The 265,472-nt window shown below is 46.6% G+C and overlaps 1 protein-coding gene across 6 annotated transcripts; it reads left to right on the top strand.

Annotated features, from left to right (window-relative positions):
* The first annotated feature begins 55,630 nt into the window (after positions 1 to 55,630).
* Positions 55,631 to 227,401, top strand: LOC144668789 (CMP-N-acetylneuraminate-beta-galactosamide-alpha-2,3-sialyltransferase 4-like). 6 transcript variants are annotated; one of them, XM_078531143.1, is made up of 12 exons: positions 55,631 to 55,780; positions 122,479 to 122,568; positions 195,041 to 195,123; positions 197,280 to 197,373; positions 205,670 to 205,741; positions 205,846 to 205,946; positions 212,144 to 212,204; positions 213,229 to 213,324; positions 214,307 to 214,496; positions 216,865 to 217,008; positions 223,154 to 223,303; positions 225,888 to 227,401. In XM_078531143.1, exons 3-12 carry the CDS (start codon positions 195,114 to 195,116, stop codon positions 225,975 to 225,977), a joined length of 1,008 nt encoding a protein of 335 aa, XP_078387269.1. In that variant the 5' UTR covers positions 55,631 to 55,780; positions 122,479 to 122,568; positions 195,041 to 195,113; the 3' UTR covers positions 225,978 to 227,401. The 6 variants fall into 6 exon arrangements, with proteins under 6 accessions (XP_078387269.1, XP_078387305.1, XP_078387260.1 ...); XM_078531134.1 differs by lacking the exon at positions 55,631 to 55,780 and adding an exon at positions 100,011 to 100,277; XM_078531179.1 differs by lacking the exons at positions 55,631 to 55,780; positions 223,154 to 223,303 and adding an exon at positions 100,004 to 100,277.
* The last annotated feature ends 38,071 nt before the right edge of the window (positions 227,402 to 265,472 follow it).

Raw genomic sequence — 265,472 nt, 5'->3', positions numbered from 1 at the left:
GTAAACACCAGCTGGTCCATCAAGCTGACTGCATGCTCATGATGGCCGGAACATCATGACTGCACATTTACCCCCCTCCCCTCTCCCTACACTCTGCAGCCTGTGGCCTCCTAGTGTGTGTTTCTGAGGAACAGACCATGGGACCCAGTAAACCATTACAGGAGCCGATTGCTCCATTTGTAAAGCATCTTACGTCTTTTGATGTGTCAGCAGCTCGTGACAGTGACCTACTCCAACGCTGCTGTCTGGAGCTTGACACAGTCCCGCCGGGGGCCTTTTCTTTCGGACAGAGGAAATCCCTTTTCCAAATGCAGAAATCCCGGGGCTGGGATTTTCTGGCCCCGCAGTGGGGGATGCAGCGGCCCAGCTGAAAGCCCAGACCGGACGATCCCAGCGGCGGGCAGGGCTGGAAAATCCCGCTTTTGATTCCGCCAGCTCGTTACCTTGATGTTGCGATTGAGTTTACCTTACCTTTCTATGTGGGGAAATTACAGGTGTGTGCCCACCTGGGACATGGATTTTTAATTTTCAGAATAGTTGAGAACCACTTTCTACAAAGATTGAACAATGCCAGCTGAGCCTCTGTGATTCCTTTTTTGGCAGTATTCTTCCCCTCCCTTTGCTCATCCCCTGAAGACACGTCCTTTTGCTTGGAGCACTGTAACCTAATTGTCAATAGCACTCCAGTACCTCGACTGTGTGTAACTCTAGATGGTGAGTAAATAACAATCCAAATCCTCACATGATCCACAGACGTGCATTTTCTTGCTGGGTTATTCAATAGTCTTCAGGACCAGGGGCTTAAGTAAGGTTCTTTGCCTAACAACGTCGCTTGTAGATCCCAATTTGTCCTCTGCCTGAGATTAGTGAACACTTCAGATACCAGGAACCAAATACTATGCCTTCTGCTCTATGTGGCTAAGGAGTCATTTACTCTGCAGAGTACTGGGGGAACTGATCTGCTTTTTCTGCATCAATATCCAAACCCAGGTACTTTGCTAAAATCACAGGCGATGTATAAATTAATAAAAATTAGAATCAGAGCTTTTTGATACAGTGACGATGTTATAATTTTTTCAATGTAGATTCATAGTAGTTTAAAGATCAATAAACATTTTGAAGAAATAAACCAAACTGTCTAATTCCTTCATAACCACCATCCTGTATTGTGAAGATACCAAGGTGTCCGGACTACAGCCAGAGTCATGTGGAGCTCATGTCTCACGACTATCTGCCCGTCAAAGGCCTGGCTGCTGTGTTCTGATTCTTATTTATGAGTTTGTCCTGTTTAAATTCTGCAGGTTTTGGAAGGACTCTCCTCAGTATTGCACCTTCATTGTTAGGCCAATCATAATTCAGTACACCAAGATCTGTTAGTATCAGCAGCGTGAGTTCAATGAAAATGAATGAGCATATGGATTTACATGTTATACATGTACACTAAGAGATCTGCAAAGAGAAAGGACTGTTACAGTCCAAGCTCCCAGCGTCGGATTGGGGGGTACCGCAAAGATGCGCTGGGGAACCCCTCTCGGAAATTCACAGGTAAGGGTTTGCACGGTAATTGCCTGGAAGTGCAAACTTCCTCTGCACAATTGCCCTGTGCTGGGAACTATCTGAAAATGTGATTTAAAGTGCAAACTTTTGGATGGTTCCGGCTGTGTTACAAAAATAGTTACCCAGAAAAAGATAGAAGAATTAAAACTCTTCTAACTTCTGGATAACTATTGTAAAGACCAAGACCAACACCCTCAAGGTGACTCCTACCACACCCCCAACCCTCCAGGCTCCCCCCATACCCCTGACTAACCACTTTCCCCCACCCACAATATTCTCCAGCCCCCCCTGACTCCCCATGGGGTTCCCCAACCTGACCTGACCCCCACCATCCCACAGGCCTGACACCCCTCCACCTGACCCAACCACGCCCGGCCCAAACCTAACCCTAACCTGACCCTCCAACCTCTGACCCTTCCTACCCAAGGTCCAACCCCTTGCCCCAACCCCCTACCCCGGGTCCGTGCTGTAATAGAGGGGGCGTGACCTTCTTCAATCAACTCTGCTGGATCGCTACACTGGGCCTTAGGGACATTGCATGGCCTGGATCTTGCTCGGTCTGAGTCAGAAGGTCGGGCAAGACAGGTATGGGAGAAATTTTGAGTAAGTAATTTGGCACGGAGTGGCAATCCGACACTGATTGCCACTCAGAGGAAGTTACGGCCCAAACACCTGATTTGTTCTCCTAACTTTTCCATCAAAGTCCATCCCTCTAGTCCCCTAATGCTCAGTGAAACCCTGGACTGATGCTGGGAGGCCACTTCGATCGAGGTGCTGGCCTATGCACGTGGTTTGAGGGGGCGGGGTGGGGAGGGGAGGTGCTTCATCATTGGGACCCTCTGGTACTTTATTGTATCAAAGCCCATCCTAATTAGTCACTTAACTTCCACATTGTAGCATCCACGTTCCTAACACTTTTACCTCTGTTACTGTGTCTGGTAGATAGTTCCAAACGTTTATCATTCTTGATTGAGAAAAGTCCTAGTAACCACAGAACGTCAATAACCAAAACAAATGAGTTAAACAGTCATCTAAAGTCCTGGACTGACATGTTTATACTGTACAGTGCTTTGGTTTTCTTTTGTGCACTGAACCTGTTTTGGTCAAAGTGATACATGGGTGACATAGAATTTCATAAAAGTTACAAGCATCGGTGTGAATGGGTGTTTATCCTCTGCATAAGCAGTAATCTTCACCCCATGTGACTGCCCTGTGCCTATATTCCTTTATTCCCCTTGCCTTCAACCACCAATATCTCATCTGTTCTGAAATCTTGATATGGTTTCTACTTAAACCACCATCTCGAATAATAGTCTACTGCCCCAAAACCTTCTGTAAAAATGTTTTTTCTTACCATCTGTTCTAACTCTCCTGTGTTTCATCCTATATCTATATCCCATAGTCCACGACCCTTCAATCTCTTGAAATTGTCCTGCTTCTATGTCTCATGCCAATCCCATTATAATTGTAAATATCTCTATCTAAATCACCCCTTAATCTTCTTTCTAATAAGAAATTGAACCCCTGCAAACATTGCAGACAGGAGCCACAAGGCTAACCTGCAGCATCAGAGTACCAGGTTGTGAGAAAAGTATGGCAAACATGAGTTACTGGGATTTGAAAGGAGGCAATTACGAAGGAATCTTACCAGAAGAATGTATCCAAATAAATCAAGAGGTCACAGCTGCAAACTAACAAACAACAAATTTAGGATTGATTTCACAGTGTCCTATTCACATAAAGATTGGAGTGAGCTTCCAGCTAGGCTAGTGGAGACAAAATTCCTGGAATTATTTCAGGAACAGCTGGATGTGATATCGGTCTTAATTTCCCTGGCCAGGTGGAGACAGGGTTAGGGGCGGGAGGGCCAAAAAAATAGGAAAGGGCCATATCTGGATGGCTTACTGGCGCATTCCTGCCTCCAAGGAACGTTCCCAGGGGAACTGAATTGGCTGCCCGTTCCACAGAGATGCATTTAAGGCCCTATTAAGGGTCCATTTTGCACTGGGGGTTTTACCAACAGTGAAGCGTCCACCCCCACCATGTGTAGAAGCCAGCAGCTGAATCGAGGTGATCTCCCAGTGTCAGCCCAGGGGGCCATCAGAGCCAGAGACACCATGAACCAGTGATGGTGCTGTCGGAACGAAAGGCCGCAGCCCTGCCTATTAATAGTCCTGTGGAAGGGTCTCCTCTCCAACGAAATGACCCCACCAACCTCAGCTCATTTATTTAATTAATTCTCTGCAGGTGATCGAGGTGCCTTCATATTGAGGTGCCTCACACTCTCTTGCTGCCTTAGCAGCATCCACCTTTCCCAGTGGGCCTGCCGGCCTGACATTACTGCAGGTTAGATTAGGCACAGAGCCTTGGGAACCCATCTGCCATCTTTAATTGGTGACCAATTAGGGGAGGCCAGCTCCAAGAACATTGCATTGGCATGCGCTCTGAGAGCATGGTGGGCATGGGCCCCCATATGGACCAACATCGGGGCCCCAGAAAATCCAGCCCTTACTCCCAATTGGTTCTTTCTGGATGAATGTTCAGGAATGCGCCGAATGCCTTCTCATCCACCTCCGTTTCATCCTTCTACATCTCATCCATTTCTGTCTCTTTTAAAACTATTTTTTCATAAAATCGTAGGAAGTTTACGGCACAGGAAGAGGCCACTTGGCCCATCGTGCCTGCGCCCACCAAACAACGAGCCACCCAGCCTAATCCCACTTCCCAGCATTTGATCTGTAGCCTTACAGGTTACAACACTTGAGGTGCATATCCAGACACCTTTAAAATGACTCGATTCCCTTTTCAGGCAATGAGCTCCACACCCCTGCCACCCTCTGGGTGAAAAACAATTTCCTCATCTCCCTTCTAATCCTTCCACCAATCACTTGACATCTATCCCCCTCATCACTGACCTCTCTGCTAAATTAAACAGGCCCTTCCCGTCCACTCTATCCAGGCCCCTCACAATTTCATACATCTCAATCAAATCTCCCCTCATCCTCCCCTGTTCCAAGGAGAACAACCCCAGCCTTTCCTCATAGCTGCAATTTTCCAGTCCTAGCAACATCCTCATAAATCTCCTCTGTACCCTCTCCAGTGCAATTACATCCTTTCTGTAATGAGGTGACCTGAACCGCACACAGTACTCAAGTAGTGGCCTAACTAATGTTTTATACAGTTCCAGCATGACCTCCCTGTTCTTGTATTCTATGCCTTAGCTAATAAATAAAAGGATTCCATATGTCTTCTTAACCACCATATTGGCCTGCCCTGCTACATTCAGGGATCTGTGGACATTCACTCCAAGGCCCCTCACTTCTTCAACACCTCTCAGTTTTCTCCCATTGATTGTGTATTCCTTTGCCTTGTTTGACCTCCCCAAATGCATCACCTCACACTTCTCCAGGTTGAATTCCTTTTGCCACTTTTCTGCCCACCTGACCAGTCCATTGATATCTACCAGCAGTCTACAGCTATCCAATTTTTACTAAATTAAATAATGTCCTCAGGTCCTTAGACTCCTGGTTGAGTTCTTTATTTGGTTTACCCTGTCTCTGCCATTTAACAGTTTATATAACTTGATTGGGATTCCATCTCTTAAAAGCCCCGTTTTATACTGAGTTAGCCTGAGCTGCTTTTGCCTCGTCGTTCATCCCTTTTCATTCTTTTTTTTGTCTTCTCACTGTTCAAAGCAGTGTTGAGTGATTGATAAATGTGAGTATTTTATTTAAACAGTGGACTGTAGGATGGAGATCCCTGTAGGAACATCTTGTGACCCCTGCATTTAAAAGGAGTCTGAAGTTCTAATTCCTTCACTCCCACTTTTCTCCATTTTACTAGTTGCATTTCCCTGCGCGGTGCCTGCATAATGTTGTGTGTCCTTGAGCCCCGACTATCCATGGAATTAAAATTATTATCTAGGCAGGTGCTGGCATGGCTTGCCTAGTTTTTGAGCTATGTGCATTAACGACACCTGATCTTCCTTAATCTCTTTCCTATGTCAAACTGCCATCACAACAAGCACTTGAAGAGGATGTAAGGAGGTGGGATCATGTTCCCTGTAGTGGAGTTGCCTGCCTAAGCCCAGGTAAAAGGTGCAATGAGCGTTCTCCCAATCTCCTGCCACATCTCTGGCAGAAACTCCAGAAAAACAGCAGAAATGGCTGAACTAAAAGCCCCAGCCTTTCTCCTCTCTGCAGCCAGGGCTACACTCCACTGAGGTGGCGACAGATGCCCCATATCCTCAAGAATCAGTCACCATGTGTTCGGTCACCATGGAAAATAGCCCAGCTGGAAAATCTGCATTCTCAATAAGCCAGAAACGTCAAACAAAACACATGTTATGCTGGAGATAGCAAGCCCAGAGCAATGGCAGACAGAGGGCAACTTGATTGCAAAAAATGCCCAGGTTTAAATTAATATTGGTTCACAGGCACAGTAAGCCAGTGATCCAACATAATGGACAGTTGTCATCTTTAAAAAACTTAGTGGCAAAAAGGGTAATCATTACCTTTTTTTATTCATTTATGGGGTGTGGGTTTCGCTGGCTGGGCCAGCATTTATTGCCCATCCCTAATTGCCCTTGAGAAGGTGTTGGTGAACTGCCTCCTTGAACTGCTGTAGTCCATGTGGTGTAGGTACACCCACAGTACTGTTGGGAAGGGAGTTCCAGGATTTTGACCCAACGACAGTGAAGGAACGGTGATATATTTCCAAGTCAGGTTGTTGAGTGGCTTGGAGGGGAACTTCCAGGTGGTGGTGTTCCCATCTACCAGCTGCCCCCATCCTTCTAGATGGTAGCAGTCATGGGTTTGGAAGGTGCTGTCTAAGGAGCCTTGGCGAGTTTTGGCACACATCTTGCAGACGGTACACACTGCTGCTACTGTGCATCGGTGGTGGAGGGAGTGAATGTTTGTGGTTAGGGTGCCAATCAAGCAGGCTGCTTTGTCCTGGATGGTGTCAAGCTTCCTGAGCTTGGAGCTGCACTCATCCAGGCAAGTGGTGAGTATTCCATCACACTCCTGATTTGTGCCTTGTAGATGGTGGTCAGTCTTTGGGGAATCAGGAGGCGAGTTACTCGCTGCAGGATTCGTAGACTCTAACCTGCTCTTGTAGCTACAGTATTTATATGGTTAGTCTACTTCAGTTTCTGGGCAATGGTAACCCCCAGGATGTTGATAGTGGGGAATTCAGCAATGGTAATGCCATTGAATGTCAAGGGGAGATGGTTAGATTCTCTCTTGTTTGAGACGCCACTTGTCTGGCGTGAATGTTACTTGCCACTTGTCAGCTCAAGACTGGATATTGTCTAGGACTTGCTACATTTGGACAAGGACTGCTTCAGTATCTGAGGATTCGCAAATGGTGCTGAACATTGTGCAATCATCAGCGAACGTCCCCACTTCTGACCTTATGATGGAAGGAAGGTCATTGATGAAGCAGCTGAAGATGGCTGGGCCTAGAACACTACCCTGAGGAACTCCTGCAGTGATGTCCTGGAACTGAGATGATTGACCTCCAACAACCACAACCATCTTCCTTTGTGCTAGTCATGATTGCATCTCGCAGAGAGTTTTGCCCCCCGATTCTCATTGACTCCAGTTTTTCTAGGGCTCCTGGATGCCACACTTGGTCAAATGCAGCCTTGATGTCAAGGGCAGTCACTCTCACCTCACCTCTGGAGTTCAGCTCTTTGGACCATGTTTGAACCAAGGCTGTAATAAGATCAGGAGTTTAGTGACCCTGGCGGAACCCAAACTGAGCATCAGTGCAAGTGCTGCTCGATAGCACTGTTGATGATCCCTACCACCACTTTACTGATGATGCAGAGTAGACTGATGGGGCTGTAATTAGCCGGTTTGGAGTTGTCCTGCTTTTATTTGTGTAAAGGGCATCCTTGGGCAATTTTCCACATTGCCAGGTAGATGACAGTGTTGTAGCTGTACTGGAACAGTGCTATTGCCAGAAAATTGTCAGGGCCCATTGCCTTTGTAGTATTCAGTGCCTTCAGCCATTTCTTGATATCACATGGGATGAATCGAATTGGATGAAGACTGGCACCTGTGATGCTGGGGACCTCCGGAGGAGGCCGAGATGGGTCGCACATTTGGTGCTTCTGCCCTCCTATCTGTAATCATTGTGCGTTTATTTGAACAATTGCAGATTATTGATCAGATACTAATAAATTCTCCGCCCAATTTCCAACTATCAATAAAATGAGCTTTGAATTCTGGTCTGTTTCTTCGTGCAGCCCAAGTCTTCCACTCGATGTTGCTCTGGTTAAAATTTATTTTTCTCATATTAATAAACAGGCAGTTATTTGTTGCCCAATCCGGTTTTCACGATGACCCAAATTTAAAGTGATTTGAAAGCCTTTCACATGTGGGTCTTTACCAATTGAGCCACACGCCAGATAACAGACTTTGGAAAAACACTGTGCAACCTCAGTACTGGGTGGAAGTGACCTGGACAGCTGCACCTTGAAAATAAACTGAAGGCGCCATTTGTCCTTGCAGTTGGGTTGGGGGTTGAGATGACGTTGGATAACCGGAATGGCATGCTATCCTACACGCTGCTCTCTCCAAAAACAAGCACCTGTGTGAGTCGAGCAGAAATGGGGAAAAGCATAAAACCAGTCAATATCTGTAGTGCCTCACCATTCCCAGCATTGGATATGGTGGAGCTGTAGTTATTTCAATCTGGAGTATATTGATTCAAATCTCACCATGAAAGTTTGAGAATTTCCCAGAATCATACAGCACAGAAGGAGGCCACATTCAGCCCATTGTGTCTGAAAGAGCTATCGAATTAGTTCTAGTCCTCATATAACCTTGCAAAAACTTTTTTTTTAGCAGGGATCCAGTTTTCTTTAATTTGGTTCCACCATCCTTTTCAATTCAGTTTTTAAAAGAAACTGGAAACAAAATAATTGGTATCAGTTGAGCCAGTTCTGGGGCAGGAGACACCTATTCAAAATGGATGGGTCGCACCTCAATAGGACTGGGACCAATGTCCTCGTGGGCAGGTTTGCGAGGGTGGTTGGGGATGGTTTAAACTAAATTGGCAGAGGGATGGTAACAGCATATAGAAGTAGAAAAAAGGAATAGAGGGCTGTACTAGAGAAGGGAGTAGTTCCATGGTAGATAGGAGCGGACTAAGGAGGACTACGAGGCATACAAAGAAAGGATTATAATGCCTGTATGTAAACGCACTAAGTGTGGTGAGTAAGGGTGGTGAGCCCCAAGCACAAATAGCCAAGTGGCAATATGAGGCAATGCTAATAACAGAAAGGTGGCTTAAAAATGGTGAGGACTGGGCACTTAATATACAATTATATAAAGTATTCGGAAAAGATAGAGAAGGGAAAAGAGGAGGTGGCCATATTGATTAGGGAAGACAATGGGAAGAGCGGATGCCCTTCTGGGGGCAAGGACCAAATTCATTTGATCAGAGTTGAAAGGCAAAGAGGATATGATCACGCTAGTGGGGGTATTCTATAGGCCCCCAAATAGTGATAGAGGGAGAGAGATGGAAGAGCAAATCTGCAAGAAAATCACAGGGATATGCAAGAACTATCAAGTGGCGAGAGCGGGAGACTTTAATTTGCTATCATCAGGATAATGTTAAAGAAAAGGGTAAATGTCAGGATCAGAAGACATGAAGGAAAAAAAAAATATATATATGCATTTCTACATCACCCTGACTACTTTATTATTGTTCTTTTAAAATGGACAAATAGCTGGACTGATAAAATGGCCGCCGCTGACCACATGATGGTAGCTCTGGAAGTTTTTGAGCAATTTAAAAGTGGGCAAAGGCTACCATGAGTGCCTGGAATGTAACTCTCCTGGCATTGTATAAACATTCCATCCAAGCCAACACAAGGGGTAGTAGACAAGACATCTGCACTAGCCAGCTCTGGACAAAGGCAGAGCTATTTGTGACCCCTCATCTCCAATGTTGTGCTAATGGCTCTATGGTTACACAATGGGTTTTAACCAGGTGGAACTCGTTAGCTGAATAGCTCGATCTTAAACCACCTTGTCACATGACTAAGACCTGAGCTGCCTGAATTTCTTTCCAACTTTTGGATTCCATCTTCAGTCTGCTGTTTAACATCTGCCGGGCAGGCCATACAGAAGCCAGATCTGGCCAGGTTGCACAACTGGCCCCCGTCTAGTATGACTCTGCTGGGACAATTTTATACTATTGCCTACAGAACTGATTCAATCTCTGCAAGCCTACTCATATCTTGGGACATCAACACCAACAGAAAAGCGAATCTTACACCATTGGTCTTCAGCCAGCCGAACTCTGCAAAATAATTCCTCATTGGACTTTGACACTGGACTCATGTGAAACCATAATTCTTATTTTTATTGTGGTCTCTGCCCTGAACCCCTTCCTTTTCCTTATTCCTTTTTTATTGTATGGATGCAAAAAGGGCCAGACGTTGTGAAACCCTTTACCTGGGTCTTGTGTGTGTCTGTGTAAAATAAACCAACCCTCTTATTTTACCTTATCTTGAGTTTGCTGTGTTAATAGAGGATTGGATCACTCCAAACCAAAGGATTGGGGAACATGCACCTCTACTTATAAAGGGGGAAATCAACAATCAAAAACATCTTTCTGTTTACGGACGGATAGTAAGAGGAGAAATCAGGGCTGTTTAAATTAATCTCCCTCCGATCTGTTAGAATAAGGCGGGGGCAGAATTTCTGAAACCTGTTTTGTTATGATGTGGCAAATGACGTGTGCCAGGTGGACCAAATCCACAAGGGAAACTTGGGCACACTATCACAATGGTTTTGCAATTTGTATTTATTACAAGAAGATGTGTGCGCTGAATTCAGAAGTAATGAGTCCACTTAGACTTTTTGAGATTTTAAAATTAAATTAAAATATTATTAGCAAAATAAAAGATTCCAAAAATATACATAAGACTATAATTACTTAATGCTATAACAAATCTTAAAATTCCTAATTAACCTGACCCCCAGTTGCACACCATCTTTCAGGCAACAGTCCAAAATAGATTTTAGATTTAAAGAAAAAACAGGAAGTTAATACAGTACCCATTTGATAGTGGAATTCCAAATGGCTTTCTTCAACTTTTAGTTACTGGACACAAACAACTTATGCACAAATGACTGGAGGCTTCTTCAAGGCTGTTTTATACACTGCTGTTAGATCTTACATAGCCCCAACATAGCCTTTCATTCTACTTTATATATGTTTCTTTCTCTCTTTAATGTGTAAATTCCATTGTTCCATATAGCTTTGGAACTGTACCTTTCCACTAATATGAAAACTTTCATGTTGCCAATATTGTCAGTAACCTTTGGGAAAAATAAACACACTCCTTAGCCTTCCTTATCTGATAAACAAAGTAATGCTACTTTGAAATCCAAAATAATCCCTTCACATATCAAAAAATGCAAATTCCCTTCACACCTTACATGCTAAGACAGTATTCATGTTTACTCATTAGCATTTCAAGTATATTTCTACACCTGGCTTCTTTTGATCATTTCAAACTTGTAGTCTACCTGACTCCAAGGGGAGGATTTTCCTCTTGTCAGGCAGGCATGGTGAATGGGCCCGGGAGCAGCCGTGCAACGGTCCGCCACCTGTGATCAGGGCCCAACCGTGATTAATTAGCCAGCCAGCGTGAAGCGCACGCTGGTAACCTCAGCGCTGCCTGGGTGGGGGCGGGAGGAGTGCAAACGCTGAAGTGTGCGCATGTACATGGGTGCACTCAGTGAAAGGTCCCTGAAGGCACAGAGCTACCTCAGGGACCTGAAGATTTTAAACATTAAAACTAAAGATTTCAAAGATAAGGAAAACACATCCCCATCATTTGACTCCGTCACATGAGCAGTGACATGTTAAAAATGAGTTAAAAATTTTTTTTTTAGATCACTGTTCGAAACCTCATCTCACCCATGGATGAGATTTCGCAAAAAATGCAACGGCCGCTTGGCCTATTCGCTGACCCGCCAACCGGTTGGATGGGCAGGGAAAATGTCACTTTAATTAATAGATTAGGTAGGTGAATTGTATAGGGATTAGGTAGGTAGGTCAGGTGTTTCTCACGTGTCGGTGCAGACTTGATGGGCCAAAGGTCCTCTTCTGCACTGTGTGATTCTGTGATTCTGATTCTGTGATTAATGAGCTTAACAACCCTCTTAATTGTCAACAGGCGAGCTGCCAACTCCTGCGTGTGCCGACTGACCAAAATGAAACTCTTTCGAGTTATCAACAGTCACAGATTGCAACTCTTTCGAGTACAATCACAGTTCTTGGTTTCCAGGAGTGGGACATGAACCCACAACCCTCTGATTTAAAGGTGAGGGTGCTATGAACTGAGCCACAGCTGACCAAAATGAAGGTGTACAAGATTAAGACAGGTTTGGATAAGGTAGACATGGAGAAACTGTTCCCATTAACTAATTCTAAAAGGACTAGGAGACACAGGTTTAAGATTTTGGTTGAGAGAAGTAGAGGGAATACGAGAAAGAACTTTTTTATGCAATGAGTGGGAATGATATGGAACTCACTGCCCCTGAGGGTGGTGCAGAAGCAATCAATGATTTCAACAGGAAATTGGATAGGGACTTAAACCTGCGGGGCTACCGGGATCGAACAGGGAAGTGGAATTGACTTGATTGCTCTGCAGAGAGCGGGCATGGACTCACTGGGCCGAATAGCCTCCTTCTGTGCTGTAAATGACGCTATGATTCTGAGTGACCATGAAACTGTTGGATTGCCAGCTGGTCATTAATGTCCTTTAAGAAAGGAAATCTGCCATCCTGGCTGGCTCTTGACCATATATGACTCCAGCCCTACACCAATCTGGTTGACTCTTGATTTCCTTCTGAGGCATAACAAGCCACACATTTATCAGGGTAACTCAGGATGGGCAATACTTGTCAATCTTTCCAGTGATGTCGCATTCTGAGAAAGGAAAGACAGACTGTGGAACTTTTTATTTGTTCATTTATGTCATTGGCAATCCAGCATTTGTTGTCCAAATATTTTTTGTGTATTGAGGTAGAGATTGCAGGTTTGAAAAGTGCTGTCAAAGGGTCTTGGTGAGTTGCTACAGTGCATCATAAGAACATACAAACATAAGAACATAAGAAATAGGAACAGGAGTAGACCATTCAGCCCCTCGAGCCTGCTCCACCATTCAATAAGATCATGGCTGATCTACTTGTGTTTAGGATTTCACATTCCCATCTAACCCCGATAACCTTTGATTCCCTTGCCTAACAGGAATCTATCTACCGCTGCTTTAAAAATACTCAATGACCCCCACCTCCAGCACCTTCTGAGGCAGAGAATTCCAAAGTTGCACAACCCTCTGGAGGAAAAATTACTATCCTGTAGATAATGCAAATTGCTGCCATGGTGCATTGGGTGGAGGTGTTAATGTTTAAGATAGCGGATGGGGTGCCAATCAAGCGGGGCTGCTTTATCCTGGATAGTGTTGAGCTTCTTGAGTATTGTTGGATTGTGGGAGCTGGACTCATCCAGACAAGTGGAGGATATTCCATCACACTCCTGACTTGTGCCTTATGGACAGACTTTGGGGAGTCAAGAGGTAAGTTACTCTGTTTGTTTCATCAGTTATCAGAGGACCCAAAAAACATCTGATGATCCACTCATCCTCGATACAAAGAACAACAATGCACATTGAAAAATTGTTAGCTTGATAGCAACGATAGGTGGGAAATCAATGTAACCAGTCAGGACCTTATTTCACAAAGTGTCCCACAATGGAGAATTCTTTATTTGTTGCCTCGGAATAAATGTACATTATGTACAGGTGAGAAGCTGTGTAATTGTCAGAAGTCAGATATAAACACAGAATGTAAAAGCTGTAAATAAAAAGCAGGTTCATCTGTGCCCAAAGGAGTAAAAACAAATCAATGTTCCATCAGTTGTCATCAGAGATTCTTTTAAAAAATGATCTCTTGTGTACTGAGTATTAAGAATGCTTGAGAATGGTTTATGTTCCTGTTTCATCAACGCTATTTTCTGTCATCGAGAGATCAATGTATTTGTATTGTTGTAACATCTGATGTAAGAAACACAGCAGCCAATTTCCTCACAGCAATCGCCCACAAGCAGCAATTAAATAAACGACCAGATCATCAGTTCTCATAATGTTAGTTGAGGGATAAATATTGGCCAGGATACTGGTGCGAATTCTTCTATTCTTCAAATAGTATCATGGGACATTTTACATCCATCTGATAGGGTAGACAGACCCTCGGTTTAATGTCACATATGAAAGATGGTACCTCTGATGGTGCAGGACTACCTCCTTACTGCACTGAAGTGTCAGCCTAGATTTTGTGCTCAAGTCCCTGGAGTGCAGTTTGAATCCATGACCTTTTGACTCAGATGAGTGCTACCAACTGAGCTATGGCCAACTCCTTAAAGACAACTTAATCCCTGCATTTATAGGCTTGAATTACAATGGACTGCTAGACGAATGCCTGAATTATCTGCTGACTGAATATTTAGCACTGTGGTTTGGATGGGGATTGTTCTTGTCTAAAAGACATTTAAACCTTGTCAAAACACATTTCCGTCCTCCCACTTGGAAAATTGCCAATTCCATCATTGTAGAACTGGTTCAGAGAAGTTATAGAGACCAACATTAACAGAGAGTTAAATAAAATGCCAAATAAAGGGTCATCCTCAACGATTGTAACGACTGACTGTAACATCCAGCTCACCTGACACCGCTCCCCCAACCCTTGTAAAAGGAGGGTACCCGTAGCATGTAAGAGTTCACTCTACACAACTCACTATGTTCACTCAGACGCAGAGTTTGGAAGATTCCTCCATTCTTGGCTTGTATCCCAGTGAGCAAGTAGTGTTTCAGTCCAACAAAACAAAGGTGTTTTGGCTTTATTAACAACAGCTCCTTAGGCAGCCTTTTTGAGGAAAAAAAGACTTGCATTTATATGCACCTTTCATGACCACAAGGCACCCCAATGTGCATTAACATTGTTGTTTTGAAGTGTAGTCACTGTTGTAATGTAGGAAACTGAAAGCCAAATTGTGCCGAGCAAGATCCACAAAACAGCAATGTGAAAACAATCAGATAATCTGTTCTTTGCCTGAATTCCGCACTTGTTTCATGGTATAACACTTGGCTTCCTATTTTTGCAAGGTTTTCATTTTCTGGAACTGGCCCAACCTGCAAGATCACTGTTGAGAATTGCAAATAACTTCATTCGTCTAACTGAATCTCTGCTTACCTTGTGTGGTAAGTCCTGCAAAGATTGAGGAAGAGGTTAACAAAGATTGAGTAACTTTGACATTATAGTTAGACTGAAATGAAAAAACATACTAGGGCCCGTGCTCTGGGGTGGCACTCCAGGCTCTCTCTCTCTCAAACACGCCAGGAGAGGACGATGACACAAAGAGTCTACAGAGGGATATAGACAGGATAAATGAGTGGGCAAAAAACTTGGCAGGTGGAATATAATGTGGGAAAATGTGAGGTTATGCACTTTGGCAGGAAGAATAGAGGAGCAGAATATTATTTAAATGGAGAAAGACTGCAGAAAGCTGCAGCACAGAAGGATTTGGTAATACTTGTGCATGAATCCCAAAAAGCTAACATACAAGTTCAACAGGTAATAGGGAAGGCAAATGGAATATTGGCCTTTATTTCAAAGGGAACGGAGTATAAAAATAGGGAAGTCTTGTTAAACTATACATTTTCCCACATTATATTCCATCTGCCAAGTTTTTTGCCCACTCACTTAACCTGCCTATATCCCTCTGTAGGCTCCTTGTACCATCCTCCTCTCCTGGCCCCAGTATGTGGATAGGTTTTTAGGGAGGGAGAAGGAGGAGGAGGGTTAGTCAGTGTGTGTGTGTGCGTGTTTGAGAGAGAGAGAAAGTCTGGAGCATGGGCCCTGGTATGTTTTTTTATTTCAGTCTAACCATGATGTCAAACTTACTCAATCTTTATTAACCTCTTCCTCAGTCTACAATACTATACAAGGTACTAGTTAGACCACACCTAGAATACTGTGAACAATTTTAGTCCCCTTATCTAAGGAAAGATATACTGGCATTGGAGACAGTCCAGAGAAGGTTCACTAGATTGACCCTGAGTATGGAGGGGTTTTCTTACGAGGAGACGTTGAGTAGGCTGGGTCTGTACTCAATATTATATGCCCAGGGGCTAGACAGGGTAGATGCTGAGAGGTTGTTTCTCCTTGTGGGAGGGTCTAGGGCCAGAGGGCATAATCTCAGAGTAAGGGAGCACCCATTTCAGACAGAGATGAGGAGGAATTTCTTCTCTCAGAGGGTAATGAATCTGTGGAATTCTTTACCGCAGGGGGCTGTAGAGGTTGGGTTGTTAAGTATATTCAAGGCTGAGATAGGCAGATTTTTAATTGGTAAGGGAATCAAAGGTTATGGGGGAAAAGGCAGGAAAGTGGAGTTGAGGATTATCAGATCAGCCATGATCTCACTGAATGGTGGAGCAGACTCGATGGGCCGAATGGCCTACTTCTGCTCCTATGTTGTATGGTCTTATGTACAGGATGAAAGACGACCTACCCCCAGTTTCGTATCAATTCAGCTGAGGCCAGCTCGGACAATGCACCACCAGAGATGAATGCAAGCTCGGTGTTAGTTAAACCCAACCTGAACTTGGCCCTGGTCCCCTTCCCTGTCCATGGTAACCAGGACTTGGGGACTAGTCTGTCTCTCTCTAGCTCTGCTTCTTAAGTGAAAGGTCAAAAAAGGATTTTATTAGTTAGCTCTGCTGTTGATACTTTTTAATGGTCGTTTTTATTAATTACTTATTTTTAAAAATTGTCGATTTATTGCTTTGGCATTGTTTTTTTTTAGCTCAGCAAGTTGTTTGTATTTTCTTCAAACCTTAACCTTTTTTTTGAAATACATGTTTAATGTTGTGCTAAACCAGATCTCAGGCAACTGCTGCTGGGTTTCTTGTTGAAGGGGAATTAGAGGAAAACAGAGTCTGATTTTTTTGTGGGAGGCTGGAAAAAGGGCTTATTTTTGCTTAAATAGAAACAGGAACAGGAAATGCTCAGCACACCTTGCAGCATCTGTGTAGAGAGAAACAGAGGTCAGTGACCCTTTGTCAGAACGAGCGCAGATCATGGACCTGAAGCATTGACTTGGTTTCTCTCTCCATAGGCACTGCCTGACCTGCTGAGTATTTCCAACATTTTCTGTTTATATTTCAGGTTTCCAGCATCTGCATCTGTAATCGCCTATTAAACATGCTCCATGCTGGTCATTTGTAAGAGTGGTTAGTTTCGATTTAAAATGAGAAAATATTTATCACTCAATGTGAAGTGTATTTTATTCTGTTAACAATAACCCACTTGTGTGGATGGAAATAGCACATTATTGCAGGTGAATTGGTTGGTGCTAATTTAATGGAAGGTTTGCCATTTTTAAACTTGGAAGTGAAACCAGGAGTCATGCACCAATTGAATATGTCATTGTTAGTCCTCATTTGTACATGGGATTGTTGTTTGCGGTGCTTCAGAGGTTTAAGTCTTTTGGATGTTGCTGTCCAGATATTGCATAGGGCCAGGTTCAATGAAGTGGAGCTGATTACATAATACAAATGACGCAATGTATATAATTGTCTGACAAAGCCATGGTTGTAAAGTTTATCATACTGAAATCTGATCTTTCGTTAGGCTTTATAAATAGAGGCATAGAGTACAAAAACCCATATAAAACAATTCGACACCATTGTGACTATGGTTCCTAATTCTGGGACTTGAAGGATGTGAAGGGGAGGAATAAGAGGTTTGGAAATAGGAGAAGCAACAGGGCCCATGATTTTTCTCCTTGGCCCTGCTACTGTCTGAAAGTGAAAATAAGAGAAAAACCAAAATCAACAAAGAAAAGGGAACAAAATGGAACAGAAATTATGACCTGAAATTGTTGAATTCAATGTTGAGTTCAGAAGACTGTAAAGTGCCTAATCAAAAGGTGAGGTGCTGATCCTCAAGCTTACATTGGGCTTCACTAGAACAGTGCAGCAGGCCAAGGACAGAGATGACAGCATGAGGGCAAGGTGGAGAATTAAAACGCCAGGCCACTGAAAGCTCCCGAGTAAGCTTGCGGACTGAACGGAGGTGTGCTGCAAAGCGGTCACCCAATCTGTGTTTGATCTCCTCAATGTGCAGGAGACCACATTGTGAACAGGGAATACAGTAGACTAAATGAAAAGAAGTACAAGTAAATTTCTGCTTCATCTGGAATGAGTGTTTGGGGCCTTGGATAGTGAGGAGAGAGGAGGCAAAGGGACAGGTGTTACACCTCCTGTGCTTATGTGGGAAGGTACAGTGGGAAGGGGATTGGGGTGTTGGGGGTGATTAAGAAGTGGACCAGGGTATCATGAAGGTAATGGTCCCTTTGGAATGCTGAAAGGGGAGGGGAAGATGTATTTGTGGTGGCACCATCCTGGAGGTGCCAGAGTGGCAAGAATGATCCATTGAATACAGACACTGGTGGGGCGGAAGATGAGGACAAGGGGAACCCTTTTGTGGTTCTGGGAGGGAGGGAAAAGGGTGAGGGCTGAAGTGTTGGAAAATGTGGTAGGCATGATTGAGGCCCTTGTCAACCATGGTTGGGTTTCCTCAGTTGAGGAGAAAGGAAAACATCTCAGAAGCACTGGTGTCAGTTCAGAAGCTCAGGAGCCAGGTCCTCTGTCACATCTGTTCTGATGAAGGAACCTTGCACACCAGCATTTCTGAGAGATCTTCCTTTTGTCCTTGTGTCACCCAACCCTTGCTCAAAACCTATTACATCTCCAACTTTTCCCAATTCGACCTGAAACAGTAACTCTGTTTCTCTTTCCGCAGACGCTGCCAGACCTGCTGAATATTTCCAGCATTTTCTGTTTTTATTTCAGATTTCCAGTATCCACAGCATTCTGCTTTTCAATCATAGTTTGACTGGTAGCTGAGAGCTCTGTTCGTGGGTCAGCCTTTATGTAGCTAAAGTTACTGTTCATTTGGCACCGAATGTTATCACTAGAGTTAATCTGTGTAATATAAAACTGCTTGGGAAAAACTTCAGCAGAACAAGACTAGTTGACACAAATACCAGTTAAGACAGCAGTAAGCACTGATCTAATTTTTGTAAACATTACCGCACCTAGTGAAGTTGATCAAACATGCCTGTATTTGAATTGGAGGACTGAGTTTATGGAGGAAACATGATTAGCAAAATAGCAACAGTCTGCCACCTTGCCAAACTAGAATGTGCTGCTTCTTCTAGCCCAACTTGTTATGTGTTCTTTCAACAAACTACAACCTATTACTCTGTTCGTACATTGAGGGGTGGATCATCAGAGGTCTGGGAGGTCAATGAAAGAAACTCAGGTTCTCGTGCTTCAGTAGAATGGTCTGTTTTAGCACCATCATTCGTAACAGTGGTTGTCTGCTCTTGTGTCTTTATTCATGTTCTGTTTAAATCGCGTGGCTGTCCATTTCTGTAGCAATGGTTTGAAAATGTTCTATCTGACCGTTAGCTTGGTTTTGCTGTCTTAGTTTGCTGAATTTGTAATTTTTTTTAACTTGAGGAATCTAAGAAAAGGGTCCACGTCCGGTGTACAAGGCACCGGGTGGAATTATCCATGCCCGCTGGCATGGGGCGTGATCGGTGACGTGAGCGGACAATATGGTGCGATCGGCTTTACGATAGTGGGAAACCAGTTCACGCTCGTCCGCTCAGCCCGCCGACAGCGGGCCGAGTTTCCCACCATCGGACTTCAGGAACCCCATTGTGATACATCAGCATTATCATTATCAGGCCTGCCCACTGGAATCGTCCCCCCAACCCCCACACCCCCCCTGCTGGATCGTCCGTCCACGTTGGCAGGAAAGAACGCCGATGTGTTTCTCGACAGCACATGTGCGACGTGCACTTGTCTGCACTTTGAGGGAAACTCGGAGGTGAGTACACAGTAACATTGTGCAGCGCTTGCCAGGGTTGCCTGTTGGACTTCAAGCTTGAGGGGCACTGGGAGATTGGAGTTAAGGGCAGCCCTGCTGTTGAGGTGACTTGTGAGGTGGGGGAGGGGCAAGGGCCTGCCATTGAATATTGTGCACAAGCATTTGGGGTGGGGAGGTAGGGTGGGTGAGGGAAGTGGCCACGCATTTGGGAAACCTGTATAAAGTGACCATTCCTCAGCAACTGAGACAGTTCAGGCACATTGATTGGATTGGATTTGGGCTTCTAGCTTATCTGCCCACTCAAACAATATAGAAGCAGCAACGTGTCACCAAGCGCTCCAAAGCTTTTCAGATGCTGAAGAGATGGGGGCCAGCCCCTCCTTAATGGTGCTGAGAGCGCACAGAGAGAATGAGAGAACCCTGTGATGCCTGCCCACTACATTCTGGCAGCAATGACCAGCACTGCCGAAGTGCAGGTATCAGTAATGTTTCCAGTGAGGGTGAGGCTGGACCATCACTTTGGTCCGGAGGCTGCACAGGGAAGAGGCCCTGGACTGAGACACCTGCCTTTATCTTGTGCAGAAAAGTTTCACATCTGAGTGACAAGAACACTGCTCATCAGAACAAGGAGCCATAGGCAGGGAGACATTGTTGAGAGTTTATTGACAATAGCGAACAATATGTACAAGTGATAAACATCCATGGCCAGGCTGTGCAACTAATTCTCCTTAACTTTCCTAACCCTGTTTCTACATCTTGGTGCTCCCCGGACATCCATTGTGGAGGTGGAGGCAGCCTGCTGACTGTGATGCCCTGTCTGTGATGACTTTGGCTTGTGTCCTCTGGAGGGCTGAGACTTGGTGGGCCCCGGCCTGCTTTCGGGGTGCTGCTGTGTGGCAATGGCATCCTCCTTGGCCTGTGGAGCTGGAGCTGCTGAGGTCACAGGAAGAGGGGAGTTGGATTGGCCGGACACTCTCGGAGTCACCTGGATGGATGGTCCCAGAGCGTGCATCTGCTGATCTTCCTCCTTATGGGTGCCTGCGGGCCCCAGGCTGATTCCTTGAGGAGCAGGGGTAGCTGGAGTGAGATCGAGTTGCCCAGCACCCCTCCTGCATACACACTGTTGGAGGCCAACTATGACATCAGCGATGGAGTTGAGCCCGACGAGCAGTAGTGCAGGAGAAAAGTCCTGGACCATGGTCTCCATGGCGGCCGCCATCCTAGCAGTGTTGACCTCGGTGCATTGGCATGCCAGCGCTATCACCTCAGACTGAAGGCGGACGGACTCCTCCATCGTGCCTTGAAATCTGAGGAGTGCAGTGGACATCCCTTCCTGACGCTCCTGAGCTTGTCTTTGCAGCTTCAGGAACTGTGACATGACTGAGCCCTTGCTTGCGTGAGGCTCCAAAAGGCCCTGCCAAAGACATTTCACCCTCCAGAATCACTCATGGTCTGGCTGTGTGGGGGTGGGGATGGGTGGGGGAGGTCTCACAAAGCCTATATAATGACGCTGACATTATTTGGTTAGAGTGAATATATTTGCAGCTAATACAGTGATAGCATTCACCCGTGAAACCACTTGAGATCAAATCTTCTTGATTTTATGTTCCTGACCGCTTCTTCTAGGCGCTGCCCTGACATCTGCAGCAGGGGTGGACGCAGCCTGTGGATTTGTTTGCCCTGTTGCCTTTGATGACTTTGGCAGCCGTCCTCTGGAGAGCCAAGCCTGGAGGGTCCCGGGTTACTTTGGCTGTCCTCCTGTGGGCCAACTGCTCCCTCTGTGGTGACAGTGGACGAGGTTGAAGGTGTCACAGGAAAAGGGGATTTAGGGGGAGTGGACAATCTCAGAGTCCTGAATGGATGGCTCAGGGCTGTCCAGCTGCCTTTCGGTGCCGGAGGGCTCTGGCTTGACTCCTTGAGGGGAAGGGGCACATGAAGTGATGTCAAGGTGCCCCATTCCCCTCTCGAATAGCCACTGCATGAACTCACCCATGGCGGTGGTGATGGAATGCAGGTCTGCACGCAGAAACTGGACATTCTGTTGGATGAGGGTCTTTATGGCATCTGCCACCCTTCCCATGGAGATCCCCATGCGCGTACGTGGGCACTACTTCATCGGGGAGCAGCGGACGGACTCCTCCAACTCACCTGCCACTCTTGAGGGCTTGCAACAGCTCTGCGTGATGCCCCCTGCCTGCTTCTGACTCTCCACAATGAAGGTGGATTCCAGAGGCTCATCATCTGACTCGGACCTCACAGATGCCTCTTCCCCAGCAGTTGTCCAAGAGCTGGGGAGCTCAGCTAAAGCTGCCTCCTCCTTCTGCAGGCACATGTCCATGCAGTGACCACCAGGTTGTGAGACTCTTCCTAAACTAGCACTAATACCCACCAAGTGTGTGATCCTGAGCTGGTGGTGGGTGCAAATGACCACTGTGCTGCCTCTACAGGTGTGGAGCTCTCCTCTTCCGCTCCCTCCTGGAGTGTATCTGAGCTGGGGCTGGGGATGACGCCTGATATGGAGTCCTCCTCCTCCCCCTCTTCCTCCTCCTCTTCCTCCTCCTCCTCTTCCTCCTCCTCTTCCTCCTCCTCCTCTTCCTCCTCCTCCTCCTCCTCTTCCTCCTCCTCCTCGGGCCTTGGTCTCTTCCTGGAGGCACCTGTAAGTGAGATAGAAGAGTGCGAGTGACAGCGTCAGCTGCCTCCAGATTCGGCCCTCAGGTTTGCATTGAGTGGATAATCTATATTAGATGGACGGCCAAGGCTGGGCTCCCCATCGCCAGTGGCTCTGTCCTGCTCCAGTCCTGCGAGCTCAAATGTCCCCTTCTCGAATTGTGTCAGAGACCTGAAAAATAGTCGCCCCCCCCACCGCCCCCCACCAAGCACCCCCCCCATCCTTTAATGTTCTCTGCGATTGTGACAGAGCTTCCCCTGCTCAAAGAAGAGCACATGTTTGAGAGGAGTTGCATGTTGCAGGGATTGGAGCTCTCGGAAGTTAGCCCAATTCTGTGGCACATCGTCACTGGTGTGAATTGGGCAGAAGGGTTGTGGACCAGCTCCCCCCGGAGCGCTGAGCACACCCACATGCAGGCGGAAGGCTCGGACGGGCAAGTGACCCGCGGAGGTTGCTGGTTCTCTCTGCACCTAAGCTGGTTCCCCCTTCCACCCCCCCGCAACACACACCCCCACCCCCTTTCCATGCAGTGTTTCATATCTGCTGAAGGGTGAGGGTGGCGCAGTGGGCACTCCACCACAGTGTGGATGGGCTGAAGTGGGACTTTGAGGCAGGACGTGCCATTGCCAGTGGATCTTGGACACTGGCATATTGGAGTCTTTGTGGTTTATGCAACCATCTGATGAGACTTACCCACTCATCCTCTTCTGGCACTGTGTTGCCGACTTCTTGTGGACCCCCTGGGCACTGATGGCATCGGCCACCAGCACCCATGCAGCATTGGTATCCCTGCTTGGCCTCCTCCTCTAGGCGGGTACAGCACATTCCTGTGCACCTCGACACGGTCCAGGAGGATGCGCAGAGAGGCATCACTAAATTTCGGAGCTGGGCCAATGGATGACCTTGAAGACATCTCCCTGTTTTTGGTCAGACGTTATGGATGTCCTGGAGCCTTTTAAATAGGCACCTGGATATGACGGCGGGACGCGCACCTCCAAGCCCCCTACCCCACCCCACCCCCTCCCCTACCCCGCCCCCACCCACCCACCCTGCCCCTGCACCCATCCACTCCACCCCCACCCCCATCCCCGCCCCCACCCCCGCCCCGACCCCCACCCTGCCCCCACCCCACCCCCATTCTGCCCCCACCCCACCCAGCCCCCTCCCCTACCCCTTCCCCCGCCCCCACCCATCCACTCTACCCCCACCCCCGCCCCCACCCCCACCCCCCACCCCCGCCCCCGCCCCCACCCCCCACCCCCACCCCCACCCTCACCCCCACCCCACCCCCGCCCCGACTCCCACCCCACCCCCATCCTGCCCCCACCCCTACCCCTTCCCCCGCCCCCACCCACCCACCCCCACCCCGCCCCACCCCCACCCCCACCCCCACTAGGGTCCACCTTTTAGCCTCTTTCGATCCCTTCCCCCCACCCCACCCCCACTAGGGCCATCTGTCACTTGCTCATCCTGCTTTCCACCCTTAATGTCCCCATTAGCACATCCTTTAGCTAACATCATCACCGTCAACACCCCTTTGACCTTTAGTTTATGACATCTTTGGCAATCTCTCCTTTGCCTCCTCCTATCACTGGCCCCCTATCCAGCTTCACCTGTCCAACCCCCCCCCACCCCTTAAACAGCTTATATTTCACCACATTTCTATTTCTCTTTAGTTCTGATGAAGAGTCATACGGGCTCGAAACGTTAACTCTGTCTTCCTCTCCGCAGATGCTGTCAGACCTGCTGAGTTTTTCCAGCAATTTTTGTTTTTGTTTCAGATTTCCAGCATCCGCAGTATTTAGCTTTCATCCAGCATTTCTGAGTCTTGTTTCCGATTTTCAGAATCTGCTGCAGTTTGATTTGGTTACAGACATAAGGGAATCCCTGGACTTCCAGCAAGAGTCCTGTACCTCGGCAGCACGCAAACTATTTAACTCACTTTCAAAACTCCTGTAAGCATTAGTTGGGGCGACTAGGACTAGATCCAAGCATGGAACTCTCTACTACAAATGGCAATTAACGCTTGATTAACTGTTAATTTTAAATTTGAGATTAATAGATTTATTTTATTCATTCATGGGAAATAGGTGTTGCTGACAAGGCCAGCATTAATTGGCTCTCCCTAATTGCCCTTGGGCCAAAGGTGGGTAGATGGAGTTGGGTCACAGATCAGCCATGATATCAGTGAATGCTAGAACTAACTCGAGCGGCATAATGGCCACCTCCTGGTGCTATTTTCCTCTTTTTCAATATGGACTGAATTTGACAGCTGTCTCTTGTGCCAATGTAAAAAAAAACTTTGCAGGAATATCTATTGCTACCACTGAAATAGTCAACGGGTTGATGGTGGGTGGGGCTTGCGGCAGAAGTTACAGCAAACAGTCCATTTTGTAGCAAACAGCAAACAGAGTCTACTTAAAAAGAGTCTCTATGAACGCCAGCAAATAGAACACATGACCAAGACTGCAGCAATGTCGCTTCTTCCTGCAGTGAGTGGAGGATAATTATATGGTCCAAATCATGCACGTATGATCAGTTGGAGTCACTTACATGGTTATCAAACTTTTTTGATTGAAGGACGCCAGTAGTAATCACAGAAGACCCACCTAATGATAATACTTTATAATACTCTACATTGCTGCATGCAATGGATGTTTTAAGTAAAAAGGTATTTACCTAGAAACATCAGTGAAATAGGTGTGCCTACTCCTGGTTACAGAGTCTGTCTCTCCTTGGTGTGATATTTCACATTGCACTCATAAATCGTTTTCCATCCCCAGACAGGACCTGTACTTTGCCTTGCCCTGGCATAGTTAGCAGGACCCCTGAACAAGGTTGAACTCACCTGGTTGCCTGCCACCAGCCTTGGTAGCTGCAGGCAGACATGGCAATCTTCATGCCACTCTCTGCATCCTGAAGGAGACAGCCAGTCCACTCTCTGCTGCATGTCTGGCAGCTGCTTCCTGCTCCCAGCAAAGCCACCTTCAACCACTGTTCATTCACTTGTTCTTGACCAGGCGGTTGTCCATGTTGCTCACTCTTACAGCCAGCCCTGCTCAGTAAGCACTTCCATTGTATTCTGCGGACTGCCTGGGCAGTCTCTTAGCAGCCCCAGGGGTGAAAGCCCTCCAGTTTGAGAAGGCCTGACTACAGCTATGCAGTCTCCAGGCATGATGGATAGAGCAATTGCACATTCATCTCTAGGACTAGTGATCTCACTACATGCAGCCAAGTCCCTGGGAGTAGAACCCCCACCAGGCATTCCTCACTCTCCCTGCCATAACCTTGTTAGAAAACCTGGAGATCAGGAGGACCACCTGGGAAATTATCTGCGACAAACCTATTTACAAATTCACTCAGATGCCATCAGGGCTCGAGCAAGGGTATTTGCCACTCTTGGTGAACCTTAAGCCTGGTGCTACCCCCCTGGCCCCCCACAATTACCCTTCGAAAATGTATTACTCAAAGGTAGTTGTTACCTGTGGCCTGCCCTTGCTCTGGTCTCAGCCTCCCACTGTTCCGCAGCGCCATGTTCCTTCAGCGCCTCTCACCACATTCCTGCGCTTCCTCTCCCGCACCTCTCGCGAGACCCCAACCGTGAGATCAGCAAGGCGCTTTCTGATTGGTTGAAAACGCAGAACTGGCATCACCCATTTCCCACGCATGCCGAATAGACAAACGACTTTTAAACAACAAAAAAACTTTCAAGTTAACTGTTTTATATTTATGTTTTCTAATCAATTTCTATCCAATGTATGAAGAAGTTTCAATTGCAAAGTGAACTTTAAAACGCAATGTATATTTGAAGTTTTCGTCTTAATGTCATTATTTGAATTTATGAATGAAATATTAATTTGAGTTTATTTTACCTGTGTGACTAGGTGAATGGTTCGCTGACACTCAGGTGAGGGGAGACAGGAAGGTGCTCCAGACAAAGTAATCTCCCCCTGCCATTGTTTCATGGCTTTACTACATTTTCAGACACGATTCTAATGTTTTTAAACAATAGCTTTCTTTTCCTAAGAATCCATTAATGAAGGAATCCAGCTGTCTTTGAAGAAATCCTTGTTTTACACAGAGATTCCTTGTCGTGCCCTTGTGGAGTTCTATATCTTTCCTTCCCGCTATCTCTCTCTGCGTGTCTTTCTCCCTTTGTGTGACTTTTCCTTGACTCTAGCTGTCTTTCTGTGTTCTCTCTATTCCTTATTCCTTCCTACATCTCCTTCACTTCTGTGTGTAGTGTTACAAAGATGTGCTTCTCTTTAAAGATACATCATATAGGGCTGAATTTTCCCCCCGTCGGGGGGAAGTTGATGGGCGGGTGCATACGGGCGTGCTTCCAATCGGAGGAGTGGCGCCATTTTACATGGGAGGGCCCTGTGCGGGCAGCGGGGGGGATCCCAAAATTGAGAGCGCACTCATCTCCCTGAGGCTAAGTGCAGCCTCAGGGAGATCGGCTGCACATGTAAAAAAAGACAAAAATAGAAAAATAAAATTTCCCTTACATTTCCTCTCTTGTGACAATGTCACATGAGTTGGGAAAAGTCCATAACTTTTACAAAAACTTTATTAAAATTTTCTAAAGCCTACATGAAGCCTCATCCTGCCCGTGGATGAGGTTTCATGTTTTTTCTCGTTCCCGCCAGGGCTCCTGGCCTGCCCGCCAACCTTAAGGTTGGACGGGCAGGTCCTTTAATTACTTAATCGATCTTGTCAATGGCCTCAATTGGCCATTGAGAGGTCGGCGGACGCACAGCTGATTTTGCTGCGCCCCCGCCTTCCTGAAAATTTAAATCGGGCGCGGTGATTTCGGGAGTTCCGCCCAACGTCACCGCCGTCATTTTATGTGTCTGTGAGCGGGCCCCACCCCCGCTCGCCAACTCGTAAAATCCTGTCCATAATTTTTCTTTTTTCTCACTTGATTCACTGAAACCCTTGAAGGACAATGGAGACTGTCCAGGTGGCTACAATATACGGCTTGCATCCTGCCAAGTGGGATGGTAAAAAAAGACAAACCCCCTGGGAAGTGTGAAAGACCCCATCTCCTGTTGGTTTTACACTGTGCAGAAACTTGGCAAATGTTTCTGAGATGAGACATAAAATGTAATTGTCTGTTTTAAAACAATGACTGCAGCAGACATGAACTAATAGAATTTCTCTGGAATGTATAGACAGCAGGTTCCTACAAGGGACCGTTTACCAAGCAGGAGAGAAATCAAGACAATGCTGTGCTGAAACAGGTGGCTGAAGCTGTTTGTCCTCTGTCTCTCTCTCTCTCTCTCTTTCTCTTGGAAGTATTGTGCCCAGGTTTGCAAAGTAACCATCACAAGAAGAGAAATCCATTCCAAATTGAGATCTTATGAGAATAAAACATGGAATTCTGCTCCATACAACTACACCCAGGAAGACACCGGAATAAAACAGCCGCAACGTGGAATCACCGCAATGAGACCAGCCAAAGAACAGCTAACTGTACATTCCTTTATTTTATCATGTTCATAAACTGTAAAAATTCCTTAAGCCTATCCTCATGTTCTGCCACCTGTACTCGTATGTGTTAGTGTGCGTGCGTGTGTGTGTGTGTGTGCGCGCATGCGCGTGTGTATGTGCATGTGCTTGTGTATGTGCGTATGTGTGCATGTGTTCATGTGCGTGTGCCTGTGTGCGTGTGCGTGCGTGTGTGCCTGTGCGTGTGTGCGCCCCTGTGTGTGCGTGCGCCTGTGTGCGTGTGTGAGTGCGTGTGTGTGCCCTTGTGCGCATGGGTGTGTGTGTGTGCACCTGTGCGCGCGCGTGCACGCGTGTGTGTGTGTGCGCCTGTGCGCGCGTGTGTGTGTGCGCGCCTGTGTGTGTGTGTGCACCTGTGCGTTTGTGTGTGCGTCTCTGCGTGCGTGTGTGTGTGCGCCTGTGCGAGTGTGTGTGTGTATGTGGGCCCAGGTGAATGTGTGTGGTGTATAAATGGGGGTTGCAATTTTCCTAGTTTTTTTAAATTCAGAAAATAGTTTCAATAAACTTATCCTGTTCTTTGTTTAACCTCAGAAAACCTGTCTGACTAATTCTTTATAAACTGAAAGCCTTAATAGTGGGTCTCCTGCCACTTGGCAAAGCACATCCTCTCTAAATACACCAAAAAACCGTGCTCCGGTCAGTCCTAGAGATGGAGAATAGCAGATTCATTTTACCTCCTCACGTTGTTGTAACAGTGGTGGGAGATTGCAGTGTGAGCATCCTGCCTTTAATACAGTAACCTCCCCCTCGGTGCTGACAGCATCCAAATACAACCACAGCTTTGGGCTATTGTACCAACGTGTACCCAATTTCAGACATTGTAACAAAAAAAAAATCCAGCTTGGTAAAATGGGAATCCATTTCCTCCTGGGAATAATGATTGTCTACTTCAAAAAGTAAGTGTCTTTTCTAATGCCCCAAGTATAATAATCCCACATAATTTTATGAGAAATGAAATTAAAACAATGTTAAAATTAGTCAGAAACAAGGTGGTATCTTTATAGTTTCAGATAGTAAGGTTGTGTTTTGGGTGATGCACTGCAGTACAATCTGTTGAGCCATTGGCTGGTTAACCTTTAACTTTTGGCCTTATTTAAAGCAGCCATATTTGCAGAGTTAAATGTACAATGTGCGACTGGAGATTACTTGAACGATTCATTTCTCGAACATTTATAGAAATAGAAATACGTTTTGAAGCCCGAGTGAGATTGTGCAGGTACACCTGAGATCATGGGCGGAGTTTTATGGCCCCATCACAGTGGGGGTGGGGCCATAAAAGTCTTTGGCAGGAACCGTGAATCCCGCTGGTGTAACATTCCACCTTATGTCGAATTCGCCAAGTGCCTGGTTGAACTCAAAGGAGCCTGCCAGCTGGCACCCTGTTTAGCTGACTGAGTCAGTTGATAGGAGAAGGTTTGGAGGCGTTCGAGGTCATGTGGAGCTACACAGCTGTCAGATGTTAAAAATGGTGCTGTGTTGGCGGTGACACCCAGCATAGCTCTCTGGCATGTAGTGAAGCTTCTACCATGCGAATCAACCAAAAACTGATTTACTTTTCCCAGTGCTGTGCTCACATATTTGACCTGCCTTTTGCATGTACAAAATTAGCATTCCTGCTTTTGAGTCCACCTGCAAAATCAGGAACATTAAAAAAATAGGTGCAGTGAGTTTAATACAAAAATTAAAATGAGAGACAACAGATTTTAATTTATACCAATACGAAGATATAATGCGATAACAGTTATCATCAGGATTGTAGCCAGGAAACAGGCATTGCAGCTGAATTGACATTGTTGTCTGAGAAAATAAGCATTGGTTATTCATTGGCTCCAGGGTACAAAATTTTCCCCTCGGAAAGTTTTTCTCTCTACCTCTGGCCCGGTTCCAACCTCCTCCAAGCTACTAACCTGCCACCCCCCTGCATTCATTCAATTTTTCTGACATGTTCAAGCGCTGTGTGTTCATGAGAGGCCCTGATAGAGCAGGCAACTCCTTCAAAGCCAAACACAACACACTGAACCCAGAGAGGCAGAGTCTCCACTTCGGAAGAAGAGTCACGTTGGACTCGAAACGTTTACTCTGTTTATCTCTCTGCAGATGCTGCTGGACTGGCTGAATTTTCTGTTTTTATTCGAGATATGATCCGTGACTGGAGGATCAGCAGCATCAGTATCTCTTCCAATCATAGCTCTGCAGTCATTTCCTGCCCTCAGCAACTGTCAGAAACTGACAGAGCGGTATAACTGCTGCTTCTGATCTTCGGTGTGCCTTTGTGATTTCCAGTTGGCTTTCAGTTCAGATATTTTTAACGAGCCGGCAGTTTTTTGCCACCTCCCCCGCACCAAAATCTTTCCGCCCTAGGTGATCGACTAGTTTGCCTAGTGGTTGTGCGGCCCTGAATACCATGATATCTGGCATGACTGACACCAATTATTCTCAGAGGTGATGAAGTTGTGCTGTGGGAATCTTACATTTTAAATCCTGTTGTTTTGCTAGGGTTCACTGTGCAAGATTATTTTGCACATTCCAGATTAGTGGGTGTTACATTTAAAGTGATGAAAGGATTTGATGGAGTTGGCAGAGAGAAACTATCTCCTCTGCTGTGGGGTTGGGGGTGGGGGTGGTGGGGGGGAAGTCCAGAACAAGGAGGCATCAGCCTAAAATTTGAGCCAGGCCGTTCAGAGGGAAGGCCAGGAAGCACTTCTTCATACAAAGGGTGGTGTAAATCTGGAACTGTCTCCTCCAGGTACAAGTGTGGAACTCATTTCTGCAAATGCCAATTGATGCTTGGTCAATTGCAAATTTTCAAACTGAGGTTGATAGACTTTTGTGAGGAAATCATATAAAAGGCATGGAACTAATGTGAGTGGATGGAGTTAAGGTGCAGGCTAGCCATAATCTGACTGAATGACAGGAACAGGCTTGAGGGCTAGGATGGCCGCTTTTTCTCATGAGACAATGCTTGAGCGTGGGTTGTGGTTCTTTTATGTTTGACATTACAAAAATCTGTGTGGTGTGAGCTCGAAATCCAACAACCACCGAGGCTGAAAGGGCCGCTTTAATAAGGGACTGAATCAAAAGTTCAGCAGTAACTTTCTCCAACTCGGAGGAAGCGGGAACTCTTCAGTTCCTCCCCACAAGTGTTGACAGATGTGCTGAGCATGTCCAGCACTTTCTGCCCTTATTTGAGATTCCTAATTGTGGCCAGTTGGCGGGGATGGGGCAGAAAGGTGAGTTAAGGGTGAGGCATGTGATGATGCAAATTTAGAATCAAGTGAATTCTCTGTGGCACTAATCTGATAGTGCCCAATGCCCAGTGCCCAGTTCCCAGTGCTTAGTGCTCCAGGCTAATCCACCAGCCAGCTTGGCACACATACGGGACCCTGGAACGGACACGTCATTGGACGCTGGGGTTCTTCCCTCTGCTCCAGTTTGTCCAATAGGCCGGGGCCCCACTATCAGGGAGGACACACATGCCAGTGAGAACAATAACTGAAATAACTTACATTGGTACTAAGGCTGACCCTGTGGTTTTTCATTGTGACGACTTTTAAAGCAGAGGACGTGCTGTAACTTTTTCAGGCTAACGGAAGCCAAGCCCTTATCAGTACAGGACTAATAATTTGAATTATTGCAGCTGCGAGAACTGCTGTTTAACTGTTTAAACGTTTCACACCGCACAGGCGAGAATTCAAACTGGGCTATTTCAAAAGATGGCTAAGGCATAATCTTAGACTGTTTCTTCAAACCGACATATGCCTGGCAGAGTTCTTCTCTGATAAATGTAAAACTGTTCCTCTGAGCTTCCCAATGAAACCCCGGCCCCAGTAACCACTACTTGGCCCCCAAACCCTTTCCGATCTACGCTGTCACTGGGTCAAAATCCTGGAACTCCCTCCCTAACAGCACAGTGGGTGCACAAACACCACATGGACCGCAGTGGTTCAAGAAGGCAGCTCACCACCACCTTCTCAAGGGCAATTAGGGATGGGCAATAAACGCTGGCCTAGCCAGTAGCACTCATTCCCCGAGAATGAAGAATAAAAAAAAACTGTGCACACTGGTTTAACTGTGGTCTTGTGTAAATTTAACACCACTTGCTTATTTTTCATTTCATGCTTCTTAGTATAAAATCCAGAATTTGATTTACCCCTTTATGGCCATTTTACTTATGCTCTCACCTTTAAAACCCTTTGTACTAACTCGCCTAGATCCCTCTGCTCCCCCAATATATTAAGAGATATCTTTTAGGCTGCACTTTCACTGTTCATTTTTCCTCAAAATGTACCACTTCACATTTCTTCGCATTGAACTGCACCTGCCCCCTATCTGCTCAGTCTATTAACCTGTCTGCAAAAATCAAATTATTTTCAGGTTATCTCAAAGAATGTCACATCTACTTCACTGAGACCCTTCATGATTTGATAAACTTGGATCATGTCCTCTGTTAATCCTAATTATTCTTACCTCATAGAATCATCTACCAGGTCAGAAGGCTTATTGTCCTACTTCGTCTGTGCTGGCTGTCTGAAACAGCTATCTAATTAGTCCCACCACCCTGAACCCCAGCCTACTGTAATTCTTTCCTTTTTAAGCCAGGATCCAATTCCTTTTTGAAAGTTGCTGTTGAGCCTGCCTCCACCACTCTTTTAGACAGTGCACTGCGAGTCATGCGGACTTGCTGAGTAAAATAATTTCTCATCTACCCTGGTTCCTTTTTTTCAAATTATTTTAAATCCGTTTCCTCTTGTTACCAACCCTCCTGCCCTTGGGATACAGTTTCTCCTTATTTACTCTATCAAATCTCCCCATCATGTTGAACGCTTCAGTTAGATCTCCTCAATCTCTCCTGCTCTAAGGAGAACAATCGTCTCTCCTCTAGCCAAATTTCCAGATAATTGAAACCCCCTCATTCCTGGTACCATTCCAATAAACTTATGCAAGCAGCCTGACCCCCGTTGGCTGGCTTCGAAAACTGGTTGACTTGAATGATTCACAGAGCTGCTCTTTGGAACTTAACCATGTCTTTCCCTGACCAAGGCCAGGATGCAGTAATGCACATTTGTCTCCTGTGGCGCTTTGCTGATTGTCCCTGCCTTGAGACCGACCAAAATGGAGAGGGCTCATTTGGGAAGGCACTGAGCACATCGAGAGGCTTCATCAGGAACGTGCAGAGGTGAAGTCAAGCCATCGGGACAGAGCGCACAACCCTCAAAACAGCCCATCTACCCAACCCTTCAAGCACAAGCTGCCCAGCATGTGGCAAAGTCCACAGATCGCACATTGAACTTATCAGCCATCTCAGAACACATCGAATCGGAGTGGAATCAAGTCATCTTCGATGCCTAAGAAGAAGAAGAAGACTGATTGTCATTGATAGAAGTATAGAACAGAAAGTAGGTTGTAGTGAGCGTTCCTTTTATGGACGCTCTTCCATATTTGCAAATGGAAAGGTTTCGTCTGCTTAAAAAAAAGTGAGACCCAGCCAAAGTTGGCTGGTTCAAGATTGAAAATTGAGGCATGAGGATTCAGAAAGTCACAGTTAGGAGTTAAGATTAGGAGCCACAAGTTTAAGTTTGAAAAGCCTTTTAATTTTGCAAGAATTGAGGGCTGAGGGAGGGGAGAACTTCTAATTTTAGTGTCTTGAGAAAGGATGAATAATACAATGACTTTTCGCAGGCTCTTCCTGTTTGGTCTATTTTTATCTAATGTCTGAGATGTACAAAAAACAAAGAACAAAGAAAAGTACAGCACAGGAACAGGCCCTTCAGCCCTCCAAGCCTGCGCCGATCATATTGCCTGTGAACTAAAACATTTTGCACTTCCGGGGTCCGTATCCCTCTATTCCCATCCTATTCATGTATTTGTCAAGCTGCCCCTTAAACACCACTATCGTACCTGCTTCCACCATCTCCTCTGGCAGCGAATTCCAGACACTCACTACCCTCTGCATAAAAAACTTGCCCTGCACATCTCCTCTATAGTTTTCTCCTCTCACCTTAAATCTATGTCCCCTAGTAATTGACTCTTCCACCCTGGGAAAAACCTTCTGACTATCTACTCTGTCCATGCCACTCACAATTTTGTAAACTTCTATCAAGTCGCCCCTCAATCTCCGTTGCTCTATTGAGAACAATCCGAGTTTCTCCAACCTCTCCTCATAGCTAATAACCTCCAGACCAGGCAGCATCCTGGTAAACCTCCTCTGCACCCTCTCCAACGCCTCCATATCCTTCTGGTAATGTGGCGACCGGAATTGCACGCAATATTCCAAGTGTGGCCTAACCAAGGTTCTATACAGCTGCAGCATGTAGTTAGACTTAAACTTGCTGACACCATTCTCTGGGCAGATTCTTAACACTGAAGATCTTGTGAGCTTAGGCGAGTGTTGTGGGTTTGGGGAGGGCTGGGAGTGGGGCTTATAAAGTCATAGAAAGTGTCAGCGGGTCAGGAAGCCAGATCCAGCACAACAACTTCTGGGTATAACCCAGCCTCACTCAACCGTGTGCTTATAAGCCCCACTGGAGAGGCAGGTTAGTGAGTTGAAGATTTACAGCAGTAAAATACTCACTGGAGAAGAATGCGAGGTGATCTTATTGAAACGTATGAGATTCTGAGGGAGCTTGACAGGGTCGATGCCAAGTTTCCACTCGTGGGGGAAGGGAATTGAAAACTGGGGGACATAGAGTGGAATTTTCCCATCCTGCCCACAGTGGGTTTCGTGGTGGGAGGGAGTGGAGGATCCAATGGCAGGCAAAAAATCAGAAATCTACTGGCATAAAAACAGTTTGCAATTCTCCCAATGGCAGATTAATGGCGGGTCAGTTATCCCAACGACGAGTGATGTAAACGCCATTTGTATTCATTAACATCGCACGAATGCTCAGTAAGACAGCTGCTGACTGGAATCTTGTCACGCCTCCCAACCTTGCTTCACGCCAACGGGAAATTATGTCAGCCTCAAACCCATTTGAAAAGGGGTGGTGGGCGCAAGGTGGACCTCAGTTCGCTCATAACTCCGAGGTGAGTGCAACATACAGAGCCTACCTGCCATAGCGCTGCGCTGGTCTCGTTGCGATGAACTCCACATTGCTGGGGCTGTGGGGTTGGTCTGCTCCTGCTCTTTGCCCACATTGTCCTGAGGAACACCACTGTGCTGTGGTACTCATGCAGGCCTCTGCTTTCAGACAGTGACCAGTTCTGTGGCCATGGTTGGGGCGCGCAGGGGTCTTCTACTCCCAATGGCTGAGACCATTGCCCGCAAGGACATCACTGTGCAATGGTAGCCAGGCAGAACTCCAGGACTTTCAGAAACTAGCACTTTAACCAGGGGTGGGGTGTGAGGTAGGTTGGGGATGACGAACACAAGGTCGGCAATGGAGAAGGAAGGCTGTGGAAGGGCTGTGAGGGGGAAGGGCGAACACGATGGGGGGGAAGGGGAGGGAAAGCTATGCAATGGCTGTGAAGGGGAAGGGGTGAACATGAGGGGGGCAATGGGGAAGGAAGGCTGTGGAATGGCTGTGAGGGGGAAGGGGTGAACACAAGTGGGCCTTTCTGGGGTCACCCTGACTTGTTATTGCCACCGCAGTGAGCAGGGGTCTGCTTAGAAAGAAAGGAGGAAGACCTCCTTGTGGTGAAAGCCACTGAAAGCCAATGGCTTCACTAGCACAGGTAAAGGGCTGCTCAGAGCTCAGTGGCTGCACATTACAGTCACTGCATCTCGAGGGTAACACATAAGAATGTAGAATTTGGGAATGGAGGCAATAGTGAGGGAGACACAGCTGTATCATGTACGTCATTCCATCAATGAAGGTCTGTCACGTGTTCACCAGAATTGACATTCCCAACAGGCCAAAGGACATCCACTCATTGACCATGAGGAACTGCTGGTCATTAATAGGCCACATCAGAGATTGGAGCACAGAGCTCGGTTGGGTCACTCATCTCAATTAAACTTAGCATCCCACGCAGGCTTCAAGATGTTCCATATCTGCAATACCATTTTGGTCACCTTGATGTCACACAAAATTGACATCAAAATTTCATAACTTTCCTAACTCTAGTGCTACGCCTGGGTGCAGCCCCGACATCCAGAGGCAGCAGAGGTGGAGGCAGTGAACTGCTACATCCTGGTGTCTGTGATGACCTTGGCGGATGTCCTCTGGTGGCCTGTGGCTTGGAGGGCTCTGGCATGAGAAGGGTCTCCTGCTCAGGGGTAGAAGCACCCTTGGTGGCCTGAACAGCTGGAGTGGATGGGGGCAGAGGCAGAGGGGGCTGTGAGCGGCTGCACACCCTTGGAGTGTCCTGACAGGAGGCCTCCCGGGGTGTCCGGTTGATGCTCATCCTCCCTGTGGTGTGCCTGAGGGCCCTGCCTTGACTCCTGCAGGACATGGTGCACCTGGAGGGAGGTCGAAGTGCCTCGGTCTCCATGGTGGTTGTCAGATTTCCCATGGTGACCTCGAGGTGCTCACGTGTCGGAGCCACAATATCAGACAGAACACAGATGGACTCCTCCATCGTTCGCTCTAGTCTGCTGGGTGACTGTCGAATCTCTGCCTGATGTTTCTCCACCTGTTGTTACATCTCCAGCATTGATTTGGCGGCAGCTTCCAGAGGCTCATCATCTGACTCAGACCAAGCGGGTGGCTGGTCTCCAGCAGCCCTCTGAGTGCTGGAGACCTGGGCTGTCCCTGCCTCTGACTGCTGTGGGGACGTGTCAGTGAGGTGTTCCCCAGAAAGTGTGGTTGAGTCTAATCTACAGCTGTGTCCCTCCTCCCGACGTGTGTGTCTCTGAGCTGGTGGAGGGTGTGTGTGAGCGCCGGGACGGTTCTTCCGAAGCTTCCTCTTCAGATGTGGTCTGGGGGCTCAGGCTGGTGGTGCTGGACTGGCTTGGGGGCCTAGACCTGCTGGTGCCTAGAAAATAGAAAATAGAGTTTGAGTTAATGTGGATGAGCTGGATCAGACTGCTCGTGACTCACTGTGATTGTCAGGGTTTGATGAAGTGATGGAGCTGTGATCCATACTGGGTTACTGGGAGAGGCCGATCTCCCCTTCCCCACAGGAGCGATCCCTGTCCCTCCCCCCAGCCAGCTCAGCTGCAGCCTCCTCAAAGTCAGTGAGGGTGATGATGTCGGCCGTCTCTCCCCCGGTCTGTGATCTCTTGTTCCTGTTGTACACCAGCTTGGCCTGTATGAGGAAGAAGGAAAGGCATGTGATGAGAAGGGATGAAGCAGAGGTTGGGTGAGATGCGTGTTCGCTGTGTGTGGTCAGCCCTCCCCAGAAGGGCCAGAGGATGGATAGTGAGCAACATAATAGGTGGGATGGTGGTGGTGTGAAAGCTTCGGTGAGAGAATGAGTATTGATATGATTCCCCTGCTAATGGTTGTGTGAGATCCCAGAAGAGAGCAGCTGTTTGAGTGCATGATGCCATGATGAGAGTTTGATGTTGGAGGGAGTTGAAGGATGACTTACCCTGGCAGAGCGGATGAGATCATTCATCCTCTTCCTGCACTGGGTGGCATCTCAGGCGTGGTTACCGGCCGCGCTGATCTGCTTTGCCACGGCACCCATGCTGGAGAGATGAGGCTGCTGCGTTTCCTGTAGCCATCCCTGGGATAGAGCATTTGCCTGTGCGCCTGCACTCCTCTGATCAAGGCCTGGAGGGTGAAGCATGGTGCTGCCTTCTTCATGAGGTTGGAAGACACCTCTGTACGTATCCTAAAGACAAGTGGGCTGGAGAGAGTGGGCGTATGTGTTGGACTGGTGTTTAAATGTGCCTGACAGTGGGCAAATGAATCAGCTCCTGACCCGCCAGGTGATTCAGCCTGATATTAATGAATGAGCTTCCAAGTGCAGAATCGGGCGCAGGTTCCCGCCATTCCGGCCAGCGGCGAAACTGACCACCACCGCACTTGGTCTCATAAATGGAAAATTCCGCCCATAGTTTCTGATTTACGATATGGATGGGGAGGAATTTCTTCTCCCAGAGGGTTATTAATCTTTGGATTCTCTACCCCAGACAGCAGTGGAGGGTAGGTCATTGAATATATTCAAGTCTGAGTTGGACAGATTTTGGAACCATAGGGGAATCAAGATAATGGGGAAAGAGGCAGGAAACTGGAGCTGAGGCAAAGATCAGATCAGCTGTGGACTTATTGAAAGGCAGAGCAGACATGAAGGGCCAAATGGCCTACTCCAGCTCTTATTGCTTTTGTCCCTATGAATTGCAGCGATATTCTAGACAGCAATTAAATTAAACAGTGCATGCGCAGGTTTCTCAGGATTCCTGAAACGAAGGTAAGATGAGACCGGCAATTGATGGGCATTATTTAAATACAGCAATAAACAACCTACCTTTACAGCTGCTTTCTTACCCACCAGTCGACATAGCTTGTTGAGAGTATTTGTGGTGAGAGGTTAATTTCTGCACTTGGGAGGCATTGAGACACAGACCAGAATGGGTAATGCCATGGTTGCTTTAGGTTGGCCTGCAGCTTTGGGATGAATATGATGAAGTTGAAAGGCACAGGGTGGAATTGTCCAGTCCCATTGGCAGCGGGCATCATGGTGGGTGTGAGCAGATAATATGGCAAGAAGGTCAAAAACCGGTTATACGCTGGTGATCGTCTGCTCCACCCATCACTGGTGGGCTGCTTTTCACACCGCCACACGTCGGGAACCTAATTTCAATACTTTAGCATCTCATTATAAGCCCTGCTCGCCAGAATCATCCCCCCGTGCTGGATCATCCAGGCACCACACTGATGTGTTTCACAACAGCACATAAGCGATGTGCACCTGGTGTGCTGCACTTCCCTCGGGACTTCGAGGTTTGTTTGCCTACCTTGCTTCGGGCAGCACTCGTGGGCATCAGCGCCAGGCTTCGCAGGCAGCACCACATCACTTTTAGGGGGCCTCATGGGCAGCTCTCTACCTACCAGACCAGCTGTAAGGTGGGGGTGGCTTTTCAATGGCTGCAGGGCTAGGGCTTGCTTGGGGAAGGGGGAGAAGTGGCTTCAGGCAAGGGAAGAGGCTGCAGGGTGAGAGCTGTACTGGGGAAGGAGGGTATCCCAGGATGTGTGGGGGGGGCACATGTTGATCTGTGCAAGTGGCCTTGAGATGGTGAGGGCTGAGGAGGCAGTCTCCAGAGAAGATGAGGCCAGATGGAGATGTGAGGGTTTATATGAGAGAGTGAGTGGTGATGTCTCTTGAGCTGGCAGTGAGTGAGCTGCCAGTGAATGTGTGATGGGTTTGTGAGTGGGTGAGTTAAGATTGATGAAATAGCAACGCGGATGAGATCATTCATCCGTTTTCTGCACTGGATGGCCGACCTCTTGTGTGCACCATTGGCGCTGACCACCTCGGCCACCACCTCCTAAGCTGGAGTGGTGAGACTGATGGGCCTCCTGTGGCCAGAGCGGGGGTGGGGGCATCCAAAAGGTGTTCAGGGAATGCACCACTGAATTGGTGGGGGGGTGGCTGCACTCTTCTTCGCTTTTGGGGACATAGCTTCACTGGTGCCCTCCTTGGCTGCAAGCATTGAGAAGTGTGCGCACGGCTGCAATTTAAATGTGGCACCCTGCATGAGGAAGCGGCGAGGTAACAGTGTGGCAGGCAAATTGGAGGCTGCCCACTAGCAAAACAGCGTGTTTCCTGTGGCTGCATAACTAATAAGGCGGAGATGGGACGATATGGAATGAAAACCTGCCATTGCGGCCGGCAGGTAAGACAACTTCTTTCCCACCCACCACTGAACTTTGCACGAATCTGGGATGATTCTGCCCTTTGTATAACCTTTTTTCCCCCTTTATTCTTGCATGAGATGTGGGCATCACTGGCAAGGCCAGCATTTGTTGCTCAACCCTAATTGCCCTTGAACTGTAAGATAAAAGCAAAAAAACTGCGGATGCTGGAAATCTAAAACAAAAACAAAAATACCTGGAAAAACTCAGCAGGTCTGTCAGCATCTGCGGAGATGAACACAGTTAACGTTTCGAGTCCGTATGACTCTTCAACAGAACTAAGGAAAAATAGAAAGGAGGTGAAATATAAGTTAGTTTAAGTGGGGGGTGGGTTGGGACAAGAAGAGCTGGATAGAGGGCCAGTAATAGGTGGAGATAACCAAAAGATGTCACGGACAAAAGGACAAAGAGGTGTTGAAGGTGGTGATATTATCTGAGGAATGTGCTAATTAAGGGTAGAAAGCAGGATGAGCAAGGTACAGATAGCCCTAGTGGGGTGGGGTAGGGGGAAGGGATTGAAATAGGCTAAAAGGCAGAGATAAAACAATGGATGGAAATACATTTTAAAATAATGAAAATAGATGGGAAAAGAAAAATCTATATAAATTATTGGAAAAAACAAAAAGGAGGGGGAAAATCGGAAAGGGGGTGGGGAAGGAGGAGAGAGTTCATGATCTAAAATTGTTGAACTCAATATTCAGTCTGGAAGGCTGTAAAGTGCCTAGTCGGAAGATGAGGTGCTGTTCCGCCAGTTTGCGTTGAGCTTCACTGGAACAATGCAGCAAGCCAAGGACGGACATGTGGGCATGAGAGCATGGTGGAGTGTTGAAATGGCAAGTGACAGGGAGGTCTGGGTAATGCTTGCGGACAGACCGAAGGTGTTCTGCAAAGCTGTCACCCAGTCTGCGTTTGGTCTCTCCAATGTAGCGGAAACCGCATTGGGAGCAACGAATGCAGTAGACTAAGTTGAGGGAAGTGCAAGTGAAATGCTGCTTCACTTGAAATGAATGTTTGGGCCCTTGGACGGTGAGGAGAGGGGAAGTGAAGGGTCAGGTGTTGCACCTACTGCGGTTGCATGGGAAGGTGCCGTGGGAGGGGGTTGAGGTGTAGGGGGTGATGTAGGAGTGGACCAGGGTGTCCCAGAGGGAACGATCCCTGCAGAATGCCGCCGGGGGAGGGGGTGAAGGGAAGATGTGTTTGGTGGTGGCATCATGCTGGATTTGGCGGAAATGGTGGAGGATGATCCTTTGAATGCGGAGGCTGGTGGGGTGATAAGTGAGGACAAGGGGGACCCTATCATGTTTCTGGGAGGGAGAAGAAGGTGTGAGGGCGGATGCACGGGAGATGGGCCGGACACGGTTGAGGGCCCTGTCAACCACCGTGGGTGGAAAACCTCGGTTAAGTAAGAAGGAGGACATGTCAGAGGAACTGTTTTTGAAAGTGGCATCATCAGAACAGATGCGACGGAGGCGAAGGAACTGAGAGAATGGGATGGAATCCTTACAGGAAGCGGGGTGTGAGGAGCTGTAGTCGAGGTAGCTGTGGGAGTCGGTAGGCTTGTAATGGATATTGGTGGACAGTCTATCATCAGAAATTGAGACAGACAGGTCAAGGAAGGGAAGGGAAGTGTCAGAGATGGACCGTGTGAAAATGATGGAGGGGTGGAAATTGGAAGCAAAATTAATAAATTTTTCCAGGTCCAGACAAGAGCATGAAGCGGCACCGAAGTAATCATCGATGTACCGGGGAAAGAGTTGTGGGAGGGTGCCGGAGTAGGACTGGAACAAGGAATGTTCCACATACCCCATAAAGAGACAGGCATAGCTGGGGCCCATGTGGGTACCCATAGCCACACCTTTTATTTGGAGGAAGTGAGAGGAGTTAAAGGAGAAATTGTTCAGTGTGAGAACAAGTTCAGCCAGACGGAGGAGAGTGGTGGTGGATGGGGATTGTTCGGGCCTCTGTTCAAGGAAGAAGTGGAGAGCCACCAGACCGTCTCGGTGGGGGATGGTGGTGTAGAGGGATTGGACGTCCATGGTGAAGAGGAGGTGGTTGGGGCCACTCCTCCATCACCCCCTACACCTCAACCCCCTCCCATGGCACCTTCCCATGCAACCGCAGAAGGTGCAACACCTGCCCCTTTACTTCCCCTCTCCTCACTGTCCAAGGGCCCAAACACTCCTTTCAAGTGAAGCAGCATTTCACTTGCACTTCCCTCAACATTGGAGAGACCAAACGCAGACTGGGTGACCGCTTTGCAGAACACCTTCGGTCTGTCCGCAAGCATTACCCAGACCTGTCGCTTGCCATTTCAACACTCCACCCTGCTCTCATGCCCACATGTCCGTCCTTGGCTTGCTGCATTGTTCCAGTGAAGCTCAACGCAAACTGGAGGAACAGCACCTCATCTTCCGACTAGGCACTTTACAGCCTTCCAGACTGAATATTGAGTTCAACAATTTTAGATCATGAACTCTCTCCTCCTTCCCCACCTCCTTTCCGATTTTCCCTCTCCTTTTTGTTTTTTCCAATAATTTATATAGATTTTTCTTCTCCCACCTTTTTCCATTATTTTAAAATGTATTTTCATCCATTGTTTTATCTCTGCCTTTTAGTCTATTTCGATCCCTTCCCCCTACCCCACCCCACTAGAGCTATCTGTACCTTGCTTGTCCTGCTTTATACCCTTAATTAGCACATTCCTTTAGATAATATCACCACCTTCAACACCTCTTTGTCCTTTTGTCTGTGACATCTTTTGGTTATTTCCAACTATCACTGGTCCTCTATCCAGCTCTTCTTGTCCCAACCCCCTCCCCTCCCCCTAAACTAACTTATATTTCACCTCTTTTCTATTTTTCCTTAGTTCTGTTGAAGAGTCATACAGACTCGAAACGTTAACTGTGTCCCTCTCCGCAGATACTGACAGACCTGCTGAGTTTTTCCAGGTATTTTTGTTTTTGCCCTTGAACTGAATGGTATGCTTGGTCATTTCAGAGGGCAGTTAAGAGTCAACCACTTTGTTGTGGGTCTGGAGTCACATGTAGGCCAGACCAGGTAAGGATGGCAAACTTCCTTCCCTAAAGGACATTAGTGAACCAGATGGGTTTTTACAACAATTGATGATAATTTCATGGTCACCATTCCTGAGGCTAGCTTTATATTCCAGGTTTATTAATTGAATTTAAGCTCCACCAGCTTCCATGGTGGGATATGAACCAGCGCACGCTGAACATATCCTTGATTACTAATCCAGTGACATTGCCACTACAACACCATCACCCCCAATAAGCGTCTTCTTTTCTTTTCAAAAGTAAAATACGGGGTTACTCAGACTGTCTGTGTTATCAACTAGAGCCACAGAAACGGTTAACTCCTTTTCTCAGTTTCCATCTGCAACCCAGAAAGATAAGCCAGGAAGTTCTGAGTTGAGTAAGCAATGTGCCAGTTGACTAGTACAAATACTGCTGGTGATTTTTAGATGGAAAGTATCATCATCTTGCAGCAGGATGTCTAAAGCAGAGGCAAAGCCAGCAATAGTAGAGTACGGTGTCACTCTACAGCCATTTATGAGATTATAGGAATGAGATTAGGCACAGATAAAGAAAGAATAAACTTTGATTTCAGCGGTGCTTTTTATAACCTCAGAATCCCTTTACATACTTTGGAAGTGCAGTCATCATTGCAATGTAGGATATGTGGCAGCCAATATGCACAGGGCAAACTTTCACAAACAACAAGGTGAATGAGCAGATAATCTCTTTTAGTGGTGATGTTTGAGGGAGAACTCCCCTGCCCCCCTTCAAAAGTAGATGGAATGTTTTATGTCCATCTGACAGGGTAGATAGCTCTTTGTTTTAATGGTTTCATCTGAAAGATTGCACCTTAAACAGTGTAGCACTCGCTTAGTACAGCTTTTACGTGTAAATCTAAATGAGGTGGTAAGGTTTTTGGACTGGGCATCCACCCAGTGCCTCCTGACTCAGAGTGAGAATGCCACCAACTGAGTCATGGTGACACATCTCCCAAGCTCAGACTACCTGCATTTAATTGACTGGCCTGTGTTGACAATGGACACTAAAACACCCAGGAACACTAAGACCCTGAGGGGGGGATATCAAAGGGGAACCCAAAAGTCATTTTTAAACATATAAAAAGTAAAAGGGTAGTTATCAGAATGATGGGGCCGATTTGGGACAAAAAAGGGTAAGGCCCAGAACTTTCAGTTTCTGGGCGGAGGTGGGGGCGGGGGTGGGTGTGGTCATAAAAGATGTGCTGGGCAACCCTTCAGAAGTCCCCACACAAGGAATGCATAGGAATTGCCCAATAAGTTCAAACTTCCAATGGGCAATTTGAATCTGAGATTTCGGATGGTTCTGACTGCGTTAGCAGAATAGTAACCCAGGAAAAGTTAGAAGGATTAAAATCACTTTTAATTTCTGAGTGACTATACTACTGACCATCTCCCCCCACCCCCCCCAACCCTCCAATGGACCCCCTGACCCACCATTCCCCATTCCCCAACTACCCACTCCCATCCTCTCCTGAACATGCCCCAACTAACCGCTGAAGTCCCCACCCCCAAAGTACCCTCCAACCCACCACACCCCCTGCCGACTACCCACCTGACTCCCCAGACCCCCTTCACTTCAATACCCCCCACCCTGACTACCCTCCCAACCCCTGCCCACTCCTGACTCCCCCCCCACCATCTACACCCCTACACTCTTGACTGACTGACACCCTCAATCCATCCTACCCCTGATGCCGATCCATCCTACCTCACCCCACCCCCCGGCCCATCCTATCCCCCATGACCCATTCTGCCCCTGGGGCCGATCCATCTTACCTCACCTCCCTGACCCATCCTAGCCCCCTGACCCATCCTAGCCCCCTCCCCAACCCTCTTGAACCATCCAACCCACTTACCTCGCACACTTACAGTCTCCCTGGCTTCTCAAAGTGACTGGGAATGTTAAAGTTAGCTGGTTTACAGTAGCAAGTGCTGTAGAAATGGGGCATGGCTTCACTTCTCCAACACTGCTGCCTTGCACTGAACAGTCTCAGGAGTCAGCGCACTGCACATTTCTTAGCAGGCCGAGCCGTAAGGTTGGATGGGAAATGTGCAGTTCCTGACTAAAGTAGGCAAAAAGGAATGGAACGACAATGTATGTGATTGCCATTCCTCTCCTTGTGCAGGCAGAGGGCATGACTTGGGTACTGCATAAATATTTTGCCTCTGTCTCCACAACAGGAGAGAATGAAGTTAATGACAGAGTAGAGGAGGAGGGAGTAGAGATATTCGATAGCATAAAAATAGATAGACGGGAGGTATTCATACATCTGCTAATAAGTTAGCCACACGTGAAGGGATCAAGCCTGCATTGCTGAGAGAAGCAAGTATGGAGATACAAGAAGCTCTGACCATTGTTTTCAATCCTCCTTCATATAGAGGTGATGCCAAAAGGCAAGAGGATTGCCAATATTACACACCTGTTCAAAAGGCCTATGGGCCCAGTCAGCTTAACGTCAATGATGGGGAAACTTGAGACCCTTGTCAAAGACAAAATTAATTTTCACTTGGGTTAATAAGGGAATGCCAGCACAAAGTGAGTTATTTGATGAAGTAACAAGGAATGTTGTTGAAGGTAGTGTAGTGGATGTTGTATACATGGACTTTCAGGAGGTATTTGAAAAAGTAAAACATAACAGGTTTATTTGGAAAATAGAGGCATGTGATATTAAAGGAAGGGTAATAGAGACATGACCAAGGAATAGGAAGTTTCTCTGATTGGACAGCAGTGGTGGCCTCTAGGCATCAGTGTTGGGAATATTGCTTTTCTTGTTATATATAAATGGCCTGGATGCGTGGATGATACAAAACTTGCCAGCGTGGTAAACAGTGGACATGGTACCCTGTAGGAGAAAATGTCGGGAGGACATAGATGGACTGGTGTAACGGGTAGACACATGGCAGATACAATTTAATATGGATAGGTGTGTAGGTGTGAACTGATGCATTTTGGGTCAAACAATCAGAGATGCAGAATAATCTAAATGATAAGGAGAAAGATCAGAGGAAGCTGGGAATGCATATTTACAGATCTTTACAGTTGGCAGGGTGTAGTGATTGTAAGTAAAACCTCTCATCCTGTTTTAGGGAGCACATGATTATGCTGATGAATCAGCCTTAAGCATGGGTAATCTCAGGGGGCACAGCTTTCCAGCCATGGACCTGGTTCAAGCATGTAGCTTCTTCAGGAGCTCCGTAAATAAAGTTAACTGTTTCTAACAAGAGACCTGCCCAGTACACCAAGTTTATTACAAATGGCGATGAGGATAAATAGCTGCACTTTGCCTCACAAATCTGAGTATATCAATTTTTAAAGAAAGAATGGAAAGTATACTCACCAGTCATGCCACTCTCTGGCAGACTTGACCCGTATGACTCGTCTATGGAAGGCTGGATCCAGTACATAGAGTGCCCAGGTTTTTATTTTGTGGCAAATGAAATAACAGCGAAGGAGAAGCAGAAAGCAATTCTTCTTAGGTGTCTGCAGGAACAAGACATATAACCTCATCCACAGCCTGATGGCCTTGAACATGCCCAATTCCAAACCTTTTAACGAACTAGTAGACCTCGTGAAGATGCATTTTCAGCCGAAACAATCTGTGATTGTGCAAAGATTTAAGTTCAGCTCTAGAGTAAGTGCCCAAGGTGAGTCAATCACAATATATATCATGAAGTTAAAACAGTTGACTGAGAACTGCGACTCTGGGCATATTCTCAATGACATATTGCAAGATCGTTTAGTTTGCGGCATACACGATGACATCATTCAGCGCCGTTTACTTGCAGAAGTTAATATTGATCTGAAGCGTGACATGGAAATAACGCTAGCAATGGAGAGTGCTGAGAGGGATTCACAGACTTTGCAGAGTGTGCAACTATTAAAAAGCTGCACTAATGTTTTAATGTACAGGGCCTGCTGGAAGTCATTGTTTCAGATAATGGTACTGCCTTCTCTAGTATGGAATTCTAGAGATTCCTGAGTTTAAATGGGATTAAACATATTAAAACAGCACCGTATCATCCCTCATCCAGTGGGTTAGCAGAAAGAGCAGCACAAACTTATAAAACAGGAATGAAGAAGTTATCCGAAGGAACATTAGAAACTTGAATTTCACAATTTCTTCTCAATTATCGCATGACTCCTCATGCAACTACGGGTTCAACACTGTCTAAATTACTGATGAAATGCCACCTTTGTACAAGGCTGAGTCCGGTGTTTCCAAACTTAGAGGGGAAGGTAGACAAGAACCAGAGTAGTCAGAAACTGAAGCATGAAATTCAATAGAGCTCAAAAATTTACTGTGAGAGAGACAGTTTTCATGTGAAACTTTAGAAATGGACCTAGTTGGGTTTCTGGTCTGAAACTAGGCCTTTGTCATTCCAAATGGAAGTGAAAAGTTGGATTGTTCAGAAGCATCTAAGGATCATCTAAGAAGTAGAAAGACACTCCAACAACCAGTTATTCGACCTGAAATTGAAGTTGAACCTTTAATCCCTGAGGTGCCAGATTGACAAAGAATAGACATACCTGATGTCTCTGTTGGAGTAAATAATTCTGAACTGCCATTGTCTAAGGATGTCCCTGATGCTGCAGTTCCTGATCAAGTCGATTCTGTGGTAGAATCTAAGGTCGTAGAGCTATGTCGCCCTAGCCAAATTAGAAAACCACCTCAGAGACTTAATCTATAATTGCATGGGTTTATGTGTTGTGTGGCATTACCATCAGCAGCAGCAGAATTCTACTCGAACACAATCTGTAACCTCATGGCCCAGCATATCCCCCACTTTACCATTACCATCAAGCCAGGGGATCAACCCTGGTTCAAAGAAGAGTGCAGGAGGGCATACCAGGAGCAGCACCAGGCATACCTAAAAATGAGGCGTCAACCTGGTGAAGCTATAACATAGGACTACTTGCGTACCAAACAGCATAAGCAGCAAGTGATAAACACAGCTAAGCGATCCCACAGCCAATGGATTAGGTCTAAGCTCTGCAGTCCTGCCACATCCAGTCGTGAATGGCGGTGGATAATTAAACAACTCACTGGAGGAGGAGCCTTCACAAATATCCTCATACTCAATGACGGGGGATCCCAGCATGTCAGTGTAAAAGATAAGAATGGAACATTTGCTACAATCTTCAGCCAGAAGTGCTGAGTGGATTATCCATCTCGGCCTTCTCCGGAGGTCCCCAGTATCACAGATACCAATCTCCAGCCAATTTGATTCACTCCACGTGATATAAAGAAATGGCTGAAGGCACGAGATACTGCAAAGGCAATGGGCCGTAACAATATTCTGGCAATAGTACTGAAGACTTGTGCTGCAGAACTTGCTGCACCCATAGCAAAACTATTTTAGTACAGCTACAACACTGGCATCTACCCGGCTATGTGGGAAATTGCCCAGGCATGTCCTGTACACCAAAAGCAGAACAAATCCAACCCAACCAATTACCACCCTATCGGTCTACTCCCCATCATTAGTAAAGCAATGGAATGAGTCATCAACAGTGCTATCAAGCGGCACTTGCTCAGCAATAACTTGCCCAGTTTGGGTTCCACCAGGGCCACTCAGCTCCTGACCTCATTACAGCCTTGGTTCAAACATGAACAAAAGAGCTGAACTCCTGAGGTGAAGTGAGAGTGACTGCCCTTGACATCAAAGCCGCATTTGACCGAATGTGGCATCGAGGAGCCCTAGCAAATCGAATCAATGGCAATTACGGGGAAACTCTCCGCTGGTTGGAGTCATACCTAGCTCAAAGGAAGATGGTTGTTGTTGTTGGAGGTCAGTCATCTCAGCTCCAGGACATCACTGCAGGAGTCCCTCAGGGTAGTGACCTGGGCCCAACCATCTTCAGCTGCTTCATCAATGACCTTCTCTCCATCATAAGGTCAGAAGTGGGGATGTTCGCTGATGACTGCACGATGTTCAGCACCATTTGCGACTCCTCAGATGCTGAAGCAGTCCATGTCCAAATGTAGCAAGTCCTGGACAATATCCAGACTTGGGCTGACAAGTGGCAAGTAACATTCGTGCCAGACAAGTGCCAGGCAATTACCATCTCCAACAAGAGAGAATCTAATGATCTCCCCTTGATATTCAATGGCGTTAGCATCGCTGAATCCCCCACTAACAACATCCTGGGGGTTTCATTGACCAGAAACTGAACTGGACTAGCCATATAAATACTTTGGCTACAATAGCAGATCAGAGACTAGGAATCCTGAAACAAATAACTCACCTCCTGACTCCCCAAAGCCTGTCCACCATCTACAAGGCACAAGCCAGGGGTGTGATGGATCACTACCCACTTGCCTGGATGAGTGCAGCTCCCACAACACTCAAGAAGCTCAACACTATCCAGGACAAAGCAGCCAGCTTGATTGGCACCACATCCACAAACATTCACTCCCTCCACCACCGACACACAGTAGCAGCAGTGTGTACCATCTACAAGATGCACTGCAGGAATTCACCAAGGCTACTTAGACAGCACCTTCCAAACCCATGATCACCACCATCTAGAAGGACAAGGGCAAGAGATAGATGGGAACACCACCAGCTGGAAGTTCCCTCCTAAGTCACTCACCATCCTGACTTGGAAATATATCGCTGTTTCTTCACAGCCGCTGGGTCAGAATCCTGGAACTCCCTTCCTAACAGCACTGTGGGTGTACCTACACCACATGGAATGTAACGGTTCAAGAAGGCAGCTCACCACCTTCTCAAGGGCAACTAGGGATGGGCGATAAATGCTGGCTCAGCCAGCGAAGGCCACATCCTGTGAATGAATAAAAAAAAAGAATTGTTTATGTTTGTATATGTTATGAATTAAGATATTCTTGAAATAAGAGACATAAAAAAAATTAAAGGGGGAGGAATGTATTGATTGTAAGTAAAATTTTCATACTGTTTTAAGGATCACATGATTATACTGACGAATCAGCTCTAAGCATGGGTAAACTTAAGGGCGGAGATTTCTAGTTGTGGAGCTGAATCAAGCATGTAGCTTCTTTAGGAGTTCTAGTAAATAAAGTTAATTGTTTCTAACAAGAGACCTGTCCGTTACACCAACTTCATTACACAGGGTCAATAATGTGGTTAAGAAACTGCATGGATTTCTTGGCTTTGTAATTAGGGGCAAAGTGCCATCTGTGGTTCAGTTGGTAGCACCCTCACCTCTGAATCACAAGGTTCCAGGTTCAAATCCCACTTCAGGGTTTGAGCACAAAAGTCATGGTCAGGGCTCCAGTGCCCTGCTGAGGGAGTGCTGCACTGTTGGAAGTTCTGCCTTTTGTATGAGACATTAAATCAAGGCCCCATCCCTGATTGGACGGATGCAAACGATCCCATGGTGCCATTTTGAAGAAGAGCAGGGGAGTTATTCTTATGATCCTGGCCAATATTTACCCCTCAATCAACATCACAAAAAGCTGCTTACTGACCAGGAGAAACCGTTTCTAACTACTTGTTCTATCAAAACCATTCTCACTTTGAACACCTTTCTTGGGTCTCCTCCTAACCTTCTTCGGAGAACGACCCCAGCTCCATCCCTCACCCCTGCTATCTTTCTGCTAAACGTCCATTGTATCCTCTCCATGGCCTTGACATCCATCCTAAAGTGTTTAGAATTGTCCACAATATTCCAGCTCAGGCTTAAGCAGTGGCTTTTAAAGATTTAGCATGACTCTCTTGAAAGAAGGAAAGGGGAAAAAGAAGACAGACCTGCATTTCTATGGCACTTTTCATGACCACTGGACCTCTCAAAGTGCGTTACAGTCATTGAAGTGCTTTTGAAGTGTAGTCGCTGGTGTAATGTAGGAAATGCAGCAGCCAAACCCCACAAACAGTGATGTGATAATGACCAGAAAATCTGTTTTTTGTGATGTTGATTGAGGGGTAACCCACTTGTGTGGAAGGAAATAGTACATTATTGCGGGCGAATTGGTTGGTGCTAATTTACTGGAAGGTTTAGCCATTTTTAAACTTGCAGGTGAAACCACAAGTCATGCACCAACCACAGCTGTCAAGTGGGTTATCGTTAACAGAAAAAAAGCCCTGCTGAGCCTTCTTCGCCATTCAATAAGGTCATGGTTGATCTGTTTGTGTTTCAAATTCTATATCCTCATCTACCACCGATAACCGTTGACTCCCTTCCCTAATCTCTATTTCCGCCTTAAAAATATTCAGTGACCCCGCCTCCACTGCCTTCTGAGGCAGAGAGTTCCAAAGTTGCACAACCCTCTGAGAGAAAAAAATTCTTCTCATCTCTGTCCTAAAAGGATAACCTCCTAATCTTAAAACAATGCCCCCTAGTTCTGGACTCAGCCACAAGGGGAAACATCTCTTCAATGTCCACCTTGCCGAGGCCGTTCAGGATCTTGTATAACTTCAATCAAGTCACCCCTCACTCTTCTAAACTCCAGTGGAAACAAGCCCAGTCTGTCTAACCTTTCCTCATAAGACAACTCACTCATTCTAGGTATTGATCTAGTAAACCTCCTCTGAATTGCCTCCAACACATTCACATCCTTTTTTAAATAAGGAGATCAAAACTGCAGTGTTTGAAACAAAAATAAAAATAGCTGGAAAAACTCAGCAGGTCTGACAGCATCTGCGGAGAGGAACAGTTAACGTTTCGAGTCCGTATGACTCTCCATCAGAACTAAGGAAATATAGAAATGAGGTGAAATATAAGCTGGTTGGAGGGGGTGGGGGGGGTGGGACAGCTAGAGCTGGATAGAGGGCCAGTAATAGGTGGAGGCAAAGAAGAGATTGCCAAAGATGTCATAGACTAAAGGACAAAGGGGCGTTGATGGTGGTGATATTAGCTAAGGAATGTGCTTATGGTGACATCAAGGGTAGAAAGCAGGACGAGCAACTGACAGATAGCCCCTAGTGGGCGTGGGGTGGGGGGAAGGGATCAAAATAGGCTAAAAGGTGGAGATAAAACAATGGATGGAAATACATTTAAAAATAATGGGAATAGGTGGGAAAAGAAAAATACATTTAAAATATATAAATCATTGGAAAAAGGGGGATCGGAAAGGGTTGGGGAAGGAGAAGAGAGTTCATGATCTGAAGTTGTTGAACTCAATATTCAGTCCGGAAGGCTGTAAAGTGCCTAGTTGGAAGAAGAGGTGCTGTTCCTTCAGTTTGCGTTGAGCTTCACTGGAACATTGCAGCAGGCCAAGGACGGACATGTGTCATCTGCAAATTTAGCTACCATGCCTTTGTTCCCCTCATCTAAACCATTGATATAAATTATAAAAAGCTGAGGCCCCAGTACAAACCCCTACGGGGCTCCACTTGTCACATCCTGCCAAGCAGAAAAAGACCCATTTATGCATACTCCCTGTTTTCTGCCAGCCAGCCAGCCAATCTTCTATCCAGGCTAATGTGTTACCCCCTACAACATGAGCTTTTATTTTCCGCAATAAGCTTTGATGTGGCACCTTATAAATGCCTTTTGGAAATCCAATTACAGTACGGCTACAGACTGCCCTGGAGTGATTTAACACTCCAGCTGATTTACTCAGAGGGCAGAAATTTTCGTCCCATGGGCGGGTGCGTGCCTGACCCGAACGGGAGTAAAATAGTGCCCGATGACGTCGGCTGAGCGTCCCGATGTTTTGCTCAGTGTGCGCATGCAGGCGCCGGAATGGGCCCGCCATTAATTAAATGGCCACTTAAGGCCCTTGACAATCAAATTGACTGTACTTTTTCCTTGCCCGTGCGATTTTCTGCGGGCAAAACGGGCAGGCGGCCAGCCGACATTTTCACAAACCTCATCCAAGGGCAGGATAAAAAGGGTCAGCAGCATTGCCGGTGTGTGCAGTGAGCAGTTATGGAGGCAGTTTGCAGCTGGTTGCTTATTGGTACTTGGCAGCTTCATCTCTGTTTGGGGCTTCACTCTAAGCATTTATGGGCTTCCTTTCAGGACTCATTGATGTCTGCCCGGCCCTCGGAGGCTTCAGGCCGTGTGGACCCTTCCAGGTATCAGACAACCTTCTGAAACTGTAGGGGTTTGTACTGGGTCCTCAGCTTTTTATAATTTATATCAATGATTTAGATGAGGGGAGCAAAGGCATGGTAGCTAAATATGTATATGACACAAAGATAGGTAGAAAAGTATGTTGTGAAGAGGAAATAAAGGGTTTGAAAACCAATATAGATAGGTTGAATGAGTGGGAAAAAAATCTGGCAGATGGAGTATAATGTGGGAAAATGTGAAGTTGTTCACTTTGGCCTGGTAATGGTTTCTGCTAGAGGCGCCTCCCCTCAGGAAGAAGAGAGGGGAAGAAGGGAGAGGTGGCCAGGAGTCCCAAAGCAGCTTCCAGGGGAGGGACCTGTGGGGTGCAGGGTCAGCTGGAAGCCCAAGGCGGAAGGGGTGCACTAGACATCACTATTCTGCTGCCAGGGTTTACAGGCGGTGATGCAGCTACCTCAACATGTCCGAGGTGCAATGCTGAAAGAGGCTCCGCCTCTCAAAGATGACAGGCAGCTCGTGCGCCAATGTGATGTCACTGTGGACCTTCCTGCACACCATTGATGGACGGCCACCTAGCTGGGATACTGGGTGCCTCATCCATCTCCCACACTGACACTGACAACCTGAGGTCAATGACCTTGTGAGGGTTTACTGGTCCGAGCACAACCACAGGAACCCCTGATTCTGTCCCTGGAGCTGCCTCTCCCTCTCAATGGAGGAGGCAGCGAGCTCGGCCATGACGGTCACACTCTGCATGGACTCCTCCAACCAGGAGACCATGGCACGCAGACCCGCATGGATCTCCACCAGGTCCTCCCACACATCTCACTGGACGTCCAGCATCTGCCGCCTAATGGACGACTCCAGAGGCTCAACATCAGCCTTTGTCCTGGTCCTCAGCAGTCCTCTGATTGCCGTCGTCCTGGGCACTCTCTGCCTCTGCCTGCACCTCAAGTGATTGTGAAGTGCCCTCACTAATGTGCACTGATATACTAGCCACTGATCTAATGCCCACTGAGGTGCTGGTATCTGCGCTGGGGACTGTTTCAGAGAGCGGGTGTGACGCAGGTGCAAATGAGGCCCAATGGTCCTCTGGTGTCACCATTCCAAACCTCCCTCTCCCTTTGTGTGTAAAAGTGTTTCCTAATTTCACTCCTAAAAGGTCTGGCTCTAAGTTTTAGACTATGTCCTTCAGTTATAGACTCCCCAACCTGCAGAAACAGTTTCACTCCCTCTGTTCCCCTTAACATCTTGAAAACTTTGATCAAATTACTCCCTTAATCTTCTAAAATTCTCACTCTTACCTTCATCTGGCACCCCTGGCTCTTCACACCAGGTTGCATGTGGGACGTGCTGGCTCTCAAGCTCCAGGGCATCTTGCTCATACCTCGGAAGGATTAGGAGGCTAGCGGGGCCTCCGCCGGTCCACAACCTTTCTATATTATTGTGGGCCGCCTTCCCCTGGAACAACAGAGGAGCATTGAATACTCCATTCTGTACCTGCAGCGCCATTGCAGCCTGGCCAACCCCAGCTGAGGAGCACCTTGCAGGACACTTCCAAGCTGTGGCCCTTGAACCTCAAGGCACTCAGTCCAAGCAGCCAGGGCTCACGCCCTTGGCCAGCTCTGGCGTCATTGACAGTTAACACTCAAACTGAGGTCCACGGGGAGACTGACAGACCTTAACACATCTGCGCACTGACCCATGCCAACACAGTACTCAGTCCTGAGCGCAACAGGTCATTGAAGCGCTTCTGGCACTGCACCCAGGAGTGCCGCACCACGTCATGGCTGTTCACCAGTGCTGCCACCTCTTCCCATGCCCACTTTGTGAGGTGTGGTGGCCTCCTCCTCCCATCCCTGGGGACAAGGATGTCCCTCCTGGCAGCCAGCTCCTCCAGGGGGATGGCGAAGCACTAATCAGAGAAGCGGAGGGGGCCGAGTGCCCACCTGACATGTCCTTCTGCCTGCTGTGTGCAGCTGCACTCGGGTCCATCGTGCCAGCTCAGGGAACTTCCTCCGTGGCAGCCTTCCAGGGGCTGCCTGGGCTGCTTTTGAACCATTGGACCCGGTGGCTGACAGGCCCTCGCCCCCCTCCCCCACCGCCCCCCACCTTACTCGGCCCTTCCCGGCCAGTGCGAAGTCGCGTTTCATGCCGGGCAACCCTTGGTTGCTCCGCCAGCGTGAAATCGCGGTAGGGGCCCGATCATGGGTGGCGGTCAGTTTCACCACTGCTCCCGGGCCGGCCCACAACCGCCCACCGGACAAAGGGAAAACCCTGCCCACAGTCACACGCCTGAGCAAGTTTTTCACCTGCAAGGAAAAGCTCTAAGTAAATCCGTGTAAAAACCAACAGAAGTATAGGGCAAAAGCAAAAAAACTGCAGATGCTGGAAATCCAAAACAAAAACAAAAATACCTGGAAAAACTCAGCAGATCTGGCAGCATCTGCGGAGAGGAACACAGTTAACGTTTCGAGTCCGTATGACTCTTCAACAGAACTAAGTAAAAATAGAAGAGAGGTGAAATATAAGCTGGTTTAAGTGGGGTTGGGGCAAGTAGAGCTGGATAGAGGGCCAGTGATAGGTGGAGATAACCAAAAGATGTCACAGACAAAAGGACAAAGAAGTGTTGAAGGTGGTGATATTATCTAAGGAATGATTAAGGAATACAGAACTAACACTTTCAGATGTCCCATGGCCAATCTTCCAGGAATATCTCCATCCAGACCCCCAAAGATAATGTTTGGTATTTGTGTGAACTTAAAAAAAGCACACGATAAACTTTGAACAAGAATATTCTTCCGATTGTTTCCTTTCTTTTCTCGGTATCAGGCAGAAACAAAAGGAGGTTAGTGTAAACATCAGGGACCCTATTGCAATCTTAAGCAAAGCGCTGGTTGGCATTTCAAAACAGGATGTAGTGCTGCAATATCTATTTTTTTTGGCATTAGGCAAGGGGCGGAAGGAAGAAAATAGTTTTTCACAAAAATGTACGGAAAGGGTTGTGTAGTGGTTTGTCATTAGGTTAGCAATGAAAATTTTTTTTTTTTATTCATTCACGGGATGTGGGCTTCGCTGGCTGGGCCAGCATTTATTGCCTATAACTAATTACCCTTGAGAAGGTGGTGGTGAGCTGCCTTCTTGAACCGTAGGTACCCTCCACAGTGCTGTTAGGAAGGGAATTCCAGGATTTTGACCCAGCAACAGTGAAGGAACGGCGATATATTTCCAAGTCAGGGGAACTTCCAGGTGGCGGTGTTCCTATCTATCTGCTGTCTTGTCCTTCTAGATGGTAGTGGTCGTGGGTTTGGAAGGTGCTATCGAAGGAGTCTTGGTGAATTCCTGCAGTGTATCTTGTAGATGGTACACACTGCTGCATCGGTGGTGAAGGGAGTGAATGTTTGTAGATGTGGTGCCAATCAAGTGGGCTGCTTTGTCCTGGACAGTGTCAAACTTCTTGAGCGTTATAGAGCTGCACTCATCCAGGCAAGTGGGAAGTATTCCATTACACTCCTGACTTGTGCCTTGTAGATGGTGGACAGGCTTTGGGGAGTCAGCAGGTGAGTTACTTGTTGCATGATTTCTAGCCTCTGACCTGCTGTTGTAGCCACAGTGTTTATATGGCTAGTCCGGTTCAGTTTCTGGTTAATGATAAGCCCCAGGATGTTGATAGTGGGGCTTTCAGTGTTGGTAATGCCATTGTACATCAAGGGTACGATGGTTGGATTCTCTCTTGTTGGAGACAGTCATTGCCTAACACTTGTGTGGTGTGAATATTACTTGCCACTTGTCAGCCCAAGCCTGGGTATTGTCCAGGTTTTGCTGCATTTGGACATGGACTGCTTCAGTATCTGAGGAGTTGCAAATGATGCTGGATGTCATGCAATCATCAGCGAACATCCACTTATGCCCCAGTGATGGAAGGAAGGTCACTGATGAAGCAGCTGAAGATGGTTGTGCCGAGGACGCTACCTTGAGGAACTACTGCAGTGATGTCCTGGAGCTGAGATGATTGACCTCCGACAACCACAACCATCTTCCTTTGTGCTAGGTATGACTTCAACCAGCGGAGAGTTTTCCCCCTGATTCCCATTGACTCCAGTTTTGCTAGGGCCCCTTGATGCCACACTCGGTCAAATGCTGCCTTGATGTCAACGGCAGTCACTCTCACCTCACCTCAGGAGTTCAGCTCTTTTATTCATGTTTGAACCAAGGCTGTAATGAGGTCAGGAGCTGAGTGGCACTGGGGGAACCCAAACTGGGCATCAGTGAGCAGGTTATTGCTAAGCAAGTGCCACTTGATAGCACTGTTGATGACCCCTTCCATTACTTCAATTCGAAGGCCCAGGCTAATGCTCTGGGGATATGGGTTCAAATCCCACCGTAACAGTGAAATTAAATTCAATTAGTTAATTAATAAGGCTATTCTTAATAATGGTGACTATGACAACTATCATTGTTGTAAAAACCTTAGTATCCTTTAGGAAAGGAAATCAGCCGCCCTTACCTGGTCTGGCCTACATGTGACTCCAGATCTACAGCAATGTGGTTCACTCTTAACTGCCCTTGGAAATGGCCTAGTAGGGCACATAATTCAAAGGCAGTTAGGGATGGGCAACATATGCTGACCTTGCCAGCAATGCCCAGATCCCTTGAAAAAATAAGTATATTCCTACAGAGCATGATGACCCAATGTTTAAATTACATTTTTAAATAATTGAATAGTAGATAACACATAATCCATATGAACTCCTAGACTGGGTTTGATCATCCAAGGGGGTTGGAGAGGAATTTTTTAGTTTTTTCCCCCCTTATTGTACTGGGGAATTCTTCTGTTTATCTGCCTCCCTCATGGGATTACACCACTGTTGGAAGGTTAAGAAGTATTTAATCATGATGTTGCAAGAATAATCAATGTTGTGCAGGCTTGATGAATCGGCTATTTCTTCCTGTCTGTCACTTTTGGTTACTTTTTCATGTTGTAAACAATGAATAATAACTATGAGCAGAAGTTTTTGCCATCCTTAACAGTGTGTTTATCCTTTGAGAGATAGGAGATTTTAGTAGGCAATGTATTATGCCATAGATTATTGCTCCATTCTGACCTAGACTCTGCACTACTTATAGGAATAATATGCCAAACAGGACATACAGCCCCTCCAGCCTATTCTGCCATTCAACTAGATCATTATTGATCTATGACATAACTATACCTGTCTTTGCCCCGTATCCCTTGTTATCTCTGGTTAACAAAAATCTATTAATCTCAGATTTAAAATAACAATAAACATTACATCAATTGTCATTCATAAAAGAGAGCTCCAAACTTCTTGCTCCCTTTATGTGCAAAAGTGTTTCCTAATTTTACTCCTGAAAGGTCTGGGTCTAATTTTTAGACTGTGTCCTCTGGTTCTAGATTCTCCAGCCTGCCAAAATAGTTCCACTCCCTCTACCCAATCTGTTCCCCTTAAAATCATGAAAACTTTGATCAAATCATTCACTTAATCTTCTAAATTCTAGGGAATATAACCCTAGTTTGTTTAATCTCTCCTCATAATTTAATCCTTAAAATCCAGCTGGTAAATCTGCACTGCACTTCCTTCAAGACCAGTATGGCCTTCCTAAACTGTGGTGCCACCAGGGCCACTCAGCTCCTAACCTCGTTATAATCTTGGTTCAAACATGGACAAAAGAGCTGAACTCAAGAGGTGAGGTGACAGTCACTGCCCTCATCATCAAGGCAGCATTTGACTGAGTGTGTATCAAGGAACTCTAGCAAAACTGAATGGCCAAGCAAGCCTCTCAGTTGTACAAAACCGCTACAGACAGACCACCTGGCATCGACTTAGACACTGGAAATGACAACAGCACATCCAGCCCTGTTGAATCTGCAAAGTCCTCCTTACTAACATTTGGGGGCCTTGTGCCAAAATTGGGATAACTGCTCCACAGACTAGTTATGCAACAGCTTCACATAGTCACACTCACTGAATCATACCTTGCAGATATACCCTGACCCCACCATCACCATCCCTAACCCTAACCCTGTGCAACTAGCAGGACAGACCCAGCAGAGATAGTGGCACAGTGTGGTGTATGTCTAGACTGGTTCTGCTGCAGGTAGTGTGGGAACCAACAAGAGGGAATAACTTACTTGACTTTGTCCTCATCAATCTACTTGTCGCAAATGCAGCTGTCCATGACAATATTGGCAGGAGTGACCACCACACAGTCCTTGTGGGGATGAAGTCTTCACATTGAGGATGTCTTCCATCGCATTATGTGGCACTACTACCATGCTAGATGGGATAGATTTTGAACAGGTCTAGCAACTCAAAACTGAACATCTATGAGGCGTTGTGGGCCATCAGCAGCAGATTTGTATTCAACCACAATCTGTAACCTCATGGCCCAGCATACCCTTCAGTCTACCATTACCATCAAGCCATGGGATCAACAGAAAATACTGGAAAATCTCAGCAGGTCTGACAGTATCTGTGGAGAGAGAAACAGAATTAATGTTTCGAGTCCGCATGACTCTTTTTTCAGAGCAGCTCTGAAGAAGAGTTATACGGGCTCGAAACGTTAACTCTGTTTCTCTCTCCACAGATACTGTCAGACCTGCTGAGATTTTCCAGCACTTTCTGATTTTATTTCAGATTTCCAGCATTTGCAGTATTTTGCTTTTGTTTTAAGCCAATCCTGATTCAATGAAGAGCGCAGGACTTCAAGCACCAGACAAAGCTAAAAATGAGGATTCATCCTGGTGAAGCAGACTACTTGCATGCCGAATAGCAAAAGCAGCATGCGATAGACAGAGGTAAGTGATCTCACAACCAACGGATCTGATCTGAGCTCTGCAGTCCTGCCACATCCAGTCATGAATGGTAGATGATTAAACAATTAACAGGAGGAGAAGGACCCACAAATCTCCCCATCCTCAATGATGGGGGAGTCCAGCACATCAGTGCAATAGGTAAGGCTGAAGCATTTTCAACCATTTTCAGTGAGAGGGATCGAGTGGATGATCCATTGAGGGATGATGATTGGATTCTCTCTTGTTGGAGATGGTCATTGCCTGACACTTGTGTGGTGCAAATGTTACTTGCCACTTGTCAGCACAAGCCTAGATATTGTCCAGGTTTTGCTGCATTTGGACATGGACTGTTTCCGTATCTGAAGAGTCGCGAATGGTGCTGAACATTGTGCAATCATCAGTGAACATCCCCACTTCTGACTTTATGATGGAAGGAAGGTCATTGATGAAGCAGCTGAAGATGGTTGGGCTGAGGACACTACCCTGAGGAACTAATGCAGTGATGTCCTGGAGCTGAGATGACTGACTTCCAACAACCACAACCATCTTCCTTTGTGCTAGGTATGACTCTAACTAGCAGAGAGTTTTTCCCCCTGATTCCCATTGACTCCAGTTTTGCTAGGGCTCCTTGTTGCCATACTTGGTCAAATGTGGCCAGTTAGTTTAGCGTCTGTTGTTGGGTAATTGTTGGAATCCATTATTTATGAAGTAGTAATGGGGCATTTGGAAAGTCAAAATGCAATCCATCAGAGTCAGCATGGTTTTATGAAGAGTAAATTGTGTTTTACTAATTTGTTAGAGTTCTTTGAAGATGTGACAAGGAAAGTGGATAATGGGGGTCCTGTAGATATAGTATATTGGACTTCCAGAAGGCCTTTGATAAGGTGCCGCATAAAAGATTAATATACAAGATAAGATCACACGGAGTTAGGGGTAATATATTAGCTTAGATAGAGGATTGGCTAACCAACAGAAAGCAGAGAGCCGGGATAAATGGGTCTTTTTCTGGATGGCAAGCTGTAACTAGTGGGGTGCCACAGGGTTCAGTCCTTGGGCCCCAACTATTTACAATCTATATTAATGACTTGGATTCAGGGATAGAAGGTACTATAGCTAAATTTGCAGATGACACCAAAATAGGTGGGAAAGTAAATTGCAATGAAGAAATAAGAAATTTACAAATAGATATGGAGAGGTTAGGTGAATGGGCCAAAATTTGGCAGATGGAGTTTAACATGGATAAGTGTGAGGTTATCCATTTTGGTCAGAAGAATAAAAAGGCAACTTGTTATTTAAATGGAGAGAAGCTTCAGAATGCTTCAGTGCTGAGGGCTATGGGTGTCCTCGTGCATGAATCGCTGAAAGCTCATATGCAGGTACAGCAGGTAATAAGGAAGGCAAATGGAATTTTGGCATTTATCGCTGAAGGAATAGAGTATAAAAATAGGGAAGTGTTGTTGCAACTGTACAAGGCATTGGTGAGACTGCACCTGGAGTACTGTGCACAGTTTTGGTTCCTTTACTTGAGGAAGGATGTGGTTACATTGGAGGCGGTTCAGACGAGGTTCATGAGGTTGATTCCAGAGGTGCGAGACTTGTCTTATGAGGAGAGATTGAGCAGTTTAGGCCAATACTCGCTAGAGTTTAGAAGGATGATAGGAGATCTAATGGAGGTATATAAGATGCTAAAGGGGATAGACAAAGTAGACGTGGAGCGGATGTTTCTCCTTGTTGGGGCACTCTAGAACGAGAGGCCATAGTTTTAGGCTAAGGGGTGGTAGATTTCAATCAGAGATGAGGAGGAATTACTTTTCTCAAAGGGTCGTGAATCTGTGGAATTCACTACCTCAGAGTGTAGTGGATGCCAGGACGCTGAATAAATTTAAGAAGGAGATGGACAGATTTTTAATTAGTAACAGGTTGAAAGGTTATTGGGAGAGGGCAGGAAATTGTAATTGAGGCCGAAATGAGATCAGCCATGATCGTATTGAATGATGGGGCAGGGTCGAGGGGCTGAATTGCCTACTCCTGCTCCTAGTTCTTATGTTCTTATGTTTTTATGATGTCAAGGGCAGTCACTCTCTCCTCACCTTGGAAGTTCAACTCTTTTGTCCATGTTTGAACCAAGGCTGCAATGAGGTCAGGAGCTGAGTGGTCCTGGATGAACCCAAACTGGGCATCAGTGAGCAGGTTATTGCTAAGCAAGTGCCGCTTGATAGCACTGTTGATGACCCCGTCCATTACTTTACTGATGATCGAGAGTAGATTGAAGGAGCGCTAATTGGCCCGGTTGGATTTGTCCTGGTTTTTGTGTACAGGACATACCTGGGCAATTTTCCACATTGCCGGGTAGATGTCAGTGTTGTAGATGTACTGTAACAGCTTGGCTAGGGGTGCGGCAAGTTTCTGGAGCACAAGTCTTCAGTACTATATTAAGGCAGGAGAGAGAGGTGGAGAGATTAGGGAGGGAATTCCACAGCTTGGGGCCAAAGCAACTGAAGAAAAGCCGTCAGCTCTAATTTGAAGGTGCTACAAAAATGTAAGTTGTTATTGTATCCATACTGGGAATGGTGTTCATCGAAACATGGAAGGTACAGCAAAAAACTGAGCCCACTCTCGCTGGTTCTTGCTCTTAAGTTGGAGTTATCTATCATGCATCCTAATTCCCTGACAGTATCTAGTTTAAATTATTCCTGTCAAACACTTATCCAAATACCTTTTAAATGATTTTCCAGTTTCTGTAGCCAACTATATTAAAGTATTCAGTTGGTCTGGCAGCATCTGTGGAGAGTGATTCAGGTCAAAGACCTTCCATCAGAATTCTGATGGGGGTATGTTGTTGTGAGGCGTGGAGGGAGAGGTGTAGTCATTTTGAGGAGTAAGGACTCACTAGAAAGCCCCCAGTCTCACTTACCTTTACCAGCTGCCACTGAACTGCCCATTCAGTCCAAGACAAATCCCATCTCCAACAACCAGTGTTAATGCCACGGCTGCAATTTCCAGATATATATCCTTATACAGAGACTGATCAGCAAGTGGAATGATTTGACAGGAATGCTGTTTAATTCCAGGTCACTGTATTACTTCATCATGTATTTATACATTGCAACTCTCTTTCCTTCCCCACTGTCCCAATAAGAAAGATTGAGTTACCATTCATTCAGCACCTTGTATGATTTCAGGACTTCCTGAAGCATTTTATAGCCAATGAAATGCAGAATTATTGTAATGTAGGGCAGCCAATCTGTGCACAGCAAGATTCCACAAACAGCAATGAGATAAATGACCTGAATGTCTGTTTTAACAATGATGATTGTGGGATAAATATTGGCCAGGACACTCAGGAGAACTACCCTGCTCTTCTTCAAAGTAGTGCCATGGGATCAATATGTCAGTCTGAGAGGTCAAACATGGCCTCAATTTAACATCTCAACCAAAATACAGCAGCTTCAACAGTGCAGCACTCCCTCAGCACTGCACCAGTGTGTCAACCTAGATCATGGGCTCAAGTTTCTGGAGTGGAACTTCAACCTACAACCTCCTGATTCAGAAGCAAGAGTGCTACCCGTTGAGCCACACGGACACCCATCAGGGATTGGATGGCGACTAGCAAATCCAAAAGCTGCAAAAACGTTGTGTTGGGCCAAAACAGATTTCGCAAGCTGAATGCAGGCAGCTGTGTGAAGCTTGTGAATTGAGACGCACTGACACCAAGAGCCAAGAGGGATTCAACAACTGGGTATTGTGAGAGCAGTTGGAACATACGATCTTCTTTATCTGAACTCAATTAATGCTTGTCTAAATTACAGGATAGATTATTCATCACTTACAGACTGCATGTTTCCTCTAATGTTTCCAAGGCCCCTGCATCTTCAAAAACTGAAAAAAACACGATAGCATCTGATCATCTCTTCCTTAAGCTTGAACTTCCAGTCCTTAATCTCCATTTTTAACCAGCTACTCTTTCAGCTGTCTGTTTTTTAAGGCTATATTATTAACTGTATGGCAGGCGCGCTGACGATCGATGCTCTGTAATTTATACCATCTCCATGGCCACTGGCACCAGATTACTGAAGAGAATCAGCTTTCGGAGTCAGGTACAGTAGGTTTGGCAGCACCTGTACTGTGGCACAACCGTTGTTTTACTTTGTAAAATTTCAGGCACCAATTCTAACTGGCAGGCTGGTTTTCGGCTGGTGTGAGGTACTGAATCAGCCACTGATCCAAAAATGAGGTCCAGGATATTTTAAATTCATTTGAAGCCCACAGGTTGCTTCCCCATCTATTCCATCCTGGGAGTAGCTGGAGGTTGCTTGCTGAGACCATTTGTTAGCAGCACTGATCTGTGGGTCTCCCACGATTGTGATCAAGGAGGTCTGACTGCAACCAGACACGTCTTATTTGCAAGGTAGAAAATTCAATAAAATGTGGTGGTGAATATACAGCGCATCATAGAGTGGAATCGTCCCAAATTTGCACTAAGTGCGGTAGCGGGCGGGAAAAAAGAATAATGGTGGCTTTGCACGCCGTATCGTCCCAATCCCGCCTTATTAATCATGCGTTCCCAGGAAACATGCTGTTTTGCTAGCGGGTGGCCTCTGATTCGCCCGCTACACCGTCACCTCACCGCTTCCTCACACCAGGCGCCATTCCTCTCAGTGCTTCCAGCCCATGACGGCTGCACAGAAGACGTAGCCCTGAGTGCCAAGAAGACTGCAGCCCCTCCCGATTCAGTGACCCATCCCTGGAACGCCTTTTAGATGCCATGGAGGCCCCTTGTGATGTCCTCTACTCCTCCTCTGGCCGCAAAAGGGGCAGCAACATTACCAATCCAGCTTGGGAAGTGGCGGTCAGCGCCAACATCCTGCAAAAGAGGACAGCTACCCAGTGCCACAACAGGATGAATGATCTCCTCCGTTCTGCCAGGGTAAGTCACTTTTCTCATCACTCTCAACTCACACACTCACAAACCTACGACACATCCACATGGACCTCACTCACTGCCAATTCAAGGAACATCACCATTCACTCTGTCACACTCACCGTCATTGTCCTCATCCTGTCCATGGCACCACTCACCACTCACATATGCCAAGCATACTTATCATCTGGCCTGGCAGGCATCCTGCTTACACTCTCTCCTTCTGTACTCATGCAGGACAAGCTGGCACACAACAAAAAGGAGAGGTCACAGACTGGTGGAGGAATGCCTGAAACCAAGGTCCTCACAGACTTTGAAAATAGAGCCATCCAGCTGGCCGGTGAAGATCTGGACCATTCCTGTGCTGCTGGTAAGATCGTTGGTGCTCAACCAAGTGAGGATCCAGCAGTGCAACATCCATCAGACAACCATGCTGTGAGTGATGTATCCTGTTTCACAGGCCACTGCCATGCACTAATTATCTCCCCTTGATTTTACAGGCACATCTGAGAAACAGCCGAGGGAGTCCATGACCCAGGTCCTCCAATCAAGCCCCGAAGATAACTCAGAAGAGGAATCTGCTGGAACCCTCATTGAAGTCCCGTCACAGCACTCACCCACACCCTCCACTAGCGCAGAGACACACACCTCGGTGCGCCCAAGCTTTAGATTAGCCTCAGGGTCACAATCTAGTGAGCACATTGCACTGTCTGATCCACAGCAGGCAGCGACAGGGACTTCCGAGGTATCCGGCACTCAGAGGACTGCTGGAGGCCGGACATTTGCTGAGTCCGAGTCAGATGACGAGCCTCTGAACTCGGTCATGTCTCAGTCGCCGGCACTGCAAAGGTAAGCTCGGGAACATCAGGAAGGGATGTCCGCTGCACTCTTCAGATTGTAAGGCAAGATGGAGGAGTCCATCCGCCTTCAGGCTGAGATGAGAGTGTCGGCATGCCAACGCACCGAGGTCAACACCGGTAGGACGGCAGCCGCCATGGAGACCTTGGTCCATGACATCGGTTCTGCACTGCTGCATGGGATGAACTCCATCGTTCACCCCATAGTTGGCCTCCAACAGTGTCAATGTGAGAAGGGTGTGGGGCAGCTCGATCTCACTCCAACTTCCCCTTCTCCTCAAGAAGTCAGCCAGGGGCCCTCAGGAACCCATAGGGAGGAGGATCAGCAGGCACACACCCTGGGGCCATCCACTCCGGCAGTGTCCGGCCCATCTGAACCCCTTTTTCCTGTAACCCCAGCAGCTCCAGCTCCACAGGTCGAGGAGGGTGCCACTGTCACACAGCAGGACTCTGAAAGCAGGCCAGAGCCCTCCAGGTCTCGGCCCTCTAGAAGATGCCTGTCAAGGTCATCACAGGCAGGGCGTAACAGTCAGCAGGCTGCCTCCACCTCCGCTGTAAATGTCAGAGGAGCACCAAGATGTAGCAGCAGGGTTAAGAAGGTTAAGAAGATGTAACTCTTTTGAGTCAAAACAATAAACTAAATGAGCAAAAACAAGGGAGAAAACAAGCACAGCCCCTAAGTCAGGTCAGCTGTAAAATCAAGGAAAAACTTTAAAGGAACCTTATAAACATCAAACTAAGATGTGATTAAAGGGGTCAACAAAACACCCCAGACCCCGCGGTGCCCACCGAGCACGGAAGGCCTCGATGGTGCCGGCAGACACCGCGTGCTCCCTTTCCAGGGACATCCGGCCGCGAACGTAGCCGCGGAAGAGGGACAAACAATCGGGCGGGACTCCCCCGTCGATCGCCCGCTGCCTGGTCCTGTTGATGGCCAACTTGGCCAGACCCAGGAGCAGGTTCACGAGGAGGTCCTCCTCCTTCCCGACCCCCTTCCGCACCGGGTGTCCGTAGATCAGGAGCGTGGGACTGAAGTGCAACCAAAACAGTAACAAAAGATTTTTTAAATAACTAAAAAGGGAGTGCAGCCTAAGACATCCTATATACGCGTGGTCCACGGACTCCACAAGACCGCAAAAAGGGCATGTGTCCCGGGAGTCCGTGAACCTAAACATCCTCCTATTGTAGGGGACTGCTGCATGCAACACCCTCCAACCCAGGTCCCCGATAGAAAGAGGGAGAACACCTCCGTAGAGGGCCTCCCATCGGGGGCCTCGGCCGCCGGACGGCAACAAGGCACGCCAGGGCGTGTCCGGGCGGCGGACCAGGGCGAGAAAATGGAAGGTGTGCAGCAGCAGTCCGTACAGAAAACCCCTCCGCACCGTGCCAAATGGCACGGAGGGCATGTCCCCGAGGCGGCTCATATTATTGCGGGGCACCGGCACCCGAGGGAGGGTTCGGGGCTTGGGGCCAATGTGGAATTCCGTCCGAACAGGGGAACGTTCAGCCGGAAGATCACCGCGCACCTGGGCCACCTCCAGACCTAAAATGACTTCGGGTCCGAGCACGACCGTTTTTAGGTCTTGGATGGCATCGGCCGCGACCTGGACACTCACTGACGCGCGACGCGCCAACTCCTGCGGGAGCATCCAGCCCAGTCCTCCACCACCCAGCACGTCCCCGACCCTGGTCACCCCGGCAGCCACAGCCCTCCTCTCCGCCAGCCACTGAAAGGGACGGAGGGGCGGATTCCTGAGCAGCGGCTCTCTGACGATAGCCGCTACTCCTGACGGGGGAGAGCTGCGTCGCGTGGCGACCACGTTCCAGACTTTGATCAGGTCCTGGTAAAAGACGGGAAACACCTGGAAGGAGCCGAGGCCCCTCTGATCTACAAACAGGAGCTGCACGTCATAATTCAGGCCGTGCACCTGGCGGAAGAAATACGTCGCCAGGGCACACCATCTCGGAGGAGGCTCGACGTAAAGGTATCGCTGCAGGGTCTGAAGACGGAAAGTCGCCACCTGCGTGCGTAGGCACACCAGCGCCTGACCGCCCTCCCTAAGCGGGAGACTCAGAACCTCAGCGGCGACCCAGTGCAATCTTTTGTCCCAGAAGAAGTCGACTAGCATTCTCTGGATTTTCACGACAAAGTCCGGGGGAGGGGTCAAAGTGACCAGCCGATACCACAACATGGCGGCGATCAGCTGGTTTATGACCAGAACTCGACCCCGGTAAGACAGCACTCGGAGCAGTCCTGTCCAGCGCCGCAGGCGAGCGGTGACTTTCGTCTCCAGTTCCTGCCAGTTGGCCGGCCAGGATTCCTCGGCAGGGCAGAGATGGACCCCCAGGTAGAGGATGCTGGTCCTGCTCCAGGTGAAAGGCCTGAGCTCCTCGGGTAGGGGATCCGTCTGCCACGGGCCGACCAGGAGTCCAGAACATTTCTCCCAGTTGATCCTGGCAGAAGAAGCCGCAGAGTAGACCTCCTGGCACTCGCGCATCCTCCGCAGGTCAGCCGGGTCATTAAACATTAGGAGCACGTCATCGGCGTATGCCGAAAGGACCACCCCGATGCCCGGCCCGCGCAGAACCAATCCCGACAACCTCCTCCGCAAGAGGCGCAGGAAAGGCTCCACGCAAATAGAATACAACTGGCCGGACAGGGGGCAGCCCTGACGTACCCCTCTCCCAAAGCGAAGGGGCGCCGTCAGGGACCCGTTAACCTTCACTAGACACTCCGCGGCGGTGTACAGAAGTCGATCCGGGCGACAAAGTGCGTCCCGAAACCGAATGCTCGCAGAGTCCCGAGTAAATATTCGTGATCCACCCTGTCGAACGCCTTCTCCTGATCAAGGGACAGGAAGGCGCTCGACAGACCAGCCCTCTGGGAATGGTGGATTATGTCCCGGACCAGATGGACGTTGTCGTAAATCGAGCGGTCCGGGACGGTGTAGGACTGGTCAGGGTGGATCATGCGGTCCAGCACGGTGCCGAGCCGAGAAGACATGGCTCTGGCGAATATTTTATAGTCCGTGCTGAGGAGGGAGACCGGGCGCCAGTTTTTAAGTAGGCGGAGATCCCCCTTCTTCGGCAACAGGGCAATCATGGCTCTGCGCCACGAAAGGGGCATCTCCCCGGTAGCAATACTCTCCCCCAGGACCCCCGCGAAGTCGCCCCCCAGGACGTCCCAGAACGCCCTGAAGAACTCCACGGTCAGCCCGTCAAGTCCCGGGGACTTTCCCCTTGAGAGACCATCGAGGGCGCCGGTCAGCTCCCCCAGACTTATAGGGGAGTCAAGCTTTCCGGCGCCCTCCGGGCCAACCTGCGGCAGGTCCTCCCACAAAACTCTGCAAGCATCCTCGCTGGACGGATCCGAAGAGAACAGGGCAGTGTAAAAGTTCCTGGTAATGGCCCTGATGCCCTCCGGATCCGAGACGAGGGATCCGTCGTCGGCCAGCAGCGTAAAGAGCTGCTGACGGACCCCGTGCCTTTTTTCCAGCGAGTAGAAGAAGGGGGAGCCACGGTCCAGGTCCTTGAGGAACCGGATCCGTGACCTCACGAACGCGCCCCGGGACCCGGCGAGTTGCAGGTCCCGCAACGCGCCCTTCTTCTCATCGTACACCGACCGCAGGGCCGGGTCCGCGTCGGGCCGACGGAGACGTGCCTCCAGGTCGAGCACCTCCTTCTCCAACTCCTCCACCCTGGGTTTCCGCCTCTTTGTCGACCCCTTCGCGTACTCTTGACAGAAAACTCGGACGTGAGTCTTGCCCACGTCCCACCATAGCCTCAAGGAGGGGAAGCCTCCCCGCTTCCTTCTCCAGCCGGCCCAGAAACGACGAAACGAGTCCAGGAACCGCTCGTCCTCCAGCAACAGGTTGTTAAAGTGCCAGTGCGCGGACCCCGTCCGAGCGCAAAACGGAGCGAGCTCCGCCCACACCAGACGGTGGTCCGTGCACGGCACCTGCTGCACGGAAGCCGCCGGAACGCAGGACACGTACGCCTTCGAAACGTAAAGACGGTCGAGTCTGGACGCTCCGACTCCAGGTAACACAAAGGTGAAAACGCTGGAATCGGGATGGAGATTTCGCCAGACGTCCACCAAGTCGAAGGACCTGACCAAGTCCCGTAACTTACTCGCACCTCGCGTACGGTGCTGGGTACCGTGACGGTCCCGGGCCTCGAGGGTGCAATTAAAATCCCCCCCGAGGACGATGCACTCGCCCGCGTCGATGGAGCCGAGATGAGTGGACACTTCTTCGAAGAAGCTCGCTTGCTGCTGCAAGCCCAGGGGAGCGTACACATTCACAAAGTGAAGCACCGCGCCCCCCAGGCGCACAGTCAGGTGCAGCAACCGGCCTGGCACCGGCTCCTTGACCCCCAAGATCTCGGGCTGAAAATGCGGGGCCAACAAGATAGCCACCCCGCCTGAATTGGAGGCTAGGTGACTCATGCAGACCCCCCCTCGCCACTCCAGGAGCCACGTAGCTTCGTCTCCCGGAACGGTATGGGTTTCTTGCAGGAAGCACACCGCATACTTCCCGTCCCTGAGGACCGAGAAGTTCCGGAACCTGCGCTGTGCGTCCCTGCTGCCACGGATGTTGAGGCTGGCTATAGTTGTCTTCATTGTCAAAGAGTATATACACCGTCACCTTGTTTAAAAGAAGGAGAGGACTTTTTAATCCTTCCCCTCCCTCAGGAGCCCAGCGAGAAACGTTTGGACCCTCCGCCGGGCGTTCCTGTCCAACTCGGGAGCCTTGAGGGCCTCGCGAGTGGACCAGAACACCAGCGGAAAAGAATGCCACCGGGCCAAGGCCAACTGGACTCTATTTCGGCGACTGCGATGACTCGCTAAAAAGTCCTGGAGTTCCCGTGGGGGGATGAGGGGAGAGTCAGTGGAGGGCACCAGGGTATCCATCGACTCGCTTGAGAACGAGTCGAGGTCATCCCCGGTGCTCACCACCGAAACTCCGTCCTCCTCCGGGTCGTCGCCTCCAGCTTCCAACCCCTCCCCCGTATTGAGTACGGGGGCTGGTCCGGAGCTGCCAGTAGGCTCCACCTCTACCTCGATCCCACCCCCAGGATCAAGGCCAGAGTGGTCCTCTCTGGTCTCCTCTAATAAGTTGGGGCCAGAGGGTGGCGGCGCTACGGATGCCCGCTCTCCTCCCGGCACCGGGTCGTCCGGGGAGCTCAAGACGAGCTCCTGACCTAAAACAATGACGCCCGGTGCTAGGTTCTGGGAGGGAGCGGGAAGGCCTTCCTCGCCACCACCACCCAATGACCCAGTTAAATTTTTTAAATTTTTTGAATTGTTGATCTCGCAGTCCCCCGACGGGCCAGAGGATACCTCGGGGGTATTGAGTTGTTCTAAATTGGGCACCCCCACAAGGGAGGTGCCCTCAGAGACCTCCGAGGGGCCCTGTTCAGGGGACTGCAGCAGGTTGGTGGGGGGATCCGTGGGGGTAGGGGTATGTGATTCCCCCAGAGGGCAGGTTGAGGTCTTAATGGGTGGCGGAGACACCACCACCTCTTCGTCAGGGGAGGGGACACACCCAACCTCTTCAGATTGGGCGTCGCCCTCCCCCTCCTCTTCCTTCTCGGAGGGGTGGCGTCTCTTCCGAGGGAGGCTGGGGGCTAGGGAGACCTCCATCTCTGGGGCCTCCTCCGCCTTGTCCAGCCTACCCGGACGCCCCGCCCTCTGGGGTTTGGGGTATTCCTTTTCCCCCGGCTCGGGGACACGAGTCTCGCCCCCGCTAGCCCCGGGGACCCGCGCAGGGACGACGCCGGGCCCAGCACATGGCGCCTCGGTACCTACGGGCCCGGGATCACGCGCGGAGACGACGCAGGGGCCGGATGGTACTTCTTCCCCCGAGCCGGTGTCTACAGGGGTCTGGGGATCCTTGGGGGGTTGGGGAGTCTCGGGGACCACCCCCAGGTTACGGGTCTTCCTCCGCGCCTTCTTATGACGCGGGGGCTCTCCCCCCGCCTCACCGGCAACCGAGATGGCAGTGACTGCCGGCGACGCCTCCCCTTGCGGAGAGGTAGATGGAGTAATGGCGGGGGGAGGAGGGGCGGTGCCAGCCGCGGCCGCTTGAGTGGTGCTGGCGGCCTTGAGGACGGGGCAGTTCTTTCGGACGTGCCCCGCCTCCTTGCAAGCATGGCACCGCATGCCCTCCGTGGTCCAGAAGACCCGGTAGGCGGTCCCCTCATAATTTATTGAAAAGGCCCCCTCCAGGCACTCCTCCCGGGCCAAGCGGACAAATACTTGGCGCCGGAAAGAGTACACGTGGCGGAGGGCCGCGTCCTTGAGGCCGAGCGGGATCGGCGCCACCCCCGACCTGACCTCCCCCAGTTTACAAAGGTGGGGGAGGAGGAGCTCACTTGGGAGAAAGGGCGGGACGTTGGAAATCAAAAGCCTCTGGGCGGTGGCCTCAAGAGGGTCCACCGCCAGAAAGGTCCCGCCCACAGTGAGCCCCTTTTGTAGGGCGAGGTGCACCGCCCGCTCAGACCTCAAGAAAAATATGGCCTTCCCATACATTTTAGAGGCCGCAACTATGGCCGAGGGGCCGACGACCCCAGCCATAGCCTTAACGCAGGCCTCTATAGTCATTTCAGGGTGAGCATAGCTCTTTACCCCTAGGGCCCTCGTTAGGAGGCGGAATGGCGACAGGGCTGCGGGAGCAGCAGGAGCCGCAGAAGCAGCCACCCCCGCATAGGTCTTTTTCGAAGGCCCTGCCACCGGTGACAACACCACCTCCACGTTAGCCCTCGAGGGCCCGGCCACAGGTGATGGCAAAGTGGCCTTTGGGCCAGAGCCACACCCACCCTGGGAAGTATTGACCATTATACTGATGGTTTTTTTTTATTAAATATATCTATATATTTTTTTTTTCTCAATAAAGCTCCTTCCTGGGGGGGAAAAGGGGGAGAGAGGTTGGAATAACCTCCCCCCTTTTAATGCAGGAGAGGAGAGGAGGGAGAGAGGCAGAGGACAGGGAGGCACAGGAGGGAAAGGGGGGAAAAACTCTAGGTGGGTGTCTCCTGGTCTGAAAAAAAAAGATGGATGGTGGGTGGGGGCTTGTTGGCCTTCTGGTAGGGGGAGGTGATGGCTTTGGTCAATATAGGCCACCGGAAAAAGGCTGGGTTGTGTTGGGGGGGGGGGTGGGGTGTGGCAGCAAAGATGGTTTATAACCACACACACACACACACACCCTCCCTCTTCCCTCCCCAAGCCCTCCGGATGGTCTTCTATCCTCCCCCTACAGTACACAGTTCTTTATAGCCCCCACCTGAAGACAAAACACAAAGTCTAAACACCCACCTAGGATGTTGTGAGTCTCAAAGTCAGGCCTCCTGGCCTTCCTGTCCTGCAGCAACCAAACAAAAGAAAGTTGTTCTCTTCTTCTTCCTTCCTCTGTCTTCTCTCCTCCTCTCTCTCTCCTCCCTGGCCCCCCAGGAACAGCAGCAGCAGCAGGAACAGCAGCAGCAGCAGGAACAGCAGCAGCAGCAGGAACAGCAGCAGCAGCAGGAACAGCAGCAGCAGCAGGAACAGCAGCAGCAGCAGGAACAGGAACAGCAGCAGGAACAGCAGCAGCAGCAGGAACAGCAGGAACAGCAGCAGCAGCAGGAACACCTCCTCTCTCCTCTGGGTCCAGCTCCAAACTGAGCAACAACGAGCTCAACAAGATCGTTAAGATGTAACTCTTTTGAGTCAAAACAATAAACTAAATGAGCAAAAAGAACAAGGGAGAAATCAAGCACAGCCCCTAAGTCAGGTCAGCTGTAAAATCAAGGGAAAACTTTAAAGGAACCTTACAAACATCAAACTAAGATGTGATTAAAGGGGTCAACAAAACACCCCAGACCCCGCGGTGCCCACCGAGCACGGAAGGCCTCGATGGTGCCGGCAGACACCGCGTGCTCCCTTTCCAGGGACATCCGGCCGCGAACGTAGCCGCGGAAGAGGGACAAACAATCGGGCGGGACTCCCCCGTCGATCGCCCGCTGCCTGGACCTGTTGATGGCCAACTTGGCCAGACCCAGGAGCAGGTTCACGAGGAGGTCCTCCTCCTTCCCGACCCCCTTCCGCACCGGGTGTCCGTAGATCAGGAGCGTGGGACTGAAGTGCAACCAAAACAGTAACAAAAGATTTTTTAAATAACTAAAAAGGGAGTGCAGCCTAAGACATCCTATATACGCGTGGTCCACGGACTCCACAATACCGCAGAAAGGGCATGTGTCCCGGGAGTCCGTGAACCTAAACATCCTCCTATTGTAGGGGACTGCTGCATGCAACACCCTCCAACCCAGGTCCCCGATAGAAAGGGGGAGAACTCCTCCGTAGAGGGCCTCCCATCGGGGGCCTCCGCCGCCGGACGGCAACAAGGCACGCCAGGGCGTGTCCGGGCGGCGGACCAGGGCGAGAAAATGGAAGGTGTGCAGCAGCAGTCCGTACAGAAAACCCCTCCGCACCGTGCCAAATGGCACGGAGGGCATGTCCCCGAGGCGGCTCATATTATTGCGGGGCACCGGCACCCGAGGGAGGGTTCGGGGCTTGGGGCCAATGTGGAATTCCGTCCGAACAGGGGAACGTTCAGCCGGAAGATCACCGCGCACCTGGGCCACCTCCAGACCTAAAATGACTTCGGGTCCGAGCACGACCGTTTTTAGGTCTTGGATGGCATCGGCCGCGACCTGGACACTCACTGACGCGGGACGCGCCAACTCCTGCGGGAGCATCCAGCCCAGTCCTCCGCCACCCAGCACGTCCCCGACCCTGGTCACCCCGGCAGCCACAGCCCTCCTCTCCGCCAGCCACTGAAAGGGACGGAGGGGCGGATTCCTGAGCAGCGGCTCTCTGACGATAGCCGCTACTCCTGACGGGGGAGAGCTGCGTCGCGTGGCGACCACGTTCCAGACTTTGATCAGGTCCTGGTAAAAGACGGGCAACACCTGGAAGGAGCCACCGAGGCCCCTCTGATCTACAAACAGGAGCTGCACGTCATAATTCAGGCCGTGCACCTGGCGGAAGAAATACGTCGCCAGGGCACACCATCTCGGAGGAGGCTCGACGTAAAGGTATCGCTGCAGGGTCTGAAGACGGAAAGTCGCCACCTGCGTGCGTAGGCACACCAGCGCCTGACCGCCCTCCCTAAGCGGGAGACTCAGAACCTCAGCGGCGACCCAGTGCAATCTTTTGTCCCAGAAGAAGTCGACTAGCATTCTCTGGATTTTCACGACAAAGTCCGGGGGAGGGGTCAAAGTGACCAGCCGATACCACAACATGGCGGCGATCAGCTGGTTTATGACCAGAACTCGACCCCGGTAAGACAGCACTCGGAGCAGTCCTGTCCAGCGCCGCAGGCGAGCGGTGACTTTCGTCTCCAGTTCCTGCCAGTTGGCCGGCCAGGATTCCTCGGCAGGGCAGAGATGGACCCCCAGGTAGAGGATGCTGGTCCTGCTCCAGGTGAAAGGCCTGAGCTCCTCGGGTAGGGGATCCGTCTGCCACGGGCCGACCAGGAGTCCAGAACATTTCTCCCAGTTGATCCTGGCAGAAGAAGCCGCAGAGTAGACCTCCTGGCACTCGCGCATCCTCCGCAGGTCAGCCGGGTCATTAAACATTAGGAGCACGTCATCGGCGTATGCCGAAAGGACCACCCCGATGCCCGGCCCGCGCAGAACCAATCCCGACAACCTCCTCCGCAAGAGGCGCAGGAAAGGCTCCACGCAAATAGAATACAACTGGCCGGACAGGGGGCAGCCCTGACGTACCCCTCTCCCAAAGCGAAGGGGCGCCGTCAGGGACCCGTTAACCTTCACTAGACACTCCGCGGCGGTGTACAGAAGTCGATCCGGGCGACAAAGTGCGTCCCGAAACCGAATGCTCGCAGAGTCCCGAGTAAATATTCGTGATCCACCCTGTCGAACGCCTTCTCCTGATCAAGGGACAGGAAGGCGCTCGACAGACCAGCCCTCTGGGAATGGTGGATTATGTCCCGGACCAGATGGACGTTGTCGTAAATCGAGCGGTCCGGGACGGTGTAGGACTGGTCAGGGTGGATCATGCGGTCCAGCACGGTGCCGAGCCGAGAAGACATGGCTCTGGCGAATATTTTATAGTCCGTGCTGAGGAGGGAGACCGGGCGCCAGTTTTTAAGTAGGCGGAGATCCCCCTTCTTCGGCAACAGGGCAATCATGGCTCTGCGCCACGAAAGGGGCATCTCCCCGGTAGCAATACTCTCCCCCAGGACCCCCGCGAAGTCGCCCCCCAGGACGTCCCAGAACGCCCTGAAGAACTCCACGGTCAGCCCGTCAAGTCCCGGGGACTTTCCCCTTGAGAGACCATCGAGGGCGCCGGTCAGCTCCCCCAGACTTATAGGGGAGTCAAGCTTTCCGGCGCCCTCCGGGCCAACCTGCGGCAGGTCCTCCCACAAAACTCTGCAAGCATCCTCGCTGGACGGATCCGAAGAGAACAGGGCAGTGTAAAAGTTCCTGGTAATGGCCCTGATGCCCTCCGGATCCGAGACGAGGGATCCGTCGTCGGCCAGCAGCGTAAAGAGCTGCTGACGGACCCCGTGCCTTTTTTCCAGCGAGTAGAAGAAGGGGGAGCCACGGTCCAGGTCCTTGAGGAACCGGATCCGTGACCTCACGAACGCGCCCCGGGACCCGGCGAGTTGCAGGTCCCGCAACGCGCCCTTCTTCTCATCGTACACCGACCGCAGGGCCGGGTCCGCGTCGGGCCGACGGAGACGTGCCTCCAGGTCGAGCACCTCCTTCTCCAACTCCTCCACCCTGGATTTCCGCCTCTTTGTCGACCCCTTCGCGTACTCTTGACAGAAAACTCGGACGTGAGTCTTGCCCACGTCCCACCATAGCCTCAAGGAGGGGAAGCCTCCCCGCTTCCTTCTCCAGCCGGCCCAGAAACGACGAAACGAGTCCAGGAACCGCTCGTCCTCCAGCAACAGGTTGTTAAAGTGCCAGTGCGCGGACCCCGTCCGAGCGCAAAACGGAGCGAGCTCCGCCCACACCAGACGGTGGTCCGTGCACGGCACCTGCTGCACGGAAGCCGCCGGAACGCAGGACACGTACGCCTTCGAAACGTAAAGACGGTCGAGTCTGGACGCTCCGACTCCAGGTAACACAAAGGTGAAAACGCTGGAATCGGGATGGAGATTTCGCCAGACGTCCACCAAGTCGAAGGACCTGACCAAGTCCCGTAACTTACTCGCACCTCGCGTACGGTGCTGGGTACCGTGACGGTCCCGGGCCTCGAGGGTGCAATTAAAATCCCCCCCGAGGACGATGCACTCGCCCGCGTCGATGGAGCCGAGATGAGTGGACACTTCTTCGAAGAAGCTCGCTTGCTGCTGCAAGCCCAGGGGAGCGTACACATTCACAAAGTGAAGCACCGCGCCCCCCAGGCGCACAGTAAGGTGCAGCAACCGGCCTGGCACCGGCTCCTTGACCCCCAAGATCTCGGGCTGAAAATGCGGGGCCAACAAGATAGCCACCCCGCCTGAATTGGAGGCTAGGTGACTCATGCAGACCCCCCCTCGCCACTCCAGGAGCCACGTAGCTTCGTCTCCCGGAACGGTATGGGTTTCTTGCAGGAAGCACACCGCATACTTCCCGTCCCTGAGGACCGAGAAGTTCCGGAACCTGCGCTGTGCGTCCCTGCTGCCACGGATGTTGAGGCTGGCTATAGTTGTCTTCATTGTCAAAGAGTATATACACCGTCACCTTGTTTAAAAGAAGGAGAGGACTTTTTAATCCTTCCCCTCCCTCAGGAGCCCAGCGAGAAACGTTTGGACCCTCCGCCGGGCGTTCCTGTCCAACTCGGGAGCCTTGAGGGCCTCGCGAGTGGACCAGAACACCAGCGGAAAAGAATGCCACCGGGCCAAGGCCAACTGGACTCTATTTCGGCGACCGCGATGACTCGCTAAAAAGTCCTGGAGTTCCCGTGGGGGGATGAGGGGAGAGTCAGTGGAGGGCACCAGGGTATCCATCGACTCGCTTGAGAACGAGTCGAGGTCATCCCCGGTGCTCACCACCGAAACTCCGTCCTCCTCCGGGTCGTCGCCTCCAGCTTCCAACCCCTCCCCCGTATTGAGTACGGGGGCTGGTCCGGAGCTGCCAGTAGGCTCCACCTCTACCTCGATCCCACCCCCAGGATCAAGGCCAGAGTGGTCCTCTCTGGTCTCCTCTAATAAGTTGGGGCCAGAGGGTGGCGGCGCTACGGATGCCCGCTCTCCTCCCGGCACCGGGTCGTCCGGGGAGCTCAAGACGAGCTCCTGACCTAAAACAATGACGCCCGGTGCTAGGTTCTGGGAGGGAGCGGGAAGGCCTTCCTCGCCACCACCACCCAATGACCCAGTTAAATTTTTTAAATTTTTTGAATTGTTGATCTCGCAGTCCCCCGACGGGCCAGAGGATACCTCGGGGGTATTGAGTTGTTCTAAATTGGGCACCCCCACAAGGGAGGTGCCCTCAGAGACCTCCGAGGGGCCCTGTTCAGGGGACTGCAGCAGGTTGGTGGGGGGATCCGTGGGGGTAGGGGTATGTGATTCCCCCAGAGGGCAGGTTGAGGTCTTAATGGGTGGCGGAGACACCACCACCTCTTCGTCAGGGGAGGGGACACACCCAACCTCTTCAGATTGGGCGTCGCCCTCCCCCTCCTCTTCCTTCTCGGAGGGGTGGCGTCTCTTCCGAGGGAGGCTGGGGGCTAGGGAGACCTCCATCTCTGGGGCCTCCTCCGCCTTGTCCAGCCTACCCGGACGCCCCGCCCTCTGGGGTTTGGGGTATTCCTTTTCCCCCGGCTCTTCCCAGCACACTGATGGTGCGTCTTCACTGTCACTGGTCACATCAGTCCTGCCTGCACCTCGATGGGGCTTATCATTGCTGCCAACTGTCCTGGGCTAGCGGCACAGAGTTCCGTCATTCTCTCCGTGTGCTCTCAGCACCTTTAAGGTGCAGCTGGCCTCCCACCTCATCAGCATCTGTGTCCGGTGACAGTGTGGTCCGGAAGGGTTCAGCTCATAAAGGATGCCATAGGATCAGGAGAAGTCAAACTTTCCCCACCGCATCTCCACGAGATGACCCTGTTCACAGAGTGCAAGGGAGCTGCCATCAGTCAGACAGGAGTCAGACATCCACATAAGATATGTGAGGATCTATGGAGTGTCCCAACTGCATGTCATCATCATCCTTCTGAATGTAGGGACTACGGGCTTCCAGCTGCGTCTCCGTGACAGGAGCCTTATCACAGAGGGTATGTGCGTTGCCATTAACCAGACTGGAGACAAACGTTCACAGTTGCAATGTGAGGATCTATGGTCTCTCTTCACTGCATGTTGTCATTATCCTCCATGAATCTAGCAGCTATGAGGGGTTCCCTTGTTTGGCCCGTGTGAGGGCCTCATCGCCATCATCTCGCCTTCAAGGACCTCCTCACCCTCATCCCCGTCGATGTCCTCCTCTTTGGAGGAGATGTGCAGCTCCTCCATCTCCTCCTCAGCCAGCTCCTCTCCCCATTGGAGCGCCAGGTTGTAATGGGCGCAGCAGGAGATGATGATGCGTGACACCCTCTGTGGACTGTATTGCAGGGCTCCACCAGACCGGTCCAGACACTGGAACCTCATTTTCAGCATCTCAGTGATTTGCTCCACCAAGTTGCGAGTTGCAGCATGAGCTTCATTATAGCGTCACCGCCACACGGATGTCCACTGCGGGTAGCCCTTGTCCCTGAGGAGCCATCTCTGCGGCTCCTGTGGACCCTGGAAGATGTCAGGGATCTGAGACCTACTGAGAATATAGGTGTTGTGGACATTCCCTGGCAACCGTGCGCAGGCCTGCAGGATGAGTTTGTAGTGGTCGTACACCAGTTGAACATTCAGTGAGTGGGAGCCCTTGCAGTTGATGTAGTTAACCGCTTGTTGCCATAGAGATCTGAGCACCATGTGAGTGCAGTCGATCACACCCTGCACCTGTGGGAAACCCAAGATCTGGACAAATCCAATGGCTCTTGCATCCTGGCTTTCCTGATGCCAGGCGAAATGCACAGTTTTGTGCCTTTGTGAAGATGGCATCTGTGACCTCATGGATGCATTTGTGGGTGGCGGCTTGTGAGATTCCACAGAGGGCACCTTTGGAGCCCTGGAATGAGCCACTGGCGTAAAATTTGAGTGCTGCAGTCACTTTCAGAGCCACTGGCAATGGATGCCTTCTATGACCCCTTGGCACCAAATCCTGCAGCAGGTGGCAGATGTGACCGACCAGTGCCCTAGGCACGGGCAGTCTTCAGCAACACTGGTTTTGGTTTCCTGCAGGAATGACAAGCAGCGTCTGTAGACCCTGGGTCTAGCTGGCGCTGACCAGCGATGACTCACTGTGGCTCTTTAGCACTGTGCGCGGGACCCCCTTCACCCCTTCTTCCCGAGGGTGCTGCTCCTCCCTCTGCCCAGCCAGGCACCTCCATCACTTTCTTCTCCTTCGTCTCTGGTCTCTGTAGGCCATGAAGTATACAGCTTGATGACCAGGCTCCATGCTCCTGATGTACTCCTTCTGCAGTATGAAAAAGAGAGACATGTGGGTTAGTTACTAAGAACCTAAAACAAAAACAGAAAATGCTGGAAAATCTCAGCAGGTCTGACAGCATCTGTGGAGAGAGAAACAGAGTTAAGGTTTCGAGTCCGTATTTGATTCAGAACATCAACTCTGTTTCTGTCTCCACAGATGCTGTCAGACCTGCTGAGTTTTTCCAGCATTTTCTGTTTTTGTTTCAGATTTCCAGTATCCACAGTATTTTGCTCTGTACTAAGAACCTCTCTTGGTTAAGTCTGATAGCCCTTTAAAGCACCCCGGACAGTGCTAGCCACTGCTTGGATGGCCAGAATTTAGTGTGCTGCTCGAAACTTTCCCTCCCCCCCCGCCACCAACTGCCCCACTCCACCTGACCAATTGGCGGCAGCTTTGCCCACTGGACTGCATGCTGTGCTCTCAGCTCAGGCACAGGCGTTCTGCTAACCCGCACTGCAAGGCTGAACTGTTAGCTTGAACCATGGGGGAGACTGGTCCAAACCGGGATGCTGACATTGCAAGGGGCTGTGAGCCCCTCCAGCAGTGACTGCTCCATGGCCAGCTTCAGCAAGGAGATTGTACAACGTGCCCAGTCGTCCAACTGTTCTGAAGTCCACTAAAACGTTCATTAGATTGCAGCCTGTGCCCAAGGGGTGAAAAGCTCTGGAGCACTTGAGTTTTCTCCCTGTCGGAAGGTGCAGTCGGGAGTGGGCGCAAGCGGGCGTGAAGCCGATCACTGCCCGCAATCGGCCGTGTGCCGCCATTTTATGCGGGCGGGCCTGCTAGCACTCAGTGCGGGTGGGGTGAGGAGGGAGAGTCAGGGCCTGCGCTCTTTGAAACATCAAAATAAAAAAAGTTAAAAATCATTTACACATGTCCCTCATCACATGAACTAGGACATGGTTATCAAATGTTTAAAAAATATTTATTAAATTAATAAACCCTTCATGAAACCTCATCCCGCCCGTGGATGAGGTTCCATGAAAAATGCGAAGGCCGCCTGGGCTCTTCGCCTGCCCCGTCAACCTTAAGGTTGGGTGGGCAGCCCTGTCAATTTGATGAATTAGTTTATTAATGGCCTTAACAGGTGATGTTGGGACACACGCCCGACATCACCGCACTTCATTTTACGGTGCCGGTGTGCGGGGCCTGTCCCCTCATGCCGAACAGAAAATTCTAGCCCATTTCTCTGCGTTGCTTGAATGGGCAGCTAAGTTGGAGGCCCGACTCCGAGCATGTCAATGTGGCTGCACCTGAACTGCCTCAGCTGCAGAGGAATGGTCACTTTATTACAAGATTTCCCTAACATGTGGCCGCTTCCCTCACCCCCCCCAAACCCCACACGTGCTTGTGGGCTACCATCAACCGCGGTACAACCCTTGCCCCAGCACTGCACTGCCAGCCAGCCAGGAAAATGCGACTTGCCTGTCCCCCTCGCCTGAATGCGCAGTGCCTCAACCTTGAGGTCCAACAGGCGACCCTCACGAGTGCACTCACCTCCGAGTTCCCCTTGAAGTGCAGCTCGCCATGTGCACGCCTTATAAATGCTGCTGTAAAACACGTCAGTGTGATTCTCGGATGATGCAGCATCTGGGGGATGAGTAGGGCTTACAATGATATGCAGGTGTATTACAATGAAGTTCCCAGCGTGTGGCAGTGGGAAATAGAGCCCACCATTGACGGGCTGAGCAGACGATTGTAAACTGCCTTCACGATGTTGTGAAACCGATTTTTGGCTTTCCTGCCATATTGTCCGCTCACGCTGCCAAACATGCCCGCTGCCAACGGACAAGGAAAATCCCGCCCATAGTGTTTCATCCAGAATGTTCTCCACTTGTGACGTCTAATATTGGTGAATCTTTTGAGAAGTGCCTGGAGTTTCCAATAGACTTTTCAACATGAATTGCCTGAAATTGGCCAAACTGACACATAAGATTGAGGAATTGCAGGTGCAAATCAAGTTACTGTGATCATTTGCTCCAGGCTAAAGAAACATTGCCCTGGAAGCCAGCCTGGCCCCCTGGTGGAATTAACCAGCATGATGAATTTCCTCTAACTTGTGTCCACTTGCGAGCCAATGAGGAGGCTCTTAAGACTAAGCTGTTTCTTTTAGGTTCACTGACACTAATATGCATGTTTTAAAAGCTATTGAATATTAATTTACGAAGAAAATTACTGTGCACACCAATTTAATTCTCCCCCCCCCCAAAATATGCTTTATTCATAAGATTTGTAAAAGTGCATTCCAAAACATTTCCAATTGAATATTACAGAGAGTGCAATAACTTCTCTCCATACAGCCTGCGTCAAGACAATTACAATACTTTTGTTTTTACAATGTACATTCCACAACCTGAGGAGTTCCACATAGTTTCTAGCCCCTTAGTTTATAGTGGCTGAAAGGTCTTTCCCCATTGCACTCTCTGCGGCAGCTGCCCCAAGCTTCAGTGCATCCCTCAGCACGTAGTCCTGGACTTTGGAATGTGCCAGTTTGCAACACGCAGTCATGGACAACACTTTGCACTGGAAAACCAGCAACTTTTGAGCAGACCAAAAACTGCTTTCCACCGAGTTGATGATCTTCCAGCTGCAGTCGATGTTTGTCTCGGTGTGTGTCCCTGGGAACAGCCAGCAGAACAGAGTCCTGCATCACGGAATTGCTCGGGATGAACCTCGGCAAAAACCACTGCATTTCTTTCCAGACCTTCTTTGCAAAGGCAAATTCCAGAAGGAGCCGGACAACAGTCTCTTCCCCACCACAGCCACCTTGAGGGCAACATGTGGCAGTGGTGAGACGCTGAGGGTGCAGGAAGGATCTGATGGGGAAAGCCTTTCTTATCACCAGCCAAGCTACATCGTGCTGCTTGCTTGAAAGTTCTGCCAAATGACTTTGACAGTCTGCTTAGGGAACCATCCAACAGGATCTACCATCTCCTTATCCTATAGGGCTTTGAGGACATTATGTGCTGACCACTGCCTGATGAAATTGTTGTCAAATGTGTATTTCTGAAAAGTTTTTCCACAAGGGATATGTGGTAAGGTATAAGTCAACTAAATGGTGTGTTCCATGGCAAAGTAGCCAGATCAATCTTTTGCAACACTGGGGACAGGTAGAACTTCAGCGTATAGTGACACTTAGTATTTATGTACTGATGGTCTACGTGCAGATTGATGAAGCCAGACACTCAAAGGTGGCCATCAGGATGAGGGTACCTTTTTCCCTCTTTATCTGGAAGTTTGGACATCATGACCAGAATTTTACGCTTGTCGGACAGGCATGTGCCTGACCTGAAGGAGCGTAAAATGACGTGCAATGACATCGGGCGGGCACCTGACTTCATCGCACACTCGCGTGATATTTCGGTTGGCGGGCAGCGCGCCCACCAAAAACTAACAGGCCTATTAAGGCCATTAAAGATCTAATTAAATTAAATTTTTTGCTGCCCATTCAACCTTACAGTTGGCGGGCAAAGTGGCCTTTGGATTTTTAAGGAAACCTCACCCACGGGCAGGATGAGGCTTCCAATACCTATTAAAAATTAAATTAAAATTATAACATTTCATTCAGAACAGGTCCCTAATCATGTGATAGAGTCACATGAGGGTACATGTTTTTTTAACATTTTAACATTCTGTATTTTTCATTTTTTAACTCTTCAGCCCCCTGAGGCAGCTCTTTCATTACGCGCACCCCCACGCATGCTCGAACTTGCACGCTTGCCCTCCTCCCACCCACCCCCAACACAGATAGCGCTGAGCTCTGCAGCGTGCATTTCATGTTGGGTGGGCCTTAATTGGCCAGCCTGAAATCGCAGTCGCGGCCTGATCGTGGGCGGCAGCCGGCTTCCCGCCCGTTCCCATTCGCCCCCACCGAGCTCGCCCGATGAGACCATAAGACCATAAGGCCTAGGAGCAGAAATTAGGCCATTCGGCCCATCGCGTCTTCTCCGCCATTCAATCATGGCTGATAAGTTTCTCAACCCCATTCTCCCGCCTTCTCCCCATGACCTTTGATCCCCTTACCAGTCAAGAACCTATCTATCTCCGTCTTAAATACACTCAATGACCTGGCCTCCAAAGCCTTCTGTGACAATGAATTCCATAGATTCACCACTCTCTGGCTAAAGAAGTTTCTCCTCATCTCTGTTCTAAAAGGTCTTCCCTTTACTCTGAGGCTGTGCCCTCGGGTCCTAGTCTCTCCTACTAATAGAAACATCTTCCCCACGTCCACTCTATCCAGGCCTTTCAGTATTCTGTAAGTTTCAATCAGATCCCCCCTCGTCCTTCTAAACTTCATCGAGTATAGTCACTGAGTCCTCAAATGTTCCTCATATGTTAAGCCTTTCACTCCTGGGATCGTTCTCGTGAACCTCCTCTGGACCCTCTCCAGGGCTAGCACATCCTTCCTGAGATACGGGGCCCAAAATTGCTCACAATATTCTAAATGTGGTCTGACCAGAGCCTTATAAAGCCTCAGCAGCACATCCCTGCTTTTATATTCTAGTCCTCTCGAAATAAATGTCAACATTGCATTTGCCTTCCTAACTACCGACTCAACCTGCAAGTTAACCTTAAGAGAATCCTGGACTAGGACTCCCAAGTCTCTTTGCACTCCAGATTTCTGAATTCTCTCCTCATTTAGAAAATAGTCTATGCCTCTATTCTTCCTACCAAAGTGCATGACCTCACACTTCCCCACGTTGTATTCCATCTGCCACTTCTTTGCCCATTCTCCTAACCTGTCCAAATCCTTCTGCAGCCTCCCCGCTTCCTCAATACTACCTGTCCCTCCACCTATCTTTGTATCATCTGCAAACTTAGCCAGAATGCCCTCAGTTCCTTCATCTAGATCATTAATGTATAAAGTGAAAAGTTGTGGTCCCAACACTGACCCCTGCAGAACACCACTAGTTACCAGCCGCCATCCTGAGAAGGACCCCCTTATCCCCACTCTCTGCCTCCTGCCAGACAGCCAATCTTCTATCCATGCTAGTACCTTGCCTCTAACACCATGGGCTCTTATCTTACTGAGCAGCCTCCTGTGCGGCACCTTGTCAAAGGCCTTCTGGAAGTCCAAGTAGATAACATCCATTGGCTCTCCTTTGTCTAACCTACTCGTTACCTCCTCAAAGAATTCTAACAGATTTGTCAGGCATGACCTCCCCTTGATGAAACCATGCTAACTTTGCCCTATTTTACCATGCACTTCCAAGTATTCTGAAATCTCATCCTTAATAATGGACTCTAAAATCTTACCAACGACCGAGGTCAGGCTAATCGGCCTGTAATTTCCCGTCTTTTGCCTCACTCCCTTCTTAAACAGATGGGTTACATTAGCGATTTTCCAGTCCTCTGGGACCCTCCCTGACTCGAGTGATTCCTGAAAGATCACCACTAACGCCTCCACTATCTCTTCAGCTATCTCCTTCAGAACTCTGGGGTGTAATCCATCTGGTCCAAGTGATTTATCCACCTTCAGACCTTTCAGGTTTCCTAGCACCTTCTCCTTGGTAATGGCCACCATACTCACCTCTGCCCCCCGACTCTCTTGAACTTTGGGGATGTTACTCGTGTCTTCCACCATGAAGACTGACGCAAAGTACCTATTCAGTTCCTCCGCCATTTCTTTGTTCACCACTACTACTTCTCCAGCGTCATTTTCCAGCGGCCCAATGTCCACTTTGCCTCTCTCTTACCCTTTATATATCTAAAAAAAACTCTTGTAATCTTCTTTTATATTACTGGCTAGTTTACCCTCATATTTAATCTTCTCCCTCCTTATTTCTTTTTTAGTTGTCCTCTGTTGGTCTTTGTAGGCTTCCCAATCCCCTGGTTTCCCACTGCTCTTCGCCGCATTGCATGCTTTCTCTTTAGCTTTTATGCTGTCCCTGACTTCCCTTGTCAGCCATGGTTGCCTCGTCCTCCCTTTAGTATGCTTCTTCTTCCTAGGGATGAATTTTTGCTGTGTCTCCCAAATTACTCCCAGAAACTCCTGCCATTGCTGTTCCACTGTCTTTCCTGCTAGGCTCATCTCCCAGTCAATTCTGGCCAGCTCCTTCCTCATGCATCTGTAGTTGCCTTTATTCAACTGTAATACCGTTACATCTGATTCCAGCTTTTTCCTCTCAAATTGCAGGGTAAATTCTATCATATTATGGTCACTTCCTCCTAAGGGTTCCTTCATCTTAAGCTCCCTTATCAAATCTGCCTCATTACACATCACTAAATCTAGAATTGCCTGTTCCCTAGTGGGCTCCACCACAAGCTGCTCCAAAAAGCCATCTCGTAGACATTCCACAAATCCCATTTCTTGGGATCCACTACCAACTTGATTTTCCCAGTCTACCTGCATATTGAAATCCCCCATGATCACTGCAACCTTGCCTTTCTTACACGCTTTTTGTATCTCCTGGTGTATCTTGTGCCCCACATCCTGACTACTGTTCGGAGGCCTGTACATAACTCCCATTATGGTTTTTTTAGCTTTGCGATTCCTCAACTCTACCCACACAGATTCTACACCATCTGACCCTACGTCATTTCTTGCTATCGATTTAATTTCATTTCTTACTAACAAAGCAACCCCACCCCCTCTGCCAATCTGCCTATCTTTTCGATAGGATGTATATCCTTGGATATTTAGCTCCCAGTCCTGATCCCCTTGCAGCCATGTCTCTGTGATGCCCACCACATCATACCTGCCAATTTCAATCTGCGCCACAAGCTCATTTACCTTATTTCGTATACTGCGTGCATTCAGATACACCTTCAGTCCTGTATTTCCCGTCCCCTTTCTCATTGTCGTCCCTTTATCTGATGTGCTTGAAGTTAGATTCCTAGCCCTTTCCAAACACTCTGTCCTATTTTGTGTTCTGGAGACTTTAATAGCCTCTCCTGGGCTCTCCTTTCTTTTCAGTTTTTTCATAATTTTCCATGAAGTTGAATCCACCCCCCCGACACGCTAACCTGCTGCTTTGTTTCCCATTAGTCATACTTCTTGGAGTTTTAACCTTCCCTTCCCCCCCCACTTTCTAGTTTAAAGTCCTTTTGACCCCCTATTTACCCTTTTCGCTAGAACATTGGTCCCAGATCGGTTCAGGTGGAGACCGTCCCAACGGTACAGATCCCTCCTGTTCCAAAACTGATGCCAGTGCCCCAAGAAATGGAACCCCTCTTTCCCGCACCACTCCTTTAGCCACATGTTTACTTCCCTTATTCCTGCGTCCCTATGCTAATTTGCACGTGGCTCGGGTAGTAATCCAGAGAGTATAACCCTTGAGGACCTGTTCTTTAATTTAGTTCCTAGTTCCTGATAATCCCCAAACAGGTCCTCTTTCTTAGTCTTACCTATGTTATTTGTCCCGACGTGGACCACAACAACTGGATCCTCACCCTCCCTCTCCAATATCCTTTCAAGCCGGTCAGAGATGTCCCTCACCCTTGGCAGGCAACATACCATGCGGGACTCTCGATCCTGCTTACAGAGGATGCTATCAATTCTCCTAATTATAGAATTCCCTACAACTACCATGCTTTAGGTAAAATATATTTCTCCTCAACTCCCCTCTAATCCTCCTATCAAATTAATTAATCTATCTCCTGGTTATTGAGCTCTCTGCTAAGGGAATTAAGTCCTTGCTGTCCACTGTACCTAGGTCTCTCATAATTTTATACACCTCAATTAAATCCCTCCTCAGCCTTTTCTGTTCCAAAGTAAACAAACCCAACCTATCCAAACTATCCTCATAGCTAAAATTGTCTATTCTTGGCAACATCCTCATAAACCTCGTCTGTACCTTCTCCAGTGTGATCACAGCATTTCTGTAATGAGATGGCCACAACTGTGAGCAATACTCTAGTTGTAGCCTAACTGGTGTTTTATACAGTTCCAGCAGAACCTCCTTGCTCTTATCTTATATGCTTCAGCTAATAAAGGAAAGTATGCTGTCTGCCTGCACAACCATCTTATTTACCTGTCCTGCTACCTTCAGGAATCTGTAGACTTGCACTCCAAGATTCCTCTGTTCTTCAACACCTCTCAATACCATTTATTATGTATTCCCTGTTTTTATCTGGCTTCCCCAATTGCATTACCAGACTCTCTGGATTGAATTTGCCACTTTTCTGTCTACCTGCCCAATCCACTGCTATCTTCCTGCAATTTACAGTTTTCTTCACCACTACCAGCCACAAGGTCAATTTTTGTGTCATCTGCAAACTCCTTAATTATGCCTTTACAAGTAAGCCTAAATCATTGATATGAATCATGAAAAGCAAGGGATCCAGCACTGACCTGGGAAGGATCCCATGAAATAGCCTTTCAGTCACAAAAACACCCATTGATCATTACCCTTTTCCTGTTGTCATGGAGCCAATTTTGGATCCAACTTTCCAATTTTCTTTGGATTCTGACTTTTCTGACCACTCTGTTTTGTCAAAAGCTCCTGCTGAAAGCCCTGTGGACTACATCACAAGCAGTTCCTTCATCAACCCTCTGGTTGACTCCTCAAAATGTTCAATTAAGTTAGTCAGACCTGACCTTCCCTTAACAAATCTATGCTGACTGCCCTCGAATAATCCATGTGTTTCCAAATGACCATTTTTTACTGTCCTTCAGCTAGGCCAACTAGCCTGTAATTATTTCGTCTGTTACTTTCTCCCTTTTCAAACAACACTACAATGTTTCTAGTCTGCAGTCCTCTGGCACCACATCTGTAGCAAGAGAGGATTGGAAAATGTTGGCACTTCCAGTATTTCCTGTTTCACTTCTTTTAAGAGCCTTGGATATATTTCATCCATGCCTTGCCATTTGTCTACTTTCAACGATGTTAAGCCCTTAATGTTCCTTCCTCATTGTATTTGTTCCATCCAATATTTCACTCCTTAACTACAATGCCTACATTAACACTCTCTTTTATGAAGACAGATATAAAACATTCATTGATAACCATACCCATGTCTTCCACCTCCACACACAGGTTATCTTTTTGGTCTCTAATATAACTTTTTCCTTTGTTATTCACTTGCTCTTTATGTCTATATAAAAGATCTTTGGGCCCCCTTGATATTACTTGCCAACTTTCACTTTCCAACTTTTACTTGCCAACTATTACTTTCACGCCTTCTCCTTGCTTTCCTAAGTTTCCTTTTCATTCTTTCTTTCTATAATTCTCAAGGCTGTCTATTGAGCTCTGGGTATCTGACATTAGCTTCCTTTTTTTGCGTCATCCTACCCTGTATGCTCCTCGGACATTGAGGTTGCTCTAGATTTGGGAGTTCCATCCTTTTCATCCTGGAAACAGATTTGTTCTGAACCATTTATCTTCTCCTTGAACACCTCCCACTGCTCTGAAACTGATTTATCTTCAAGTAGCTGTTTCCAATCCACTTTTGTCAACTCTTATCTCAGCTTAGTACAATTGGACTTTCCCCAGTTGACAACCTTTGCTCTTGGTCTGTCTTTGTCCTTTTCCTACACTAAATCTAACTGAATTATGATCACTGCCACCAAAATGTTCATCCACTCATACCCCTTCTACATGCCCAGATTAATTCTCTAAAACTAAGTTCAGACTGCCTCTGCTCTTATATAAAAGCAAAATACTGCAGATGCAGGAGATCTGAAATAAAAACAGAAAATGCTGGAAAAGTTCAGCAGGTCTGGTAGCATCTGTGGAGAGAGAAACAGAGGTTTCCCTCATCGGGCGGGCACATGCCTGATCTGAACGAGAGTAAAATAGTGCGCGAGGACATTAGTTGAGCGTCCCGATGTCATCGTGCACTCTTGCAATATTTCGCTGCCACCCCTCGCACGCGCCCACCGACAATTAAGCGGCCCTTAATCAATGAAGTAATCCAAATTTTTCACTGCCCGTCCAACCGTTCGGTTGGCGGGTGGGCGAATAGGCCAAGCGGCCTTTCCATTTTTGGCGCAACCTCATCCACGGGTGGGACAGAGTCACATGAGGGGACATGTTTTCATTATTTTTTAATTCTTCATTTTTATTGTTCAAAATCTTCAGCTGCCCGGGGCAGCTCTGTGCCTCAGGGAGCTTTCACTGCGCCCACGCATGCGCGAACTTCAGCGCTCGCGGTCCTCCTGCCCCCCCACCCTGGCAGCGCTAATTGGCCAACCAGCATGAAATCAATGTTGGGGCCCAATCGCGGGCGGCGGTTGGCTTCGTGACTGTTTCTGGGCCCGCCCACCTCACCCGCCCGACGAGGGCAAAATTCAGCCCAATGTTTCACTTTCAATGTGACTCTTCTTCCGAACTGTTCCTTCTCTTGTTGGGTCGCTACATACCGGACTGAACATTTCACTAATCCTGTGCTTTCAATAGCTTTTGCACGGATTCTATTCAAGTTAATATTAGGGTAATTGAAATCTCTAACATGTCTTTGACTGACCTTTCTTTCTGGTCTCCTTTCCTTTGTCCCAAGGTAGTGGGCTGTGTTGAATTTGAAATTTCTGTCGTCAGTTTCTGAATTTGCAGTCGCTCCCTGTGCAAGAGCAACAAACCTGTTCTCAGAGGCAAAGACACAGTCCAGGCTATGGCGAGAAGTGAACTTTTTAAGTAGAAAAATAAATTTTCCCATTGCTTGTTGCGAAAGTCATCGAAATCCACCAGGAATTTCAGGAATGTTGTTTCAAGCAATGGATGTTTTGAGAGATTGAAACTCGAGATAATTAGAACATCTAAATCACAAAATACATGCTATATAAACTTGTATTTGTGTAGTTTCCTTGACACAATGAAATATCCTAAGGCACTACACAGGAGTGTTATGAGATGAACTCTGACAAGAGTCATTGGCTATTAGACAAAAATTTCACACTGATTGACATAAGCAGATAGCAGAGCAGGTGAAAAGTGAAAAAAAGTAGATTTTAAGGAATATCTTAAAACAGGAGAGATAGGTAGAGAGGTGGAGAGACTTAGGGGGGGAATTCAAGAGTTTAGGGCTCAGGCAGCTGAATGCATGGCTACCAATTGCGGAAGAATTAAAATGGGGGTTCACATGAGGCCAGAATTGGGGGAAAATGGAAATCTCAGAGGGTTGTGGGGTTACAGGAGGTTACAGAGATAGGAAATGGTGAGGTCATGAGGGATATGGGAACAAGGATGAAAGTTTTAAAATTGAGCATTGCTGGGCTACGAGCCAATGTAGATCAGTGAGCACAGGGCTGATGGGTGGACAGGACTTGGTGTTAGTTCAGATGAGGGCTGCAGAGTTTTGGCTGAGTTCAAGATTATAGAGGGTAGAAGATGGGTGGGTGGTTCAGAGTTAAAGCAGCAGCACAGCACTGCAGGTTGCGATATACATTGTTGACATTGTCTAGCTGCGAAAAAGGAAGAAGCAAGTTACAAACAGCACAGAAAACTGCAGCCATTTGATTCATACAAATACTATGTGGATTGAGAAGTTGAGTGAGGATCCTCTCACCTGCTCAATCACTCACCCTTCGACAAACCTCTACCCTTTATGAAACTCTTCCTTCAATTATCTCCTTAGCAATATGTCAATTGATTTATCGCTCCTGAATACACTTAAATTTGTACTTAAATACTCCACAAAAATGACTACACAATGTACGAAGCAGAAGCAGGCTCAGAGCCCAGAGGCAATTAGTCAAGCAGACCAGAACATAATGTTCAAAACAAGTGAGGTTTATTTAACTGCAGAGATGAACAAAACTGTACCAGCACTCACTTTACAGCAATATAGAATCTCATTCTTCACTGATTCCTGTTCAGCCTCCTGGTAGGTTAACCACTTCTCTCCCTCTAATCCTGCCAGGAGGGAAGATCTTCTGAATTGACTTTAGGAAATTTCTTAAAGCTATACCGCCTCAACTTGGTCATTCTGGCATTTTATACAAGGTCTTAAAGCTGTGCCCTTATGGAGGATACTGACCTCTCAAAAACCTATAGTTCACATATCATTCCTCCCTCAATCTGTTACCTATCCCCCGTAGGGTTGCCAACCCTCCAGCATTGGCCTGGAGTCTCCAGGAATTGAAGATCAATCTCCAGGACACTGCTATGTGCAACCCTGGAGAAAAATCATCAGGACATTAAAAAATATCGTTTTTTTTTTGTCACTTTCTTTGAACACTTCTCTTTACCAGATATAGGAATATTGAATATGAGAAAAAAAAGGTTGTTTGGCTGACAGTCAAGCATCAGCCAATTGAGTAATGAGTCTTTTTGCTTTCCAATTGGCATAGGAAGGCAGCGTGTCACAGTGTGTTGGCCAACTAATGGCTGGGGCGTGGGGGCAAGTCATGTGATGAAACCTCCAGGAAAACATTTAATCACAGTTGGTAACCCTATCCCCTGGCAGCCAAGAGCCAGGGGCTTGAGCGTTTTCTGTTAAAGGGTCAACATTCAGGAGAGGGCATCATGCTCCCATGTTCCATCCTCCATGCTCAACTGGGAAGGCGAATGGTCTTAGAGATTAAAACCAACGTGTAATTCAAGCCATTCTTTTCCTTATTCTCCTACATCCACTTAGGGGCCATGATCTGTTGCCAGCCGATAGATTCTCCCTAAAAAAAAAAATCATACTTTAGTGTCTCCATCGCCCATTTGATTGTTGAAACCCCTTCTCAACTATAGCAATATTTGCATTCTCAAGGTAGCAATTATCTGCTCAGGTACATTATGGGATACTCGTCATCCTTCAATAACTTTGGATATTATGGCCCCTCGCAGTTTGACGTTTTCATCGGTGGGGGAGGGGCGAAATCTTGGTACAAACCTGGAACAGTCAGTACTGGATTTGAGCATAAAGCGTCATGGAGGTCTCCAAACATTATTTAGTTGGACAATATTTGGCTCCTGAGATTTGACTACAGTTGTCAAAGGGGTTGCTACAGCAATGAAGTCTGGGATAAAATGTCAATAATGTCAGATGAGGCCCAGAAAAGTTGTTATCCTTTTTGTGCCATGGGTCTGGGCCATTCTCTAATAGCTTTCGGCCTTGTCAAATTGGAGCTTAACTAGTTCGACAGTCCTGTGCGGGCACTATCATTGAACCACTAGGTAGCTCCCGAGTGTGAGGACCAGAAGCAGAAGGGAATTACTTATCCTTGGCCTGCTTATTGGAGCGATCCTGATGCCTTTTTTTGCACCTTTTGGGGGCTTTTCTCTGACTGTGAGAGAGACTGCTTCCACCCTCCCCTTCATTTTCAGGGAGTGTTCCATCACATTTCTCAAAGAGCTATTCTGTTCCTCCCATTTATTCCTAATAATATGCATAAATCCTTGGGGTTGTCTCACAGAGAGAAACTCGAGAGGTGAAAGCCCCCTGTAGAACATCTCAAAGTACAAACATAAAGCACAGTAACAAGTTCTTGCCATTCCTGCCTGTTATTTTCTTCAGCATATTTTTCAGTTTTATTGAAAAGTTCCACTAACCCATCTGTCTGGGGATAATATATTCACAGAATCTTAGAGAAAAAAATTGGATTAGGCCCATTAGCACGCATGGGGATTGTTATGTATGATTACCCCGTGCCTTGTGCAGTTGAAGCAGGCAGCACGTAAACGTTATGCTGCCTACTCAGCAACATGATTATAGCATGCAGCACAGAGCCAAACACACTGTCGGCACATTCAGCAGGTGGCCCAGTACATGTGTGGCTAGCACATGGTACAGCACTTCTCAAAGGGAGGCTACATGGCTTAAAGGGGAGCCACATGAAGGCTGCAGCAGCTGATGGAAGACTGAGAAAGTTTTTGCTGGAAAGAAGATGGCTGGTGATAGGACAGTAGGCCAAAGAGAGGCTTCCTATGTTCTCTAATACAACACTGGAGGCCTTAGTCCAAGAGATCAAAAGCAGGCCCCATGAAGGGAATGGGAGCACATAGTCAAGAAGGTGAATTCCCAGATGTGCTGGCCCTGGAGAGGGTCCAGAGGAGGTTCACGAGAATGATCCCAGGAATGAAAGGCTTAACATGTGAGGAACGTTTGCGGACTCTGGGTCTATACTCGATGGAGTTTAGAAGGATGAGGGGGGATCTGATTGAAACTTACAGAATACTGAAAGGCCTAGATAGAGTGGACGTGGGGAGGATGTTTCCATTAGTAGGAGAGACTAGGACCCGAGGGCACAGCCTCAGAGTAAAGGGAAGACCTTTTAGAACAGAGATGAGGAGAAACTTCTTTAGCCAGAGAGTGGTGAATCTATGGAATTCATTGCCACAGAAGGCTGTGGAGGCCAGGTCATTGAGTGTATTTAAGACGGAGATAAATAGGTTCTTGATTGGTAAGGGGATCAAAAGTTACGGGGAGAAGGCAGGAGAATGGGGTTGAGAAACTTATCAGCCATGATTAAATGGCGGAGCAGACGCGATGGGCCGAATGGCCTAATTTCTGCTCCTATGTCTTATGGTCTTATGGTCTAGTCTGGATGCAAAACCCTGGCCACAGTGCTGGAAAAAGTTCAATTAACTCAAATGTGTGAGTAAGATCAATGCAACTTCAAATGCCATGTCATAACTACTGCAAAGCCAATCTCTCACATTGCTCAAAGCACCACAGGCCCATCGCTCACTCATCAACATTCAGGTCCCGTGTCGAACATTCAGATGCTCCACCTCACCCTCGCACACCAGGCTCACACGCACACCCTCGCACACCAGGCTCACACCCACATCTCATGCCTCCAGCTATTCAGCTTTGGCAGGCAGAAGATCCAAACACATCGCAGCACACGAGCTGAGACTCTTCCCTTTCTCTTATGGAACAAGGCCACACATAACAACAGGGAACAGCAGAGGACAGGGGGACAGGCACGCCAGCATAAACTGACCCAGAAGGAAAAACCAATACAACTTAGAAATGACTGGTCTTGGTCCAAACTAGAATTCCGTTTTACGTTATACAAGACCAGTTCAGACCAATACCAGTCATTTCCCAAGTTTTAAGAGCAAAATACTGCGCATGTTGGAAATCTGAAACAAAAACAGAAAATGCTGGGAAAACTCAGTAGGTCTAACAGTATCTGTGGAGAGAAAAAGAACACACAAAAAAAACAGATTTCTGAAGTTTAACTTGCTTTTCCTTCTGGGAACCCCCTGAAAGAGATGGTGCTGTTAATGATATGGGAGAACCACACTGAAAACCCCTAATTCTTCTAACCTTTTGTCTGTAATCAGGGTGGTTTCATTTTTGTATGGCTGAGAAATGTTTCGCAAAATACCGTTCATATGTAATCAGTTTTTTTACAAAATTACTAGCAAAAGACTTTCTTGGATGTTTAAACCAGGAGCATTATTTATTCACACACACTGTCCAGGAAATGGTTTAGTTACACACACACACACACACACAAGACACACACACAAAAGATACAGCAAGAGAAGGGAGTTTCACTTTTACAAATATTAAAACCAACAGAATAGTTAATAACAAAAAGCTAAAAGCTACTGCGGATGCTGGAAATCCAAAACAAAAACAGAATTACCTGGAAAAACTCAGCAGGTCTGGCAGCATCGGTGGAGAAGAAAAGAGTTGACGTTTCGAGTCCTCATGACCCTTCGACAGAACTGAAGTATAGTTAGGAGAGAGGTGAAATATAAGCTGGTCTAAGGTGGGGGGGCGGGGGGAGAGAGAAGTTGAGGGTGGGGTGGTTGTGGGGACAAGCAAGCAGTGATAGGAGCAGATAATCAAAAGATGTCACAGACAAAAGGATCAAAGAGGTGTTGAAGGTGGTGATATTATCTAAGAAAAGTGCTAATTAAGAATGGATGGCAGGATACTCAAGGTACAGCTCTAGTGGGGGTGGGGTAGAAAGACTAACAAGGTATTAGTTGTAGATTTAAAAATAATGGAAATAGGTGGGAAAAGAAGAATCTATATAAATTATTGAAAAAAAAAAGGGAGGGGGAAGAAACTGGGTGGGGATGGGATGGGGGGGGAGTTTAAGATCTAAAGTTGTTGAATTCAATATTCAGCCCGGAAGGCTGTAAAGTGCCTAGTCGGAAGATGAGGTGCTGTTCCTCCAGTTTGCGTTGGGCTTCACTGGAACAATGCAGCAAGCCAAGGACAGACATGTGGGCAAGAGAGCAGGGTGGAGTGTTAAAATGGCAAGCGACAGGGAGGTTTGGGTCTTTCTTGCGGACAGACCGCAGGTGTTCTGCAAAGCGGTCGCCCAGTTTGCGTTTGGTCTCTCCAATGTAGAGGAGACCGCATTGGGAGCAACGAATGCAGTAGACTAAGTTAGGGGAAATGCAAGTGAAATGCTGCTTCACTTGAAAGGAGTGTTTGGGCCCTTGGACGGTGAGGAGAGAGGAAGTGAAGGGGCAGGTGTTGCATCTTCTGCGTGGGCATGGGGAGGTGCCATAGGTGGGGGTTGAGGAGTAGGGGGTGATGGAGGAGTGGACCAGGGTGTCCCGGAGGGAATGATCCCTACGGAATACCGCCAGGGGGGGTGAAGGGAAGATGTGTTTGGTGGTGGCATCATGCTGGAGTTGGCGGAAATGGCGGAGGATGATCCTTTGAATGCGGAGGTTGGTGGGGTGATATGTGAGGACAAGGGGGACTCTATCATGTTTCTGGGAGGGAGGAGAAGGCGTGAGGGCGGATGCGCGGGATATGGGCCGGACACGGTTGAGGGCCCTGTCAACGACCGTGGGTGGAAAACCTCGGTTAAGGAAGAAGGAGGACATGTCAGAGGAGCTGTTTTTGAAGGTAGCGTCATCAGAACAGATGCGACGGAGGCAAAGGAACTGAGAGAATGGGATGGAGTCCTTACAGGAAGCGGGGTGTGAGGAGCTGTAGTCGAGGTAGCTGTGGGAGTCGGTAGGCTTGTAATGGATATTGGTGGACAGTCTATCATCAGAAATTGAGACAGAGAGGTCAAGGAAGGGATGAGAAGTGTCAGAGATGGACCATGTGAAAATGATGGAGGGGTGGAGATTGGAAGCAAAATTAATAAATTTAATAGTTCACATGAACATCAGAGTCCAGTGAGAGTGGTACTTGGACTCAGGGGTCAGAATCCAGGTGAGTGCACATAGCTGAAGATAGGATTTTGTGGAGTTTTGTTAAGGATAAAAGATTCATAGCAAGTTGAGAATAGCAGCCTTGATAACACTTGTGGCCAGAGGACCAGTTTATTTTACCAGGTGAATTTAGGACCTTTCAGAAACAGGTTTTGAGGAGGCTCTAAACTTTAAGGCTTGTGGCTTAGTAAAATAGGCTGGGTATTATGGTTAAGTTTCTTCAGTGACTTACTTCTTGTGACTTACTTCCACATTCTGCAGTGCTGTGACTTTCTACAAGCAAGCCCGACTTATAATAAAAAGGTATTCAGAATAAGAGTTTCAGTCATGTGACACCTGGCCATTGATACGTGGTGGGAAGCAATCAATGATCTGTTCATATTAAGGAAGTAGCTTCCACCTCCCATGGCCAAAATCATTGGCATACAAAGGGGGTAGATAGGAGTCTTTAGCACTTCCTTGTGCATAATCAGTTTCAGTAGTACCCCTTTGAAAACTGCCAGATCTGACGACAGATCGTCAGAGGCTTTATTGTCCTTGCTGTTTTTGGGTTGAGTTCTGACAATGGCAGGCATGACATTCCACAAGGCTGCGGTCATTTTAATCCACATTTAGAAATTAGTTCCAAAAGTCAAAACAATCCAAGTCCCCAGGGCTTGGAGATTTCTTTTGATTCATCATCTTATATTAATAGCTATGAATTAACCCAAACTCTTGTTCTCTGTGTAATTTGCCAACTCGGTTTGGCTCGAGTCTCCCGCTGACTCAACGGAGAGATTTATTCTTGGGCCCACCCGAATATGTTGCCGGAAGTCATCAGTAACGATTGTTGGGTTAGTACAAAGAGGAGAAGGGTCAATTCTCTCTTAACTCTAAATTCGCTTTATTCATGTTGTTAGATCATATACATACAGCTTATACGTCTGGTTAAATATAGACATGCAGTTTGCACCAGGTTATACAGTCTTATACCCAAACTAGGATCTAAACGCACACCCACTAGGTTTCTCTGACACTCCCTGAGTGGTCACAGAATATAAAAGCTAATACCCGAAAAGGAGAGTGGAAGCTGGCCAGGCGTTCCATTCTCCCCCTCTCTTGTGTCTCTACGTTGCTGATGTAGGTTCTTCCGCTTCTGCGATGGTTGCTCTCCGGAGTTCTCGCTGGCTCCATGCCCGAAATTCTCTACTCTTATACTGAATCTTCTCTCTTCAAGCTGTGCTGCCTCTCTCCTGTTGGTTTAGGCCTGCTTGCCTAGTCTGTGGCATCTCCTCATTGGCTCTGTCCCAAGAACTTGGGTAGCATTACCTCGTTACTCCTTTCCTAAACAAGGACTTGTGTCTTATCACATTTCCTTTGTTTTCCAAGAAATTCAGCTACTTCAAACCGGTTCCAGCCAGCTCAGGCCAGTGATTGGACTCAGGTTACTTCAGGTCAAAAGTTGCTTTTGCCTGTGTCAGCAGTTTGGCTGCAGCCCCTGGCCAACAATAGCCTTCTATTGATACCCCTCCTGCTCCTTCCTCTGCCCTCACCTTCCTCTCTCTGCTGCCTGCGCTCCACATCCCTGCCATCCTGCAACTACAGCCCCCATTGCTCAGAGCAGGCTTTCTCCTGACAGGTCTTTTAGCTTCTCTAACCTCCCTGCCAAATTCCAAAACATTTCCACCCCACTCCAGAATCGCCCAGCTCAGTACTTTCACTCACTCTGCAGTAGCAAATGAAAGTCAAAAGTCAAACCTAGAAGTATCATGTCCATTCCTTTAGTGAATGTCCCTTGTTCAGCTGAACGCATGTTTTGCTTGGAGTGATTAGCACAGGCACAAACAGGACCTTCAAGGTCCAGAGTGCCAGTTCACATGCCAAATCAATGTTAGATGCTGTTTGATGCCACAATCTGTCCACTCTACATGGCATGCTTCTGACACACGTATAGCACGCTTAGCGCTAGCACCCTTACAATCCTGACGCTCCGGGTGGGCTGTACCGTAAGTGGTCAGAAATCCACTGGCCATTATTTTTGGAGTTCTGGGCTGATGCCGGAACTGTGAAGCTGAATTTTGCATCCTTACTCTTTTAATAGTGCGGGTGGGTCTCTCATTAGCTTGGATATAAACACAATGTTCTGATCTGTCAGAATCTTTTTTGGGATCTCTACCATGGAAGGAACCTGACTAATTCCTCAGCAATGTCTTTTGATGCCATTTTCCATAAGGGAACTGCCTCTGGATATCTCGTGATAATCTGTGATCATTAGAATATACTGCCATCCATTAGCAGACCTTCTCAATGGCTCCACCTGGTCCATAGCAATATTTTTGAATGAGGCATTGATTGTGGGATAGATATTTGGTGATTGGTATGTACTATATAGTAAGGGATGAATATATAGGGATTTAACTGAGATGTATGTATAGCTATTGCAATGTGATGTATGTATATAGTGATTGATAATGTATCAGTAGTTGATTTTTTTTCTTTATTCTTTCATGTGGGCATCACGGGCAAGGCCAGCATTTGCTGCCCATCCCTAATTGCCCTTGAACTGAAGCAGGATGATCAAGTCTCATGGATAAAATTAAGGGACACTATGGAATAGGGGTCCATTAGAGCATTGGAAGGTGGGTGTTGGGGCTTTGAGGGTGGGGGTGGGAGGGCATTTAGAATTGTGAGAGGGTAGAAACAGGAGCAGAGCAGGTACTGTGGGAGAGGCTGCATCCAGAATGCATGGGTCACAGGACAGTGGGCTCGTTAATGGGACAATCCCATAAAATAAGGGGAAGTTGGTCATCCTGCTCAGGGGACAGTTAAGAGTCAATCGCATCGCTGTGGATTTCCTTTGCTGAAGGACATCAGGGAACCAGATGGGTTGTTACAACAATGACTTCATGGTCATTAGCTTTCAATTCCAGATTTTATTAGTTAAACTTAAGTTCCACCAGCTGCTGTGATGGGATTTGACTGTACCCCCAGAACATGAGCCTCTGGATTACTCGTGCAGTGACATGACTATGAGACAATCAACTCCCCAATGTAATATAGGGTTGGTGTGGTATGCATAGGGGTTAATATATGATGAAAGCTGTTGGCATACTATTTATAAATAGGGATTGAAATAAAGTAGATTGTGTGTGTGTGATATATATACATATTTAGGTTAAGATCTATACTATGGGGTTATATGCAATGCATCTCTGGGCGCGTGAGATGTGATGTAAAACGCAATTATAGTTAATTGATGAGCAAAACATCAGATTGAGAGCTGGGGCAGGCAGACTGAGGCTCTCTCTAATGCACTTTGTGAGTCTCAGTCGCTCTCTCGTGGAGAGCTGAGAGGGTTCAGTCTGGGTGTGGGAGTAAAGCCTTCATTACTCCCTGTCTCTCTGGCTGGGGGTCCTTTATTTGAATCCAGCCTTTGTTGTGTTCCCCCCCCCCCCCTCCTCCTCCTCCTCCTCCTCCGGGATATTGCGGTGTGTAGGGCTTTGTGTGTGTGGAGGGGATGTGCTGGGCTGGGCTCAGTGAATGAAGAGAGTGGAGAGAGATCCCGGGGTCCAGGCTTGCTTCATGGATAAAGGTGGGTCAATGGCTTTGGTTCGTGCTTCCTGAAATCTATTCAGTTCCCATCCCTCCCTCCCTCTTTTTTTCCCCCCTCTCGCTGTTGTAGAATAATTTAATCGTTCATTTGACCAAATCCGTTGCCTTTGTTTTCCCCGCTGGGAATTGAGGCACTTTTCCGTTGGCAATGGCTCATTTCGGGTTGCGCGGCTTGTGTCTGGGTTCCTGGACACCGGCTCCGACACTGTCTGTACTAACTCATGGCCGCTCGTGTTCATGTTTAAACCTCCCAAAGCATCACCTCTTGCCTGCCCGCTTCCCTTTGCAGCGTGGGAGCCAGAGAGAGGGTCCTTGCTGGCGTTAAGAGATGAGACCAATCCATTTTGGGTGTGTATGGTTCGCCCTTGTAAGGGAATGAATTTTGGGGGCATTTTAAGGTTCACATTTAAATTAAACAGCAAACAGAGCAGCCTCCTCCCCCCCCCAGCTTTAGCAGATTAAGGCAGTGGTGATGGGGCCATTGCCACCAAGGAGTCAGAGAGTCGGTTCTTGCCCAGCAATAGGAATTTGCTGATTTCGCCGTGTTAGGTGAAATTAAGGAACTATCATTTTCATGTAGCACCCTCCGGGCCAGAGATCCAAGGCTGCCCAGCCTCCCCTGCATATGATTGCTGATCATGGCTTGCTGGAGTGAATTGCCTCGGTGAAAGGTTCAACCCTCACGGGTGACTAGGGCCGAGGACATGGTCTCTGACTACTGAGGTTGACACTCAACAAGTTACTTGTGTCTGGGGACCCACTAGCTCAGGGATCAGCCCACTCCAGACAGCCCCTGTGAGGGAGACTGGAGATCAGGCTCTGAATACTTGGTTGTCTGAATACTTGGTTGGTGTTGGGCTACTTGCCTCCTGTAGGTGCTGGTGGCTCTGCTGCCCCCTCCCCCACGCTGTGCCCTCATTGTAAAGGTCAGATGGGGATCTTTAACCTTGCTTGCAGCCCATCTAAGAGAAGGGATGGTAGTGTTCAATTGTTCTATGTTTGATTATGTGAGTCTGTTTGCTATTGATGCTCATGGTCCTTGATTTTATAAGCCTGTGGACTCGGGGAACAGTAAACAAACTGCAGAAGTTGCTGTAAGCTTGGAGCAGACATTTTAAAGTGCTGAGTTGAACCTGTTCCACACAACTAATGCAGTTCTACATAGCTCCGAGATATAAAATATGTAGCAGGTACTCGAGAGATGATAACCACGAGGAAATCAAGGGAAATCATCTCAGACACTCTCTCGAGTAAAGTGGCTCATGAATCATGTGTGAGACTTAAATTAGCAGCTGCCCCTAAGACGGGACACATTAAATGGACAGACTTTGTTGATGAAGAAACAATAAACAGAAAATGAGCTATGAACAATTAAGAACCCCATAGTGAGAAAAAAGTTGATGTTTTGGGTATGTTGTGTGCTTTGGGAGTTTATTTTTATTCATTCACGGGATGTGGGCTTTGCTGACTGGGCCAGCATTTATTGCCCATCCTAAATTGCTCTTGAGAAGATGCTGGTGAGCTGCCTTCTTGAACCGCTGCAGTCCATGTGGTGTAGCTACACCCACAGTGCTGTTAGGGAGGGAGTTCCAGGATTTTGAACCAGTGACAATGAAGGAACAGCGATATATTTCCAAGTCAGGATGGTGAGTGACTTGGAGGGGAACTTCCAGGTGGTGGTGGTGGAGTTCCCATCTATCTGCTGCCCTTGTCCTTCTAGATGGTAGTGGTCGTGGGTTTGGAAGGTGCTGTTGAAGAAACCTTGGTGAATTCCTGCAGTGCATCTTGTAGATGGTGCACACTGCTGCTCCTGTATGTTGGTGGTGGAGGAAGTGAATGAATGTTTGTGGATGTGGTGTCAATCAAGCAGGCTGCTTTGTCCTGGATGGTGTCAAGCTTCTTGAGTGTTGTGGGAGCTGCACTCATCCAGGCAAGTGGGGAGTATTCCATCACACTCTTGACTTGTCCCTTGTAAATGGTGGACAGGCTTAGGGGAGTCAGGAGGTGAGTTACTTGTTGCATGATTCCTAGCCTCTGACCTGCTCTTGTATCTGCAGTATTTATATAGCTAGTCCAGTTTAAGTTTCCGGTCAATGGTAGCCCCCAGGATGTTGATAGTGGGGGATTCAGTGACGGTAATGCCATTGAACATCAAAGGGTGATGGTTGGATTCTCTCTTGTTGGAGATGGTCACTGCCTGACACTTGTGTGGCGCGAATGTTACTTGCCACTTGTCAGCCCAAGACTGGATATTGTCCAGGTCTTACTGCATTTGGACATGGACTGCTTCAGTACCTGAGGAGTCACGAATGGTGCTGAACATTGTGCAATCATCAGTGAACATCCCCACTTCTGACCTTATGATGGAAGGAAGGTCATTGATGAAGCAGCTGAAGATGGTTGGGCTGAGGACACTACGCTGAGGAACTCCTGCAGTGATGTCCTGGAGATGACTGAGCTCCAACAACCACAACCATCTTCCTTTGTGCTAGGTATGACTCCAACCAGTGGAGAGTTTCCCCCCTGATTCCCATTGATTCCTGTATTGCTAGGGCTCCTTAATGCCACACTGGGTCAAATGCGGCCTTGATGCCAAGTGCAGTCACTCTCATCTCGCCTTGAGTTCAGCTCTTTTGTCCATGTTTGAACTAAGGTGGATGTACCTTGTATTTTGGCAGCTGACACACTCTCGTTGTCTACATCCTGAGGTATGTTTGTTATTTCTTGAATGTGACCAGAAAGGGAGTTCTCTGTTCCCTGGCAAGGTGACCTCATTTTGTCAGATGTGACTGACATTATCTGTTGCTGGCCTTCTCACAGGAGTGAGAGTGCAGAAGCACACAGGGATTTGGGGGTCCTCGTGCATGAATCCCAAAAAACTAGCATACATGTTCAGGTAATAGGTAAGGAAAATGGAATGTGGGCCTTTATTTCAAAGGGAATGGAGTATGAAAATAGGGAAGTCTTGTTAAAACTGTACAAGGCACTTGTTAGACCAGACCTAGAATACTGTTTTGGTCCCCTTATCTCAGGGACGATGCACTGGCATTGGAGGCAGCCTTGAGAAGGTTCACTAGATTGATCCCAGGGATGGAGGGATTTTCTTATGAGGAGAGGTTGAGTCGGACCTGTGTTCATTGGAGTTTAGAAGAATGAGAGGCGACTTTTATTGAAACGTATAAGATTCTTTGTGGGCTTGACAGGGTAGATGATGAGAGGTTGTTTCCCCTTGTGGGAAAGCCTTGGACCAGATGGCATAATCTCAGAGTAGGGGGGTTCCCACTTAAAACAGATGAGGAGGGATTTCTTCTCTGGTAGCCAACCTGTGGAATTCTTTACCACAGAGGGCTATAGAGGCTGGGTCATTAAGTATATTCAAGGCTGAGACAGACAGATTTTTAAGTTATGGGGGAAAAGGCAGAAAAGTAGAATTGAGGATCATCAGATCAGCCATGATATTGAATTTTTAAAAATTTGTTCTTGGGATGTGGGTGTCACTGGGTAAGCCAGCATTTATTGCCCATTCCTAACTGCCTTAGAGCATTTAAGAGTCAACCACATCCCTTACCTGGTCCAGAGTCACATGTAGGCCAGACCAGGTAAGGATGGCAGATTTCCTTCCCTAAAGGGCATTAGTGAACCAGATGGGTTTTTACAACAATTGGCAACGGTTTGATGGTCATCATTAGACTTTCAATTCTAGAACTCGTTTTATTGAATTCAAATTCCCCCATCTGCCATGGTGGGATTCGAACCCAGGTCCCCAGGAGTATTATCTTGGGCCTCTGGATTACCAACCCAGTGACAGTACCAGTTTGCCACCGCTTCCCCGGAGGAGGAGACTTGATGGGCTGAATGGCCTACTTCTACTCCTATGCCTTATGGCCTTATATGATTGCAAAGCACTTTGGACTTTGCAACTTGGAGCTCATCCAAATATATACCCAGAGGCCAAGTTGGAGAGAGAGAGTGGACCTGAGGTGTCCACACAGGCAATGATAGTCTGTGTTCACTTTCTTGAAGTGCCGAAACTGAACACTAGATCGGGCCTAACCAAGGGTTTGTATAAATGAAGTATCAGTCTCTGACCTCTGCATTCCAATCCCCTTGAGAGAAAGCCAACATTCCATCCCATTGTTCTATTTGAATTAAATCCAGCAGGATCCATTCCTCATTGTCTTGCCTATGTCTATTTTGAATGAGTCCACATTCTCCTTTCTCCTAATAAATTCTAAAAACTGTTGCTGTTAGCTGTCATATCACTTGCAAGTTGTTTTTAACATTCCCTTTTTGCAGCTTTGCTGCATTCTTTCCAGCGCTCTCACTGGACTTGCACTACTTTCTTGCAATCTTCATGCATGCTTCATTTGTTCACCATAGTTGGGTTCGTATGCAATGCTTTTTTGAGAAATGTACTTGTTGCCTGCCAAACCACATGCTTGTCTGAGTACTTCCAATTAGCTTGTGGGTTTATCCATTAATTTGGTTTAACTCATGAATGTTCAGCCCAGTCTTATATCTTCAAAGTTTCCATTACTTAAATTTAAAACCTTAGTTCGTGAATCTTTCTTCTCCCTCTCGAATCTAAACGGAATGCTGCCAACCACAGTATCAGGGACAATGTTGTGTCAGTGTAAGCATTAGATCAGAAAAACCTGATGTAATTTCTGATGCCATTGAACCTGACATTAATGGACAGCTTTGCCTATTGAGAAGCTAAAGTTCGACCCATCTGGGTTCTCAAAACAAGGAAGGGTTATAATTTGATCTGATTGAACTTCCTGTAGAAGCTTCCTGTTTTGCTAGCAGTCTTAGGGGCTGTTGTGAATTCCTGATTTCAATTAATTAATAAATCTGGAATTAAAAGCTAAACCTAGTAATGGTGACAATGTAATTATCGCTGATTGTTGTAAAAGTAGCATTCACGAATGGAAACCTGCGATCCTTATCTGGTCTGGCCTACATGTGACTCCAGACCCGCAGCATTGTGGTTGGCTCTTAAATGCTCCCTGAAATGGCCTAGCAAGCCACTCAGTTGTATCAAACCACTACAAAGTCAAAAAGGAATTAAACCAGATGGACCACTGTCATCGACCTAGGTACTGGAAATAACAACGGCAAACGCAGCCCTGTTGACCCTGCAAAGTTCTTACTAACATCTGGGGGCTTGTGTAAAAATTGGGAGAGCTGTCTCACAGCCTCATCAAGCAAGTGCCTGACATTGTCTATGGGTTATGATTCAGTGAGTTGACTATGTCACACAGACCATCACCATTCCATCCCTGGGTATCACCTGTCCCCACCGACAGGACAGACCCAGCAGAGGTGGGGGCACAGTGGGATACAGTTGGGGAAGATTCCCTGGAAGTCCTCAACATTGATTCCAGATCCCCTGATGTCTCATGGCATCAGGTCAAATGTGGGCAAGGAAACTTCCTGCTGATATGACCTCCTGCCCTCCGTCAGCTGATGAATCAATACTCCTCCATGTTGAACACCACTTGGAAGAAGCACTGTGAATGACAAGGGGCCAGAGTGTACTCTGGGTAAGGGTTTTCAATGTCCATCATCAAAAGTGTCTCAGTAATACCACTACGGACCGAGCTGGCCGAGTCTGGAAGGACATAGCAGGTGGCCTCATCCTCATCAGTTTACCTGTCGCAGAGGCATCTGTCCATGATAATGTTGGTAGGAGTGACAATTGCATGGCCCTTGAGGTGAAGTCCCGTCTTCACATTGAGATACCCTCCATTGTGTCGTGTGGCATTATCACCATGCTAGATTGAATAGATTTAGAACATATCTTGCAACTCACAACTGGGCTTCCATGAAGCGCTGTGGGCTATTGGCAGCAGCGGAATTGCATTCAACCACAATCTGTAACCTCATGGCCCAAAATATCCACTGCTCTACCTGGTTTAATGAAGAGTATGGGAGGGCATGCCATGAGCAACATCAAGTAAACTTAATAATGAGGTGCCAACCTGGTGAAGCTACAACACCAGACTATTTGCATGCCAAACAGCAGAACCAGCATGCGTTGGACAGAGGTAAGTGATCCCAGAGCCAACAGATAAGATCTAAGCTGTGCAGTCCTGCCATATCCAGTTGTGGATGGTGGTGGATAATTAAACAACTCCCTGGAGAAGGAGGCTGCACAAATATCCCTATCCTCAATGATGGGAAAGCCCAGCATATCAGTGCAAAGGACACAGCTGAAGCACGTGCAACCATCTTCAGTCAGACCTACTGAGTAGGTGATCCATCATGACCTCTTCTTGAGGTCCCCAGTAGGCAGTATTCAGCCAAATCGATTCACTTTGACTGAAGTCACTGGACGCAGCAATGGCTATGGACAACATCTGGAAATTGTACTGAAGTCTTGTGCTCCAGAATTTTCTGCACCCCTAGCCAAGCTGCTCCAGTACAGCTACAACACTGGCATCCAACCAATAATGTGGAAAATTGCCCAGATATATCCTGTCTAGAAAAAGCATAAATCCAACCCAGTCAATTACAGCCCTCCAGTCTCCTCAGTCACCGACAAAGTGATGGAAAGTGTCGTCGACAGTGCTATCAAAGGGCACTTATACAACAATAACCTGCTCACTGACGCTCAGTTTGGGTTTCACCAGGGCCACTCAGCTCCAGACCTCATTACAACCTTTGTCCAAACGTGGACAAAATTACTGAATTCAAGAAGTGAGGTGAGAGTGACTGCCCTTGATATCAAGGCAGCATTTGTTTTCATGTTGCATGGGCAGGTGGAGAAGACTTTGTTTATGCAAAATGCTTTGAATTATTTGTTATAGAAATAGAACCATAGTGTGGAATGTTATGACCGTCGATGAGTTTGCAGGTAGAGGGTGGGGGGGGCACATAATATTCTGTGGATGACTTTCCTGCCCTGGCCACAGGACAGCCTGCTTGGACATTGGGCGGGAAAGTGGTGTGGGGGGGAAGGTGGGTGCTGTCTCCTTCATGGGGGCCCCCCTCTGTGATCGGGGCTCTCTCTCCCCCCCCCCCCCCCCCCCCCCCCCCCCCCCACCAACCCAAAGTGCTCATTTTGCATCCCGCTCCTCTGTGTCCAGGACTGGATACTGTATCGGCAGTGGCCACTGCTCCCAGTGTGGCTGGTTGGAACCAGGGAACTGCCAGCCAATTAGATGCCCAGCAGCCCTCGGAGGTGGGCTTTCCTTCCCAGATGGCTGCTCCTCAGAGCAGTAATTGGCTGCTGGGCAGCTATTGGGAGCGGGGGTGAGTTCTTCGTCAACTATTTCAGTGGTGATTTGATAGAAGTTTACAAAATTGAGGGGTATGGACATAGTAAATGCGAGTAGGCTCTTTCCAATTAGATTAGGAGAGATAAACACGAGAGGACATGGCTTTAGGGTGAAAGGGGAAAGGTTTAGGGGGAACTTCTTCACTCAGAGGGTGGTGGGAGTGTGGAACGAGCTGCCATCTGACATGGTAAATGCGGGCTCACTCTTAAGTTTTAAGAATAAATTGGATAGATACATGGATGGGAGAGGTCTGGAGGGTTATGGACTGGGTGCAGGTCAAAGGGACTAGCGGAATAATATTTAAGCACAGACTAGAAGGGCCGAATGGCCTGTTTTTCTGTGCTGTAGTGTTCTATGGTTCTATGGTGGGGCTGGAAACTCTACCATCCACTAAATGCTGCCCATAGAGTGATAAAACAAGCTGGAATGTGTATAGTAAATCTTGTTGAATCACTGGTTGGACATCAACAAGGATATTGTGAGCCACTCTGGGTGGCTCACAAAGTACTTTGGAAAGAATGACAAGGCCTTACAGAGGGTGCAGAAAAAACTTACCGGAATTATACAAGGATTACTGGCCTTTACATACATGGTATGAGCGGAAAAGCTAGGATCGTTCTCCTCAGGGTAGAGTGAGTTCAGGGAAAATTTAACCAAAATGTTGAAAATTCTGAAGAGTTTTGCAGCACAGACAAGGTTAAATTGTTTCCACTGGCAGGAGTATAACCAGAGGACACGGGTGTAAAATAATTTGCAAAAAAGCAAGGTTATGGGGGCATAATTTTTTTTTTCACCCGGCAATAGTTGTAATCTATCAAAAGGGAATTGGGTACCTTTTTAAAAAGGGAAGTTTTGCAGGGCTGTGGGGAAAGAGCAGAAGAGTGGGGGGGGGCTAATTGAATGCCTGATAGATGTGTTAGAGAGCTGACATGGCCTCTTTCTCTGCTATATGATTCAATGATATTGTGCTTTGGCAGCTCTGATAGTAAAATTGAGTCAGGGTTTTGATGTAAAATTTCTACAGCCTTATTGTGGACCAAACAGACAGGAGAGAGCAATTCATTTAAGTCGCTGAAATGATTTTCTCTTGCAATATTGAGGAGCCAGTGGTGAAGGATGAGGCATGATGCAGGACACGGGGAATGGTGAGAAAACGAGATTGAATGCAGAACAATTCAACAACAGTGGGCAACATCAAGCTTGAATTTTAAATCCCGTGGATTGTGGAAGGAAGGGCAAGTGGAAGGGAGTTCAACACTTCTGAGACATTGTGACAGGTGGCATTAAGGGTAGGAAATCGTGCCATGAGCTGTGTTTTCAATAACTGGAGTTGTAGAGAGGAGAGTGGCGATTAGTATATTTAGAGGCGGAAGGGGGTGAGAGGTTTCAGAGAAACCAGGTAGGCTGGGATGATTGCAGTTGGTGGTTGGGAGAATGGATGAGAGAGGATTGGGGACTTGGGAGAAACACCAAAATTTGAATTGTACACAAGAGTTCAGGAAGGATCAGAGAGTGGATGCTAAACAAGGGAAGGAAGAGAAAAAGAAAGAGCAGGGGTTGAAGAAAGGTCTCTTGCGGAAAAGCTTGAAGTGCTTGCATATGGTTCACCAAAACGTTGGCGGGACATCGGTGAGGTGGCTGGAAGGAGCTGATTGTGAAGGAAAGGGAATAGGGATCAAGGATTGGTTTGTGCTCAGAGGGTGTCCACTGATGTATGGCTGGGAGAAGATTGCTGAGGAAATGTGGCAGGTGAGGTGGTAGTGGGTTTAAAGTCAGGGATAATGTTATGGCACAGCTGATGGTAAATGCTGAGCTGCTCAAACCCTAAAGGGAAACTTGAAACAACTGCCACAGCTGTTTTGCAATTTGTATATTTATTTTGAGATGCATGCCTTGAATTCAGTAGTAGCAAGACTAGTGAGTTTTTTAGAAAACTAAATTAAACATTTATTAATAGAAGAAATGATTTTAAGTACATACATAGGTTTATAATTTAATACTATGATAACCCGAGCTCCCCTGATTAATCTAACTCCCAGTCACACCTCCGTTAAGGCAACAGTAAGACACAGATTTTAAAAGACCCAGGCAAAGTAACATGATACCCTGAACAGTCGAATTCAAATTGAGTTTTTCTCAGTTCCTTTGAAGACAGCAACTTGAGGCTTAGATGCTGGAGGCTTTTCACGCTTGTGTTAGACCTTAAAATGGCTGCCCTTACATACAGCCTTCTCTCCTTTATACATATTTTCCCCTTTGAATGCAAATTCCCAATGTTTCACTGTCTTTGGACTTTACCTTTCTAATAATAAAAATCTGTCATAGTACTGATTTTACCAGTAATCTTTGGGAAAAACAAACACACTGTTTCTTAACTTCTCCTGGCTAGGTGTAACATTTCACCACCTCTTTTGAATGCAAGCTACTCTGGCCTATTTAAAATGCAAATATTCCCATTACACCTCTCATTCTAAAACTTTATATTCCAATAATATCATCTGTCAGGAAGATATAATAATTTTCATAAAGATTTCAGTTGTTTTGCTGGGCTACTGAAAGCCAATGGGTGTTTATTGAGAATGGTGAAGGGGTGCAGTCCTTTGTAGAGCTGAGACATGGGACCAGGGCTTTGTGGATTCGTGGAGATTCTGCGGATCTTTACAAATGGCAGACAGGACTCAGATCTGGAAGTCCTGCCCTCATTTCCAACTGATCCTACTTTTGCCAGCCAGGGAAAAGGGAGAGTGGGGTGTAATCACACAGATGAGAAACCTGAACTTAGCAGGGTCATTTGAACTCCGTGCTGAGTTCAAACAGACACCGTTTTTGCTGTAGCAAAGGCTTTATCCCACAGTGTGAGTGTCTCAATTTTATGGAGGAGCCATAAATACATATAAAGGGCAGATAAGGTATGTAGAACAGTCAAGCTGTCAAATTCTATAAATTCACAACCCTTTTAAAAATAAAAAATACACAGTCTGCCTGTGTCGGTGAGATTTAAAAAATATTGTTCTAGCAGTTACAATAGCTGTTTGTTGACTTTACCCCAAGGGTAATCATTATGTCATTATGAATGCCTGGTTGCTTTCCATAACCTACAATTATCCTAGCAGGAGGGGCTGTAAATTCAGTTTGACTGACATCTCAAAGAGCTAATTAAAGGATTAAAACAAAAAACTACTGCGGATGCTGGAAATCCAAAACAAAAACAGAATTATCTGGAAAAACTCAGCAGGTCTGGCAGCATCGGCGGAGAAGAAAAGAGTTGACGTTTTGAGTCCTCATGACCCTTCGGCAGAACTGAATTTCTGCCAAAGGGTCATGAGGACTCGAAACGTCAACTAATTAAAGGATTGGTTATCTTTGATGTGGGGTTATGAATACAAGTGTGTGCATTTTGATAAGGGATTAAGTGCGTAAGTGGCTTTTAAAGTTTTGAATGAGTGTTTATAAATGGGAAACAAAAACAGAATTACCTGGAAAAACTCAGCAGGTCTGGCAGCATCGGTGGAGAAGAAAAGAGTTGACGTTTTGAGTCCTCATGACCCTTCAACAGAACTGAAGTATAGTTAGGAGAGAGGTGAAATATAAGCTGGTTTAAGGTGGGGGGCGGGGGGAGAGAGAAGTTGAGGGTGGGGTGGTTGTGGGGACAAGCAAGCAGTGATAGGAGCAGATAATCAAAAGATGTCACAGACAAAAGGATCAAAGAGGTGTTGAAGGTGGTGATATTATCTAAGAAAAGTGCTAATTAAGAATGGATGGCAGGATACTCAAGGTACAGCTCTAGTGGGGGTGGGGTGGAAAGACTAACAAGGTATTAGTTGTAGATTTAAAAATAATGGAAATAGGTGGGAAAAGAAGAATCGATATAAATTATTGAAATTATAAATGGGAGTGCTTGTTTATTATAGGGAAAACTGTAGTACATATTTATATCTTTTATTTCACCTTGGCTCTTGAGGTCTGCTCAGATGGATAATGTTATGAAAGCCAAACTTACCTTGTTGGAGAGCGGGTGGCTGGGAACTCGAAATCCTGACAGACCTCGGAATTTCTGTGCATGCACAGACTGGGAGCGGGCTGCATGTGCACAATTCAGCATTTTAAGTTCATTGGGTCTGGCATGTCTGTACATAAAGAAAAATGGCATGAAATCTGTGCCATGTGATCAGGAGCAGAACGCCGTTGATGAGAAGAGTCCCAGGCAGGGGACAGGGAGAAGAAGAAGTCCCAGCTAAATTAAAAAGAGAGAAGCAGAAAAAGGGCTGCAATTAGCAGACTAAGTGAAGAGCACTCTGGATAAGCCCTGGCAATTGGAGGGCAGCAGAAGGTTGGTGACTCCATGCTGTGCACTGTTGGGGGTGAAGCTGCCCACTTTGGAGCAGTAGTATTCTGCTTGGTGTGGCCAAAGAGCTGAAGTTGTTCTTGAGTTGGTGCTTGAGTGCGGATTCAGGAATCCAGGGAAACAGAATCTCAAGAGACAAGATTGAAACCCTGCTATGTGGGCTGTCATTGATGCCACCCAATTTGGAGTGACTTGTGGAGAGAATTCCAGGGTGAGATCTTCGAAGGTAAAGATGGAAATCCGAGAGAGAGAGTTTTTCACGAGGTTGGTTGACTCACTGTTTACTGATGTCTGGGTGGGTTGTTGAGAAATCCGTGGACTGTGTCTTGGTTGCATTTGTCAATTAGTGTGCAGTGAGGTGTATTCAATCACAATTTTCCTGTTAATTCATATGTATCCTATATTAACCTTGAATGTTAGGCTATAAGATAGGTATTGTAAATTGTTTTATCTTTTTGACCTTGTAAAGTTTATTTTTGTTTGTTCAAAACCCTCATTGGCCCTTAATTATTCATTTGGAATATGGCAGGTGAGCTGCCAGCCTTGGCGCCTGGCCACCACTCCATGCTATGGGGGTGAGCTCGGGTATCGGGAAGATAGTGGGTTGAGTGCCTGCCCTATTTTACGTGGCCGCTCTGCACCCACCCTCCCTCTGTGGGCATGTCAAATTCGGCTCGTTAAACAAAGGCCCTGTCTTCCCTCCCGAGTGGATGTAAAAGATCCCATTGCACTATTTCCAGAAGAATACTCAAGTTCTTCCTTGTAACCTGCCCAATGTTTATCCCTCAATCAACACCACTATATATAAAAAAAAAACTAGATTACTCGGACATTATCCCATTATTGTTTGTGGGGGCTTGCTTTGATCAAAATAAGCTGCTTCATTTCCTACATTTCAACAGTGACTACACTTGTTAGTAAAGTGCTTTGGGACATCCTGAGATTGTGACAGGTGCTATAAAAATGCAATTTTTTTTTTTTTTGCTTTCCTTTTCCTTTCTGGTAAGAGTTCTGTGGCAGAAAACTGATCGGAGGGATTTGAACACGGAATTTTGAGAAAGGTGGGCGCAGAATTGGGGGAGGGAACCACACATTCCAGGACCTTGAGAGGGAAAGGAAGGTTGGCGATAGGGTGGTCACTTGCAAGGATGTTTGTAAAGTTATTTGAGGAGAGGGGAGATGATGGCAAATTTGAAGGGGAGGGAACAGTGCCTGAAGAGAGAGAGAGAGAGAGCACCTTCACAGAATCACAGTGCAGAAGAGGCCCTTCAGCCCATTGAGTCTGCACCGACATGTGAGAAACACTTGACCTACCTACCTAATTCCATTTACCAGAACCTTGGCCCATAGCCTTGAATGTTATGATGTGCCAAGTGCTCATCCAGGTCCTTTTTAAATGATGTGAGGCAACCCGCCTCCACCACCCTCCCAGGCAGCGCATTCCAGACTGTCACCACCCTCTGGGTGCAGAGGCTGAGAAAGAAATATCTCGGTGAGAAATTTTTACAGTACTTGGATGAACAGTAGAGGTCACAGATCTTAAAGGAAAATTGAGGGGGGTGAATAAGTTGAGTTGCTCAGAGGAGGGGAAAGTACCAGAGGAATAAGGGGACAGGCCATTGTGTGATTTGGTGATGAAAGCCACACCACTGCCATCACCACAGTCGTCTTGGGCCAGTGGTGGAAGATTTCTGTCAAGGCCATGATGTTCGTGCAGTCATTCACAATGAGCACAGAGATGGCAAGGGTCTTGTTCACAAGTGAATGGACGTTCTGGAGGGTTATATGGAGAGGGTCGGTGAGAGCTGATCCACTGGCAGAGTTCACAGTGTCAGCGCTGGGAGGGGTGAGTTTTATGGGGAGGAGATTAGCAAGATTACTCCCCAGTGTGCTGGCTGACCGGAAGGTCAATGGGGAGAGTAGGTTGGGGTTGCTTCAGAGGATGCCAAAGGAAACTGTAGGTTTATCTAAAAGGGAGTTGAACGTAGGAGTGTCGAAGATTACTTAAGGATTGGGATGGGGAGAATGCTTGCGAGGAGAGAAATGAAAGGAGGCATAATGACATGAGAGGGGTAAAGAGAAAAGTAATAAAGGGGAGGAAAAAGTGGAAATTAAAGTGATGACCTCCGGTCTATAATAGTAGTCAAAATGCACATATGAGTGGAACATAGAGAAAACTCAAGTTACGCATTCCTTCAGCAATTATTAGGGTACATAATCTGGTTGTACACGGGGGAATAGAGAGGAGACAATAGGAGCGAGTCCAGAGTTAAAGTCAGAGGTCCCATGGTGTATAATGTTGACATAGAGGTGGAGTTGGCACGGAGCATCAGTGAACTGTTACTCAAGTTCGGAGACAGATGTGTCAGGTGAATCCAGAAGTCATTGGCATGGCAGGACAGCTTAGCCAAGCAGAATGGCCTGTCCTGTGGCACATGAGTCATGGACACTTCTCGTGACCCAGACGAGCCCATGTGCAGGAAGTGTCACTGGCTGCACAAGCTTGAGCTCCGCATTTCAGAGCTTGAGCAGTGGCTGGAGTCACTGAGGTGCATCCGTGAGGCAGCGAACTATGTTTTATAGCACGTTCAGAGAGGTGGTCACACTACAAGTTAGGGGCAAGCAGGCAGATAGGGAATGGGTGACCACCAGACAGTCCAAGAGAAATGGGCAGGTAGTGCAGGAGTCCCCAGAGGTCCCACTCGCTAATCAGTTTTCCATTCTGGATATCGGTGAGGGCAGTGGATCCTTGGAGGGGTGCAGCAAGAGCCAAGCCCGTGCCACCATGGCCCAGCTGTACAGGAGGGGAGGAAGAAGAGTGGAAGGCCAGTACTGATGGGGGATTCTTTCTTTAGTTAGGGGAACAAACAGGCATTTCTGTGGCCATCAACTTGATGCCAGGATGGTTTGTTGTCTCCCTCAAGGATGTCACAATGGCTGCAGAACGTTCTTTTGGGGAAGGTTCAACAGCCAGAGGGCGTGGTGCACATTGGTGCTAACGACATAGGTAGGAAGGGGGAATGTGGTCCTGCAATTGGAATTTAGGTAAGTAGAAAATTAGCAAGCCGGACCTTTCAAAGTAGTAATCTCCGGATTATTCCCAGTGCCACGTGCAAGTGAGTACAGAAGTAGGAAGATAAGACAAATGAATGCGTGGCTGGAAAGATGATGCAGGAGGGAGGGCTTTAGATTCATGGGATACTGGGACTGGAACTGGCGGAGATGGCACCTGTACAAGTTGGACAGGTTGCATCCGATCAGAGCCGGGACTGAGTTCCTTTCGAGTGCTGTTGGGGAGGATTTAAACTAACTTGGCAGGGGCGTGGAAACCAGAAGAGACTATTAGAATGTAACACCAGGGTGCATGAAATGCTGGGAGAGGCAGATAACACTAAAATAAAGAATGGTAAGTTAATTGATGGAGTCGGAGTACGGGAGCAAGTAATGAAGTTACGCTGCATGGAGTATAGTTAATAAAATTGGGGAGTTCCAGGCAAAGATTGCCTTGTGGGATTATTATAATGGGGGACTTTAATTACCCGCATATAGACTGGGATAGTGGTAGTGTAAGTCGCAGTGAGGGACAAGCATTCCTAGACTCTGTTCAGGAGAATTTCGTACAGCAGTGTGTGCCCAGTCCAACAAGGAAGCAGGCATTGCTAGACCTGGTTCTTGGGAATGAGGTGGGCCAAGTAGATCAAGTAACAGTGGGGGAACATTTAGAGGACAGTGATCATTGTATCATAAGGTTTAGGAGGATGGTGGAAAATGACATTGGTCAATCCAGGGTAAGAATAATCAACTGGCGGAGAGCGGACTTCAGTGGGGCAAGAACGGAGCTGGGCCAGATAGACTGGAACCAAAGGTTGGTGGGAAAAACAGTAGCTGAACAATGGGCTACCTTCAAAGAGGAGATGGTTTGGGCACAGTCAAGGTATGTTCCCTCAAAATGGAAGGGTAGGACAAACAAATCCAGAGCCCCCTGGATGACAAAGGAGATAGAAATTAAGTTGAAGAAAAGTGCTTACGACAGGTGTCAGGTAGCAAATACAATTGAGAACCAAGCTGAATACAGAAGGTTTGGAAGGGATGTGAGAAAGCAAATATGAGAAGCAAAGAGGGATTATGAAAAAAGACTGGCTGCTAACATAAAAGGAAATCCCAAAGTATTCTATAAGCACATCAATAGTAAAAGGAGGAGCAGGGTCAATTAGGGACCAAAAAGGGGATTTACACATAGATGCAAGAGGTGTGGCTGAGATGTTAAATGAATATTTTGCATCTGTCTTTACCTATGAGGCAGATGCTGCCCAGGCCGTGGTGATAGAGGAGGAAACTCGATCACAAGAAGGGCTTAAAATTGATAAGGAGGTATTGGATAAGCTGTCAGTACTTAAAGTTGATAAGGCACCGGGACCGGAATATTGAAGGAAATTGCAGAGGCGCTGGCAATAACCTTTCAATGTTCCCTGGATTCGGAGGAGGTGTTGGAGGACTGGAGAATTGCAAACATTATGCCCTTGTTCAAAAAAGGTTGTAAAGATCTGCCCTGCAATTAGACTAGTCCTTTTAACTTTGGTGGTGACCATAAGATGTAGGAGCAGAAGTAGGCCATTCGGCCCGAGTCTGCTCTGCCGTTCAATGAGATCATGGTTGATCTGATAATCGTCAACTCCACTTTCCTGCCTTTACCCCATAACCCTTGATTCCTTACTGATTAAAAATCTGTCTATCTCAGCCTTAAATATACTTAACGACCTAGTCTCTACAGCCCTCTGTGGTAAAGAATTCCATAGATTGACTACCCACAGAGAAGAAATTCCTTGTCATCTCTGTTTTAAATGGGTGACCCCTTACTCTGAGATTATGCCCTCTGGTCCTAGACTCTCCCACAAGAGGAAACAACCTCTGTTTCTACCCTGTCAAGGCCTCTAAGAATCTTATATGTTTTAATAAGGCCATCTCTCATTCTTCTAAACTCCAGTGTGTACAGGCCCAACCTACTCAACCTCTCCTCAGAAGAAAATCCCTCCATCCCCGGGATCAACTTAGTGAACCTTCTCTGGAGTGCCTCCAATGACAGCATATCTTTCCTTTAGATAAGGGGACCAAAACTCTTCACAGTATTCTAGGTGTGATCTAACTAGTGCCTTGTATAATTTTAGCAAGACTTCCTTATTTTATACTCCGTTCCCTTTGAAATGAAGGCCAAATGAAGTGGCAGATGGAATACAACATGGGGAAGTGTGAGGTCATGCACTTTGGTAGGAAGAATAGAGGCATAGACTATTTTCTAAATGGGGAGAGAATTCAGAAATCTGGAGTGCAAAGGGATTTGGGAGTCCTAGTCCAGGATTCTCTTAAGGTTAACTTGCAGGTTGACGTGGTAGTTAGGAAGGCAAATGCAATGTTGGCATTTATTTCGAGAGGACTAGAATATAAAAGCAGGGATGTGCTGCTGAGGCTTTATAAGGCTCTGGTTGGACCACATTTAGAATATTGTGAGCAATTTTGGGCCCTGTATCTCAGGAAGGATGTGCTGGCCCTGGAGAGGGTCCAGAGGAGCTTCACGAGAATGATCCCAGGAATGAAAAGCTTAACATATGAGGAAAGTTTGAGGACTCTGGGTCTATACTTGATGGAGTTTAGAAGGATGAGGGGGGGATCTGATTGAAACTTACAGAATGCTGAAAGGCCTGGATAGAGTGGATGTGGGGAAGATGTTTCCATTAGTAGGAGAGACTAGGACCCGAGGGCACAGCCTCAGAGTAAAGGGAAGACCTTTTAGAACAGAGATGAGGAGAAACTTCTTTAGCCAGAGAGTGGTGAATCTATGGAATCCATTGCCACAGAAGGTTGTGGAGGCCAGGTCATTGAATGTATTTAAGACTGAGATAGGTTCTTGATTGGTAAGGGGATCAAAGGTTACGGGGAGAAGGCGGGAGAATGGGGTTGAGAAACTTATCAGCCATGATTGAATGGCAGAGCAGACTCGATGGGCCGAATGGCCTAATTTCTGCTCCTATGTCTTATGGTCTTATGGTCTAACATTCCATTTGCCTTCCCTATTACCTGTTGAACTTGTATGCTAGCTTTTTGGGATTCATGCACGAGGACCCCCAAATCCCTCTGTGCTGCAGCTTTCTTCAGTCTTTCTCCATTTAAATAATATTCAGCTCCTCTATTCTTCCTGCCAAAGTGCATAACCTCACATTTTCCCACATTATATTTCATCTGCCATGCTTTTTCCCACTCACTTAACCTGTCTATATCCCTCTGTAGACTTTGTGTCACCCTCACCACTTGCCTTCCCATCTATTTTTGTGTCATCCGCAAACTTGGCGATAGTACATTTATTTCCCTCATCCAAGTCATTAATATATATTGTAAATAATTGGGGAAACTTCTGGAAACAATTATTTAGGACAGAATTAATAGTCACATGGAAAAATGTGGATTGATTCAGAAGAGTCAGCATAGATTTGTTAAAGGAAAATCATGTCTAACTAACTTGCTGGAGTTTTTTGAAGAGGTAATAGAGATGGTTGATGAGGGCAAGGTCGTTGATGTGCATATGGACCTCCACAAGGTCTTTGACACAGCACCACACAGCAGACTTGTGAGGAAAGTTATAGGTCATGGAATAAAAGGGACAGTAGCAATGTGGATACAAAATTGGCTGAGGGATAGGAAACCGGGCGTAATGGTTAATGGGTATTTTTCAGGCTGGAAGAAGGTTTGTAGTGGAATTCTCCAGGGGTTGGTATTGGGACCCTTGCTTTTCCTGATATAAATAAATGATCTAGTTCTTGGTGTGCAGGAACAATTTCAAAGTTTGCGGATGACACAAAACTTGGGAGAATTGTGAACTGAGAGGAGGACAGGGTAGAACATCAAAAGGATATTGACACATTGGTGGAGTGGGCAGATAGGTGGCAGATGAAGTTCAATGTGGAGAAGTGTGAGGTGATGCATTTTGGTACAAAAGAACATGAAGAGACAATATAAAATAAAGGATACTATCCTAAGGTGTGCAGGAGCAGAGAGACCTGTGTGCACATGTACATAAGTCATTAAAGGTGGCAGGACAGGTAGAGAGAGCTGTTTCTAAAGCATACAGTATTCTAGGTTTCATTAATAGGGGCATAGAGTACAAGAGCAGGGAAGTTTTGATGAACTTACATAAGACACTGTTTAGAACTCAGCTGGAGTATTGTGTACAGTTCTGGGCGCCACACTATAGGAAGGATTGGAGAGAGGGCAGCAGAGGTTTACGAGAACGGTTCCAGCGATGAGACACTTTAGTTATGAGGAAAAATTGGAGAAGTTGTAACTGTTTTCCTTGGAGAGGACAAGGCTAAGAGGGAACTTGATAGAAGTTTTCAAAATCATGAGGGGTCTGGACAGAGTAGATCTGCTCGTAAACAAATCGAGAACCAGAGGGCAAGTTTTAAAATGTTTTGCAAAAGAAGCAAATGCGAGGTGAGAAAAATACTTTTTCACACAGTGAGTAGTTAGGGTTTGGAATGCACTGCCTGGAAGTGTGGTGGAGGCAGGTTCAATTGAGGCATTTGAGAGGGCATTGGATGATTATTTAAATAGGAACAATGTGCAGGGTTACGAGGAAAAGGCAGGAGATTGAGCATTTTAACTTGGTGCCAGACAGCTGGTGCAGACACGATGGGCCAAATGGCCTCCTACTACACTGTAACAGTTTTTTGTGATAGAATTTCAGCACATGTGCTGATGAAAATATTTCCGTGGGAATGATCAAGATCCAGGAGATGTGCAGAATCTGTTGCAGGAGACAGATGTTGGATGGTCACCATTAGATCGAGAAGTGGCAGAGGAATGTACTTCAGCCTAGCAGAATCATTTCTGGCCAGAAACTAAATGAGCTGAAGATGGAAAAGTCAGCAGAATTAGTTGTCCGGTCACAAGTTCAGCAGAGGTGAGGGAAGGAATGTAAGCTAATCAAAGTTAGTTTAGGTAAAGTGGCAGCTTAGAAACACACTGAGTCTTAGCCCAGTGCAGAAGCGTAGTCTTAATGTCTAAAGAAATGCAGAAATTTGAAAGCCATCTTTTGAGAAAGATGCAGTGAGAGAAAACTAAGGAGGAGACATATGGGGATGGGAGGTTTAAACTAGTTGTTAAATTGTAGTTAGGGTCGACTATCAGAGCCATGGATGACCAGTGGAAGAGAGAAGATTGGGGGAGAATTGCAGCATATGGTCAAGTGTAGGGGCATAGGAGGAGTGATCGCTTGGGAGCTGGACTGCCCGTGAGCCATCCTGTTTTTACACTATTCCTTAATATTGTTTTTCTGGCCATTACCAAGACTGTTGTAGCATGGGGATAACTGAAAGTTTGAGAGAGGTTTCTGAGGACAGTGCCTTTTTGAATCCACTTGATTGACATCTCTGTGATCAATGGTCGCTGCTTTAGGGGACAATCTTTTTCCTAATTCTTCAGTTCTTCTTGGTTGCAATGTAGTGGGTGGAAACGTGGTTGTAATTATATGAAAACTCCAAGATGTTGTACACATGTTGATCTAACTTAGCCAAATGTTGTGTCAATATTATTTTTGCACCTGGGGAGATGCAGAACGAAAACCCAATAAAACTTGGGCACTGACTGATACTGGTCCGAACTGGTCTTATATAGCTTAAAATAGAACTACAGTTTGGACTAGTAACTGTCATTTAAAGGTTTTTTTTACTGGTTTTTCTTTCTTCTGTAATCAGATTAACTTTTCTGCATTGATTGTTTTTGCCACTTTTTGCATTTGATAAACCTACAGAGGTACATAGGTGGTGATGGCATAGTGGCATTGTCGCTGGACTAGTAACCCAAAAACCCAGGGTAATGCTCTGGGGACCCGAGTTTGAATGGTGCAATTTGAATTCAATAAAAATCTGGAATTTTTCCAGTCTATTGATGACCATGAAACCCTTGTCGATTGTTGTAAAAACCCATCTGGTTCACTAATGTCCTTTTAGGGAAGGAAATCTGTCGTCCTTGCCTGGTCTGACCTACATGTGACTCCAGGCCCACAGCAATGTGATTGACTCTTAAATGCCCTCTGAACAAGGGCAATTTTAGGGATGGGCAATAAATGCTGGCCTGGCCAGCGATGCCCACACCCAATGAATTAAAAAAAAAGAGAAAGGTGCAAGGTGACACATGCCTGAGCCAGCTATCTGGCTGGGCTCAGAATCTATAGTGGAATCGCACAGTCTGACTGATATGTTTTTCTTTCTACTGTTTGAGTCACTTTGACATAAATCAGAGACAAAGGTTTCTGTTGAATCCCTGGGCGTACTACATCACCAAACGTTGTGTGCGAAGTCACACTATGGCTCATAGGAATTGAAGGTTTGTTATTGGGAGTGGTGTTTTGTGCAGAGTCCAAGAAAAGTCGTAAACTGGACACTCAAAACGCTTAACAGTAAATTTGTCAGGCTTGGCAAGCATTATTGCTTAGCTAACTGTGATGGAGAGGACTGGAATGTAAGTCATGATTTTCATTGGAAGCGAGGGACAAAGGCTTGCACACTAATGAGAAGTTCTTACACGGAGGAGCGCAAAGGAGCTGATTACATCACTGTGACCCCTGTCAGTGTCCTTATCATTTACATGTTAAGACTTGTTACATTGTTAAGGAAGCAGGTGATTGGTATTTGAACACACATAGATAGGGGATAGCTGATGGCGGACGACTTAAGTGGCTGTGAAGGAATTGTCAGTGGAAACAACTTCAGCTGGGAGTCAGTGAATTAAGAGGAAAGATCCCAGACAGCAGTTCTTCGAGGTATACTGCAGGCCCAACAGCTCAATGAGCTCCACTCCCAGTTCGGGAGCTTGCAAGGTGAACAAATCGTCAAGGTCCTATTTCAAATCTTTTTTGACAGAGCTCAGCTTCCATGGTAGTTGGTGCATGGTTTATGCAGTATAGTGGTGGTAATTCACCACAGGAATATTAAACTGTTGGCCAGTAGTCTTTAACAATGCTTTTAATTTGTCACCTCATGTTACTCTTAGCCCCTCTACTCACAATACTTCAGCCAAGTGTGAAACTATAAAGCTGTTCCCATTAGCTGATAGTGCAAGGATAGAGGACACAGATTTAAGGTTTTGGCAAGTGATGCAAGAAAGGATGTGGGGAAGAACTTTTTTTACACAATGAGTGGTAATGACCTGGAACTCGCTGACTGAGGGTAGTGGAAGCGGAGACCATCAATAATTTCAAAAGGAAATCGGGCGGACACTTGAGGGAAATAAGCTCTCAGGGCTACGGGGGCATTGAACAGGGGAATGGGACTATCTGAGTGCTCCACAGAAAGCCCCCATGGACTCAATGGGCTAAATGGCCTCCTGTGACTAATGACTCCATGAAATACCTACTTTGACAATCAGTTTTTTTTGCATTTAAAATAGATTAGTTTTTTTCCAGATTATCTTTGCTCATGTTAGCACATTTATTATACTGACAAGCAATAACAGAAAAGCTGACTCTTGGTGCTTCACTAATAAGCTCCTTAATGTGTTTTCAGCCAGCTCCGGCAGATTCATGACTTCTTGGTAACAATACATTGCAAACAGATGCTGCAGGCTGTCAGCAACAACCATTGTATAAGTGGCAGGTAAGCACTCTGAACGTATGTTTTTGGTGGCACTAAGTGAAAACTGCATTCTACTTAACAGAAAATAGAAGCGATGAATAACTGTGCAGCTGATTGACATGGGGCACGGTAGAATAGTGGTTGTTACTGGGCTAGCAATTTAGATTTCAAATCAGGCTGTTGAGAATTTGAATTCCGTTTTCAACAAAAATCTGGAAATAAAAATGACCATGAAGCTGTTGGATTATTGTTTTAAAAAAAAAACAACCTGTTCATCAATGTCTTTTTTAGAAAAAAGAACCCTTTTATTTGGTCTGGTTTACATGAGCCTCACAGCAATATGGCTCATTCTGCCTCTCAAATGGCCTAGCTTGCCACTCAGTTGTATTAAACTCGTTAGGAAGAAGGCCACCACCACTTAGAAATTGGGGCTGGGCAATAAATTATGGCCAAACCCTGTGATGCCCAAATCCAGAAACTTTTTAATATCACAGCTGTACGACAGGAGGACACCTCGGTGGGCTCATGCAGCGAGGCAATATGGGTAGAGCTCTGGAATAGGAAGGGTGCAGTCACAATGTTGGGGGTTTACTATAGGCCTCCCAATTGCCGGCAGGAGATTGAGGAACAGTTATATAGGCAGATTTTGGAAAGATGTAAAAGCAATAGGGTTGTTGTGGTGGGTGATTTTAACTTTCCCTATATTGACTGAGAATCACTTAGTGCTAGGCGTTTGGATGGTGCAGAATTTGTAAGGTGCATCCAGGAGGGCTTCCTGAGACAATATGTAGATAGTCCAACCAGGGAAGGGGCAATGCTGGACCTGGTATTAGGGAATGAACCCGGCCAGGTGGTCAAAGTTTCAGTAAGGGAGCATTTCGGGAAAAGTGACCATAATTCAGTAAGTTTCAAGGTACTGGTGGATAAGGATAACAGGACTCCTCGGGTTAAGGTGCTTAATTGGGGGAAGGCTAATTATAACAATATTAGGCAGGAACTGAGGAATCTAGACTGGAGGCGGATGTTTGAGGGCAAATCAACAACTGACGTGGGGGGCTTTCAAACATCAGTTGATAAGAATTCAGGACCGGCATGTTCCTGCTAGGATGAAGGATAAGCATGGCAAGTTTCAGGAACCTTGGATAACGAAGGATATTGTGAGATTAGTCAAAAAGAAAAGGGAAGCATTCGTAAGGGCTAGAAGGCTGGGAACAAATGAAGCTCGTGGAGAACATAAAGAAAGTAGGAAGAAACTTAAGCAAGGAGTCAGGAGGGCTAAAAGGGGTCATGAAAAGTCACTGGCAACCAGGATTAAGGATAATCCCAAGGCTTTATATACATATGTAAAAAGCAGGAGGGTAGCCAGGGAAAGGGTAGGCCCACGCAGGGACAAAGGTGGGAATCTGCGTGTGGATCCAGAAGAAATGGGAGAGATACTAAATGAATACTCCTCATCAGCATTCACCAAAGAGAAGGACTTAGCGGTCGATTTGTCTAGGGAAGAGTGTGTAGATAGTCTGGATCATTTTGAGATCAAAAAAGAGGTGTTAGGCGTCTTGAAGAATATTAAGGTGGATAAGTCCCCAGGGCCAGATGGGCTCTACCCCAGAGTACTGAGGGGGGCAAGGGAGGAGGTTGCTGGGGCCTTGACAGAAATCTTTGTATCCTCACTGGCTACGGGTGAGGTCCCAGAGGACTGGAGAATGGCCAATGTTGTTCCATTGTTTAAGAAGGGTAACAGGGATAACCCAGGAAATTACAGGCCGATGAGCCTTACGTCAGTGGTAGGGAAGTTATTGGAGAAGATTCTTCGTGACAGGATTTACTACCATTTGGAAGCAAATGGGCGTATTAGTGAGAGGCAGCATGGTTTTGTGAAGGGGAGGTCGTGTCTCACTAACTTGATCGAGTTTTTCGAGGAAGTGACAAAGATGATCGATGATGGAAGGGCAGTGGATGTTATCTACATGGATTTCAGTAAGGCCTTTGACAAGGTCCCTCATGGGAGACTGATACAGAAGATAAAGTCTCATGGGATCAGAGGTGAGCTGGCAAGATGGATACAGAATTGGCTTGGTCATTGAAGACAGAGGGTAGCAGTGGAAGGGTGCTTTTCTGAATGGAGAGCTGTGACTAGTGGAGTTCCGCAGGGATCAGTGCTGGGACCTTTGCTGTTTGTAGTATACGTAAATGATTTGGAGGAAAATGTAACTGGGCTAATTAGTAAGTTTGCAGACGACACTAAGGTTGGCGGAGTTGTGAAGAGGATTGTCAAAGGATACAACGGGATATAGATCGTTTGGAGACTTAGGCGGAGAAATGGCAGATGGAGTTTAATCCGGACAAATGCGAGGTAATGCATTTTGGAAGGTCTAATACAGGCAGGAATTATACAGTAAAAGGCAGAACCCTTGTGTGCATTGACGGGCAGAGGGATCTGGGTGTACAGGTCCACAGGTCACTGAAAGTGGCAATGCAGGTGGATAAGGTAGTCAGGAAGGCATATGGCATGTTTGCCTTCATTGGCAGGGGTATTGAGTATAAAAGCTGGGAAGTCATGCTGCAGCTGTACAGAACCTTGGTTAGGCCACACTTGGAATATTGCGTGCAATTCTGGTCACCACATTACCAGAAGGATATGAAGGCATTGGAGAGGGTGCAGAGGAGGTTTACCAGGATGCTGCCTGGTCTGGAGGTTATTAGCTATGAGGAGAGGTTGGAGAAACTCGGATTGTTCCCACTAGAGCGACGGAGATTGAGGGGCAACTTGATAGAAGTTTACAAAATTATGAGTGGCATGGACAGAGTAGATAGAAGCTTTTTCCCAGGGTGGAAGAGTCAATTACTAGGGGACATAGATGTAAGGTGAGAGGAGAAAACTATAGAGGAGATGTGCGGGACAAGTTTTTTACGCAGAGGGTAGTGAGTGTCTGGAATTCGCTGCCAGACGAGGTGGTGGAAGCAGGTACGATAGTGGTGTTTAAGAGGCAGCTTGACAAATACATGAATAGGATGGGAATAGAGGGACACAGACCCCGGAAGTGCAAAATGTTTTAGTTGACGGGCAATATGACCGGTGCAGGCTTGGAGGGCCGAAGGGCCTGTTCCTGTGCTGTACTTTTCTTTGTTCTTTAAATATTAAAAACAATTATAAATTGGCCTTATCAGCAATCTTGTAAATAGGACCCAAGCCATTTGCTCACCTTGCAAGCTCGACACAGAAAAAGAGCATGTCAAAGTTGTTCTACGGGACGTGGCTATCCTGATCAGATCATTGTTTGCTGTGTAAATAGGCCGAAGGCTGCCACATTTGGACCTGAAATGTACTCGGTCCACCTCAAATTACCCTGGAAAGTCAGTATCTCAAAATTTTAAACAAGGGGTTAGGCAAGCTGTTTCACTGCAGTGGCTACGTGAGTGGCATCTTCCACTAACAGAATACTACCATCATCCCAAAAGAGATGTTCTGCCTACCACACAATTGAGCAACGCCATGTGTGAATTTCAGTGCTGGTGCGATGTCGGGCATGTAGGCTGCACAGCCCAATGATTGGCTGTTTGAGCCAAACAGCATATCCCTTCAGTTATTCATAGTAGGCGGGGTACAGAATGTACTCAACCAGCCCATGCTTGCAACAAAATGTCTACTGTTCAATGTGATTCTGAGATTGGGCAGCACTTGCTGAATAATCCTGAGTGTGCTCATAGCTACAATAACCACCAATTTAAGATAATCAGCAATGAGGTTCATTTACGCTTGTTAGAAGTGACATACATTTCTATGCAGGGGCCCATTCCCTGCAAATAAAAGGAATATGTCCAAGCCTTGTGCATTTTTTTTGAATTACCCAGAAACATGTGGAGCCTTTAGGCCCCTGTTGCTTTCTTGATGGCACTGCATTGGTTGGCAAACTAGGATTGTCCAATCAGCACCCTTTTCTCCTAAATTATTGTATGAACATATGAACGTACGAATTAGGAGCAGGAGTAGGCCACTCGGCCCCTTGAGCCTGCTCCACCATTCAATAAGATCATGGCTGATCTAATTTTAACCTCGACTTCACATTCCTGCCTACCCCGATAACCTTTCGCCGCCTTGCTTATCAAGAATCTATCTATTTTTGCCTTAGTTATTCAAAGATTGCCTCAACCATCTTTTGAGGAAGAGTATTCCAAAGTCTCTCAACCCCTTGAGAGAAAAAATATTTCCTCATCTCTGTCTTAAATGGGTGCCCCCTTGTTTTGAAAGAGTAACCCCTAGTTCTATATTCTCCTAAAAGAGGAAACATCCTTACCACATCCACTGTCAAGACCCCTCAGGATCTTATATATTTCAATCAAGTCACCTCTTACCCTTTTAAACTCCAGCAGGTACAATTTTAGTGTTCAACCTTTCCTCACAAGACAATCTGTCCATTCCAGGTATTAATCTAGTAAATTTTCTCTGAACTGCTTCCAATGTATTTACATCATTCCTTAAATAAGGAGACCAATACTGTACAGAGCACTCTAGATGTGGACTCACCAATGCCCTGTATAACTGAAGCATAACCTCCCTACTCTTGTATTCAATTCCCCTTGCAACAAATGATAACATTCTATTAGCTTTGCTAATTACTTGCTGTACCTGATTACTAACCTTTTGCAATTCTTTATTTTTCCTGCCAAAATGGACAACCTCTCATTTTTCCACATTATACTCCATTTTTCAGGTCTTTGCTCACTCAGCTAACCTATCCTTTTGTAGGTTTTCTATGTCCTCTTCACAACTTACTTTCCTTCCTATCTTTGTGTCATCAGCAAAGTTAGCAACCATACCATTGGTCCCTTCATCCAAAACACATATAAATTGTAAAGAGTTGAGGCCCCAGCACAGACCTCACTCATCACATACTGCCAACCAGAATTTGACCCATTTTATAACTACTGTCTGCTTCCTGTTGGGTAGCCAATCTTCAATCCATGTTAATATGATACCCCCTACAGCATGAACTTTCAGGATCGAATTTTAAGGTTGTTGGGCGGGTGCGGGAGCGGCCAGGAAACGGTCTGCCACACACCATCGGACTCCGACCGCGGTTTCACACTGATGGGCCAATTAAGGCCCGCCCCGCATGAAACGCGGCTCCGCACTGGCAGGGAAGGGTCGAGCTGGGGTGGGGGCCTGCCGGCCGCAGAGTCCAATGGTGACCCGGCAGCCGGTTTAAAAGTGGCCCAGGCATCCCCTGGATCAGTGGCTAGTATCTTGGTGCACATTGGTGAAGGCACTTCACACTTGAGGTGCAGGTGGAGGCAGAGAGTGCCCAGGACGCCAGCAGTCGGAGGGCTACTGGGGACATGGACGATGCTGAGTCGAAGGCTGATGATGAGTCCCTGGAGTCGTCCATTAGGCAGTAGATGCAGATGTCCAGTGAGATGTGCGGGAGGATTTGGCGGAGATCCATGAGGGTATGCGTTGCCATGGTCTCTGAATGGAGGTGTCCATGCAGAGCATTAGCACTGTGTTGACCGTCATGGCCGAGCGCATTGCCTCCTCCAATGAGAGAGTGGCGACTCTCGTGGAGATGCAGATCCAGGGACAGAATGAGGGGTTCCTGGGATTGCGCTTGGACCTGCAAGTCCTCACATGGGTACTGAGCTCAGGTGGTGAGTGTGGGAGATGAATGAGGTATCCCAGCTAGGTGCCCATCCATCAATGGTGAGCAGGGAGGTCCACAGTGACCTCACGGTGCATGAGCTGCCTGTCATCTCTGCAGGCTTCTCCTCCGGGCACTTTGGATGATGGCAGCAACTCCTCTGCCCCTCTGCCATGACCGTGTCATCTAATGACACTGTGGCAATTGGGGAGATGCCAGCCATGGCACTGGCCACTCCCTCCCAGGCAGGACCAGCGCAGGCTCCATTGGCCAGAGGTCATCAAGGCCAACAAGAGAGCAGAGTCAGCAGGCTGTTTCAATGCCGGTGCCAGCGAGGGGGGAGCACCAAGACATAGCATTCGCAAAAGTAAGTTAAAGGCACCATGAGCACAAGAGGGACAGGTCACGGTGATTTTATGTTCATTTATGTTAACTTTATGTATAATGGTCTGGGGTTGAAGACCAGAAATGTTTATGTAAATATTATTGAACTGTCAGAACGAGATAAGTTTTTTGTTTTTGTTGTCATGGCCTGAGTATGCTTCACCTTTTTTTATTTCATTGGTGCGGGGAACGCCAGTATGTAATGCTGTACGTAGGCCCTGAATTTTATTGCACAGGCACTGAGTGTTCTTTGTGTTCAAATGAAAGTGTCCTTTCAGACATCCGGGGTGGAGGAGGCAGCCCTGGCATGTGTTTGAAGCTGATCTTTGGTAGCCTAGCTGAAGGAGCATTGGATCAAGGCATCTCTGGTATCCTTGCCTCCCTGTAGGTCACTGAGGTCTGGCTCCACGCCTTCAGTGTTCTCCTCACCATGCTCATCTTCTGACTCAGTACTGGATTCATCATCTGTTGCCTGTGCAGCTGCATCAAGATCCTCTTCCTCCAGTGCCAGGTTGTGGAGAGCGCAGCATGTAACCACTAACAGTGACACCCCGCTCTGGGTGGTATTGTAGTGCTCCCCCTGAATGGTTCAGGCATCGGAAGTGCAACTTGAGAAGACCTATGGTCCTCTCTATCACCACCCTTGTGGAGGCATGACTCGTATTGTAACACTCCTCTGCCTCTGTTCTTGGGTGGCGGAGAGGCGTCATGAGCCACCTCGCCAATGGATATACCCTGTCACCAAGCAGCCATCCATCCAGTCGGGCTGGAGCACTGAAGAGCCTCGGCACCTGGGAGTGCCTCAGGATGTAAGCGTCATGGGAGCTGCCTGGGTACCTTGTACAGACTTGCAGAATCTGCGTCCTGTGATCTCACACTATCTGCACGTTCATGAAATGGAATCCCTTCCTGTTAATGAAGGCACCTGGCTCACTCGTTGGTGCCTTTATGGCCACGTGTGCAGTCAGTTGCACTCTGGACACGGGGGGGAAATCCAGGAAACGCTGCAAAGCCTCTGGCTCGCTCAGCCTGGCTGGCCTCATCTGCATGGTAAAGAATAAAAGTCAGTACCTGCCTGAACAGAGCTTCTGTCACTAGCTTGATGCAACTATGGACAGCTGATTGGGAGACTCCACATAGACCACCCCACTGACCCCTGGAAAGAGCTGGAGGCATAGAGGTTGAGGGCCACTGTGACCTTCAGAGCCCCTGGCATGGAGTTCCCACCCACACAGTCGGAGCTGCCCTCAGGCCTGATCAACTGGCAAATGGAGGTCACTGTCTCCCTTGAGAGGCGGAGCCTCATTCAGCATTGCACCTCAGACATATTGACGTAGCTGCATCGCCGCCTGTCAACCCTTCTGTGGCCCCTTCTGCCTTGAACTTCCTGCTGACCCTGTGCCCCTTGTGCCTGTGTTTCTTCCCACAGGTCACTCCCCTGGAAACTGCATTGGGACACCTGGCCTCCTCTCCCTTCTGCCCCTCTCTTCCTCCTCAGGAGGTGCCTCCAGCGGAGACCACAATCCCCATTACCAGGGTAACGGAAGGCTGTCTGATACCTGGAGGGGTCCACACAGGTCTGAATCCTCCGGGTGCCTTGCAGACACCAATAAGTCCTGAAAGGAAGCCTGGAAATGAAGCCCCAAACAGAGATGAGGTTACCAAGTACCAATAAGCAACCTGCAGCAAACTATCTCCAAAACTCTTCACTACTCACACTGGCAATGCTGCTGACCCTTTTTATCACACCTGTGGATGAGTTTTTTGAGAATGTCGGCTGCCGACTGTCTGTTTGCACATGCGACAAGTGCAAAATCGCATGGGCAAGGAAAAATCGCCGTCAATTGGACTGTTAAGGGCTTTAAGTGGCCTGTTAATTAATGGCGGGTGCAGGTCTGGCACTTGTGTGCGTCCACTGAGTTTGAAATATTGTTCAAATGTGCAATGATGTTGGGACACTCGCCCTACATTGCGCGCAATTTTACGCCCAATCGGGATGGGCGTGTGCCTGCCTGCAGGACGTAAAATTCTGCCCTCAGTTTTCGCAATAACATTTAATGTGGCACCTCACCAAACGCCTTCTGAAAATCTAAGTACGGTACACCCACCGAATCCCCTAAAGAACTCCAATAAATTGGTTAAACATGATTTCCCTTTTACAAAACCATGTTGACTCTGCCTGATTACCTTGAGTTTATCTAAGTTCCCTGTTATAATGTCTTTAATAGCTTCTAACATTTTCCCTATGACAGACGTTAAGCCAACTGGCCTATAGTTTCCTGCTTTCTGTCTCCCTTTTTTGAATAAAGGAGCTACATTAGCTATTTTTCCTATCCCTTAACCTAATTTGCCAATTCACTTTAGCCAGCTCTGCTTTCATGCCCTCATAATTGCCCTTATTTTAATTTAAAATACTAGTCTTAGACCCACTCCTCTCTCTCAAACTGACTGTGAAATTCAGTCATATTATGATCACTGCTACCTAGGGGCACCTCAACTGTGAGGTCATTAATCCTATCTCATTGGTTATTACCAGGTCTAGTATAGCCTGCTCCTTGGTTGGCTCCAGAATGTGCTGATCTAAGAAATGATCCTGAAAACATTCTATGAATTTGTCACCTAGGCTACCTTTGACCATCTGATTATTCCAATTTAGATGTAGATTAAAGTCCTCCATAATAATAGCCACACCTTTCTGGCAAGCTCCCATTTATTTCTTGGAGAAGAAAAGAGTTGACGTTTCGAGTCCTCATGACCCTTCAGCAGAACTGAGTATAGTTAGGAGAGGGGTAAAATATAAGCTGGTTTAAGGTGTGGGGAGAGGGGTGAAATATAAGCTGGTTTAAGGTGTGGGGGTGGGGGTGGGGGGGGTGGGTGGAGGGGTGCGATGTGGTTGTAGGGACAAGCAAGCAGTGATAGGAACAGTAATCACTGCAATCCTATCACTGCTTGCTTGTCCCTACAACCACACCCCTCCAACTTCTCTCTCTTCTCTCTCTCTCTCTCTCTCTCTCTCTCTCTCTCTCTCTCTCTCTCTCTCTCTCTCCTCCCCCCCCCCCCCCCCCCCCCCCCCCCCCCCCCAACCCTTAAACCAGCTTATATTTCACCCCTCTCCTAACTATACTCAGTTCTGCTGAAGGGTCATGAGGACTCGAAACGTCAACTCTTTTCTTCTCCGCCGATGCTGCCAGACCTGCTGAGTTTTTCCAGGTAATTGTGTTTTTGTTTTGGATTTCCAGCATCCGCAGTAGTTTTTTGCTTTTATCCCATTATTTCTTCTTTGATACCGCATCCTACTGTTGTGACGCACTTATTTGTAACTAATGTTAGAGTCCACAAGTGACTCCTTGCCTTTATCATTCTCCCTCCCTATCCAAACCACTTCTATATCCTGGTTTTCCTGAACTTAGATTATCCCTCTCTATTGTGTTAATGTTGTTTTAAATTAACAGATCCACCCCACCACCTTTTCCTAACTTTCTATCCCTCCTAAAAGTCTCCATACCTTTCAGCATTCAGGTCCCAATCTATGCCATTTTACAGCCATGTGTGCAATCCAAGTCAGCGATACTACTGTAATTCAACATGGTGATCCGCAGTGATATAAAAGGCAACTTAACTGCTTGAACCCAGAACAGCATCCCAAGGTATGAAAACCCAAAAGCAGCCGAAGCCTAACTAGAGAGACCCACACCTAAGAAGAAAAGTTGAAGAAGCTTTACAATAGACTTGGAAGTGAGGAAGCAACTAGAGTGAGTGGAAGTCCATCAGAAAATTGCAAGAGTCTGAGTGACACAGTTCATGACATGGTAAGCAAAAATACAAAAGAAGTAGCTGTACTTCCATTTTTAGAAGAGATGGTGATCCCAAGGTCTCAGCATCCAGAGGGCAGCTGAAAGAGAATGCCAAGTAAAAAACAAAGGTTTTTTAAAAAAAACCTGAACAAAGGCTGTTAGGGTTAAATAGAGAAACCTACAGAGCACAGTAAGAACAAAAGAAAAAAAGTCTGCAGAGTTTAAGAGAAAGAGAATCCCTTTCAGTCAGGCTTCTTGCACAGAGCAAAATGCTGAAATCTTAGTTTTTAAAGCACTCTAAAAGCTGAAATGAAAGAGTTTCAAATGCTTTCATTTTAAAGTGAAAGCGGATTCGAGTTTCCAGCCCAGTGCAATACAAGACAGTACCAAAAGCTAGAACACGCTGTACCTAATTTGATTCATTTGTTGCAAAATGCAACACCTGCAAAGCTTTTCTTTCAAAGTTGAGTCAAATATCTCCCAGCAACATGTCACTAAAAAGAGACCGAGGGAAGCCAACAGTATCCTAGCTACTACAGCATGAGTTTAAAAAAGATAACTGCGCTCAGTCTTAAAAAGGCAATGCAATTTAAAGCTGCAATGGCAAGAAAATAAAACGGCCATGGACAGAAAATTGGAGGAGACCCCAGAGAGAGGGTAACTGTGCTGAGGGTCGCAAGAGACCCCAGAGAGAGGGCAGCTGCTGAGGGCAACTCCCAATAAAGTGCCAAGGGTAACAAAATATCCCAGAGGGAGGACAACAAAATATCCCAGAGGGGGAGGGCAACAGAAGACCCCAGAGCATGAGGTAACACAAAAGAAGCAAAATTTGTAAAAGATAAATGAAGCTGTTCTGCAAGAAAATGTTCGCATCAGAGCTGAACTGGGAGATTTGAAGTGCAAGATTCAAGCTGAGTATATACCTTTGGAAACACATGATAAACTGAATTCTTCAATGAACCAAGTTGTTCAAGATCTGAACAAACAAGTTTCAGAGGCGACCCAAAAATACCAGAAGGAGATCACGACCCTCGGTTCCATAGTTGGCAAATCAAAACAAGAATTGGGTAAACTCAACTAGAGGTACAGTCAGGCAAAACAAGCATGCCAAGAAGTTGCGACCCTGGACGATTCTTCAAAGAGTCTATGTGTAGCCAGGGAAAGACATGAGGAGCTACAGAGGACATTGAACATCTAGTTCCCAAAAAGCTGCGTTGAAACTCAGTAGCAAGGAAACAATGGACTGAAGCCCACAATGAGTTGGCAAGAGGCCAACAAGAAAATAGAGTTGAAAGAACAGTTGATTGTCTTTTCACGATCAAATACAAATGAAATGTGTAACCATTCAGCTACATGAAGAAATGAAGGCTGTGTTTTAAACAGCAGAATGGAAGCACAGCCGAATAAACTCGGAAACTATGCTGAATTACAGGAAAATCCTAGATGAAGCAAGCGAGTTTCTCAAACAAAAGGAAAACCTGTTGAAAGGCCTTCACATGCTACACAAATCCCTCCAGGACAAAGTTCATTCTTCTGCAAATTTATGAAGAGAAGCAAAATGAATTTAGCGTCACTCTGAACAAGCTGCAGAACCAGTTGGCAGAGAAGACTTGGCAATGTTCCATACCCCAGGAGGAAGCCGAAAGCTACAAGAAACAGACCGAAGACTTCACCAGAGACAGACCTAGCCAACAGTGAAACCAAAATGAAGGACAAGGACAAAGTTCTATTGTAGAAAGAAAAAGAAAAGACAGAACTAAGATTGGAAAATGTAAATCCGACACTGAAGCGCAAGGAACTAGAAGGAGAAAAAGCACGAGATACCTCAGACAATTGAACTGAATGGAAAGGTTTATAATCTTGCAAAAGGATTTGAAAATAAAGCAGCAAACAAATGTTTGGCTGAAAGTGTGAAACAAGTGGAAATGGAGGGTTCCCTTTGTGAAACATATACGTCCGGCAAGAACGTGGCGGACACCACAGAAGAAGAATATTCGAGTGGAGTGCACATTCCCCTCTGAAGGAACGGGATAAGCCCACCGTATCTGAAAAAAGCAGATGAGTTGTTAATAAAGAGAAACGCAACTCGAAGGAGCGCAAAAAGCAAATCAAAAGGTGATAACCCAAGTACCAGAAACACACAATACTGCTACCATCTCTCCAAACGTGACTGACCGAGGCCAGAATTTTGTGTTCCAGGGTCGGGTGCACGCCTGACCCGAATGGGCGTAAGATTGGGCAAGCGTCCCAACGTCACTCGCACACTTGCCTGCCGACAATTGAGCCCATTAATGGCCCAATTGAAAGCAATTCTTCGTGGCCCATCCAACCTTATTACATTTTTTTGATGAAACCTCATCCAAGGGCAGGATGAAATCTCCTTTAGGATTTAAAATAAAAATAAATATTCGGGGACATTTTGTTTTAAATGAGGTATGCTGTCAGGTGCTTGATTGTGCTGCGTAGGCATTTTTTTCAGCATTTTTGTGCATTTGTTTTATTATTTGGAGGTCTCAGTCGGGAGCGGGTTTTACGTTCGCTCCTGGCTGCGCCAACCTCGGGCGCATCCTGAGGGTAAAATTCAGGCCTGAGATGTGGAAGCTTCATGACCTGTCTGAATTTGTAAAGTCAAGAGTCTTGAGGTGGGGGAGAAGGGATAGCAAATATATATTGTATTGTACTACTCGGTTGGAAGGGAGGAAAGTTTTCCTTGGAGAAGAAAGGGGAATGTTTTATGATGTTGTATGTGCCATAGTAATGTAAAGAAGCTCAGCAGAACAAGGGTTAACGTGGGACTGGAGAATAGCACTGCCCACGGTATGATGCATTGAGTCACATGGTAATGTCGGAGATTAATCACACCAAGGTATCATTTCGTACGTAGAAACCCCATTTATTACTTGTGCACAAGGGAGAACAATACAGTGAGAGTTATTGTACCGTCTCAAAGCAGAATACACAAACACTTGTTTAAAAGCATTTTACAACCAATCAGTAAATTTTGCACATCTCAATCTGCTTATTTGCATATGTTAACTGACCAACCCATATTTTAGTTAATTTCCATTCCCACCACAATAGGCGCGGTGCCTACACACTTGGTTATCACAACTTTGATTACATTCGGCCTGAGAAAGAACAACATGGAATGTCTCAAGGCTCATCCTACAACAGTGGTCAGACAAGATGGTATTGTTCTTCAAGGTTGCAGCATTTTTCTCTTAGGCCTAGGCATTTAATTCAATTTCTCCATTAACCCTTTTAGTACTAAGTGGGTTCCCTATTTGTCTAGGCCACCACAGTAATAGACTGACAGAACAGTCTAGAGAGAACACTCTGGAACCAGTCTGCATGGAGGTAACAGCACCATACATGACAGTAACCTTGGATCTGTAAATATTAAAGGTTAACAATAAAGGGTTGTTGTTTAAATATGCAAGTCTCAAGGCCTCATCATTGAGACATCTAAAGAACCCATATTACAACAAATACCACTTGGTGCATAAGAAAGTTCTTCCTCATTTACTCCCTGCATCTCTTACCCAAAACCTTTGTTTGTGCCCTCTGTTTCCATTAGCTGATGACACAAGGACTAGTTTATCCTTGTCTACCTTATCTAAACCTGTCATAATCTTGTACACCTCCATCAAATCTCACCTGCTCCCAAGGAAAGCAACCCCAGCTTCTCCAACCTAGCCTTGTAGCTAAAGTCCTTCAACTCTGGAACCATTCTGGTAATTGCCTCCTGCCATCTCTCAAGGACTCTCACATCCTTCTGAAAGCGTGGTTTCCAGGACTGGATGATTGGATTTATTTTTTAATGTATTTATTTATTAATTTGTTGGATGGGTGCAGCTGTAAGCATTTGGTCAGCTTGGTACATTTTAGAATTTGTGTTGTTCTAAAACATTTAACCTGATTCCTTTAGTACACATAAAGTAATTTAAAAACAAGGCTATTTTTAAAAAGTTGTTATCTGTTTAAGGAATTAAAAACAAATCGAGAGGAGGAGTGTGTTTAATCCTGTTAGCGAATGCTGACTTTCACGAAAGCTTTTATTACTTTGGTTACATTATCCTCTATTGAGTTCGATTTGCAGTATGAGATGTGACTCAGTTAGAGGGTATAATCGTTTTCTCTTTAAGGAGTAGCTGGATAAAGGAGAAAGGAATAGAGGGTAATGCTGATCGAATTTACTCTGGAAACACGGGAGGAGGCTCAAGTGGAGCAGAAGTGCTAGCCTGGATGGATTGGGCTGAATGGCTGTTTCCTATGCAATATTCTATATAATTTATGGTCTCTAGGCTTGGTCAACCCCATGTGGAAACATCTATAATATTATGAATAGCGAGATAAAAGAGCTGGCACAGTAATAGGCTGAACTGTCTCCTGTGCTGCAAACCTCTTGTGTTTTGTGCAGGGCTAAGGGGAAACGCGGGGGAGTCGGACTAGGTGAATTGTTCCTGCAGAGGGCCAGCATGGACAAGGTGGGCCAAATGGCCTCCTTCAGTGCTGTAACCATTTTATGATTCTACGAACCTTGAACACTGAGCTAACAAGTTTTAAAACTGAGTACAGTAACGTGACAGCAATCATCATCAGTAGTCTGGGAACAGCCACTTGTGGGGAAATCTACAGAGGAGCAGTGGGGGTCATTCAAAAAGGAAATGGGGGAGGGTACAGGCTCAATATGTTCCCTCGAGGATGATAGGAAGGAGTTAGAAGCCCAGAGAACCATGGATGACCAGAGATACTCAGGTTAAGATGGGAAGGAAAAGAGAGGCTTTTAGCAGGTACAAGGGAAGCAAATCAGCAGAGGCATTAGTGGAGCACAAAGTGCAGGGTGGAGCTTAAGAAAGCAATTAGGAGAGCAAAGAGGGGATATGAGAAAGCTCTGGCTGGTAAAAGTAGGGAAAATCCCAAGATATTCTACAAGTATATCAATGGGAAGAGGATAACCAGGGAAAGAGTAGGGACCAAGGGGGCAACCTATGGGTGGAGCCAGATAACATTGCTAGAGTGCTGAATGAATACCTCACATCTGTCTTCACCCAAGAGAATGAGGATGAAGGTGTCGAACTCGGGGAGAGAGACTGCGAGGTTCTTAAGCAAATTGATAAAGGGAGTGACAAGGTATTGGAGGTGTTGGCAGGCTTAAAAGTGGACAAATCTCCAGGTCTGGATGATTTGTGTCCCAGACTGCTGAGGGAGACAAGGGAGGAGATCGCAGGGGCCCTGACCCAAATTTTTATTCCTCTATGGCCACGGGGGAGGTGCCAGAGGACTGGAGAACAGCTAATGTGGTTCCGCTATTTAAAAAGGGTTGTAGAGATAAGCCAGGGAACTACAGACCAGTGAGTCTCATGTCAGTGGTAGGGAAACGATTGGAGAAAATTCTGAAGGAGAGAGTCTATCTCCACTTGGAGAGGTAAGGTTTGATCAGGGATATTCAGCATAGATTTGTCAGAGGCAGGTCATGCCTAACAAATTTGATTGAATTTTTTTGAGGTGACCAGGTGTGTAGATGAGGGTAGTGCAGTTGATGTAGTTTATATGGATTTCAGCAAAGCCTTTGACAAGGTCCCACGTGGGAGAATTATAAAGAAGGCAAATGCACATGGGGTACAGGGTAAGTTGATAAGGTGGATTCAAAATTGTCTTAGTTGTAGGAGACAGAGGGTGATGACAGAAAGATGATTTAGTGACTGGAAGCCAGTGTCCAGTGTCATGCCACAGGGATCTGTGCTGGGTCCCCTATTATTTGTCATTTATATAAACGACATAGATGACTATGTGGGGGGTAGGATTAGTAAGTTTGCGGATGACACAAAGATTGGCTGGGTGGTTAACAGTGAAGTTGAGTGTCTTGGGCTACAGGAAGATATAGATGGGATGGTCAAATGGGCAGATAAGTGGCAGATGGAATTTAATCCTGAAAAGTGTGAGGTGATACACTTTGGAAGGAGTAATTTGACGAGGAAGTATTCAGTGAACGGCATGACACTAGGAGGTTCTGAGGAACAAAGGGACCTTGGTGTGTGTGTGTGTCTCCATAGATCTCTGAAGGTGGAGGGGTATGTTAGTGGGATGGTGAAAAAGGCATATGGGAGACTTGCCTTTATCGATCAAGGCATAGATTATAAAAGTAGGGAGGTCATGTTGGAGTTGTATAGAACCTTGGTGAGACCACAGCTGGAGTACTGTGTGCAGTTCTGGTCGCCACATTATAGGAAGGATGTGATTGCACTGGAGAGGGTGTAGAGGAGATTCACCAGGATGTTGCCTGGGATGAAACATTTAAGTTACGAAGAGAGGTTGGATAGACTTGGGTTGTTTTAGTTGGAGCAGAGAAGACTGAGGGGCGACCTGATCAAGGTGTACAACATTGAGGGGCATGGACAGGGTGGATAGGGAGCAGCTGTTCCCCTTAGTTGAAGGGTCAGTCATGAGAGGGCATAAGTTCAAGGTGAGGGACAGGAGGTTTAGGGGGGAATGTGAGGACAAACCTTTTTACCCAGAGGGTGGTGATGGTCTGGAATGCACTGCCTGGGAGGGTGGTGGAGGCAGCTTGCCTCTCATCCTTTAAAAAGTACCTGGATGAGCACTTGGCACGTTATAACATTCAAGGCTATGGGCCAAGCGCTGGTAAATGGGATTAGGTAGGTAGGTCAGGTGTTTCTCATGTGTTGGTGCAGACTCGATGGGCTGAAGGGCCTCTTCTGCACTGTGTGATTCTGTGATCGTAAACCACCAGCTTAGAAATAATTTCATAAACCTGAAGCTTTAGCTTTTATAGCTGCATAGATACCTCTGAAACCTTTCAGCATCGGGTGGTTTGGTAGCCAGAGAACAATGATTGTAATGTTGAGAGGTTTGTTACTTGGTCTCTGTGGCAACAGGTCTGACGAAATCTTGCATAATTTTCAACTGATGGTTTGTTTCTGACTAACAATTTCTCTGCAATATTCAAAATCCCGGACGCCTTGGTCAATTTCCCAGAATATAAGCGACACAGAATTGAGCGGAAAGAAACTCGAAATTGGCAGAACAAAACCAAAGAATGCCAGAGAGTGCTAATTGTTTGCAATTAATTTTTAAGAGGCTGTAGATGTGGGGCTCATTCCTAATGAGCTACCTTGCGCCAGTTCGAATTTTCATTTTGGAAATGCAGTATGGGAGATTGATTTATTTATAAATTTTGCATAGATGCTTTAAGACTTTGGTATTTGTGCCATCTTATCTATCTAAAGAAGGGAACCTTAAAAAAAAATAGTTCAACGCAACTACAGAAGGTAATGTTATTACGTGACAGCATTACATAAAAAGGAGTTGGTGAGAATGAAAAAGGAGCCCTGAAAACAAAAAAAGTAAGAAAATCTAAAATGAAGTCCTCAAAAATAAAAAAAAATATTTTGACCCCTGATATTCAACCATATCAATTGTGACCCTTAGGTGATCAAAAAGTATTTTGTTGTCTTATCATAGAGTCATGAGAGTAAATTCAAAATAATAGGCATCGACAGTACAATGTTTGAAAGGTGTGGCTCAGCCTGCCAGCCAGTGCATGCAGGTACCTCACAAGGCTTCCGTGGCAGTACCTTTAAACCAACAACCCCCACGAGCTAGTGCACAAAGCAAGTGCATGAACATCCAAAAGTGCAGCAACTCATCAAGCCTCCTTTGACTTCCAAAGCCATGATGTAGAAGGGCAAGGGCAGCAGATGCATGGCAACATCACCACCTGCAAATTCCCCTCTAAGCCACACATCATCCTGACTTGGAACTATTTTGCCAATCCTTCACTATCGCTGGGTCAAAATCCTGGAACAGCACTGTGGGGTTACCTGCACCACTACATCTACTGGACTGCAGTGGTTAAAGAAGGCACAATGAACAATTACGTTCAAAGGGTGTGCTATCTTTAGTATGCCCCTTGCACAGAATCTTACTTAAAATATTTGGCAAATAGAATCTCGTATCCACTACCACCACAGGAAACAATGTTTCAGCAGCCAAAGTACTTTTAACAGACCTTTTTATTTTCTTAGCTTCCCAAGTTAAAGGACAACATTTCCCATTTTCATCCATAAGAAATATTACGAAACCAACTGCATTAGAATACCCATCAGGAAGAATAGTGTATTGAAGCATCGTTAAAACAAACTCGTTTCATGTGCTTTGAGTTACCTAAGGTTACTATGTAACATTAAGACAATTTGCTTTTTTTCTGTCCATTTCTTGTCACCTGATGCCATTAATACTTGTCTGAAACTCTGATGAGAAACACCAAGGCCAGAAGTTTACCCTCGTCAGGCAGGCTCAGTGGAAGCTCCGCGCTTTCATGCGGGCGGGCCCTGCGTGGATTGTGAGCGGCAGCGATGAGCGCTACGTGTGCTGGCAGGGGGAGGAGGGAGAGTGGGCCTGGCGTGCAGTTTGCGCAGGCCTCTCCCTGAGGCACGGAGATTGAAGTGCTTTTTAAAAAAAATCATTCGACAGTTAAAATTTAAAAAAAAAACATGTCCCCCTCATGCGATTCTGTCACATGAGCTGGGACCGGTTCTTAAATCAAAAATAAACTTTTTAGTTAATGCTCATTTGCTTTAGGAAACCTCATCCCGCTCGTGTGTGAGGTTTCTTAAAAAATGTAAAGGCCGCTTGGCCTTTTCGCCTGCCCGCCAACTGGGGTTGGGCAGGCAGCGTAAAGTTGATTTTAATGAGATTGTTAATGGCCTTTAATAGGCCTTTCAATTATTGGCGGGCGCGCAGCCAACTCAGTGAGCGATGGCGTCGGGACAGAAGCCCGATGTCATCGCGCGTCATATTACGCTCAGGCGTGCACCTGCAAGTAAAATTCTGGCCCAAGTTTTGTTAGGGGATACAATAATGCCCTGATTGTGTAAATGCAGATCAAGTGACTTTCTAATAATAATTGTCTTTTATCGTGTTCCATGTCAAGCTTCATTCCTGTCTTTTGCATAGAAGGCAAGAGGAATCTCAATAGAAACTTATAAAGTGGCTTATTCCAGCTAATTTACATGGGACTAAAGGCTGACAAGTCGTCTGCACCTGATAGTAGGCATCCTAGCATTTTAAAGGAATTGGCTGCAGAGATCATGAATGCATTGGCTGTAATGTTCCAAAATTCGCTAGATTCTAGAACGATGCCAGTGGGTTGTAAAACCACAAATATAACAATACCGCTATTCAAGAAAGGAAGGAGACAGAAAGCAGGAAACTATAGCCCAAAACAAAAACAGAATTACCTGGAAAAACTCAGCAGGTCTGGCAGCATCGGTGGAGAAGATAAGAGTCGACATTTCGAGTCCACATGACCCTTCAACAGAACTATAGCCTAGTTAGTTTAGTATATGTCTCCGGGAAAATACTAGAATCTGTTATTCGGGAGGTAGTTGCAGGGCATTTAGAAATCATAATTCAATCAGGCAAAGTCAACAAGGTGTTGTGAGTGGGAAATTTATTAGAGATCGTTGAGAATGTAACAGTCAGGGTGGATAAAGGGGAACTAAGATGTAGTGTACTTAGGGGGAGAATTATGTCAGTGGCGCAACCTTCTAGATGGTGGAAGTAGAAGTGTGTGCCACCTGCGATATCTTGGCAGGGGAAGCTTTTCAGAGGTGAAATCCATCATCAACTGACAATGCAACAGATACGACCGAGCTATAAAAGAGCCTTCCGGACAAATGGAAAGACTCTGCGTCACAGCCACAACTTTCCTGCCCAACTCCACTGCTATTAACAAGGCTTTATTGAGAGCGCAAAGGTGGCTTGGGTGTTTTTCAAATTTAAATTTCACGGGCAAATATTTCATATATTCATTTCACTTTATTCGTGTGCGTCATTGCTCTTTGTTGAGGTTAGATTAGAGAGCTAAATGTACTGGCACACTTCCTAGATGGCACACATTTATCTATTGTGTAATATGCCGCTGACTTAATCTTTGCATTGCAGCCCACTGTTGGGAAATCAAAATTTCGCATTCCATTTAATTCAGCCATTCCACACACCACCTGTCCTTGCAGGCTCCACAAATACTGCCTCACCGCCCTACCCCTGGATTTTCAAAATGCGTTTGATAAGGTGATACATAAAAGGCTGTTGCTTAAGATAAAAACTCATGGTGTAAGGAATGATATATTGATGAGCATAAAGGATTGGCTAACTAACAGGAAACGGAGTCAGGATAAATGGGCCACTTCCAAGTTGGCAAACCACAATACGTGGAGTGTTGCAGAGAATGGTGCCTGGGGCCTCAACACTTTATGATCTATATTAATGACTTGGATAGAAGGAGAGACTATAATGTAGCCAAATTTGCTCATGATACAAAGATTGGTAGGAAAGCAAAATTTGAGGAGAATGCAAAGGGATATAGATAGGTTAAGTGAGTGGAGTAAAATTTTGGCAAATGTGTGGTTGTTCACTTTGGCAGGAAAAACTGAAAAGCAGCATTATTCGAATGGAGAGACTGACTGCAGAATGTTGTAGGACAGAGGGTTGGGATTTACCAGCCCTGCCCACCACCAGGATGATCCAGTGCCGCTGAAAGTCAATGGACTTTTGACTGGGCCTCCGAATCTCCCACAGTGGGTCCTGGAGATGGGGGTCAAAGGTCTGTATGGGCGTTTGGCTGTTTAACGGTTTTAGCCCATTCGGTTAAAAAGATTTAAATTTTACTTGGAAAGGGAAATGAAATGAACATTATTTAATACTCCTGAAATGTTGAACCTGGGAAGATGGCAGTGGAATTTTGAACTTGTTTATTTACCTGAAGATAAGGTTTGGTACAACATTACACATAAATTTAAAAAAAATGAATGTCAAAGCAATGAATTGAAATAAACCACAAGTAATTAATAAAATTGATCATTAAAAAGTGCCAAGCAGTAGAGTTTTTTTGCCTTTTCACTGAAGGATCAGAGGTTGAGAGAGACAGGCTAGGCCCAAGCCCTGGTTACTATGGAAGAAGTAGGGACAAAGGCCAACCTAAGGAGTTGGGTTTAACTAACACTTGCATTCACATCTGGTGGCACACACTCTGGGTGGAGGAGTTCATATGAAAGCAGGGCTCAGAAGCAGGTTGCCTTTCAGCCTGGGTTTTCCTCCTGCTTTGTGGATAGTTTTTTGGGGAGGGAGGTATGTGTGTGTGGGTGTGTGTATATTCTTGCTCTCATCCAGAGTCACCCAGACACACCCACTCACCCAGAGTCACCCGGACTCTCATTCACACAGATTCACTCACTCTCTCGCTCGTTCGCACACAGACTCAGCAACTCAGATTCACACACTCCCCTCCCAGGCCTGGGAGGTTTGGACATCTTACTGAGGTGGTATTCGGGATGCTATGAATGGACAGACTTCCTCACTCTGCCCTGTCTGGGACTCCAGCTGCTCTGGAGGGGTGGGAGGCTGGCAGGCGCTATTGCTGCAACTCTGCTTTTACTCGTGGCTTCCCCCGCTCGCTCCACCATCTTGAGCCCTTTGCTCTTGAGGGGGCTGGCGCACGTGCAGGAGGACAAGAGAGAGATAGAGAGCACGGCCAAAGACAGAGAGTGCACGCTGTGGAAACAAAGAGAAAGCCCCTTATCCTCCGACTACTCACTGCTCCTCCAATCAGAGACTGTTCCTCTCCCGAATTTGCATGGGAGAGAAACGGTTTGTGACTGGAGGAGCAGCTCCTTGCAGAATCTTTAATTGAACTTGCCTGTAGTTTGAACACTGGCTCCATGGGCCTGATACAGAGGCTTGTCGGGGCCGGGTTGTGGCTTGTGGGCCGGGAGTGGAGGGGTGTTGGACAAGCCTGCTAAAGAGCAAAGGTTGAGTAGGTTTGGCCTATGCTCATTGGAATTTAGAAGAATGAGAGGCGACCTTATTGGAACATCTAAGATTCTGAGGGGTCTTGCCAGGGTGGATGCTGAGAGATGTTTCCTCTCGTGGGGAAATCCAGAACTAGGGGCACAGTTAAAGATAAGGGGCCTCTCATTTAATGTGGGGGCGAGAAGGAATTTCTTCCCTTGGAAAGTCGTTTGTCTTTGGAATTCTCTTCCACAGAGAGCAGAGGGGTTTGGGTCATTGAATATATTCAAGACTGAGTTAGACAAATTTTTGATCAACAACAGAGTCAAGAGTTATAGGGACAGGCAGGAAAGTGGAGTTGAGCCACAATCTGATCAGCCATGACCTTATGGAATAGAGGAGCAGGCTCAATGGGCCAAATGGCCTACTCCTGCCCCTATTTTTTATGATCTTATGAACTGCAACCCACTTTAGTGATATCAATGTGTTTCATTAACCAACCTACAGCTAGTACTTCTATCTTAACTTTGCATCAATCCTCACAAATTAGTGAATCAAGGTAACATTTTAGACAATCTGATCCATGTACCGTTGAAATTTAAGCACTATCTAGTACTGCACAGTTAGAGGAGTCCACAGTCAACATGTTCATCATGGAACTAAAACTCCTTGGGCAGGATATTTACCTCGTTGGGCGGGTAGGCCCGGGAGCAGCCGTGAAACTGACCACCGCCCACGATTGGGTCCCGACTACGACTTCAAACTGGCTGGCCAATTAACGGCCAGTTAGTATGAATCGCACGCTGAAATGCAGGGGGCGGGGGGAGGGTGAGCAGGGAAGTCAGCTCATGTGCTTTCTGAAAGCTCCCTGAAGGCACAGAGCTGCCTCAGGGAGCTGACGATTTCTAACATTGAAAATAAAGATATTAAAATTAAGCTAAACATGTCCCCTCACGTGGCTCTGTCCCATGAGCAGGGGCATGTTAAAAAGGAGATTTAAAAATGTTCCTTTTTTATTTTTAATTAACATTGGAAACCTCATCCCACCCGTGGATGAGGTTTCTTCAAAAATCCACCTTTTCGTCCGCCCACCAACTGTAATGTTGGATAGGCAGGGAAAAATTCACTTCAATTAATTTATTAATGGGCTTAACAGCCCTCTTAATTGTTGGCGGGTGTACTACCAACTCCCGCATGTGCTGGCCGACTGAAATTTCATGCGCTATTTCATGTTTGTGCCTACCGGACGTGTGCCCGCCGGGTGTGTGCCCGCACGCTGAGCTGAAAATCCAGTCCCTTATGGACAGTATAATTTGCTCATATTCTTCATAACCAAAATCCTGTTCCGAAGAATTCCTTTTGTCACGTGTCATTTTGGGGACAATGTCTCTGCACTTTGGGCAGTTCATTGAATGATGATGCTTCGATTCACACCTGAAGTACCTATTGGGTTCCTTGAGCACTCCTGGAATCCACTTGCCTATTATTGATGTTCCAATTCTGCCTCCTGCTGTAATAGCCAGAGTTTCTAAAGGTGCTTTCATCTTCAGTCTGCCTGCCTTTAATTCTTCCATTGTACCCCCACATATGTCCAGTGTCTATCCCATTTTGATGAACGGCAATCGTTGAGTCGTCTACTCTTTGTGTCTCTATGGAATGTCCACATGATGGCTGAAGGAAACTGTTTTCAAGGCAGCAGATATCTGATCCAACAGAATCTCCACCTCTTGAGAGCTGAATGCAAGTTGGAACCAGTAACTTGTCTATATCAGATACCTTACTGCAATCCAGCGATTTACATGCTTGTACTGGTCCAGGAATCCCCAAATTGATTTGTATGCTATCACTGTCTATGGAATGATTAAACTCTGACCATGATTCATCTTGCAGGACGCAACAACACCAAGGCTGTACCTTGTTTTCTCTTTAATAAATATGTAACCTGTTTCCATCTATACACTTCATATTTCCACTGGTCATATGGTTCAGATGGCGATGGGCATATGGCGAAGATCAGAGGATAATCATACCTGGCAATTTATACTTGCTTTCTGCCAATGGCTACTAAGATTATAGTTTTCTGTCTGAAAATTATTTTCTTAGCTTCCAACTGTTCCCATTGGCAGAAGGGCCCAGAACTGATATAAGTTGAATGGCAAAAAAGTCAATGAAGCTCGCTCTCTCTTTCTCTCTCTTCCAACACCCCCCCCCGCCCCCCACCACCCCCCTCATGCCAGCTGGATTTTAATTTTCTGTTACAGGATTTCATTGCTTTAAAGTATCCTTCAGATACAATGGGTTCTGCCAACTTACCACACCTGAATGCCTATTAGAATGCTCCTTTGACTCTTGTTTTTTTTTGTATTCAAGTAGATCAAACCAACTTCATCCCTCCCAGGGTGCTGTAATATTTTTATGATATTGACTAAAGGACTTCCCATAAACTCTTTATTCCTGTGTCTGTCCTTCCTAATTGTTTTAGCAGGTTTGGTTCTCGACACAAACAGTTCCATGCTATGAACTTTAAGCCCTTGAGTAAGCCAGATGGTTGTAAACCGAAACCACAACAGATCTGCTACCAGCGACCTGCCAGGGTCAGAGAGGTTGCTGTGTATTAATTAACACAATAATTGTTAGGAACAGGAAATGGCTACTTCTTTCTATGAGCTTATTTTACCTTGATAGATCCTTACCCACAGATCTTGCCGCCATATCTTTCAATCCCTTCTTGTTCTAAAACTAATCTAATCGTCTCTTGAACCTGTTGATATAAAAAAGGTTTGCATTTATATAGTGGCCCCAGGATGCTGCAACCTGGTTTTCAACCAAGTATAGAATAACAAAAGCAGCAACTTGCATTTACGTAGCACCTCAGTTTAGCAGCCCAATGCACTTCACAGGAACAATTTTCAAATAAAATTTGACAAGGAGCTGCATGAGCTTTTAGGACAGATGGTCAAAGCTTGGTCAAAGAGGTAAGTTTTCAGGAGCATCTTAAAGGAGGAGTGAGGTTCTAGTTGGTGAATTCCGGAGCTTGGGGTCCTACAGCAGAAGGCACAGCCACCAATGGTGGAGTGATAAATATTGAGGTTTAGCAAAAGTCCAGAATTGGAGAAGGGCAGATATCCTGAAGAGTTGTATGGCTGGAGGAGGTTACAGAGATGGAGAGGGATGGAGGGTTTTGAAAACAAGGATGAGAATTGTAAAATTGAGATTTGCCGGTATTAGGAACTAAAGACAGTTTAAGTAAGTTATATTTGTATTTTTGGGTGTTAGGAATGAGTTTTAGTTTTAAGTTTAATTTGTATTTCTATATTGGTGTGTTAAGAAAGGGGGAATTGAGTTTTAGTTTCACTTGAAAAGATGCCTGCATTTTAATTAGGTTTTATGACTCTTGAAGAGGAGTTAAAACAAACAAGGTAGAAAAAGACTCTGCTGTTGCCTAGCAACAGGGGTCCAGAGAGAGGGACCCACAAAGACAGAAAAAGTAGTTTGAGTTCAGTTGAAAGGTGTTTCCAGCAGAAGCAGCATAGGAGAGGGACAGATAGCAAGTCCAAACTATAGTTGGAAACAGGAGCTGGAAGAAGCTAGACAGGAGGTAGCTGCAGGAAGCAGGTTTCCCCAAATAACAGAAGAAAGGGGGTCCAAAGAAGACCTTCCAGTCAAAGGGAAAGAACAGGAATTTGGAGAAGGCCCTGTTAAGTGAAGTTAAAAGCAAGGAGCAGAGAGGAAGGCTCCAAACTTAAAGGGAGAAAGCTGCAAGGATGCAAACTTAAAAGTAAAATAGACTTGAGAAGTCAGAAGATCCAAGGAGACAGGCGGAGGTCTTTACTATAGGCATGTGAAGCAGTGGTGTTCTGTTGGCATAGCTGAGTCTGTGAGTCTGAGAGAGAGAGTGTGGAAAGCAGCTTGAATGTATGTGGCGATCCAGGGGAGAGGAACATTGGAAGGAGCGTTTGAAACCCTGGAGGTGGACCCTGATGCAAGGCGTCCAAGAGAAAACATTGTTTGGGAGATGATTCCAAAGTGGGTTTCTTCCAGAGTGGAGATTGGAAACCTTTGTGTGAAAAATGGAGTTCAGTGAGACTGGTTGGCTCATGAGGGGTCAGGGAGCGGGACTAATAAAGACAGAAAAACAGCAAAAGTAGTTTGAGGTCAGTTGAAAGGTGTTGCCATTAGAAGCAGCATAGGAGATGGACAGACAGCAAGTCCAAACTATAGTTGGGAACAGGAGCTGGAAGAAGCTAGACAGGAGGGAGCTACAGGAAGCAGGTTTCCCCAAAGAACAGAAGAAAGGGGGTCCAAAGAAGACCTTCTAGTCAAAGGGAAAGAACAGGAATCTGGAGAAGGCCCTGTTAAGTGAATTTAAAAGCAAGGAGCAGAGAGGAAGGCTCAAAGCTTAAAGGGAGAAAGCTGCAGAACGCAAACTAAAAGCAAAATAGGCTTGAGAAGCCGGAAGATCCAAGGAGACAGCGCCTGAGGGCAGTTGAGGAGAGATCCATGGCATCTGGTTGGGGTGGCATCTGTCACTTGGTTTCAGAGTGCTGTGTGTCTGACCACAGGTTGCCTATTGGTTTACATGGACTGTGAATATTGGAGTATAAGATAGCTTTTGTAGCTTGTGTTAATATTACAAAACTGTATATATCTGTAAAGGTATAGATGTGGGTGAAGGAATATTGTAATATAGTTAATGATTTCTTGCTTAATAAATGTTTTATTCTTTTGTTAAAAGTCCATCAGCTGACTCCTGTGACTCTGTTCAGTAGCAAATCTCCACATTTCTAAACAAAAAAATAAAAGTTAGGATCTATCAAGCTGGGTTCCACCCTGGGATCAGGCTTGACCAGTAGTAATGTCAGCTTGGATCATAACACTGGACTAGAAACGAGGTCAACAATTTAAAAACAGAAAATGCTGGAAATATTCAGCTGGTCTGTCAACACACGTGGAGAGAGAAAAAGACTTAATGGGCGGGATTTTCTGCGCCCGTCCGCCGCTGGGAACTTCCAGTCCCGCCGCAAGTCGATGGACTTCAGGCTGGGGGTCCCGCCTCACCCTCGGCAGGTACCACCCGCAATGGGGCCAGAAAATCCCAGCCAGTGTTTCAGGTTGATGACCTCTCATCAGTTTGCACTGGGGAATCAAAACAACAACAGCTTGAACTGATAGTGCCTTTCACGTAGAAACTTATCCCAAAGGGCTTCACGGAGATGCAGGCCCAGATTCCCAGATCCGGAAGTCTTGCCCCCATTTTCAACAGATCCCTATTTTCACCAGTAGGGGGAAGGGGGCAGGATGTAATTCACACACACGGGCATCCTGAACCCAGCAGGGCCATCTGAACTTAATGCTGAGTTTAAACAGACCCCATTTTTACTGGAATGAGATCCATTTTTCGCAGTGTGCGACTTACAGTTTTTCACAGTAGATGTGAATGCTTCTAAAAGACAGGTAAGGTCTGCGGAACTTTCAAGCTGTCGTTATTTAGATCCCATGCCCTTTTAAATGTACTATTTGGACTTTTATTGATGAATTTTTTTATATAGTGGCCTGTAAAAGATAATTAGAACTTTGTTATTTCATTATGGCTCCTATGGTCTGCCCATGGTGGATATTGGTTGAGTTGGCATGGTGTAAGCATAATGGATGGTGGGTAAGGGGGCTCATGTGTTGGCATGAGTTAGCACTAAGTTGACAAAGGGGAAATAAGGGGCATTGGAGATGAATGGGGGTTCATGTGTTGGCATGGAGGTTATGGGGGGGTCATTGGGTTGGGTGGAGGCATGCGTTGGCGTGAGTTGACATGGTTGGGGCATAGGGAGTGAGTGGGGGAGCATGAGGGGATGAGAGAGATGAGGGCTAGAGGGCCTAATATGCAATCTCACAACTGAGGCAAAGTCCTAGAGCATGTGGACAGTTTAACCAGCCCGCCTTGGCAGTCAGCAGCCCCTGTGGGCAGCTCTGAACTGTTCCTGGGGGTGGCGGACCTGACCCGCTCTACCCTCCACCTCCCAGAATGAAGATCTTGTTATTTGGGGCACTTATTCCCGAGTGCTGTGAGCCGGGAAATTTCCGTACTCTGCACGCCCACCTCAGGAGCATAAATCCAGGCTGTACTCAAAGACAATGAACCCTGAAGCAAAGGAGGAAATATTAGGAGAGTGTAACCAAAAGCTTGGTCGAAAATGTGGATTATAGGAATATCTTAAAGAAGGAGAAGGAGGCGAACATGGAGAAAGGTTTGGAGCATGAGTCGAGGTGGCTGAAGGTATTGTCATCAATAGTGGGACAAAGGGAGGGGTGCGGTGCATAAAAGGCCAGAGTTGATGGAACAGAGAATTTTGGGGGTGTAGGGTCAGAAGTAGTGATGGAGAGGATCTGCAGTCAGTAGCACAGCTCGGTTTCGAATAGAATGCTGAGATTGTGAACAGTCTGGTTCGACCTGAGACAGTGGCCAGGGATGAGGACGGAATTGGTGGCATTTGTATTGGATGCTTGTCATGAAATCCATTGATCTTGGGGTCCCTGGGTGCTAAATTAGTAGTCTGTGGAGATTGTAACATTTAAGGTACAGGTTGTTCCAGTGCTTGTTACATCGGTTCCTGTCTAGTAACAAGTGTGGGACCCTCTGGGAGTATTTTGATAAGTCAAAAGATCAGTTCAAATGTCAGTGAACAGCTCTTCTTGAGGCAGTTTCGGGAGAGTCAGGAGCTGATGGAAGAAGCTCCGTGCAGCCAGTGCTGCTGTTAATTCTGAGGTGCTGAGAAGAGTGCTCAAGGGAAGCCTTGCTAACCGAAGAGGGCTCAGGGAAAGCCCTGGGAGTCAAATATAGCTGGATACAGCTGGGGGACAGGAGCTCAGAGGAACTCGGGGGCAGTGCCAGCTCAGTGATGCCAGCTGTATAGCAAAGAGCTGAAATTACACCAGCAAGTGGAGGCTGAAGTGCAGACTTGGGAATCCAGGGTGAAGGAATCTCGGAAGCAAGATTGAAACTCAGTGAGGTGGGCAATTGTTAAAGCTGTCTGAGTGGGAGCGACTTTTGGAGAGAGTTCCAAGGAAAGATCTTCGAAGCTGGGAATCCCTCGTGAGACAGAGTTTCACCAAGATAATTTGCGTTGGTGTTTATTGGCATCTGGGTGGGTTCTTGAGAAATCCACAGACTTTGTCTTGGTTGCATCTGTCATTTACTCTGTAGTGCGGTGTGTTTGACCACAGTTCGTCTGTTAATTCACATGTATCTCATACTTACCCTGAATGTTAGAATATAAAATACATATTGTAAATTGTTTTATCTTTCTGAACTTGTATAGTAAAGTTTGTTTTTGTTTGTGCAAAACCCATGGAATCTTCATTGCAAAAGCAGGCGTCTGGAATCGCAACCTTTATCTACTTTAAACAAAATGTTATTGGTCCCTCTAACTGGATCTCTGGGTCTGGCCAAGGAACCTAATACACTGTAGAATAATGGCTTTGATATTCCCAATGTGTAAATGGAGGAAATCGTATCATCTAAACTTGAAGAGTTGGAAAGCTGATTGTTACAAAGTGCAGGAGTCAAGGCAGGTGATGGAGAGGCCAATGATAGATCCTTAATGAGCCCCTGGAGGTAACTGTGCCGGGACATAAAGAGAAGCCAATGCTGGTGATGCTTTGCCTGACCAGGTAGATAAGAGTGGAACCAAGTGATTGTAGCCCCAGAAAGCTGGGCAATGGAGGATCAGTGTTGGATGGACTTGGTGTGGTTGTCCAGTTTGCAGGGCAGTTAAGTACGAGAGGTGGGTGCTGGTGGGATACTCTTTCGAGTTACCAACAGTCACAGATTGCAACTTCTTTCGAGTACAATCACAGTTCTTGGTTTTCCAGGAGTGGGACATGAACCCACAACCCTCTGATTCAAAGGCGAGGGTGCTATGAACTGAGCCACAGCTGGTGGGATAATGCACCACAATCGCAGAGGATGTAATTTGTTACTGTGATTAAGTCCATTTCAGGGTATTGGCAGAGGTAGAAAGCAGCTTGGAGAGATTCAGACACAGAGTGGCGAGAAAGACAGATACAGATTACGGAGGTGTCATTATGTTCAAACTTTGGAGTGGAACAGGGAGGTTGGTAATGGGGTGATAGTTTGTAGGGGCAGAAAGTTTGGATGTGGTTTTCGTGAGGAAGGAGTGGTGATGGTGGTTTTGAAAAAAGGAATGATGCCTGAGTAGGGAACAGTTTACAGGTATCCATTCCCATGGCGTGCTAGGAAGGGAAGTTAAACGGTCAGCAATTTAGTGGGCATGAGGGTCAAAGGAGCAGCTGGGACATCAAACCAACCATGTTCAGGTGGTGAATCAGGGATGTTATCAACCAACAAAGTGTGGAGGAAAAGTGTGACTGGGAAAGTATTACAATAAATGAGACTGATGCTTCAACAAAGTGCTTGCTAAATTCAAAACTTTTAATACATTACTGCTCAGTTTCTTGTGATATTATACAAAAGGACTGAAGACCATGGTTAACCGAGTTAGAGGGTGCAGAATAATTGCACTTGGCAGATAATTCATTCCCAGTCTGTACTTATCCATAATAATAATACAGTTTTTGTCTGTCTGGGCTTTTCTGGGTTGATTTGGTGTGTGGAGCTTGGTGCACATGGGGGCACGTGAGTCGGAGGACTTCACATCTTACTCCAGCTGCTTTGTATCGTATGAAGCTAAAAATTGCTATGTTTGGTATACCAAGTACCTGAATGTTAACAACAAAGTTTTACAATATCTAACTAACCACAGGTACAGAACAACAGAGTTTTGCAGAACATCCTCACCAAACATAAAGCACTCTTCAAAGTAACGTCCACAAACCTGACTGCAATCGCCTTTTCTCTCTAGTGAGTCTCTCCTTGTGGGTTTTTTGTACACAAATCCCTGGTGTGTTAATGGTTACCCAAAGATTTACTCTGTTAAGTCTGTTTCCATGGAACATAAGTTTTTCTATGTTGGTGTGTAGTTTTCTGTGTGGCATCGGAGAAGTGGGGATTGGCGTGGGAGGGAGGGATGACACGGGAAGGATGGAATAGGTGTGACAGATGGCAGCCTGGGTAGGAGGGACAGTAGGAGGATCGCAGCTGACCCAGGAACTGACCCCAACAATAAGGATTGAAACTCAGGTCCTGTTCCACCTTGTGAGCTAGAGCTGCCTTGTGTTTAGTTCAGACATGACCGACCCTATTGAATTTTAGTTACAGTCAACTCTCGCCATTCGCTCTCCCCTCCTCCGTGATTTTGTTCGCCCGTGCGTATCGAATCGCGGTTTGCGCCCACGAAATCTGCGATTAATAATGTAACAATCTGGATGCTATCAATTTAAACAGTCAAACCAAAAAAAAACCAAAAAGACACTTGAGAGACACAAACTTGTCTCTTTTTGCTGAACTTTGAGCTGTTGACAAGCTTGCTGCTTCTGCACTTCATGCTCACGCAAAACCAGCAGAAAGCTACAAGTGCATAGTGACATTCAAACAGTACACACGCACATGATCCCAAAAGGTTAATAAAGAACTTACTGTACCTTATAAAATTCTTCAGATCCATTAAAAAACCTTGTTTGTCCTCTTGTCCTTGAAGCACACGGTGCAAATGTCCCTTCACTGCGCATGTGCAGCCTCCATTGTACATGGGCTGCTGTGAATTATAGGATTATACAGTAGAGCAGTATTTTGCAGTACAGTTACAAGACTGTACTAAAAATGTGTGAGTCGAAGCCAAGCAGAAAACGTCCCAGGAAGGTGATGACACTTGAACAAAATGGTATAAGTGCTTCCATGTTACCCAGGGAATTCTGTGAATGAATTCACAATCAGGTACATTAGACAGCCTGAAGAAAAAAATGAGGGCCGGCGTTAGTGTTTCTGGTAGCCCCACTGCTAAGATAACTTTTGTGAGCAGGAGAGATCCACACTTAGAGGGAATGGAGAAGTTACTAAATGTGTGGATAGAGCCGCAGCATCAAAGGAGGACCCCAGTTAATGATCCAATCATTTGAAACAATTGTACCAGAACATAAAGCGTAGTAAGGAGGGTTGTCCGGGTGTCACTGGTGATGATGGAGGTGATGCAGAAGGTTTTATTTCCAACGAATTCTCAGCCAGCACAGGATGGCTTGATTGCTTTAAAAAGTGTTTTGGGCTGCACAATGTGAAGTTGGTGGGGAGGCTGCATCAGCTGACCATGCAGCAGCAGGGAGTTTCCCCAAGCTGTTGCAGAAATACATTGAGGAGAGAGGCTACCAGTCAAAGCAGGTCTTCAACTCAGATGAAACTGGTCTGTTCTGGAAGAAGATGCCAAATAGGATTTGCATATCCAAAGAAGAAAGGACAGCTCCTGGGTTTAAAGTAGCAAAGGACGGGTTGACACTTCTGCTATGTGCTAACGTGGCTGGTTTTAAATGTAACCCAATGCAGGTTTATAGTTCAGAAAACCCTTGAGCTTTTAAAGAGAAAATTAAACCTCATCTGCCAGTCTTTTAGATGCCAACAGCAAAGCCTGGGTTACAGCAGTAGTATTTGAAGACTGGTTTGAGAATTGCTTTCTGCCAAAGATCCACATTTACCTGAGGGAAAAGAACTTGTATTTCAATATTCTACTAGTCCTCAATAACGCATCTGGACATCCACACTCTCTTGTAGTGAGGCATCCAGATGTTGATGTTTAATTTTTACCCCCAAATACGACCCCACTTATCGAGCCAATGGACCAGGGGGGGTCATTGTGTCCTTCAAGGCTCACTACACCCAGAGAAGTTTCAGCCACATCCTTCATCTTCAGGAAGCAGACCCTTCAACCACAGTCCGTGATTGCTGGAATCAATACAACATCCTCATAGCAACAGGCATAATTAAGGCTCATGGGATGAAGTTGGAGCTTCAGCCATTAATGCCCGCTGGAAAAAAGTTTGGCCTGAGGCTGTAAATGATTTCACAGGGTTCCCCAACAAGGATGCGAAAGTGTCCAGGATTGTTGAGTTGGCAAAATAAGTTGGAGGGGGGTGGATTTGAAGACATCACCCCAGCCGAAGTGGGTGAGTTGCTTTAATCACGTCAAGAGGAACTCTGTACGGAAGAATTGGTTGAAATGATGGGATTAAATGAGCCTAAACAGGAGCAGGCGCAAGAAGAAGAGCCTAAAAAGGCTCAGTTCCCAACCAAGATGATGACAGATCTCATAAGGTCAGCCGAAGATTTGAAAAACCAGGCAACAGACCATGATACAAGCATGGAAAGAGGCATCGTCTTCTGTAGAGCTAGTGACACAGCTATTGCTCTTGACTGTGAACTTACAAAATTGAAAAACAAAAGGGAAAGCGGTCAACAATAACATTGTTCTTCTCATCCAGATCAACAGCGGCATCAACCACGTTACCCACTCCATCTACATCCACTCTCAAGTAAAGTACAGTACCTGTACTGTGCAGTACAGTAATACACAGTACTGAGACTTGTAAATTGGACTACAGGTACGTACTGTACTGTATTCCGTAATTGATAAGTTTTAAATTGTTCCTGTTTTCTTGTGTTGACAAACAATTTCTTCAGTAAAATTGTCCATGGGTGGAAAAGAGGGATGTAGATATGAAATGTATGGTTTATTTGATAGGGTAAAGCAAGTGAGAAGGAGCTCTGTGTCAAAGCAAATGTGAAACTGGGTTAATATTACAGTAATGTAGCCACTCCTGACAGGCCAGTAGCTTCAGTACTGCTTTTGCTGTCTGGTCTCTTGCATACTGCCTACTTTAGTTGCTCCACCAACAGTGGCTATGCTGTCAGCTACTAAGGCCATAACTGCCTTCTTAAACACCTCGACCTCTCGACATCTCTTTCCTCCTGTTAGATGCTCCTTAAAACCTGCCTCTTTGATCAAGGTTTTGGTCAGCTGTGGTTATGTGACCCAATATCAAACTTTCTTGGATAATGCTCCTGTGAAGCGCCTTGGAAAGTGTCACTACGTTAAAGGCACTTTTAAAATATTCGTTGTCACTGCATTGTCTTAATGCAAGGTGTAAAAACCTCAGAAATTGGTGAACCAGGGAGATCTCTGGATTTACCAGTGATTAAATGGTTAAATGCCTGAGCTGTCTTCATGGGCAAGCTCGATAAGAAAGAGAGAAAAACAGGCTTGCATTTCAATAGCACCTTTCGTGACCCCAGGATATCCCGAAAAGCTTTACAGCCAATAAAGTACTTTAGAAGTCCAGTTAATATTGTAATGTAGGAAAAGTATTATATCTCCTGTTTGACTTCTTTATGGTTTACTTGCATTAATTAATTAAATAAATAAATATAGACATGCCCTCCTTTGATAATCTGTAGCTGCCGAAACTGACTGTTTTGTAGGTAAAATTATGCTGTTCAGGCAGACTTTAAAATGCAAGTTAGGCCACAGCTGGAGTACTGTGTGCATTTCTGGTCGCCACACTATAGGAAGGATGTGATTGCACTGGAGGGGGTGCAGAGGAGATTCACCATGATGTTGCCTGGGCTGGAGTGTTTCAGCAATGAAGAGAGACTGGATAGACTAGGGACTAGCAACTGTGACATCAGTCGTCTCAATTCCTCTGCTCCTCTCACCCACCCTAACCTGTCTCTCTTTGAACTTGCTGCACTCCGTTCTCTCAGGTCCAACCCTAACTTTGTCATCAAACCCGCTGACAAGGGTGGTGCTGTTGTCTGGCGCACTGACCTCTACCTCGCAGAGGCTGAGCGTCAACTCGCAGACACTTCCTCCTACCTCCCCCTGGACAATGACCCCATCACTGAACATCAAGCCATTGTGTCCAGGACTGTCACTGACCTCATCTCCTCTGGAGATCTTCCCTCCACAGCTTCCAACCTCATAGTCTCCCAACCTCGGACGGCCCGCTTCTACCTCCTACCCAAAATCCACAAACAGGACTGTCCCGGCAGACCGATCGTGTCAGCCTGTTCCTGCCCAACGGAACTCATTTCTTGCTATCTTCACTCCATTCTCTCTCCCCTTGTCCAGTCTCTTCCCACCTACATCCGCGATTCTTCTCACGCCCTACATCTTATCAAAAATTTCCAGTTCCCTGGCCCCAGCCGCCTCCTCTTCACCATGGACGTCCAATCCCTTTACACCTCCATCTCCCACCGCGATGGTCTGAGGGCTCTCCGCTTCTTCCTCAAACAGAGGCCCGAACAATCCCCATCCACCACTACTCTCCTCCGTCTGGCTGAACTTGTTCTCTCACTGAACAATTTCTCCTTTAACTCCTCTCACTTCCTCCAAATAAAAGGTGTGGCAATGGGTACCCGCATGGGCCCCAGTTATGCCTATCTCTTTATGGGGTATGTGGAACATTCCTTGTTCCAGTCCTACTCTGGCCCCCTCCCACAACTCTTTCTCCGGTACATCGATGATTACTTCGGTGCCGCTTCATGCTTTCGTCTGGATCTGGAAAAATTTATTTTGCTTCCAATTTCCATCCCTCCATCATTTTCACGTGGTCCATCACTGACACTTCCCTTCCCTTCCTTGACCTCTCTGTCTCAATTTCTGGTGATAGACTGTCCACCAGTATTCATTACAAGCCTACCGACTCCCACAGCTACCTTGACTACAGCTCCTCACACCCTGCTTCTTGTAAGGACTCCATCCCATTCTCTCAGTTCCTTCACCTCCGTCGCATCTGTTCTGATGATGCCACTTTCAAAAACAGTTCCTCTGACATGTCCTCCTTCTTCCTTAACCGAAGTTTCCGGCCCATCTCCTGCGCATCTGCCCTCACACCTTCCTCTCCCTCCCAGAACCATGATAGGGTCCCCCTTGTCCTCACTCATCACCCCACCAGCCTTCGCGTTCAAAGGATCATCCTCCACCATTTCTGCCAACTCCAGCATGATGCCACCATAAAACACATCTTCTCTTCACCCCCCACCGGCGGCATTCTGCAGGGATTGTTCCCTCCGGGACACCCTGGTCCACTCCTCCATCACCCCCTATACCTCAACCCCCTCCTATGGCACCTTCCCATGCAACCGCAGAAGGTGCAACACCTGCCCCTTTACTTCCCCCCTCCTCACCGTCCAAGGGCCCAAACATTCCTTTGAAGTGAAGCAGCACTTCGGTCTGTCCGCAAGCATGACCCAGACCTCCCTGTCCCTTGCCATTTCAACACACCACCCTGCTCTCATGCCCACATGTCCGTCCTTGGCCTGCTGCAATGTTCTAGTGAAGCTCAACGCAAACTGGAGGAACAGCACCTCATCTTCTGACTAGGCACTTTACAGCCTTCCGGACTGAATATTGAGTTCAACAATTTCAGATCATGAACTCTCTCCTCCATCCCTACCCCCTTTCCTATCCCCTTTTTTCCAATAATTTATAATTTTTTTACAACTATATTTTTTTCTTTTCCCTCCTATTTTTAAATTTATTTTGATCTATTGTTTCATCTCCACCCTTTAGCCCATTTCAATCCCTTCCCTCCACCCTACCCGCACTAGGGCCATCTGCCACTAGCTTGCTTCCCTTAATGTCCCCATTAGGACATCCTTTAGATAATATCACCACCGTCAACACCCCTTTGTCCTTTTGTCTATGACATCTTTGGCAGTCTCTTCTTGGCCTCCACCTATCACTGGCCCCCTATCGAGCTCTCCTGTCCCACCCCCTTCTACCAGCTTATATTTCATCTCATTTCTATATGTCTTAGTTCTGATGAAGGGTCATACGGACTCGAAACGTCAACTGTATCCCTCTCTGCCGATGCTGTCAGACCTGCTGACCTTTTCCAGGTATTTTTGTTTTTGTTCTGGATAGACTAGGGTTGTTTTCCTTAGAGGTATACAAAATTACGAGGGGCATAGATAGGGTAGATAGGAAGAAACTTTTCCCCTTAGCAGAGGTGTCAATAACCAGGGGGGCACTGATTTAAAGTAAGGGGCAGGAGGTTTAGAGGGGATTTGAGGAAAGTCTTTTCACCCAGAAGGCAGTTGGATGGAATCTGGAACACACGGCCTGAGGGGGCGGTAGAAGCAGGAACTCTCACACAACATTTAAGAAGTATTTAGATGAGCACTTGAAATGCCATAGCATACAGGGCTACGGGCCAAGTGCTGGAAAATGGGATTAGAACAGATAGGCGCATGATGGCCGGCACGGACACGATGGGCTGAAGGGCCTTTTTTTGTGTTGTATAACTCAATGACTTTGACAAAACTATCCTCTGGGTCTCTTTCCCTGTCCATTTACTCATTTGTTGGCTTCTCAGTTTTATCAGCTGATTTGGTATCTTCACTCACACATTTCATCTCCCTCCCTTCACTTTCCTTAACTCTTTTGTCCACAGGCTGGGCATTTTTGTTCAAAACTGTGAGGACTGAATTTTCAACCCGGGACCAACTGGTAGTTCCTGTCAGTTATTTTGTTCAATTCTTTTTTGAAAAAATATTGTTTCCTCCCTCGTCGTGAAAATATAATAATTTTCATAATATTAATGTGGTTTATTGTAAAGGTAGGTTAACAGTGGGGTTTGGATTAGCTTCTCTATGTGTGTGTGGGGGGATCTAATTGAATTGCAGACAGCTAGACTGGAGCTTATGAGCTATCAAAAGGGAAACTAGGTTTGAAATCTAAATACGTAAACATGGCTGAAGTTTTAGAATGTGAGGTGTCCGGAACATTTGCATTTTTAGACAAACCAGAGTCGTGAATTTCAAAGAGATGGTAAGATGCTACGCCTAGCCAACAGAGGCTAAGCCAAACAGTCTGTTTATTTTTCCCAAAGGTTAATGATAATGTGAGTGCTATGGAAGATTTATATTGTAGAAAAAGTAAAGTTGCAAAGACATATTGGAACTATGGAATTTACATTAAAAAGGGAGAAACATGTATAAAGGAGATGAGGTTATGTGTAAGGAGGAAGGCGTTCTAAGATCTAACAAGTGTGAAAAGCCTCCAGCCTGTATTTATCAAGTTGCTGTCTACAGGATCCGAAGCAAAGAAAGCTCACTGTGAATATCACTGTCCAGGGTATTGTGTGCTTTGCCTGGTTCTGTTGAAATCTATTTTGTTTTACTGTTTCCTTAATGGAGATATAACTGGAAGTCAGATTAATTAAGGGAGTTAGGAGTTATTATAGTAGTAATTTGCAGACCTATGTATGTGCTTGAAATCCTTTCTTCTATTAATAAATGTTTAATTTAGTTTTGTAAAAACCTCAAGACTCGGTGGACTTATTACTACTGAATTCAAGACATGCATCTTGAAATAAAAATACAAATTGCAAAACAGTTGTGGCAGCTGTTTCAAGTTTCCCTCTGAGATTCGAGCAGCTCAGTATTTACCATCCGCTGTGACATAACATCCCTACATAACCTACTCCCAAGCTGGCTTGACCGATTTATTATGTGAGAGAATTGAGATTTAACTTTACTCACTTTTGGTGAAGGAGCTTGGCAGTACGTAGCCCTGAGTCCTGTTTGCGGAGTAGAGAGGACTAACTGGGAGACATCACAACCAGAAATCAGACAGAGGTTCTCTTAATGTTATGATGCCCACTCTGTTAAAAAGATTCCCCCCTACTTCCCCCCGAGCCTGTCCTTTTTCTAGGTTATTTCCATTATTCTTTTCTTTCATCCTCTTGCTTTTTCTCCCTTTCTGTCCCTCTCTTTCTCCCTCTTCTCTCTGTTTCTCCCCCTCTTTCATTCTCCCTCCCTTCATTGCTCTCTTTCTCTCCTCCTCTCCATACCCATCTCTCCCATAAATAAAGAAAATTCTCAGTGCCTCTGTGAGTGCTCAATTAAAGGAACGATAGTTTAAGATTTGGGTGGAATCTTTAATTGAGACCCACTAATGAACTCATTTTCATTTTCCTCTTATGTTATTAGGCACTTGCACCTAGCCAACTTTTACTTAGTTTTATTTCAGTCCTTGATTTTTTTATTCCTCCTTGGATCTGTTCTTTCTCTGCTACTCTACTTTCTGACTCAGCTGTCTCCTCTCTAATAGTGTCTCTCTCGCTCTTATCTTTTTTTCCTGTACCTTGCTCCCTCTTCCAGCCTACGATAAAACACTAACTTCCGAAGAGACTTTATAACTATGTAACATGCCGTGATACAGAATTCTTGTTTGATTAATTTTATTTGCTTTGGCATACCAGCGCCAGTCCTTAGACCATAAGACCATAACATGTAGGAGCAGAAGCAGGCCATTCGGCCCATCGAGTCTACTCCGCCATTCAATGAGATCATGGCTGATCTGATCATCCTCAACTCCTCTTTCCTGCCTTTTCCCATAAACCTTGATTCTCTTACTGATTAAAAATCTGTCTATCTCCGCCTTGAATATATTTAACGACCCAACCTCTACAGCCCTCTGCGGTAAAGAATTCTAAAGGTTAACTATACCCTGATAGAAGAAATTCCTCCTCATCTCTGTTTTAACTGAGCGCCCCCTTACTCTGAGATTATGCCCTCTGGACCTAGACTCTCCCACAAGGGAAACAACCTCTCAGCATCTACCTTGTCAAGCCCCCTAAGAATCTTATATGTTTGAATAAGGTCACCTCTCATTCTTCTAAACTCCAATGAGTACAGGCCCAACCTATTCAACCTCTCCTCATAAGAAAATCCCTCCATCCCCGGAATCAACCTAGTGAATCTTCTCTGGACTACCTCCAGTTCCAGTATATCTGTATATTCCAGTATGTCCTTCAGGCAAGGAAATCTGCCATCCTTACCCAGTCTGGATTACATGTGACTCCAGACCCAGAGTAATGTGGTCAATTCTTAACTGCCCTCTGAAATGCCTAGGAAGCCACTAAGTTCAAGGGCAATTCAGGGTGGGTAACAAATGCTGGCCTTGTTCTTTCCTTAGATAAGGGGACCAAAACTATTCACGGTATTCTAGGTGCGGTCTAACTAGTGCCTTGTATAGTTTTAGCAAGACTTCCCTACTTTTTTACTCCATTCCCTTTGAAATAAAGGCCAACATTCCATTTGCCTTCCCTATTACCTGTTGCTAGTGCCACTCCTTTTCTACCATTACTGTCCCTCCTTCCCAGCATTGATATTCTGCGTTAATTGTAAGCAGCCCTCTGAAAATGGAGTCTTTCCAAGCTCACCGGTGTGGAAACATCTTTTCCCAAGTTGATGGTGCAAGTCAGGAGTCTGATTTTTAAAATTCTTTTCACAGGATGTGGGCACCACTGACAAGGCCAGCATTTGTTACCCATCCTGAATTGCCCTTGAAATTAGTGGCTTCCTAGGCATTTCAGAGGGCAGTTAAGAGTTAACCACATTGCTGTGGGTCTGGAGTCACATGTAGGCCAGACTGGGTAAGGATGGCAGATTTCCTTGCCTGAAGGACATTAGTGAACCAGATGGGCTTTTATGACAATTGAAGATAATTTCATGGTCACCGTTACTGAGTCTAGCTTTATATTCAGATTTATTAACTGAATTCAAACTCCACCAGCTGCTATGGTGGGATTTGAGTCCATGTTCCCAGGTTATTAACAGGTAATCCACTACACCACTGTCTAATGGAATACTCTTCACTTGTCTGGATGTGTGCAGCTCCAGTGACACCCGAGACACTGAGACACCATAGAGAAAAAAAGATGCAAGGGGAATATTGAGGGCAAGGAAAGAGACATGTACTAATGGATGGATATTCATGGTGCCAATTGGGGCAATTTTCCTGATGGTGGGGGTGGGGGGGAAGCAGGCCGTGGAACTGCCCGTTGTTATGAAGGGGGCAACTGACAGTGTGGTGGGCTCATTAAGAGCCCACCCCAGGTAAGTTTTTTTAATTTTCATGGAGGTAGCCGGCCTTTAACAGCTATCAGGTTTTACACTAGCTGCACAGAGGCAGGAATCACGGATTGGAGTCGGTAAGAGTTTAAAAGGTAAGTAAAATGGCTTTTGCCTCCTTTACAGTTCATCATTAAATGCTGTAGTATGAATTGTATCTGTGATCAGTAAGCTGAGTTTTGACTGCTCTGAATGGAAGATGTAACTACTGTGAACTGATGTGTTTGCCTGTGTTATACTTCTGCTATGTGGCAAACTGCCAAATAGAATATCAACATTGCAAAGGTGGGAAACTAAACAGATGAGTTAAAAAAATTATCTAATGAATATAAGGGTGGATAGCATTCCACACAATTGAAATAGTATCCTAGCATGATAACCAAGTGTAAATATTTAATACAAAAACAAAAATACCTGGAAAAACTCAGCAGGTCTGGCAGCATCGGCGGAGCTGAGCAAAGTTGACGTTTCGAGTCCTCATGACCCTTTAACAGAACTAAGTAGAAATAGGAAAGGGGTGAAATATAAGCTGGTTTAGAATATTTAATCTTTTCCCATGGTCCACCGAATATGGACAACATTTAATTGGCTGCTAAAATTGTGTAGAATTCTCATTCATTAAGATTTTCCCTCCTGATAAGATGATCAGATTCTCCAAAGCAGCAAAATGCCAGGCCAATGAAATGACCTTTTCCCATTACTTTTAAATATTCAGTCTAGTCATCTGTTGAAATAGCACTTCTGAAGTCTTTTGTTTACTCAAGGGGTTTTATTTGCTCTTGGTGTAATCCGACAAAAGCAAACTAAAAGCACTAGAGTTTATTTCTAAGAATTGAAGATTAGAGAAGTTATTCTAAATCTATCAAAGCTTGTAGATCATAGTTCCAGTATTACGTGCAGTTCTGGTCACCGCATTATTAAAAAAAGATAACAGAGGTCCTGGGGAGGACACAAAAACAATTTACAAGATCGGTCCCAGAACTGCGAGGTTATAGTTATCAGGAAAGAACAGACAGATTCAATGTGGTGAAATGTGAGGTCATACATTTTGTTCGAAGAACAAGTCAGTATAAAATAAAGAGTACAACCCTAAATGGGACCTGCAAAGGGACCTGCGTTTACATATGCAGAAGGCATTGAAAGTGGCAGGATAGATTGAGAGCCTGGTTAATAAAGCCCACAGTATCCTAGGCTTTATAAATAGGGGCATTGAGTACAAGAGCAAGGAGGTTATGTTGAACTTGTGTAAGACAGCGGGTTGGCCTCAGCTGGATTATTGCATCCAGTTCTGAGCGCCGCACTTTAGGAAGGATGTGAAGGAGAGAATGCAAAAAAAATTCACAGGAATGCTTCCAGAGGTGAGGAACTTCAGGCATGAAGATGGATTTGAGATGTTGGGGAAGAGAAAGCTGAGAGGAGATTTGATAAAGGTATTCAAACTCATGAGGAGTCTGGACAGAGTAGATAGGGAGAAACTGTTCCCACTTGTACAAGGATCGAGAATGAGAGGGTACGGATTTAAAGTAATTTGCAATAGAAGCAAAAGCGATGAGAAAAAACTTTTTCATGCAGCGAGTAGCTAATGTCTGGAATGCGCTGCCTGAGAGTGCAGTGAAGGCAGATTCAAGCGAGGCATTCAGTAGAGGATTAGTCTGTTATCTGAAATAGAAGAATATGCAGGGTTGCGGGGAGTTGGCAGGGGAGTGGCACTAAGTGAATTGCTCATTCGGAGAGCAAGTGCAGACACGATGGGCTGAATGACCTCCTTCTATGCTGTAAAAATTCTGTGATTCTGCGATTGCCTGTTTTGCTGAGGTGTACCTTAATCGACATCTTCAAAATTATGAAAGGTTTTGATGGAATAGAACAGAGAATGTCAGAGTGCCTCCGTTTGGGGGAAAGAGCAAACATTGAGGCCAGGAAATCAAAGAAGAAATTCTGAACAAAATTGTTTAGCCCACAGAATGGTGGGAATGTGGAACTTGCTAACCATAGAGTGTGATGAGAGGAATACTATAGATATATTTAAGAGCGGGCTAAGAACAATGAAGGGAAGAGAGGGTTATACTGATGGGGTGAGGTGAAGGAGGATGGGAAGGGACACGGGTGGAGCATACACGCTGAAATGGACTTGTTGGGCCAAATGGCCTGTTTCAGTGCTTTGTATTTTTCATAAAGAAGCTGAGCACCATCCAGGACAAAGCAGCCCGCTTAACTGGCATCCCATTTACCACTTTAAACATTCACCTGCTCTACCACTGGCGCACAGTGGCAGCAGTGTGTACCATGTACAAGATGTGCTGCAGCAACTCACCTTCCAAACCTGTGACCTCCAGCACCTAAAGTGAATAGGGCAGGAACATTTTCACTTAGCTGTGCATAATGAAGGGGCATTAGAACGCTGAAGGACAGCACAGACATAGGATCACTACTAACTTCAAGTTCTCCAAGGGTTATACCATTCGGATGTGAAAATATATCCCTGTGCCTTCACAGTTGCTGGGTCAAAATCCTGGAACTCCCTCCCTAACAGCCCTGTGGGTGTAACTACACCATATGGACTGCAGCGGTTCAGGAAGGCAGCTCACCACCACCGCAAGGGCAATTAGGGATGGGCAATAAATGCTGGCCTAGCCAGCAACGCTCACATCCTATGAATGAATAAAAAAAATGCAAGTTGTTGTTATCCATTAACACAACAACTCTGAATACAGATTCTATCTACAGTCGGGGAACTGAACCTGGAGCCTCATCCTTACAGAGCAAAGTTTCAAAGTGCTAGCAAACATCCATACTGCAATGCAACATTATGGTTTCCTAATTGGTGAGGAAAGTCAGGCAAAATCCTGTCACCTGACATTTTAATTCTCCACTTGTTCTGACGCTGATCTCCCTGTTCTCGGCCTCCTGCAGTGTTCCAATGAAGCTCAATGTAAGCTCAAGGATCAGCATCTCATCTTTCTATTAGGCACTTTACAGCCTTCCAGGCTCAACATTGAGTTCAATAACTTCAGACCGTAATCTGTGCCCCCATTTTGTTCCCTTTTTCTTCACAGGTTAGGTTCTCTCCTGCGCGCTTTTGGACGGCAGCTGCTCATCATCTGCCATTCGCACCTCCTCTCCACCTTTTGTTTCTTTGCTTGTCCCATTCTCACTCCCTTATGCCCTGCACCACCAACTCTTTCACCACTTAATCTCTCCTGTCTGCCACCCAATCATGGACCTTCCCTTTTGTTTCTTTTTCCAACCTCCCCCCGCCCCCTCCCCTGCTTCCATTTGTTGAACATCTATTACATTTCCCAGTCCTGATGAAAGGTCATTGACCTGAAACCTGAAGTCTGGTTCTGTCTGCACAGATGCTGCCAAACCAGCAGAGTATTACCAGAATTGTCTGTCCTTATTGCAGATTTCTAGTATCTCCAGTATTTAGCTTTAGTAACAATGTGAGCTTGGAGCTAGTCTGCATGTGCTCCATTGTTCTGGCCAATCTGATATTAACATCTGACATGGGGGTGATAAAAGCAAAATACTGTGAATACTGGAAATCTGAAACAAAAACAGAAAATGCTGGAAAAACTCAGCAGGTCTAAGCATCTGTGGAGAGAAACAAAAACACAGTTAACGTTTCGAGTCCAAATGATTTCTTCAGAGCTAAAGAGAAAGTGTGGGATGATGCCGTGCTTCTGCTTATTCCTGTTTTCACACTGTCCTGACTAATCTGCAATATTAGCCCCTCCAAATTGGCAATAGAATGTGATTAACTCCTGACTTGCGTCAGCAGTCTGAGGCTATCACTTTGAGTGATTCGCAATGCATGTGGATGAATACGGCCAAGAAAAAGATGTTCATTTACCCCTCCATGCCCAATATTCCTCAAACAGCATAACCTGTGTCCTGCCTGATGCTTCCTGTTCTATTGATAAAACTTCCATTTAAAAAAAATCCGATTAAATGCCATTCTCTGAGTTCAGCCAATGGTACTGATCCTCTTCATCAACAATTCCATTATTCCTGTGATCATGGGTCTAGCAATTCCTGTGTTCCTCTTTGTGTGCTTTGCGCTGAGGCTATTTCCACTGCTATTTTCCTTGCCTTGTGTGGTTGTCTTGGTAACAGCCTGTTTCTCTGCCTGATTCACTGGTAGGAGGAAGTAGAAAGCTCTTGGTAACTCTATGTATGAGGGATGGATAGCACACGCAGATCTGTGGGGTTGGCTGGAGAAATGAATTTGCACATTCCGGCTTCATTGTTCAGGAAGAAATACAAAGCCTCTGTAAATCATTCTGCTCATTGTTTCATTGCCTGGTACATTCAGAGATTCCAGATAAACACCGCTCGATTTAGGTGAAGCTTTCCAATGTAACAAATCCCTTTGCACTTGCCTATGTTAATTTTGTTAAATCTGAGGTTTTATTTTTAAAGCAAAGCACTGCGGATGCTGGAAATCTGAAATAAAAACAGAAAATGCTGGAAAAAAAACTCAGCAGGTCTGACAGCATCTGTGGAGAGAGAAACAGAGTTAATGTTTCGAGTCTGTATAACCCTTCTTCAGAGCTCTTCTGCTCTGAAGAAGGGTCATGCAAACTCAAAACGCTAACTCTGTTTCTCTCTCCACAGATGCTGTCAGACCTGCTGAGCTTTTCCAGCATTTTCTGTTTTTATTTGAGGTTTTATTTTGTTTGACACAGTAAATGCAGTCATTTTGTGATTTTGTTATTCAAATCTCAACAATATTTTTTCAGAGGTAGAAGCACTGTTCATTTGTGAGATTCATGGGATTATTATAGGCAGAATTTTTTTACATTCCCATGCCGGCAGGTTTGTAGGTGGGGCGAACTGTAAAATTCCTCGGATGGCCTTAATCCCCACCAGCCTCCCACTCACCCTGACCTCTCTGCAATTTTACGTTGGGAAGGGTGAGGCTTAGTCCCAATTGAGGCCCTTAATTGGCCAATTAAGTACAGTTTAAGTATTATTTCAAGCCTCAGACTTTAGTGGCCAATTAATGACCACTTAAGGGCTGTTTCTCACCCAGCTTCAACTTTCAGGCTAATGAGAGGAGTTCAGCAGCGGGGGTGCAATTGGAAAGTGATCCTGCTCATGCAGGCCTTAGGAAGTTGGGAGGGGAGGTGGGGTGAATCCATTAATGGCCTCATTTCAACATCATCCCTTTTCATGAACTCCACAATGTATGCTGCTGGTCATTTTTAAGGCTTTAACTGTAGTCAAACTTTGGACCCCTAGGTCTCTCTTGTTCATCCATACCATTTATTGTCTTCTCATTAAGTGGATTCCCACACTCCTAGCCCACCCCATAATCACCTTGTCCTTCTCCATATTAAACTGCATCTTCTACCTATCTGTTCAATGACTCAACCATCTTTGTCTTCCTGAATTCTTTAATAGTCTGTCTGTGTTCGCCAAGCCTCCCACTTTTATTGGCAGATTTTGAGATTGTGTTCCCTATGCCCAAGCCCAAATCATCAAAATATACAGAATGTACAATAGCTCCATCCTAACTTGTTGTTTGTACCCTGTCCAACTCTTCCCCAATTGGAGCAACATCCAATCCAACTCACGTGGTCTTTCCAGCCTGCCTTCTATCCATTCTGGTGCAATTCTTTTTATCACAAATCTTTTGAGACATTTTACTGAACGACTTATTGAAAGCCATATATCAAATGTCCAAATTATCCATCCAATCAGCTGCCAATTCAAAACACTATTTATTTTGCTATTTGTTTTGATTCTCATATGCAATTCACATAGAATCCATAATTTGAGGGGTCATTGGTAATCAAAGATTTCTGCCCAGAACTGATGTTAGACTAACCGGTCTACAATTATTCGGCATATCCTTCTGTCCCGTCTTGAGATGAAGACGTTGTGTTGCTTCTCATTGCATAGGTACTACATTCAAAAGGATTGACAGGTTGAACCCTGAGCTTCTGCTGTCTCCCCTCTACCTGCTTCCAACAAGGGAGGTGATGGCGTAGTGGCATTGTCGCTGGACTAGTAATCCAGAGACCCAGGGTAATGACCTGGGTTCCAATCCTGCCACGGAATCTGGAACTAAAAGTCTGATGATGTTGTAAAAACTCATCTGGTTCACTAATGCCCTTTACCTGGTCTGGCCAACATGTGACTCTTAAATGCCCTCTGAAATCGCATAGCAAGTCAGTTGTAACAAAGCCTCGGCACCAGAAACGACAACAGCACTCGCAGCCCTGTCGACCCTGCAAAGTCCTCCTTACTAACATCTGGGGGGCTCGTGCTAAAATTGGGAGAGCTTACATAGCCATCCTCTGGGAATCAAACCTTACAGATAATGTCCTAGACACCACCATCACCATCCCTGGGTATGTCCTGTCCCACGGCAGAGGTTGGACCACTCTGGTCGGGAGGGAGTTGCCCTGGGATGTCCTCAACATCGACTCCGGACCCCATGAAGTCTCATGGCATTGGGTCAAACGTGGGCTAGGAAACCTCCTGCTGATGTACCACCCTCCCTCAGCTGATGAATCAGTGCTCCTCCATGTTGAACACCACTTGGACGAAGCACTGAGAGTGGCAAGGGCGCAGAATATACTCTGGATGGGAGACGTCAATGTCCATCACCAAGAGTGGCTCGGTAGCACCACTACTGACCGAGCTGGCAAGTCGTAAATGACATAGCTGCTAGACTGGGTCTGCGGTAGGTGGTGATGGAACCAACAATAGGGAAAAACATACTTGACCTCATCCACACCTGCCTGCTGCAGACCATGAGAGTATCGGTAGGAGTGATCACTGCACAATCATTGTGGAGATTCACATTGAGGAATATCCTCCATTGTGTTGTGTGGCACGACCACTGTGCTAAATGGGACAGATTTTGAACAAATCCAGCAAGACTGGGTATCCATGAGGTGCTGTGGACCATCAGCAGCAGCAGGATTGTACTCAAATATAATCTGTAATCTAAGATAAAAGCAAAATACTGCGGATGCTGGATATCTGGAACAAAAACAATAATACCTGGAAAAACTCAGCAGGTCTGACAGCTCGAAACGTTAACTGTGTTCCTCTCCGCAGATGCTGTCAGACCTGCTGAGTTTTTCCAGGTTTTGTTCTAGATTTCCAGCATCCGCAGTATTTTGCTTTTATCTTGGTGTTTAATTTGACTGCCAGCTCTCTTGAAGGAATGTCTACCTTGAAGAAATATTGCTCTTCTCTCCGACAGGATTTCCGCCTATCTCTTTTGCCCTGTTCTATGACATCTTTTGGCTATCTCCACCTATAACTGGCCCTCTATCCAGCTCTACCTGTTCCATCCCCTCTTAAACCAGCTTATATTTCACCTCTTTTCTATTTTTCCTTAGTTCTGATGAAGAGTCATTCGGACTCGAAACGTTAACTGTATTCCTCTCCGCAGATGCTGTCAGACAATCTGTAACCTCATGGTTACAGTGCATCTTGTACATATCCCCCACTCTACCATTACCATCAAGCCAGGGGATCAACCCTGGTTCAATGAAGAGTGCAGGAGAGCATGCCAGGAGCAGCACCAGGCACACCTAAAAATGAGGTGCCAACCTGGTGAAGGTATAACACAGGACTACTTGCATGCCAAATAACATAAGCAACAAGTGATAGACAGAGCTAAGAGATCCCACAATCAACGGATCAGATCTAAGCTCTGCAGTCCTGCCACATCCAGTCGTGAATGCTGCTGGACAATTAAACAACTCACTGGAGGAGGAGGCTCCAAAAATATCCCGATCCTCAATGATGGAGGAGCCCAGCACAGCAGTACAAAAGATAAGGCTGAAGTAGTTGCAACAATCTTCAGCCAGAAATGCCGAGTGAATGATCTATCTCAGCCTCCCCAGGAGTTCCCCAGCATCACAAGTGCCAGTCTTCAGCCAATTCGATTCACTCCACGTGATATCAAGAAACGGCTGAAGGCACTGGATACTGCAAAGGCTATGGGCCCTGACAATATTCTGGCAATAGTACTGAAGACTTGTGCTCCAGAACTTACTGTGCTCTTAGCTAAGCTGTTCCAGTACAGCTACAATACTGGCATCTACCTGGCTGTGTGGAAAATTGCCCAGGGGTATGTTCCGTACACACAAAAAGCAGGACAAATCCAACCGGCTAATTACCACCCCATTAGTCTACTCTCCATCATCAGTAAAGTGATGGAAGGGGTCATTGACAGTGCTATCAAGCGGCACTTGCTTAGCAATAACCTGCTCACTGGTGCCCAGTTTGGGTTCCACCAGGGCCACTCAGCTCCTGATCTCATTACAGCCTTGGTTCAAACATGGACAAAAGAGCTGAACTCCCGAGGTGAGGTGAGAGTGACTGTCCTTGACATCAAGGCAGCATTTGCCTGAGTGTGGCATCAAGGGGCCCTAGCAAAATTCGAGTCAATGGGAATCAGGAAGGAAAACTCTCCACTGGTTGAAGTCATACTTAGCACAAAGGAAGATGGCTGTGGTTGTTGGAGGTCAGTCATCTCAGCTCCAGGGCATCACTGCAGGAGTTCCTCAGGGTAGTGTCCTTGGGCCCAACAATCTTCAGCTGCTTCATCAATGACCTTCCTTCCATCATAAGGCCAGAAGTGGGGATGTTCACTGATGATTGCACAATGTTCAGCACCATTTGTGACTCCTCAGACACTGAAGCAGTCCATGTTCCAAATGCAGCAAGACCTGGATAACATCCAGGCTTGTGCTGACAAGTGGCAAGTAGCATTCGTGCCACACAAGTGTTAGGCAATGACCATCTCCAACAAGAGAGAATCCAATCATCGCCCCTTGATGTTCAATGGCCTTGCCATCACTGAATCCCCCACTATCAACATCTTGGGGGTTACTATTGACCAGGAACTGAACTGGACTAGCCATATGCATACTGTGGCTACAACAGCAGGTCAGAGGCTAGGAATTGTGTGATGAGTAACTCACCTCCTGACTCCCCAAAGCCTGTCCGCCATTTACAAGTCTGGAGTGTGATGGAATACTCTCCACTTTCTTGGATGAGTGCAGCTCCCACAACACTGAAGAAGCTTAACACCATCCAGGACAATGCAGTCCAATTGTTTGGCACCACATCCACAAACATTCACTCCGTCCACCACCAACACACAGTAGCAGCAGTGTGTACCATCTACAAGATGCACTGCAGGAATTCACCAAGGCTCCTTAGACAGCACCTTCCAAACCCACAACCACTACCACCTAGGACAAGGGCAGCAGATAGATGGGAACACCACCACCTGGAAGTTCCCCTCCAAGTCACTCACCATCCTGACTTGGAAATATATCACCGTTCCTTCACTGTCACTGGGTCAAAATCCTGGAACTCCCTCCCTAACAGCACTGTGGGTGTACCTACACCACATGGACTTCAGTGGTTCAAGAAGGCAGCTCACCACTACCTTCTCAAGGGCAATTAGGGATGGGCAATAAATGCTGGCCCAGCCAGTGAAACCCACATCCCATGAATGAATATTTTTTAAAAAATCAGCAATGTTCCATCAGTCTCCAGTGACTGATCCTTGCTGAGTTCTGTTATTCTTTTTCAGAATCAATTCCTTTGCTAGTTATCTCTGGCAATTGTTCCAATCCTCCCACTTGCATCCTTATTTCCGCCTTCATTTGCAGAAAAAAGATCCAGTTTCATGTCATATATCTTTACCATAAACTTACCCACCACAAAGATTCCCTACTAATCTCCGGTCACTTCCACTTCCTCTTTAAATACCCTGAGCTTTGTAAAAGCCCTAACAATATTTTTTATGTGATTTTCCAGCTTTTTGCCATCACCCTGCTACACTTTCTATATTCCCCATGATTTCCCTCTATACTTGTAGGGCCTCACTGACATTTGAGCAAGAAAATCAATGAATTGCTTCTTGTCTTGTGTTCTCATGAATTCCAACAAAAAAAAAATAAGGATGATAATCACAAGACCTCAGAGTGTCAGCTTTTCTGAATGTTATTGACTTCAGGCTTCTCCGCTGACTTTGTTCAATCCTCCTTGTGCTGATCTTGATGTCCTGGAGGGCGAATGACTAAGCCAGATCTGGTCCTGCGCTCTGAACAGCCCTGAGGAGTGGGTATTGCCATGACACAAGCTTATAGTTTCTTGCTTGGTTGTGTTGAGGCTGAGGGAGGGGTGTGGGCAGTGGTGTCACAGATGGTTGAATGTGAGAGGAGTGAGTGCTGCTTCGTAGTGTTTGGTCACCAGATGTTGTAGTGGGCGCTGCTTTCTGAAGTTCCCCATGTGTGGGAGAAACTCATTTCTATTTCAGCAGAATCCAGGACAGACACTAACAGACAGAAAAGTCCTTAATTAAAAACCTTGGAGAATTGGAAAAAAAACTGCGCTGATGACATCTCCCAATCACAGCAGCCCCTTGTTGATGTTGCCAACTCCTCCACCAATCCTGGGCAGCAGTATGACATCACCAACTGGTAACAATCCCATATAAATCAGCTATGGTTGGTGTGTTGGAGCGATGGGGGTTGTCTTTTGAAGTATGTTTTTAATAAGCTAGACATTTTTATTTAGCTGGTTTCAGGAAACTGATATTAAGGTTTGAGAACTGGTGTGACCTGTGGAGATATTTGTGCGCACGACAGAACCTGGCATTGTGAGAGAGAGCAGGTTTGTGTATTAGACCAGAATTATTTGGTTACCAGACTTTTTCAAATGTTTGCGATGTGTTGACATTGGGGATCTGGAATTCCAAATGTTTGTTGGGGGCGGGGGTGGGGGTGGGGCGGTGGGCAGAGGAGACGGGCAGTGGGGTGGGAGGTGTGGTAAGGTGTTTGTGCAGGGTTGAAGAGGTTTGCAGCTACAAGACTGCTCACTGAACATCACCCAGTCACAGTGCTCGTCAAAAATGTCAGAAAAGTTAATGATAATTTGCAAAGAGAGACTGAGTAAATGTGATGATAAGACAAGTTGCCTCGTTAGATTTAGGATTAAAGAACATTAAGTCCATCCAATCTCCTTGGTTGGAATTTAATGCCCTTCTCCATGGTGGGAGCATTTAATCAGTTGGGAGGGTGGCAGGTGTGGAAAGGCCTTCCTGTCCCACTACTGACTGAGGCCCTTAAATGGGCAGTTAATACCCAATTAGGGGCCTCATCCTGCCACCACTGGAGGCGGGCAGGGGGCTTGCCATCCAGGGAGCATGACCAGCAAACCTGTGTGGGGCTGCTTGTAGGCTCCTGGGAGGGTCCCTTGTTCAAAGGCACTCAGTGCCTGATTGAGAGACCTGGCATTGGGAAAGGGGTGTCCTGCTGAGACCCACTCCCGTCCTGCCTCGCTTCCAACATCCCTACCCCTCATTCCCCTACCCCATCCTGCTTCACCTGTGGTCTGGGTCCATCAATGAACCTAGGCCTTGGGTGTTGAATTGGGCAGCAGACACCACCTCCCTTGTGGAACTGCCATCCAATAGAGCTGCCAGCCTCTGATCAGCCCCCAGGGCCTTTGATCCCAGGGTGGCCCACCGCTGTCCTGAGTGGCATTTAATGTGGCAGACCTTCCCAAAAAGTGGCGACCTGGGACTCTTGCTGGCTCTCCAGGAGGTAGCAAAGATCCCCATTGCCTCCATTAAATCGGACCCCTTATGAGCAATTTCAGTTTTGAGGGGTCAAAGCAGAGAAGCTTTGAACAAGCTGTTGGATATTGGGCAGAAAGAACATGTCTGACATTTGCTGGAAGTGTTGATGTCTGGTGACAGTAGCTGCATGTTACTGCAGTCCAGTGGCTGTGGTTTAGAATTCAGTTTCATTTTGTAATGGATTTGGTTCTTGAATGATCAGTTTGGTCACTGAGTTGGTGACAAGCCTCTGCCGTGCACCAGCCTTTTCACTTTGTCTAACTTCTTCAACCATAAATTGAACGTGATAGTTTGCTTGGACTTAATCAAGACTCTTAATTGCAATGGCCCATCTCTTGTCACCTCCTCCAGCCCCATAATTCTCCGAAATACTTGCGTTCCACTAATGCTGGCCTCTTGAGCGTTTCCAATTTTTACCGCTCCACCAATGGCAGCCAGGCCTTCAGTCCTAGGCCCTGGAATTACCCTCTGCTTCTCCACCGTACTTTCTCTTCCTTTAAGACGCTCCTTTCACTAATCTTTTTGACCCTGTCCTAATATCTTTTTGTGTGTCTTGGTGTCAAATTCTCTCTGATTATGCTTCTGTGAAGCATCTTGAGATGTTTTAACTGCATTAATGTTGCTATATTAATACAAACTGCTGTTGTTAACTGATGTGCCTAGGGGGAAAGATTCTCGGAAAGAAATCCGTACACTACAGGCTGGCGAAATATAAGGTTGTGACTGTTCTCCCAGGTGGCCGAAATTAAAGTTAGTCTATAATACACCACAGTATTGGTTTGCTCCTTTCTGTTACAGTTTTAGTTGAGGTTAAAGGTCAGGCTTAGCAAGAAATTGGTTCATTATATAATTGATAAAGAGTACAAACAAATCCAGAATACAAACCTGGGCCTCACTAGTGACTCCCAACACCCCACAAAGGAACAGGGGAGGATTATGAAATGCAGCAGCGAGAGGAGCTGAGTGTGAGTACCTTTTACAGCATGCTGCCTCTCTCCTCCAGCTTCCACAAACACTTACCTCTGTCCCCTCCTTCACCCCCACCTCCAGCTGATGACCACCCTATCCATGCTGCAATTGCAGTCAACCCTCCTCTCCTCCCCCCCACTGCTGTTGCCAGGGCCTGGGTGGCAATTGGAAGTTGATCCACCTTTGCTCCATATCCCAAACCTGCAAAAATCTATTGATTTTAGCCTTGCAAGCTTCGGTTGTCTGAAATTCTAACTCTGCAACGTGCCATTGCGTCTGTTCACTTATTAATTTACTGGTTAATAAGTGTGTCTGGCAGTTATTAGTCTAGGTCAGGGTCTAGTGAAATAGTTATCCCATCACTGAATAAGTCAAGGAGGACTCATGATGTATATAATAATAAAGAGGACCCTCTCTTCTACCCCTGGGCTCACTGTGAATTGGCTGTTGGCGTTGGACAGGCAGAGAAATATCTTCTGTGAGAGGGTTTCACCGTACATTGTGAATAAGATGGAGCCATTTAAGTCTCATCACTCACACTCGTAGTCCTTCTCAGCTGCCTCTCCTGATACCTCTCCCTAGGCCTGACTCCAGCTACCCTGTTTAAAGCTCATTTACTGGGCTAATTAGATGCATAATTGGTTTGCTCGGTGTTGCAATGATGATTTTCCTGGCGTTTTGTTGCACTATTTTTTGAAGGGAAATGCGTAGTGTTCTGCAGTGCCCTGCTGAGTCATTGGGCTGAATAAAACACTGCCAAAAGGGGGGTGATTTCTGCATTGGGAGACATATTATCGGGCATGATGATGTCAGGCGGCGTTTCTGATGTCACCACGCCAGCTACAAATAATAAGGCATACGGGCGGGCTTAAAAATCAGAACCCTGACCACGGTATGTTAATCTCAATTAAAGGTGTATTTAAGATTGTTAACAGCTCAATATGCTCTGAAGGCAATAAACCTTTTAGAGTCAGAATCTCACCATGTGTGGAATCCGTCTTATCATGGGTAAGTTTGTTAGGGTGGGTTTCAAAGCTACAGCTGAGCACAGAGTCTGTTAGCTGTTAGTACATCACTAACTGCAGGGAGTGCTTACCTGAATGAGCAGGCTATCCATTTGAGGTAGAGGCCTTTTCTCGGTTGTGGAATGCTCTGCTGAGTGCTAGATTTTGTTCCTGCCCATCTCCCAGGGCTATAAAGTAGCTGGGAGAGACGGGTATTGTGGCCTCAGTGAGAGACATGACCTCCAGTGAGGAGGATGACGAGGAGGAGGAGAGTGAGAGGTAGAAGGGCAGAGCGGGAGGTCCAGGATGCACTGGTGTTGCATGAAGGGGGCAGAGCAGTGCCAGAGCCTAAGGGTCCAGAGCCACTCAGAGACCCTCAGCGGAGGTGCAGAATGTCATATGCAGCCCCTAGAGTCTACAGGCAGAGATTGAACTATCTGTAATTGTCAGAGACTCAATGCAGAAGAAGATTTAGGCTAGCAAGAGCCACGGTCACATCACTCTGTGACATGTCCGCAGGAGAGATCTCCTCCAACTGCGTAGGGGGCACCCGATGACTGTGGCTTTGAAGGTGACTGTTAAGCTCAACTTCTTCATGACAGGCTCCTTCCAGGCAGCCTGTGGAGACCTCAGTGTCATCACACAACCTGCTGCACACCACTGCATAAAGGTCTTCGCTGATGCAATGTTCCAAAGGGCAGGGAATTACATCTCCTTCACACAAAATGTCCAGAGTCAACTGGCTAGAGCCCAAGGATTCCCGGTGATTGCAAGATTCCCCAGGACGCAGGGAGCCGTTGATTGTATGCACATCGCCATAAAGGCTCCTGTTGGACAGCCCTTCACCTTCATCAACAGGAAAGGCTTCCACTCGCTGAACATCCATCTGGTCTGTGATCATCATCGGCAAATCATGCATGTGTGTGCCGGGTACCCAGGCAGCAGCACAACTCCTACATCCTTCGCAACTCACAGGTGCCAGACCTGTTCAGCGGCCCTGATTCTCTGGATGGATGGCTCGTAGGTGACAAGGGGCATCCAATGAAGACACAACTAATGGCGCCTGTGAGGGTGCCCAGAATGGAGGAGGAAAGGAGGTACAATGAGAGTCACAGAAGCACCAGTGCCATAGAGGAGCAGACCATTGGTCTCCTGAAGATCAGATTCAGACCTCTAGACAGATTTGGAGGGGCATTGCAGTGAGCCCCTGATGGTTGTGGTGGTTTGCTGCGCCCTCCATAACCTCGCTATCCAAAGTGGAAACGCTTTGGAGGATGAGGAAATTCCAGATAGGGGCCAGTCCTCAAAGGAGGAGTACGAGGATGAGGTGAGGGAACACGGTGATGTTCAGGCAGAAGGTTCTGGCTTTGATCGTATTGATGGACGTGACACCTGGGATGTCTTAATATGCCAGAGGTTTCGATAGTCTCTAATGCTCCTGCATCAGAGATGCTAGAGGGCCGCCTGTACGATCCTTTCCCATGTGTCATACGAGTATCCTGTCACCGTCATCTCCACATAACATCCATTTCCCAACATGAACACACAAGTTGTTCTTCCATCCTTCAACATTTCCAAACTTTCCACAACCTCCAGATCCAAGCACTACAGCCACAGCTACAGACAGCCACAGCTCCAGCTCCAGCCACAGCCACAGCCATAGCCACAGCCACAGCTCCAGCCACGGCCACAGCCACAGCCACAGCTACAGCCACAGCTACAGCCACAGCTACAGACAGCCACAGCCACAGCTCCAGCCACAGCCACAGCCAGCCACAGCCACAGCTCCAGCCACAGCTCCAGCCACAGCTACAGCCACAGCTACACACAGCCACAGCCACAGCTCCAGCCACAGCCACAGCCACAGCTCCAGCCACAGCTCCAGCCACAGCCACAGCCACAGCTCCGGCCACAGCCACAGCCACGGCTACAGCCACAGCTACAGATACAGCTACAGACAGCCACAGCCACAGCTCCGGCCACAGCCAGGGCCACAGCTATAGCCACAGCCAGGGCCACAGCTACAGCCACAGCCACAGCTACAGCCACAGCCACAGCCACAGCCACAGCTCCAGCCACAGCCACAGCTCCAGCCACAGGCACAGCTACAGGCACAGCTACAGGCACAGCTACAGACACAGCTACAGACACAGCCACAGACACAGCCACAGACACAGACACAGCCACAGACACAGACACAGCCACAGACACAGATACAGCCACAGACCCAGCCACAGCTCCAGCCACAGCCACAGCCACAGCCACAGCCACAGCTACAGCCACAGCTACAGCCACAGCTACAGACAGCCACAGCCACAGCTCCAGCCACAGCCACAGCCAGCCACAGCCACAGCTCCAGCCACAGCTACAGCCACAGCTACACACAGCCACAGCCACAGCTCCAGCCACAGCCACAGCTCCAGCCACAGCCACAGCCACAGCTCCGGCCACAGCCACAGCCACGGCTACAGCCACAGCTACAGATACAGCTACAGACAGCCACAGCCACAGCTCCGGCCACAGCCAGGGCCACAGCTATAGCCACAGCCAGGGCCACAGCTACAGCCACAGCCACAGCCACAGCTCCAGCACCAGCCACAGCCCCAGACACAGCTACAGACACAGCCACAGCCACAGACACAGCTCCAGCCCCAGCCACAGACACAGCCACAGACGCGGCCACAGATGCAGACACAGCCACAGAAACAGCCATAGCCACAGCCACAGCTCCTGCCAGAGCCACAGCCACAGCTCCTGCCAGAGCCACAGACACAGCAACAGCCACAGCTCCAGCCACAGCCCCAGCCACAGATACAGCTACAGCCCCAGCCACAGCCCCAGCCACAGCCCCAACTACAGCCACAGCTACAGCCACAGCCCCAACTACAGCCACAGCCACAGATACAGCCATAGCCACAGCCACAGCTCCAGCTTCAGCCACAGCTCCAGCCACAGCTCCAGCCACAGACACAGACCCAGCCACAGCTCCAGCCACAGCCACAGCCACAGATACAGCTACAGCCCCAGCCACAGCCCCAGCCCCAACTACAGCCACAGCTACAGCTACAGCCACAGTTCCAGCCACAGCCACAGCCACAGATACAGCCATAGCCACAGCCACAGCTCCTGCCAGAGCCACAGCCACAGCTCCATCCACAGCTCCATCCACAGCTCCAGCCACAGCAACATCCACAGCAACAGCCACAGCTCCATCCACAGCTCCAGCCACAGCTCCAGCCACAGCAACAGCCACAGCAACATCCACAGCAACAGCCACAGCTCCAGCCACAGCCCCAGCCACAGATATAGCCACAGCTCCTGCCAGAGCCGCAGCCACAGCTCCTGCCAGAGCCACAGCCACAGCTCCAGCCACAGCCCCAGCCACAGCCCCAGCCACAGCCCCAGCTACAGACACAGCTCCAGCCACAGCCACAGCTCCAGCCACAGCTCCAGCCACAGGCACAGCTACAGGCACAGCTACAGACACAGCTACAGGCACAGCTACAGACACAGCCACAGACAAAGCCACAGACACAGACACAGCCACAGACACAGACACAGCCACAGACACAGATACAGCCACAGACCCAGCCACAGCTCCAGCCACAGCCACAGCTCCAGCCACGGCCACAGCCACAGCCACAGCTACAGCCACAGCTACAGCCACAGCTACAGACAGCCACAGCCACAGCTCCAGCCACAGCCACAGCCAGCCACAGCTACAGCCACAGCTACACACAGCCACAGCCACAGCTCCAGCCACAGCCACAGCCACAGCTCCAGCCACAGCCACAGCCACAGCTCCGGCCACAGCCACAGCCACGGCTACAGCCACAGCTACAGATACAGCTACAGACAGCCACAGCCACAGCTCCGGCCACAGCCAGGGCCACAGCTATAGCCACAGCCAGGGCCACAGCTACAGCCACAGCCACAGCCACAGCTCCAGCACCAGCCACAGCCCCAGACACAGCTACAGACACAGCCACAGACACAGCTCCAGCCCCAGCCACAGACACAGCCACAGACGCGGCCACAGATGCAGACACAGCCACAGAAACAGCCATAGCCACAGCCACAGCTCCTGCCAGAGCCACAGCCACAGCTCCTGCCAGAGCCACAGACACAGCAACAGCCACAGCTCCAGCCACAGCCCCAGCCACAGATACAGCTACAGCCCCAGCCACAGCCCCAGCCACAGCCCCAACTACAGCCACAGCTACAGCCACAGCCCCAACTACAGCCACAGCCACAGCCACAGATACAGCCATAGCCACAGCCACAGCTCCAGCTCCAGCCACAGCTCCAGCCACAGCTCCAGCCACAGACACAGACCCAGCCACAGCTCCAGCCACAGCCACAGCCACAGATACAGCTACAGCCCCAGCCACAGCCCCAGCCCCAACTACAGCCACAGCTACAGCTACAGCCACAGTTCCAGCCACAGCCACAGCCACAGATACAGCCATAGCCACAGCCACAGCTCCTGCCAGAGCCACAGCCACAGCTCCATCCACAGCTCCATCCACAGCTCCATCCACAGCTCCATCCACAGCAACAGCCACAGCTCCATCCACAGCTCCAGCCACAGCTCCAGCCACAGCTCCAGCCACAGCAACAGCCACAGCAACAGCCACAGCAACAGCCACAGCTCCATCCACAGCTCCAGCCACAGCAACAGCCACAGCAACATCCACAGCAACAGCCACAGCTCCAGCCACAGCCCCAGCCACAGATATAGCCACAGCTCCTGCCAGAGCCGCAGCCACAGCTCCTGCCAGAGCCACAGCCACAGCTCCAGCCACAGCCCCAGCCACAGCCCCAGCCCCAGCCACAGCCCCAGCCACAGCCCCAGCCACAGACACAGCTACAGACACAGCTCCAGCCACAGCCACAGCTCCAGCCACAGGCACAGCTACAGGCACAGCTACAGACACAGCTACAGACACAGCTACAGACACAGCCACAGACACAGCCACAGACACAGACACAGCCACAGACACAGACACAGCCACAGACCCAGATACAGCCACAGACCCAGCCACAGCCCCAGCCACAGCCACAGCCCCAGCCACAGCCACAGCTCCAGCCACAGCTCCAGCCACAGCCACAGCTCCAGCCACAGCCACAGCCACAGCCACAGCTCCAGCCACAGCCACAGACACAGCTACAGACACAGCCACCGCTACAGACACAGCTCCAGCCACAGCCACAGATACAGCTACAGCCACAGCCACAGCCCCAGCCACAGCCCCAACTACAGCCACAGCCACAGCTACAGCTACAGCCACAGCCACAGCTACAGCACCAGCCACAGACACAGCTCCAGCCACACACACAGCCACAGCAACAGCCACAGTCACAGGCACAGCTCCAGCCCCAGACACAGCATCAGCCCCAGACACAGCATCAGCCCCAGACACAGCATCAGCCCCAGACACAGCATCAGCCACAGACACAGCATCAGCCACAGACACAGCATCAGCCACAGACACAGACACAGCTACATACACTGCCACAGCTCCAGCCACAGCTCCAGCCACAGCCACAGCCACAGCCATAGCCACAGCTCCAGACACAGCTCCAGACACAGCTCCAGACACAGCTCCAGACACAGCTCCATCCACAGCCCCAGCCACAGCTCCATCCACAGCAACAGCCACAGCTCCATCCACAGCAACAGCCACAGCTCCATCCACAGCTCCATCCACAGCAACAGCCACAGCTCCATCCACAGCTCCATCCACAGCAACAGCCACAGCAACAGCCACAGCTCCAGCCACAGCCCCAGCCACAGATATAGCCATAGCTCCTGCCAGAGCCACAGCCACAGCTCCTGCCAGAGCCACAGCCACAGCTCCAGCCACAGCCCCAGCCACAGACACAGCTCCAGCCACAGGCACAGCTACAGACACAGCTACAGACACAGCTACAGACACAGACACAGACAAAGCCACAGACACAGACACAGCCACAGCCACAGCCACAGGCACAGCCACAGCTCCAGCCACAGCCACAGCCACAGGCACAGCCCCAGCCACAGACACAGCCCCAGCCACAGACACAGCCCCAGCCACAGACACAGCTCCAGCCACAGTCACAGCCACAGTCACAGCTCCAGCCACAGCCACAGCTCCAGCCACAGCCACAGACACAGCTACAGTCACAGCCACCGCTACAGACACAGCTCCAGCCACAGCCACAGCCACAGATACAGCTACAGCCACAGCCCCAGCCACAGCCCCAGCCACAGCCCCAACTACAGCCACAGCCACAGCTACAGCTACAGCCACAGCCACAGCTACAGCACCAGCCACAGGCACAGCTCCAGCCACACACACAGCCACAGCAACAGCCACAGTCACAGGCACAGCTCCAGCCCCAGGCACAGCATCAGCCCCAGACACAGCATCAGCCCCAGACACAGCATCAGCCCCAGACACAGCATCAGCCCCAGACACAGCATCAGCCCCAGACACAGCATCAGCCACGGACACAGACACAGCTACAGACACTGCCACAGCTCCAGCCACAGCTCCAGCCACAGCTCCAGACACAGCTCCAGACACAGCTCCAGACGCAGCCACAGCCACAGCCACAGCCACAGCTCCAGCCACAGACACAGCCGCCGCTACAGACACAGCTGTAGCCACAGCTCCAGCCACAGCCACAGCCACACACACAGCCATAGATACAGCCACAGACACAGCTCCTGCCACAGCTCCAGCCACAGCCACAGCTCCAGCCACAGCCACAGCCACAGCTCCAGACGCAGCCACAGCCACAGCCACAGCCACAGCTCCAGCCACAGACACAGCCACCGCTACAGACACAGCTGTAGCCACAGCTCCAGCCACAGCCACGGCCACACACACAGCCATAGATACAGTCACAGACACAGCTACTGCCACAGCTCCAGCCACAGCTCCAGCCACAGCTCCAGCCCCAGCCCCAGCCCCAGCCCCAGCCCCAGCCACAGCCACAGCCACAGCCCCAGCCACAGCCCCAACTACAGCCACAGCCACAGCTACAGCTACAGCCACAGCCACAGCTACAGCACCAGCCACAGACACAGCTCCAGCCACACACACAGCCACAGCAACAGCCACAGCCAAGGACACAGCTCCAGCCCCAGACACAGCATCAGCCCCAGACACAGCATCAGCCCCAGACACAGCATCAGCCCCAGACACAGCATCAGACACAGACACAGCTACATACACTGCCACAGCTCCAGCCACAGCTCCAGCCACAGCCACAGCCACAGCTCCACACACAGCTCCACACACAGCTCCACACACAGCTCCACACACAGCTCCAGACAGAGCTCCAGACGCAGCCACAGCCACAGCTCCAGCCACAGACACAGCCACCGCTACAGACACAGCTGTAGCCACAGCTCCAGCCACAGCCACGGCCACGGCCACACACACAGCCACAGACCCAGCCACAGCCCCAGCCACAGCCCCAGCCCCAGCCCCAGCCCCAGCAACAGCCCCAGCCACAGCCACAGACACAGCTCCAGCCCCAGCTCCAGCCCCAGCTCCAGCCACAGACACAGCTCCAGCCACAGCTCCAGCCACAGACACAGACACAGCCACAGATCCAGCCACAGCCACAGCTCCAGCTCCAGCCCCAGCCCCAGCCCCAGCCCCAGCCCCAGAAACAGACACAGCTCCAGCCACAGCCATAGCCATAGCCCCAGCCCGAGCCATAGCCCCATCTCCAGACACAGACACTGCTACAGACACAGCTACAGACACAGCCATAGCCGCAGCTCCAGCCACAGACACAGCCATAGCCACAGCTCCAGTCACAGCCACAGCCACTCCCACAGACATAGCTCCAGCCACAGACACAGACACAGCCACAGCTCCAGCCACAGCCACAGCTACAGCTCCAGCCCCAGCCACAGCCCCAGCTCCATGCACAGATACAGCTACAGACACAGCTCCAGCCACAGCCACAGCCACAGATCCAGCCACAGCCACAGTTCCAGCCCCAGCCACAGCCCCAGCCCCAGCCCCAGCCCCAGCCCCAGAAACAGACACAGCTCCAGCCACAGCCATAGCCCCAGCCCCAGCCCGAGCCATAGCCCCAGCTCCAGACACAGCCACAGCCACAGCAACAGCCACAGCCACAGCCACAGCTCCAGCCCCAGCTCCAGCCACAGACACAGCTCCAGACACAGACACAGACACAGACACAGCTCCAGCTACAGCCACAGACACAGCTCCAGCCACATCCCCAGCCCCAGCCCCAGAAACAGACAAAGCTCCAGCCACAGCCATAGCCCCAGCCCGATCCATAGCCCCAGCTCCAGACACAGCTACAGACACAGCTACAGACACAGCTACAGGCACAGCTACAGGCACAGTTCCAGCCACAGCCACTGCCACAGACATAGCTACAGCCACAGACACAGCCACAGCCACAGCCACAGCCACAGCTCCAGCCCCAGTCACAGCCCCAGCCCCAGCCCCAGCCACAGCTACAGATACAGATACAGATACAGCTACAGCCACACCACAGCCACAGGCACAGGCACAGGCACAGGCACAGCCCCAGCCCCAGCCCCAGCCACAGCCACAGCTTCAGCCACAGCTCCAGCCACAGCCACAGCCACAGCCACAGCCACAGCTACAGCACATAATTAAAACAACAGCATGAGGGTGTGTGAGGCACAGCCACAGCTCCAGCCATAGGCACAGCCACAGCCACAGCCACAAACACAGCTCCAGCCACAGCCACAGCTACAGGCACAGCCACAGCTACAGCCACAGACACAGCTACAGCCACAGTCACAGCTACAGCACATAATTAAAACATCAGCATGAGGGTGTGTGAGATGTGGTTATTTGCAAACATGAAAGGATTCTCAGCAGCAAACAATAAGCAAGTCACCCATGTGTCCGTCTTTGTGACTGTGGGCCTTTTCTAAAGCATTGATGGGTGTTCGGGTGCAGTGCTCCCCCTCGCTTGCTGCTGCACTGGAGAGACACGGCTGATCTGCCACCTCCCTTGCCCTGGATGACCTCAGCGGGTGACTTCAGTGCGGCTGCAGCCCACCACTTTAGTGGCCCCTTTAGCACCTTGAGCAGCCCCCGCCACTTCAGAAGACACCTGCTGAGATCTATGAGAACCTTCGGTTTCTGTGGCACTGCCTGAAGACTGTGTCAATGGCCGGTGGACTGGAGAGATGCTGGCCCCATCAGAGAGAGGTGCTTCCAGTTGGAGACAGCTGCTGCTCATTGTCTGCCATAAGGACCGGCTGGTCCTCCCTGCCAACTGGTGAGATCCCAGGAGCTGGGTCTGTGCCCAAGCTCCCAGTTCCCCTGTCACCCAGGGTCTTTGCTCCTGACTTCAGAGTCAGGGCGATGATGTGCGGGTCAGAGCACATACCGTCGACTGTGTCTGCAATGTGCTCGGTTTGTCCCTCCAGGACAGTCACCAGTCTGCCCATGGAGGAAGTTCGACACTCCAAAGAGTGGGCGATCACAGTGCACATGGACTGAATGGGCGCCTCCATAGTCCAGGCCAGAGCGCACAAACCCTCTGTTATACCCGCCAAATCTTCATGGACCTCACGCTGGATATCAGCGTCTGCCGCCTTATGGTCGACTCCAGAGGGTTATTATGTGACTCGGAATCAGTTTCCGGATCACCCCGGACACTCCCCTGACTGCCTGAGGCCTGCTCCACCATATTCTCCGACAGCTGCACGTGCGAATATGAAGTGCCCTCACCAGTGTGTGCGTGACCCCTCTCCAATGTGCCAATCCCTGCCAAGGTGTCAGTATCTTTGATGGTACTTGGTGCTGAGAGAGGATGTGATGCTGCATCCTCTGAAGGTTCTTCCTGCTCAGCGGCACAGCTTCTGGCAGAGAGTGAGAGGAAGAGGCTTCTCCTGTGACAAAGAGACATAAGTAGGCATCACAGTCCTTGCCACATCAGCGCTATTACAAGACATTTAGTTTCAGATGATGATGCTTGCCAGGGTTTCAATGTCTGAACTATATTAACCAGCTTCATTGAATAATGCCCACCCTCCATTAAACTTCCAGTAGCTCTGTCCCCTTTTCTATCCATTTTGCCATCTCACCAAACCCAGGCCTCCCTCCAATCTCACCATCTGCTTTACTGCTGGAGGACTCGGGGTCCATGAGTGTCCGAACCTCCTCCTCGAAAGGACTCAGAACTTCCAGGTTTTGTACTCCCCACCTGTCCGGGTTCTCTCGCGGGCGTTGGGGGCTCGCTTCTCCTGAAAAGATTTGTAAGAGTGCAGTCATTAACAATTTCAAATAATCTCATGGGATGCCAAAAGCCCATTATCAGCTCAGTGTGTGCCAGCCTGGATGCTTTGCTTGAGCTGATTGTGCAAACCACCCACCCCCCACTACAGGACCATTACTTGAAACGCACAATGACATTGTCGAGCACAGCCCTGCCCTTGTTGAATCATGCTGCCTTTGAGGAGCAGCCAAACTCACTTCCTCCCTGCATTCACGAGCAGGCCCTGCAGCACACTGGCCCAAGATTGCTCATACTGAGGCCATAGTCACCCTGGCTGACCTCATTAGATTATTCAGCCTTTTTTGGTATTGGGAACAAATCCTTCTGACCAGCCCAACACTTTTCACCTCCTCGGCCATCTCTTCCCATGCTGCATATGTCTGGCTAGGCTTCCTCCTCTTGCCAGGGGTTGGCATCAGCAGTTCATGTCAGGCGGAGACTGTACGCAGGAGGGCTCTGAGGGAGTCCTTGTTGAATCTAGGGCCTGGTTTGGCCCTTCACCCCCATATCTCCCCTCACTCCAATGGCGCTGGTATCTCTGTAGGGGAACGTAATAACTGTACAACTCCTCCATGCAAAGGAGTGGTGAACTTGCTGAGTTTTAAGAAGAATGCCACCTCTAAATAGTGCCAAGGTTTGGAGACAAAAAACTCGAAATAAAATGCACTTACCTTAGAAGCCTGCAAGCCGCTCAATGACACTTCTTCCAGAGACTGTTCACTCGATCCTGCATCTGCTGGGTCCCCTGACACTAGGGGGCCCTTTAAAGTACTGGGGTCATGGTGTATGACCTCAGAGGCCGGCACCCCGCCCTACAGCACTCATTGGACGGGTTGAAGGCCTCAAACGTGCCCTTCAGCTTGATTAGCCCCAATCAACATATTATCAGGCGCGTTCTGAAGGCCGGACCAGAAGTCGAAAGGCCATTGATTTCCGCATGAGGAATCTGACCTCGGTGCCTCAGCGTATTATTCAGCTCGTTGTATTTCTTTGTGTTACCTGTGACTCAGTTGGTAACGCTCTTGCCTCTGAGTCCACGGCTTCAAGTCTCGTTCCAAGACCTGAGTACACAAATCAAGGCTGACACTCTGGTGCAATACTGAGGGAGTGCTGCAGTGTTGGAGGGCTGTCTTTCAGGTGAGACATTAAACCAAGGCCCCATTGCCTCATGCAACCCTGGAGAAAAATCATAGGGACTATAAAAAGGATAGCTTTTAAAAAAATTTCTTTGAACATTTCTCTTTACCAGATACAAAAATATTTAAAATGGGGGGGGAAAAAAGTCTGTTTCGCTGACGGTCAAGCATCATCCAATTGGGTAATGAGTCGTCTTGCTTTCCAGTTGGTGTAGGAAGGCAGTACGTCACAAGGATGGATGTGTTAGGCAACAAATGGCCAGAGTGTGAGGGGCAAGTCATGTGATGAAACCCAGGAATGTATTTAATCACAGTTGGCAAACCCTAGCCCAATCTGCCCTCTGAGGCGGACCTTCCAAACCCACGACCACTATCACCTAGAAGGTCAAGGACAGCAGACACATCGGAACACCACCACCTGAAAGTTCCCCTCCAAGCCACTCACTATCCTGGCCTGGAAAGATATCGCCGTTCCTTCACTGTCACTGGGTCAAAATCTTGGAACTCCGTCCCTAACAGCACTGTGGGTGTACCTGTACCACATGGATTGCAGGGGTTCAAGAAAGCAGCTCACCACCACCTTCGCAAGGGCAATTAGAGATGGACAATAAATGCTGGCCTAGCCAGCTAAGCCCACATCCCGAGAATGAATGTGTAAAAAAGATCCCATGGCATTATACTGAATAAGAGTGGGGGAGCTATCCCTGGTGTCCTGGACAATATTGATCCCTCAATCAACATCACAAAAACTGGAATACCTGTCATTATCACATTGTTGTTTGTATGAGTTTGCTATGTGCAAATTGGCTGATGTGATTCCTACATTACAATGGTGTGGCTACACTTCTAAAGTACTTCTTAGCTGTAAGCACTTTAAGACATTTGATTATATAAATAAAGTCTTCCTTTTTGGCAGCAAATTTGTGCCAACTGTTTTCATGGATTGCCATTCTCTTCCTGTTAACGCCAGGTTACTCATTTGTCCTGGTGCTTGTTTCTTGTACTGTGATATTTTCGATGGCTGGGTTTGTTTACTCTGTTTTTCATCAGGCTGTAAACCTGGGGAGACATAGCCAGTGCCATCGTTCCTTGTATGGTGCCTCTGCACCACCACCCAGTCCGAATAAGTCATTCATCAAATATTCAAATTCCACTCTTATAGCCTCATCAATGTTGAGCACCAGTTAGCACCTTTGACCAGCTGATAATGATTCACGTCATGACCCTGGTGAATTAACTATTAATTTGTTCATTTACATTATGCCAACTGGGCACCATAGTCAATTAAAGCCATTTGCTTATGGTGCCCAACTATTGGGTTTAGTTACTCTTTTAGTTGTACCCCTTCCCAGTGGAAAAACTCAAATTGTTTAGTTGACAAAGGTCTGTGTGGGAACAATGAGCTAGTTATATTCAGGCTGAAGAAGGCATTAATGAATTACCTATTATAGAGTTGATCTTCAGACAACTTTTTGTAATGTATACATTTAACTTTTTTACAAGACAGCAGCAGCAACTACACGTGAGCATCAAACTCCATAACTAAAGAAGAACTCCTCTACTGGAGGTCCCCCACGCTGTCAACACATTGCTTTAAATAGATCATGTGATCTTACAACATAGGATTATTCTTAAAGCAACAGTCCTACATTTCCCAAAACTATAATTACTACATTCTTCCCCCTTTAACTTTTCTGTGCATTTTGTATTTACAAGGATATTTATCTGATGACATTACAATATTTACACAGGTCATGAAATTACAAGTTCAGTCTTTCAGGTGGTTTCCTGATCCACGACTTCAGATTCTTATGTACGAAACATATTCTCTGGAACTGCATTAACATCAGGTACCTCATTAGGCACTTGCAGTTCAATGTCTTCCAGTCCGATGGAGACATCGGGCATGTCTGTCCTTGGTTGAGCAACATGAACAGGAACCACAGGTTCAGTAATGGTTACAGGTGGACATCATTTTGGTGTGGGTAACTCCCTTTTTCTTAAATGATCCACATGCTTACATGTGATCCGGTCACAGAACACAATTTACCAGGTAACCACATGTCATGCTTCTCCAACAGTAAATTGTCGTGCACAACTGTGCAAATCATGAGTTGATTTTGATTCCCTTAACTTTTCTCCACCTTCCCCTCCAAACTGGGAAGTATTAGGCTTAGAACATCAAATTCTTTTTTGCTATCCTTCCTCCCTCTTGTCCCACCTCAATCTGTACGCACTAAAAACCTGCTGCATCTCTAACTTTTTTCTATTCTGACCAAGGTCATTGACCTGAAAGGTCAACTCTCTTTGTCTCTCCACAGATGCTGCCTGACCTGCTGAATATTTCCAGCCTTCTCTATTTTTATTTCCGACTGCCTTAATTGTATTGGTGGGTAGCTCAATATTATTTGCCTCAGTCTGAATGCAGTTAATTCCTTCAGTTCATTGTTACTACAGACAGCCTTGCCAATTAAGCCTGCCTAAACAATTTTGAGTTTTTCTATTGGAACAGATCACAGGGAAACTTCAGTGCCAGCATTGCCTAAGCATAACCTTGTATTAATGGTCGTTAACATTCCTAAAACACTTAGAAGGTCCAAAGTTTGTGATTCAGCTCATCTAACTGCAAGTGATGCCCATTTTTCTTTTGTGAAGGTCAATATATTTGGAATGTTTTTTCTTAGCATCTGTTTATATAAATTAGGCAGTTGAGGATGATGCCAGGGGTGTGAAACTCTCACGAGGGGAGTGATAAAACAGAAAGTGCTGGAAAAACTCAGCCGGTCTGGCAGCATCCGTGGAGAGAGAAACATTTTGAGTTGAATATGACTCTTCATCAGAACAGCTTTATTTCAGATTTCCGGCATCCACAGTATTTTGCTTTTGTTAGAATCACGAGGAGAGGCTTGAGACATTGGGACTGACAGTTTTTAAAATGATAGAGAATTTAAGAAGTGTGAAAATGCAGCATAATTTCCTCTGGCTGGAGAAGTTAATGAGTCATTACTAAAAGCATGAAGAGAAAGGAGAAGTAAATTTGCTGATGGTTGTTGCAGTACCGAACGATTTGTCACAGAGAGTTACAACTTTGTTTGAAAACACTCTTTTGAAGAGCCTTAGAATATTATTTTTTTATTTATTCACGTGGTGTGGCAGACTGGTACAGAAGGTAAAGTCGCATGGGATCAGAGGTGAGCTGGCAAGATGAATACAGAATTGGCTTGGTCATAGAAGACAGAGGGTAGCAGTGGAAGGGTGCTTTTCTGAATGGCGAGCTGTGACTAGTGGTGTCCCGCAGGGATCAGTGCTGGGACCTTTGCTGTTTGTAGTATACGTAAATGATTTGGAGGAAAATGTAACTGGGCTAATTAGTAAGTTTGCAGACGACACTAAGGTTGGAGGAGTTGCAGATAGTGAAGAGGACTGTCAAAGGATACAACGGGATATAGATCGGTTGGAGACTTGGGCGGAGAAATGGCAGATGGAGTCTAATCCGGACAAATGCGAGGTAATGCATTTTGGAAGGTCTAATACAGGTAGGAATTATCCTGTAAATGGCAGAACCCTTAAGTGCGTCGATGGGCAGAGGGATCTGGGTGTACAGGTCCACAGGTCATTGAAAGTGGCAACGCAGGTGGATAAGGTAGTCAGGAAGGCATATGGCATGCTTGCCTTCATTGGCAGGAGTATTGAGTATAAAAGCTGGGAAGTCATGCTGTAGCTGTATAGAACCTTGGTTAGGCCACACTTAGAATATTGCGTGCAATTCTGGTCACCGCATTACCAGAAGGATAGGGAGGCGTTGGAGAGGGTGCATAGGAGGTTTACCAGGATGCTGCCTGGTCTGGAGGTTATTAGCTATGAGGAGAGGTTGGAGAAACTCGGATTGTTCTCACTAGAGCGACGGAGATTGAGGGGCAACTTGATAGAAGTTTACAAAATTATGAGTGGCATGGACAGAGTAGATAGTCAGAAGCTTTTTCCCAGGGTGAAAGAGTCAATTACTAAGGGACATAGATTTGAGGTGAGAGGAGAAAACTTTAGAGGAGATGTGCGGGGCAAGTTTTTTACGCAGAGGGTAGTGAGTGTCTGGAATTCGCTACCAGAGGAGGTGGTGGAAGCAGGTACGATAGTGGTGTTTAAGAGGCTGTTTGATAAATACATGAATAGGATGGGAATAGAGGGATACGGACCCCGGAGGTGCAAAATGTTTTAGTTTGACAGGCAATATGATCGGCGCAGGCTTGGAGGGCCGAAGGGCCTGTTCCTGTGCTGTACTTTTCTTTGTTCTTGTTCTTTGTGGGTGTCGCTGGCTAGACCAGCATTTATTGCCTGTCCCCAATTGCCCTTGTTCAGAGGGCATTTGAGAGTCAACCACATTGCTGTGGGTCTGGAGTCACATGTAGGCCAGACCAGGTAAGGACAGCAGATTTCCTTCCCATTAGTGAACCAGATGGGTTTTTACAACAATCAACAGTGGTTTCTTGGTCGTCATTAGACTTTTAATTCCAGATTTTTATTGAATTCAAATTTCACCATCTGCCGTGGCAGGATTTGAACCCAGGTCCCCAGAGTATTACCCTGGGTCTCTGGATTACTAGCCCAGCGACGATACCACTATGCCATCGCCTCCCCAATTATGCTATATGGAAGCCTCTATATGAATGCAAGTGTTGTTGTTGTTTGAGGAGGTCACTGAATCCTGGAAGGGAAAATTGGATCAGTATTTGAAGTGGAGGATGACACAGGGCTTTGCTGAGAGTGATTGGCAGTGGGATTTGTTTTATATTTCTCTTGCCAAGACCTAATGGAGACACAAATGGCCTCCTTCTGCAACCAAACCATTGATATCATTCTGGAGACAACAGCTATCCTTTTCACTATCAACTGCACAGTCAATTTTTGTGTCATTGTGGTAAAGTGGAGTACCACATACCTTTAAGAGAATGCAAGTGGACTAACCATGTGACACTCACTGTACAGTGCGGGCTACTGGTAACTAAGTCTAGAGCTGGAGGTGGTTGTGGGAGCACATAAGGATTTAGTGCTCTGCCTTCTGTTGCAATAAACAATCACAGTTTCTTCTTATGTCAGTCTCTCCCCGTTATTGATAGAGACTATCAACTAACAAGTGTATATGAAGGCGTGCAATTCGAGTTTACTCCTCTAGTGAACTCATAGACTCAAGACATAAATGTAATCTGCAAATTTCCCAATTATACCACCTACATTTAAGTCCAAATCATTAATATATACAGCAAACAACAAGAGACCCAGCATTGAGCCTTGTGTAACGCCACTGGAAACCATTTTCCGTTTGTGAAAACCTCCATCAACAGGGGGCACAGACTTAAGGTGATTGATAGAAGGATTAGAGGGGACACGAGGAAAAGCTTTTTCACCCAGAGGGCGGTGGGTGTTTGGAATTTGCTGCCTGGTTTGGTGGTGGAGGCAGAAACCCTCAACTCATTTAAATCTGGATCTGCACCTAAAATGCTGCAACTGCGCAAGGCTACAGACCAGGTGCTGAAAGGTGGGATTGGAATGGCGGCTGGTTTTTTATTTTTTCTTTATCGGCCTGTGCAAACAAGATGGGCTGAATGGCCTCTTTCTGTGCTGTAACTTTGCTATGGTTCTACAAAACCTCTGGTTCAATGTTTTTCTTGGAGGACTACTTTCTAATGGAACGTTGTTGGGTCCTCTGAGCAGTTTGCCAGCTTGTCAGAGTTTTTGTAGGCTTGCAGATATGCGCTATGCATCAGTATCTGGTAGCTGGCTCTCACAAACATGTCTAAAAAAGGATATATTTGCCTTGGATACAACACAGCAAAAGTTGCCGGAATGAGAGTGTTGCCGTGCGATGAGAGGCTGAGAAAATTGGGCCTGTACTCCCTGGAGTTTAGAAGAATGAGAACTGGTACATGATTCTGAAGGTTCTGACAGGGTAGACATTGAGAGATTGTTTCCCCTGGCTGGGAAATCTAGAACACAGGGACACAGCTGTAGGATAAGAGTCGATTATTAAGCAGGAAGAAGAGGAGAAATTTTTTTCACTCAGAGTGATCAACGGATGTTCCATTGTCAAATATATTTGAGGCTGAGAAAGGCAGAGTTTTGATCTCTCAGGGAGATAAGGAATATGGCTGGAAACAGGCTGGAGAATGGTGTTGAGGCAGAAGGCCAGTCATGATCGTATTGAATGGCAGAGCAGGCTCGAGGGACTGTATGTTGGTGTTAAACAAGTGTCAAATGATGCCTTTCAGAAGGTGTCCTTTTTTTGTAAGTAACCAGATTAATTTTTGGGTTTAAAGAGCCAGAGGGATGATGCACTGCCTCTCAGCTAACCAGATCTGACCATGGGTGTTTTTAAGAAATAAAAATCCTGGTTAGTTTTTCTTTAAACTGGAGTGTATATTGGGTAGGGAGAGGGACAATGATGTGATGGGAAGGGATGTCTAGAACCCAAGGGAGCATCACACTTTCCGATGTCACAGAGAACTGCGCAGTGTGCACAATTGTAGAGGCAAAGAGAGCCATACAGTATAGCTTCATCAGGACAGTAGCCAGAACAGGGGACAATAGTTTTGAGGAGAGAATCAAGATACTGGGTCTATTTTCACAAGAGTGGAGAAGCTAGGAGGAGATTTAATATGATGATTAAAATGAGGAATGTATTTGGTCAGATGAGTAGGGAAAGACTTTTTATTCCGGTTGGACTTTTTATTCCAGCCTGACAGAGGGAATATTTTAAAATTTTACTAGTAGCATATATGAAGAGATATACAGAAGGATGTAGAAGAATTTGTTGCAGGAATTGATTGAGATTGAGACCATTAAATCTTTTAAGTGGAAATTGGTAAAATATTTGAAGAAGAGGACAGCAACACTCATAGGGGATTGGAGGTGGTTGACAGGCTGCAACGAGATCAAATGATGGTCTCTTGGGTCCTTATATTTTGAATTGTTGTAGAAAGCATCAGTTTTTGAAAAGTAAAAACAAAAATCCTTTTCACTTTTCAGGGTCAATCTGCCATGAAGCACGTATGAAAAGATGACTGTGAGAATCCTGTGAGCACTTCGCTGAGTGAGAAAGATGAAACTAGGTAAGGGGAGGGCCCTGTGTGCTGAGGGTGAGATCGGATGATGCCTCTGGCTCCTCGTGACCCTTCCTGTCCAGCAGCCTCTGGGTTCCCACCGTGGTGGTGGTGGTCTGGGAGCCCACAGCAACTCCACCAAACTTCAAACTTCTGGGACATATGATTTGCAGAGGGTGAACTCTATCTTGGACACACAGTGAGAGGCAAACCTGACACTGCAGTAACCCAAAACAAAAACAAAAATACCTGGAAAAACTCAGCAGGTCTGGCAGCATCGGTGGAGAGGAGCACTAACTGAGTCACTAAACTCAGCTCCTGTGTGAGGCCAGGATCTATCTTAGACAAGGGAAAGAGAGGATTGAGAGCGTAGCCAGGGTCAGGCAGCTCCTCTGTCACTCTCTCTCTTTGCTCTCTCTCTGCCCCTCTGCCTCTTTCTCTGCTCCTCTGTCTCTCTTTCTCTGCTCCTCTGTCTCTCTCTCTCTCTGCTCCTCTGTCTCTCTCTCTCTCTCTCTGCCCCTCTGTCTCTCTCTCTTTGCCCTGCCACTGACACCCCTCCCCCACCCTGCCTCCAGGAAGATGGCCCGGGCAGAGATGCAACCCAATACGCAGCCAATGGTGCGATTTTCATGCCTGCCAGCCTCCCCACTCGTCTCTATGAGGGCCTAAATCTCCTACTCAAGGTGTCTTATCTTGTGTCTATAGAGAGCAAACTAACTTTAAAAAGAAAGATTTGCATTTTATACAGTAGCTTTCCCCACCTCAGGACATGCCCAAAAGCACTTTACAGCCAATGAAGTTCTTTTTTAAGATATAGCCACTATTGTAATGTAGGAAAATAAGATTTAAGACAATAAAATTAAATGAAGTCCAGAAGGGTTTTGGACAGTAACTAACAGCTGGTTCTTTTCTTGCAGTTAACCTTTGGACCCTGTTAATTTTTCCAAATTTCAGTGATGCACATACATTAATTATTTGAAAGCTGACATGTCTCTCCATTCAAGCTATTCAAGTTACGAAGGTTAACAACCTCACCCCATGGCTTCTGATAAATATTGAATCAAAGTGCTGGATTTGCTGTTAAAAATTAAGCAGAGTTCCACTTAGGTAACACTGTTAAAACCAAAACCAAAAATTGCTGGAAAAACTCAGCAGTTCTGATAGCGCCTGTGGAGAGGAAGACAGAGTTAACGTTTCGAGTCCGTATGACCCTTCGTCAGTAGAATTGTTAAAACCAAGCTGTTATACCGACCAAAAGTGTTGGAGTTATGAGGACAAGTTATGTAAATTTAGTTTGTATTCCTTTGTGTTTATAAGCTGTAGGGGTGTTTTATTTGAGATGTTTGCAACAATAAAACTATTTGTTAGGTTAGATACAGAGGCTGGAATTTTCCAGCCTCTCCGGGACCGGTGAGCCGTTGAAATCTCCTGAAGATCCGGCTGGCGTGAGGGACTGGATAGGTTCCGGCCAGAGAAACTATTTTTCCTGTAGCGGAGTGCAAAACAGTTTTGACATAATCTCGCAGGTAAAGCCACAACGCCCTTTTCCCACACCAAGTCGGCATTTGGAATTTGCCATCCCAACAAAGTTACTCTTGTTTTCCTCACATCTGGTAGCAGCGTCCCTTGTCACACGTGAACTGCTGCTTTACCACCGACCAATGTTCTGTGCAAAATGCCATTTTCGTTTTTGCCTTTTAACCTTTTTTTTTGCAGTAGCTGAACCGGCTTGTTAAATTCCACCTCCCACTGTCCAAGCTCCTAGTGGCCCATGGCCTTAGATGCAATAAAGAATTGTGAGCTGGCTGGTAACTGTTAACAAGCTTTGCCTATCTGAATGCGTAGGCACTGACAAATGCAGCCCTTTCATACTTTAAGCTTCAGCTGAGCCAGAGTGAAAGAAATTGGGATGTTCCTCTTTGAGAATTACTTTTACAACGCCCAGCAATTTAATGAAAAGATGTCTAAAAGAATGAAGGGACATGATACCTTTTAGGAGTGAAGCGCTTGAAGTGTAGTCACTTTTGTGATGTTCACTAGTTTCAGCTCTGTGTATGGCACCTTGTAGCTTGTATATAGTTTCACTGCGTATTTAAGCACCTCATTGGAATGTATGTGAATGGAACAGTAGAAATTAACTTTTCCTGATGTCTTTTTTTTTATAGATGGTTCTAAGATCTTTCAGCTTCTCTTGGTTCTCACGTCTATTATTGTGATGGTGATCCTTTCCTCCCATCTGACACTGAAGGCGACTTTTCAGTAAGTTCTCTCCCTGGAGCTTCCTTGTAACTCTTCCCAGCCTCATTCAGCATTGGACATGTCTGCAGGATCAAAGGAACCCCTTAATTAACAAGAGGCCAGAGTAGCTGAGATTGTATCCCTCAGAGCAGAGGAGGTTAAGGGGAGATTTAATGGTGGTGTTCAAAACTATGAAGGGTTTTGGTAGGGTAGATAGTGGAAACGTGCTCCACTGGCAGGAGAGTTGGTAACCAGAGGCATAGAAAATATTCTCTCTAAGCCATGCGCATGCATGCCTGAGCAGCACTGGGGGATCAGCCATGTGGGAACGCACAGGCACACAAGCATTGAGGCTGCTCCCTCAATGGTGATTCAGTGAGATCATGGCTGATCTGATAATCCTCAACTCCACTTTCCTGCCTTTTCCCCATAACCCTTGATTCCCTTACTGATTACAAATCTGTCTATCTCAGCCTTGAATATACTTAATGACCCAACCTCCACAGCCCTCCGCGGTAAAGAATTCCACAGATTGACTACCCACTGAGAAAAGAAATTCCTCCTCATCTCTGTTTTAAATGGGCGACTCCTCACTCTGAGATTTTGCCCTCTGGTCCTAGACTCACCCACAAGGGGAAACAACCTCTCAGCATCTACCCTGTCAAGTCCCCTAAGAATCTTATATGTTTCAATAAGGTCGCCTCTCATTCTTCTAAACTCCAACAAGTACAGGCCCAACCTACTCAACCTCTCCTCATAAGAAAATCCCTCCATATCCAGAATCAACCTAGTGAACCTTCTCTGGCCTGCCTCTAATGCCAGTATATCTTTCTTTAGATGAGGGGGCCAAAATTGTTCTCAGTATTCTAGGTGTGGTATAACTGGCGCCTTGCATAATTTTAGCAAGACTTCCCTATTTTTATACTCCATTCCTTTTGAAATAAAGGCCAACATTCCATTTGCCTTACCTATTACCTGTTGAACTTGTATGTTAGCTTTTTGGGATTCATGCACAAGGACTCCCAATTCCCTCTGTGCTGCAGCTTTCTGCAGTCTTTCTCCATTTAAATAATATTCAGCTCCTCTATTCTTCCTTCCAAAGTGCATAACCCCTCATTTTCCCACATTATATTCCATCTGCCAAGTTTTTTGCCCACTCACTTATCCTGTCTATATCCCTCTGTAGACTCCTTGTGTCATTCTCACCATTTGCCTTCCCACCCATTTTTGTGTCATCTGCAAACTTGGCGATAGTACATTCATTTCCCTCATCCAAGTCATTAATATATATTATAAATAATTGTGGCCCCAGCACTGATCCCTGTGGCACTCCACTAGTTATAGGTTGCCATCTCGAAAATGCTCCCCTTATCTCAACACTCTGTCTTCTATTAGTTAGCCAATCCTCTATCCATGCTAATATACTACCCCCAACACCATGGGCTCTTATCTTATTAAGTAGCCTTATGTACGGTACCTTATGGAACTTTTTGGAAATCCAAGTATATTACACCTACTGGTTCCGTTTTATCTATCCTGATTGTTACCTCCTCAAAGAATTCTAATAAATTTGTTCGGCGTGATTTCCCCTTCATGAAGCCATGCTGACTGCTTGATTAGATAATGTATTTCTAAATGCTCTGCTTTAAGATGTCTCTTTAAGATGCATGCTTGAGTGACTGTGTGGTACCCTTAAAGGGACTGCACAGTGCATCAAATGGGCCATGCACAGTGAAGGGAAATTAGAGGGAGCATTAGACAAGATCTAATAGGCAAAAGTGGGGAGGTGAGGATGTACTTTTTTCTTAGAAACAGTGGAATGCAGTACTTGAAAGTGTGGTGAAAGCAGAATTAATAGTAACTTTTCAAAGAAAGTTGGGTATTTGAAAAGGAAAAAAAAAACATTATAGGACTATCTGGAAAGAGTAGGGGAATGGAACTCATTGGATGACTTGCAACGAGCAGGCACAGGCACAAAGGGCTTCTTCACTATGATCTTTGTGATTACCTGGCCCCTGAGTGAGACAATGTGGGTTGACAGCCTAACTAGATTTCTCTGAATAACTACATTCTGAGATGAGTTCAGATGAATTAGATTAAGATGATCCCTAGTCCTGTTCAGCTCTTGGAAGGGTGGAGGGTGGCGCGGGGGAACATCATACTTGTAACCAGGATTGTGTGCAACGGGACAGTCTGTGCTGCCTACTGAACCTTTCGAACTGGCCTTCCAGAACTGCTGATCGCTGTGTTGGACCACCAGCGACTGAAAAGACAATGGAAATGTCCCTCTTACATGTCTAGAGTGCCTTTGTTAACTCTGTAAAACCCCTTGGCCTACAGGTTGCAATGTGCATCACTCGTAACCAATACTTTCCTGCTGCTTTAGTGACCACGAGATCTTTGTAACTAATAGCAGACTCAGTTCCTGTCTTTTTTTTTGGTGGTTTTGAATCTTGTAACATAAAAGGAGATTGTTCAGTCCATCATTAGCCCAGGACTGGATGATTAATTGATTGGATTGGATTTATTTTTTATTAATTTGTTGAATGGGCGCAGCCATAAACATTTGGTCAGCTCGGTACATTTCAGGATTTGTTTTGTTCTTTAACTTTTAACCCAATTGCTTTAGTGCACCAGCCATAAAATAATTTAAAAAGTCAAAAACAAGGCTGTTTTAAAAAGTTGCTATCAGTTTAAGGAATTAAAAGCAAGTAGAGACGGGGAGCATGTTTAATCTTGTTAGCCAACTACATTGGTGTGCTGACTTTCACTGACTGCCAAGCTTTTTATTACTTTGTTTATATTATTCTCTATTGAGTTCGATTTGCAATATGAGATGTGACTCAGTTAGAGGGTATAGCTTTAATGAGTAGCTGGATAAAGGAGAAAGGAATAGAGGGTAATGCTGATTGAATTTACTGTGGAGACATGGGAGGAGGCTCAAGTGGAGCAGAAGTGCTAGCCTGGATGGATTGGGCTGAATGGCTGTTTCCTATGCAATATTCTATATAATTTATGGTCCCTAGGTTTAGTCTACCCCATGTGGAAACATCTGTAATACAATGAATAGCGAGATAAAAGAGCTGGCACAGTAATAGGCTGAACTGTCTCCTGTGCTGCAAACCTCTTGTGTTTTGTGCAGGGCTAAGGGGAAACGCTGGGGAGTCGGACTAGGTGAATTGTTCCTGCAGCGGGCCAGCATGGACAAGGTGGGCTGAATGGCCTCCTGTGCTGTGATCATTTTATGTCTGTGCCAGCACTTTAGCTGGAGAGAAGAAGGCTAAGAGGAGATTTGATGGAGATGTTCAAAATCATGAGGGGGCTGGATAGAGTAGATGGGGAGAAGCTGTTCCTGCTCGTATAAGAATCAAGAACGAGAGGGCACATTTTTAAAGTGATTAGCAAAAAAAGCAAATGTGACGTGAGAAAAAACTTTTTCACACAGCAAGTGGCTCGGGTCTGGAATGCACTGCCTGGAAGTGTGGTGGAGGCAGGTTCAATTGAGGCATTCAAGAGGGCATTAGATGATTATTTGAATAGAAACAATGTGCAGGGGTATGTGGAAAAGGCAGGGCAATGGCACTAGGTCGTAATGCTAATTCGGAGAGCTGGTGCAGGTATGATGGGCCAAATGGCCTCCTTCTGTGCTGTTAAAATTCTGTGATTCTGTGAACTCCTGACTCTGCCTTTTAGCTTAAAAGCTGATATGTTTCAGTTGTTGATGTTGGTTGCTGCATTTGGCTTCAACTAACATCAACTGTGGGAACTTTATATTAAAGAAAGGTTCAATTCTTTTACATATTTTCTATCTCCCATAGCTGCTACTTGAATACAGCTAACACTGTTTCACTTGTTTGAATTAGCCACAACTGCACCATTTTTTGCTACTTTACATTTCTGACAATTTTAGTAATAAGTTTTTCATTTTTCGAAAGAAAAGAAGTGTTTTGCACCTGGTATAAGTCATACCTCTTGGTGGGACCTGATATCTCTAATATGAAATAATGCTCAGAGGAACTGACATTGGCCACATTTTGCAATTCTGTGATTCTATCGAGAGTGAGTCCCAAGTGACTCTGTTAGTTATTTCTGAGCTAGAGCCATTTCTGATGGCTTGTAGCCAAACTCTGTGCCCATGGCGTGACAGTCATATTTAAACTCTCGTGAATGGGATACCTGTCAACAACTTTCCCATCAGCCACGCCCAGGGTGGGTACTGAACTGGTTAGCAACACAATAAATCCCTCTCCCCTCTGCTGCAGGCTGGTGCCTCTGCCACAACCTCAAGAACACCACCTGGTGCAAGTGTGGTAGCTTTTCATAATACCTGTCCTACGGCCGCACAGTCAATGGCCAGAATTTTACCCTCGGGGTGTGTGACTGAGGTCAGCGTGGCCGGAAGCGGATGTAACACCTGCTTCTGGCCGAGATTGCGGCTATGTACGCTGTCCTACACTGGCTGGCCAATTAACGGCTGGCTGGCGCGAAACGCGCCCGGAGAAAGGCTCAGCGCTGCCGGTGGGGACGGGAAGAAGGCGGGTGCCGATGTCACCGCGGGTGTTGGTGAGCGCTCCCACTGAGCTCCCTGAAGGCAGACAGCTGCTCCAGGGAGCTGCAGACCTCCAAATAGAAAAATGTTGCAAAAAATGCCCTATGCAGCACAATCAAGCACCCGACAGCATACCTCATTCAAAAAAAATTTTCATTTTAAATCTGAACGGAGATTTTGTCCCGCCCTTGGATGAGGTTTGAGCAAAAGTGTAAAGCCCGCCTGAGTGAGACAATGTGGGTTGACAGCCTAACTAGATTTCTCTGAATAACTACATTCTGAGATGAGTTCAGATGAATTAGATTAAGATGATCCCTAGTCCTGTTCAGCTCTTGGAAGGGTGGAGGGTGGCGCGGGGGAACATCATACTTGTAACCAGGATTGTGTGCAACGGGACAGTCTGTGCTGCCTACTGAACCTTTCGAACTGGCCTTCCAGAACTGCTGATCGCTGTGTTGGACCACCAGCGACTGAAAAGACAATGGAAATGTCCCTCTTACATGTCTAGAGTGCCTTTGTTAACTCTGTAAAACCCCTTGGCCTACAGGTTGCAATGTGCATCACTCGTAACCAATACTTTCCTGCTGCTTTAGTGACCACGAGATCTTTGTAACTAATAGCAGACTCAGTTCCTGTCTTTTTTTTTGGTGGTTTTGAATCTTGTAACATAAAAGGAGATTGTTCAGTCCATCATTAGCCCAGGACTGGATGATTAATTGATTGGATTGGATTTATTTTTTATTAATTTGTTGAATGGGCGCAGCCATAAACATTTGGTCAGCTCGGTACATTTCAGGATTTGTTTTGTTCTTTAACTTTTAACCCAATTGCTTTAGTGCACCAGCCATAAAATAATTTAAAAAGTCAAAAACAAGGCTGTTTTAAAAAGTTGCTATCAGTTTAAGGAATTAAAAGCAAGTAGAGACGGGGAGCATGTTTAATCTTGTTAGCCAACTACATTGGTGTGCTGACTTTCACTGACTGCCAAGCTTTTTATTACTTTGTTTATATTATTCTCTATTGAGTTCGATTTGCAATATGAGATGTGACTCAGTTAGAGGGTATAGCTTTAATGAGTAGCTGGATAAAGGAGAAAGGAATAGAGGGTAATGCTGATTGAATTTACTGTGGAGACATGGGAGGAGGCTCAAGTGGAGCAGAAGTGCTAGCCTGGATGGATTGGGCTGAATGGCTGTTTCCTATGCAATATTCTATATAATTTATGGTCCCTAGGTTTAGTCTACCCCATGTGGAAACATCTGTAATATAATGAATAGCGAGATAAAAGAGCTGGCACAGTAATAGGCTGAACTGTCTCCTGTGCTGCAAACCTCTTGTGTTTTGTGCAGGGCTAAGGGGAAACGCTGGGGAGTCGGACTAGGTGAATTGTTCCTGCAGCGGGCCAGCATGGACAAGGTGGGCTGAATGGCCTCCTGTGCTGTGATCATTTTATGTCTGTGCCAGCACTTTAGCTGGAGAGAAGAAGGCTAAGAGGAGATTTGATGGAGATGTTCAAAATCATGAGGGGGCTGGATAGAGTAGATGGGGAGAAGCTGTTCCTGCTCGTATAAGAATCAAGAACGAGAGGGCACATTTTTAAAGTGATTAGCAAAAAAAGCAAATGTGACGTGAGAAAAAACTTTTTCACACAGCAAGTGGCTCGGGTCTGGAATGCACTGCCTGGAAGTGTGGTGGAGGCAGGTTCAATTGAGGCATTCAAGAGGGCATTAGATGATTATTTGAATAGAAACAATGTGCAGGGGTATGTGGAAAAGGCAGGGCAATGGCACTAGGTCGTAATGCTAATTCGGAGAGCTGGTGCAGGTATGATGGGCCAAATGGCCTCCTTCTGTGCTGTTAAAATTCTGTGATTCTGTGAACTCCTGACTCTGCCTTTTAGCTTAAAAGCTGATATGTTTCAGTTGTTGATGTTGGTTGCTGCATTTGGCTTCAACTAACATCAACTGTGGGAACTTTATATTAAAGAAAGGTTCAATTCTTTTACATATTTTCTATCTCCCATAGCTGCTACTTGAATACAGCTAACACTGTTTCACTTGTTTGAATTAGCCACAACTGCACCATTTTTTGCTACTTTACATTTCTGACAATTTTAGTAATAAGTTTTTCATTTTTCGAAAGAAAAGAAGTGTTTTGCACCTGGTATAAGTCATACCTCTTGGTGGGACCTGATATCTCTAATATGAAATAATGCTCAGAGGAACTGACATTGGCCACATTTTGCAATTCTGTGATTCTATCGAGAGTGAGTCCCAAGTGACTCTGTTAGTTATTTCTGAGCTAGAGCCATTTCTGATGGCTTGTAGCCAAACTCTGTGCCCATGGCGTGACAGTCATATTTAAACTCTCGTGAATGGGATACCTGTCAACAACTTTCCCATCAGCCACGCCCAGGGTGGGTACTGAACTGGTTAGCAACACAATAAATCCCTCTCCCCTCTGCTGCAGGCTGGTGCCTCTGCCACAACCTCAAGAACACCACCTGGTGCAAGTGTGGTAGCTTTTCATAATACCTGTCCTACGGCCGCACAGTCAATGGCCAGAATTTTACCCTCGGGGTGTGTGACTGAGGTCAGCGTGGCCGGAAGCGGATGTAACACCTGCTTCTGGCCGAGATTGCGGCTATGTACGCTGTCCTACACTGGCTGGCCAATTAACGGCTGGCTGGCGCGAAACGCGCCCGGAGAAAGGCTCAGCGCTGCCGGTGGGGACGGGAAGAAGGCGGGTGCCGATGTCACCGCGGGTGTTGGTGAGCGCTCCCACTGAGCTCCCTGAAGGCAGACAGCTGCTCCAGGGAGCTGCAGACCTCCAAATAGAAAAATGTTGCAAAAAATGCCCTATGCAGCACAATCAAGCACCCGACAGCATACCTCATTCAAAAAAAATTTTCATTTTAAATCTGAACGGAGATTTTGTCCCGCCCTTGGATGAGGTTTGAGCAAAAGTGTAAAGCCCGCCTGGCCGATTGGCCCAGCTGCCAACCGTAAGGTTGGACAGGAAACAAAAAAATCGCTGACAGTTGAGCCGTTAATGGGCTTAGCTGTCTGTTTAGTTGTTGCCGGGCACGCTTCCGACTTTTGCATGTTCCCACCGAGCGAAATATCACGCAAGTGCGTGGTGACGTCAGGCCGCTTGCCCGATGTCATCTCGCGCAACCTTACGCCCGTTCGGGTCAGGCGCGTGCCCTACCTCGCGAAGCAAAATTCTGGCCTATGTTTGAAGTATACATTGCTTGCGTTTGAAGGTGATTCTGTGCCTGCTTCCTGAACTATTACAGTCCATGTACCGTCGGTACACCCGCAGTGCTGTTAGGAAGGGAGTTCTAGGATTTTGACCCAGTGATAGTGAAGGAGCACCAATATTGTTCCCAATCAGGGTGGTATGTGGCTTGGAAGGGATCTTGCAGGTGGTGGTATTCCCATGCGTCTGCTGCCCTCGTTCTTTGAGGCTTGGAAGATGCTATCAAAGGAGCCTTGGCGAGTTGATGCAGGGCATCTTGTACATGGTACACACTGTGCATCAGTGGTGGAGGGCGTGAATGTTGAAATTCAGTTATGACATGGATTGAGGCTGTCCAAAGCTATTTTAGACAGGCCTCAGTGGGAGGGAGTCCTTCATCCCATCAGGGTGGTCTGGGTTGAAGGCCAGAGTTAAAAGTTCAAGGTTTAATGGACCATGCCATCTAGTTCCCATCATTCGTGGAGTGGCAGTTTTTTTTACAAGAGTTTAAAATTTGTCTCTGTTTAGTTACAGTGTGGAAGATAAACCAAGTTGCCAAATTGGGTATTCAAACACATACAGCAAGCAGGTAATATCAAAGTAAGTCACCTCTTTATACCCTCGCCTCACATTGAGCTCCACGCTTCAAATTTCCTGATTGCGTCTCTGCCAGTCTTAATTTCCTGCTTTTATTTTTCTTTCAGTTTCACCAGAAACACTCATTTATTCTTGAGCTTAAATGAAAGGTGGTGGATGCAGAAAGAGCCTGAGGCCAATGAATTGCCGTATGGAATTAAAGGCAGCGGTGAGGAACCTTTCATCATTTTACTTGACCTCATTTCCTCCATATTCAAAACAGAGAGTGAGGCAAATCTCGTTGAATGTTGAAGCTTGAAGATGCCTTCAAGCAGGCATCTCATAATTTCCGCTTTGGCAGAATCACTATCCGTTCATGAGGGTCAGTGAAGGGCCTTCTGACCTGGAATACCAAGCAGATCACGCCCCCTCCCCCCACCCACCCCATGATTGTGTCCAATGAGTCCATTGTGCAGGCCTCACCACCTCTCCTTGGAATGAAGGAATGCTTGGCAGGGATGGGTTTGTAGTTTTAGAGGTGAGTAGTGAATATTCGGGGGTGTATCTCGCACACTGTTGACAGCATTGGGAGTGGACTTGAAGCAATCCAGTGGGCTGAGGCCACCAGGCAGATGTTGCTCATTCTTTTTGTACATCGTGAGGATCTGCTCACAGACTTATCATGAGAATCCTTCATAGTAACTGAGGTTCAGGCTGGGGGAAGGCCCATGAAACACTCTTGGGAGCAGCACTGACTGAAGCAATTTACCCAAGGCAGCTTATGATTCCCATTAGTTGATGGTCTTGTACGTTTCCCTGATGTTTTAGTTGCGCATTTTTTTGATATGTTCCTTTATTTATCAGCAGCTTTCTGAGATAACATAGTGACAGATGCTGAGGTGAATCCATATCCCCTCTGTGTGGCTTCTAACACCCCCCTCCCTCATTTTTAGGGATAGGGTGAAATTATGCTGCAGTTGGCCTTGGCTGTAATGTACTACATTGAGCTCAGGATCTGGTCATGGCTTGACATTTGTACAGCCTTAACTGTGCCTCTGCCTGTGTTGTACTGGAGTAGACTATGTTTATTAATGAAATATCCTTTTAAATTCACTAATTTATTTCTTTCCAGATCATATAGACAAACCGCAATCAGACTGGACCGTAGTGGTGAAATTCTCTACCGTTTGCAGTATGGGGCTTCCAGTAGGGGTAGTCCCACAGTGTGAAATTAGGCCATACTTTGACTTGAAATGTGTCAGACTCTAAGGGATCTGTTCTGGGGCAGAATGTCTCACTGGTGTGTTAGGGGAGCTGATCGTTATGAGGTTGGAATTGAAGGAGGTTGTTGGGAGAGAGTAGAGGGAGTTTCTGAAGAAGAGTCATACGGTCTTGAAATGTTTAATCTGTCTTTCTCTCCACAGATACTGTCAGACCTGCTGAGTTTTCCCAGCATTTTCTGCTTTTGTTTGGAGTTTCATTTTGGTTGGGAACGCATTGTACCTGATCTGGGGGTACTTAACGCATGTCTGCCTAAAATAAGAAAGTGTTCTGGCTCTCACAATATTGTCATGCTTGACCTTAATTGCAAATTGCAAAAAAAGCAATAAAAAATTAAATTGTACAGCATTGAAAACCATCCAGTAGTAATGTGGAACAGGCTGCAGAACACTTGCAAAGCATAGCTGATGCTGCCAAGCTTTTGTGGACATATTTAACAGCCCCGAAAAATGCCCCAAAAATTAAACATATGTCCAATGTGTTAGGCTTTTAAAAACTCGTCCCTTAACAATAGCCCTGATAAGTTAAAGCGAATCATTTAGCTGTGAACAGTCTGACAGTCGACACAGTTTATTGGGTAGCACCCTCTATGGTCATAAACTGATAGAGCACAGAAGGAGGCTATTCGACCTATCAAATCTCTTTGGCCCTTTGGAAAAGCTATCCAATGAGTTTCACCGTGCTGTTTCTCCCTATGGGCCTGCAAACATTTCCTTTTCCCTTTGAAAACGATTCTCGAATCAGCTGAGACCACCCTTTCAGACATTGCAGCTAGGATTTCCCCAGCCCACTGGGGATGAGCTGAGAGGTGGGAGGGCTGGTAAAATGGTGTGGAGGGGGTGGGGTGGTGGTGGTGTCTCCCTGATGTCATCCTGCTGTCATACCATTTTGCCAGCGGTGGGAATGCTGGCAGATCGGCCCCTCGCTGGGAGGCCAGTTAAGCCACTTAAGTGCCCAAGAAGGGCCACTTCTCACCTCTGTAGCAATTTTGCAAACATCGAAAGCGTTATGCCAATTGAAGGCATGCCCTATTCAATAACTTTAAAGATGGACTCTTTGTTCATATCGAAGTTTCTGGAACTGTCTTCTATTTTAAAATGGACACTGATGAACTGTTAAGGAGGCTGCCAAGCAGTCAGGTGACTTTTGCTTATTCAACACAGACTATCAAGCTTCTGGAAAGCTCCGAATCGAATAACCATGTGGGACCTTCCCCCTGGAACGGACATCTCCAGGCAGCACCCCCTGTGGAGTTTATGCCTGCTGTTGTTCGAAGCTTACTCAAAACACAGAGTCAGTGGACTCCTAGACTGTATGGCCAGAATTTTTTCAGTGACAGACAGACTCAGCGGAAGCGGGTGGAAGCAACCGTGGAACCGACCGCACCCCGCGATCAGCTCCGTGCCGCCGTTTAACGCAGGCGGGCCAATTAAGGCCTGCCCAGCATAAGACGCGAGCGGTAGTGCTGAGCACTACCTGTGTGGGCAGGGGAGGAGGGAGAGTCGGGGCCAGCGCTCCTTCATGCTTGCGCGCAAAAGAGCACTTCAATCTACCTGAGGCACAAAGCTGCCTCAGGGAGATTGAAGCGCTTTTGAAATAAATAAATAAATGGATTAAAAATGCAATTAAACATGTCCCACATGTTAAACATGTAATTAAACTAGCTGCAAGTCATCAAACAGCCAAAGTACTTAACCTATTCCAGTTTCAAAGTTCACCTGAGAATCAACCTCCTAGATATTCGACTGCAAAAAAGGTTTCCACCTGCTCTGAACTCTTCGCTTTACATATCCCTCACTTCAACTCTAAATCATCCAATCCATACAAGAAACCACAGGCCAGACTGGAAATCGTAAATCAGAGACTGAATTAAGTGAAATCTGTAATAGTGAACTATCTTTACTTGTTTCCAATCCTTGTGTGTGTGTGTGTGTGTGTGTGTGTGTCTGTTTAAGTGCATGTGCATGAGACTGAGTATGTGACATGTGACATTGCGTTAATTCAGGTTTAGCATGTCAGAATAAATAACATTTTTTAAACTCTCAAAAGCTTGCTGCTGATTTATTTAATTGGAATACACACTCCAAGGGTAAGAAAAGACACACCTCTTTCCATACAAAACATATTGATTATGGGCAATAAGAGAGCAAATATATTCTGTCCGTGACAGGAGGATTAGCCCCCATATGGGGAGACCGCCGGGTGGAACCTGAAGACCTCTAAGCGGGTTCTGGGAGTGAGCCGTCTTTTATAGGCACTACAAGGCCCACTGTTGGGCCCACCCAGCAACAATCACCCCTCTCGTGGCAATGGCACCATTGGTGTTCAGTGACCAACTCTCCCGCTGATTGCTGAGGCCAGATGCCCCCCCACACCGGTCTTTCCCTGCAGCTGTAATCTCAGCAATGGCCACTGCAGTGGTGGCGCTGCTGAGCTACCAGCTCTCTGATTGGGGTGCCACTGGCGAAATGACTCACCGGGTCCTGCTGAAGCGGAGTCGCCTCCTACTTTTAGCCTTGGTGTCGGCACTTCTAGCCTGCACAAAATTCAGCTCTGCATTTCAGATCATAACAGCTTGCTGTGTGAAAGAGTCATCTCTCTATCTGGCCTTTCGCTCTTTTGCCAATTATCTTAAATCTGTGTCATCTGGTTACTGGTCTCCCTGCCAGTGGAAATATCTTCTCCTTACTTATTCTATCGAAGCCCCTTTGTGGGATTGTAAAGCCATAACCCTCTTGGCAAGGATTCATCGCATTCAGTTTTATTCTGTTGTGTCGCCTGAAGCATCTTTTATTTTTGGGCTGCAGGGTTGTTTTTTTTAATGTTAACATTCTTCTGCCTTCTGCATGAGGTCGCTGGTGTGAATGTTTTTTATAGCACGGACTCGAAGCTTATAAAATTGCACTTCTGGTGCGGAGGGTTCTTCTTCGGGAGCTCGTGTGGGAATTGGGGAAAACTATTTCATAAAATTACCTCACGTTTGAACAGAAATCGTGTCCCTTTACGTCCTTCCCGCGGGTTCTGTGACCTGGATTTTGCCAATTGGGCGGATGATCTGACAGCAGCAGGATACGTGTGTCGCTGGCATGCACAGAGGGCTATCCCTCTGAATTTTACGAGTGGCAACCAATTAAGTGGTTGCCACCAGGGCTGCCATCCTATTCAAGATGGCTGCCTGCACCCCCCCACCGAGAACTGCCGGCCCAATCAGAGGGCTGCAGGCTCAGCAGCGCCACCAGGAACGGTGGCCACTGCTGAGGTAGGCAGGGGACCTGCAGCGCACAATAGGTAGGGGAGGAAATAAATCATTAAAATCAATTCCAGGGCCAAGTAATGGAGGGGTAACTCCTCCGAGGGGTATCATTGGGGCTGCCGAGGCTGCCCACAGCCCCCTTTTTGCTTCAAAAATTCTTCCCCCACCCCAGGGTGCTGCCTTAGCTGGCAGCCTCCCCAGGTGGTGGGAGGGTTGATTCCTTGGCGGGGGGGAGGTGGGGGGGTGGGGGGGGGGGGGGGGCGCTCTGGTCGTACCATCAATAAAGTTCCCCGATGGTGGGATCCACCACTGCTCCCTACCATTTTAATGTCCCGCCCCACCCCCCCCATCCCCCTCTCGCCCACCTCCCAAGGGGCAGGTGAAATTCTGGCCTTCAAAAAGTCACCATTTGCTCCGGAGACCTGTGCATTGAAACTGCCAACTGCCACAACAGGGGTTTGAAAATAAATCTTTTCACGTGTAAGACGGACGGAATTTATATTATCACAAGAAACAGAAGCATCACAAAATGAGAAGAGGTCTAGACATAGTGAATGGGAATAACCAATTTCCCTTAGTGGAGAGGTCAATAACCAGGGGGATATAGTTTCCCTCTGTTCCTTCTGCCAATTACTTTAAATCTGAGGAGGAACTTTTTCGCTCAGTGGGTGGTTCTGATCTGGATCTCATTGGCCAGAATGTTGCGACCCGAAGGTTGGGCACGCACCCAACCTGACCGGCCGTAAGATCCCAGCAAGCGTCCCGGCGTCATCGCAGCACCCGCGCGACATTTCGCTCGGCAGGGCGGGCGCAAAAGCCGGAAGTGCGCCCTCAACAATTAAGCGGGCATTAATGGCCCAATTATCAATTTGTGGCCCGTCCAACGTTACCGTTGGCGGACAGGCCAGTCGTCCAGGCGGGCTTTACATTTTTGATGAAACCTCTGTTCAGATTTAAAATAAAAAGAAATATCCGGGGACATTATTTTTTTTGAATGAGGTATGCTGTCGGGTGCTTGATTGTGCTGCATGGGGCATTTTTTGCAGCATTTTTCTATTTGGAGGTCTGCAGCTCCCTGGGGCAGCTGTCTGCCTTCAGGGAGCTCAGTGGGAGCGCTCACCAACACCCACGGTGACATCGGCACCCACCCTCTTCTCGCCCCCACCAGCAGCGCTGAGCCTTTCTCCGGGCGTGTTTCATGCTGGCTGCCCGTTCATTGGCCAGCCAGGGTAAGATCCCGTTCATAGCGCCACCTTGGCCGGAAGCGGGTTTTATGTCCGCTTCCGGCTGCGCCGAACTTCGGCACACCCTGAGGTAAAATTCTGGCCATTCTCTGAAAGCCTGGTAGAAGCACAAACCATCATCGTATTTCAAAAATAGTTGGATGTGCTTCTGAAGTGCTGCAGCCTACAGTACTATGGAGCAGGAGCTGGAAAATGGGAATAGGCTGGATAACTCATTCTTGGCCAGTGCAGTCATGATGGGCTGAGAGGTCTCCTTGTGCGAGGTGAGCTTTCTATGTGTCTGTGTAAGCTATTGCAGCCTAGTTCGTAAAGGACCTATTCTAAAAACTCAAAGGAAATTATTAAAAGATATGCAGGGTAAAGAGAAATCATCAAAGTGGATAGTTCAGGTATGGAGCTGGCACCGATGGACAGAAAGGCCTATGAGCTGTGAACCTGTTTGGTTTATTTTGGAAAGTGTTCAAAACTGAGGAGAGGGGAATGGACAGATTCAGAGGTTGTCCAGCCTCAGACTTGACATGTTGTTTTCAGTACCATTTACAAATAAAATGGGTGTAAATTAGTCCCGGTGGGAGGAGAAAGTGGGGAAAGGACAAACAAACCCCTCCAGATGATTGTGTCATTGTGAACCTTTCACTTTCTTTCCAGAACAATCTATTAACAAGGTGTTGGCCAGAATACAGTATGAAATGCCTGAAAGTATAAGCAGGTAAGCCCTTCATCATTGAGGCATGTTGATATGTTGTATCTGACTGTTTATGTAGTTCATTGTACAGCACAGAAGGAGACCATTTGGCCCATTGAGTCTGTACTGGCTCTTTCAAAGAGCAATCCAGTTCATCGCAGTTGCCTGCTCTTTCCCCATATCCTTGTGATTTTTTTCTCTTTTTCAGGTATTTTTCCAATTTCCTTTGGGATCTTACTATTAAACCAATCCTATTGGTCAGTGCATTCTACTTACTCATCATGTGACAAAGGTCTTCCTCATGTCACCTCTGCTTCTTTAGTTAATCTCGTTTAAATCTGTTACCTTCTGATTGTCCACTGTTCAACCATTGGAAACAGTTGCTCTTTATTTACTCTATTGAAAGCCTTTGTGACCTTTGAAACCTCTTACAAATCTCCTTTAAACCTTCTCTGCTCTAAGGAAAACAAGTCCACTTTCTCCAGTCTCTCCACATAACTGTCGTCGCTCAGCCTGCCGAGGAAATCTCTTCCAATGCATTCAGGCCCTCCTTAAAGTGTGGAGCTCGGAACAGACCATAATACTCCAACTGGGAATGAGCGGATGTGTTATGTAGTTGAAGCTCTCTTTGACTACTGTCATATCCAGTTTCAATTGGATGCGACTGTGTAGTCAGCTCTGAGTGGCAAGAATCTGATAGTCCAACACGGAGAAGTAACCTGTAGGAGATGAAGATACCAGATGCAGCAGGTAGTCATAAATGAAGTTAGAATTAGGTCACACTCCTCGAATTGTCTGTTTCAGAGATGAATGCTTTGGCAGAGGAAATAGTTTAGACCATTGTATTTTTAAAGGGAGAAGTAGATAAATTGTAGATGTAGGTCAAAGGGGAAAGAGCAAGGCAGTGGGATTAGTTTTCGATTGCATAAGCACAGTTAAATGGGCCGCATGGCCACCTTTTGCACTGTCAGCTGTTACAGGTAGTGTAGTTACTTAGTCATTGTACTGAGCAGCTCCTGTTTGTTGAAGCTCTCTTGTCTTTTGCCAGGTTGGCTTGTAAGAAATGTGTTATCATCGGCAATGGACACACGCTGAGAAACAGTTCCCTCGGAGAAACAATTAACGAATATGATATCGTTATTCGGTGAGTGCTGTGCAACTGCTGTGATTTTTGTCAACTTTTTCTGGATATATTTTCTTCTCTCTCTGTGTGTGAGTGGGCAGGTGAACTACCTAAATATGATGCAAGTGCATCCTGGAACGCTTTCTGTCCCAATCTTCTTTCCACCTTCACTGAAGGAATTCTCAATGCCTTTCCTTGGATTCAAGGTGAACACAGCAACTTGCACTTATTTGGCATCCTTAATGAAGTAAAATATTCCAAGGTCCTTCACAGGAGGGTAACCAGACTATATTTGACACCGAGGCACATTAAGAGACTAGAGGTAGGGTATACAGAGTGTTTAAGGGATGAGAGAGAGGGAGTTCCAGAGCTTAGGGCTGAGTGTGCGCCAATAGTGGAGCAAAGGTAACCAAGCATGTTTCAGAAGCCAGAATTACAGGGGAGCTGAGTTGTAGGGTCAGGGTATTTACAGAGATGGGAGAGATGAGGCTATGGAGACATTTTAACACCAGGATGTCTAAGTGGAAACATTACATTTATTCACAATACAGCCAGCAGCAACTATACATGTGCTTTCAACTCCATCTCTATCTCTACACTGACTGTGGAGGTAGCCTGCGCTGCTAACACATTGGTTTACACAGGTCATGTGATCTTACATCTCAGGACTGTCCTTAAAGCTACAGCCCAACATTTATCAAAACCATAATTACTACAGAGCTGTAAGTTTTCAATCTTCAAATAATGCAGAGAGACAGAATGAAAGAAGGCTTGGTGACTGTGGGGGCGAAGGGGACTGCCCTCACTGAGTTGTGGTTGACTATCATTAGCTGAAGGAGGATACTCAGGCATAGAGGCATAAGTTCCAGAGGAAAGAACCTTCAAGGTGCGGTATAGGAAAAAAGGTAACTTGCAGACAGCACACCTCTGATAAAAGAGGGCAGTATGTTGTGCAGAGGTCAGGATGTGGACTTATAAATTGTTTTCTGGTTTATTGCCACAGAATAAACGATGCTCCTGTCCGAGGCTATGAGAAGGATGTCGGCAGCAAGACCACTTTGAGGTTCTTTTATCCTGAGTCAGCGGCCAAGGAACCGAATATCGAAAACAACCCTAGCACGCTGCATGTGTTTTTACCCTTCAAGCAAGTGGATGCCCAATGGCTGAAGGAGATCCTGTATAATGAAAGAAGAGTTGAGTGTGGATTATTCTGATAGAGGATTGTGCCAACTTGTGGTGTCAGTTGACTACCAACGAAGAATTTCCACTGAGCTTAACGTCTGGTGGCCCTTAACGTCCAATCTCCAGGGCATCATACCCAGGGTGGGAGCCTCCCACCACCCTCCCGGAAGTTCCAGCATAAGGATTGAGCGGAAATTGCCTGGGAAGTTCAGACTTCCGTTGGGCAATTACCCTGCGCTGGGAACCATCAGACACTCCGATTTTACAGGAATAGTTACCCAGGAAAAGTTAGAAGAATTAAAACCACTTCTAACTCCTGACTAACTATAGTACTGCCTCTCTTCCCGACCCACCCCCACTGGATCTCCCAACTACCCCCCTGACAACCCCCCAACCAACCCCTCCACTCCCTCGATTACCCCCTTGACTCTCGACTGCCCTCCTGACATCCCCCGAACCCCAATCTCCTTCCTGACCTCCTGATTACCCCCACCACCCTACCGATTACCTTCCCAACACCCCAATTACCCTCCTGACCCCCAATTAACCCCGGCCCCCCACAGGACACCCTAACTATCCCCCACTTCCCCGATTATGTTCCCGACACTCCGATAATCTTCCTGACCCCCCTCCGACCCCCCCAACCACGCCCTCCCAACTGCCCTCGTAATCCCCGGACTACCCCACAAATTCCATGATTACAGCCTCACCCCCCCAACTACCCTCACTGATGCCCCCCCCACACTGATCACACCCCCCAATTGACCACCCAACCGCTCCCAACTGACCACCCATCCACCCCCCCGCCACCTGACCACCCCGCTCACCACCCGACCAGCCCACCCCCGCCGCTGACCACCCAACCCTCCCACCATCCTACCCCCAACGTCACCCTCCCCCCATCCTACCCATTTACCTTACGTGCTTATCTTCTCCCTGGTTTCTCAAAGTGGCTGGACCTTTAAACTTGCCTGCTTTACAGCATCTACTGCTGTAAAAAAGGGGCATATCTTCCTTTCGTCCGACTCTACTGGACTCAACAGTAGGGCCGTGGGATCATGTTGCACTGCACTATTCTCACCCGGCCCACGTCGGAAGGTTGAGCGAGAAAGGTGCGGCCGCATTTTAGTCTAAGTGAAAAGGAGCAGATTAGCAATCTGACTGTGCTTGACAATCCTTGGAAGTTATGGCCCAATGTGTCCTGTGGTCCAGTGGAAACTGTCAGACATAAACTAGTGGCAGAGGATTTTTGCACAAAGTTTTGTGTCATTGGCATGGTTTATGGCTGGATTCAAAATGGCTTCCTGATGGAATGCTTTCAGACAGTGCACGGAATGTATTCATTTAATTTGCCTTGCTAATTACCTTCCTTGCTTGACTTCCCCTCATCATGGCTGTTCTGCAATCCGCATCTTGGCTTTTCAGCTCCCAAGATTGGAAACCTTGATTCTCAAAAGGTTGAGAAAAAACATTATTGACATTTTGGCTGAGGCCATAAGTGGGATCAATGATGATCCACACTCGGCGTAGACTTGGATGGTGCCCTCACTGCCTGCTCTTTCCCTGTTAGCCAACGTGATGTTAGTCATTACTGTTTAGTGCTAACTTTCATTAGCAGTGCAATTCTCAACAGCACTAGCAGCTGATGCCTGAGCTCTTTGGCAATTTCCCATGCACTTTGATCAGTTGTGTGGGGAGTGGAATAGACTGGATTGCTCATCAAGAGATAGGGCAGAATCGATTCTAACTAAAGCAGATCAACACCACTATGGGAAATAAAATATGCTGACCTTCTCCTGGCGCACGTTCTGGAGTTGGGATCAATCCAGATTACCTCAATTATGGCTGTCTGACCCCACCGAAATGGAGTGTTGGGATGTGCAGTCTTTCTTCCTTTTGAGGAAGAATAATGCAATTGGCGATGACCAGTGTAGATGGTTGCTGAAGAAGAAAGACTGTCCACAAAATACCAGTTCATTTAAAAGGAAACCTGCAATCAAAATTGAATCATAAACATATGAGGCAGATTTGGAACTCATTTCTCACTCAATGAGTGTGACTGCCCCTCATTTTGTAGGGTTCTAAGGGATTTTGAACCAAGGCAGGCAAATGGAGGTAGGTCATAGATCAGGCATGATCTAATTGAATGGCGGAACAGCCTCGAGGGGCTGAATGGCCTCCTCCTGATCAGTATACAGCTCAGGTGGCTCCAGCTTATTGGACCCATGGACACTTCTGCCTTTGTGGCTTTATATGGAAGGAACTTAAGAGGTTCTGCTGACCACCTTCCACTTCATTAACTCATCAGCAGTTGAGTATTAATGATTATTGTCGCTTCAACTCTTTGCCCTAAACCTGCACTATTTCTTTTTGTTCTAGTTTAGGAAGGGATTTTGGAAGCCTCCGCCCTTGATATGGGAAGCAAATCCTTCTAATATCCGGATCCTCAACCCTTATTACATTCGCCAAGCTGCTACCAAATTACTGAAGATTCCAGTGAAGTTGCCTCCCAAGTCCAAGAAGGTAAGGACATTTTTTTTTAATTATTTCACAGGATTTGTGTGTCACTGGCTAGGCCAGCATTTATTGCCCATCTAATTGTCCTTGAGAAGGTAGCGGTGAGTTACCTCCTTGAACCGCTGCAGTCCATGTGGTGTAGGTACACCCATAGTGCTGTTAGGGAGGGAGTTCCAGGATTTTGACCCAGCGACAGTAAACGAACAGTAATATAGTTCCAAGTCAGCATGTTGTGTGGATTGGAGGGGAACTTGCAGGTGGTGGTGTTCTTATACTTCTGCTGCCCTTGTCCTTCTAGGTGGTCAAAGTCACAGGTTTTGAAGCTGCTGTCAAAGGAGCCTTGGTGAGATTCTGCGGTGCATCTTGCAGATGGTACACACTGCTGCCACTGTGCACCAGTGGTGGAGGGGGTGACTGTTGAAGGTGGTGGACTTATGAGTTTGAAGTGCTGTTCGTGGAACTGGTGAAGCTCTCATTACCCTTTAGTTTCTCAGGCCTGGGTTAGTGCAAAGAATTTACAATCTGTTACAATTCTGTTAGGGACTGATAACATTTAAGGAGAAATCCAAACGTCTAGTAATATTATTAACAAAACTACACCATAAGATTCCATGTTTTCCAAAAAAACACAAACTTTATTGCATTTAAAAGAATTAAACAAAACAAGCAGTCTTGGCACTATAAATTATAACTAAAGATGTTATACATTCAGTTTTACTCCTTCCTTCCTCCCAAGCATTTTCCTTATAAGACACATCAATCTTAAAGTTACTTACTTCTGTAGGGACAACTCATAAGTATGCCGTATTGCTCTGGAAATTAAACCTCCTCAGTTCCAGCTGTCCTCAGAGATAAAGCTTTTGTTTGCCAAAGATTGACTGTGATGCCTCAGTTCCTTGTTCTGGCTATTTTCTCAATGCTTTCAAGTTAATCTGCTGGTTGCTTTCTTTTACCACAAGACTCTGTGAGGACCACTGTAGATTTTTCTTGTAGTTGCAAGCTAGAACAATTCTTCCAATTTCTGCTCCCTCATGAAATCTAAACTGAGATTAAGCCTCACCTGCATTCCATGTGATGAGTGATGAAGTTAGCATTTTCTCTGCTTAAACTGCAGGACTAACTAACTATGTTTTACTTTGGCTATCTCCTCTCAGTTAACTACACCACACAAAATCCAAGTTGCAAAAACTAACTCACTCAGCAAGCATCCAGATGAATTAAAACCAGAGAATCTCCCTAAGCCCCGCTCATCTCCATGACAACTTAGCATCTGTTGTGGGATGTTCTCAAACAGTCCTTTAGGTTAAATATCCCTTGTTTAAAATGTCTTCTTTGATCCATAGCAAGAAATGGTTTTTATAACCCTTCAGGGTTTACCAAATGCTTTCTAACTAATTTAGCTCAAATCACAAAACAAACACATCTCTTTGGACTGCCCTTACTGCAAGGATTGCAAACATCATGTCTCCCCCAAAAGGTCATCCATGGTTTAAGTTTCTTCACCCGCTGTTTTATGACTCTTACTCTTCTACTCTGACATTTTAAGTCAACATTGCCCAGCCTTTCGATACACATAACCCCTTATTTGAATTGTAATCAACTCAGGCTTGTTAGGGTTGCATTTTCATCTGATGTTTACCCGTTTCAAATTAGTTTTCTCCCCCCTCCCATTCTCTACAGTTAAAACATTAATTCCCAAAACCACAAGTTATATTCTAAAACATATAAATGATGAACCATGTATTCCTGATAAGTCCAACCAGTTATTGTTGGTGTTTACCTTCCACCTAGGCACATTGACCTTTCACCTCCATCAGCTGAAAATTTTCTTCTTTTGTTACCTTCTAGAATCCCATAAGCCTCTTTGCTTCTGCTCCTCTCCTTCCTTTAAGATGCTCATTAGAAACCATCTCTTTGGCCAAGTTTTCAGTCACCAGTCCTTATATCTCTTTGTGACGCAATGTCAGATTTTATTTGATAATGCTCCTGTGAAGCACCTTGGGACGTTGTTCTATGTTAAACATAGTTGTGTAAATGCAAGTAGTAGTTGTTGTTGTACCCAGTCTATCTCAGATTACTGTGGAAGGGCAAGGTATCTCAAAATTTGGGCAACAGGTAAAACTAGCTGTTTCACGCTGCTGCTATGTAGTGGCAACACGAGTGGTATTTGCCACTAACAGGATGCTGCCATCAAGCCAAAAAGACATTCTGCCTATCACACAAATGAGTAATGTGGCATATGAATTTCAATGCCAGTGTGATGCTAGGTATGTAGGTCGTACGTCCCAAAGACTGGCGGATTGTTTCAAACAAATTGTCCCTTCCGCATGTCTCTTCGCAACGGGCAAAGTACAGACTGTACCCAACCAGGCCGTGCTTGCAAAACTCAAAACACAGTGTCCAACATTAGATGTGATTCCGCAATTGGATAACATTTGCTAAATAATCCTCAGTGTGCTAAAAAGTACACTGACAACCAATTTAAGATTGTTAGTCGGGCTCGCAGTGTGGCACATTTGCATGTACTGGAATAATATTATTCCTGTTCTTTGCAGACAGAACGAACATGTACATACATTGCACCTGTTTCAGCTAAAGAAAATAAGAGATAGCCATTCGTTGGTTCATTGCTCAGGGCAATGTCTTGACCAATCAGAGTCAAGCTGCCTGGTTTAAATTTCAAACAATACTTGGCAGTTAACTGTCAGTCACCATTAACTGGTGCATTCTCCATGGCAACTCCTCTACCAATCAGAATCCACTTGCCAACCAAGCAGCACTCCCTCCTCATACAGTATAAAGTTGTTGCTTCCCCTGACATTGGTATTCTTGTCCTGATGAGTGCAAGATGAAAAGCTTCGACAAAATGCCTTTTTTCAGCAATACTGAAAATACAAAGGCATTGTTGAAAAGTGTCTCATTACCTATTAATGTAACACGTATCTTGTTGTGTGACTGTGGAGCCCATGTTTTTTTGGAAAGTAAGGGTTAAGGCAACAGTGTTGGCATTTAGCATGTAACCAGAGTGGAGTTGCTGTTTATTCAGCAAGGTAAGCGGCACTCAAGGTGTATACAGAATTATCAATTAAATAGAGTCACTTAGAAGCAGCACAGAAACAGCCCATTTGGCCCAACTGGTCTGTGCGATGTTTATGCTGCACACCAGCCTCCTCCAACCCTATTGTTCAACCATATTAACATATCCTTCTATTCATTTCCTCCTCATGTACATATCTTGCTTTCCCTTAAACGCACGCATGCTATTCACCTCATCCACGTCTTGTGGTAGCAAGTTCCACATCCTCACCATTGTCTGGATAAAGAAATTTCTCCGATTGGATTTATTTGTGACTACCTTATATTTATGATCTCTAGTTTTGGATTTCTCCACAAATCTTCAAAAGTCCACAAATCCATCCACAAAACCCACGAGAGAAAAATCTCTGTCTATCCTACAATACCCTTTCATGATTTTAAAGACCTCGTTAAAGAGGTTTAAAGAGCGAGAAACTTGAGTCCCACACTAGTGTTCTGGAGTTAAACAAAAGTAACTACATAGGCATAAGAGCAGATTTGTCCCTAGTGAACTAGGCAGGAAGACTACAAGGTAGGACAGTTGATGAACAGTGGCAGATATTTAAGGAGATATTCAATTTCTCCCAAGTAAAATATATTCCAAAGAGGAAGAAAGATGGTAAGAGGGGGAAAAAGCACCCATGGCTAATCAAGGAAGTTAAAGATAACATAAAGGCAAAAACTAAGGCATACCAAATTGCAAAGGCCAGTGGCAGGCTGGAAGATTGGGAAACTTTTAAAGATCAACAAAGGGTTACTAAAAAAATATAATAAAAAGAGCAAATGTAAATTATGAAAGAAAACTTGCACAAAATGTAAAAACTGATAGCAAAAGCTTTTACAAGTATATAAAAGGAAAGAGAGTAGCTAAAGTGAATGTTGGTCCCTTGGAGGATGAGACTGGGGAGTTAATACTGGGGAACGCAGAAATGGCAGAGACGCTTAATCAATATTTTGCCTCAGTTTTCACCGTGGAGGACACTAATACCACCCCAATAGTAACAGGTAGAGCAGAGGATATAGAGAAGGAGGGACTTAGAACAATCACCATCACTGGAGAAAAAGCACTGAGCAAACTATTGGGATTAAAGGGTGACAGGTCCCCAGGACCTGATGGCCTACATCCCAGGGTCTTAAAGGAAGTGGCAGCAGAGATAGTGGATGCATTGGTAATAATATCCCAAAATTCCCTGGATTCTGGAAAGGCTCCAGCGGATTGGAAAAATGCTAATGTAGTGCCCTGATTCAAAAAGCGAGGGGGAGGCAGAAAGGAGGAAACTATAGACCAGTTAGTTTAACGCCTGTCGTTGGGAAATTGTTGGAATCCATTATTAAGGAAGTAGTAATGGAGCATTTGGAAAGTCAAAATGCAATCCATCAGAGTCAGCATGGTTTTATGAAGAGTAAATCGTGTTTGACTAATTTGCTCGAGTTCTTTGAAGATGTGACAAGCAAACTGGATAATGGGGATCCTGTAGATGTAGTGTATCTGGACTTCCAGAAGACCTTTGATAAGGTGCCACACAAAAGATTAATACACAAGATAAGATCACACGGAGTTAGGGGTGATATATTAGCTTAGATCGAAGATTGGCTAACCAACAGAAAGCAGAGAGTCAGGATAAATGGGTCTTTTTCTGGATGGCAAGCTGTAACTAGTGGGGTGCCACAGGGTTCGGTCCTTGGGCCCCAACTGTTTACCATCTATATTAATGACTTGGATTCAGGGATAGAAGGTACTATAGCTAAATTTGCAGGTGACACCAAAATAGGTGGGAAAGTAAGTTGCAATGAAGAAATAAGAAATTTACAAATGGATATGGACAGGTTAGGAGAATGGGCCAAAATTTGGCAGATGGATAAGTGTGAGGTTATCCATTTTAGTTGGAAGAATAGAAAGGAAACTTATTATTTAAATGGAAAGAAACTTCAGAATACTTCAGTGCAGAGGGATCTGGGTGTCCTCGTTCATGAATCACTGAAAGCTAGTATGCAGGTACAGCAGGTAATAAGGAAGGTAAATGGAATTTTGGCATTTATTGTTAAAGGAATAGAGTGTAAAAATAGGGAAGTGTTGTTGCAACTGTACAAGGCATTGGTGAGACCGCACCTGGAGTACTGTGCACAGTTTTGGTCCCCTTACTTGAGGAAGGATGTAGTTGCATTGGAGGCGGTTCAGAGGAGGTTCACGAGATTGATTCCAGAGATGCGGGGCTTGTCTTATGAGGAGAGATTGAGCAGTTTAGGCCTATACTCGCTCGAGTTTAGAAGGATGAGAGGAGATCTAATTGAGGTATATAAGATGCTAAAGGGGATAGAAAAAATAGACATGGAGCAGATGTTTTGTTGGGCATTCTAGAACAAGAGGCTAAGGGGTGGTAGATTTAAATCAGAGATGAGGAGGAATTACTTTTCTCAAAGGGTCGTGAATCTGTGGAATTCACTACCTCAGAATGCAGTGGATGCCAGAACGCTGAATACATTTAAGGAGGGGATAGACAGATTTTTAATTAGTAATGGGTTGAAAGGTTACGGGGAGAGGGCGGGAAATTGGGGTTGAGGCTGAAATGAGATCAGCCGTGATCGTATTGAATGGCGGGGCAGGCTCGAGGGGCTGAATTGCCTACTCCTGCTCCTAGTTCTTATGTTCAGGTCACCACTCATACTGTAACTGTTTATTCAACAGGGTAAGGGTTACTCACTGTGTATCTTTGGTCTAACAGTTAATTCAGCAAAATATTTTACTTCATTATCTCTGATCCATTGCTCTCAGTTGTCACATTGGATATATATATTGCAAAGTTATGATACCTATAGTAATTGGGGCTAAGTGAGATAGTAAAGGAAAATTGGACTCAAAACATTAACCCTGTTTCTGTCTCCACAGATGCTGCCAGATCTGCTGAGTTTTTCCAGCACTTTCTGTTTTTATTTCACATCCCCAGCATCTGCAGTATTTTGCTTTTATTATTACTGAGATGTAAAGGAGACAGGCGATATAGTGCCAGCATAGCTGCCAGCCAATCCATCACAGGATCGCGATCTCTCACTTCAATGTTCTTTTCTGTACTTACAGAAACCAGTGCACCCCACCACTGGATTTCTAGCCATCACCGTGGCTCTGAACTATTGCGATGAGGTCCATGTTGCCGGCTTTGGTTATCCACTGAGTCAACAAAATAGTCCCATTCACTACTATGGCAAAACTACCATGAAAGAAATGTCTGTAAGTATCTGATGGATTCAAGTTCTACCTTAAGGTTTCCACCCAGTGTATATCTCTGACATGTGACATGTCCATTTATAAAATGGCCTGGAGTTTCCTATCAGTCAGATTTGAACCCCGATGGTGATGTAAGGTCAGTTTAATCTGTCTGAATCCTGCCCCTACTAAACAGCGACTCAATACAGTACGGGTTGATTCTCCCAGCTTACACAAGGGAATGTTTGCCTAAGGCCAAGGGCAGGGAAGGTAGGGGTAAAGGTGATTTGGCGCTTTGTCACAACATTGTTATAGTTTAACGTGCCAGTGAAGGTTCCAGCTGCTTCACGGATGTAACATCCTCACCTCTGAGCCAGTGGGTTCAAGTTTCACTCCAGAGACTTGAGCAGGAAATCTAGGCCAACACGCCTGTGCAGTACTGAGGGAGTGCTGCATTGTCAGAGGTGCCAGCTGTCGGATGTTAAACCAGGTCTCCTTCTGCCCCCTCCAGTGGATGTACAAGATCCCGTGTCATTATTTCGAAGAGGACTAGAGGAGTTCATTCTGGTGATCTGGCCAATATTTATCCTTCAGCCATCAGCTAAAAACAGATTACACCATCATTACTACATTGCTGTTTGTGGAACCTTGCCCATGCATGAATTGGCAGCTGTTTTTTGTTTCAACAGTGACTAAATTTCAAAACTAGTTTGTTGACTGAGAAGCGAGTTGGGACGCCTTGAGATTTTGAAATGTGCTGCATTAATGCCAGCTTCTCTTAGTATTAGTTTCAGTCACGGGGTTGGTAGTGCCCAGTCAGACTGTAAAAGTGACAATGAGAGAGCACTGCCAATCTCTACACAGTCAGTCAAACAAACAGGAAACAGTGAGAGGAGAGCTGGAACTGCTGAAATTCTATACACACACCCAACACCTCGAACTGCCCAACTCACCCGCCACACACACATCTACCCTTACCTTGAGGTCAAGTCTGCCATATCCCTGGTAATGCAAAAAATAGTCAGCTGTAATAAAAGGCGGGCTTGTTATCCTCGCCATGCCTTGACAATTCCCTGTTTTAACTCTTACTGTTTTGAAATAGTTATTGTTAAAGCGGAAGCTGCTTTTTTACTGCAAAGCTTGACAATGAAGGTCAGAGCACAGTCATCCTTAGCCACATCACTTAAACCTATCACTGTACCAGAACCTAGGAGCTTTGTTGAAGTTGCCATTGAATTTTGCCTTATCCAAGGATTAACATAGTTGCTCATGTCAAACCATGGTATGTTTGCACAGAAATTGGTGGAAAAACCCAGCAGGTCTGCCAGCATCTATGGAGAAAGAAACAGAATTCATGTTTTGAAGGGTCATACAGACGCAAAACATTAACTCTGCTTATCTCTCCACAGATGCTGTCAGACCTGCTGGGTTTTTCCAGCATTCTCTGTTTTTATTTCAGATTTCCAGCATCCACAGTATTTTGCTTTTATATTATGGTATATTTGAAACCGCTATTTAACTAGGAAGTTTGGGTTTGGAATCTGTACTGGGAGACTTTTCTCAGTGTCTTTCTGTTCTGATGAATGAAATGGATACTGTAGGTTGACCTGGCAATTGCACTGTCCACAATGTCATTGTACTGGGGAAGTTTTTGAAAGTCCATTTCATTCAGAAGTTTTGGGGACTGACTTATTTTTATTGTTTATGACACCCTTTCAGAATATTTTTACACCTCCATTTTCCCAGCATTGCCCTTTACCTGCTAGAAATGCACATCATGAACCCAGTGGTGTTGGAAACCTGGCAGGAATTTTTTGTTGTGTCTACCTACTTTTCTGTATCAATTTATAAATAAGTAAACTTGATTCATATTAGCTTGAACATATTTAACACCGTTTGGAGAAGACAAGAGACTTTTGTAGGTATAATGTGCTCTTAAGTGCACTTTATCATAACTAAAGAGCCACTAGTCAATAGACATGATGACTTATCCATGAAAGGAGATGTATTTTAGACTGTGTAGAAGATTGGGGGAGCGAAACTAATTGGATGGTTCTGGCAAAGAACCAGCACAGGCAAAATAGACCGAATGTTCTTTTTCTGTGCTGTATGATTCAATGACTCTGCCTGTGCACTTTCCCATGCCCAGTACCACTTGCTCCTTTCCCCCATGCTTCACTGTTGGGTAGTGCCAGTGCATCATGAATGATTCTGTTTAATGGGACAAAAATCATTGAAGTAAGCTGATGTATGAGATAAGGTCACTCGTAGAAAGGTGTACAAACTGCCTGAACAGCAGTGTTGTGTAGGGTCTGTCATTTTATTGGGATTGTGCACAAGGCCCCTGAATATTAACTATTTATGTAGTGATGTGAGACTGATCATCCATGGAGCCTTGGTCTGGTCTAAAAATTTTCCATTGGTGATGTAAGGCAGAATTGAACAAAACAAGCCAAGGAATACTTTCCAAACATGATTGGGGCAAAGGAGATTTAATAACTGTAGTGTCGTCACTCAACCCAGGTCATTGTATGTTATTTGTTCCTGGTCAAGTGGATAAGCATGGTGTTCTGTTCTCCTTTATGACAACTTCTCTTTACTTTTGCAGAACTCGGAGCACAATGTCACACAAGAGCAGCTGTTTCTGAAGAAGCTGGTGAATGCTGGAGCAATTAAATACCTCACTGTTATGATGTAACTTTTTTTCCCAATGAGTGGCAAGTTTTATTTATATTGCTTTTAAAACACTGATTGCGGCGTTTTCCCCGGTTACTGACTGGGGACAGTTCGCGCGCGCACTCTGTTCTGGTTTGTGCTGGGTGACAGATGGAATAATCATTGCCCTTGGCACAGGCAACTCCCTGGCATTGCTAGGATCATCATAACAAGTGCAGGCGATTCTACTTCGCACTGATGTGGCTGCCAAACTTCAGACGCTATTTTGGGCACTGACCAGAGTAACTGTGGACAAGATTGGAAGTAAAGAGCCAGAAGATGCAAGATCTGATTTCTCAGCCATGCAAAAGAAAAAATTCCTGTTTCGAACACTAGGTCTGAAAAGCTTGTGTTAATTGTTATTGGAAAAAGGACCGCATAGACTTAACAAGAACCTTCCAGAGCTCCACTATGCTTTATTTTGCCACACCAGGCCAGGCATGGATCTCCCTATTTTAGACAATTTTGTTCTGTCTCCCTCTTTTACTTGTGAAATTTGTTTAGTCTTATTCCACTGAGAGTTGGAGCAGCAATGAATCAACAACACCAGTTCCTTTGTGACATTGGGTCATTTCAGAGGGCACATTAGGCCAGACCAGGTAAGGATGACAGATTTCCTTCCCCAAAGGGTATTCGTGGGCCAGATGATTTTTTTTTTTACGACAATCGACGATGGCTTCATGATCACCATTACTGAGACTACCTTTATATTCCAGATTTATTAACTGAATTCAAGCTCCACCAGTTGCCATGGTGGGTTTCGAACCCATGCCCCCAGAACAATAGCTTGGGTCTCTGGATTACTAGTCCAGCTGCATTACCACTTGCGATGATTCATACCAGTGATTTGGATCGAAAGATTGGAATCCCCTAGTGATTAGTCAACTTTGCCTTGGTGTTGGGAAACTGTACTTAATATCTGCTGGTGCCATGTTGTCATTATTTAGAGAGAGCCTGCCCAATCCTGGTTTGGCCAATGGTGGAGGGGGTCTGCTTTTTAAGAGTTAAATTTTAGCACATGGGTGAGATGGCTGAGGCAGCCAAAGCTGGTGATGCTTATTGTGGCTGTGTCTCAGTGTAACTCTCAGCATGGAGGAATTGTATTTTAAGTGTGCTGTAGCAATTTTTCAATTAAAAACTGGATGTGGTACTCTAATATCACTGGACAGAGGAATTCTTTCCAGATCTTCAAAAGCGCAAGTTGTTTATACAAAATCACACTAAATGGGCGAGTATTGAATATGCTGAGTGTATTGTACAGCATTTCTGTTGATTTAACATTTTGAATGGAATCTTATCTCTAATTTCTACCTCTGAATGTATTTGGAGATTCTCAGTTTAAAAAATAAAATGACTTCTGAATGTCTGAAGTTTTCCAAAGTGGAATTCAAGTGGACATAAAAGTAATTAATGTCTAGATTTTCTTTTAAGTAACCTACATTGAGTATGTTGGGGAAAATTACATTCAGTTTGAACTTTTGAGGGTTATTTCTGTTCTCCTAATGACGATGCACACTCATAGTGAAGCAGAGGATTGGGACTACAAAGCTTTCTGACCTACCCTATCTTATGAACATAAGTTCCTGTGATGAGAGTATGGGATAATGGAACTAATCTTCGTGTTTTGGTACGTGGGTGAAAATTCTATTATGCACTACAAAGAGCTCACTGGAATTTTAATTCCTGTCCTCTCATCTCTGACCCTGCCTGGCTAGTAGTTCCTCTGTCCCCAGGTATTTTACTGATCTTTAGGATCCTTTTCCTAAAATTTGTTATTTGCCTCCTGCCCACTGACAATCCACTGTTTAACCACCTTCCCTGTTTCGGGTCCCCCGGATGGTTCAGTACGCAGCCACATTTCCAGGAGCAAAGAGTTCTCCAGGGCACTGAGTCCCAACACCTCCAAGGTGCCCTTCAGCTCTTCCCCTTCTGTTCAGCATCCCTCTAGCCAAGTCGCAAATATGCTCAAACGATCTCTTCTCTACCACTACCCAACAAAGGAAACCTTTTGTAAATATATTTCTAATTCCACTACATCTGCTGACCACAGGGAAGTCTGTCCTGATTTAGAAGCGTTCAAGTTTCATACGCTGCTTAGATACACACCATGGAGCCCCAAAGATCAGGAGTTCATGATTTAGGATTTATTCCCCAAATGGGGGTTCTGTCCCAGTCTGGGCTGGTCACCAGGGATTGGTTGTGCTGTGACAGATGTTGGTCTTGCGATACCCGTTTTCTATTTTATAAAACGCACTATGGCAAATTAGCAACAGGACATTTATTTTCATTTTAGAAAAGACATTTGAGAGGGAACAGAGCTGAGATTTCAAATAACAAAAGTTGGCAGAACTGTACAAATAAAAAGCTATTTAACTTGACAGTTAATGCGAAACTAGAGTGTACGCGTCTTCAGCTCCAAGTAATGCCATTGCTTGGAAAAGAGTAGGGCCCTTTACCCTCAGGGGGTTGAAGCAGTATCAGTGAAGCAGTATCAGTTGAAGTGGTATCGGCAACTAGGGATGGGCAATAAATGCTGGCCCAGCCAGCGAAGCCCACATCCCATGAATGACTTTTTAAAAAGTGTATTTTTGTTTCCTTTTTATTCTGGCTTGGTTTCTCACTCTCTCTCTCTCTTTCACAGCCCACCTCGCTGTGATATTTATCTCTGGTGCTGTTCTTACACTTTGGACAAGGAAGGGACAATGAAGTTAGTGTTATCCCAGCATTCGTTGCACAAGTGGAAGTACTCTATTAAATCTATAGGACCTGACAATTTTTTTGGTTGGGAAGCTGATGTTGGATTGTGGAAGGAAAGGAAAAAAATCTCACCTGGGAAGATGGGAATTCTTTAATTCAAATAAGTGGGCTCACTTTTATTACTAGAACTATGGGAGGGCCTTGCCCGATTCCATTTTTAAATATCAGCATTACCCAACTGTTTATTGACCAGTTTTGTAGGTGGGGCTCTCTTCTAGTGCAATGTTTTTTAAACTGGAATGAAAGATGGTGATGGAAAAATGGATTTGCACTGAATCTAACTTGCTCATCGAATTCTGTGATCTTTTGCATGTGTCACCGATGGTGGGCAGATTGCGCTGAAGAAGCTCATTCAACTGAGTAGAAACTCTACATTTTTTGGCAGCTTTCCCTTATGTGCTGCAGCCTGTTATTATTTTTTTATTAAATCTATTATTATTTTTAAAATTTATTTCCATCCATTATTTTATCTCCACCTTTTAGCCTATTTCGATTCCTTACCCCCACCCCACCCCCACTAGGGCTATCTGTACCTTGCTCGTCCTGCTTTCTACCCTTAATGTCACCATTAGCACATCCTTTAGCTAATATCACCACTGTCAACACCCAATTGAGCTTTTGTTTATGACATCTTTGGTAATCTCTCCTTTGCCTCCACCTATCACTGGCCCTCTATCCAGCTCCACCTGTTCCACCACCTACAGTTAAACAGCTTATATTTTACCACATTTCTAATTCTCTTTAGTTCTGATGAAGAGTCATACGGACTCGAAACGTTAACTCTGCCTTCCTCTCCACAGATGCTGTCAGACCTGCTGAGTTTTTCCAGCAATTTTTGTTTTTGTTTCATTAGTCCAGGCACCTGGATTACAAGTTTAGTAACACACCAGCCACTCGTACCCCTTGCACCACTATTGCACTGGGTTAGGATTCTGAGCAAGCCATCACCTCAGCCAACATCAATAGTATGCAAGCTCATATATTCACTCCATCATTAAAACCACCTATTTCCGCCTCCATTGCATTGTCCAAATTTTCCCCTGTCTCAACTAATCTGTTGCTGAAAGCCTCATTCATTACCTTTAGACTTGACGATTCCAATCCACTCCTAGCTGGCCTCCTGCATACTACCCTGCATAAACTTGAGGTTATCCAAAACTCTGCTGTCAGTGTCTTAGCTCACACCTCATATCTTGCTCACCTGTCACCCACCGTGCTCATTAACCTACAATGGCTCCAGGTCAGGCAACATCATGATTTTAAACTCTCATCCTTGTTTTCAAATCCCATGTCTTCACCCCTCCCCATCTCTGCAACCTCCTCCAGCCCCAAAAGAAGTATCTGTGCTACTTCAATTCTAGCCTCTTGAGCAAAACTGATATTTGCTCCACCATTGATGTCTGCACCTCCAACTGCCTAGGCCCCAAGCTCTGGAATTCTCTCCCTACAGTTCTCTGCCTCTTACCTTGTGTTTCTCTTTTTAGACACTTCTTAAAACCTATCTCTCTGACCTAATAACTCCTTCTGTGACTTAGTGTTTTATTTTGTTTTATAACTCTCCCACGAAACACCTTGGACATTCTATTACATTAAATGTGCTATATAAATAAAGTTGTTGTTGTGTGTTGGTTGGCTGCCATTACATTCACACAGGAGAAGCTGACTAGAGTGGCAGTGTACCTAGTCTTAGAATGCTAGGTTAGGAATCATGTGTTTGACCTTGTATCACTCTCCCTGTTCATGGTGGTCTTAGTTATCAATGGGAAACTTCTGCAAAGGGAGATATTAAGCTAGTAGCCAGAGGACAAATCTATTTAGCAATTTAGAAAAATGGACATCGGAATCAGTTCCCCTTTCCACCACGATTCTTCTTCTCTCTTCCTGTGCCTAATGGAGCATGAGGCAGACAAACGCATGCTTACTTCTGTTTCCGTAGCTAGTTTTTCCTGCAACAGGTTGTTAGCCAGTGGTGAGAGCCTGAGGGGCGCCACTCCACACCAAGCATGGCTGACCAGGAGACTCTCCTACTTTTACCGCCTGCCGTAGTGGATTGGCAGAAGTTTCAGGTTGATAATCCACGTTATGAACACCCCTTCTGTGGCCATTAGGCCTTGGAATGGGACTTGAAGGCAGAGCTCCTGGCTTGCACCACAAGACTTCCCCACCACAATTGCAAAAGCAGAATTTGTTTTTAAAGGGTGGCCATCTATATCACTTCTGCATTTCACCTAAATAATAGTACTTGGATATGCTTAAACTTCAGGCACACTTCCTGCTTCAAGTTTCTTTTCTCACTGAGCTGACAGACTCTCTGCTCAAAGCCCTTGGGGACAGACTAGGGAAACCTTTGAACACTGGATTCAAGTTTTCAGTAGCAGGAGTTCATATAATTCTCAATCTCTTTTAAATAAAAAAAAATGTTGCTGTAAATTGACATCTGTAAATTGAGGAATATAGAGATCAGTAACTGATTCTGAGCATGAATGTTCTTAGGATGAATTTAACTATTTTCATAGCATCTCTAATGTGTTCATTGTTGGCTACTTGCACAAAGATTAACAGAAGAAACAGTACTCCGGGAGCAATTTTAACCCAACCTGCTCATCGGGAAATTAGATTATGTGAATGTTTGTTTTACACGCCGTTTGATTTCTCTATCCATTAATATCAGCCATGACATCATTAATATCATTGATATTGGGCATGAAGTGAAACCAGCCTTTCACCCAATCCCCTTTATCACCGAGACAGGTTTAAATTGAATGTTTGATCTATTAAGAGATTGCAAGTTTCACTCATGGTTTAAGGCATATATTCTGTAGAGAGCAGGAAGATCCTGATCTCTGCTAAGTTTGTTGATTTTAGCTACAGTTGGACCCAATGCCTAGAGTGGAGGAAGTTTGGCCAAGGTCCCCACTTCCAATCATTACCTTAAGAGTCTCCTCCACAGGATGCAACCCGTGTGGACCATGGACGAGGAAAGGAGTGGGCATGGCTGGGCTGTCACCTACAATTGAATTGCTTGCTGACATTCTCAGTCCAGAGACAACAATGAAGGGGACGGGTGCTTTGGTGAGATGGTGGAGGTGAGCGGCTGCCTTGGAACTATGCAGGAAAGAAGCAGTGTTTTCAGGGGAGATGGAGGAACATGGGTGGGGGGGTGGGGTGGGGGGCGGGGGGGTGATGGTGGTGGGATAAGGAAAGATGATGGTGGGAAAGCTCTTGGAGGCGGGAAGGTGGAAGAGGATAGGGTCAGTCAGCTGTTGCTGTTTCAAACATTGTGTTCCCAGTATCTTGTAATCTGATGTAGAATAAATAAGTAGCTCATTGAATCGGTGATTCTTCAATGCACAATATGTGAACTTTTAGCACATGAGCCAAGGAGGTATCTCCGAAGGTTTGGAAAATGTTGCAAGGTGTGGTATTAGGGTAGGAGCACCCCACATGGTCAGGAAATTCCTCCCCCTGTTTTGATTAAGATATTAGTTGGGTTCAAGTAATGGAGGAGAAATATCATCGCGATACTCTAGGCAATTGTAAAACTGCTTCAAGGTTTAATGTGTTTGTTTATGACATCCTTGGTGTCAAATTCAGCCTGAATTGAACTATCTTTTTTTATAATGAAATGCTGATGATTTGCACTTTTAATTGAGAGATGTTATACATTTATTAATGACTAGCTGCATTTAATATTTCCAATCAATAAAGACTCTGTGAATCACACTGATTCTGTGTTCAATTTTTGTAGCTCTTAAGGCTCAGTGGGTGATGGGTGGTGGTGGGGAGCTGCAATACAATTAAGTGGAAGTGATGTTATAGATATTTGGAGCTCTAGTTAGACCTCATTTGGAACTCTGCATTCAGTTCTGGGCACCACAGCTCAGGATGGATAATGCTGAAAAAAGGCATTATGTCAAAGCTTTTCGTCTTGCACTCATCAGGACAATCGCAAGAGCACCAGGGGAAGCAACAACTTTATACGGTATGAGATTGGTTGGCAAGTGGACTCTGATTGGTAGAAGAGTTGCCATGGAGAATGCACCAGTTAACGGTGACTGACCATTAACTGCAAAGCATTGTTTGAAATTTTTACCAGGCAGCTTGACTCTGATTGGTCAAGGCATTGCACTGAGGAATGAACCAGCGAATGGATATAATTTGAGTCATATGGACTCGAAATATTAACTGTATTCCTCTCCGCAGATGCTGTCAGACCTGCTGAGTTTTTCCAGGTATTTTTATTTTTGTTTTTGTAATGTACATCATTTATTTTGTTTAGCTGAAACAGGTGCAGTGTGTGTACATGTTCTTTATGTCTGCAAAGAACAGGGCCCTATGCATTAATATATGTAGCTTCCAGTACACCCAAATGTGTCACATTGTGAGCCCAACTGACGATCTTAAATTGGTTGTCAGTGTAATTTTTAGCACACTTTAGCAAATGTAATCCTATAACAGAATCACATCTAATGTTGGGCATTGTTTCAAGTTTTGCTGGTTGGGTACGGTCTGTACCTTGCCCATTGCGAACATATTGTTTGATACGATTCACCAGTCTTTGTGACATATGGCCGACATACCTAGCAACACACTGGCACTGAAATTCACATACCACATTACTCATTTGTGTGATAGGCAGAAGGTCTTTTTGGCTTGATAGCATCCTGCTAGTGCCAAATATCACTTGTGTTGCTACAGCGTAGTAACAGCGAGAAACAGCTAGCTTCACCTGTTGCTCAAATTTTTGAGATTCTTTGCCCTTCCAGGGTAATCTGAGATAGAATAGGCACTTTTCAGGGTCGAAAGTGATGGCCTTAGGCCTGTTCATGAGCTGGCGTGATATACAGTGCGAAATGATCTGATCAGTGTAGCCATTATCCCGCAGGATGTCTTTGATGCAGCCTATTTCAGCATCAAGATTGCATGATGAACAAATGGCTTGGGCCTTATTTATGAGGTTGCCGATGAAGCCAACCTTATAATGTATGGAAAAGGATGCTACCATCAAGCCAAAAGGATGCCTGCCTATCTCACAAGTGAGTAATGTGGTACATGAATTTCAGTGCCAGTGTGATGCCAGGTATGTACGCCATACGTCCCAAAGACTGGTGGCTCATACCAAACAGCATGTCCCTTCCGCTGTTCGCAATGGACAAGATACAGACCGGCCCCAGCCAGCCCGTGCTTATGAAACTCAAAACACAGCATCCAACATTAGATGTTGCGCGATTGGACAACATTTGCTAAATAATCCTCATTGTGCTAAAAATTACGCTGACAACCAATTTAAGATTGTCAGTCAGGCTCACAGTGTGATGCATTTATGTGCATTGGAAGTTACATATTAACACACAGGGCCCTGTATTTTGCAGACAAAGAACATGTATACACATTGTGCCTGTTTCAGCTAAACAAAATATGTGATAGCCATTCACTGGTTCATTCCTCAGGGCAATGCCTTGACAAAACTGAGTCAAGCTGCCTGGTTTAAATTTCAAACAATACTTGGCAGTTAACTGTCAGTCACCATTAACTGGTGCAATCTCCATGGCAACGCCCCTACCAATCAGAGTCCACTTGCCAACCAATCAGCGCTCTCTTCTCACACAGTATAAAGTTGTTGCTTCCCCTGACATTGGTATTCTTGTGATTGTCCTGATGAGTGCAAAACAAAAAGCTTCACCAAAATACTTTTCTCAGCAAAATTCAACTTCTGTACTACCAAACGACTATCGGGAAGGATATATTGCCCTTGCAGTAGGTGCAATGTGTATTGACAGAATAATTGCAGGGTTAAAAGAGGTTAAAGTTATGGGATAATTTGCATACTCCAGCCTTGTCTTTCCTTGGGTGAAATAGATTGAAGGTTAATCTAATTGAAATGTTCAAGAGTTCAAAATTAAAGGATTGGATCAGCTGAATAAAAATTCTTTGCTCAGATGGAGTCCAGATAAAAAGGAATACAACCTTAAAATTATAGTGAGACTGTTTGGGATGATGTCGGGAAGCACTCCTGCATTCAAAGGAGATTGAAGAGCTGGAACTCTCCTTTAAAAAGCTCTTGAGGCTTGGGGTCAGTTGTAAAAACTGAGATTGATAAATTTACACTTGGCCAGCTATTAAGGTTACAGAACCAGGGTGGGTGGTGGTGTTAAGTCATGATCTAATTTAGCAGGGCCCAAACTGTAGTACGTGTCCCCATTTTTTTTTTGGGGGGGGGGTGCGGTGGAAGTGGGTTGGGGTTAAGTGGGAGAAATTGTGTGATGGTGATAGATCCTGTTACATGCCTGCTCCAATCATGCTTGTGCTCTCTCCCCTGGCTAGATTCTAGACATCAAACTAGATCTCAACGTATTTTCTGGCATCCCCATTATTTTTCTCCTTTAAGCATCTTGAATAAGACGTCAAGCCCCATTTAAAGTATGAGGGTTTCCAAATTTGACTGATTATAATTCAATGTTGCTCCTTTAACCAGTAACCATGTGAACATCCCCAGACACTGACAACCAGTGAGTTAGTACAACTTGCCTCTGATAACAGGTGCTGATGGGACACAGATGGGGGAACTGGGGGCTGTTGATGTTAGTTGGGGTGCTGGGAATAGTTTGTCTTTGATGTGCCGGGGAGAGCTGGTGTTATGGGGGCTAATGGCTTTATTTGGATTGTCTACGTCACACTGTAATTATATCCGTCAAGAAGGAACAGTGAAAAATGGACAGTTGGCAAAAGACAGGTAATGTTAAGGAGAACACTAAGTGTCAATGATGAAATTTGCCCATTCACTTACTGAAATCTTGATCGCTGACTGAAACAGAACAATCTCAGGCTATGGAGAAAAACCTTGACCCCATGCACAAGACAGGATCTACAGCATAGAGATGCAAATATGTCAAAAAGCACATTGGAAGTAGGCTGGAGTCACTGAATGTCACAGTATGTCATGTGGTGAGTTCTCTTCTCTGCAGACACTTGGAAACAACATGAACAGCAGAAGGGCAAACTACCAGAGTTATCCAAGTGGGCACAGGCTCAGTAATGACCAGTAAGATAGTTTTGCACTTTGCTACTGTTGATGACAATGTTAAACCCCATACTTAGTGAACTACAGAGTTGTGAAGTCAGGAAAACCTCACACTACAGCAGAGGAACAAATAATACCTGTGGCTGCACTGTGCTTGGAGAGAAAGCTCAAAAATGAATTTGTAAGCCCCATTATCAAACAGCAGAGTGTCGCATTGAATTAATGAGGAGGTCAATGATGTCTGAATTCAGTGAACTGTGCAATTAGCAGCCAGTACTTGACTCTGTGGCAGGACAAATCCACAGCCATTACAGGTTTAGCTCACATTCTGATGTGTGTGAGGTATATTTGCGAAGGTGCAACACCAGAGGATATAAAACCATAAGAACATGAGAAATAGGAGCAGCAGTAGACCATATGGCCCCTCGACCCAGCTCCACCATTCAATACAATCATGGCTCATCTTTTGCCTCAACTTTACTGCCCTGTCTGCTCACCATATTCCTTGTTTACTTGAGAGACCAAAAATCTGTTTATCTCAGCCTTAAATGTATATTCAACAATGCAGCATCTACAATCCTCTGGGCTAGTGAATTCCAAAGATTTTCTCCTCATCTTAGTCTTAAATGATTAGCCCCTTGATTGGCTCCTGAGACTGTCCTCCTTAATAATAGATTCCAGCATTTTCCTGGGCTAAAATAGGCTAAAATGTAGATAACACAATGGATGGAAATACATTTAAAAATAATGGAAATAGGTGGGAAAAGAAAAATCTATATAAATTATTGGAAAAAGGGGGATCGGAAAGGGGGTGAGGATGGAGGAGAGAGTTCATGATCTAAAGTTGTTGAACTCCATATTCAGTCCAGAAGGCTGTAAAGTGCCTAGTCGGAAGATGAGGTGCTGTTCCTCCAGTTTGCGTTGAGCTTCACTGGAACATTGTAGCAGGCCAAGGACGGACATGTGGGATGGGAGCAGGATGGGGTGTTGAAGTGGCAAGCGACAAGGAGCTCTGGGTCATGCTTGAGGACAGACCGAAGGTGTTCCGCAAAGTGGTCACCCAGTCTGCAATGTAGAGGAAACCTCATTGGAAGCAGCGAATGCAGTAGACTAAATTGAGGAAAGTGCAAGTGAAATGCTGCTTCACTTGACAGGAGTGTTTGGGCCCTTGGACGGTGAGGAGGGGGGAAGTAAAGGGGCAGGTGTTGCACCTTCTGCGGTAGCATGGGAAGGTGCCATAGGAGGGGGTTGAGGTGTAGGGGGTGATGGAGGAGTAGACCAGGGTGTCCCGGATGGAATGATCCCTGCGGAATGCCGCCGGTGGGGGGGTGAAGGGAAGATGTATTTGGTGGTGGCATCATGCTGGAGTTGGCAGAAATGGCGGAGGATGATCCTTTGAATGCGGAGGCTGGTGGGGTGATAAGTGAGGACAAGGGGGACCCTTTCATGGTTCTGGGAGGGAGAGGAAGGTGTGAGGGCGGATGCGTGGGAGATGGGCCGGACACGGTTAAGGGCCTGTCAACCACCGTGGGTGGAAAACCTTGGTTAAGGAAGAAGGAAGACATGTCAGCGGAACTGTTTTTGAAAGTGGCACCATCAGAACAGATGCGATGGAGGTGAAGGAATGGGATGGCATCCTTGCAGGAAGCGGGGTGTGAGGAGCTGTAGTCGAGGTAGCTTGTAATGAATATTGGTGGACAGTTTATCACCAGAAATTGAGACAGAGAGGTCAAGGAAGGGAAGGGAAGTGTCAGAGATGAACCATGTGAAAATGATGGAGGTGTGGAAATTGGAAGCATAATTAATAAATTTTTCCAGGTCCAGACGAGAGCATGAAGCAGCACCGAAGCAGTCATCGATGTACCGGAGAAAGAGTTATGGGAGGGGGCCTGAGTAGGACTGGAACAAGGAATGTCCCACAAACCCCATAAAGAGACAGGCATAACTGGGGCCCATACGGGTACCCATAGCCACACCTTTTATTTGGAGGAAGTGAGGCAAGTTTAAGGAGAAATTGTTCTGTGTGAGAACAAGTTCAGCCAGACGGAGGAGAGTAGTGGATGGGGATTGTTCGGGCCTTTGTTTGAGGAAGAAGCGGAGAGCCCTCAGACCATCCCGGTGGGGGATGGAGGTGTAGAGGGATTAGATGTCCATTGGGAAGTGGAGGCAGTTGGGGCCAGGGAACTGGAAATTGTTGATATGATTCAGGGTGTCAGAGGAATCACGGATGTAGGTGGGAAGAGACTGGACAAGGGGAGAGAGAATGGAGTCAAGATAGCAAGAAATGAGTTCTGTGGGGCAGGAACAGGTTGACACGATCGGCCTGCCGCGACAGTACTGTTTGTGGATTTTGGGTAAGAGATAGAAGCGGGCCGTCTGAGGTTGGGAGACTATGAGGTTGGAAGCTGTGGAAGGAAGATCTCCAGAGGAGATGAGGTCAGTGACAGTCCTGGGAACAATGGCTTGATGTTCAGTGGTGACGTCATGTTCCAGGGAGAGGTAGGAGGAAGTGTCTGCCAGTTGACGCTCAGCCTCTGCAAGGTAGAGGTCAGTGCGCCAGACAACAACAGCATCACCCTTGTCAGCAGGTTTGATGACAATGTCAGGATTGGACCTGAGAGAACGGAGTGCAGCAAGTTCAGACAGAGACAGGTTAGAGTGGGTGAGAGGAGCCGAGAAATTGAGACGAATGATGTCACGCCGACAGTTCTCAATGAAAAGATCAAGAGAAGGTAAGAATCCAAAGTGAGAGGGAGAGTATTGGAGGCGGGTAAAAGGATCTGTTGAATGGGGAGAGGACTCCTGCCCAAAGAAGTGAGAATGGAGACGAAGGCGGCGGAAGAAGAGTTCAGCATCATGCCGAGCCCGAAATTCATTGAGGTGAGGGCGTAAGGGATGAAACTGAGTCCTTTGCTGAGCACTGAACATTCAGCATCGGAGAGGGGAAGGTCAGTGAGTATGGTGAATACATGGCCGGGGCTGGGATTGGAAGACGGGATGGGGACAGAGGGACAGACAGGGATGGAGGGTCCTGGATGGGTGTTGGTGTCGATGAGTTGTTGGAGCTTGCGTTCCTTTGCATCTGAAAGAAAAAGACAAAGTTTCTTGTTGAAGCGTCGGATGAGACGAAGAATAAAATGAAACTGGGGGCAAGGACAGCTTAGAAATAGATGCGTCAGTGCTGCTGGAGGGGGAGGGTGAGTGTGTTCATATGGTGGAACATGGCACTGAGTGTGGATCTCAGGATGCGACGAGAACAGCGGTCCGAGGAGCGCTGTATGTCCCGGAGATACCTGTAATCCTGGTTGGGTTCGAAACATGAGGGTTGGAACTTCAGTTGAAATCCACATTGGGTGAGTCGGAGATGGAGACAGTCACTGAGGAAGGAAATATGGCTGTGAAAGCGAGTTTTAGTAAACACCTTGTTAAACACCAGGAGAGAAATGGAAAGCATTGATGGTGAACAGTGCGAAAGAGAGCAGGCGGAAATCCTGTCAGAGAGAAGAGCAATATTTCTTCAAGGTAGGCATTCCTTGAAGAGGAATGGCAGTCAATTAAATGCTAAGATAAAAGCAAAAAACTGCGGATGCTGGAAATCCGAAACAAAAACAAAAATACCTGGAAAAACTCAGCAGATCTGACAGCACCTGCGGAGAGGAATACAGTTAATGTTTCAAGTCCATATGACTCTTCACCAGAACTAAGGAAAAATAGAAAAGAGGTGAAATATAAGCTGGTTTAAGGGGTGGGTGGGACAGGTAGATCTGGATAGAGGGCCAGTGATAGGTGGAGATTGTCAAAGATGTCATAGACAAAAGGATAAAGGGGCCTTGACAGTGGTAATAGTGGACAATAATTTGCATTCACATAGCACCTTTAACATAGTAAAGAGTCCTGGAGTGCTTCACAGGAGCATCTGGCTCACTAATGTCCTTTAGGGAAGCTAATCTGCCACGTAGACCTACAGCAATATTATTGACTCTTAGCTTCCCTCTGAAATGCCTAGCAGGCCACTCAGTTCAAGGGCAATTAGGGATGGGCAACAAATACTAGCCTTGCCAACGATGCCCACATCCCATGAAATAATAAAGGAAATGAATTATCAGACAAAATTTGACAAATATGTTGCTTCTGTCTTCACTATACAGGATACAAAAACATTTCAGTAATAGCTGTAAATCAAGAGGTGGAAGAGAGATGGGAGCTTGGTGAAATTACAATCACTAGGGAAGTGGTACTGAGGAAACTAATGGAGCTGTGGGATGACAAGTCTCCATGGACTTCATCCTCGGGTCTTAAAAGAGGAGGCTAATGAGGTAGTAAATGTGTTGGTGTTTCTAAAACTTGTTAGATTTTGGAATGGTAGCATCAGACTGGAAAGTAATACAATCCTTCTGTTCAAGAAGGGAGGGATGCAGAAAACAGGAAACTATAAGCCAATTAGCTTGTCGTCTGTCATGGGGGAGGTGTTAGAATCAATCCTTAAAGAAGTTATAGCTAGGCACTTAAAGAAATTCAAGGTAATTGGGAAGAGTCAACATGGTTTTGTGAAAGGGAAATCATGTTTAATCAATTTATTGGAGCTCTTTGAAGAAGTAACATGTGCTGTGGATAAAGGGGAGCCTGTAGACGTACTGTACTTGGAATTCCAGAAGGCATTTGGTAAGGTGCCACATCAAAGGTTATTGTGGAAAATAATAGTTCAGGGTGTAGGGGGTAACATATTAACATGGATAGAAGATTGGCTGGCTGGCAGAAAACAGAGTATACATAAATGGTACGTTTTCGGCGGATTGGCAGGATGTGATGAGTGGAGTCCCACAGGGGTCTATGCTGGGGCCTCAATTTTTTAGAATTTATATCAATGATATGGATGAGGAGGGAGTGAAGGCATGGTAGTTAAATTTGCAAATGATACAAAGATAGGTAGGAAAGGATATTGTGAAGAGGACAAAAGGAGGCTGCAGACAGTTATGGATAAGTTAAGTGAATGGGCAAAAATCTGGCAGACTGAGTATAATGTGTGAAGTTATTCACTTTGGCAGGAAGAATAAAAAAGCAGAGTATAACTTAAATGGAGGATGCTTGCAGAATTCTGAGCCGAAAAGGGGTCTCGTGCTTGAATTTTACCCTCGGAGCGTGCCTGAAGTTGGCTCGGCTGAAAGCGGATGTAAAACCCGCTCTTGCGCTGTGAACGCGATCTTACGTTAGCCAACGTGAAACATGCCCAGAGAAAGGCTGAGCACTGCCGGTGGGGGTGGGAAGAGGGCAGGCGCCAATGTCACCGCGGGTGTTGGTGACCGCTCCCACTGAGCTCCCTGAAAGCAGACAGCTGCCTCAGGGAGCTGCAAATCGCCAAATACTAAAAGAAAACACACAAAATGCTTCAAAAAGGATAAGAGAGGCAAAAGTGGAGATTGGGCCACTGGAAAATGACGCTGGAGAAGTAATAGTGGGGAACAAAGAAATGGCGGAGGAACTGAATAGGTACTTTGCGTCAGTCTTCACGGTGGAAGACACGAGTAACGTCCCCAAAGTTCAAGAGAGTCGGGGGGGCAGAGGTGAGTATGGTGGCCATTACCAAGGAGAAGGTGCTAGGAAAACTGAAAGGTCTGAAGGTGGATAAATCACCTGGGCCAGATGGATTACACCCCAGAGTTCTGAAGGAGATAGCTGAAGAGATAGTGGAGGCATTAGTGGTGATCTTTCAGGAATCACTCGAGTCAGGGAGGGTCCCAGAGGACTGGAAAATCGCTACTGTTAAGGGAGTGAGGCAAAAGACAGGAAATTACTGGCCGATTAGCCTGACCTCGGTCGTTGGTAAGATTTTAGAGTCCATTATTAAGGATGAGATTCAGAATACTTGGAAGTGCATGATAAAATAGGGCAAAGTCAGCATGGTTTCATCAAGGGGAGGTCATGCCTGACAAATCTGTTAGAATTCTTTGAGGAGGTAATGAGTAGGTTAGACAAAGGAGAGCCAATGGATGTTATCTACTTGGACTTCCAGAAGGCCTTTGACAAGGTGCCGCACAGGAGGCTGCTCAGTAAGATAAGAGCCCATGGTGTTAGAGGCAAGGTACTAGGATGGTGGCCAGTGACTATTGGAGTTCCGCAGGGGTCAGTGTTGGGACCACAACTTTTCACTTTATACATTAATGATCTAGATGAAGGAACTGAGGGCATCTTGGCTAAGTTTTCAGATGATACAAAGATAGGTGGAGGGACAGGTAGTATTGAGGAGGCTGGGAGGCTGCAGAAGGATTTGGACAGGTTAGGAGAATGGGCAAAGAAGTGGCAGCTGGAATACAACGTGGGGAAGTGTGAGGTCATGCACTTTGGTAGGAAGAATAGAGGCATAGACTATTTTCTAAATGGGGAGAGAATTCAGAAATCTGGAGTGCAAAGGGACTTGGGAGTCTTAGTCCAGCATTCTCTTAAGGTTAACTTGCAGGTTGAGTCAGTAGTCAGGAAGGCAAATGCAATGTTGGCATTTATTTTGAGAGGACTAGAATATAAAAGCAGGGATGTGCTGCTGAGGCTTTATAAAGCTCTGGTCAGACCACATTTGGAATATTGTGAGCAGAAACTTCTTTCGCCAGAGAGTGGTGAATCTATGGAATTCATTGTCAAAGAAGGCTGTGGAGGCCAGGTCATTGAGTGTACTTAAGACGGAGATAGATAGGTTCTTGATTGGTAAGGGGATCAAAGGTTACGGGGAGAAGGCGGGAGAATGGGGTTGAGAAACTTATCAGCCATGATTGAATGGCGGAGCAGACTCGATGGGCCGAATGGCCTAATTTCTGCTCCTATGTCTTATGGTCTTATGGTCTTAAAAAATCTCCATGCGGCACGATGAAAGCATACCTCATAAAAAAAACAGTACCCGGATATTTCTTTTTATTTTAAATCCTAATGGAGACTTCATCTCACCCTTGGATGAGGTTTCATCAAAAATGTAAAGCCCGCCTGGCCAATTGGCCAATCCGTCAACTGTAAGGTTGGATGGGCCATGAAAAAACCGCTTATAATTGGGCCGTTAATGAGCTTAATTGCCTGCTTAATTGTCAGTGGATGCTCTTTCAAATTTTGTGCGCGCCTGCCGAATGAAATATTGCGCGGGTGGCGCGATGATGTTGGGACGCTCGCCCGACGTCATCCCGCGTGACGTTATGCTCGTTTGGGTCAGGCACACGCCCACCTGCGGGACGTTAAATTCTGGCCTAGGTGTTCTAGTGCAAGAGTCACAAAACGTTAGTACGCAGGTACAGTAGCAATTAAGATGGCCAAATATCCTTTATTATGAGAGGAAATGAACATAAGAGTAAGGATGTTATGCTTCAGCTATACAGAACATCGGTGAGACCACATCTCAAATGCTGTGTGCGGTGTTTGTCTCCTTATTTAGGAAAGGATGTAAATGCATTGGAGATGGTTCAGAGGGCGTTACTAGATTGATACCTGGAATGAGTGGGTTGTCTTATGAGGAAAGTTTGTACAGACTGGGCTTGTTTCCACTGGAGTTTAGAAGAATGAGTGAGTTTAAGAAGTGTCTTGAAGGTGAGTCAGAGAGGTTGGGGGAGGGAATTCCACAGCTTCCGGCAAATTAGATGCAAATTTCTCACCATGTTGAAGGGTGTAACTATTGCAGGGAATTGGGAGGGTAAGTTTAGTGAATTCATGCGAATAATGTTAATGAGATTGGAACACTGTGACAGGCAGGCTTCAGACAAACTTCTTATGGAACAGCACCATAATGGTTATGTTACTGGGCTAGTCATCTGGAGGCCTGGACTAATGATTCAGTAACGTAGGGAAGAATTTTCCGTTTGGTTGGGGGGGTGGGGCGGGTGCTGAGGAATTTAAATTCAGTTAATTAAATAAGCCTGGCATTAAAAGCTAGTATCAGTGATAGTGACTGTAAATGTTGATTGTTGTGAAAGTCCATCTGAAATCCAGAAAAAACGGGAATTTGCTGAAACAACTGCCAAATAAATTCCTGTCGCAGTAAATTCTGGTGACCACGCCCCTAAAACAATGGCCTGAATTTCCTGGTTGTTGGGTGAGCACGCTCGGCAGGACCGGAAGCTGATATGAAATTCACTCCCGCCCGCAATCGGCCCCCGATAGCACATACGCGCTGGTTGACTAATTAACTGCCGGCCAGTGTGAAACACTTGCTAAGAGAGAGGCTCAGTGCTGATGGGGGGTGGGGGGAGGGGTGGCGTTTGTGCAGGGGGGGTGGTGGTGGCGGGGGCCAGAACGAATGAAGCCGCAGCCGGGGGCTTAAAAGGAGCTTCCTGAAGGCTGATATGCGTGGAGGAACTGCTTCAGAGAGGTGTCGTGATCTTTAAAGGGACAGACGATTGTGGCGATATACTGTGCAGGAAAGTGTGGCTGGGACACTAGCCGTGCCTTCTGGAGCCGGAGCCCATGCCAGGCGTGTTGGAAATGGCCGGAGCCACTCGGGCCCCTTCTTTCCGGATGAGTGCCTGTTGGTTCTAACTGGAGGATGTGAGTGGGCATTGGGAGATAGTGCTGCCGTGAGGCGGAAAAGGAAAGGCCTCCACACATAACTAAGAAGGGGTAGAGAGAGAGAGAGGTGGCATCTCTGCTCAGCGGTCATGATGTAACCAGACGGACCTGGGTGCAGTGCAGAAAGAGGTTCAATGACATTCTGCACCCTGCCACGAGTCCTTATTTAACCATGCAGTAATGTGTTTGTGTGTGACTGCACATGTTGGGGCTCCTAGGTGTGGAGGCTGGAGCTTAATTTGGCACATCTTCCTGTGCGCTTAAAGTCTGCATGTGAGTAGACACGATGGCTGGCATGTATGAAAGGGTCAATGCCGCAATGTGATGGGCACCTAAACCTGCGACTTGTGTGTGTGGGGGGTGGTGGGGGCGGAGGATTGAATGTTCTAGCATGTAGAGGGGCGACTAATGATCTATTGCCCTTATAGAAGAAAAGGAATCACAATACACAGGGGCAAGGATGGACGGGTGGTGGTGTCCCTAATCTGTTGTTGCTAAGTCAGGTGGAGGAGCAGATCCTGGAGATGGTTTGTGAACGTGGATGAGGTGCACTGGTTTGCAGAGAGGCAGGGGTTTCGCAGGAGGGTATGTGGACAAGGAAGAGATTGGGGCAGGGTATGAGGGATGTAGGGAAGCATTTGTAAGACTGACCGGTGAAATCCATTAATCCTCTTTGCTTGTCCGTTCAGAAGTCTTTGGTCAGCCAGACCTCCATTCTGAGAAGCTGCCAGAATGCATGCACTCTGGTTCCTTCACACCGCTGATGGCGGTCTGTTTGTGATCATTTGGACTCTTGGCCTTGGAGTTCTACTGGAAAGTCCTTTGAATCATTGCCTCCCTGGCTCCTATAAGCACCTTCATTGCTGGATCTTGTTCATCACCCCGGGGCTGAGCAGGCTCCTCCTCAGATTCAGCGCTGGATTCATCATCTGCAGCTTCTGGAACAACGTCACTGTCTTCACCCTCCATAAGCTCCCCCCTTGAGAGAGCCAGATTGTGTAGGGCACAGCAGGCTACCACTCTGAGGGAAACGCGCTCTGGCGGATATTGCAGTGATCCCCCTGAGCAGTCCAGGCAGCAAAACCTCTCAATGATTGCCCTCATGGAGACATGACTCCGATTGTAGCTCTTCTCTGCGGGCATCCTTGGGTGCCTGAGCCATGTCATTAGCCACCTTTTGAGTGGATTGCCTTTGTCCAGCAGCCAGCCATTCAACCGCGCTGTGGGGCTATGAAGAGCCTTGGCACCTGGGAGTGACGCAAGATGTAAGCATCATGGCAGCTTCCAGGATACCTGGCACAAACCTGCAGGGTCACACACAATCTGAACATTCACAAAGGCACCTGGCTCCCCAGCAAGTGCCTTGATGGGCACATGCTCCCTTAATTTGGGGAAACCCTGCAATTGCAGTGCAATTGGCCGAGCCAAGACCTAGCTGGCCTTGTCTGTTCTGAAGTGAATGAAGGTGCTGATCCTTCAGAACATGAACCTGTAACCAACTTGATGGGCAGCAGTTCGCGAGACTCCATACAGATCTCCCACTGACCCCTGGAATGAGACTGAGGCATAAAAGTTCAGGGCCAATGTCACCTTCAGAACCAATGGGACAGAGTGGCCGCCTACACAGTTTGAGGCTATTTCAGGGCCGATCATGTCGCGGATAGAGTGACAGTGTCCCTGGAGAGGCGGAGCCTTCTTCAGCACTGAACCTCTGACATGTCCAGGTAGCATGATTGCTGCCTGTACACTCTACCTGCTGGGCAATGGCGCCTTCTCCAGATCTTGCTGGCCTTCCACCCTTCTGGATGCGCCTCTTGGTCCAGAGGGCAGACTCTGGGAGGATGCCTGCAGCCAACTGCCCTCCTCTCCCTCTGGCCCTCTCCTCCTCTCCTAAGGAGGCCCTCAGCTGTGTACACAATCCTCATGTTTGTCCAGATGGTTGTACAGGTTTCTACTTGAAACAGATAAACTGTATTATAGAGACCTCTTTCCGAAGCTACGTTAGATGCTGCATGCTACATGACTAGAAAGCCACGGCCCCATGCTTAAGATTCATTCGTCAGAGTGTTCAAGTGCAATTATGTGACCCCTGATAGGCAGTAGGAGAAGGCTATACCTTCAATCATTACAGCCGCCTGGCCAATTGGCCTGTGCGCTGAGTGTAAAAGCGCATAGGCCACTCACAATCTCTGTCAAATTGCTCTTTAAATGGTCTTAATTTACCCTTTAATTGTTGGCGGGCGGAGTTCCGATTTCCACGCATGTCCGCCAACTGAAATGTTATGAGGTGGCACAATGACGTTGGGACATCCTCCCGATGTCATCACACCCCATTTCGTGAAGGGTCAGGCCCACTGCGCGCCTGCACAGCGATCGCAAAATTCTGACCACTGTGTGTATAAGGGACAAAGGATGTCGCAAAGAGCTAAAAACCTTTCACCCCCAAAGACTTGGTGTCCATTCAGACTGGACAGATGAAGGTCTGTTTTCTGTTCTTGCTAGAAGAATTCTTGGTTGGCTTGATGTTGACTTAATTTTAATTACAACTGCTGCAATTCCAAAGTTGGAAAGTACGACTGTAATATTTATAGAATCATCATGTGTAACCTGGTTAATTGTGAACCCAAGCAATATTTCATTATTATTTGACCTGCTCTATGACATCGATACTGTTTCTAAGAATGAGGTATTTACACTAAGTGGCCTTGGAAACGGAAAATTCGCTTTGTGTGGGTAATTTTAACCCAATCCATCTGGATGGATTCAGACAGGCTGCCCATTTTATAACCCTTTCTGGTTTACACCCTTATGCCCTGATCTTACTCCCTACAACTTGATCTCTATGCCCCATTCCCAGATTTTATACTCCTGTTCCTTGATTTTACACACTCACTGCCTGATTTTATAACCCTATTCCCTGATATTACACAGCCACTTCCTGATTCTGTACCCCATTCCCTGATTTTGCACACCCCGCTTCCCCATTTTGCACACTCCACCCGATTTTACACACTCACTCCCTGATTTAACACCCCACTCTCTGATTTTGCACCTCCACTCCCTGATTTCCTGCTGTGCCGTAGAGATGGCTTCAGGGCAGTGTGAGGGTGAGGGGTGGTGGGGGTGAGGGAGATCAGCATAAAAGAAGCTTTCAGAAGCAGGTGTGGGAGAAGGATACTGTGCAAGAGATGGTGGCTTTTTCAGGGAACACGTCTCCTACTTTAATGCCAGTGAGAAGCAATGACCTGGATGTCTTTGCAGGGATCTGACACTGAGGTCGATTACCTGCTCCAATCACTGCTCAAGCCTTGCACCAATGCATGGGCAGCGCTCCTTGCAGCTGTCAAGGTCACCATGGCTCTTAAACCTTATTCCACAGGCTGCAAAAGGTGACATCAGGCAGTTCACAGGCAGCTGCTGTATCAGGGCGGCCACTGATGCTCTCGCCAGAAGGAGGAATGACTACATCTCCTTCCTCATGGACAGTGTGAGGCAGAATGAGTGAGCTCAAGGCTTCACCAACATACAGGATTCCCCAGGGTACAAGGTGATCATTGACAGCACCCACCTTATCTTTGGTGCTCACCCTGGCAATGGAAAGGCATCCCACTCCCTCAATGTATAGCTGTTTTGTGATGATAAGTAGTACATCATGTGGGTCTGTGCCTGCAACCCTGCCAGTGACCTTGAATCATTCACCATTCAGACCACACCTTAAGTATTGTGTCTGGTTCTGGTCAATGAGGCAGAAAAGAGATATTCAGACCAATGAGGCAGTACAGAGAGGAATGCCTGCTGATTCTTGGTCCTTGGTTGGATGAACTAAGATGGACTGAATCACCTTTCATATATTTATTTATCTTGTGATTTCGAACTAATGACATCTTCTATAATGCAGCACATTACTGTCAGCCTAGAATGCACATCATATGCCTAGATTAGTGCAGCTCCACCAACACTCAAGAAGCTTGACACCATCCACAACAAAGCAGCCCACTTGATTGATACCCCATCCACAACATTCATTCCCTCCACCACCAATACACAGTGGCAGCATTGTGAACCATCTAGAAGGTGCACTGCAGGAACCCACCAAGGTTCCTTAGACAGCACTTTCCAAACCTACAACCACTAATTATTTCCTTCAAAATACCTGGGTAACTTATTCTTCAAAGTTTTCTCAGGATGTTTTATGAATATGGTTATTATATTTATTATGTAGCCTTCAATCCTAATAAAGTTCAGAGGTGGTGAATTGCGCACCCACTGTCCATTCCCCACCCACAAGTAAAAAAGTCGGCCTTGAGCTGACTGACTTTAAAAGTCATAATACGCTGATAATACTTTATCAGTATCAGTATTATGAGTTTAAAAGTCATAATACAAAGTGGTAATACACTGTTGGCAGCCTTAACAAGCTGAGGGTGCGATTTCTATCCCCTCAGGGACAGCAAGTCCTACCCTTGACAGCTGCCAGACAATCTGAAAGAAAAATTAGAGTACAAGGGAAAGCTAGCTAAAAATTCAAAAATAGATAGTAAGAGTTTGTATAGATATTTTAAAAAGAAAAGAGTTAACAGAGTGTTGGTCCTGTAGAAAGTGAGTGTGGGGAATTAATAATGGGAAAGGAGATGGCAGATGAATTGAATACGTATTTTGCATTGGTTTTCACTAAAGATGACACAACACCCTAGAAATTGCTGTAAATCAGGAAAATTACAATCACCAGGGAAGTGTTACTGAGCAATTAAAAGAAGTAGCTGGTGAGATAGTTGATGCGATGGTTTTAATTTTCACTAGATTCGGGGAAGCTTCCATTAGATGGGAAGGTAACAAATGTAACTCCTTTGTTCAAAAAGGGAGGGAGAGAGAAATGAATCTTATTACCACACTCATATTAAAATCTCACACCCGTCCCTCACAGTCCCAAAATGTCGTCCCTCCATCCTCTCCACAGGTGCCATTTCTCACACTCTTAACTCTCAGTTTTCTCCCCTTGCAGAACAGAATGTGGAACACTGGAGAGAGGCAAAGATCTCCGGGTGGCCCTCCTCTTTTTTTATTCATTTACAGGATGTGGACTTTGCTGGTTAGGCCAACATTTATTGCCCGCCCCTAATTGCCCTTGAGAAGGTGGTGCTGAGCTGCCTTCTTGAACCTTCTTGCAGTCCATGTGGTGTAGGTGCATCCACAGTGCTGTTAGGGAGAGAATTATGGGATTTGACCCAGCGACAGCAAAGGAACGGTGATATATTTCCAAGTCAGGGTGGTGAGTGGCTTGGAGGGCAACTTCCAGGTGGTGGTGTTCCCATGCACCTGCTGCCCTTGTCCTTCCAGATGATAGTGGTCATGGGTTTGTAAGGTGCTGACTAAGCAGCCTTAGTGAGTTTCTGCAGTGTACCTTGTAGATGGTACATACAGCTGCCACTGTGCATCGGTGGTGGAGGGAGTTTGTGGAAGAGGTGCCAATCATGGGGGCTGCTTTGTGCTGGATAGTGTCAAGCTTCTTGAGTGTTGTTGGACTCATCCAGGCAAAGTGGAGAGTATTCCATCACACTCCTGAGTTATGTCGTATAGATGATGGACAGGCTTTGGGGAGTCAGGAGGTGAGTTACTTGCCACAGGATTCCAAGCCTCTGACCTGTTTTTGCAGCCATAGTATTTATATGGCTAGCCCAGTTCAGTTTCTGGTCAATGGCAACCCTCAGAATGTTGATACCTCAGCGATGGTAATGCCATTGAATGTCAAGGAGCGATAGTTAGATTCTCTCTTGTTGGAGATGGTCATTGCCTGGACTTGTGTGGTGCAAATGTCACTTGCCATTTGTCAGCCCAAGCCTGGATGTTGTCCAGGTCCTGCTGCATGTGAACATGGACTGCTTCAGTATGTGAGAAGTCACGAATGGTGTTGAACTGTGGTGTTGAACATTGTGCAATCATTAACAAACATCCCCACTTCTGACCTTATGTTGGAAGGAAGGTAATTGATGAAGCAGCTGACGATGAACTCCTGCAGTGATGTCCTGGAACTGAGAAGATTGACCTCCAACAACCACAACCATCTTCCTTTGTGCTAGGTATGACTCCAACCAGTGGAGAGTTTTCCCCCAACTCCGATTGACTCCAGTTTTGCTAGGGCTCCTTGATGCCACACTTGGTCAAATGCTGCCTTGATGTCAAGGGCAGTCACTCTCACCTCACCTCGGGTGTTCAGCTCTTTTGCCCATGTTTGAACCAAGGCTATAATGAGGTCAGAAGCTGAGTGACCCTGGTGGAAAACCCAAACTGAGCATCAGTGAGCAGGTTATAGCTAAGCAAGTGCCACTTGATAGCACTGTGATTGACCCCTTCCATCACTTTACTGATGATAAAGAGTAGACTAATGGGGCTGTAATTGGGTGGGTTGGATTTGTCCTGCTTTTTGTGTACAGGACATACCTGGGCAATTTTCCACATAGCCGGGTAGATGCCAGTGTTGTAGCTGTACTGGAACAGCTTGGCGCGGGGCATGGCAAGTTCTGGAGCACAAGTCTTCAGTACTATTGCCGGAATATTGTCAGGGCCCATAGCCTTTGCAGCATCCAGTGCCTTCATCTGTTTCTTGATGTCACGTGGAGTGAATCGAATTGGCTTAAGGCTGGCATTTGTGATGCTGGGGTCCCCAGAGGAAGCTGAGATGGATCATCCACTCAGCACTTCTGTCTGAAGATCGTCACAATGTGCTGGGCTCCTCCATCCTTGAGAATTTGTGGAGCCTCCTCCTCCAGCCAGTTGTTTAATTGTCCACCGCCATGCACGACTGGATCTGGCAGGACCACAGAGCTTAGATCTGAACTGTTGGTTGTGGGGTCGCTTAGCTCTGTCTATTACTTGCTGCTCATGCTGTTTGGCATGCAAGTAGTCCTGTGTTATAGCTTCACCAGGTTTGCACTTCATTTTCAGGTATGCCTTGTGCTGCTCCCGGCATGCCCTCCTGCACTCTTCATTGAACCAGGGTTGATCTCCTGGCTTGATGGTAATGGTAGAGTGGGGGATATGCCAGGCCAAGAGGTTACAGATTGTGTTTGAATACAATTCAGATCTGCTGATGGCCCACAGCACCTCATGGATGCCCAGTTTTGAGTTGCTAGATCTGTTTCAAATCTATCCCATTTAGCACGGTGGTAATGCCACACTACACGATGTGGGGTATCCTCAATCTGAAGATGTGATTTCGCCTCCATGAGGACTGTGCAGTGGTCACTCCTACCAATACTGCCACGGACAGATACACCTGCAGCAGGCATGTTAGTGAGGATGAGTTCAAGTATGTTTTTCCCTCATGTTGGTTCCCTCACCACCTGCCACAGACCCAGTCTGGCAGCTATGTCCTTTATCACTTGGCCAGCTCAGTAGACAGTGGTGTTACCAAGCCACTCTTGGTGATGGACATTGAAGTCTCCCACCCAGAGAAATTGTGCACCATTGACAGCCTCAGTGTTTCCTCCAAGTGAAGTTCAACATGGAGGAGCTCTGATTCATCAGCTGAGGGGGCGCGGTACATGGTAATCAGCAGAAGAATCACCCTGGCTACCGTGGAGGACAATGCACACGGAAATGATTGGATAATCACAAAAGACTAGTCTGCATGTGCAGCAAATGATTAGGAAAGCTAATAGAATGTTATCATTTATTGTGAGGGTAATTGATTACAAAAGTAGGGAGGTTTTGCTTCAGTTGTACAGGGTGCTGGTGAAACAGCATCTGGCTTACTGTGTACAGTATTGGTCTCCTTAAAGAAAGATGTAAATGCATTATAAGCAGTTCAGTGGAGGTTTACTAGACTAATATCTGGATTGGGTGGGCTGACTTACGAGGAAAGGTTGGACAGGTTAGGCTTGTATCCAGTGGAATTTAGAAGAGTAAGAGGTGACTTGATTGAAATCTTTAAGATCCTGAGGGGTCTTGACAGGGTGGATGTGGAGAGGATGTTTCCTCTTGTGGGAGAATCTAGAACTAGGGGTCACTGTTTAGAAATAAAAATAAGGGGTTGCTCATTTAGGACAGAGATGAGGAGAATTTATTTTCTCTCAGAGGGTAGTGAGTCTTGGGGAACTCTCTTCCTGAAAAGGTGGTGGAAACAGAATCTTTGGATATTTTTAAGGCAGAGCTAGATAGATTCTTTATTAACAAGGGGGTGAAAGGTTTTCAGGACTAGGCAGGAATGCGACAATCGAGGCATAGATTACAAAAGTAGGGAGGTCATGTTGGAGTTGTATAGAACCTTGGTGAGGCCACAGCTGGAGTACTGTGTGCAGTTCTGGTCACCACATTATAGGAAGGATGTAATTGCACTCGAGGGGGTGCAGAGGGGGTTCACCAGGATGTTGCCTGGGATGAAACATTTAAGTTATGAAGAGAGGTTGGATAGACTTGGGTTGTTTTCATTGGAGCAGAGAAGACTGAGGGGCGACCTGATCGAGGTGTACAAGATTATGAGGGGCATGGACAGGGTGGACAGGGAGCAGCTGTTCCCCTTAGTTGAAGGGTCAGTCATGAGAGGACATAAGTTCAAGGTGAGGGGCAGGAGGTCTGGGGGGATGTGAGGAAAAACTTTTTTACCCGGAGGGTGGTGACGGTCTGGAATGCACTGCCTGGGAGGGTGGTTGAGGCGGGTTGCCTTACATCCTTTAAAAAGCACCTGGATGAGTACTTGGCACGTCATAACATTCAAGGCTATGGGCCAAGTGCTGGTAAATGGGATTAGGTAGGTAGGTCAGGTGTTTCTCACGTGTCGGTGCAGACTCAATGGGCCGAAGGGCCTCTTCTGCACTGTGATTCTGTGATTCTGTGAATGTGAGGTTGAGTTTACAATCATATCAGCCATGATCTTATTGAATGGTAGAGCAGGCTCAAGGGGCTGAATGGCCTACTCCTGTTCCTAATTGTTATGTTCTTATGGAGGGATCTATGTCTCCCAAATGCCTGATGATAGAATTAAGTATCATTCATGCCACATGACAGTCACTCATGTTGATGTGTTTTCACCTACAACTGAAATTTGATCAACAGCGCAATTGATGACTTTGAGTCCTTTCCCCTTGTGAATTTGAATTTATGTTGACTGTCTCCCACTTCAAGCATCATGCAGGGGCTAGTATGGTAGGAGGCTGAGGAGCTCTCAGAGGAGATCTTGCGCTCTGGGGAAGCAACATTACATGTCTCGTATGCACCCTCCACCCTCTCAGATATAGACACACCTCAGTGGGGCCCCAAAAAGCAGGAGCCGATGCTGGAGACAGGGGAGAACAGTGGAGAGTTCCCGATGGAGACAGGGTCAGCAGTGGAGAGTGCCCAATTGGGACAGAGTGGCGAGTTCCCGATGGAGACAGGGGACAGAGTGGAGAGTTCCTGATGGAGACAGGGTCAGCAGTGGAGAGTTCCCAATGGAGACAGGAGACAGTAGTGGAGAGTTCCCGATGGAGAGAGGGTCAGCAGTGGAGAGTTCCCAATGGAGACAGGGGACAGTAGTGGAGAGTTCCCGATGGAGAGAGGGTCAGCAGTGGAGAGTGCTCATTGGAGATAGGGTCAGCAGTGGACAGTGCTCATTGGAGACAGGGGACAGCAGTGGAGAGTGCCCATTGCAGACAGGGGAGAGCAGTGGAGAGTCCCTGATGGAGACAGGGACAGCAGTGGACAGTGCCCAATGGAGACAGGGGAGAGCAGTGGAGAGTCCCCGATGGAGACAGGGGACAGCAGTGGACAGTGCCCAATGGAGACAGGGGACAGCAGTGGAGAGTCCCCGATGGAGACAGGGGACAGCAGTGGAGAGTCCCTGGTGGAGACAGGGGACAGCAGTAGAGAGTGCCCATTGGAGATAGGGACAGCAGTGGAGAGGGCCCATTGGAGATAGGGTCAGCAGTGGAGAATCCCCAGAGGAGACAGGGGACAGCAGTGGACAGTGTCCATTGGAGAGCACAGGACACTCCAAGTTCGACTAGCTGGACACAGGTGTTAATTCTTGGTGGGGGAGGCGGTCATCAACCAAAAGGACTATTCTGGAGCAGCAGAGGAAATGTATAAGGTTCTGTTAGCATTTCCAGACACATTGGACACCAGTGGAGAGAGACTGGAGGAGTCTGTCTCCACCTTGAGTGCCACATTGTCTCAGGAATTGGCATCTCCATGAAAGGCATGGTCATGTACATAGGCATGGCATGCAGGCTCCCACCAATGGCCTATACACTCTGCTTGTTTTAACAGGATAACAGAAATCTTCGCCTTGGCTGTGCAGTGCCTCAGTGAAGTGCCGCAAAGTGCCCTCTGGTTCAGAATTACAGAGCATTTATAGCACAGAAGGAGGCCATTCAGCTCACCATGCCTGTGTCAGCTCTTTGAAATAGCAATTCACCGCCTTCTCCTTGTAGCCCTGAACATTCTTCCTTTTCAGATAACAGTCTAATACCATCTTGAATGCCCCTCTGGTAGTGAGAACTCATGTGGAGGAACAGAGGGTTTAACTGGTAAGGCAAGCAGCAGAGATAGCTGATGATTATGAGTTAGTTCACAGTTGGATCTGGTTTGGATACCTTTTTTGCATCACCCTTTTAAATCCAAAAAGGATAGAAAGTGGGACGGTGAAAGGAAGGTGGGTAGTCAGAGAAGAGAAGGAGTAGGTGGAACTTCCCAGGAAGTTTTTTCTCAGAATAAAAAGGAAGGTGCTGAGGGTAGAAGTGACATTCAAAAATTGAGGTTTTTCATTGTAATCAAGTTGGACATATGAAATCTGTGTGCTGGAAATTGCAGGGAAAATCTGTTAGAATTATAAGGGTGAAGAAAAGTAGTGGAAGTAAAAGCACTGTGGGTTCTGAGCTTCAGGAGCTAGAAAAAACAATGGTTTGTGTACAGGTAAAACAGGGAGAATCAGTGATAGGCAAAAAAGTGGGAATATGTTCGCAATTTACCCAAGACAACTCAGTGGAGCAGGTGGCAGGAATGTTTAGAGATTTTGTATGTGAAGGGAAAGTCTTTCCATGTGTACAAGGTGGAATAGGTAAAGATGTTAAAATTTTAAAAGACACAGGGGCTAGTCAATCCTTAATGTTGTGGGATAATGACATTTGTTATTCAGAGGGAGTATTGCAGGAACAGGTGATAATAAATGGGGTTTATGGGTATGCTAAACCTATTTAATTGTGGAAGATAAATTTAAAGAGTAAGTGGAAAACAGGTGAGGTGATTGTTGGAGCAGTGGAAAAATTGCCCATTGCAAGGGGGTTCAATTTATAGCTGGATCACAAATGTGGGTGATGCCTATGGTAGTTGAGCAACCTGTGGAAGTGTTTTCAACAGAAGTGTTGAAGAGAGAGCATCCTGGATTGTTTCCAAATTGTGTGATAATGAGATCACAGGCTCATTGGTTGAAACAAGAACGGGGATTTCAAAGGCCAGGAGAAGGTGTGGAAATGCAATTAGCTGACACTGTGTTTGATGAGGTTGTTCGGGAAGAAAGACTAAAGGACAATTCAGCAAAGTGTTTAACTCAAGGGGGTTAGTAGAGTTACAAAAAAAGGATTTGCAAATAAAATATTTAGATGAAACAGCTTACTCAGAAACCAAGGCAAAATGTATTCCAGAATGTTATTACCTCAAGGCTAATGTTTTAATGAGAAAATGGAGGTCTTATCATGGTTCAGCAAATGAAAGCTGGAGGGAGGTGCATCAGATTGTACTACCATTTGAATATAGAAATTAGATTCTGAGGATAGCTCATGTCATTCCAATGGGGGGACATTTAGGAATTGTAAAGACACAGGCAAAGATACGAAAACATGTTTATTGGCCTGGATTGCATTGGGATGTAGTCAAGTTTTGTAGAACATGTCACACATGTCAGGTGATAGGGAAACCACAAGCAGTAATTAAGCCAGCACCTTTAATTCCCATTCCAGCATTTGAAGAACCTTTTACTAGGGCCATGATTTATTGTGTAGGAACCCTCCCTAAGGCTAAAGGTGGAAATCAGTACTCATTGACAATAATGGATGTATCTACAAGGTTTCCTGAAGTGAAATATTACAACAAAGAAGATTATGGAAGAGTTAACTAATTTTTTTTACAAAATATGGTTTACCTAAAGAAATACAATCAGACCAGGGTTCACATTTCATGTCACAGCTGTTTAAGGAATTAATACACAGCTTGTGGATAAATTTAAGTCAACAGCTTATCATCCTGAGTCACAAGGGGCTTTAGAAAGATGGCATCAAACTCTAAAAACTATGATGAGGGCATATAGTTGGATATATCCACAGGATTGGGATAGGGGAATTACATTCTTGTTATTTGCTATTAGGGATGCTCCTAATTCATTGACTGGTTTCAGTCCTTTTAACCTAGTTTATGGTCATGAGGTGAAAGGACCACTGAAATTGATTCATAAGGAATTGGTGGGTCAAAATTCAGAAACTACTCTCTTGGATTACGTATCAAACTTCAGAGAGAGAGATTGGACAGAGCATGTGAGTTGGCTAGAGGACATTTAAAGGTATTATTAGAAAGGGCACCTGGGTGTCCTCGGGCTGGCATGGACAAGATGGGCCGAATGGCTTCCTTCTGTGCTGTAACTTTTCTATGGTTCTATGGTATCTCAGCAAGCGCAGGGAAGCTAGAGATCATAGTTTTGTTCCTGGGGAGAAAATGCTAGTTCTGTTACCAGTACTGGGCAACCCATTAAAAGCAAGGTTTAATGGGCCTTACAGGATTGAAAAGAAACTGAGTGAAGCAAGTTATTTAATAAATACTCCAGATAGAAGAGAGAAGCAGAGGGTGTGTCATGTAAACATGCTTGAAAAGCACTTTGACATGGAAGACGACCAAAAGGAGGTGTTAGTAGTGGTAGATAATGACAAAGAAGTATATATGTAGGATTCTAAAATTGATTTTCCCCAAATCAAATTGGATAATGAGGGGGTACTTCAAAATTTAAATGTAATATTGAGTTACCATCCAGACAAGTGTCAAAGTGATTTGGAAAAGCTATTGCAGTCACACAAAGAAATTTGTGGAAATAAGCTGGGAAGGATGAATTTCGCTATACATCTTTGCTAAGGCAACATCCTTATAGATTAAACACAAAAACAGAATTACTTGGAAAAACTCAGCAGGTCTGGCAGCATTGGCGGAGCAGAAAAGAGTTGACGTTTCGAGTCCTCATGACCCTTCAACAGAACTGAGTAATATTAGGAGAGGGGTGAAATATAAGTTGGTTTAAGGTGGTGGGGTGGGGGTGGGGGGTGGTGGTGGAGGGGGGCGGGTGATGGTTGTAGGGACAAGCAAGCAGTGATAGGAGCAGATAATCAAAAGATGTCACAGACAAAGGAACAAAGAGGTGTTGAAGGTGGTGATATTATCTAAATGAATGTGCTAATTAAGACTGGATGGCAGGACACTCAAGGTACAGCTCTAGTGGGGGTGGCGTGGAAAGACTGACAGGGCATTAAAGGTATAGATTTAAAAATAATGGAAATAGGTGGGAAAAGATGTTATATAGATTTTTCTTTTCCCACCTATTTCCATTATTTTTAAATCTATACCATTAATGCCCAGTCAGTCTTTCCACGCCACCCCCACGAGAGCTGTACCTTGAGTGTCCTGCCATCCATTCTTAATTAGCACATTCATTTAGATATCACCACCTTCAACACCTCTTTGTTCCTTTGTCTGTGACATCTTTTGATTATCTGCTCCTATCACTGCTTGCTTGTCCCTACAACCATCGCCCCCGCCACCCCACCCCCAACTTCTCTCCCACCACCTTAAACCAGCTTATATTTCACCCCTCTCTTAATATTACTTAGTTCTGTTGAAGGGTCATGATGACTCGAAACGTCAACTCTTTTATTCTCCACCGATGCTGCCAGTCCTGCTGAGTTTTTCCAGGTAACTCTGCTTTTGTTTTGGATTTCCAGCATCCGCAGTAGTTTTTTGTTTTTATCCTTATCGATTAAATCCGGCAAGGTTATCACAAGTACAGAAAGAAAATGAATTCAAGCTTCAAAATGATATCATTAAGTCTAATTGCAGTAACTGGAGTTCATCCATTGTGCTGGTACCGAAACCAGATCAAACACAAAGTCTGTGTGTTAACTATTGAAAGGTGAATGCGGTGACAAAAGCGGATTCATACCCTATACCATGGTTGGAAGATTGTATGGAGAAAGTGGGACAATCAAAATTTATCACAAAGATTGTCTTGCTAAAAGGATATTGGCAAGTACCATTACCAGAGAGAGCAAAGGGGATATCAGCTTTTGTGATGCCTGATGGACTACATCAGTTTAAAGTCATGCTGTTTAGTATGAAAAATGCACCTGCGACATTTCAAAGACTGACAAACAAAGTAGTTGCAGGTCTGAGCAATTGTGCTGTTTATATTGACAACTTGATAGTTTTCAGTCAGACGTGGGAGGAGCATTTACAACATCTGGGAAAATTATTTACTCGATTACAAGAAGCTAATTTGGTGATGAACTTGGCTAAAAGTGAATTTGCAAAAGAGCAATTTACGTATCTAGGCCATACCATTGAACATGGTAAGGTGGCTCCGAGAGATATGAAAGTTAAGGCTATCATGGATTCCCCCATGCCTACAACAAAATGAGAAGCTTTGAGATTTCTGGGCATGAGATGGTTTTATCGGAAATTTGTGCTAAATTTTAGCAGTGTGGTTGCTCCGCTGACTGAATTATTAAATAAGAACAAGAAGCTTCAGTGGACACTGGAGTGTCAGAAGGTATTTGACAGTTTGAAAACTGTATTAACTATGACACCAGTTTTGGCAGTACCCAATTATGCCAAGCAATTTAATTTGGCCGCTGACACAAGTGATATAAGCATTGGGGCCACACTGTCACAGGAAGCTGACTTGGATATTTTTCACGGAAGTTGAATGTACAACAGGGAAGATATTCAACAACCGAAAAGGAGACTTTGAGTTTGGTGTTAGCATTGCAGCATTTTGAGATTTATGTTGCAAACAATTCATCAGAAACAATTGTTCAAACAGACCGCAATCCTTTAAAGTTTCTGTACAAATTTTGAGAAAGAAGTGCAAGGCTATTCAGATGGAGTCTATTACTGCAATCAGTTAATCTACAGATTATAAGTGTAGCGGGACAAAAAAATCTGCTTGTAAATGCATTATCAAGAGTTGAAGCTTAAAGGAAAAATTGGACATTTAAAACCTGGACACTGAACTGAAATGATTTTTGTTAATACGAAGGATTTGTATATATATTGTTATGTTAATGCATGCATCTGGTAATGTAATAGTGTAAGCATATATATAAGAAGAGGAGATAGTATAAGATAGGTTAATAAAAATGAAGCTGTCTTTTTAAATGGTGACATTTAATTTTTTAAGGGGGGATGTCAGGAAGATATAATAATTCTCATAAGGCAGAATTTTCGCCCCATTGGGGGGCGAATTGATGGGCGGGCATGTGCGGGCATGCTACCAATCGGTGCCCCCGATCGAAGGCGCAGCGCCATTTTACGTGTGCGGGCCAATTAAGGCTCACCCAGCGTGATGTCCGCAGGGAAACGCTATGCGGTCCCTGTGCGGACGGGTGGGGGGGGGCTGCCTAAAATCAAGAGTGTGCTCTTTTGCTCATGCGCACGAAAGAGCGCACTCATCTCCCTGAGGCTAAGTGCTGCCTCAGGGGGATTGCTTCTACTTTCAAAAATATTAAAAATAGAAAAAAAAAACTTCCCTTACATGTCTCCACATGTGACAATGTCACATGAGTTGGGACATGTTCATAATTTCTGAAAAAACTATTAAAATTTTTATAACACTACATGAAACCTCATCCCGCCTGTGGATGAGGTTTCATGTTTATTCTAGTTCGCGCCGGGGCTCCTGGACCTTAAGGTTGGACAGGCAGGTCCACTAATTACTTTAATTGATCTGTCAATGGCCTCAATTGGCCATTGACAGTTCGGCGGGCGTGCAGCTGATTTTGCTGCGACCCTGCCTTCCTGAAAATTTAAATGGGGCACGGTAACATCGGGAGTTCCGCCCAACGTCACTGAGTGTCATTTTACGTGTCAGCAAGTGAGCCCCGCCCCTGCTTGCCGACGGTAAAATCCTGCCCATAATGTCATTGGAGCATATTGTAAAATAATGGTATCTGTGTCTGTGTGTGTATGTGTGTGAGACTTAATTGGATTAAAGGCAGCTGGTCTGAAGGATTTGATGTAAACACGGTAAGCATGGGGGAAGTTTAGAAACGTAGGTGTCACAGGAACATTTACATTTTTAAATAAACTAGACTAGATTGTTTTCAAAAGAGGGAGTAAAGTATGTCACCTAGTCAAGTGAAGCTTAGAAAGAGTGTTTATTTTTCCAAAGATTAAAACTTAGTACTATGAGAGATTTTTATTATTAGAAAGATAAAGTCCAAAGACATAGTGAAACAATGGGATTTGCATTTGAAGGGGAAAATATATATAAAGGAGCGAAGGCTGTTTATAAGGATAAATATTTTTAAGATCTAACAGCTGTGAAGGGCTTTCAGCATCTATGCCTCAAGCTGCTGTTTTCAAAGAACTGACGTTAAGAAAACACACTTTGAATTCGACTGGTTCAGGATATCATGTTTCTTTGCCTGGGTCTTTTAAAATATGTGTCTTACTGTTGCCTTAACAGAAGTCTAACTGGGAGTTAGATTGATTAGGAGATTTAGGAGTTAACATAATAGTAATTTGTAGATCTATGCATGTATTTAAAATCATTTCTCTTATTAATAAATATTTAATCTAGTTTTGTAAAAACTATAAGACTTGGTTTTATTACTACTGAATTCAAGGCGCACACTTTAAAATTTTTACAAATTGCAAAACAAGTTGTGGCAGTTGTTTCAAGTTTCCTTTTGGGACTTGAACAACTCAGCTGTTCAGGCCCCTCAGGAGTTTAAATAGCTCTATCAAATCTCCTCTCAACCTTCTCTTCTCCAAAGAAAACAGTCCCAGCTCCTCCAGTCTAGCTACATCATTGAAGTTCCTCGTCCCCCTGAAACCATTCTTGTGAATCTTTCCTGCACTCTGCCTAATCCCTACACACCTTTCTTAAAATGTAGCATCTCTTGGTTGGCTGGGTGGTGCGAAGGGTTAAGGAGAAGGGGATGGGAAAAGGGTTATGGAAATAGGGATTCTACTCAGAGCATTTCCACTCGCCCTCCTCTGCTCAGCCAGTAACCCATATCCTGCCTCCTGTCCCGATGACCCATTCTGTCCCTGCACAGGTGCAGGTGGGGCAGCCTTTGTCAGAGCCTTCATAGGCTCCAAGCCCAGAGACTTTGGCCACGAGCATCTGGGCAGTCAGCACAGGGGAATGAGCAACCTGTCTCCAGCTCTGCTGGGCACCAGGCTTATAGCGGGTAGGATTAATAAAAAAAAGGAATAAAAAGGATTTTTAGTTGCTTTAGGTAATTCACTTGGGTGTTTAAATGACTGTTAATAAAGTGGACAGATTATAATTGTTAAGCACCATAAACTTTATTTCAAGTCTCCATTATCTGGTCAGCTTTACTGTTATCTCTTGCCTGCCATGTGACCGTCAGCCTTCATGTAAATGATATGACAAGAATGGAAGCTGAGTCAGTGAAGTGGAAGGGTTACTGACTGGAAATGCTTCATGTTGGAGGGAGTGTTCAGCTTTGGTGAAGCCACATGGCTGCACAGCTTCAGCTTAGCTAAATTGTGCCTGGATGAGGCTGTCCCCGGCTTCTCTGGTAGCTCCTGTCGGGACCTAGGTCACAAATTGCGTGTCCCGCTCCTCCTCTGATGATGCACGCAGTCATCAACTTCGCGCACTCCCCCAAACCTGCCCACCAAAGCTCCGGTTCTCTCTGATGCAGCATGTTGTGCAAGGCACAGCAGACAGCTATCATTCGGAAAACTCTTGCTGGTGCATACCGAAAGGCACTTCCAGATCTGTCGAAGCATCTGAGTCACATCTGAATGATCACTCTTGTGCCTATGTGACTTCTGTTGCACCATCCCTAGGTGTCAGTGCCTGCCAACAGTTGGCCAACTTCAAATTACCCTCTTTGGCCCTGTAGGGTCCCCCTTGTCCTCACTTATCACCCCACCAGCCTCCGCATTCAAAGGATCATCCTCCGCCATTTCCGCCAACTCCAGCATGATGCCACCACCAAACACATCTTCCCTTCACCCCCCCTGACGGCATTCCGTAGGGATCATTCCCTCCGGGACACCCTGGTCCACTCCTCCATCACCCCCTACTCCTCAACCCCCACTTATGGCACCTTCCCATGCCCACGCAGAAGATGCAACACCTGCCCCTTCACTTCCTTTCTCCTCACCGTCCAAGGGCCCAAACACTCCTTTCAAGTGAAGCAGCATTTCACTTGCATTTCCCCTAACTTAGTCTACTGCATTCGTTGCTCCCAATGCGGTCTCCTCTACATTGGAGAGACAAAACGCAAACTGGGCGACCATTTTGCGGAACACCTGCGGTCTGTCCGCAAGAAAGACCCAAACCTCTCTGTCGCTTGCCATTTTAACACTCCACCCTGTTCTCTTGCCCACATGTCTGTCCTTGGCTTGCTGCATTGTTCCAGTGAAGCCCAACGCAAACTGGAGGAACAGCACCTCATCTTCCGACTAGGCACTTTACAGCCTTCCGGGATGAATATTGAATTCAACAACTTTAGATCTTAAACTCCCCCTCCCCCCATCCCCACCCCGTTTCTCCCCCCCCCCACCTTTTTTTTTTCAATAATTTATATAGATTCTTCTTTCCCCACCTATTTCCATTATTTTTAAATCTAAAACTAAAACCTTGTTAGTCTGTCCACCCCATCCCCACTAGAGCTGTACCTTGAGTATCCTGTCTTCCATTCTTAATTAGCACTTTTCTTAGACAAATATCACCACCTTCAACACCTCTTTGATCCTTTTGTCTGTGACATCCTTTGATTATCTGCTCCTATCACGGCTTACTTATCTCCACAATCACCACACCCTCAACTTCTCTCTTTCCCCCCCCCAGCCTCCCCCCCCACCTTAAACCAGTTTATATTTCTCCTTTCTCCTAACTATGCTTCAGTTCTGCCGAAGGGCCATGAAGGCTCGAAACGTTAACTGATTTCTTCTCCGCCGATGCTGCCAGACCTGCTGAGTTTTTCCAGGTAATTCTGTTTTTGTTCTACTTTTTGCTCTCTGGCCATTAACCAATCCTTTATCTATGCTAATATATTATCCTCAACTCCATCAGCCCTTATGTTATTTATTAACATTTTGTATGGCACCTTATTGAGTGTCTTTTGAAAATTCAACTTTAGTACATCTGCTTATGGAGACTTGAAATAAAGTTTATGGTGCTTAACAATTAAATTGAGGTAAACAGATTAATAGACATTTAAACACCTTAGTGAATTCCCAAGAGCAACTAAAAATCCTTTTTATTCCTTTTTTTATTAATCCTACCTGCTATAGCCCTGATGCTTAGCAGAGCTGGAGACAGGCTGTTCATTCCCCTGCTTTATCTACTCCACTAGTTACAACCTCAAAAGATCTCTTTAATAAATTTATCAAACATGATTTCCCTTTCTTTATGCCATGTTGACTTTGTCTGATCATACTATGATTTTCTCAGAACTTTGTTAAGACTTCCTTAATAATAATAATTGGAGGTCTTGTGATGCAATGGGCAGTGTCCTTGCTCTGAGCCAGAAGCTCTGCGTTCAATCCCACTCTAGAACTTTATGGCCAAGGAAGGTGTGTTTATGATGTGGCCAAACAAGTTGAATATCAACCTGTAAATCCTTCAGACACATGTCAATGGCGGGCGTTAAGGGCAGGAGAGATTCCTGGTCAGCCATGTGACGGAAAGAAAATTGGAGCCTCTACCAGCTCCATCCATAGCTCCAGACTGCAACATGCATGCAAAAATGTATGTTACCACAGCAACTCAGACTCCTGCAGGGAGTCGGTTGGCTCAGTTGGCTGGATGGCCAGTATGGACCAGATTGCTGTCAACAGCACCGGGTTTGACCCCTGTCCCAGCTGGGGTGGATTTGGGATCTGCCTCCTTACCCTACCCTTGGTGGAAGTTGTGGTGCCTTTGGGCTGAGAACTGAAGAACAAGAATTATTAAGTCCCAGGGCTTTGACCTAGCACCAGTGAAGGAACAGTGACATTGTTCTAAGTCAGGATGGCAAGTGGCTTGGAAGGGAACCTGCAGCTGGTGGTGTTCTCATGCATCTGTTGTCCTTGTCCTTCCAGGTGGTAGAGGTCATGGGTTTGAAAGGTTCTACCAAAGGAGCGAGCTGCTGCAATGCATCTTGTAGATGGTACACCCTGTAGCCACTCTGCATCAGTGATGGAGGAAACAAATGTTTATGCTGGTGGATGGGGTGCCAGTCAAGTGTCTCACTTTGGCTTGGATGGTGTGAAGTTTCTTGAATGTTGTTGGAGAACTCACATCCCTTCGGGCTGATGATCCCAGAAGACCCTTTATGGGTATTGCCTGCTTAGGAGAGGCTTCTTTCCCCTCCCTCCTCACAGAGTCTCCCCTCTCTGCCTCCTCACTTTCATGTCCTTCTCATGCTATAGAGCAACAACTGCCCCCATGCCGATCCAAACAGATGTCATTTTCTGCCTTTCTGTGGTCACCTCCAAACTCCTCGAGCAACTCACCACAGCACTTCTATATACTTTACCTCAGCTCAAGTAGGTGAAAAACAGTTCCACTGCAATTTGTTGAGTAGCCCTTTAAATAGTCGCAGGATAGGACCCACCTGGCTTCCAAATGTTTGTTGTTTCAGGGGTGAATAAGGAAGGGAAATCCCTGCACATTTGTTGGTCAACTTTATTTTTTGCATCTTGTATTAACCCACTGTTACTTCATGATCACATTCTTTCTACCTCTTTGAAAGCGCGCAGGGGATGCACCTGCAAGGACCACTGCGGTACTCTCCTGCTTGAGCTCTGCATGTGTGCCTGTGTCGTGCTGCTGGGAATGCCATTGCCTGAATGGATTTTGTGAACTCTGCGTCTACTCTGTCAAATTCCTTTCATTATTTTAAAGATAATGATCTTTAAATAAAGATATTTAGGCCACCCCACAACCTTCACTTTTTGAGAGAAAGGTTCTTC

Source organism: Cetorhinus maximus, chromosome 2 (assembly GCF_964194155.1).
Source record: "Cetorhinus maximus chromosome 2, sCetMax3.hap1.1, whole genome shotgun sequence".
In the NCBI taxonomy this organism is placed as follows: Eukaryota; Metazoa; Chordata; class Chondrichthyes; order Lamniformes; family Cetorhinidae; genus Cetorhinus; species Cetorhinus maximus.
The sequence above is the reverse complement of the archived record's forward strand: the minus strand, read 5'-3'. Positions and strand labels throughout refer to the sequence as shown.

Excerpts from the sequence above, each read along its gene's own strand:
- LOC144668789 (XM_078531143.1), top strand. Across the intron at positions 205,742-205,845 it reads AGCAAGCAGGTAATATCAAA|TTTCACCAGAAACACTCATT; the intron begins GTAAGTCACCTC and ends TTTTTCTTTCAG. Across the intron at positions 223,304-225,887 it reads CTACCATGAAAGAAATGTCT|AACTCGGAGCACAATGTCAC; the intron begins GTAAGTATCTGA and ends TTACTTTTGCAG.